Consider the following 240,738-nt stretch of genomic DNA (forward strand, 5'->3'; position numbering starts at 1 on the left):
ACGGCAGTAAAACGGCTCATACATAACAGAAAAGTCATTGTTTTTATTCATCCTTCTCCTGTTCACTGAAACCACTGAAGTCGTTGTCGTCAGTGTCGGAGTTGAAGAGCCTCAGAACGTCTTCGTCACACACCTTTTCAGTCTCTCTGTCGCTCTCAATGTCATTTTCATCTCGAGACAGTTACCGCTGAAGTTGTGCTGTTCTCCTCATGTAGCAGTCCAGGCTTTAGAAATCCGTTGGTGATCGTAGATTCTTTCACACTGCTCGACACTTTTAAGATCTACTGGCAGACCTCAGAAAAGGATGATCTTGGCATGCGGCCAGTTTTTGTGAAAGATTTCTCGCCGCTGGTCAGCCAAGCCTCCCACTCACCTCGGAGTGTCGCTTTAAAAGCACGATTCACACTGATGTCCAGTGGCTGCAAACACTTTGTTGTACCTCCAGGAATCACAGCTGCAATTGAGTTTGATCTAATGGCTGTTTTCACAGAATTTGTTATATGGGCCCTCATACTGTCCAAAACAAGCAATGCTTTTTTCCGGTGAAAAAAATCCTCCCGCACGTCTACTGTAACACTCCGTGAGCCATTCAGTCATTAAGTTTTCTATCATCCACCCTTTTTTATTAACTTTAACGACTATGCCTTTTGGGAATTTGTCTTTTGGCATAGTCGTCCGCTTGAAAATCACCAATGGTGGAAGCTTTTGTCCGGCAGCGGTGCAGCTCAAGACACCAGTTGTTTTCACTATAATGGATAACGCTTCTGTCTTGTTAACAGTTCGAGTTAGAGGCAGGTCGAACGTCAAAGGCACTTCATCCATATTTATGATGCCGTCTGGTCCGATGGAATCCTCGGCTATTTTTGTTGCAATAAATTTGTGGAAGTTTGCAACTTTTTCCTCGTAGTCGGAGGGAGTTGCTGACAGACAGTCGTCCGCCCCTGATGGACAAACCTTTTCGTCTCTTGAATCGAAAACACCATGACGGTCCACCTTGAAAACCTTCAACACACATTTCGCTGGTGATTTTTCTCTTTTTAGCTTTCAGTTGGATCTGCACGGTGGATACACCTCGGCCGTCTGCTCTCTATGTATTCACCCAGTCCTCAAGAACATTTGGGCCATCTGCTCTTATGACCTCTGAAAGCCTTTGTTGTCTTTTGGCATTGCATCAATTCTTCACGCTGCCGTCTCCAACGCCTCACCATCGATTCGTCAACGCCAACCTTACGTGCAGCTCGATTTCCCTCCTGGACGGACAGATGGATGGCTTTCAACTTAAAAGCTGCATCATACGCTTTTCTTGTACTTTCCATGATGAGGGTGTGAAAAATAAAAAATATTTTGCGTTCATGCCGTGTCGTGCTGCGTTTTGGTTCGAGCGGGCCAAAAACTAGCGTCGGAGGGTTCAGGGCACAAGTGGAGACAGGCTTGAGCAGTGACACGTGGAAAGTTGGATGAATTTTCAGAGACTGCAGGAGTGCAAGTTCAACGGACGTGGGATTGATTATTTTAGTGATGAGGAATGGACCGATAAAGCGCGGAGTGAGTTTGCGGGATTCCGTCTGGAGCGGGAGGTCACGGGAGGAAAGCTAAACTGTCTGACCCACCTTGGACTCAGGCGTAGGGGAACGATGACGGTCCGTGAGCCGTTTATTCTTCTCCGCCGATCGGACCAAGGCTGCCTTGACGTCCTTCCACACAGACTGGACCCTTTTCAGGTGATCCCTCACCGTGGGAACCGCCAACGCATGCTCCTGTTCCTTAAATAACAGAGGTTGGAAACCGTAGCAGGCCATGAATGGAGATATACCGGTGGCGGAGCTGGTGAGGGAGTTGTGGGTGTACTCAATCCATGGGAGGAATGAGCTCCAGGAGGTGGAGTTGCGTGCGGCAATGCAGCGAATGGCTGATTCCAGGGACTGATTCACCCACTCCGTCTAGCCGTTGGTCTGTGGATGGTATCCGGAAGACATGCTGGCTGCTGCGCCCACCGCTTTACGTAACTCCTTTCAAACAAGGGAGGAGAACTGAGGACCCCAGTCCGAGACGATGTCGATGGGGATACCATGGAGTTTGAAAACATGATGAACAAGGAGGTTAGCAGTTTCAAAAGCAGAGGGTAGCTTGGGAATGGGTATGTAATGGACAGACTTATAAAATTGGATCGACAACAGTGAAAATGATTGTGTTACCTTGAGAATGGGGCAGGCCGGTAATGAAGTCCAAAGCAATGGAGGAGAAACACTGAGGTCAGAAAGATGATGAGGAATTACATAGCTTCCTTGTAAACTGGGGAGCCGTTGTACCGCAGGAAAACTTCAATACTCTGGCGAGATTTCCAGGGTCAGGCAGGCTTAAATGCAGGTGGTAACAAGGGCTGATTGGTGACAGGTGCGCGGCCGAACAAGTGCTGGAAAGAGAGAGGAGATGGGAGAGAGAGGGAGCAAAGCGCCACCCACGCTCCAACAAGAGTACTCCAGGGCAGCTCATGACAGAATCCTCCAGCTGTTTTTTTTTTTTTTTTTTTTTTCAAGACGAGCCTTTGTGTTCTTTTTGGTCAGCAGTGGTTTTCATCTTGGAACTCTGTCATGAATGCCATTTTTGCCCAGTGTCTTCCTTATTGATGAGTCATGAAGACTGACCTGAAATGAGGAGAGGAAAGCCTATTGTTCTTTACTGTAGATGTTGTCCTGGGTTCCTTTGTGACCTCCTGGTTAGGTCGTCACTTTGCTCTTGGGATAATTTTTGTTTGGGGGGGCCACTCCTGGGAAGGTTCAACACTGTTCTCTGTCTTCCCGGTTTGTGGATTATGGTTGTCACTGTGGTTTGCTGAAGTCCTAAATCTTTCGAAACCCAAACCCTTTTCAGACTGAAATATGGAAACTACTTCTTTGGATCGTGGCGTTGTGTTGCAGCTTTTTTAGGTGGTTTGGCCAACTTCATTTTGTCAAACAGTTTCTATTTAAGTGATTTATTGATTGAACAGCTCTGGAGGAGGTAATCAGGCTTGGGTGTGGTCAGTGAAAATAAACTCTGGTCTAAAAAAAATGAGATTAACCACATTTAATTCATGATTTAATAAAGGGGCGATTACCTTTTTTCCCACACGGGGCCAGGTAGATTTGAATATTTTTTTCTCTTAAGAAATAAAATCACCATTTTAACCATTATTCAAAAAATTATTTATAAACAAACTAATAATACTGTAAAATCTTTGTAAATCATTTTAAACATTTAAAAATTACGCTTATTACGGTAGTTGTTAAGGATTTTATTTAATTTACTTGTATGCATATAACATTATTTTCACAAGGTGACCACACTATTTAGTAAGCAGTCCCCTTTCCCATTTCTGAATGACTTACAGCAGTTTATTACCGCTTGAGAAAATGTTAACAAACTGAAGTGTATATTTTATATTATCTTTTGAAGTGAAATGCTAAATGAAATGTGATCTCCCTGCAGCCCGTCCTCCACCTCCTCAATGCTTTACAATAAACGGTTTCCACATCTTTGACCAACTCAAGAGTGAATGCATGGAGGCCGTGCGGTGATTGTCCATTATTACGCCTCATGCTGATTTTCCAGGTGGATGACACAATTAGGACAGAATGTCACTCAAATCGTGTCAAAGCACTTTTTGTCCATTTGAAACTACGACAAATGCAAAATATCATGTAATATAAACATGTTGCAATGGGGCCATGGATGAAATAAATCAAGAAAAAGTATACATGAACATGGTGTATAGCAGCTCAGATGTCAAACACTTAGCCAGTGTTATCAGTCTGAACTCTGGGTAAACAAAGGCGCGACCTCCTTAGCCTTCAGAACCTCATGGGGGATATTTTAGGACTACTGCATGAGTGAAATGAAATAATACCATCCATTTTCTGAGACGCTTCTCCTCACTAGGGTCGCAGACGTGCTGGAGCCTATCCCAGCTGTCATCGGGCAGGAGGCGGGGTACACCCTGAACTGGTTGCCAGCCAATCGCAGGGCACATCCAAACAAACAACCATTCACACTCACAGTCACACCTATGGGCAATTTAGAGTCTCCAATCAATGCATGTTTTTGGGATGTGGGAGGAAACCGGAGTGCCCGGAGAAAACCCACGCAGGCACGGGGAGAACATGCAAACTCCACACAGGCGGGGCCGGGGATTGATCCTCAGAACTGTGAGGCTGACGCTCTAACCAGTCTCTCACCGTGCCGCTATGAAATAATGCATTTAAGCAAAAACATTTCAGGAGAGGAGAAACTCAAGTAGTAGTCGTGGTCGTAGGTGTGTATGTGGGTGTGTAGAACATGATGGGGTTAATATTTTACATCTGATTTATGTTGGCTCATTTTGCACAAGGGAGTGTATGGTGGCCCAAAATGGAGTGTCCAGCGCTCCACTCTAAAAGCTGTGACGAGTTTGTGAGCTGTTGATAAGGTGTTGTTTAACATTCTGTTAAACATAAATCAAAAGCTTTTTTGGAACATGTTGCAGCCATAAAATTCTATGTTAATGATTATTTGAAAAAAACAATAAAGTTTATCAGTTTGAACATTAAATATCTTGTCTTTGTACTGTGTTGGAGTTGTGAATTGGGGTTGTATGATTTCAGTGTCACTTGTAAAATTACAAAGAAAAATGAGAATATTTCTATGAAATATTAACACAATTATAACAATTCTCTGATAGAGGCAATGGAGTGAGTCATTGAGCTAAATATGCTGTGCACTGCAGTGAAACCCCATTTATCGTGGGGTATACAATTCAGAACCACACGCAATAGGTGAAAATCCGATACATAGAAAGACCATACAAATAAAGTCATTTAATTCTTTTAACCTTCCCACATGCTTTGAACTTATTTAAACTTTTTAAAAAACACTTCTTAAAGTATTCCTCAGTGCCTGTTGTCACTATGTCGCTCGTGCAGCCCTCTTAATGAGAGACAAAGCGAGCGGTTCATTTGTCTCACACTCTTGAACTTTACTTGTAAGAACAACACATAAAACAAAAGTGAATAAAAAAAATGCATATTTAAACATAAAAATGTTCAACCATGCTAACATATCAATGAAAACACCATAGAAGGGCTAACAAAAATGAGCATTGACTTTTCGGTAATTTTAAATCTTCAGACAGCTGATACTTTAACACACACACACACACAGCAGCAACATATTCAGTATAAAAACACCTTACAACAATACTCACAGGCATATATTCACTACTAATAGTACGACGACTTCTTCTTCTTCTCTTTCTTTTTCCCATGCAATACCTTCTATGAATTTATTTAATTTTAAATAATTTTGAGAAGAAGATTTCATGAGAATCATTTAAAGTATGAGTGCAAACATCCAATAAGTTCCTCTGATGAAATATATTTGGCTTGCTGCTACATTGATGAACATACTGTTTGACGAGCCCGGTGGTCGGAATTTTTGTGTGGTGGCACAAAATTTAGTAGGGTGGCCATGAAAAGCAATCGCCGATGTGGTGGGGGCCAGTGGGTTTGCTGATCTAAATCATGGATGATTGCCTATGCATCAAATTGTCACTTATGCCACCTTTCACTGACAATGACAATAAACCGATTCTGATTCTGACTTGCTGGATGGCATACATGCTGCTGCAGCTTTAATGACATTTGTATTGGAAAATATTAATTATTATCTTTATTTTGTGGTGGCGTTAATGTTGGCAGAAATGCAATCTTAGCTGCTCTTTGTCCTCCAGGAGCAGATTGTTGGCACAGTTGCTGCTTCTCATGCTCTCCCGAAACAGGCAGGGTCACTGTGACCTGGCACAGGGGTCAAAGGTCTGCAAGTGGACCCTCAAGACTTCCTCAAGATGATTGTTTGAGATCTTTTTTTGTTACCTTTTTAAGCATCCTCAAAAATTATATATATATATATATATATATATATATATATATATATACACACACACATACCTGTTCGTGTAAACAATCATATTTATATGGATAAAAAATTATTTCTCCCCCCCCCCCCCCTCCCACACAGACGTCAAATGATACTTTCTACATTACAAGACTACATTCATTGGAGCCATGAGGTCCACTGACATTTAATAAAATTATTCTGAGTAAATGAAAAATCCTTGACATTTATCTTGCCCCTGAGTTAAATTGAGTTTTAAATGCCCTGAAGGTTCTCAGTTTCGCAGTCACAGTCACCACAGACAGGTGGTGCATGACAAATAACAACCACAACTTCTCGTTGTGCTTTACATACATTACTTTTTTGGTATGTCAATCTCTAAAACAACCAAAGGGAATGTCAAATCAAACGTAAAGGTCCGACTCAATTTTCTAAGCTTGTAAAGACCCAAAAGCCAGTCACACATACAGAATCGTGCTGTAGGCATTTAAAGGCAGTTGAGCAGTTATTAGCATGATGGGATCATTTGCATGCATTATATTTACGTTTCACCGCATTAGTTTGCATGAATAGATTAGAATATGGTAATTGATACCAAGTATACAATGGATAGAAGAAAAATTAGCTTGTCTGCGGCACAAGAAAAGGCACAAAGTTCCGAGCCTTCCGCAGCCATGTCAAGACTGTTCCGTAAACCGAAAACAGAGTGTAACACGCGATAATTTTTCCTTTAAATTTTTTTTTCCCTCAATTGAATTTGTTAGCAAAGTCATTTGTAAACTGAGGTTCCATTGTATATAATAATAAGTAATGTAATGTTAATATCAAATCAAATATAATCACACAGTATGGTGCTCAAAACCCATGTTCCGTTTCAGGTGTATTTTGTATATTTAAATTTTTGTATTTCAGCAGAGGGACTTATTGTTTGTTTGCTCTCATACTTCCAATTATTCTCATGAAATCTTTATCTCAAAATGATGGAAAATGAAAAATTCGTAGAAGTTATTGCATCTCAGTGGGAGCTGCCACATGCAGTGTTGTTGAGAGGTATAATTAAATGATACTGTAGCATATGTGTTTTTTTCCCCCCGGGCCCTCCTCATTTTTTAGTTTGTGACAAGGAGCTTTTTGGAAACAAACTTTAGGGGGAAAAAAGTGTCTCTTTACATTGCTGTGGTCATCTTGGATCATCTAATTACAATTATGTGACTAAAAGTTTCAAAATACCTTTATATCAAAATAGACAATATCATTGGCTCGAGGAGTGTTACACAAATAAAATAAGCCCTGGTTTGCAAGAATCAGATAAGGATTTCTGAATGAGCTGCAGCTTTTTAATGCTACTATTAGGGAGTCCACTCAGAAGACAGTTACAATAGTCAAGCCTACTTGAGATAAAAGCATGGATGAGCTTCTCCTGGTCTGCTTGACACATCCAAGCCTTCACTCTGGATATGTGCTTCAGATGGTAGAAGGCAGTTTTCGTAATTGATTTGATATGACTGTTGAAAGTCAGGTCGGAATCTATCAGAAGACCAAGGATTCGGACTTTTGGACTAAAGAGAGTGACTCCAGGTATTTACTAACAGCAATCCTCTTTTCTTTATTGCCAAAAACGATTATCTCAGTTTTGTTGTGATTTAATTGAAGAAAATGTTGGCTCATCCAGCTATTTATCTGTTTTAGACAGAGACTCAACACCTCAATTGAACTGTAGTCATCTGGAGACAATGCTAGATATACCGGTGTGTCATCTGCATAGCTATGATAGTCAAAATTAAAGCTCTGAAGAATTTGCCCCAAGGGTAGCATATACAGGCTGCAACAGGAGGGGTCCAAGAACTGACCCTTGAGGGACCCAATAGGTCATTGCCATTTGATGAGATTGAACACTTCCAATGGTTACAAAATAACTCCTTTCCTCCAGGTAGGACCTGAACCATTTAAGGACTGTTCCATTTAGTCCTACACACCATTCCAACCTGTTCAGCAGTATATTATGATCTACCGTATCAAAAACTGCACTGAGGTCCAACAAGACCAGAATTGACACCTTTCCAGGGTCAGTAGTCAACCTTATATCATTTTGTACTTTGATAAGAGCAGATTCTGTACTGTGATGAGTTCGGAACCCTGATTGAAATTTGTCAAACAGTCCTTTTAAGTTCAAGAAATTGCTGAGTTGGTTAAAAATAACTATCAGCAATCTTGGCTATGAAAGGGAGATTTGAGATGGGTTTATAGCTTGCTAACATGGAAGCGTCCAGCGTTCTATTTTTTAGCAGAGACTTAATGGCAGCTACTTTAAGAGCTTGAGGAAACTCCCCTGACTGAAGTGAGCAATTGATTATTTGCTGCATTCTGTTGTTATTTATCACAGTATAACAGTAGTGCTGCAAATTTGAGGTACTGCTCTTTATTAAAGCTAGTGGGCATACAGTATGGTATTCTTTCTTGAGATGATTCTGGGTCAAAATGCAGGTATGGTATTAAATCCAGAAAAACGTCCACCTTTCTTTCCATTTTGCCGGATTTGCAGCACTTGGATTTAGTCCAGGTCCACCAATATCAGTTTTTTTTTCTTCATTGTTACGTGTGAGGTAATCCTTGTTCCTTCAGATTACGTTGTTGGGAAATCCCTTTACCACATATATTTTTAATTTTCAATTTGGTTTAGGTTTTCTGGCAAAAATGAAAATGTTCCTCGATTTTGGTGTAAAAAATCACACGTTCATAGGATTCGGACACAATAGAGACCTATATGGATGTGATTCTGTATTATTCTTGTTTTCTGTGAAGTTTGAAGTAAATCTGACAATGCGTTTGCTCTCAGTTTGACCCAGAAAATGAGATGGTTCGAGCAGACTGCTCTCAGTTTGACCCGGAAAATGAGATGGTTCAAGCGGACACTGCCATTGAAAAATCGGAAAAAGGCCTCTTTCAACATCACATTTTCGTCTCAACTAATCAGAATCATCTGAGCATTTTTCTACCAGGGAGTCAAGGTTTCAGTCAGACATTTCTTATTGATTTACACTAATTTCTAGACATTTGGGCTGATTTGCAATATAAAAAGTGACATAAAATCCTTAATCCATATCCGAATCTTACAAACTATGGCTCATTTTATTCATGTTTCTATCCCTTATTCAGTTATATTATCTATTTTGATATACAACTGGTTTGAAAATTTTAGTAACATACCTACAAAATGAACTCAACCCTCAGAAGTTTTATTGTTTATCCGTGCTTTTCCCAAATCAGCCACCATTTCTGCAGAACGGACTAGAATGCGAATGATCATATCTACAGTACCTTTCATCCTCCAAATGTTTTCATCTGCATCAATTTGAGATTAAAGTCGGGCTGCGCCTTTGTGCGGCACTAATTGCCACAGAGCTTGAGTAATTAAAGGACAATAAAGCCTTAGTAGTGATTAGTTTCTCTTGTTTGCTTGCTAGCCCATCAATTGTGCTTCAATAATACTGATCATTAGCATGCGCCGGGGCAGTGAAGGATGCTGGGAAAGGAGCCGTGCACACACAGCACTCCACATTCCATTCCCATGAAGCCATGGCACAGAGCCATGTGTTTAACCCTCGGTGTGCTCGGCGTGGGTGTGGGGGTGGAGGTGTGGCGTCAGAGGCAGGATGGTCTGTGTCTGTGGGTCGCAATCCAATGCCAACTCTGAAAAATAAAAGAGGTTGTCTTGTAACATAAGATGCGTGCTGATATAATGACAAGCTAAAGGGTGAGAACATGAGAGCCATAGCAATGGCCACACGCTGCTGACATGCTTTGTGTTTAAACAACAACAACGTGCACGCACGCATGCATACACACAAATGTACTCCTCAAGCTGTTGCATGCTCTTTTATTAACATTCAAGACGAGCTAATGAATCCCTATTTAAGATAACATTAATTACAGTACAGAGGATACGTCATAATAAGTGGCATTCTCATGTGAAAATATTACACACCAGTAATGTTTTAGTAATCGCTTACTCTCTGCTGTGCTTTGAAAAAAAAAAAAGTTTTGTCCAATGTACTAAACTACGCAGACAACAAATATATCTACATCTTTGTCATTTATTACAAAACATTAATAATATAATAAAAAAAATTAGGGCTGCACGATATTGGAAAAAAATTACATGACCATTTTTCTAAACCTGCGATTTATATTGCGATGTGAAATAATACATGATCAGAGTTGGGAAAGTTAATTTTCTACAGTACTGAGTTCAAAGTTAAGTTCACCATTCCAAAGATTAACTAATTCAGTTCATAATTAAAAATTGTTAACTCAGTTCACCGGTCCAAAAACAAACTATTTCATAATCCTTTGTTTTTCAAAACTATGTGTCCGACGGACTACTACCTACAAAATACTGGCATTTCATTTCCCCGTTGTTGCCACCCATTGATTCCACACTCTTAACCAAATGCAGCTTTCAACCTACAATCTCAAAAACATGAGGAAAAACAGGACTTGGTCCTTAATGTGCAAACAAAAGCACATAACACAGTATGACAGGAACGAAGGTGAAAGGACATTGATAACTTTGCATTAATCGGAGCTCTGGCAGACTATATTAACAAAATAATGTATCTATTGTTATATTACAAAACAAAATACATTCTATATCATCACAATGTGAACGTATAGTGTTTTAACTAAAGCATTCTGATAGAAATAATAATTTCCTTAGTAATCCATTTTTACAATTATGTACTTTATTACAAAAGAACACATTCACTCCCATTTACACAGCGTCCCTCAACGCACCTCACACAATCGCAACTGCCGTGTGCCTGCCTCTGAAGAGCGAAATAGGAAATGCAGCAGGTGTATCAATCTTTTTAATTTTTTGAGCATGTCTAAACAGGTCCCTGTTTGGACCTATTACAGAACATCAACATCGCACTGTCAAACAAAATATCATGCAGCCCTACTAAAAACTGTGTATTATACTATACTTGTTGCCACTTGCCAGACACAATTATTATTATACTATCAGTCAATAGCCTATGTCAAAGATCTATCTAAAGCCTAGTTAAAATATGATATACAGTACGTTGGTCATGCGCCTCATTGTTTTGCTAAACAGGAAGTCTGAGAGTCCAAATTACTTTTTTAGCCTCCAATTTCAGTTGATGTGGTCACTTTAATTTAGAAATGACTGTAAGTAAAGGTCCGCTGGATCGAGTAGGACAGTAAACTCCTTTTGCAAAGCCACTTATTATGAATGCCCCTCAAGGTCAAGGATGCAAAGATTAACTGTTTGTATTCAGGGGCATACATTATTGTAAAGTTTTGCTTTTTCTTTGCCTTTTTATTACACTTGTGTGCCCGCTGAAAATGTTAAAAATTGAGAGACACGTCCACATTTCAGAAAATGGATGGTAGGAGGCTAATTGAAGACTCTAAATTGTCTATAGGTGTGAATGTGTGTGCGAATAGATGCTTTTCTATATGTGCCCGGTGATTAGCTGGCGACCAGTTTAGGTGTGCCCCGCCTCTTCCCTGAAGTCAGCCAAGATAGGGCCCAGCACACCCGGGACCCTAGTGAGGATAAGCGGTTCAGAAAATGAATGGACTGATGGATGGCCGTCTGTGACGCAATTTGCTTTAATGGGGAACTAAACCCAAGATGTAGAAAACTTTCTGTTATATTTTAAATGTGCATATCTTCTGTATCAGATGCTGTTTACTTAAATCTACAACGTAAATATGCTTAAAAGATCACATATACTCATGGGGGCTGCCATTTTTAGTTTTTCACTTTCCTGAGATTTCGAAATCGCAAGAATGTGATTTATGTCCACCAATTCCTGTCTGCTTTATTTACTAAGAAAACCATACAGTTAGCAAATATTCAGCAGCAACAATCTACGTATTCAATTTCATTACATGTACAACCCCAATTCCAATGAAGTTGGGACGTTGTGTTAAGCATAAATAAAAACAGAATACAATGATTTGCAAATCATGTTTGACCTATATTTGATAGAATACACTACAAAGACAAGATATTTAATGTTCAAACTGAGAAAACTTTTTTTTTTTTTTTTGCAAATAATCATTAACTTGGAATTTTATGGCTGCAACACGTTCCAAAAAAGCTGGGACAGGGTCATGTTTACCACTGTGTTACATCACCTTTTCTTTTAACAACATTCAATAAACGTTTGGGAACTGAGGACACTAATTGTTGAAGCTTTGTAGGTGGAATTCTTTCCCATTCTTGCTTGATGTACAGCTTCAGCTGTTCAACAGTCCGGGGTCTCCGTTGTCGTATTTTACGCTTCATAATGAGCCACACATTTTCAATGGGAGACAGGTCTGGACTGCAGTCAGGCCAGTCTAGTACCCGCACTCTTTTACTACGAAGCCACACTGTTGTAACACGTGCAGAATGTGGTTCGGTGTCATCTTGCTGAAATAAGCAGTCTGTATTCACTGACATTGGTTTTCTGAAGTTTTCCTGAGTCCATGTGGTGATATTCTTTACACATTGATGTCGGTTTTTGATGCAGTGCAGCCTGAGGGATCGAAGTTCACGGGCATTCAATGTTGGTTTTTAGCCTTGCCACTTACATGCAGTGATTTCTCCAGATTCTCTGAACCTTTTGATGATATTATGGACTGTATATGATGAAATCCCCAAATTCCTTGCAATTGTACATTGAGGAACATTGTCCTTAAACGGTTCGACTATTTTCTCACGCACTTGTTCACAAAGAGGTGAACCTCGCCCCATCTTTGCTTGTGAATGACTGAGCAATTCAGGGAAGCTCCTTTGATACCCAATCATGGCACCCACCTGTTCCCAATTAGTCTGTTCACCTGTGGGATGTTCCAAACAGGTGTTTGATGAGCATGCCTCAACTTTCTCAGTCTTTTTTGCCACATGTCCCTGCTTTTTTGGAATGTGTTGCAGCCATACAATTCTAAGTTAATGATTATTTGCTAAAAACAAGTTTATCAGTTTGAACATTAAATATCTTATCTTTGTAGTGTATGCAATTAAATATAGGTTGAACATGATTCACAAATCATTGTATTCTGTTTTTTTTTTAATGTTTAACACAACGTCCCAACTTTATTTGAATTGGGGTTGTACAAAAGCTGCATCATAAACCATGATCTTAAATGTCATGGTGTATATGTACTGACCAAGTTGTGAGCGCTGGATTTCTTTTTGTGGATCTCTTACACATGAAGAAGTTGATCTACAAGGCTTTTACTCTTCGCTACGCTTCCTCTGATGGCAGTTGCACATTTTCCATCTCAGTCATGGTGTACACAGGATGGAATAAATCCATCGCTGTCGACAATCTCTCAGTCGATACAATTCAATCGTCTTCTGTATCAGCAGACAAGACGCTACTTGCGCTTCGAGATCACTTCTGGTCTGCAACTGAAAATTATTTCACCCAACATAGCGCTGCCCTTACGGTGATGAAGTATTTCGTTTAATTCATATTCCACGAAAGGAACATTAATCAGACTACTGGGTTTTTACTAGCACTGGTACATACAATGTATTCTTGATTTTAAAAAATTGGGGTTTACTGTAGTTCCCCTTTAGGCCTTTGTCAGTTATCAATTAAGACTCAGGGGGCTGTTCTTGTGAATGGTGTAAAGATGGGACAGCGGATGGTGCAACTGTGCGCCGGGGCGGGCTAGACAAGTGTTGGTAATTACGTGGACGAGCACAGTCCGGTGGATCTGCTGATTGGCAGGCTGCGCCACTGTGGGAGTGTTTACAGCCTGCTTGATTCGCTGCCAATCAAAGCGGCTCCTCTGATTCCATGTAAATGTGGCGCATCTGACAGTTTCAACAGAGACATCTCTAATAAGAAGTAATCACAATCATTGCCCACCCATTGATTTAACTTAGCTTGTTAAGTACACTGTAAATCTAAATGAGTAGAGTATACGGATTTTCCTACTCATTTAAATCAGCTTCTTAAATGTACTGCAAACCCTGGCTAAGTAGACAATGGTTATTTCACTCAAGGGTCTAATCACTTCAAGTATTTCACTGTAAGATGTGTCGTAAATAACTTGAAAATTTACGAGAATTTATAGCAGTGTGCTTTGTCTCACAAAGTTCAACATCAGATCTCATCGATTGATGCCACTCTGTCAAAACTGGCTTAAACTAGATTTTGGGCGGACCACTGTATGGGCGGGGACAGGACCAATGTACCTGCATCCTTTGAGCTCAAACACATAATTACAATAAGACAAACAATGATAAAGTACAGTACAATTTACTTAAATTCACTCACAGTTCTGAGGACCCGGGTTCAATCCCCAGCCCCGCCTGTGTGGAGTTTGCATGTTCTCCCTGTGCCAGCGTGGGTTTTCTCCGGGCACTCCGGTTTCCTCCCACATCCCAAAAACATGCATTAATTTGCGACTCTAAATTGCCCGTAGGCGTGACTGTGAGTGCGAATGGTTGTTTGTTTGTTTGTGCCCTGCGATTGGCTGGCAACCAGTTCAGGGTGTACCCCGCCTCCTGCCCGATGAAAGCTGGGATAGGCTCCAGCACGCCCGCGACCCTAGTGATGAGAAGCGGCTCAGAAAATGGATGGATGGATGGATGGATATTGATAAATTAGTAATACAAAATCAGTTGGTTTGAGTAAAAATTATGGATTGCACTTCAAAACAATTCTAATAAGAAAGCACATGAAAAAAGTTCAATTTAAACATAATTAACAAGTAATGTCAATGAATTTAAATTAAATATACTCGTCTCTTTGAGTTCAATATAAATCTAGGTTGAGAGTGTATATTAAATGAGCTGGTGATAACCGCTGGAGACTTAAATATGCTAAAAATATGTCTGCGTGTGCCGCAGTGAAATCCACCAAAATCGCCCTAGACCAGCGGTCGAGCCTGTGTCAGCATTTAGACATGGTCTGAGCAGGCATAAGTTTAGACTGACTTTCTGCCAGAAAATTGTCACTCTGTCAGGTGCATCTCCAAGGACACACCCTCGCTGCTCAGTGAATACTGGGTTACCAAATTGGCAAACACGCACGGTGAGCTTTGCACTGGCACAAAAATCTGAATCCACCGGCATTTGCGCCCCACCGCAAATGCCTCTACAAATGTAGAGCCCTCAGTGTTTTTTGTTGTTATGTTTTAATAGGAAAGTTTGCCTTTTTATTTTTTAATAAACAACCTTTCAAAGACAGAAGTCGAGACCGACGAGCTTGCATTCATTTGCCGTGGACTTGCTAGCACACTCATAGCTGGTCACTGGCACATATCCCAGCAGCCTTATACAGACCTGCTAACTTGGTTAGGGTTAAGTTTGGTATTCTATAGTTTTGTGGAAACTATTTTAGAATATCCACATCTGTAAAATAAGAACAAATGCCCATCCCTCATTTGCTAACAACTGGGCATAAAACTAGCAAATAGAAGCAGCGCGAAGGGACCTCAGGCAGTTGAGAGGATTCAGAAATGACGCGGAATTAGCAACATATCTGTTCAATGGGTATGTTGATCATCTCTTTTTGATTTTTTTAAATGATTGTACTTGTTCCAAAAATTAAAACTTCAAACTGATAACATTTAGTATCATTGTAACATTCCATTATGAATAAGTCATTCTACCAACATAGCAACCGTGGCTAATGTTGGCTTGTTTACAGTGCTAAAGTTAGCTTAGTATTACTAGCGCTGCTATTTTTGTTAAGGCTGGAAATCGTTCTCTGTGACTATCACAACTAAGCACTTTCATAATCGCATTTCATCATGAACGTTTGAGAATCGCTCTCGTGCATGTCAACGAGGGGCACAGCTTTGGTCAGGAGCTCGCAAAGGAGGGGGGTCGGTCGGGGGTTTAGTAAAGTGAAGCCACATTCAAATCTTGCTGGTGGTTTTAAAAACTCCCCTTTAAAAGTAACAGTGGTTAACTTATTTTTACACTTGTATGCCTGTTAAGATGGTGATAGTTTGACCCTGGCATGGTTTTGGGGGGAAATTGTTTTGAAATCTGAGCAAAGCCGCATCCCGCAACAAATTGAGTTTGACCTGAGATGTTCCAATATACTGTATTACCATTTAAAGTGATTACAAGTATGCATCCCAGCAAAAGGCTAAATGAAATTGAGCAGAGTCATGAGAGTAAGGCATTTGCGTGTAACGTGTATAGCACAATAATAACGTCGGGCAACAGAAAATGTGTTCTGTTCTGTACTTTGTCGTGACATGATTGAAAGACAATGGTCCTGTAGATAGACCATTTCAACATCAAGTGTGCATGCACGTCACAGGGCAAGGGTACGCTATCCATCACATTCAGAGAGCTGTCAGAGGCGGCTCTCCGAGCCCTGGCTTCTCTCGGCACACATTTGCAACTGTATGGCGATACAAGATTAAAGCACCTTGTACATAATTCCACTAGCTGCTGAGCACTCATTATTTGAACATTTACACCATCACATTGTGCACTGTTATGCGGTTTTATTTTCGTTACGTAAACGCTTCCTGTATTAAACTTACAGGCATACAAGTATACATGCAACTCAGGCAGCCCTGGAATTAGCAATAAAATGCTTAAACTTTGCTTTGAAAGCGTCAATCAGGCAAGGAATCACATTTGTGGAGATGGACAAAAACGACGAACGCAGTTTAACTGCATGATTTTTGCATAGAACTTAAAGGAAGTATATGGTTTGAATGGTCCGTATTTCACTAACAAGTTGATTTTATGTATTTTTTTGCTGAAGAAAATTAAACTGGCAGTTATTTCCAATAATACCAAAATATTTTGTAGCAATTGCTAAGAAACTAATTACCTTCGGAACACCTCTTTTTCATTGGCCAAATCGACCCCCACACCCCACCCCTCCCGGCCCCCATGTCTTGACACCAGTGGCAGAAGTGGAGACCAAATTCACTGTGGAAAAAGGAATGTACTATACTATAAAGTGGCAGTATTTAGTCATATTTTATACAGCATATTGTCACTGTCTGGTGGAAGCCCACCACCTCCAAAATTAAAACGTTTTACGCGTATTAAAAACAACAACAACAACAACAAAATCGAGACACTGCAAAGCCGAAAAGAAAACAAAAAGATTGTCACCCCCCCAAAAAAAAAAACATCCAGACTTTCAATTTAGGCAAAAACTGCAGAACTGCACTGCAGAATACATAGCTGTTCAGTGAGGAAATGCTCTTGCCTTATGCACTTGACGTATCAGGCTGTGACAGGCTAACATGGCCAAAATCTGGTTGAAAATCAAATATTTAATCAGAAAACAAGCCTAAAATTAATACTGAGTCTATTTTGGCGGGATTTCCTTTCTGCAGACGTCATTTGTAGTTCCTGAACTATGGAATAAGTGTTATGAAATACAGTAGAAATAAATATTTCTAACTCTCGCTCAATATAATCTGAGCTCGACACGCCCCTTATGACACTGCACAGGACAAGCAGACACATGAAAATGGATGGAAGTCAAGTGAAATTTATTGAGATTATAGTACTGTACTCTAATGAGAATTATAAATGTTTGATAAAGTCACAAAAGTCACTAACGTCTTGTTAGTATTTCCCATGTATTTCAATGAGTGGCTTAGATATCAGGGTAAAGAGTTATTTTGAAGATCCATTCAAATGCATTCAATGATGGATGGATTACAAAACCTTATGATTAAATGCGATGATAAAAAAAAGATCAAAAAGTAAAAATGTCATGGTGTTCCAGGGAATGGGATCTAATGTCATATATACAGTATACGTTTTGTTTGAACTGGATACGTACCATGTTTTCATATCAATTCTGCAATACCTTAAAAACATTGACGATGTCATAATATTAGACAATAACTGTGATAATAAATTACTTTTGCCTCTAGTGCGACCAGTGCGTGTCGTGGCCGCTTATGGCGCACACTTTGGTGGCCACAGAAGCGCGTTGCCCTGCTGAATTACAATCAAAACTATAAAATTGTCCTTGGGGGGTACGACTTATGCTCATTCTCCTCTCCCTGCTTAGGAGCCATGACAGGATGCACATCGTTGATTGACAGCTGAAAGCGGGATTTTCAGAGCATTCAACGACGTACCCACAGCGCTTGGAAGGTGAAAGAATGTCACAATTCTTGACCATTTTGAAGCCTGATTTCACATACTTTGTAATTTTTTTTAAATTAATTAATTACTTCATTCATTCATTGTTAGGCTTGTTAACAAACTTTTCTGTGATGTGTCAAAAATGTTTTGGGCATTTTTTGTACTGTTTTGTTCTACTCTAATGAAGGTTTTATGATGATGATGTTTTCATCCTGGATAAGAATGAGTGATTTCAAAAAACTTAACTGCTGTACTTTTTACAGATAATTAGTGCTTTACAATATAGTAAAAACAGAAGTTAAGGAGCCACAGGATAGAAAAAGAAAGTAATAGTGATATACAGTATACAATACTAAAATGACAAAACAACAAAAAGGAAAAGGACTAGGTGACAGTTTGACTGTAAATCGGAATGGTTTTCTGTCGTTATATGTGCCCTGATTGACTGGCGACCAGTCCGGGGTGTTACACTGCCTCTCACCCAAAGTAAGCTGTGATAGGCTCCAGGCCACCTGCAACCCTACTGAGGATAAGCGGTATAGAAAATGAAAGGGATGGATGGTCAAAAGACATACAATACCAGGCTGAGTACCCAAATGAGCCAACCAGTCAGCTTAAGGCTTGTCTTAAGAATAGAGTTTTTAAGTATTTCTTAAACGAACTGCTTCAGCCGGGAGAAACACGGTGGAAAGTGGACAGCATATCCGCCTCACAGTTCTGAGTTTAGGGGCTTGAATCTTGGCTCTGGCCTTCCTGTCCAGAGTTTGCATGTTCTGCCCATGCTCGTGTGGATTTTCTCCGGGTATTCTGCCTTCCTCCCACATTCTAAAAACATTCATGTGAGCTTCTTTAGGAGCGAAAGTGGGTGTGAATGCTTGTTCGTCGATATGAGCCCTGCGATTGCCTGGCAACCAGTCCGAGGTGTACCCCACTTCTTGCCTCAAGTCAGTTGGGATGCGCTCCAGCTGACCAAAGGGAAGAGCGCTTTCGAGAAAGACAATGGACAGATGTTCTGGTGGCCCCAGAATGGATTGCGTTGGTTCCACTGCGTAACGGGAGCAATGTGCTTGCAGAGTGTAGTAGATGAATTTGACTTTTAAGTCATGCAAATGATGGACTTCACTGATCCATACACAGACACAAAACGCCTTGGAAGTGCACATGACCTCAGTGAGAGTGCATCCCCCCTGCACTCAATAACCCGTATGGGAGTCTTTATGGAGTACTAGTATAGAAGCGGCACACACAATACACACACGCGCGCGCGCCCGCGCTATACACTACATTTGCTCCTAATCGGGAGTGCGCAGTTGCAGAAAGGAGCACACGGTTGCCAAGGCAGCCAACCAATCTCCGCTCCCCCTCCCCCTCCCCTTTTCTTTCTCTTTTCCTCTTTCCCGTGCATTATCGGCAGAGGTCGCATGGCATCGGGAAGTCCGACCACTTTTGTGTACTGGAAGCAGTGCGAGAATATGTGCACGTCCATAACAAAGCCAGTGTAAGAGCGCAAAGAGAAGGCTGACATTTGACGGTGGAGTAAGGAGGAAAAAGAGAGAGAGAGAGAGAAAAGAAAGTGTTAACTTTGGAGGTTTGTTTTCCTGTGGAATACCCGGATATAAAGTAGTTGTGGCGGCACGTGTGCATCCATGACATTTGTGTTTGGAGTGAGGGACTATTTCTCACGCTGAGGACCACTGCGCACCAGCCCGGCACTAAACAGGGGGAAAGTGCACCGAGAACAACTTGTATTGTCCCTTTTTGTCTCTCCTCTTGCTTTGGCGTGTGTGTCTTTTTTTCTTTTTCTTTTCTTTCTTTCTTTTTTTTTTTTTTTTTTTTTTTTTTTTTTTTTTGCCGAGACAACAGTGAGTTGGAGTCCAAGCTGGAAGTGATTTGATGCGTTCAGGCTCGCTCAACGTGAGATGGACGTGAGATTTTACCCTGCTCCCCCGGCCAATGTGGGTTCATGCTCTCTACCCGCTGATCCAAGTTGCTTGAGCTCGCTGGACTATTATCACTCAAACAAGGTAAAAGACACTGCAATAAGTCAACACGTTATATATACATTTTTTTGTGAGCGTGTAATATCTTGCCAACCTGCGACGTGTTTTTTTTTTTGCTTTCCGCGCGTTTTACTTGCTCTGTCTTCCTCCATAGTTGGTTTCAGCCCAAAACACTACAAAGACAGCTACAACTTAATTTTTTTTACATGGGATTATAAATTCAAGTTTAGTGTAACTTGTGCCTTTGCAATATTTTATCGTTACAATATGACATTTCCACAATGATGTTACGTTCAAATCTGCTATCTATTGTCTGTTGACCAGCAGAGACTGTAAAGAATCTATAGTGGGCTCCTTGATTCTTTATAGCTTGCACGCTTTACCACCAGAAGTTTGCCGATTGAATGGATGTGTGGCAGTAATAATGTACTCTTAATTGCTTTGTAACGCGATACCGCCCACTGTCTCTGGCACAAAGTGCGCACTTGGCGTTTCAAAGTACACATTTTAATGTAAAAGCCACTGAGAGCTGGACATGTCGGAACACGGTTGGAACAGCACTCCGTGTATGCATATCGTAAAAGTTAATCATAATGCAACAAAACAGGCCTTTCATTACTTTCGAGTCTCCCTGGCCACTTCATTAGGTACACTTGTGATGAAACCCATTCCAGGGCCATTATTAAAAGTGCTGCCTTAGAGAGATACTAAAGCTCATCATGATTGACAATGTTTTTCTGCTGCATCACAAGACAAAAACAATGCGAGAAACAGCTCTCTTTGTGATGCACACAATTACAAACTACTGCAGTGACGAAATAAAACTGGTCATTATAATCTTTACAAAGGCGGAATCACATTTGGTTCGGTTGTGCATGTGTACCTAATGAAGTGTCTTGTGAGTTTAGAGCTTATACCAGTAGTCGACATTCTATCCGAATATTTCATGTTTCAAATGTTGCCACTCACCCAGTCTGTCATGCATGTTGATCCCAATGAACGGTCTTTCATAAAGACGATGGTCCCCTTTTTACAGTGAAGAAAATGATATATGAAACCGTTAGGAACTGTATGACTTTGACTGTGTGGGCAACGGAAAGTGTAACTGAACGCAACATTGCAGTAATTACTTAAAAGAAGAGAGAGGTGTTGGTGACAATCAATTCATAGTAAATCGCATATTCACACCTGTGCGACAACAATTACTTTTCCACTCGGCCCGCACTTCTGCAGGCTTCTTCTTTTTGTGGGTGAATGAATTAGAAGGATCATCCCGAGAATATGCACAGTGCATGAATCCTGGAGACAAAGCCTCTGGATGGAGTGACACTACTCGGACTGAATTATCCAAATACCAGAGTAAGGTAACAAGTGCGCGTCATCACATGTAAACTATGTTAGCAATCAATGACTCGTTTGTCTTCTTAACACAATGGAGTTCAAGGCTGTCGCTTGGTAAAAGATCACCGTTATTCATTATGTTCAAAATACTATAGCTCAAAACATCATGCCTGACATCTTGAGTCTACACTTTCTTGTCCACTATGGAGCCAAATTTGCAATTTCTGTAGTTTCCGCTTTGCATATTTCCATGATTTTATGGTCTCTTTCTGATTGTTTCTGATACTCTTGACAGGCAATTGAAGTAATTTGAGCAAAAGGCTTAGCGTAAGACAAGTTTGTGAGCATGTTGAGATTTAGCATTGCTTATCTTACTGTTCAGTCTCTCTCATAGACACCTACACGCACATAGAGCACAAGCTTAATTGGTACAACCTGAGCGTCTGCTTTTATTTCACCTTTACCATGTGTTTATTTGCAAACTTGCTCGGTGGCTCGCACTGGATCTTGTGCTGATGTGACCGCAAGCACACTTTGAGTAATTAGCAAGTTTATGTGACAGCGAGCACGTGTGCTGCCACCATGCTTTCAGATGCGTCCCACTGCTCATTTTGGTGCCACAGCTGCTTTCATTCATAATCATTCGCTTGCATGCTGTTAGATTGCCGGTGCCACTTTTTATTTCCCCTGCCCACCTCATTCAGTGGAAGCGTATCCGTTGATCTGCCGAAAAGTACGACAAAGAGTACTTGGCACAAAATGTGCACATTTTCTTGCGTCAGTCATGTTTAAATTAGCCATTTGTTTTTGCACCAATATGGTTGATAAGTGGAATGTTACACAGTGGCGCGCAGACTTCCAAGGCAAGTTTGGATCAGCACCAAATTGTGCACTGTCACAATCCACCTCCACCTCCTGAATAGACTTAATTGTTGTCCCTAAGATTCTTGCAATAGATCATCACTAAAACTGTATACTGGTAACACACCTACATACAGTATATCTGGACTTGCACCAAAATGTAATGGCTTCCTATGCCCCACTCCTCTGAAAAATGTTGTGAAAATCATTTCAATTTCGTTTTTTATTAATCAAACCATAACCCCCAGTAACTGTATTTATGACGCCTTGCAATTGGGTGCGCAGAAAAAGATGCATAAAATGTACTGATGGGGATACTTCAAGTGCAGGGCGAGATGATTCAGAAAGATCCATAAATAACACTGAAGATTTCTACTTCACTACTTTTCAGTGGCCACTTCATTTTCACTATGCGTTCACATCTTTTATCTCTGGGAGCTCTCACAGCGCCGGGGAGAATTTATACAGAATAAAAGCTCCACAGCAGCTTTGCACTCAGATAATATGAAACTGTGTCATTTGTTAATGCTGTCTGCTGCCTCATGGGCTGCATGCTTACATGTATTACTCATGTGATGCACAAAAAGGCCGTTTTTAGAAGCACCAGCTGCATTTTCCCCCCTTATACAATTGTAACTTTGCAGGGGCTACTTGTTTGTCAGGCTCCCTTCGTTTGCTCTGAAAGAAGGGAACACCTTGTCTACTTCTTTATTTGAATACCTTAATCAAACAGTGGTGACTGCTACAGCGGCTTCAGTGAGGCACTGCCTACAGTACAAGTGCACGGAGTGCAGAGAGAGTGGGCCCTGTGTTTATACACTCAAGCCCCACCCAGCTCATATATCCTCCCAACAACTGATATCTGCCTCGATAGGACATGACTGAAGAGCTGAAGCTTTGTTGCCCGGTGGTCCTCGCTGATTCCGATAAGCTGTGAAATGATGCGCTCCATTTGAATGCCTTATCGCGCTGCTGTTTTTAAAAAAAACAAAAACATTTTTATTACTGTACTAACTTGCATGCGTGTTTGTGTGTGTCTGTATGAGTGTGTGTTGTGCAAAGGTTACTTTCACTTTACATATTCAGACAAGTTTCATCCAGGCTCATCATGCATCAAGTGAATAGACGCGGACATACTGTACTGTATGTACTGTGTACAAGTCACGTTTATGTCTGTAGAGAGGATATAAACGTATATAACTAGAATGTCAATCAGTACGGACCTTCACCAAGGACAAACTGGAGCTGTTTTTGTTTGTAGAGCTGTCCCTTAGTTACAGTGGCGGAAATTGGCATGTGCTCAGTGTGCGACTGCGGCACCCCCGTTGACCAATGGACTTACTATTTAACCAAATGTAATGTAAATTGGTCGATCACGTAGTAATCAGACCGTCTTGGAAGGGTGAAAATCTTTCACCCCCCTGTTGACAATTGGATTTCCAATATAAAGATCTATACCACAAGCTGTTTTTACACTGTCTTTAAATGGTGAAAACATTTAGTCAACACCCCCAAACCCCATTGATGATTGACCGGCGGAGGCGGGGAGCGGGGGCCATCTAGGGGCCTGGGGGCGCAAATTTGGGGCATTACACAGGGCACCATTGAAGACAGCACCGCCACTGGTTAGTTAACAGGCTACTTCCTGCTTCATGGGTGATGGTGAACAGACACACCAATATAATTTTCAATGGTGGGTGGTTTCATTGTTGCAATTATGATTCAAATTCCTGTTTCAGATCCCCAGCAAAACTCAATAGGTTCTTCATTAGCCCAGGCAACACTTATTCGACAAAGTGTTGTGGAAATCGATTTTGTACATTGTGTAAACTGCATCATTGGTTAAAATAGTTGGCAGTGGTCACCTAATTGGAATGTACTTTTTTCTATCTTGATTCAGATAAAATGTGAAAAAGCAACAACACGGCTCCAATTTGAAACTACAAAGGTGCTTAGTGGGACTTCCGCTGTGGCCTAATTACAGCCATCACCAAATTTGACACCTTCAAATATACAAATCTCCTGCATATAATGTTACGGTACCTCAATTTGGTCAGTCTAGATTCAAGCAGAATTAATTAGAAACTAGAATATTTCTCATTGAATTGTAGACCTCCACCAAGGCCAAGCAATCCTAATGGATCAGCAATAGAAAAGCATTTTCCAGATAATAATAATAATAATAATAATAATTGTCACTATACAATGGTAATAATAATAGGCAGAACGGTGGGGCGACTAGTTAGCACATCTGCCTCACAGTTCTGAGGATCCGGGTTCAAATCTGGCCTCGCTTGTGTGGAGTTTGCATGTTCTCCCCGTGCCTGCGTGGGTTTTCACCGGGTACTCAGGTTTCCTCCCAAATCCTGAAAACATGCATGGTAGGTTAATTGAAGATTCCAAATTGCCCCTAGGTGTGAATGTGAGTGCGAATGGTTGTTTGTTTATATGTGCCCTGCGATTGGCTGGCGACCAGTTCAGGGTCTACCCCGCCTCTCGCCCGAAGAGAGCTGGAATAGGCTCCAGCATGCCTGCGACCCCAGTGAGGATAAGCGGTACGGAAGATGAATGAATCAATGAATGTATAATAATAATCACAATAATAATAATACATGCATTACACTTATAAAGAGCTTTTCATGCAACTCAAGATAAGACTAAGAAAAAACTATTAAAATATTACAGAGTTATACAAAATAAATCATAATATACAAAATTGGGAAAAACCTTTGTTTGGATCTGGACCTGCAACATTTTATGGGTTCTTTCTTGGCCTGTGCCCTCCCCCTCCACAAAGATGTGTGGGAATTGGTTGAGCAGTTTTGATGTAATCCTGCTCGCAATCAAGCCTACAAACTGTAGTTAAGACATAACGTCCTTGGCAGGGGTAACAAATGAACTAGTTGCATCCGTCACTCAGGCAGGCTGTTGCGTATTCATGTTGTGTGTACACTGTTGTCGCCTTTAGCTAATGACAAGTTATGTGGCATCTGACAGTGAGGCAGAGAGTGAGAATCAAAGGATGAGTGAGAGTCAAATGGGTTGAAGTAATCAGTGGCCCAGTATGTGGACAGAGCCGGTGTGCGTGTGTGTGTGTGTGTGTGTGTGTGTGTGTGTGTGTGTGTGTGTCATGCTAACTCAGGGCCATTCGAGCGTTTTGCTGACTCCGGAATCACAATCACAATTGCATTCAAAGCCCTGTGCAAAGGAAGGCTGTGCATACCACTGTGGAAAAGCTGGTGACACACAGTGAGCAGGGGGCCAAGCACAAACAGACACTACATCATATTCCCCACACTTTTTATTGGTTTTTATTGAGGGCCCTGACCAATTGAAATATTTAGCGAAACCATTTCAATAAAACCAAAATTGGCTCTGACATGGTCACACAGTCTGAGCTTCTTTCCTCACTTAATGGTTTCACCTTGATGACTTTATTTTACTACTGCTAACGTTGTCATTTCACCAACTCGGTGATTCTCCACCATTATGCTGTGAAAGATCATCAGTGGTGCCACGGGAAATGATCCAATTTCACTTGTTCTTAAATTATTATTCATTAATTACAAATATATCTTTATTAATACTGCTTTGCCAGTGACGTACACTGAAAGGCAGAAAAATTAAATGCTCTTCCCTTAGATGGCGCAAGGTAGGGCTGCACAGCTAATTAAATTTTAACCGTGATCGCGATTTTGGCTGCCACGGTTAAATGAGCCTGATCATCGTGGATCGTTTTTACATTTAAAATGGAGGCACTGCTGCATATGAAAAGTGCTTCATTTGCAGCAGTGCCTGCAACCTAGTCAACCAGCCACCAGGGTGCGAACATAAGGTTAAGGCTTCATCAAGCATTGTCAAATGCATGCTCCATGTCAAACTTTAAAATAAAAGTTTAAAATGACATTGATTTCCAATGTAGGAGAAATTTTTATTTTGAAGTTTACCCTCTCAGCACGTTGGCGGAGAGGCGGTGTGTCACAGTAAGACACGATTAAAAATCATTGTAGCGACTCCCTTGACTTCAACTTTTTGGCTGGCCTGACCGCAGTAAATAAACGCCTGAAGTAAATAGAGAGGGAAATCACAACTGTTGTGTTCTTTTCAGTTTGTGACCGTGCACAATTGACCAATTGTCAAGCAGAACAAAAGAGATGTACCGTCCTTGACATTTCACGATATTGACGACGGGGATTTTCAAATGAAAAGTCTGTGCTTGCAGCCTAATATTATTGCCTTCTATGCATTAACTGCATTTGCTTCCGTTAAGTTGCAATTCGTGATTGCACTTTGTAAGAGCATATTTATTCAGTTAGCCCTAGCTAAAGTCGAAATTTTTTTGGGGGTACAATTTATTCTTATTTAAAGATTAATTTTGCACTGAAAACCGTTACATATTGTTTTTCGAAAACTAGTGCAATAAAAATAATGATTTTTCCCTAACGTGAGGAATAATCGTGATTAATAATCGTGATTAGAATATTGATAAAATTTACTATGAATAATACTAACCCAAACCAACTTGAGTGTTTTTGTTTTGTATGGGATACATACAGTATTTGTACTCATTTCTTCAGTGTAGCCTTGGGTGTGTCCTGCTCGGATGCAGCAGCCATTCATTCATTGCAGCTGTCTGTTTCCTGCCTAGAAGTCAAGTGGGATTCATAATAACGCAAGTAAAACCAAATTTCTCCATATGAACCCTTATTGAGAGCCTTAACACAATTTAATGGGTTCTTCTTTTGCCTATATGCCTTCCTTTCTACTAAGTTTGATAGCAATTAATCGTGCAGATTTTGTACAATTCTGCAAACGAAGAAACCGACTAACAAAGAAACGACTAACAAATGACAATCAAAGTAGTACACATTGCCTTTCTGATCTAAATAATGCAACCACCTCTAAGTATGATGCAGTCCAGATCTACACTACAAACTACCACCACAATAATAAACATTTTGCGAAATGAATACTTCCCTAAGGGTGTCAATCAAAACAGAGTCTTATTATCTTTGTAAAAGAAGAATTTGTGACGTAGTAGAATTCGCTGGTGTCGGGCAGAATCCGAGCATCTCCAAGCCATCACTTTTCAGGAAACCCCCAAAAAAGGCATGTTTTTTAAAACATTGGATCGTCAAAGAGAGAAACCCATTTCAACACTTAAGATGACGCAATCATTTGTAAAAATAACAGACGCATGTGAGGACGGACCAACATTCTTGATTTGTGAAAAAAATACTAAATTGACCGAATTTGGAAAAAGGAGGTTTCGGCCCGACGACAGCTAAGTATGTGTTGTAGTGGCGGTGTCATGGTTGCTGCATGGGGGGTACAAGTGTATCCCCCTTAGCCATAATGAAGCCCAGACACCTCTCTCCCTCTATGCTGTGTTTACAGTAGTCTGCCAGGGACTTCCCATGGGGCTGTGCCATGGCATCCTCATTCCTACAACTGAAGAAGAAAGAAGAAAATGGTGCCATCACCTGCTGCAGAATAGCCCCCTGGGTGTTTAGTTAAATGTTGATTATACTCGTTAATGCCTGCATAGAGTCTGAAATAACCATGTATGACAGCATGTTAAAGATCAAGATTTGTTATTAAAATCCATATATATATATATAACTATTATATATGATTGTTATTATTAGATGGCACGGTAGTAACAAATGTTGCCTCACCGTCAGTATAGTGATAATAATGATTGCATTTTTCTAAAAATTATATCTTCAATTATATATTTTAATCATTCAACGGCATGGTTAAAATACCGGTATTGAGGCCTGTGTTTTCCATGTTACCAAACATGGTTCATTTCCTGCCTTGTATTGTTTCTCATGATAACAGCATCGGCATACCTGATGAGTATATTGGATGAACCTATAATTTGAAGGGGGACTTTAGTTTCCATACTGCACATATGGAGTAAATGTACTGTATATGTTGGGCATGTATGCATATATGGAAGAGGCAGGGATCTGGACAAACATTCCCGGTTGTCTCCGCTTCCTGAGGTATGCCCTGTGCAAACACAGTGGGCCCTACTATAAGCTCCTTGCCAAGGTTGTAAGGCTCTTTCACTCCCTTGTTTTAATGGAATCTTCTTTGCCTTTCGGCTTGTCCCTTTAGGGGTCGCCACAGCGCGTCATCCTTTTCCATGTAAGCCTATCTCCTGCATCCTCCTCTCGAACACCAACTGCCCTCATGTCTTCCCTCACGACATCCATCAACTTTCTCTTTGGTCTTCCTCTAGCTCTCTTGCCTGGCAGCTCCATCCTCATCATCCTTCTACCAATATACTCACTATTTTTCCTCTGGACGTGTCCGACGTCTGCTCTCTCTAACTTTGTCTCCAAAACATCGAACCTTGGCTGTCCCTCTGATGAGCTCATTTCTAATTTTATCCAACCTGGTCACTCCGAGAGCAAACCTCAACATCTTCATTTCCACCACCTCCAGCTCTGCTTCCTGTTGTCTCTTTAGTGCCACTGTCTCTAATCCGTCCATGATGGCTGGCCTCACCACTGGTTTATAAACTTTGCCCTTCATCCTAGCAGAGACTCCTCTGTCACATAACACACCTGACACCTTCCTCCACCCGTTCCAACCTGCTTGGACCCGTTTCTTCACTTCCTGACCACACTCACCATTGCTCTGGACGGTTGACCCAAAGTATCTAAAGTCCTCCACCCTTGCTATCTCTTCTCCCTGTAGCCTCAGTCATCCCCCACCACCCCGCTCATTCATTCACATATATTCTGTTTTACTTCAGCTAATCTGCATTGCTCTGCTTTCCAGTGCATGCCTCCATCTTTCTAACTGTTCCTCCACCTGCTCCGTGCTTTGACTGCAGATCACAATGTCATCTGCAAACATCATGGTCCACGGGGATTCCAGTCGAACCTCATCTGTCAGCCTATCCATCACCACTGCAAACAGGAAGGGGCTCAGGGCTGATCCCTGATGCAGTCCCACCACACCTTAAATTCCTCTGTCACACCTACAGCACACCTCACCATTGTTCTGCTGCCCTCGTACATGTCTTGTATTATTCTAACATACTTCTCAGCCACTCCAGACTTCTGCATGCAGTACCACAGTTTCTCTCTGGGTACTAGGCTTTCTCTAGATCTACGAAGACACAATGTAGCTCCTTGTGACCTTCTCTGTACTTTTCCATCAACATACTCAAGGCAAATAATGCATCTGTGGTACTCTTTCTAGGGATGAAACCATACTGTTCCTCGCAAATAGTCACTTCTATCTTGAGTCTAGCCCCCACTACTCTTTCCCATAACTTCATTGTGTGGCTCATCATCTTTATTCCTCTATAGTACCCACAGCTCTGCACATCATCCTTGTCCTTAAAAATGGGCCCCTGCACACTTTTCCTCCATTCCTTGGGCATCTTCTCACGCGCTAGAATTCAATTGAACAAGCTGGTCAAAAACTCCACAGCCACCTCTCCTAGATGCTTCCATACCTCCACAGGAATGTCATCCGGACCAACTGCCTTTCAATTTTTCATCCTCTTTAATGCCTTTCTAACTTCCCCCTTACTAATCATTGCCACTTCCTGGTCGACCACACTTGCCTCTTCTACTCTCCCTTCTCTCAAATTTTCCTCATTCATCAACTCCTCGAAGTATTCTTTCCATCTATCTAGCACACTACTGGCACCAGTCAACATATTTCCATCTCTATCCTTAATCACCCTAACCTGCTGCACATCCTTCCCATCTCTATCCCTCTGTCTGGCCAACCTGTATAGATCCTTTTCTCCTTCTTTAGCCAACCTGGCATACATGTCATCATATGCCTCTGGCTTGGCCTTTGCAACCTCTACCTTTGCCCTATGTCGCATCTCAATGTATTTCTTTCGCCTCTCCTCAGTCATCTCAGTTTCTTACTTCTTCTTAGCTAACCTTTTTCCTTGTATGATTTCCTGTATTGTGGAGTTCCACCACCAAGTCTCCTTCTCTCCTTTCCTGCCAGAAGATACACCAAGCACTCGCCTGCCTGCCTCTTTGATCACCTTGGCTGCAGGGGTCCAGTCATCTGGAAGCTCCTCATGTCCACCGAGAGCCAGTCTCACCTCTTTCCGAAAAGCTGCACAACACTCGTCCTGTCTCAGCTTCCACCACATGGTTCTCTGCTCTGCCTTTATCTTCCTAATCTTCCTCCTCACCACCAGAGTCATCTTATAAACCACCATCCTATGCAGTCTTGCCACACTCTCCCCTACTACTACCTTACAGTTGGTAACCTCCTTCAGATTACATCGTCTGCGCAAGATGTAATCCACTTGCGTGCTTCTACCTCCGCTCTTGTAGGTCACCCTATGTTCCTGCCTCTTCTGGAAAAAACTGTTAACTCCAGCCGTTTGCATCCTTTTTGCAAAGTCTAAAACCATCTGTTCCTCCAAGTTCCTTTCCTGGATGCCATACTTACCCATCACTTCTTCATCACCCCTATTTCCTTCACCAACATGTCCATTACAATCTGCGCTAATCAGGACTCTCTCTCTGCCTGGGATGCTCAGAACTACTTCGTCTAGCTCCTTCCAGAATTTCTCTTTCACCTCTAGGTCACATCCTCCCTGTGGGGCATAGCCACTAATCACATTACACATAACACCCTCAATTTCAAGTTTCAGCCTCATCACTCGATCTGATACTCTTTTCACCTCTAAGACATTCTTAACCAACTCTTCTTTTAAAATAACCCTGACTCAATTTCAACTCCTTGTATTAATGGAATATCCCTTGCAAATATAATCGGTCCCAGTGTTTGCAGTACAGGTTGAAGGGATGGCACACACACACGGAAGTTGAATTGATGCTAATTTTGTGAGGTACAGTGGAATGTTTTGACTGTGGAGAGGGTGGCGAAGTCCATGTAATCTGGCAAGAATACTTCTTTTTTTGCATTAGACATATTTAGCAGGATGATATAATTGCCTGAGCAAGGCTGAAATTGTAGCAGCGGCCACGGGAGCCCACAGAACAACTGAGAGACTTCAACTGTGGCTCTTTTTGGAGAGATAATGATGAGCTCCATGATTGTTTACAAGGTTTGGAGAAGTGTTTGAGAAAGTCTGCTACATGGAAGTTGTAATACCTTGGCGTCAGCTCTTTGCACTGTTATTATATTTGGTGGAAAGCATGGGAGTTGGCTGAAGCACAATTATAGAAAGAGAAAGGAGCTTGACTGAGGTTATTTAAAAAGGAGTACAGAGGTCAGAGGGTGGAGAAAAACATGGGAAAGTCAGAAAAAAGGCTCTTTTTGGGTTATGTCAAACTACTCTTTCACATGACCGTCGGCAATGAAGATGAGATAAGTGATGACCTTGCAAAGAAAAGACAAATTGAAGAATAAAAAAGTAACATTCTGGAAATAATGATATAAGGTTAATGTAGTCATGCTTTCAGGGTCTGTTTTAGGTCTTTTCAAGCTTCAGCAGCTTGTGATCCCATTGCGACGGCTGTTAACAGACAGGAAAGGGTAACTTGAGCTGATCTTTTTATAGTTTTGTTAATAACACAGTAGACAGTAAAAAAAAAAAAACCTCTAGCCTAAAGCAGCACTTACTGGCACAACCCACGAGAGCCAAGAAAGCATATGTCTGTGTATATGTGTATCATGCCTGTGTGTGTTGCTGTAATTCCCTGTGCATGGGTGTTTCTTGTACAGTATGTGTGCAACTGTATCCCACACCACAATGGCATCAATGCAGCCTATAATATATGTAAAAGAAAGTAAAAGGGACTCTGTCCAGGTGCAGTTTTTAAAATGTACCAGCTTCGCAGATGTAATATAATCAGAGCTGTGCTGATGCTAAGGCTAAAGACAATGGCATACACAGTCATATAAATAGTCATCAGTATTTTACTTCTTTCAGTTTTTGTTTTAGTAAAGAGTAGTGTTTTAACTACTAAATTAATCTTATTAACCACATATTGTGTTTAGACTATATTTCTTATTCCTGTCAAATCTCCCTGTCCTTTTTGAGCTGTGTGGTACAGCAACCCAATGCTACCAAAGAAAACAGCATAGTGAAAATGACCTATTTTTGTTCAATTTGCTTTGGGACCCAGATTCTTGTGCCCCATGGAATCTGCCGAGCAACAAGTAGTCTCATTTGACCAGGAAAAGAAATCATCTGCGGCAGGGGTGAGTACACGTTTTGGCTCAGGGGCCACATTGACTTTTAAAATTTGACAGGTGGGCCAAGCCAGGACCACATATCAAAATGAAACAAATAAACGTTGTATTGTTAATACAATACTTAGATTTACTTTTAATGGGAACAGTGTTGTTTTGTAGATCACCTTTTTTTTGCCAGTGCATCAAAGTCTGGTGTTAGTTTTCTTGTGGCAATTCTCAGAACACATCTGAGGTGTTCATCACTCAGCTGGGATCTGTAGGACGCTTTGTTGGTGTTCATCACACTAAAAGTCTGTTCACACACATATGTGGAGCCAAACACCACCAGTATCCTCTGTACCATCTTCTGGATTTTTGGAAATTTGTCTACGCTTATTGAAGCATAAAACTCATCCAGTTTGAGAGTTGAACTTCTCTTTTAAGACAGTATCACATTGGAGATCAATCAGTTCCATCTGCAGCTCCTGTGGCACTGTTTCAAGATCTTGTGTGACTGAATCTGCAAGCTTGATTTTAACCACTGAGCCGTAGCCATCAGTTCGCGCGTTGATTGGCTGTTAGCATAATCAGCATGCTTGGTAGAAAAGTAACGGCTGATGTTATATTCCTCTAAAACCGCAATGGTTTCTTATTAAATTAGACATACAGCCTTTGACCGGACTTCAGTAAAAAAGTATTTAGTAGTCCATTCTATATTAAAAACTCTGCATTCACTGTCGACTTTTCTTTTCTTTGGCCCACTCATGGTTGAAGAAGGGTTCAGAGCAGTAGCAGAGTAAAAACAGAACAGCCGAAATCTGGTCAATGCATCACTGTACCTACTGCGCTACCTGGTGGAACCACTGGGCATTAGAGGACAAGGTCAAATGAATATAGTCATGATTTTGATATGATTTGGGCGATTCTGTACCAATCTTTGGCGGGCCGGATTGAAATGAGCAACGGGTTGGATGTGGCCCGCGGGCCATAGTTTGCCCACCCCTGATCTAGAGCCATATTGGTGCACGACAGACAGTAAGAGCTGTGAAATTGTTTTTTTGGTCATATGACATACAACTGTGTACATTTGAGTTGAGGTCAGAGAATTACTATTCATTTTGTTTTTTATTTTGTATCCATGCTGTAACACTTAAGAGTGTTTGCCCTGGTTCACTTTCCTTCATAAAAAAAACACCATAAGGTTTTACGGAAGTTTGTTTTCTGGAACTGTTACTTTTAATCAAGTCAGGCCAAAGAACACATGTTATAATCATTGTTTTCATCCAAATAATACCAGGGCCTTTTGCTGTTTAACCAGAGCTAGAGAAGAAGAAAGAGCCCACATACTTGTATGCAAACTCGCTGTCAGTGTCATAAGCAGCAACAAATATTTGTGTCACAGCAGTGAAAAGCAAGTGAAACTGAGAGATGGTCATGTTTTATTAAGCCTGATAATTCCACGTAATCTGTGGTTCGGGTTACACAGTGCTTTTGTGGGTAATTAGAGATCATGTCATTTGCCTGGCCTGCTGAAAAACTGCACTCCACCCTAATCCCCCCCCCTCCCTCTATCCGCCTTTCTCCCTGCACCTCCCTTCTTCTTTGCCCTCACTCATTCTGTCACTCACGCAAGCTCCTCCTCATGCTTCCTGGTGAGCTGGGTTCCTGTCAGCAAAGCACACGCACACACATAAACAAACATAATTCAGGTAGCTAATCATCAGAACGCATATATACCGTGTATACCCTACAATATGTTTCTGTGCTCACAATTCTGTCAGAGGAAGTTGACATTGGAGGCCATTGTGCTGTGTGGAACCTGTTAAATGAATGACTTAAGCCCCGCTGGCAAGTGCCCTAGGTTTACTATGACCTAAACACTGGCACTTGAGACAGAGCACACCAAACCTTGCACTTTATGTTGACCAGAGCTCAGCATGCTGATTTTGTTTTTAGGTCTCAATGTTGTCATCATCATCATCAGCATCATTGCAACATCCCATCAACAGGCGCACAAAATACACCTTTTAACAACAACAGTCTTTGATTGCTCATTGCACTCAAATATTCACTCAATGTAAAATAGAATCAGAGTATCCATTAGGGAATGGGTGTTAGACTAAATTTCCTTGATTAACAATGAGGAAAATATATCATTAATTCAATGTATTATTTAAAAAAAAAACATTTCACTATAAACATTCTGAACTAATTTCCAATTCCTGTCTTTTGAAGAAAACTAATGCTGTATGTCGGAGTTATCATAGTGTGGATGTACGTCCCCTTTCTAAAGCTGATGTCATGTTGTTGTTCTTTAGAAACAAGCAAACGAGTTGAGACTGAGCCCAAAGAAAACTCTGCACATTCTAATGATAGTGATGACATTGAAAGTGAGATATTCATTTAACAAATTTATTATTGCTGCGATTGGGTGGCGCCTCGAGCCCGTAGTCAGCTGAAATGGGCTCCAGCACACCCATTACCGTAGTGAGTATAAGCGTTACAGAAGATAGATGGTTGGATGTTTATTATTTTGGCTGAAGTTTGCAGTGGTGCAGAATTGCGCTGCACCCTACGGTAGGAGATAACCAGTTAATTAGCTACTTGATGAGAGCAAAATATGAGACATAGTCCTCAGTAGAATGTAGCGCACTACACCACGGCAAACTACAGACGCAATTAAAGATTAAACAAAACAATACATTGATTTTGCACAGAAACAACAGCATTTTCTTTTGGATTATGCCTCAGCAGCTTCAACATGGGGAAATTCACGTACTGCATAAGATTGTCCAATCAAAACTGGAGAAAACAAACTAAACACAAACCCAGTACGCTGCATTAAAAAGAGGGACGTTCAGGGAAAGGTTATCTACATACGTAATGTTTGATTGCTTCTGTGGATTTACATTTGGTTGGCACATCTGCTAACTGTGTTACACTATTACTAGCTTTATTCATGACATTCTTATCACATGGACTCACACTGTTCACACTGCACCACACTCAACTTTATTAACCTCCTCAATTCCTCTATAGCCACTAGATGAGATCTCGTAAATTATTATTCTATCAAACACCGAGGGGGTAGGGTGTATAATATATTTTATACTGCTGTCGTATAGAAAACCAGTTTGCGTATATAAGCGCTTTGAGAATTTGCATATAATTGTATTAAAATGCAAAGTATTCATATGTAGAATTGTGTGGTAATTATTGCACTTGCAAGAATCCGTTCAAGAGTAGTGATGGAAAAATAATACTAAAATTAAAATACCTAACCTAATCTACCTACTGTGGATATAGTATGTCTTGGCTGAGTCTCATTATACTTAATGTCGACGTGTCTACCTTGGAGGTCATGTATGGAACTTGATTGTGACAAGCAAATTCCTACTGATGGATTATTGGTTCTTGTTTTTGGGCGCATGGCTGTTATTGGAACTAAGCAAAAAAAAAAAAAAAAGCAAATGTATTTATATAGCGCATTTCATACACAACTCAATGTGCTTTCATGATTAAAAGCATTTAAAAACAAATAAAAAACATATTATTAATATTTAAAACAAATAGAAAAATAAAAGTACAATTAACACAGCGTACAGTGCAAGAAATATCATTTAAGCGGGTTAAGAGTTTTAAAGCAAGAAACAACAGTATACAAATTCAATGTGTGCATCACTCGCATTGTCGATTCTCTTGGTTTGACTGGTTCATGTTTTGTGCTAAAAAATCTATTACAATTTTACACTTTAACCTCATACTGTGCTTATGAGATACAACAGGTGGCACGTTGCGCCACCTGTTATCACATCTGTCTCACAGTTTTGAGGACCTGGGTTCAAATCCAGGCTCGCCTGTGTGGAGTTTGCATGTTCTCCCCGTGTCTGCGTGGGTTTTCTCCAGATACTCTGGTTTCCTCCCACATCCCAAAAACATGCATGGTAGGTTAATTGAAGACTAAATCGCCCATAGGTGTGATTATCAGTGCGAATGGTTGTTTGTTTATATGTGCCCTGCTATTGGCTGGAAACCAGTTCATGGTGTACCGTGCCTCTCGCCCAGAGTTAGCTGGGCTCCAGCATGCCCGTGACCCTAGTGGGGATACGTGGTATGGAAAATGGATGGATGGAAGGATGGACTTAAAAACCAATTCCAATGAAGTTGGGACATATGAAAATCTTAATAAAAATAGATTTCAATGATTTGCCAATCCTTTTAAACCTATATACAATTGAATGCAATACAAAGACAAGATAGTTAATGTTCAAACTGATAAAATAAATTTTTGCTTGCAAATATTCACTCATTTTGAATTTGATGCCTGCAACATATTCCAAAAAAGCTGGGACAGGGGCATGTTTACCACTGTGTAACATTATCTTTCCTTTTAACAACACTTTGTACCGTAATTTCTCGTGTATAATGATCAACCATTTGTAATGCACACCTCCAAAGTTGACCTCGAAATTCTGGAAAACCCTTCAACCTATGTATAATGCATTTTTACAGAGCATGATTTTGTTTCTACCCATATGATCAAAACATGAAGTATTACCTGTATTTTGTTAGTTTTTTCAAATAATTATTCTGAAGTTAAGCACTTATTTGAACACATAATACTTTCTTTTTATTTACTTGCTCTTATTTTGAAATTCACAGCCCTACTTTTGTTTAGTAAATGAGAAAACACAGTTCTGCTCATATGTTTGATTACCCCGGGATAATTTTTAAGATGGGTACAATTCTTTAAAGAAAATATGATGGACCAGGCGAAACACATTTTATTTTATTTTAATGGGATTCAAATGAAACTGTCAAGCATTTTAGAAAAGCATTATCATTCAACAAAACATAACCATAAAGAAATGTATGATGGTTGTCGTTCAGTCATCAGTCATATTTAAACAAACAAACAAACAAACAAAAAACATTTCACAAGTTCTGCCTGGTTATGTAAACTTATGAGCACAATTGTACATATATGCAGTCATATGTGACTGTCATATTGGAATGAAAGTGTAGGCTACACCTTTTTCATAACCTCTTGGTGGCATACTAGAATGAAAGTGTACAGCTTTTTCATAACTTAGATGGCGGCATACATTTATAAAATGTAAAAGTATTTTTCATTTTCCCCTATACCTGTGTATAATGCGCACTATTGACTTTTGACAATTTTTTTTTGGGGGGGGGGATGCGCATTATACACGAGAAATTATTTGGGAACTGAGACACAAATTGTTGCAGCTTTGTAGGTGGAATTGTTTCCCATTCTTGCTTGATGTACAGTTTCAGTTGCTCAACAGTCTGGGGTCTCCATTCTCGTATAATGTGCTTTATAATGTGCCAAACATTTTAAATGGGAGACAGGTCTGGACTGCTGGCAGGTCAGTCTGGTACTCGCATTCTTTACTACAAAGCCACGCTGTTGTAACATGTGCAGAATGTGTCTTGGCATTGTCTTGCTGAAATAAACAGGGACATCCCTGAAAAAGACGTTGCTTGGATGGCAGCGTATGTTTCTCCAAAACCTGTACGTACCTTTCAGCATTAATGGTGCCTTCAGAGATGTGCAAGTTACCCATGCCACTAACATACCCCCATACCATCAAAGATGCTGGCTTTTGAACTTTGCTCTGACAACAATCCGGATGGGCCTTTTCCTCTTTTGCCCGGAGGACACGACGTCCATGATTTCCAAAAACTATTTGAAATGTGAATTCATCAGACCACAGCACACATTTCCACTTTGCATCACTCCACCTCGGATGAGCTTGGGCCCAGAGAAGCTCTGGCTGTGGTTAATATATGGCTTTCGCTTTGCATGGTACAATTTTAACTTGCATTTGTCGAAGTAGCGACAAACTGTGTTAGCTGACAATGGTTTTCTGCATTGCCACCTGAGGGATCAAAGGTCATGGGCATTCAATGTTGGTTTTCGGCCTTGCGGCTTATGTGCAGAGATTTCTCTAAATCCTTTAATAATATCATGGACCATAGATGATGAAATCCCTAAATTCCTTGCAATTGTATGTTGAGAAACATTGTTCCGAAACTGTTGGAGTATCAGGTCACCCAGTTGTTCACAAAGTGGTGAATTTTGCCCCATCCTTGCTTGTGAACAGCTGAACCTTTTATCCACAATAATGACACTCACTTGTTTCCAATTAACCTGTTCACCTGTGGAATGTTCCAAACAGGTGTTTTTTGAGCAGTCTTTTATTGCCACGCTCTCATCTATTTTTGGAGTGTGTTGTAGTCATCAAATTCAAAATGAGAGAATATTTGCAAAAAATATATAAATAAATAAATTTAAAAAACAAAGTTCATCTCTTAGAACATTAATCTTGTCTTTGTAGTGCATTCAATCTTGTCTTTGTAGTGCATTCAATTTAATATAGGTTGAAAAGGATTTGCAAAACGTCTACCGTTTTTATTTACATTTAACACAACTTTTATTGGAATTTGGGTTTCTATTTTAAGGTAAGGAAGACTGAGATTAGCACATATTTCTGTTAATTAACTTTGTTCAACTGGAAAGTCTTAAATCCCAGTTTGGGCAAGGCAGTATTGTGCCGGAGCATTTTTTGCGATTAACTCCCATCGATCAAAGCCTCCATTCAAATCCACACATCTTGTGCATAAGGTGCAATGGCTGCATGAGGAAGCTAAGAGAAAAATACTAATCCCAAATTGCCCAATTAGAGCAGTAAATTTTGAACCCTACAGGACCCCTCCCTGTGAACACACACCTATACACACACACAAACACACACACACGCACACACACAACATATAACTTCGAGACATTTAATTTCCTTTCCTACTATGACAACATCACAATATAATAGGACATGGTGTCACGTGACACCAGCAACATGGGAAAAATGAAATCACTCTCTCTGTGTCTCTGTCTTGAAGGGCAAACCAGGGAGTCGTTACATAAACTAGAATTGTTTCGATTAACACATTCCCCCCCTCCCCACAAACACTCACACACACAAAAGTGCTTTGTATCCTTGAAAGCAACAGATAAGGACGTTATTTGTCTCGGATTTCTGATGACATACCTTGCTCTTCTTTTGTGCATGATTGCATACTGTAGAGTTTGATAAGAGTAGAGTTTTTTAAGATGTTGATTTCATTTAAAATTCATTAAAATGTTATTTCAACTCAACTGTCAGTGTTAATTCAATGTGGCTACAAATAGCATGTCAACCTGACATTTGGGATCGGGTTTACAGTCTTTAAAGTGTCTGTTAATGTACTCCGTGAGAGGTCTGTTCTGAATCTGGACTTTGACCTTTCGTGAGTTTAGCATCCTTGAGATCACAGGTGTCAAACTGGTGGCACAGGGCCCAGATCTGGCCCGCCACATCATTTTATATGGCCCGCCCGCAAAAGCAACTCGTGCTTCGTTTCTTGCAAAAATATCAAGTTTGCTAATTATCTTCATGACTACGATGTGGCCCCTGACAAAGATGAGTTTGGCACACTCTGCTTTAGAGTCTATTATGAGCACTCTTGTCGAACAGAGAGGGATTGGATGAATTTGTCTTTGCCAATTGGACCAGAAAGTAAAAGAGTTAACGACAAGCAGCCACTGTCTTTTACCAAAGTTAGTTGTGTGAAGAATAAAATCGTCCTTTCTGTCAAGAAGAGTGAACGTTATATTGTTTTGATAAAACTGCTTTAATTCCAGCATTCATGTTTATATCTCTCGGGGCTGCCTTTCTTTAAAAAATGTAAATTCAATTTAAAAGAAAAATCACAATATTGGTCAAATAGACTTTTACGAATCTTTAATGAATTATATTGTATTGTATAGTAGTGTGATTTATTTGTTTTTTTACTGGAGCAACATTTTTTGAGGGATTGTTTTATGTTCAGTATGGTAACAGCATTTCATAAAATGACTCTTTCACCTTTGACCCATGTTTAGGTCGCCCCATTTCTTGGTATATTCACTGTATGCCCTTCCATGGCACACTTTCTAGATGAGCCTGTAATTAAGTCATTTCGGAGCCTTGAGAAGCACTCTGTAGTGCACTGAGCTGAGACCAATCTGCCACTAATTGTCTCTAGTTTTAATTTCTAATGGAATTAGGGCCGGAGGGAATGCTGCTTAATGAGATGCACTTACTGTGAATGCGCATGCTCTTTTATCTGTTTACTGTAACTGATTTGGCCCCAGTGGAGAGAGAAACAAGAGTGAGTATAGCAAGATGTTCCATATTGATGTTTTAAATTTGTTTCAGTTTATTCCACAAAGCACTCAGAAGATTCCTGTACCTCTCGAAACTGTAAATTTACACACGATGATAAATGCGCCATCAAATAATTTATCAGTGCCTGTACAGTGGCAGTGGATTTGGAGGAATAGCCTCTCTTACAAATTGTGTGACAATGGGGATCCTATCCAAAGGCTTGGCCTTGGCGTCAAAGTTAGTGCTTGGTAAGCGTGGTTGGAGGCTGGAACTGGGAAGGTTGTTTACATAGCCTTGGGAGTGTTTGTGTCTTGATTTAGAGTCCAGACATTTCAACATCCAAATAAATCGCTTTAGACTCGTAAACAGAAAAGTAAACCTCTAACTAAGGAGATGCACCAGCTGTGTTTGAATTCTACTTGGCAATGTTAACTTTGAGCAGTTTTTAAATTTTTTATTCCACACTGAACGAGTTACAGGTCATTATGCTTGTTTACAAAGAATGGAAATATTGAGGTTGAATGCCTTTGTTCAATTCTGAATTAGACCCCCAAGACAGTTTTTTAGTCAAACGTTTGAAAAGATTAACAGAAATATCCAAATATGCAGTATGACTCTGAGTGGTGTCCCAAAATGTCCTGCATGGCCATGTGAGTCACTTATTATCAAAGGCTCACTTTTTTCCCCTTCCTTTTAAAGTGCTTAACTTATTTTTACACTTAAGAATTTTTAAAAATGAGTTGCATGAGCAAATCACCTTCGCATTACGTTGCCATTAAAGTGAAGTTTCCTGGAATGCAACTGTGGTGGAGCGCAAAAACTGGCGCATCTTGATTTGTATGCAAGCGCAAGGCTCGTTGCAGGTGTTTGCCAATTTGGCAGTCCACTATGCACCAAGCTGGACACACCGGTGCAACGACTGCATGTCCTTTGACATGCGCCCGCTGCATGTGACAATTTGGTGGCAGAAACGTTCATAAATACGTGACCAGCGGGAATAAAATCATTCAACCAGTCGTTTTGAAATCAAATGATTGAACACATTACTATTATTATTATTATTTGTTTATAAGAAGTATAGTGTTTAGTAGGGCAAAAATAAGTAAACTATAAGTTACTATTATTGTTGTTATTATTATTTTATAATGTTTTTTTAGGTAAGTATAGTAAAAAATAAGTCAATCTAAGTTATTATTATTATTATCATCAGTGGCACGGTGGACGACTTGTTAGCACGTCTGTCTCACAGTTCTGAGGACCCGGGTTCAAATCTGGCCTTGCCTCTGTGGAGTTTGCATGTTGTCCACGTGCCTGCGTGGGTTTTCTCCGGGCACTCCGGTTTCCTCCCACATCCCAAAAACATGCATGGTAGGTTAATTGACGACTCTAAATTACCCATAGGTGTGAAAGTGAGTGTGAATGGTTGTTTGTCTATATGTGCCCTGTGATTGGCTAGCGACCAGTTCAGGGTGTACCCGCCTCGCGCCCAGAGTCGGCTGAGATAGGCGCAAGCACACGCGCGACCCTAGTGAGGGTAAGAGGTACAGAAAATGGATGGCACAGCTCGAACAATCGGGGGTGGCGATAGATACATGAGGACTGTGGACATATTTAAATCGCCAGTGGTTATCACCAGCTCATTCTGTATTTAATAACCGTCCGCTTATATAGTTTGTTGCCACAACGGCCTAGAGCAGAGATATGCTCCACGCACACCAAGATCGCTGCGATTCCACGTGCTCCTCTTCTGCATAGAGATGTCTCAATGAGAGACTGTGAGTGTGCTACATTTAAAAGGAATGACAGGAGCAGTGAATGAAGTGGGCTGTGTTCACTCCCACAACGGCTCAGACCGCCCCTTTTTTTAAATAGGCCGGCTGTGTGCGTCTGCAAAATTACAAAATCCCGTAAATCTCCGCACAGATTTACGCTGGTCATGAAAATAGAGCCCTGTTTTATTGTTGTTTTTGTTTTGATATTAGCAGTGGTTAACTTATTTTTACACTTTCATATAGAATAGAATAGAACTTTATTGTCACTGCCACAGGAACAATAAAAAAAACAGTTAGGCATCACGCAATTTGCAACGTTGAGGTAACAAAATATAAGATCGCAATTAACAAAAGGACACACTGTATCTACAGAACCGACAGTTATTCACATTTGGGAGAATGTCCATATTATGATATGGTAGTAGTGCGATTATTTTAATTCCGGTATTGCACATATTTTTGATCAGGCAATCAGATTTTGTTTATAATATTGCAGGGAGTGTAGTCATAATTTCTTACTGTGAGGTGGGGGGCAGGGGGGGTGTTAGATGCATTTCTCAGGTTGGTGGTAGAAGCTGTTTTTGAGCCTCGTGATTCTAGAATGTGCTTTGGCATTTTCGAAAAAGAAGTGGGGAGAAAAGTGAGTGTCAGGGTTGCAAGGGGCCTTAATGATTCCAAAATATAGTTAGAAATGTTACCATCTTACTTAAAATGATCCCGACTTTTCAGGTTTCATTGTAGTAAAAATCTTGATGATTCAATATCTTTCATCCCCTTTGCCTCTGTTTTGTATTCGTTTATTTCATTTGAGTAGTATTACATAGTACTGTCCTCCTTTGGATCTGCTATGTTAATGACACACACACACACACACACACACACACACACACACACACACACGAACACGCAGACACAGAGTAAAAGGATTTACAAGCAGCAAAAGTATAAAACAAAAATCTGCCTGAAGACAAATGGCTGTATGAATCTTTCAAACACTTTAGTGACTTCACTGTAATTTTTCTACCTTATCACTTCTGAGTGCAGTTTGCTTTTGCGACTGGCTCAAGGCCCTTCCTCTTATTGTTTCAATATGTCAGAGCATTGTTTGAATGAGGTCACCCATTACCGATCTGGCCCCAGGCCAGGTTGACTTCAGCTGATTTAATTGAATCTCCAACATGAGTCAAACTCAAACAAGCAGAGACTGCCTTGCCATGACAGTCTCATTACTCCACATTAAGAACTCATTTCACAATGCATTGTGACTCTGGCCATGACAAATGGTGAAAGGAGATGAAATCAAATAAGTGAGTACATTTTGCAAGACTTCTCTTGGAATTTGCGAGATGAAAATCCTCAATTACTGCATGCTATATGTGCATTATCGAAGCACCAAAAAGTCTACTTTTTTTGTATATAAATGAATGCGAATGCCTTCTGGGTTTAAGTGTTCCCATGTTTGCCATCTACAGTAATGGAATCACAGCCAATGCTATTTTCCCTCTAAAATGGATTTTTTTGTCAAAGCGTTCTGAATTCAACCTGCCTTGTCACTCAAGCTCGAGACAGTGGTGAGAGAGCAGAGAATATGTGAATGGAACCTTTCAGCGCACATTTTCGCTGTGAGCACACCAAATAATGACGCCTTTATCACGTCTGCCACACGACAAACAAAGAGGCCTTTCTTGTCATATACGACAAGATGTAATATCAGGCGCTATAATGGCATACATTATGCATGCAACATTCATAGCATCTCTAACAACATTTCAGCATTGCATCAGCTCCAACCTCGACTAAATTTCTCAATTAAGCGTGCATTCTTTGAGAGCCACTGGCAGCTCGGCCAGAGCCCACGGGAAAAAACGTATGGCGGGCTCGGCGTGCCAACCCCCCACCCCGTCCCCCACCACAATAGGGAAGGAAATGTTGAGGCTGCGAGGGCTGCACAGTAGAGATATGGCAGTGTTTGCTTAGGGCTAGGTATCGGGCACAAAAACAAACATGCCTGCCCTTAATGAGCCTGTTTGCCTGCCAAAGGTAAAGACAGCTGTTGTCTCCAGCCACAAAGGAACAGGCCTCAGTGCCCATAGTAACACCATCCTGTGTACTCAAGACGGAAATGATTAAGTCCGCTTTATGGGAATAATAGTGAGTCATACATTATGTTAATTGTGTACAGTCAGTGGTGTTTTACACTGTATGAAATAAATAGTGGTGCACAAACCACTCTCTGTTACAGAGTGATCCTTTTTAAGTGAAAATGTATCTTCCAACACAGGTGGGACCAAGTCATTTCTTTGCAAGTCACAAGTAAGTCTCAAGTCTTTACCCTCAAGACCCGAGTCAAGTCCCAAGTCAAGTGGCAAGTCTTACACTTTGAGTTTCGAGTCCTTTTGAGTCATTTTAACAACAAAGTAATAATATATTTGAAAATATATAGTATTTATTCATTCATTTTCCATACTGCTTATCCTCACTAGGGTCGCGGGCGTGCTGGAGCCAATCCCAGCTGTCTCTGGGCGAGAGGCGAGACCCTGAATTGGTCACCAGCCAATCGCAGGGCACATATAAACAAACAACCATTCGCACTCACATTCACACCTGCGGGCAATTTAGAGTCTTCAGTCCACCCTACCATGCATGTTTTTGGGATGTGGGAGGAAACCGGAGTACCTGGAGAAAATCCACACAGGCACGGGGAGAACATGCAAACTCCACACTGGCATCAGGTGCAGGGGGAGATGGCCGTGGCTCAAGTCGGAGGCCAGAACAAAAAAGGAAAGAAATGAGGCAAATTTAATTTCAATCTTAAATTTGTACATCGACATGTACTTGAGTGGTGTAAATAAATGTTTTTCTGCATGAAGAAAATGTATTTATTTTTGCCTTACTGTACGCTTCAGCGTCTTCCAGATTGCTTTATTTATGTTAAAATAAAATACATTCTCTGACCCCCCAGACACCCCTACAATGTTTTTTTTTTTGTTAACCTTTTTCATGCCTTTGGTGTTCGCATGTCTGAATTAATTATATACTTTTATATTTAATATATATAATAGTCATATAGTTAATATATTTTAAAATCCATACTCATTTATCAAAACACATTTTACGAACAAGTGCATTGAACCTATAAGAAAACTAGGGCGCTGCTCAAAATCTATGCACCTTCAAAGCTAATCGTCGATGATGGGGTGGGCTTAGTTTTTGCCCCTTCAAAACCAATCGATAGTACGTTTTCCGTTATTCTATTATTATGCTATTCTATGACTTACTTTTTCTCACTTTATTTCTGAAGTTACATTAAACAAACTTGTCACAAATGAGAAATTGCATCCATTAGTGCTGCTATTAGTAATCTAGGATCCTACTGACAATTCTTTGGAATAATCAAGTAACAGGATACAATTTTTGTTTGTTTAAAGAGCAACTATGAATACACAAGAGAACATGAGACATTTCACTTTGTGAACAACCAATTGGTTTCCTCTTTTAGATGGTCAACAGTATTTTTCTTAGATTCACATTGTGCATATATCTATTTTCTTGTCTACAAACATTTTTAGTGAGGCCATTGCGGGCAAACACAAATAAAATAAATACCATCCATCCATCCATTTTCTTCCACTAATTTAAAAAAAGAGGAACACAAGTTTGTCATCTTGTTATACAGACACAATTTTACCCAACGGTGGTACTGCATCTCAGTCACTAGAGGGCACTGCATAAAAATATTCTGTCTAAAAGAGGCGATGAAGAAGAAAAGGACACGAAGAAGATTTTAGCTTCCTTTCGAATAGATGCTAGCTGTGTGCTGATCGGTAAATAAAGTGAATAAAAAAAGAAATAGAAGACTGATTCTTGAGAACAGTTCACAGACTAAACCAGACTCTAATGAACAGGAAGCCCAGACAGCGCACGGCCAGCCCGCCGTGTGACTATTTGTGTGAACGCTCATAAAGCAAGCTGCTAATGCTAACGAAAACAAGCATATGTGACATCAAGCTGCAATGCAATGTGGATTATTTTTATTTTTTGTGTGTGGAATAATTAACATCCTCATTGTTGCGTTAATTGTTGTTGTCGTTTCTGTGTATGTTCCACTTTATGGAATGTGTTCCTTATGTAACTGCCACATTGTTGATTTATGTTGCACTGTTATTTATTATTATTATTATTTTTTTTAATTAAACCATTACTTTAGGTAGTGTCTGAAAGAGTGACCCCGTGGTCAATCCTTCACTTACTTGAAGGTGGCCAGCAGGGTGTTAACTGTCAACAACAACAACAACACCACCACCACCACCAACAACACTAAAAATGTTTTTGTATGGTGGGACACTTCCCCCTGAGTGGTAACTGTTGAGAACATCAACTTTATGATTAGATCATACTGATGTTCCCTGAGTAAAATAAACATTTGCATGTTGAGCTATTGAGAGCAAGCTGCAGAGTGTTTGACTTTTCAAGTCAATGGACTTGAGTCCGAGTGAAGTCACGAGTCGTTGCTGTTCAAGTCCGACACTCGGGAAATTTTGTTGAGGCTCAAGTCATCAAATTCATGACTCAAATCTGACTCAAGTCCAAGTCATTTGGCTCAAGTCCACACCTCTGTCTTCCAATGGCAATGTTGGAATTCCACTGACGGCAAAAATTATTCATGGTTCATTGTAAAAGATCACAACTGAAATGAAAGTGTAATTATAGAAAAGAAAAGTTGGTATTCCTGTCAGTCGGGAGTGCTGAAAACCCCCCAAAACAACGGAACTTTGGTGATCACATGATCGCGTTGTCTGAAATCATGATTTTGATCTAAAAACAATAAATTGTTCAGTCTTAGGTTCCACTATACCTTTCATTTGGTCTGACTGTGCAATGAACGTCTTTGTACTGTTAAAAGTGCTGCTTGAGCGGGTGTGAAAAAGTAAATGTGTGCTCAAGAACTTGGCTTTCTCTGTTTGATAAAGCTGAACACTCATCACTGAACTGTCTGGAGAGGCCTTACCTACTTTACTTTTTGGCATCTGTCCTTCGAGAGTGCAATAATCGCTCTAAAAACCTCTTCTCATAAAAGTGTCTCCTCATAAGGACACTAATGCACATGGATTTAGGCAAAGTGGTGGCCACAGTGAGAAAATTTGTACATTTCTAGCTGCACTTGTCCGACTCAATCCACGCGCATTGCGAGCTGCACTCCACACTAATTTTAGCCAAAAGTAGCAGTACGGCTGAGATCCATTTTGTCGAGAGAGAAGCTTGTGAGAAAGCACACGCATTAAATGTCTGAACGTCAACAGCATCAGCGTGGCCTCTATTGAAACAACACCAGAATTTCTCCCCCTTTGCTCCCACCACGCTCCTGACTTTGTTTACAGTACAGTTACAACACATTTCAGTATTGTTGATCCAGTTTCTATTAGAGGCAGAGATGACATAAACACATTCACATTGTAGCAATGAGCCAAATGTTCAAGTGCAAACATAAAACAATTATGTTATTGGAATGACTGAAATGATAAAAGGAAGAGGTCATTAACTGTTTGTGACAAGAAAACCCACACAAGGCCTTAGCAGAGATTCGAAACCAGAACCTGCTGACAGTGAGGCAGACATGCCAACCACATGTACAGTATCTCTGAGCCCTCCTGAGGAGGTAATTACGACACCACTAAAACAATCCAAACGTTCAGTTTGGAACATGCAAAATTTTCAATATTATGTTTTATGTTGTTGTAGACAATAAAACCATGTAAAAATGATTTAGTATGAGATAACCGCTCATTACACACACTGCAGTTGACAGAACAGTGTGTGGGATGTCAAAATCAGGTATAGCCATTGAAAAATTGAGGAAATGAAGGAAACACAAATTTTAAGAGAATTACCATTGTACTGTCATTTCTCTTTTGTGGGTTAAATGACAATTGCACCAACATTTGACTGCTTGTTGCCAGAGTAAAAATAAGAAAGTGAAAAGCAATCCGATTTATTACAATTACAAATGTGCTTTGTCTTGTTTTTGGACACTTTGGAGGCTGCACTCCGTAATCAGATTTTTGTCAGCTGTTGTTTCATTTACTTGCATGTTAGATGAGCTTCTGCACTGCATTGCGCTTCTTTCTCTGTTCCTTGTTTCAAAATGGTAAACTTCGTACGTTGAAGGTGAAAACTGCACCAGTCAGAGATGATAATTGAATAGCCGGTGCTGGTTGTTGATTGAGAATAAAAAGCCAATTATCATAATAGGATATGGGACATAATGACAGAATTAAATGAGTGTGACAGACACACAATAGTCCTGCTCTGTCATCGCCTTAGCACAGCTCGCCTATTAGAATTAATCTGGTTTGATTAAAAATGCAAATGGCTCAGAGTCGGGAACAGAGTTTACATGTTTTTATAACATTGCACTGAATTAATTACATGAAAATTGAATTAGAAAGATGTCGGACTGAGGCTTTATGTATGTATGTATGTATGTATGTATTTATTTATTTGTCATCACCCTCCAGACATTGCCACGGAGAAATAGGTATTCTCTCATGGCCACAAGAAGAGGTAATGAGATTAGTGCTTCTCTCTTCTTTTCACAAGCTGATTGTTTGGTTCATCGAACCAAGACGAACTGTTATATTGTAACCACACACGATGTTTTATCAAGGTCTTAGTTCCACCTACTGTATTGTCTAGGCTGAGAGCTTTGCAAAATGAAAAATCCCTTGCGTAATATAATAATACATAACATAATAATAATGGCTGTGATTTTTACATTCCATAAATGATGCTAGTTTTATTTTATGCAACTGACACCATTATGAAACAGGATTTCTGGGTCACGTGGGTGTTAGGTAACCTCCTAACTGTATAAACATGCATTTAAAGTGACTGTAGAGCTTTACTGACTGATTTCTCTCAAGAAATTATGTTATACAGTCGTGCTCACCATTATTGGTACACCTTAATTTTCTGCATAACCTGTATAATATCTTCAGAAATAGATGGAAATGTACCAAACTTATATCATCAGGATTTTTTAATAATTTTATTGAATTATTATTATTTAATTAATTTAATTATTATTTTCTAAAAACAATGAGGTTTATCAGTTTGAACATTAAATACCTTGTCTTTGTAGTGTATTCAATTAAATATAGGTTGAACATGATTTGCAAATCATTGTATTCTGTTTTTATTTATCTTTAGCACAACATCCCAACTTCATTGGAATTGGGGTTGTAGCAAAGTCCTCCACCATGCTTGACTGTTGGCAGGGTGTTGTTCTTTTCCTTAAACACTTCATTGCACCGTTTGTAAACATACCTTTTTGTGTGTATTGCTAAAAGCTCTATTTTTGTTCCATAAAATATTGTTTATCATTTGCTCTTTTGTATCAAACATAAGTTCTCTATAGAAAAATTTTGTTTCACTTTCTTCAGGAGATATTCCACGTTTAGTGCTTAAACTTCCTGTGTACCAATAATGGTGAGCACGACTTTACACAGATTCAGTAAGTTCGTCTTTAGCTTATACCATATATTTATTGACTTCATGAACAAATGTACCATTAATGTAATTTGGAAAACAAATGGTTGGTGAATTTTTGTGGTCTGGTAAGATTGGCATTCGGTCTAACAACATCAATAACAAATAATAGTTATATTAGAAGGGTAAAGTCAGAACTCTTACTGGAGTAAAATATATGAGGGAGAGAGAGAGACTGCTGGTGGAGGCTGTTGTTTCTTGGTGCGTGTGGAAAATTTCAAAATCACTTGTTTACAATTCCAGCTTAGTTCTCCTAACATAAAAATTATCCTCGCATTGGGTCCCTTGAAAGGTGCTATATGCTTCAATTTCTCGTGTATAATACGCTCTCAAGTATAATACGCACCCTCAAAATCAAGAATTCACTTCTAGCAATGCATACTACGTACCACTGATTTGCTGATATCCATGCGCAAAACATGAAGTATTATCCGTATTTTATTAGGTTTTTCAAAGGAATATTTTGCCTGTCTCGCTGTCTCTCCCCTGTTCCCGCACACCGAGCAGCGCGATGCATTCAAAACAACTCTGAAATAACAGTGCTAAGTGCAACAGCTCAGCAAGTAACACAGCAAGCAAATACAACATGCTCCCACTTCCCTCAGAGCAACACATCAATAAATACACTTAAACTGTTCATTACAGTACTGTTAAAAGTAGTACAGTCTTACCGCGTAGGAGCTTCTCCTTGGATTTCATTCCTAATCTGACATTAGTTTTGTTTGTCGAACTGTCGAGCTGCTTTACGTTCTTCTGATCACGTACTTCTGCCTTGACAACAGTGATCACTTTCTTCTTAAAAAAACACTTGTCCTTCTTTTCCACACCATTTTTTTTAACTTGGGAGATGTGATCTGTGAAGTGGTTTTACAAGAAATAAATCTGCCAAAGACGCCAAAATCCGATACCATTAAACAGCAACATGGTGTCTCCATAGAGGATTGGTTGTGATTCTCGGGGTGCGTTTGGAAATGTACTCTGGCGCTGCTCTTCTACACTGCGGATCGGAAACTCAACACATTGTAACCCGCACTCTCAGAGTACTACATCTATGGTAAAACAGTAGTTTAGAGGTTAAAAATAGAATAAATTGACCTAGGTGTACTGACATGGTGCTGTGCCTGCTTACATACTTCGCGCTCAGACAAAGGGATTCCACCTACACACGCACGCACACGGACAAAACGGATTCCATACAAAGTCACATAACTTGCATTCTATCCAACAATGGATTGTTTGAGTGAGAGCCACCAGTTCCTGTCCTATGCTTTTCGTAGTCACATTGGACTCTGTGCAACGCTGACCTTGTTAGAAGTGCAGATCGGTAATTTTGCTGTCTTTCGATGTTTTCGTTCATCCCATTCTGCCTTTGGTGGGCAAACTATGGATCTTTGATAGCCCATCTATTAAACCCATGTTTTGTTGTTTCTGTGTTAGAGCAGTGTTATCTGTGCTTGGATGATGTTTTAACTTGGAAAGGGGAATCTTTTAAAAATACTTAAATTTATCTGTTTGAACAGATGTGTTGCGTATACATGCAGCATTGGCCACCCACCTTACTTTATTTCAGCTTTACGACCTGTCACATGGAGATGTCAGGCTCCAAATAAATTCTGGCCATGTTGCTCACAAGGCTTTTCATTTAGGATCATTTATTTTGCAAAGAAAAAAGGGGGGGGGGGGAAAAAACAACACATTTTGTTATGACAGGACAGGATCAGTTGTAACTCGGTGCCCGGACATCAGCTGGATGTGATGAAATGGAAAGTATGCTATCGATCTGTGTGTGTCTCTAAAGTAACATAAGCAATGAGTGGCAGCACAAAAGAGGCACTGTATGTCACACTGGAAGCGAGCTGGAGTTAAAGAGGACAATGAACTCCAAGCAGTCTCGTGGCATGTCTTTGTTTATCGTTTGAAATCTCAATGTATATTTGTCTTTTGGGGGAAGAATCTTATCCACTTCTAAACATCTGGAAAATATTCTGGCTGGTTAAGACTACAAAAGCCCAATGAGCTGTTTGCCCTGCAGTGAGAGCTTATATTAAGGTCCTATATTTCATATTTGAAAATTTGTAATTCTATTAACTATAATCATCTATTTTCAGAAATACTTCTGTAGCAGATCATGGTTAGGTCACATGTGTTGCCAAAGGAAGTAGCCTCGGTGTATTGCTCAGCAAATGCTCTGATTGGCTGCAAATGATACAGTATATTGAGACACTGTCTCTGATCTCCAGCATCAGCCAATATTCATTATATTGTATTGGCTTTACTTTGGCACTGCACAAAGTAGCTACAGTTAATATCCACAATTTTGCTAATAACGTAGCAACTGACTTAACGCTGTAGTTATTACTGTCAATCCATGCATCATTGTACAATGTATATTATTTATCTTGTGAAGAAGTACAGGGGGATAGAAACTCATAGTTAAAGACAAGGACAACTGTTTATATTTAACAACCAATGTAACCCCATTTAGCATGTTTACATGCTGATTCCATTCAAAAATCAGAGCATCTCATTATGATTTGAATATGGTGCTGATTCCATTGTCACAACATGCTTGCTGTTGTTTGTAAACTCTTAATATGTTGCAAATTCAGTATAAATATTTTTTTTTATTTAACTTGCGTGTACAATACATTTTAATGGCATAATTTACGTACAGTTTTTTTATTTTCCTATACTTAAGTGCCGTGTTAATGTTCAAACTGCATAATGTTACTGTGGCTTACGATACTATCAAATGCATGAACACTTAGGCCTACTACGCTACTGTATTTTAATGTTGTTGATGATGGTGGTATTGGATAGTTACAGTAAGATTTTTTTTTAGGTGGTACTTGGTATTGAAAGTTTGAGAACCACTGTCGTAGACTATATTGTATTCTTGTTTGTGAAGCTGGAGGATAACTCAATGTGGATCTAGAGCAGCTGCGTCAGTAAGGCCCGCTATACACATAAAACAATCGGCATGTTTTGTTTGCCGATTTTGCCCCTTCCCGACCAAGCACGTTAAATACCAGACATTCTTAAGTCTTATAAGATTATCCTATAAGATTGTGTTTAGGTCTGATGTGTGTTAAGAGTGGATTCGTCCGGATTTTAGGGTCCGAAACAGGTCGGGGCCGACAATCTTAAATAATGAACGTGTTCAATATTTAAGACCAAAACTCTTCATGTGTGTGGGGAATGCCGACTTCTCTCGAGTCATGACGCCGAGAATGGTGACGTTGAACAGAACGTCGCCAGTCAAAGATTGTCTTATGGGGTTTCCAAAAATATACGTACACCCTGCTCGGATATTTGGAACGGCAACTAGGGACGTCCTGATCCAACTGTTTCACATTCGGTCCGATACTGATATTGCAGCCTTGAATTTTGTCCGATACCAATATTTCTCCAATCCAATATCAGCAATGATCACACATACTTATTTTTTTTAGCATAGAATGTTATAAAAGTGGTGGAACAGTGGATGACCAGTAAGCACATCTGCCTCACAATTCTGAGGACCTGGGTTCAAATCCGGCCTCGCCTGTGTGGAGTTTGCATGTTCTCACTGTGCCTGTGTGGGTTTTCTCCAGGTGGTCCGTTTTCCTCCCACATCCCAAAAACATGCGTGGTAGGTTAATTGAGGACTCTAAATTGCCCGTAGGTGTGAATGTGAGTGCGAACGGTTGTTTGTTTATATGTGCCCTGTGATTGGCTGGTGACCAATTCAGGGTCTCGCCTCTCGCCCAGAGACAGCTGGGATTGGCTCCAGCAGGCCCGCGACCCTAGTGAGGATAAGCAGTATGGAAAATGAATGAATAAATACTGGAGCCGCTCTAGTACAACAGACAGTCAATTTACAGAACACTTTGGAGACAAAGACATTGACAAAAAACAATTGTGCAAAAAGATGCAGAGTCCTCTAGCACTTAGAGCAGTTCGAATGACTTATATTGCGATAGTCCGGTGCAATGACCATTGTGCAAAGGGCGCTGAGACTTCAAGGAGTGTATGCGGTTTAAAGTGACGAGTAGTGCGATCATCTGGGACAATGTTGGTTGTGCAAATGTTACAGAGACTCCTCAATCAGTGTGCAAATGGAGCAGATGCTACTCCGGCATGAGTGGCCAGTATATGCAAATAGTGCAGCATGGCGAGACAACTACAGTGAGTGCACGAGTAATACATAATTGGGCCCACAGAAATGACGAACTCAAGTCAAAAAATTGCCAGCTTGTTGTAATTATTACTTTGTTGTTAAAATGACTCGAAAGGACTCGAAACTCAAAGTGTAAGACTTGCCGCTTGACTTGGGACTTGACTCGGGTCTTGAGGGTAAAGACTTGAGACTTAATTGTGACTTGCAAAGCAATGACTTGGTCCCACCTGTGTTGGAAGATCAATTTTAACTTAAAAAGGATCGCTCTGTAACAGAGAGTGGTTTGTGCACCACTATTTATTTCATACAGTGTAAAACACCACTGACTGTACACAATTAACACACTGTATGACTCACTATTATTTCCATAAAGCGGACTTAATCATTTCCGTCTTGAGTACACAGGTTCGTTTATATGTGATCTGCGATTGGATGGCGACCAGTTCAGGGTGTACGCCGCATCTCGCCAAGAGTCAGCTGGGATAGGCTCCAGCACACCTGCGACCCTAGTGAGGATTATATCCACAGAAAATGAATGAATGAATGAATAAAATAAATACAAATTATTTTGGGAAATGCTGAAAAATAACTTCAATAAAATCAACAACAAAAATATAGATTTAAATTGAAAGATAACCACTGCTTAACTTAAACATAAGTATATTGTACATTTGAATAGATTAAATAAAAAAATAATTTGAAAAACATGACAAATAATCTCAATAAATAATAATAACAATTTAGTTACTTTTTTATTGTCAGTATATCATGGGAACATCATTTGCTTTCTCGGCTATACACTTTAGAACTTGATGCAACTGCGGTTTAGTTTTATTGACAATCGCTCTTCCTGCTGTGCACATCTTGGCCTCTGAAGGGCAGTGTTATACACACAATGAGATGCACACTAACGATCGGTAACGAAGAAATTAGAAGTCATGATTGAATATTGTTATTATAACTCGTTTTTCACAGAGTTTAAAGAATATGTACCAGAGTGTATTGTTATATTGCCCGTTTGTATGTGATTATACAGCGTTTGTGTACCAATATTGATTATTTTGAGAAATGTAAGTGCCGCAAGTTCAGTGCTAATTTTCGTTAGCACGTCAATGGTGCTTCTTCATTCATTGTGTGTTAGCTTGGAGCCAGCGATTTTTATGAACAAAAACGAAGAAAGAAACGAAGTTTGTGATGTATTTGAACATTCAATAGGTGTAATTATTTTATTTTGTTATGCGGGTTTAGTTTTACGGTGAACTTCAACTGGAGTGTCAATAAACAACTTTAAGCAAGCAACATTCGCTCTTACTCTTTTCTACTATGTTAGCACCATTAGCAACCTGTTGTAATCCGTGGGATCTGCATGAGCTGCTGGATAAAAGTGCTGGAGTGGAGCATGGAATGGACTCCCTGTCTAAGAGTGGTAAAATCGGAGATTTAAGAGCCAGATCCAATCTGATAGTTGTTTTTTGCTAACATCGGACCGATTTCTGATCTCAAAGATTGGATGGGGACACCCCTAACTGCAACTCATAGTGTCCCTCCAGGGGCAAAACACAATTACTACATTGTGCTCTTCCCAGTTGTGCACATTTGAGGCCATGAAAAGAAGCAGTGTTAAGTTGGGGCACAAAGGAATCCTGTGAAATGTACTTCAGGAGGAGGTGAAATGCAGTGCAAGGGGGAGACGAAAAGTTTGAGTATACAGTATGATGATGACAATTCTTGTATATATCCATCCATCTTCTAAAGCGCTTGTCTTCATTGGGGTCAGAGCTGAGCGGGAGCCAATCCCTGCTGATCTTGGGCGAGAGGCGGCGTACACCATGGAGTGGTCACGAGCCAATCCGTGAGGTCTTGTATATATCAAAATGCAAAATGGGTTTGATTAACACTGGCTAAACAGTTAAAAGTGTCTTTTTGTGTGTGTCTGTCTTGAAAAACGGAGAACATTTTAAAGAGGTTAAGAAAAGCTGTGACCACATCTGAGAGTGTCAGTTAGACCTATTCGGTAACTGCACTGTTTCAACTGTACCCCCACAATGACAGCAGGAAGTGAGGTGGTGACAAGGAAAACCATGATGTGCCACACAGAGGGGCAAAATCAGGCCACTCGGCACGAGAGGCAGCGAGTGAGGGGGAGTTGACGTGACCACAAAGGAACATTTTGCTGTAGGGACTTTTTATCTCAGTTTTTTTCTTAACTGTGTTATGAACATGACTGAACTGTTATGGGGTCAACATAATTAACCTGAACGAGCGCCACAGCATGTGCTGGGTAAGTACATTTTGTCTATGGCTGTTGTCGTGGAAACTGGACATGAAACGTGACGCCTTTTCCTGATGCTGAGCATGATGTCCTGCATCAAGTTTAATCACTTTGACATTTGTATGGTAAAATCGAGAAGCTGGATAATTGTGTGACATTTTTCTGATACATTTTGTGTTTTCAGTCCTTCGTTGCAATTCCTGAATATTTTCATTACTAATTGACAGAGATTATCGTTGAGATCTTAGAAGGTTCCTGAATGAATTTGAACGCTATCCAACACAGCTCAGTGAGTACATTTTCTTTTAAAGGCATCCACAATTAAAACAAATTATTATTTACAAATTACAGACCGTTACTTCACAACAATTATGCAGATTTTAACATATTAATATTTATTAGAAAATTATCTTCAAACATTCAGAAATTGTGTCACAGCAAGAAGTCTGAATTTTCCAAATGCGGACACTCGCGTTTTCATGTTTCTTATGGACATTTTAAATGTATTTTACACTTTATCAAAAGTAGATTACTGATTCGTGACTGACCGCATGGACAGGAGAAGTAAGCTTTATGGAGCAAACGGGGTATGTACTGTAGCTGCAAATATGCCTTAATGATATTGCTTCTGGCTCAGCAGATTATAATTAAGAGGAAAGGGATGCAAGATTGCATAATATCAGAAAGGGTTATGCAATTCCAATTGAGAAAATTGTGAACCAAGCAACACTTCATATCTCACAGCACATTTGGATATGAGAGACTTTGCAGTGAGTCTTGCAAGACCGTGGCCCTAACAGCGATGCACTTAGCACAGCACAGTGCATGGTCGACTGACCCTTTCATGTGTATGTGATGCCGCGATGCAATGGTGCAGTGCCGTGCCTCGGCGGCTGGCGGTGCATTAGGTGGAAATTGTTCAATTATAGGAACTCTGATTGGCCATTCTTGGAATTATAGTACAATATTGTGATGTTATTAAACGAGGTTCAAGCTGCTGTATGTTTCAAACAAAATATCAATTAGAAATGACCTTTTATTCTTTTGTGGTCGTTTTCCATAGCCTTCTATTGTAGAATGATACACTGTATGGAGAAAAGTCCCACGATTAACTTCTTGATGGTTGAAATTAACTAGAACTAGAACTAGACCCCTTATTTCCTCCGGAATCTTAATTCTCTATTTTACCGAGACCTTCTGGACAATTGTATGCTTCCCTTTTCAGTTCTAGTCTACAAAGTGAAGTTCATAAAGGCAGGTGTAGCTATGTTTGGTGTGGAATCACATGACTAACCCATGCACTCAAGCCTATCAAACACCTTTGGTTGGAAGTAGAACAGAGACTGTGAGCCAGCAGGCTCTGTCTCAAGTCCAACACCAATGCTCTAAACTCACAAATGCCCTTCTGGATGAATGGACTGGAATGGATTTTTACAGACTCTTGTAGAAAGTCTTTCCAGAGTGAAAGTTATAGCTGCAAAGGGGTGACTGACTATTTTCCATTTTCACAGCCTGTAAGTGCAGTGATCATGGAGCCAAACACTGTAGTCTGCATTGTACGTATCTGAACGATGTCATTCTTTTGGTCCAGTCAGTTATGCTTATCGAGAAGATCACGTCTGAGCGGTCAAGCTGGAAAACCCATCAGACCTTCAAGGAATCGATTACAGCATGCTCTCGGGCCTGCGCCTCGTCTTCATATCTAGTCATTCCTCGAGGACGCTCATTAAAGATTAATTTGCTGTAATTAGTGTATCATGTCAATTTAATGAAGCCCTAGAAGGCTGGTAGAGTCAGAGGGGCTATCCTTAATTCAGACTGATGCTATTAGATTAAGAGGTGGAGAGGGAGTCAATAAAGCGGGACAGATTATCAAAATATTAGCACCTTCTGCTAGCACTGCAGGCTGCTGTTTTGTTTGTTTTGTCCCTTCTATTCTAGCGAGCTTCACACCTGGCTCTGGAGGGCAAGTACGTTACTGTATCAGAGCCAGCTAATAGGTGCAATGGTGACGAAGCTGTGTGTGCAAGAGTGTCAAAAACAAGTGTGGGGATTTCTCCAAATATCAGAACCTTTTCCTGTGTGTGTGTGTGTGTGTGTGTGTGTGTGTGTGTGTGTGTGTGTGTGTGTGTGTGTGTGTGTGTGTGTGTGTTGCAAGCTCAGTGCCAGGCCTCTTTAATGAGTCTGTCAGGCGCTGTTAGCGACGGCGTGCTCCCCTGGCTCGGCGCACTCCTGCAGACACACTGTGATTAGCCGGGCCAACGGCACACCACCGGGCCAGATTAAACACTCACCATGCCGCCAGGGAACGAACACACGTATGCGCGCGCATACACACACACACACACATACATTGCTGTACAACGTGTGCGGTCTCTCGCTCAAACAAGCGCAAACACACACACAGACACACACACACACACACACTCTTCGTGTTCCGTGTGTGAGAACAAGGCAGGCGGTGACCCCTCACAGTCGCAGCCCAAACACAGACAAGAGCTGGGAGCATCTGGGAAAAGCTGGGTGGAGGTTGGAGGAGCTGTGGAGGGTGGGAAAAAATGGTGAGTGCCAGGAGAGAGGAATTTCACACACCATGTTCCTTTTGAAAGATCTGCTTAGACAATCAAGATGCCCCTTAATTGTTCAGTTATCACCTGTACGAACTGTAAAGTATGCTAATGCAGGCACATAACTAAAAAAAACAACAACAACAACAAACCTTTTAATATTTTTAGCCAACATGACATTTAGTAAAGATTGATCAAGACTTTCCTGCAGCTAGGTTAATTGGCACTTAGTGGCTCTAAAGAGTCAAGTGGAAAGAATAATTTGGCCTGTATTGCAGGTGAATGCAAAGCACGTAAATCGGTTGTCAAGTGTGAGTGTGCCAGATGTTCTGTCCCACTGCTCTGCCATGTACAAAAGAAACACATACAGTAAATGTGCGTGCAACAGTATAGAACAGGGACAGAGGATGTGAATAAACCAAGCAGAAATTGTTTCATGTAACTCTCTCATTTTTAGCAAACATTTATTGGAGTATTATTTAGATATAAAATATGTGGTCTATGAGTAAACATGAATACACAATGGAGGGTGGGAGGGGGTGATATTTATGTTTGGTGATGTCTTCGTCACATATGCAAAAACATGCTATTCAGACGTGGAAATTGTTTCAAATTATGAAAGAAATGCATGATATGTCTCCTTTAACTGTCAAACAAGAGTAAATGAAAACCAGCACTAATATAAAACATTAAAATGTAAAACTCATAACATTCTACCTTTTCACCTCAAGTGACAAGCATATGGCAGCTAAATAACCAGCGGCTAGCGTCAGGAGCTGACCTAGCCATTTACATGTTCACTCAGTGTTCCGTCTTGCCAGTCAGCAGATGGCCTCATATGCACGCCTGTCAACAAAACGTCAACTCAAAGTACTTTGATCATACAGAGTTGCTCAATACAGACTGATGGCTTAATTTTTGTGACCTGTGTAAATCCAATGCGGCGGGTGGCGTAAATCTGCGCGGAGGCAGGTTAGACCGGGTTTTGGTAATTTCGCAGACAAGCGCAAGCCATCGTTTTTAAAAAGGGGGAGGTCTGCAGCCGCCTTCAATCATGTCCAATCAAACTTGCTCCTATCATTCCCTTTAAATGCGGTGTAATGAGTCTCGCATCCAGACATCTCTGTGCGGAAGAGGACGGGGCGTTATCGCAACAAAGGTCACAGGCATTCAATGTTTTTTTTAAATTGTCAGTTAAATGCAGAGATTTCTCTTGATTCTCTGTATCTCTGTATCTCTGAACGTTACTTGCTTAACGTCATTTATTGACACTCCAGTTGAGGTTCACTGTAAAATTAAACACACAACAAAAGAATTCCAACAAATGGACTGTTCAAATACATTACTGACTTTGTTTCTTTCTTCGTTTTTGTTCACAACATGCTTCGTCCCGACCTGAATACTCATTGTTTACGTACGGCGTAAATATGGCGGCTCCCGACGGAGCTCGTATGCAATGGAGATCTTGTTTCTAGCTGCTTATAAGTTGTTTTTAATCAAGGTTTTTTTTTTTTTTTTTTTTTTTTTTTTTTTTTTTAAATAAACGTATGAAAACAATCCCAACTAAATGACGTGACGTTCACGACAACGTGCGCATGTCACAAGGGTCTTCCAATTAATTGTAGTGCACATCATGTAAACAGCCGAGAGGGATAGATCACGTCACGTAAACAGTTCACCAGAGATCTTTAATCGGAATTTTTTTTCCAATCAGAATGACAAAAAGTCTCCATGTAAACTTGGCTACTGTGTGGTTGGTCCGCTGAAGACGAGCCCTTCACCTGTCCATCAAATATACGTTGACGTTCACTGTAGTCAACTACTGACTGAATAATGTGTGCCACTGAGGTTATGTTTAATAAATAGTTAACGTTCCTGTGTTTGTCTTCATTGGGGACTAACACACACAACAACACGGGGAGGCACTGATGTTTTAAACGACTTCGCCACAATGGAAAAATGCTGTTTCGCTCCTTAACGCGTTAGCTCGCAGGCTAGCTCGTTAGCTCACGGCTAGGCTACGAACACAACAAACAGTTAACTTTCCCTTAAGTATCTCTTTTGTGTGAATCTACACGCTGCACATGGAGCAAGGCTGTGGAGTATTGGACAGAGCCAACACCGGCAAGAGTGTACCAGTCCGCCTGCGTTCTATGAACCCACTACCAGCTAATGACAACTCTGTCGGCTCACTGTCAAATCCATACGCCGGCTCACCACAACAATGACCATTTATTGAGTCCGGAAAAACTATCATTGTCCATTTTATTTAATGAACGATAAGTTGATGTCGTAAATATTGTGACAGCCCTAACTCTCAGTCATACAGTATATTCTTCAAACTCTGTTATATTAGTATTACCCTAACCCTAACCCTAACCCTTATATTAACAATATTGGATTGTGACTTCTTCTACTTTCTTTGTTACTGCAAGGTTTTATCTCATTGCGTGTACCACACTGCATCTCAGAGGTCAAGACGTGCACAGCAGGAACAGCAATCTCAAAAAAGGCACACACATACAGAGGCAGTGGAAGCTCCTTAAGCCTCACTACATTATTCCTATCCGCCGCGACATTGTCGATAAAACTATGCCCCAGATGCATTACCGCACTTTTGGAAAAAACAAATGCTGTTCCCAGCATATACTGACAGTAAAAAAAAATAACTGGATTGAACTTGAATTGTTATTTTGTACTTTCAAAATATAATTTGTATTTATTATTTATTCAGGTTCTTTGTCATGGCTTTCTAAATTGTTTCTTATTTAATCTAGTCAATTGTAAAATATGCTTAAGCAGTGGTTATGTTTCAATTGAAATATATATGTTTGTTGTTTGTTTTATTGAAGTTATTTTTCATGATTTTGTAATATTTTTTTATTTATTTTATTCACACTCCTATTTTTAAAGTTAGTTTATGTAACTTATTGGTTAATAGTAAATCGCTCGATAAAGCCCTTTCTAACATTCCATACTACAAAATAAGTAAAGTATATATGATTATTGCTAATATCTGGTCGGACTGATATCGGTATCGGCCAAAACTCAAGCCTGCAATATTGGTATCGGATCGAAAGTGGAAAAGTTGGATCAGGACATCCCTAGTTCTTAAACTGTTGGACATTTGCTCAGTCGTTTCTTTACAAAGTTTTGAACCTCGCCCCGTCCTTGGTTGTGAACAACTGAGAATTTCAGGGATGCTCCTTTTATACCCAATCATGACACTCACCTGTGGAATGTTCCAAACAGGTGTTTTTTTTTGTTTTTATTTTCAGCATTTCTCAACTTTTCCAGTCTTTTGTTGCCCCTGTCCCAGCTTGGTGGGAATGTATTGCAGGTATCAAATTCAAAATAAGAGAATATTTGCACACAAAAAACAACAACAATGTTCTTCAGTTTGACACAGGACCAAGACCTTAAAAATTTGGTTTTGAGTGTAGTACCTTTTTAGCACACCCCTCTGAGTACAATAGCTGCTTTTCTCTTTTCTCTCAATCGTTCTACCTTACCTCCTCCCCTCCCTCCCTGCTCTCACTCCCTTCCAGTATGGGGCTGTGACGTTGAGGGAATGTGATGTGATATATTGTAGTGAATAATGTATTCAGCCAGGATTGTACAGAGCGAATAGAGCAGATGGCAGCAGGTTGTTCTCAATGTGTGTGTTTGCGCGCACACTTGTGTATTTAATGATGACAGTGTGTGTGATGTGCATATGAGTTTGTCTGTGTATGTGTGTGCTGACCCAAATGGGGGAGGAGAAGGATGAGAAGAAGGGGGTGGGGTGGAGGCAGTTCTGTGCGTGGTGCATGCGTGCCTACGTGTGCCTGTGCGCGTGTGTGTGCGTCCTTTGTGAGATAAAAAATGCAAATGGTGGATTATTTTAATACACATTTTTTCTAGAGCCCCAAGCCTTAATAATCCCTATACCAGTTGAAATGAAAATAGTATATATATATTTATTTCCTTTCAAACGCTCCCTCATTCCCTCATTCTTGTTTTTCCGCTCTTTTTTTATTCTCTGGTTGTAATTTACAAGCTGTCTAGGAACAAGATCCTCAGCAATGTAATTCCTTTTTGTTATATTTACAGCCAAACACTGACAAATAGAAAATGTCCAAATCCTGTCAGACCAAACTTCAATGCTCTTTACTTCTTTGGATGGATTTTGTGTCTCATATATGCACACAAAAAAGAGAACAACAGACTAAAGTGAACTAAAGCGATGATGTAAAGGTATATAACATGGATGTAAATAAATAAATAAAGTATGTTCAGTTCACCAGTTCTTGAAGATGAGCAATTCTAAACACATTTGAAGTAATACAGCGACAATGACACGCTAACTTGACAAAGCCTGGATAAAACTGTTTACTTTTTGGCATTCATGTTACAATTTAGGGATGGGAGAATCTCTTAGCAAATGTTCTGAACCCCTGCTTTCATCTTATTTCCATATTAAGCAGATAAATGCTGTCGGCAAGGTCTGCGTAGATGTTGGCCTTGGCTGATGTCATGTCGTTCTTTTGTCAGGCCACGAACATGTGACTGCCCTCTTCTGTCACATATTTTATTTTATCTTTTTTGGATTGAGACTGCATGAGTAGTTAGTGCTTTGACAAGTAATCAGCAAGGCTAACGTGCACTGAATGAAGTGTAATTAGCGGACACAAAACAGAAGTTGTCGCCTCCGGATGAAGGTGATAGATTAGCAGAAACCACATGCGATAGCAGTGGGAATGCAGAGTCACACATGATGCGATATTCCTGCAACATTTTGCCAGTAATAACAACAATATCACCATACAGCAAGAAACAATACTGTATATCGTGATAGCTAATGAAGAAGGGAAAACATGGAGAAATCGTTTTTTCACCCGAAGCGCGCATGAGAAATAATGAAACCTCCAGTTCGATGGCAAGTTTATCTGTCCATAGCATTACAAATGTAAATCTATCAATGTTTGTTGTACATGTACATTTTCTTGTTTTTACATATTGTACATTTATCATTCGACACTTGGTTTATTGAAACAAAGTAACAACGATCAGTTCCACGATGTAATAAAAAACATCTCCGGGTACTCCGGTTTCCTCCCACCTCCCAAAAACATGCATGGTTGCTTAATTGAAGACTCTAAATTGCCCGTAGGTGTGAATGTGAGTGCGAATGGTTGTTTGTTTATACGTGCCCTGCAATAGGCTGGCGACCAATTCAGGGTGTACCCCTCTCGCACGAAGATAGCTGGGATGGGATCCAGCATGCCCGCGACCCTAGTAAGGATAAGCGGTGTGGAAAATGGATGGATGGAGATAACCTTTACCAGTCCAACAAAGGGGAATTTGCATCATTTCAGCAGCAATAGCAAGTCATTTGGCTGCCAGTACGTCCACCAGTACAAGGTTGATGCAATAAATACAATTAAAAAATAAATAAATAAAATAACAAATATTTAAGCCATAATTTTGTAATGATTACAATTATAGACTAATGATTATGTTGTGAAAAATGAACAGTATGCAGAATGATTTTATTACATACAGCAAAAACTGTCCCATGGTAATGTTCTTGACATAATTTAAAAAATATGGAAGTTCAGACAACTTGTTCTGGAAGTGAATTTCGATAAATTGTGAGCATTGCAGTCATAGCCATAAATGCAATTTTACTAATGATTAGACTAGTTTTATAATTAATAATTGGCAGGTTTGATTTATTTTTATAAATTTTAATTAATGTAAAGCGCTTTGGATTGCATTTTTTTTGTATGACAACCGCTTGTAAATTCAGTTTGATTGATAATCCCTTCCGATGTTTCGGCTTTCGGTTTTCGGCCTTGAGTCCCCCCACTTGCGGTTTTCGGTTTTGGTCAAGAATTTTCTTTTCGGTGCATCACTCGTTATTAATATATGTGTCATGTTGACAGCACATGGAGGAGGAAAATACTGAGATTTACGTATTAAAAAGTTGTTAACTGCAGACGTCGGACAAATATTGCCAAATGCCGTCCCTAATTTGGAAGTGTTTTCATTAGAAATATACTGGATGGTGGCATTCCACACTGACGATAAACGTTGTCTTCCGACATACAAGATGGAAAGAAACAAAACAAAAGAAGCATATTCTTTCTTCCTTGAATGAACCCTCAGTGTTGTTTTGCTTGTTTCCTTGATGTATCCTGCTTGAATGTGAGCAGATTGTTGTTTTTTGGGGTGGTAGAAAGCTTGTACAAGGTTGTCTCCTTGGCGTTAGGTACTGAGCATAATTGAGTAAATGTATTTAAGTATTTCAGCGAGCTCTATTCAGCCTCTCTGGGATGGTTGATATTGTACTTAGGATGAATATTGCCCAAGGCTATTCATTAGTGGTAAATAATTGAGAGGGCCGGATAGTGCTAAGGTGAAATGCCTGTTATTATTTCATGTCGTTTGTGTTCTTCTGGCTCTTCGGTTTAACGATATTAAAAATGCACAAGTCTTCCCACAAATGACTCACTCCAAAGGCTGTTTCACAGGCCACTAATAACTAACAATTCCTCTTTGTGGTTTTCAACCCGTAGTGACTTCATCAATTCTCTATCTGCTTTTGATCATGTTCTTTTTAACGATGTTATTTTACTCTTGTGCTTTTTCCATTTAGTAAGACTATTGGTGTAACTCTAGTTTGCAGATGCTTGAATCCTGTCTGCACACTCTCCTGTGTAGGAGCGCAATGCAGCTATCGACCTGGCAAACGACATGCCAATATGGTGCTAAAGTATATGAATTGTAAGAATTTACGTTAGCCATAGATTTTACATCAGTAGTTTTTGGATATCTCACTGGCAAACAAATACATCTGCCTTATGCCAGCACTGAGTGGTCCATTTAAAATGGTCACCGTTTAACGTTGTTGCTTTTCTGGTCATACAATTTAAATTCCAATGATCTTGGACAGCTAGTTTTCGATTGTATTCGGTAGTTCTAATTTTGGTTTGATAAAAGTACGGTTTTGTCTACATTTAGGTTTGTTTTAGGTTAGTAATGTCTGGTTGAAGGGTTTAGTAAACAATATTTTAGGGTGGTCAGTCTTACCAAGTTTTGTGCGTGTTTGTGGAATTGTAAACATTTGGCTTGTTTGGAGCTATTTCTAGGCTAAATTTTGTTTACTTGTGATGAACTTTTCGGCTAGGTTTGAGCTATTCTTGTGCTATCTTTTGGCTAACAGGCTGCTGATTTTAAAGGGATCGGTCCAATACTGACACAACAGTGCTAGTTATAGCTCAAATATGAAATGCAGTCAGATGTGATAAAAATGTGACTCATCATGACTTGTATTTGTTAAATAATTTCATTAAGTAGCATAATATGGATTTCACAAAAGGAATGTCTGACAACAAAGTTTACCCATGCTCTGTTTGTATTTAAAGTATCTTACAAAAATGGTGGGCAGTTGCACACTTGCTTCGCTGAGAATTTCATTTTAATCTGACTGCACAAAGTCATGGCTGAAGTTTCAGTTGTTCAAATACAGTCGTTGCTGTGAGCAGCATGCCGAGTTCACTCATTGTGCCCCAATACACCTTCAGTCAGTCTCCACAGTCTTGGCTCAGTGCCGCTACCTTGTTGGGGTTTGTGTGTCTGCTTGTCAGTGTGAGGAGGAACGCAGGGATACAAGCAAAGGGATGGGGGGGGTTAGTGTGTATTTTGGGCGCAGAGGATGTCAGCTCATTAACCTCCATTCACGAAACCACCCCCCCACCATCCCAAGGTGGAATCACTGTGTTGTCTCATGCCATTACTCCTCCCCCTGTACACGTGCGTTGGGCATGAGGGCTGTAAAGGATGTAGCGGTTTCAAGAGGGGTGTGTGTGTGGGGTGGGGGCGTGGGGGGGTGTTTGGCTAGACATGTTCCTTTGCAAATGCCCTGCTTGTACCTTGCAAACTAAAGCCCCACCATGTCGTTTCCTTCCCCGCTTTTGTCTTCTCCGTCTCCTCTCTCTCTCTCTCTCGCTCTCCCTCTCTCTCTCTCTCTCTCTCTCCCTCTGTTTCTCTCTCTCTCTCTCTCTCTCTGTGTCTCTGTCTTTCTATCTCAAACCACAGGCCCGGTACAGTGTGGGTGAGCGAGGGGTCAGGCTCCACTCTGCCCCCCCTCCAGGCATCAGTCCAGCTAGGAAAAGACTGCCCACTGCTGTGGTGAGATACATTAGCAAAGCCCCTCTCAGTGAAAACATCCCCTGTTTGTGCTGTGCAGTTGTTCGGTGACTTTAGACCTCACAGGAGTACTAACTTATAGAACCTAAAATGTTTATGGCAAGTCGTAATGAACATAGCGACAAAAAACTTTCTAACAATAGAACACACAAACAAATGTTTCACAGACTTGAGTGAACACAATTATTCTATAATAGGGTGGCACTATTTTCATTGTCCAAAAATAGGATGCCATTTTGTTGTTGTTGGGTTTTTTACTATTGGGGAGAACCTTCATAACTTTGGTAACCTTAGAGGGACTCGAAGCAGATATCCGTGTTTCGTTTTTAAATCAATTAAATAGTCTGTTTGAAGATTAGTGTTGAAAACATATGCCAAGACATAGCAATATAGTGCTGAGTTGTTGAGACATAGCTTAAACATCTTTTTCACTGTTTGAATTTTCCTGATTTTGTGGGCGTGGCTAAAACAGCCCAGTGACATCACGGGGCTGGGGCGTATACTTTCTATGCGAGTTCCCTCCCCCACTAAATAAGTGCAAAGTGACGTCATTTCGTTTGGCTGCTCAGTTGTGAGTTAGCTATGCTTAGCTTCCATAACAAGGCCAATTTACCACTCCAGCTTACGATGGCAAGCTGAGGATGGCTACACCCCGAAAATGTGTCTTTGCTGGATGCCTCAATTTACAGAATAGCTCGGTGATGTTTTTATCAGCTCACAAAAAACGAGGAAATAAAAAAGCGATGGATTGGCTTTTTAAAGACACACGCAGATGACTCTGCAGTGCGCATTTTACGACAGAAAATATTGTAAACTTTCACCAGAGACAACATGGCTTTGTGGTTAACTTGATACTTGAATGGGGCAGTGCCTACTGTCTAACTACCTGGGCTTCCTCCTACCGTCCCGCTGTCGTCAGGTGCCGTGTTCAGCTGTTTCACCAACAACGAGGGTAAGTAGACTTGTGTGCCTGATTTTTATGATTATAGTCCACAATAACCTTTCAAATTTGAAGTTGAGCCTCCTAACGTGATTTTACATTATATAAGCTGTCACCCCCTTGATTCCTTTTGGCGCCTCCATTCGACACGCCCACAGTGTCTGAGAGCTGAGAGGTGGCCTTTATTATTCAAGTTTTGAAACCTGATTTTATATACTTAGCGATTGTTTTTAATTGTTTTATTAATTCAAATTTGGCTTGTTATCATGACTCTTCTCTGTGGTGTGTCAAATTTACATTCCATTATTTGGGCCTGCTTAGTGCCGCTTTAATATGCTAATGGACTTTAAAAAATGAAACAATGCCAGAACAATAGATTTAAAATGTGAGTAATTAGGAATTGGCATCACGGTCGAGTAATTGATGAAGAATTAGGTCAATTTGGTCATACTTGGCAAATAAAGATGATTCTGATTCTGATTGTGTTTAATTGATTGATTGATTAATTGATTGATGCGTGTGTTTGATTGATTGATTGATTTATTTATTGCCTTAAGGCAATTGAGGCAAAATGGAGTGCACTACTTAGCAACTCGCAGAGGCCCTGATGATTCAGTTGCAACTGGTTTGCTGTCTAAAGAAATACGATGTGATTTCAGCTTTGTGTTGTCAGCTTGAACTACATCGCTGCTATGGCAACTCATCCAAGTAGCATAATTATTCTGCACCCATACAACACTGACATGGAAATCGAACAACCCTACACAACTCTCACACTTAAAAGTGATATTTTAAAAAAAATGTATCAATTAATTAGTTGCTAATATTTCCCACAGTATATATAGTTGAATGCCCATCCCTAATATCCATCCATCCATCCATTTTCTACCGCTTATCTGAGGTTGGGTTGCGGGGGCAGTAGCTTTAGCAGGGACGCCCAGACTTCCCTCTCCCCAGCCACTTCATCCAGCTCTTCCGGGGGGGATCCTGAGGCGCTCCCAGGCCAGCCGAAAGACGTAGTCTCTCCAGCGTTTCCTGGGTCGTCCACGGGGTCTCCTCCCGTTGGGACATGCCCGGAACACCTCATCAGGGAGGTGTCCGGGAGGCATCCGAATCAGATGCCCCAGCCCCCTCATCTGGCTCCTCTCGATGTGGAGGAGCAGCGACTCAACTCTGATGACCGAGCTTCTCACCCTATCTCTAAGGGAGAGCCCGGACACCCTGCGGAGGAAACTAATTTTGGCCACTTGTATCCGGGATCTTGTTCTTTCTGTCACGACCCACGGCTCGTGACCATAGGTGAGGGTAGGAACGTAGATCGACCGGTAAATTGAGAGCTTCGCCTTTTGGCTTGACTCCTTCTTCACCACAACAGACCGATACAAAGTCCGCATCACTGCAGACGCTGCACGGATCCACCTGTCGATCTCCTGTTCCATTCTTCCCTCACTCGGGAACAAGACCCCAAGATACTTGAACACATCCACTTGGGGCAGCATCTCATCCCCGACCTGGAGAGGGCACGCCACCCTTTTCAGACTGAGGACCATGATCTCAGATTTGTAGGTGCTGATTCTCATCACAGCCGCTTCACACTCGACTGCGAACTGCTCTAGTGAAAGTTGGAGATCACGGCTTGAAGAAGCAAACAGAACCACATCATCTTCAAAAAGCAGAGATGCAATACTGAGGCCACCAAACCGGACCCACTGTACGCTTAGGCTGCTCCTTGAAATTCTGTCCATAAAAGTTATGAACAGAATTGGTGACAAAGGGCAGCCTTGGCGGAGTCCAACCCTCACTGGAAACGAGTCCGACTTACTGCCGGATATGCGGACCAAACTCTGACTCTGGTCGTACAGGGACCGAACAGCTCATATCAGGGGGTGCGGTACCCCATACTCCCAAAGCACCCCCCCCCCCCCCAGGACTCCCCGAGAGACACGGTCAAATGCCTTCTTCAAGTCCACAAAACACATGTAGACTGGTTGGGCGAACTCCCATGCGCCCTCAAGTCCACTGTTCCACGGCCAGGACAAAAACCATACTGCTCCTCTTGAATCTGAGATTTGACTTCCCGACGGACCCTCCTCTCCAGCACCCCTGAATAGACCTTACCAGGGAGGCTGAGGAGTGTGATCCCCCTGTAGTTGGAACACACCCTCCGGTCCCCCTTCTTAAAAAGGGGAACCACCACCCCAGTCTGCCAATTCAGAGGCACTGTCCCCGATGTCCACGCGATGTTGCAGATGCGTGTCAACCAGGACAACTCCACAACATCCAGAGCCTTTAGGAACTCCGGGCGAATCTCATCCACCCCTGGGGCCTTGCCACCGAGGAGCTTTTTAACCATCTCGGTGACCTCAACCCCAGAGATAGGAGAGCCCGCCTCAGAGATCCCAGACTCTGCTTCCTCGTGGGAAGGCGTGTCGGTGGAATTGAGGAGGTCTTCGAAGTATTCTCCCCACCATCGGAGCCAACTCACCACCAGGTGGTGATCATTTGACAGCTCCGCCCCTCTCTTCACCCGAGTGTCCATCCCTAATAATGTTATTAAAATTGTTAGATATTATATTTTTAGTAGGGGGGATTGATTACAAATAATGTAATGAATTAGAAGCTTTGTAAGTAATTGATCTTGAATATTCACATTTTAATCGTATAACAATATTTGTCCGATAAAGCAACGTGGTTGAATCTACAGTAAACAGATTTTAGTGGACCCTTGAATCAAATAATTGACACAGACAGGAATATTGTTAACTCTGGAAAAATGCATTTAATTGCATTTCAATACAAAACAGTATAAAAAATAATCGAAATTATCCCTGGTCAAAATTAAACAGACCTAAGGTTAAAGTGCCATTTTAGGACAGATTTTCAGAACAGTATTTGCTTTAAATGGTTTCTCTGTGGCTGTTAAAAAGTTGAATCACATGTCGCAGGGTTGAAGTGCTTCTGTGGTATGAAAACTCCTTTTTGGACAAATGCACAAAACCACGGTTATCAAGGCTTCCATCGGGCATTTTTTAAATGAAATTTGCCTCCTTCTCGCAACGCTGCTTCATCCAATTCCTCCATTTTGGTAGCCGAGCTCTGACATGTGCGTCAGTGTAATTGGTGTACCAGGAAATCGTACACAGACAAAGATTCTGTGTTTTGTGGAAAACAAAATGCAATTAATATCTGTTAAAAAAAACATTTGTTTGTAATTAATTAATCATGTTTGAGTCCCATCCCAAATTTTTAGTATTGCTTTAAACATCTCTTGAGCAATATTTTATCACGCTTGATCAACTATCGTCATACTTTGTACTATCAAAGGTTGAAAATGTCTCATGAAGTAACCACGCACCTCCTGACTGGAAATTATGCTCCTGAGATCCATCCATCCATCCATTTTCTCCTATCAGTGTCCTATCAGTGATAAGATTTTCTGAGCCGCTTATCCTCACAAGGGTCGCGGGAGTGCTGGAGTCTATCCCAGCTATCATCGGGCAGGAGGCGGGGTACACCCTGAACTGGTTGCCAGCCAATCGCAGGGCACATACAAACAAACAACCATTCGCACTCACATTCACACCTCGGGGCAATTTAGAGACTTCAATTAACCTACCATGCATGTTTTTGGAATGTGGGAGGAAACCGGAGTGCCCGGAGAAAACCCACACATGCACGGGGAGAACATGCAAACACCACACGGGATTGAACCCCGGCCCTCACAACTGTGAGGCAGACGCTCCTGAGATAACAGATGGAAATTCCACACCCTTTGTGGGCAGAGTGAGACAAACACAAAGACAGACCCCAGAAGATGACCAGGTCATGCTGGGGAGACTCTTATTGAATGATCTTCAGTGCACTGTAACTCTCTTGTGCACGAGTTGTTAAATCTCCTGATTGAACTTATTTCTTGGGCCAATCATTGACTCCCTCCACGATCTTATTAACAAAAGAACCGAAAAACTATAAATGAATCCAACTTTTTTCTATAGTCCCTATCTTCAGTAGGTTTGCAGGTGAGCTGGAGCCTATCACAGCTGACTTTGGGCAAGAGGCAGGGTACACCCTGGATTGATCACCAGCCAATTGTAAGGAAAACATAGACAAACAACCATTCACACCGAAGGACAATTTAGAGATGGCAGTAAATATCTTGAGACTTCAAGTCACAGTTCTGAGGACCGGGGTTCAAATACCAGCCTCACCTGCGTGGGTTTTCTCCGGATACTCCGGTTTCCTCCCACATCACCAAAACATGCATGGTAGATTTCTTGAAGACTCTAAATTGCTTGTCGGTGTGAATGTGAGTGCGAATGGTTGTTTGTTTCTATGTGCAGGGTGTCCGCGCCTCTCGCCCGAAGATTGCTGAGATAGGCTCCAGAACGCCCGCGACCCTAGTGAGGAGAAGCGGTACAGAAAATGGATGGAGGGAGATAATCTTTATTATTCCCACAATGGGGAAATTTGCAATGTTTCTGAAGCAATAGTGGATACAGGAAATACAAAAATAGCATGCAAGACAATACATTTAAAATAAATAAATTAATTAAAAGAACAAATATTGAAGCCAAAATTTATTAACAATCATAGAGTAATGATTATGTTGTACAATTGAACATCATCCAGAATTATTTTTATCCTATTACATAATATACTACAATAGCTGTCCCGTGGTAATGTTCTTGACATAATTGAAAAAATGGAAATTCAGACAAATTGTCCTGGAAGTGCATTTCTATAGTTTGGCATCTCTGCAGTCATAGCCAAAAATGCAATTTTACTAATAATTGGCAGTTATTTATTTCGGTGTTTCGGCTTTCGGTTTTCCACATTAGGTTCCAAATTTTCAGTTTTTGGTCAAGAATTTTCATTTCATTCCTATAAAACACTGCAAACATTTCCCTGTTCCTCTTGCAGTATGTGTCTGTCAGGCATCTTCAATGAGTAATTTTTCTTATTTTGTTATATGAGCAGTGGTTAACTTCTCTATAGTTTGTTCAAATGGTGTTGCTGTACTCCTTCAGCTGCAAATCAGTGCACATGGTCAGTTGGTCACCCTGGTCTGTATTGTTTTTGTTGATAAGAAGGGACACTTACTAGAATTTACTGTATGTTACAAGTTCTGCTTTTTAATTCCAAAAGCACACGTATGAAAATAAGTTAAGGTGCCAAATATGCCTTTTCAGATGTAAATTGACATGTTTTTTTTTTCCCTTTTCAGCATGTTTACGCAACAGTTTTATTTGATAATTCCAAATGTGACAGAATTGTTTTCCAGAGTAGAAACAAACGATATCTTATGGCAGTCAGTCTGACTTAAGAACATTGCTATATTACTTCTGTTCAAATGCAGAAATAGTCTTTGGTATACCCTCTGTTATTGTTGATAGATAGAGTGAAGTTTCTTGTTTTGTGAAGTGCAAAACTGACAAGGGAGACACTTAATGGAAGTAGATGAGTGTTCCCTGTGCTTGTAATAATTTGTCATTGTTACTACCACACCTGTCAAACGTGAACCTTTTTTGACGGTCCCATCACTTTTTTACTTCTTTCCTATTCTGTGCAGCAATAGCAAGCAGTAGATTACAATGAGATAAGCAATTATATGATGGAGGAAACCAGACCCCCCCCCCCCCCCCCCTCCCCTCCCCGCTGCAGTTATCTGATGCTGTGGTTCACTGAGGCAAAGGGCTTGGGGTAATGTGACATTCACGCTGCCATTTATCTCCTCCTCATCGCTGTTTACCCCAGTTAAAAGTGCCTTGTGCTCTGCATCCTCACCTGAGAAACCTCAACAACACAATGTATTGTTCACCTCAGAATGTGTAACTGTCAGGCAGACAGGTGGGATAACTACTTACTTCCTTGTGCTGCCTATGTAGTTAAATATACTATTATTCTGCACCTGTAGGGCCAACTTCATTGCATGTGATGCTGCTGCGCTTGAAGCTATTTCGGTGTTTCGAAACTGTTGGTTAGCATGCGGTTGAAGCGCACATTATTTATGATGGTCAGATGGGCAGAGGTAGCATGATTGCAATGTGTTTTCAGTACATAGAGTTGAATGGAAAGCAAAGCATTTGTCCAACGCTTTATTGCACACAATGCACAAAGGAAAGGATCGCAAGTATGTACAGTCAGAGCCTAAAGTTTTCCAGTCAAAAGTAAACTAAAAACATGGCTGACAAATGCAATAAGATAATATACAGAATGCTTTGTGAATGGATAATCTGACTAACTATAAACCTAATCTTTTTAATTCAACATTAGACCGAATAAATTCATAGAGAGAGATACACTGTAGCAGTATATCCAGGATATACAGGTTGTGATAAATGGCGATTTCTTTTCTCAGCTGTACACATTAATACCGTATAGTATCTGTGTACACCACCATTGTTGAGAGATGTTCGACAGCATTTTGGTTTATACCGTTAACACCGATTTGGCAATCTGTTTTTGGGTGGGTTCCATTGCACTTCCCACTTGGAGTTTGGAAATTTCTAACTTACCGGGTCTCTGGAATGCAGAATAAGTACAGTAAACCCTCGTTTATCCCGGGGGTTAGGTTACAAAAACAAAAAACAACTGCAGTAAATGAAATCTGTGAAGTAGCCACCAATTATTTATCTTATTACTATAGAACTTTGTTTCATACAGTACAGAAAGTCATGGCAATGTAATCAGCAAAAAAGCATTTTTGCTTTCCAGAATTCATTGTTTTAAACTACAGTACTGTCATTGTACAAAATCAAGCTAAACGTTGTTCTTTACTTGCATTTGTTCCTTTCAATATTGTTACGAGTTTGCACATTAGCTAGTTGTCGTGCTAAAGTTGGTGTTTGTGAATTTATTTTTTTTAAACTGTGACTGCGGCTTGTGTTTTAGAGTTTTTTTCCTCTCATGTCCTTTGCACCCTCAAGCAATTTGGTAATTTACCAATTGTATGAGTTACAGAAGAGCAAGCGACCTTCTGTGAGTTATTGCTGCCACATTTAAATCATTTACCCTACAAATCTGACTTTATCGAGGATGAGCAGGTGAGTAACTGCACTATACTGACCTTTAAGAAAAAAAATGTGCAATGCACTGAATAAATGAACGGCGATACAGAGAGGGAATTATATACCAGAACCAGAAAAATGCATCCATTTAATTACATATTTATTACCGTGGGTCCAGCGCAAATGAAGTTGAAATGTCTTATGAAAGTTTTTTTTTTTTTTACTTTTTTTTTTTTTAATATCATTTAGAGGGGGGGAAACATAAAGTGATAACTTAATTTCATTTTTGGCCTAAGTTGAGACAGCAAATGCTGTTAAAACCAATTAATTTTTCTTCCAGCCGACAGGTGCATGCACAACACACTAACAAAAGTCGAAGTAACTTGAGGCAGAGCATGTCTGATCTGTGAGTGGACAGCAAAGTTTGTGCAAACAATGCACGCACCTCTGCTATCACAATGTGAGACATACGTTCGTGATCTATGGTTGCCATGACAACCACAGGAATGCTATTATACTTGTATACAAGCAAGTGTATCTTTGCATTGATTTTTTAAAATTTTGAAGCTGATGGCCAAATAAATATAGTTATCTTGCATCATTTTCAGCTGCTATTTTGGTAAGAAATCACAGGCTCAATGGGTAGCAAAACATTAATTAATTGTAATTATTCATGTGGCGCGGTAATAACTTGATTCTTTGGGTTGATTCTCAGTCCCTGCATTTCAAATAGAACTTATGTATTACATGTAGAACATCTTTTTGTCTTTGAAGCTCTGAATTGCACTAAAATGTTTTGAGGTCCTATCAGTGATAAGATTTCAATTCTGATAAGAGCTCAATAACTCACTGAACTTGAGTTCACAGTGAAAACAAAAAGCTTTCTCCTCTGTCTTGTCTTGCTTCTGTCACTGTCTCCGCGTTGAAAGTTTGATGTGTTTGTGGCTGCTGCACTGCAACAGAAAGCGGATGAATGAGAGGTGCAACCATCTTTATTTTTAAATTGGTGGTGTCGGAAGTGGTGTATTATGTTTTTTGTGGGTGTTAAATGTTTTTCCCCCAGCTTCTGATAGGAGTTATGCTGTTTTTGTGAGTGACATTTCACTTGAGGGTGCTTCAGGAACCATCCAACTAGAGTTACATTGTTTTTTTTATTTCCAAACATAGATCAACTTTGTCCTCCTCACTTAATAGTTTTCAAGATGCCAAAATGTCAGTAAATCATCTTTATCTTGTCCCATATCTGATCGAGATAGTAATGCTGTCTTTTATCTGTCCACATAAACATAATGTGCTTTTTGAATATGAAAATAAAGCTGATAACAGTGAAACAATTGACCACAACTCCAGCCCAGATGCTCACACGCAGACGAACTGGCCAAGCCGCCTCCAACTCCATTTCGTCACTCAAAAGCCTATACTCGGTATTACATTTTTATGATGGCAGTTTGTGTGTTGTGTGTGCGAGTCATGTCCAGTTGTAGTCGGTTGTGCGTGTGTTTAGGTGTGTGTGGTGTGCTGTCACACGGAGGAAGAGGCCCTGTTTCCCTTATCTAACAACAACAGAGCAGTGTCGCCATTGCTACAAGCTGCACTCTTTACAGGCTTTGCGTGTGTGTGTACATTCTTGTATAAAGTACCTGAAAGCAACACTTGAGTAAAAATACAACGTATAACAGAAAACAACAAGTAGAAGTGACTTTGACTTGAAGACTAAAGTTATTGTTGTCACTTTGTAGAATATTACTGGAGTAAGTCTTCAAGTATCTCAAATGTGCTGTATCAAAAGTCATTTGCTAATATTAAATGTACTTAAGTATTGGAAGTAAAAGTATGATGGTGCCTTGAGATATGATTTTGATTCCTTTCCTGACCATGCTCGTAACTTAAAACACTCGTATCTCATCTTTACCAATTGAAATTAATGAAAATGCCACCTATCCGGTCCAGCCTGCACCCCCCCCCCCCCACCACCCCGAAAAAATAGATTAAGATTAAGTAAGGTTTTTTTTTTTTGTAATATGGAAAAATAGCACTCTATAATATTGTACTGTACATAAACATAGCAATTAATTCAATTAAATAGAGTGTGATTAATAAACAAGCCGGCACGGTGGACGAGGGTTAGCAGGCCACAGGGGGCCAGTATAATACAGTCATTTTGACACAAGTGAAGAATAGTACTTCATATTCTACTACCACTCAGTAAGATGTTGTAATATTAGTCATTCATTCTTCGTATTGCAAAGAAAAACTATATGTGCCTGTTGAGTATTGTTACAGTATATAATCTGTCTATATGTGTTGCTCCACCATTTGTGTTCAAATATATGTCGCTTCTAAAACCACAACCATCGATGCTAAACCTAAATACACAATATGTAAATCACTTTGTTTTATGTTTAGTTTTCGAGTAAATATTAACTGGGAGTGGGATTAAATAGCGTAAAGCCTCTTTTTTGATGAATTGTTCAATATTTGCCAAACTGAAGTGAGTGAGTTCACTGCCATGTATCTGTTTTTTCATTTGCAAGTCAACGAAAAAAATCAGCTGAATGAATGACATGTCGTATCTCGAAGTCACTCATATCTCAAGGCGCCACTGTATTAAAGAACATAGGGAGTGGTTAGAATTTAGAGAATGTTTTTATTTATGTATTTCTAATTTTTATTTTATCCTAGTTAGCTTGGCCATCATGCAACGCTACCATCATCTGGGCTCAAGCTCGAAGGAATGACAGCGGGAGACACACACACACACACACACACACACACACACACACACACCCTTTACCAGTGTGTTCATATAAAGACTTCCTGACTACCTGCGTCTCATTTCATGACCTCTCCCATACCTGTATCTCTCCCACATCAGTACAGGCAGTACTTCCGCTTTGTGAGACACGGTTCAGGCATTACATCAACAAACAATTTCTTTGGATTATATTTTGTAGTAACGAGTTTTGAAGGAGGCGGCACGGTGGGGCGACTGGTTAGTTAGTTAGTTAGTTCTGAGGACCCGGGTTCAATCCCCGGCCCCGCCTGTGTGGAGTTTGCATGTTCTGCCCATGCCTGCGTGGGTTTTCTCCATTTTCTCATCCCAAAAACATTCATGGTTGGTTGATTGAAGACTCTAAATTGCCTGTTGGTGTCAATGTCAGTGTGGATGGTTATTTCTTTATATGTGCCCTGCAATTGGCTGGCGACCAGTTCAGGGTGTGCCCCGCCTCCTGCCCGATGATAGCTTGGATAGGCTCCAGCACTGTGAGGATAAGCAGCTCAGAGAGTGGATGGATGGAGTTTTGAAGATGATTAAGGGTAAATGTATCACAGTAAAATGTAAATTTTATTTCAGAAATGTAGAGGAGTAAAAGTGAAAGTTGACAGAAATATAAGTAATGAAGCAAAGTACAGATTCACTGTTACATTACAAGACCATTTGTGACCGTGTGTGTGTGTGTGTGTGTGCGTGTGCGTGTGTGTGTGTGTGCGTGCGTGTTCGTGTGTATGTGCGTGCATGTGTGTGCGCCATGTTCATTGTTTGCTTTGGGTGTGGTGGCAGAATTGGTACTGTAGTCTTTCTTGTCTTGTTTTTTACCCACTCCCATGCAACGTTGTCTTTTTTGCTTCCCCCCTCTTTTATTTTGGGTGTGTGTGTGTGTTGGAAAACATCAAAATTCAGGGGCACATTGTCTCAGATTGAGGTTTGTTCGGTCTCTTCTGCAGCTTAATTGAACACAGAAAGAGGGAGGAAGTGAGAGCTGTAGAAAGAGAAATCAAGAAAAGAGGGTGAAGATGAGGAAGGAGGGTGCTCAAACAGGCATGCATATTGCATGAGGAGCCCCCCCCCCCCGTCCCCGTTGCCACCGTGCACCCCCTCTATACACCACCACCACCACACCCCTTTCTTCACAGAATGGCTGTGTACTGTTCTGGGCTTATTAATTCCGCTCGGTGAGAGAATTATATTTAGAGGCTTGGTGTGCTGAAAAAAGCTTTTAAAGTCACAAGTATTACCCATTCTGCTTGAGATTCTCTTATATACATTGAAAAGTTCTAAAAGTTTGTTGAGTGTGTGTACGCTGTACTTTTTCTACATTTTTATAGTCCACTTTGATGTAGAACGAGGTGAAAGTACAACTGTACCAGTAATGGGCTCCACTTTTATCCGCACTGTAGTGAAGGACGAACATACAGTATATGATTAAAACGTATAGTGGTTACGTCAGTAAAAGTAGTCCTGCTTTAAGTAAACTGAATGTAATGGCAGTGTAATTCAGAGCTCTGATTAAATCCCACTTCTGACATATCCCGGTCACAAAGTGCAACTTAAATATGATACATAATTTCATTTCTGGTATCGCAAAATGTAAGCTCATTAAAAACTATGACATTACTTGTAGATGTGCAGTAATTATAGGGACACTATCATAAATGTAACATAACATAATGTGAAATTTCCCAAAAAAGATAAACATGATATAGGGCTGCACGATTATGGCCATAATAATCATCACTATTATTTCGATCAATTTTGTAATCACAATTATTTCATCACGATTATTCCTTATGTGAGGGAAAAATCTTTATTTTTATTGCACTACTTTTCAGTGCAAAATGAATTTTTAAATAAGAATATAGGACAGATAATAATAAAATAAATGTACCCCAAGAATTTCTACTTTACCAAGTGCTAACTGAATAAATATGCTATTAGAAAATGTAATGACGAAGTGCAACTTAATGGAAGCAAATACAGTTAATGCATAAAACGCAATAACATTAGTCTACAAGCACCGACTTTTCATTTGAAAAACCCCGTCAATATAGTGAATTGTCAAGGACGATGTTCTGCTTGATTGGTCAGTCGTGCGTGGTCACAAACTGCAGAGAACTCGACAGTTGTGATTTCCGTCTTCATTTACTTCTGCTGTTCTTTTTCATTGCGGTCAGGCCGGCCGAAAAGTTGAAGTCAAGGCAGCCGCTACAACGATTGTTAATATAGTGTTCATGGTGCCTATCCGCCGAGAGGACCAACTTCAAAGTAACAGCTTTATATATTACTACATTGGACATCAATGCAATTTTACGCTTTTATTTTGAAATTGGTCACGGAGCACGGTGAAGGCCCTTAATGAAGCCTTAACCATATGTTCGCCCCCTGGCGCCTTGCTGACTAGGTTGCGGGCATTGCTGCAAATGAAGCACTTTTCATATGCAACAGCGCCCGCATTTGAAATTTAAAAAAGCGCCGACGATCAGGCTCATTTTATCGTGGCAGCCAAAATTGCCATCACGATTAAAATTAGATTAATTGTGCAGCCCTAGCATGATAACTTTGTCTCACAAGTACTCTGTAAGATTTTCTATCAAAAGTTGCCTCAATTCAACCTTTTTAAAAGTAATGCACCAAAATTAAAAGAAAATAAATACCTTTTTGATTTTAGTAACAACAATTTAATTAAAATAATACTGGTAGCTTCCTTCAATTAATGAAAAAATGTCTCCTTTTTTGAAATACAACTTTTTGTGTTGATGTTGCTCGGAAAAATAACATGTCGGCGCTTAACTATTCATAAAAATAAATTCCATAATAATGCAAAGCACATTTGTAGCGCTGCTTATTTTATTAATCAATTAATCTGTGGATTATTTCATCAATTAATTGAGGGATCAGATAAAAAAAAAAATACAAAATTTCCATTCCTTTATTCAAACACAGGACATGATTTTCAAATAGCAACAAATGAACAAACATACACTGATGATGATTCACTTACTGGTTTGGTCTGTAACAGCCGTCAGAACATTGTCAAAAATGTTGAAATGACACACTCTCTCTCTCTCTCTCTCACTCTCTCTCTCTCTCTCTCTCTCTCTCTCTCTCTCTCTCTCTCTCTCTCTCGCTCTCTCTCTCTGTGTCTTTCTGTACCCAACCCCCCACGTAAACAGATGTTGCCTCCAAGGTTTTATGTGGAGCTTATGGATTGTCCATCAGTCAAACCCAAGCTTGTATGGCTGCCATTCGGCTGCCCTCCGTCTCACCTGTGACTCGATGAAACGTTCCCAGTGTTGTGTCGCGAGATTAGCGCAGTGTAAATATTACATGGTTTCCCTGGGTATGCTAGTTAGCATAAACGTCAACCTTGTGGCTTCATTAGCTTTGAGACACTCAGCTTTGTTGATGATTGCGAGGCATGACCTAGTTGTGGGCCTCGTGAGCTGCGCTACTTTGTTCCCCATCCACTTCCTCACTCTCTACCTCACCACCTACCTTTCCTCTCGCACAGAATCCCTATTATTCATTGTCTCTCTCAATTTAAGGCCTCACCTTCATCCTTTTAGGCCATCTACTTTGATCTTCCCTATTATCTTTTTATGTATGCATTCTTTAGTTCTTAATTCATCTCTCTTCTACATCCTATTATTACTCTCTCACATCCTCTTTATTCCTCTCTCCCAGAACCACGTGTCACGCAGGGAAACATCGCAAGCAGTGGTCCCCGCTGAACAATTACTATGCAAAGCAATCCAAATAGAGATATTTGCCGAAAACAACATGTGTGTAATTACTGCTTAATGAGGCCCTTGTCTCAGGCAGAATGCCCAATTAGACTGCCGGAGAGCGAGCGATGCCAAGGCCCTCTGAAGAAAGAGAGGGGAGAGAAGTAGAGGCAGGCTGCAACTGCAGCGAGAGGTTGGAGACGATGAGAACATGAGAGGAAGAAAGCGAGGGGGGATAGAGAGAAATGGAAGAGCAGTGAATGAGAAGATGATTTCTGCTGTAAATGTGGAGTAATGGCAGAGCTGATAGCATTGAATCGAGGATAAATTGGCATTTTAAATGGAAGAGTGAGGCAGTGCATAGGAAAGCTGGGGGGGTGGGGGGGGGTTAGGCGGCAGTGCTTTATGTTGCAATATATGAGCAGCCATGTTGAAGCACAAAATGGCTGACCTTTCTAGGTTGCATTTTGTCTTTTTGATGGGTGTGTGTTTTTTTTTTTTCCAAATTTAATATTTATTATCACTGATGGTGTAGTGGTACATTCGCAAGACTTCAGTGCAAGCAGCGTGGATTCAGTTCCCACTCGGAGACGGTGTGAATGTGAGAGTAAATAGTTGTTTGTCTCATGTACCTTGCCACTGACTGGCGACCAGTCCAGGGTGTAATCTGCCTTTCGCCTGAAGTCAGCTGGGATAGGCTCCAGCCACCCACGACCGACAGCATGAGCGGTATAGAAAATCGATGGGTAGATTACTTGTGGCAATGTCAAGTTGAATGTTTTTGGAACTTGAAGTTGCATGAGAGGCTTTACACTCGGAACATTCTGTTTTCCTTAGGAGCTTGCCCAATTTGTTGTTACATTTCTCTTATTTACCAACTACACTCTAGGGAATCCTTCAACAAAGACATCAAAGTAACTTGAGACACCAGATGGATTGTTTCTGCAAAAGAATAAAGTTGTTTCACAAATCCAACTGGGAAAGCTATTTAGAAGATGACTGGTTAAACATGTCATTTCCATCAGGGGCAAACAGATCAACAAGTGGCAGAGTGCGGTACATAGTGCCAGCTTGACAAACAGCCGGCATCTCCAAGTGAGTTAAGAGAAGAAAAACACATCCTTTTCATCAAGATAAGCCTTCAGTGATGTTCTTGATCTTTTTTAAAATAAAGATACGTTGCCCAGAACTACAGCATCCACACTGTTCTCTTAAGGCACCATGATTTACAACCTTGCATTTGAACTTTTTTCTTTAAACCAGCCTTTTATATTGTTATTATCAGGTCCCAGATTGTTCTCATGAAATGCTGCAAGCTATTTTTTTCATTGTCAAACAGGTTTTTGAGTCAAGTTTGTCTAATATATGAATCATTGTTCAGTTTATATTGTATTACTTGTATCGTATACTGGTTTTGGATAAAAGCGTAATGAATTTTGAAAAGGAATACGTCGCAAAGTAAGCCCCTGCGTTTACTTCCGGTGTAATTTGACGTACGTTGAAGGTTACAATCAAACTATCTTTGGGCACCACGTCTCTTTTTATATTCATACATTTTAGGAAAAGCGACGAAAAACCTCGATACTTTAGAAGGTTCGCAACATGCCTGTATCATCCTGGCCTTTGGTGGCCAAGGCTCCCACACCAGAAGGAGCTGCACAATAATTTAATCATGACAAATAAACTGCTTAGCTTATTCTTTGCATTCTATTTAATTATGTTATTACTGTATACTTTAATTAAATAGAATACTGTAGAGTGCTATTTTTCTTATTAAAAAATGCAATAATGGAATTCCCATAAATTTCATGGGGAAAGATGATTCGAGATATGAGAGTGTGGAGTCAAGAGAGTGTTCACGGGAAAATAATTAACTCTTAAATTGAGGCACCCCTGTATAATGTTTCTTACAGCCTAGTAAATTTCCATACTGGCTGCCACTATATGCATCGTTAACCAAGCAATGTCCCAAAACGTCCATGAATTTGTATTTTTCACCCACCACATGCTCATTTAGCTACCTTTCTCATATCAACAAGACGATTACATATAATATGGTCTATTAGTCTAGTTAACGTTGATAGTTGAGGTTATGATTTCATCGGCATGGGTTTGTGTTTGCAACTTCCTATCTACGCTTCATCAACCTGTATAGTTTATTGTCCCGATACGAAAGTATCACTTTTCTCTGGACCCAGAAGCAAGCGGAGGCTGAGAGGGTTGTGGTGAAAGGTTTATTGAAGAGGATATCAAGGTGGACCCCTGGGGCGCATTGGCAGGTCGTCGGGACAGGGAACGTGCGGCAGGCGTTGGCGTGAGCAGGTGGATGGCTTGGTGGCGTGGTGGAGGAGGTGAGCACGGCGGGGAACACAGAAGGAGCACTGAGGACAAGGAAGAACACGGAGGTCAGAGGTATAGCAAAGACTGGCGTAGCTTATGTGCAGGTTTGAGAGCCGTTGTACCACAGGAGAACGTTAATACTCTGGCAGTGGAGTCTTGGATCTGGCAGGCTTTGATTCAGGTGTTGATGAAGGCTGATTGATGACAGGTGTTGCTGTTTACTGGGAAGAGAGAGAGGGAGGGAGTGATAGGGGGCGAGAGGAGCGCAAAGCGCCAACCAAGCTCCAACAAAAGAACTGCAGGGCACAGCTCATGACAGTTTATGATGTTCAGGTATTTTTCTAAGATTTTTCCCATTGATTTTTTTATTTGGGCCAACACAAATTATACATATAACATTTGAATTCAATTTGAAATGTGCTATGCGTATAAAGACTAAGAAGTGATGATCTGCTGTCAGACCAAGTTTGATAAAGATCTGATCCAGATTGTGCATTTGGCAGCCATTTAACGTTGAATGCAAAATCACATGTAATATGAAGATGCTCATATTTCATCAGATTAGGTTGGCTGTATATTCATGTATTGTTCGTATGTAGGCTCGTTTTACATTGGATCTGGAAGAAATTGTGAAAATAAAAAATTACCTTTAAATCTGGTAAATCCTAGTTTATTGATTTTGCAGATGACAAATGTATAAACCTTGAATTAAGTTCTACGTGCTTGTTGGTCACTGTTTTAACCTCGTATGTCATATCTTATTTCTTGTCCTCTCTTACCCAGCATGTGTTTATTTTGTCTTCAAGGCTTCTTTTTTTGTGTGTGCACAAAGACGACCACCCGAATGAAAAAGGGCTCCCAGTAGCTTCACATCTGAGGACTCTGGTGTTGGAACGCTGTCGAGTTTGATCATGTTGTCTCTGCTGTCTGGCTTCTGTGCAGTGATATTACAAAGAGTGACCTCAGTCAGCAAAGAAAAAGAGGGCTTCATTTGACACATTGAGTTTCTTTGTGTGTGTGTGTGTGTGTCTGTGTATGTGTGTGCATGATTGTTATTATCCAGTCCAGTCAAGGTTTGTTCCATTTGCTGTGTGCATGCTATGAAAAAGTGTGATGCCTTTGGAAGCCAAGGGCGTTTCACAATACGTCTCCTCTTAACAGGGTTGCAGTTTCTCTGTCACCTTGACACTGCATCTGTTCACTTACTGAGCTGTTTGTGGGGAGGAATCTCATTTTCTCCTGAGCTAAAAACAGAGTGCGAGTTGCATTTTTTCCTCTTTGTCACAGCTGATCTTTGCAGGGAATTCCTGTGGGATTAATCCTTCCAGCATACTTGACATCACAGCTCGCGTGTTGCATGTAGCACTCAAGTGGTGGCGCAGGATTGTTTCGCTACACTCTCGGCAGGGCGGGGGTGGGGGATCAGGGGTCAATGTTTGAGTCCTAACCCCCCGTCAGACAGTGTTTTGGCACCTGCGGCAAGCGATCTTTTAATGTCTTGTTAGCTCGCTCCCAAAGACGCAGCGTGTCGCCGCTGTGCGCTGATTCACACGCCGCAGAGCCCACAGGGAACGGCCTATCTTTCACCACTGAGCTCATGTAGTCTCATTACAGGCCTCGCTAATGAACAGTAATTACAGACAGTTCCATGCCACACATAAGGTTTAACCAGAGTGACAAAGTCATTAGTCTCACTCTTCAGGCCACCCGTAAAGGGCTTTCCACTGCACAGCTCCTCCATGGTGTATTTATTTATTTATTTTTATTTATTTGAATACCATGTTAATTTCTTCTCTCTGTTTCTTCCCACAGTTTGATGGTGACAACATGTACATGAATGACAATAACCAAGAGTTTCGGTCACCAAACCAGGTAGGTGTGCCCATATCTGTTACCAATTTTATTTTGGTGACAACGTAAACATTAAAACAAACAATGTCTGTATTAATGTGAGTGTAATGTCCTGCCCTCCCTTCTGTGTTTTTCTTTGTAAATATTTGTAAATATAGCATGTATAAAGGTAATTACTGTCTCACCATACTTTTTATTGTTTGGAGAATAGTCCATACAGCCATAAAATCTGCTCAGGTTCACAGGTGAGCTGGACCTGATTCTAGCTGACTTTGGGCATTCACACTTAGATTCACAGCTATGGGCAAGTTCGATTCTTCAATTAAACTAACATGCATGTCTTGTGGGAGGAACTTTGGAGAAAACCCACACAAGCACGGGGAGAACATGCAAACTCCACACAGAAAGGTTCGAACTGATATTCGAACCTTGAACCTTTGGCTGAAAGGCAGATGTCCTAACCTCATGCGCCCACTAATGCTGCCAATGGAATAATCACTTTTTGTTTGTTTCTGGAAATAGGAGTATTGCTAAGATTTTCCCATATTTTTTTCCCAAATTACAGCCATGTCCTAATATATGAATTTATTTTCTTTATTAAAATAAACAAACTCTGATTTATTGCCATTTAGCTGTTGGTTGTGTTTGTGGTTGTGGTTGTGATTCAGATTCACTCGCTTTGGAAAAAATCTTTGGATACAAAGCTCAGTGCTGAAAGTTTTCTGTTCGTGATTGTTGTTTTTGTGTATGCTGTTGTGATTGCTAGGATATTCTTCTTTCATCTGGTTTAGTTTGGAAAGTCCAAATGTGTTGTCAGTTAGATAGTGATCAGAATTTGCAGAATTCGAGTCTCAGAAGTCATGATAGCAAAAGTAATCAATTTGTCTTAAACAGTGAAAATGTTGGAAAATGTAAGGTTTATTGCCCCCAAGTAAGACTTTTGTTCATACCTTATAATGCACAGCACTTGGACCATTCTTGAAAATATCACTTACTTGTCTGAATAAAAATGAATGAGTGGCTGAACACATCTATTATACTATTCCAGAATCATACCTGTCAACTAATAATGTTACATTTCAATAACTAATTGAAATCGCTTCTCGGCCTTTTGGCTAAGATCAAGTGTAGTATCTGTTCTTATCAGTTTAATAACTAATTAAAATCATGGAATAGAAATGGATCAATATAGCCATGTTTGGTTGTCTTGAACGTCACTCACTCATAGCAGGGATATTTGATTTTGTCCCGTTTTTCCTTATGTAATGAATAAACATTAAATGCCATTTGACAGATTATGTTATTTTAAACATGGCATATGGATTACACCATCAGCAGTGTATTCACTGTGTGAGTCAACAGGTCACTCAAAGCTCAGCAACCACATCGCACCACTCGCAGCGCTATTGATACCGCTTACCGACTGGATGCACAGTCATGGTCACAGTCGGGGAGGTACGTACAGGCGCGGCGTTGAGTGCTCCCAGCTGCTAGGCGGCAACACTGGGCGGGACATATGGCCAATTTTGGAACGTCGCAGTTTGTTGATCGAGCAGTCAGGAAAGAGAGTGAAAACATGGTGAGGTGAACCCTTCTCATCAATTAGAGGCTTGCTAATTACGGTCAATGAGGGGTCAAGACCAACGGATGCACACAGAAAAACACACACGTGTCAGTTTCTCAATTGTAATACAAAGTGATGGGAGGCTGTAGCGCAGTCGGTAAAGTGGGTCGTCCAGTGACCAAAGGGTTGGTAGGTTGAATCCTGGCTCTAACTTTCTTTTTTTAAGTGTCCCTGGGCAAGACACTCAACCCTAAATGTCTCCCAGTGGGCATGGCAGCGTTTAACATAACAGCAGCGACTCATTAGCATATGCATTACACCATAATGTTGTTTTCCCCTTCAACAAATAACCAATGATACAAAAAACAACCGCACTCTGACCAGGGGTTGTGCATACCTGCAAAAACATTCAAGACTGTTTAGTAGTTAATTGTGTTATTTTATATTTTTCTACATTTGTTGAAATGTTTCTGTTTATCTTTTGCATTTTTATATTTATAGTACCTCATATGTTAATAAAATGTTGAACGACTCAGTAGTTTCGTTAGTTTTCAGTACAGATACTTTAAGACTGGCAATTTAAAAAACAATACACAGTGGAACAGGACATCATGATGGACGACTGGTTAGCACATCCGCCACACAGTTCTGAGGACCGGGGTTCAAATCCCGGCCCCGCCTGTGTGGAGTTTGCATGTTCTCTCCGTGCTTGCGTTGGTTTTCTCCACCCACATGCCAAAAACATGCATGGTGGGTTAATTGAAGACACTAAATTGCCCGTAGGTGTGAATGCAAGTGCGAATGGTTGTGCCCTGCGATTGGCTGGCGACCAATTCAGGCTGTACCCTTCCTCTCGCCCGGAGTCAGCTGGGATGAGCGCTAGCACGCCCGCAACCCTAGTGAGCATAAGTGGTACAGAAAATGGATGGATGGATACAGTGGAACATTGATATAACAGACCATGATATAACGGCTATCAGATAAAACGGACCATCGTACAATGCAGGCAGAGAATGGGACTGACATATTTCTGGGTCAAAGATATACAAGATTGCTAGATCCAATTCCAAAAGACAGGCCTATGTGGCGACCATGTTGAATGTGGGGCATTGACGTGGCAGCCATGTGATGAGTTATATCTATTGTCTATTGTACATAGATCAGAGAGAGAGAGTGGTGTTAACTCCGAGAAGTACAAAACACAAGTCTTTGGAGTCTGGAACATGTTATTTTTAGTACAGTGGCAGTTTTTTTTTTTTTTTGTAAAGCCATTCACTTTTGGCAACAGATTTGGAAATAGGAAGCACACTAATTCCTCGCGTGTCGTGAAAGCGACTCGCCTATGATGAGTACTGTACATCAACAATGTCACCATGACCAAGCACACCGGTGTAGTATTTTTTTTTTTTTTTTTTCTTGCCATATCACCCAGCCCTAGTGACAGCCCTAGTTGCATCATCTTCCTTCTCTTTCTCAAAGGTCTTAAGGGGTGTCAAACTCATTTTTGTCCCGGGCCACATTGTAATTGCACTTTCCCTCAGAGGGCCGTTATGACTGTGAAACCATAACTGTTAAAACGCCTCATCATAATTTATTACATATATGCAACAAATGGATAACTAGTTTTGAAATCATAATTCAAGGATAATAGGTTGTTCAAGTATTGTTCTAGTTACTGTAAAAAAAAGGGTTTGGTAACAAAAAAATGCTTGCAATATCTCAAAATTATTATTTATTACTTATGATCATTTGAAATTTAGGTACAGATGTTTGCAAGAATCATCAGAGTTGACGCACATGATTTGCTTTCACGGGCCACATAAAATGATGTAGTGGGCTGGATCTGGCCCCCCGGCCTTGAGTTTGACACCAGTGTCTTAGAGCCATGAATGATCCAGTAAATAAAACAATGAGCTGACGAAGCAGTTTAATACGCATAAATGAATCTGCACGCAATTAACTTCCTGGTGGATCAGTTCCTTCCCCACCGTAGCATCACAGCGATCCATTTCTAACAAAACAACCTGACTTACTCAAATGTACTAAACCGAACTCTTTTCACTCGTTACTGTCTGAACAACATCCTGACTTTCATTCTTGAGGCGACATAAAGCCACACGGGTCCTGCAGAGCGAGGGAAGTTTTACATTTCTCAGACAGTTGAGCTTTCAAGATAGTTAATAGATTTGTTCTCAATCTATTTTCAGCACTTGAATTTGGTTAACGATAACAATAACAGACTACGAGGGGACAGACCAATACTATTAAATTGTGAAAAAATTGGCCATATTTGAACATACTCCCCAACAACCACAATTAGCTTTTGATATAAATTTTTTTACATCCACTTTTGATGTTGTTTTTGCCAAGATAAACAACACACTCATAAAACCGTACACACACAGACACACCCACACACACACTCGCACACACGTACACACACGCACGCACACACAGATTCTATAGTCATAAGGTTGTTTTACCTTTGATGTTAGGATTGAGTGACTGTAATGAGAGGTCGAGAGGGAGCTTTAAAGCTTATTGTCTACTTATAGCTCACATCACAGAGTGAGAGTCCATTATTGTTATTCACATTTGCTGGCCTGCCCTAATTATGTCACTTTGCACGCATACATGTGTACGCACTAATTGGGATAAATGTCCAGCTTTGTACTTTCTCCGCTGCGGCAGCCATGTGTCAATCACTGACTGCCGCTGCAGGTCTGCACTGTTGTGTCAACAAATAACTTCTTAGTGGATAAAGCAATTTGGGCTTTTCAAAACATCTCAGCTGCAGTTGATACTCTGTCAGTGATGTCAAAGAGAAGCTTACTCACCAGTCCCAAAACTCCCCACCACCAACACATAGTTCATACTCGGGCTTTAATTCCCAAAATCCTTTAATGCACCACAATCATTTGAAATGTGAAAGGGGTAAAATGTGCATGGCTTTGCTCAAGTGTTTATGGTTTCTGAGCACAAATACTAAGCAGTAATATGAAATACTAGAATGATTAATAACTTGGGCTTCGCTTGCACTAAGGTCTATAAAAGGACATTTTTAAGCCACCAATCAGTCTTGTGCCATGTTGTTGCTTATTATTCAGTAGTGAATTGTTGTAACAGCACTTAACAACCATTCAAGTTGCATTTGTTGCTTGATTTGTTGTAGATGTGTCTAAAATTCACATTTTGAAAAAATCTGTAGCTGTAAACAAACAAGCATCTGTTAATCATCAAAGACATGGTCAGATGTAATTGAAGTCAAGCCGGTTAACGCACTTTAGAACTCAGTCTGTGTGAGAACGACATATCTTGAAATAAATATGTTATTATCATTTTAGGAGCGTTTTCAATTTGCTAAACAAGTGCTATGATATACTGCTGCTCCTAGGTCAAGGAGATTTGTCATCACAGCAACACTGTTGTCACCTTTTGCTGTGCCAGCAGTATTATACTCCACAGTCTCCACTTGGCAACAGAGTCCTCCTCCCCCTGTTATAGCTCTGGGTCTATGGAGGACCTAATCGCAGAGAATGGAGGCAGCTGGCAGATTACAATGATGGTTTTATTGAACAGAGGTATTGGAGGTTGTGGTGACCAAAAGGTGAGCGATTCGGGGTGGGAGAATGGGATCCGTGTGCGGGTTGCAAGTCGGCAGGATGCAAGGATGGTAGGCAGGGAGCAACCATGAAACAATCTGAACACACAGATAACAAGGCAGGGTCAATATCGGGAAGATACTTGGAATGGATGCACAAACTCAGCTTCGACAGTTGACTGCACCATGGTCCCTGCTCCACACGTCTTTCCATTCCTGCACAAGGACACACACACACACACACACACACACACACACACACACACACATAGGGAAAAGAAAGGGCGGGACTCAAGCAGCAGACTCAGGTGATTTGACACCAGTCTTCTCTTGAATATAATGTTGGTAAATACAGGAAACCTTTATTCTCCTGCATTGTTGATTAGTGTTTGCGTTTTGTCTGATGCGTTAAATGTGGCACAGTTTTTGCCATACTATTGTGAAGGGAGTCATGGCGCAGAGCTCTGAACGCCAAAGTTAGCATTGATGCTAATGCTAACACACCTTTCAGGGTGTCCTTGTTGGTTAAACAATATTACAGGTGATCTCTGTTTGCCATGCCAATGACAGACATGCTATTGTCATTATTTTAGGGCAATGTCTTGTCAGATATAGTGATCTGTGTTTTTATTGAATTTGTTTTGATTAGAATTAGTTTTGTTTCATGTTTCATCAAGTTTTCCTGTGTCCCATGTTCATGTCTGCTCGTTTGGGTTTCGTCTCCACTTGTTCACGTCAGCCCTGTTCCTTGTGTCAACAAATCAATTCCCTCCAGCCACTTGTCCAGGTATGCCAAGCTGTCTCATCAATTTGTTTGTTTTTAGTTCCCGGGGTTTGTTCAGTCTGTGTCGGTCCATTGTTGTTGTTGTTGTTGTTGTGTGTGTGTGTGTTTTGTTTTTGTCACGTCATGTTTCCTATTGTGGTGAGTGTTTAGTTTCTTTGTGTTACTTTGATTCTTGATTTTTGGGCACTTAACTTTTTTAAAAACTTTTCATGAATCTTCTTTGCTTTCTTTTTTTGAATAAATTAGTTTTGGAGATTACACATGCTCCTTGTCTTGCTTCTTCCTTGCATTTTGGTCCACCTCCACTTTTGCCACCAAATCCACCACGCCATACACCATACATCAAAATCATTATAAAATCTGTTATTTTGGGGTAGAATTACAACGTATTTCTTCTGCACACCACTTTGGGATTTTTAATGGATTCGATTAAAAGGTTTTATCAAACAAGATGTTATACTGTGGACTTTAGCAGAACCAATTGCATGGCACACCAACGTCAATTATTCAAAGTAAAAGGTCTGAACAGATGAATTTGAAAGCAACTACATTAAAGAGAAGTCTGCATTGTTTGAACATCATGCAAAATTAGTAATCTGAACAATTTGCTGTGCATGCGAGTCATTTGTTAATGGATGCTTAATTTCATGCATTTTCTGTGTTTAATATTTCTGGCTTTTGACAAATCAGAGTCTCAAATACGGAATTATTTTCTGCATCAATTTTAAATGGGGATTACTGCAACATCAATTAAATCTTTTTATGCATAAGCATATGCATGTATTTTTTTTTTTTTTAAATTTATGTGAAAATGCTCAATAGAGTATGCTACCTTCAAAAGGATCTCATTTTATGGAAGAAGAGCCCCTTACTCTGACTTTTAACTATGGATTCCTGACCAAAGAGGAGCCTTACCATTCTGTGAAAAAGGTGCATGGAGCCAGAACAGAGAGTCCATTGTTTGCGTCTGTCTGCATATACAGTGAGGTAGCAGTTTGACATAGCCAGGAGATTGCATTACACATAACATCTCTGCACTTTTAAAAAGAGAGAGCCGCTAATGAGAAACAGCTTTAAAGGGGGCCGTTTACTGTCTGCTTGGAAGCAATCACTTCATTCAAACAAGATGTTTCCAAGGTTCTGACCACTGTACAGTTTCTATATGATATTGATGTTTTCCATGTGTCTCATTCATCTCATAATGTCAAACTGTGGAGTGTTTATACATATAGCTGTCCAAAACCATTATGGGAATAGCTGAATTAATTAAGCTTTTGGTTATCTAGGTTGGCTGACAAATTAGTTCCGATTGCATCTCAAATATAGTACTATATTCAAACAGACAGTTGGTCTCATTGATTGTTCCTTGTTCAGAAAAACAAGGCAATCATCGTTTTTACAAGGAATTAGAAATGGAAACATTGTGCATCTTATTTTGTTGCAGAACAGTGCACAGAAATAACGATGTAAACTGTCTGAGCTGCCAGAACGGTGGATGACTGGTTAGAGCGTCTGCCTCACAGTTCTGAGGAGCGGGGTTCAATCCCCGGTCCCGCCTGTGTGGTGTTTGCATGTCCTCCCCGTGCCTGCATGGGTTTTCTCCGGGCACTCCGGTTTCCTCCCACATCCCAAAAACATGCATGGTAGGTTAATTGACAGCTTTAAATTGCCCGTAGGTGTGAATGTGAGTGCGAATGGTTGTTTGTTTGTATGTGCCCTGCGATTGGCTGGCAACCAGTTCAGGGTGTACCCCGCCTCCTGCCCGCTGATAGCTGGGATAGGCTCCAGCACGCCCGTGACCCTAGTGAGGAGAAGTGGCTCAGAAAATGGATGGATCGATGAGCTGCCAGAATAACTTTAAGTGCTCTTTTTATGGCAAGTGAAAATTTTCTGTCACTTCTGAGCATGAGAGAACCTCCCCACCCCTTTGTGTCCCATTGAAAAGCATCTCATGTCATTCTGATTATCATGCATGTGTCAAATAATGCTGATTACAGTGTATATTTTTGCAGTAGGGTAATAGCTGCATGACAAGGCTCGCGCCAAACCAAAATGGCTACTCTCAACGATGACCACACATTTTCTAATTTGGTACAATGGACAATAAGTGTTCTTTGGTTTCATATCAGGCCTGATTTGTTGGAGTGTTTGTGCAGACATGTCCTTTATGTGCTGTATATTTTGGAAGGTTTTGGCTGGCTTCTACTCCCCCTGTAATTAGCCTGCAAGCATGTACATATATATGAGATAGTGAAGGGAAAATGAGAGACAACAAAGGGAGGATTTAGAGAAGCAGCTGTGTAGAGGAGTGTATTTTACGTTAAAAGGAGTTTGTGTGTCTCTCTCACTCTTGTTGGCCCTGCTGCCTTGTGTTCTTTAGAAGCAGAGCAAAGGGCCACTGGTCTTCAGAGGGGCAGTAAGTTTTTTCCCCGTGTTTTCTGCTCGCAGGTGTCTTGCTGTGCCATGTGTCTATATTGATTTGGCCGACTGCAAGAGAACAGTGGCCGATGGTCGGTATTACTGCAAAGCTCTGTACTGTAGTTGGTCTTGTGTTCCGTCTCATTCTGTGTTCCTTTTTCATTTTGCAGTAGTTTATTTCGGTCTGTTTTTAAACTCAGATACTCTCTCAAGTCCCTCATTGGATTTCTCCCTCTTTGTACTCTTTTAAACACCCACTGGAATTAACTTCATATAAGCAAATTCATGTCTCACCTCTTTAATCATGAAATGTCAATCCTGATCCTTTCTTCACATAACCCAGCTCGTTGCAGCTGCACTGGGAGAGACTCAGGGTCAACCTTGAACTTGGTAGTCTTACCAAAAGCTTTCTTCAATTTCAAGACAAAACGTCATTGTTTAAAACTTCATATTATAATTGTAATTATTTTTCTTCTTCTTCCTATTATTATTATTTAGTAGTAGTCGTAGTCGTAGTCGTCACTGATGGTGTAGTGGTACACTTGCCTGACTTTGGTGCAGATAGCGTGGGTTCAGTTCCGACTCAGTGACGGTGCGAATGGTAGTCCGTGTCTATATGTGCCCTGCGACAGACTGACTGGCAACCAGTTCCGGGTGTAGTCTGCCTTTTGCCCGGAGACAGCTGTGATAGGCTCCAGCTGTACATTTTTCAATTTATTTATGGTGAGTGGTATTGCCTATAAGATCTGACATGTTTGTTTGGGTTTGCTTTGCAGGTGCTGTGCGCGTGCACAGTGTGAAAGGTGGAAAAAAAACGGGAAAAAAATATTAAATCAAAATGTTTTTTATTGCTATTGAAATCACGATGAGTAAATATGATTATGCATTTAATTTAAAACTTAGTGGTTATTTAACTATGAAAACTAGACTTCAAATATAACTTAAAATAACAACCAGAAAAGAAATTAGTAACAAGTAAAATAATAATATATTAAAATATTAACAAAAACAAAAAAATATATAGTCATGTCTAAAAACTTTTCGGCCAGCCTGACTGTAGTAAAAAAATATGCCGGGAGTAAATAGAGAGATAAATCACAACTGCCGAGTTCTTTGCAGTTTGTGACCGTGCACGACTTGACCAATGGTGAAGCAGAACAACGGAGACGTACCATCCTTGACAATTCACTATATTGACCGCCTAATGTTATTGCCTTTTTTGCATTAACTATATTTTCTTCCATTAAGTTGCAATTCGTGACTGCATTTTGTAATGGCATATTTATTCAGTTAGCCCTTGGTAAGGTAGAAAATTTGGGGGTACATATTATTTTTTTATTATCCATCTTTTTTTAAAAAAAAAGATTAATTTCACACTGAAACCTGCTACATATTGTTAGTTGAAAAGTAGTGCAATTAAAATAAAGATTTTTTTCCCCCCCTAACATGAAGAATAATCGTGGCTAATAATCGTGATTACAGTATTGATCAAAATAATCGCGATTATTATTTTGGCAAAAATGTGCAGCCCTACAGTCAGTGACAGTCTACTGTTTCTGCTGTGTGCACCTTGGCCTCTTATGGCCAGTGTGGTGCGGTGCATGTATTGAGCTACTCGTTTACTGGAAGATAAAAAGAAAAGAGTAGAAAAAGAAAGTCGCATTATAACGTAAATAAACAAATTTTTCAGGGATAGAAAGAATACAGTATAGGCGTTTGTGTGTGAATATTCAATATTTGAAGGTAAATCCGTCCCGTGATCAAATGCTAATATTAGCTAGCTGGTCAACAGGGTTTTTCATTAACTGTTAGCATAAGCTGGCGATTTCTAAAATGATGTTTTGTATTTTGAGGGTAAAATGAGGGTAATTATTTTTGTTGTGCATTGAGTTTTACAGTAAACTCCTACTGGGGTGTCAATAAACAATTTAGAGCATGCTCAAATTTGGATGAATTGCCCAGCCTTGCACTGCACTGCACACATTCTCTGGAGGCGGCAAAGTACGAGCCACAGGTGACCGATTTTTGTAATCGGCAATTACGCTTGACACGATCAGGATTTAAAAAAAAAAAAAAAAAAAAAGGATACCCGATCACTCATCTGATCACAAGATGGAGCAATATGTCTATTTAAATGACTTGTTCATTTACTGTATACACTAGTGTACTGTATACTGAGTTTCTTCAAAAATATCTTGTCAGGTCATGTATTCTAATCAGTCAGGTCAAACCAACATGACAACATGACAGAAATAATGGGTGCTAACTTACTGTAATTAAATTGCTTTATCGTAATTAAATTACTTGGCGGCACGGTGGACGACTGGTAAGAGCGTCAGCCTCACAGTTCTGAGGACCCGGGTTCAATCCCCGGCCCCGACTGTGTGGAGTTTGCATGTTCTCCCCGTGCCTGCGTGGGTTTTCTCCGGGCACTCCGGTTTCCTCCCACATCCCAAAAACATGCATTAATTGGAGACTCTAAATTTCCCGTAGGTGTGCATGTGAGTGCGAATGGTTGTCTGTTTGTATGTGCCCTGCGATTGGCTGGCAACCAGTTCAGGGTGTACTCCGCCTCCTGCCCGATGACAGCTGGGTTAGGCTCCAGCACGCCCGCGACCCTAGTGAGGAGAAGCGGATCAGAAAATGGATGGATGGATGGATGGATAATTAAATTACTTCACTCACACCGAAGTGCCGTTAGTGCTAGCACTAGCTTGCTAGGCTACATAACATTTTGTTTCCTGCTTGCGAGCTGTATCGTATTAACAGTATGTGAACATACCTCAAGCAAGCCTTGAATTAAAGTCCTCTCCCAAGCACCGGTGACCATCAGCACACGTTTCCCCCCGTTTTGTTCTTATAATACACACGACGCGATTGATTGTTGTTGTTCTGGCCGTGGTAACGCATGTATCCGGTCACACTTGAATTGATAAGATTAAGCCCAATGATCGTAAAAAATCGTGCTATCGGAATTTTATTACGATTTTATTACAGTAGTCTGACATAGTGCAATCGTGAAAGACCAAATTTGTCTTGTAGTCTGATCAACACATTACGTGTTGTCTGCCCCACACCAACATGTTTTTTTTTTTAAATAACTATATTGGCTGTCAGATACTTACAGTACTACGTCAAAAGACATGCGACAAGACTAAAAATAACACAGCTTTTGGATTCAAATATACTATACACAATGGCGACGTGGAGTAAATGTTTTTTGCAGAGTCGATCAATGACGTCATTGATCAAATCGCTGACATTAAAGCCGATCAATCCATCAGCATAAAATGCTAATTATCGGCCAATACCGATCAGGCCAATCAGATCGGTGTAAAGTCTATCAGCAATGAAAGGCATTGACAGACAATCAGCGATCACGTAATTTCCGCGAAAATCGGCCAATCATGATAGGTGGCCGATCGATACTTTATTACTTATTTATTACTTACTATTTTTACTATTATCCATCCATCCACCCATTTTCTTCACCGCTTATCCTCACTAGGATCGCGGGCTGCTGGAGCCTATCCCAGCTATCTTCGGGCAGGAGGCGGGGTACGCCCTGAACCGGTCGCCAGGCAATCGCAGGGCACATAGAAACAAACAACCATTCACACCTACGGGCAATTTAGAGTCGTCAATCAACCTACCACGCATGTTTTTTGGATGTGGGATGAAACAGGAGTGCCCGGAGAAAATCCACACAGGCACGGGGAGAACACGCAAACTCCACACAGGCGCAGTCGGGATTTGAACCCCGGACCCCAGAACTGTGAGGCAGATGTGCTAACCCGTCGGTCACCATGCCGGTGATTATTTACTTTTTCATATTTATTACTATTACTATTACTAATAACTATTATTTATTACTTTATTACAATACTTTATTTTGTACTTCCAATGTCACATTCTCATACTTCTTTCTGTAAATTGTGTATTACAAACTTGCTGTATTGTTGGATCATCACACTTTTATACTTGCATACACTTGCCAATATCTGGTACTTCTGTAATGTTAGTTCATCAACCATTTAGTGCTTTCTGTAATATAAGATTACCAACTTTAAATACTGTACCTGCTGCAAGTGTGCATCGTAAGATCAACACACTTCTCCTTCCATACTTTGTTGTACTTTTGCACTAAGGTCATTGCACTTTCATATACGGTCAGTATATATTTCTGATGTTGTAAGTACAGTTATTTGTGTATTATTGGCTCATTATGCTTTCAAACTTAATACACAACCTTAATGCACCCTGTCTTGTTAGTTTGGACTTCTGCACTTAAGTTGTTGTCAGATCATCACACTTTTATAGTCAGTTTATACACTTGTACTCCCAGTATTGTGATCATGCATATTCACACCAATCTGCTCATTATGCAAATGAAGGGCGTGTCTCCGGGGGTCCACTTCTTGCATACTGGTCGATCAACACCACAATGCACAGAGCGTATTGACTTGCATGTTTGCAGTCCGTATGTTCCACTTTTGTTCTGAGATGCGGCTTTTATTTCTCGTTTGATTCTGAGATATGGCAGACAAGGTCCTCTGGAGGGAAAGTGTTTTAGATGCTTCCCATATTATTTGCACGCTACGGTGAGGTGGGTGGGAAGTCAGATCATTTCTTATTTTCAAGGTTCTCAAAACAATAGAAGAGACATGATTTTGTTTTTAACTCCACTGCGGTTAACTTGTCAGAACTAGTCAACCAATATCGACTTTTTCCATTCACACTATTTGACGTGATATTATTGTGACTTCCATTTTCTTGACATCCAGATGAGGTTTGGCCTGTACGTAGAGCTGAGGTCAGGCTTTAACCCCCACCATCAACACCTCTTCCTCCTCTCATCACTCTATGAATCACCTCAGTACACCCTGGCACCACACACCCCGATGTAGGCGTATTATCGTTACTCAATAGTGACTCACAGTGCACCATTATAGCCCCACTGCCACTCTCCTCATCCTTATCAGTGAATCTGCTTGTCTCTCACCAACATAAAGGGACATTTAAGACGAAGGACAAGAAATAAAAACGCCAACACATACAGTATTTCAATCCCTATTTGAGGTCATATAGGGCCGTTAGCAGGGTAAGGAGAGTCTCAAAATATATTCAAATTGTAAGAATCCGTGTTGTCAAGTCAGGCTAAACTGTTTTTAGCACTCAAAAAGGCAGAACTGTAAAATCGATATTTGAAAACAGTGCTGGAGGAACATCATAGTCATAACGGCACAACGTCCACGCCTATGCTTGGAGGGATTGTGAAGAGCTGTAGCCAGGGATCGGTAGTTCTTTATGTAGGTCAGCCCATACCCGCCAATAAGTCCAATTACCGTCAGCCTCAGAAATAGAACAAGCAGCGACCTTTGCTCTGCTTTCATGAGCATGAAATGGATGCAGGAGTTGATGCAAGGATGGCACATTGTTAAAAAAAAACAAAAAAAAAAACTGTCATATTAGGGAGTTGAGTGTTGAGTGTGAACATTCGAACAGCGACTTCAGTGACATTTCATGAAAGAACTAAAGAACATCAAAATGACCCCATGGTCCCGCTCTTTTCAGCTTGCTGCTTAAAATGCGTCCTTCTGCAGAACAGCAGCAACTTATCAGCACCAAGAGAGCACTCAATGATTCATACACTCTTTTAACAGAACTTGAATCCTTGCCTCTATTTCGGTCCCAGCATCTCGCTGTAAATGCAGCACGATGGAGCGGAGGGATTTAGCGAGACTAAGTAGTTTGATATTTCTATTGGTTTTCTGCGTGTATTTCCCCTCACTCAGTCTCTCTCTCTCTCTCTCTCCTAGTGATCTTTCTCATCACATGGAGACCAAGGTCATGGCTGATTGAAATATAATAGAAGTGTAGACATCTGGCCTAATACTGTGGGAAGTTAAATCTATTTTAATAGCCCCTGCCGCAGTGGATTCTCTCTGATGCACTCTTGCGCTTCGCTGACAGTAAATCACAATGTTCTCTTATTACCCTGACTGGAATGAGGGCATAGAGAAAGAACAATGAGGGATCCAGATCATTTGTTTTCACCCCTCCCTTGCTTTTTCCTCTCCCCTCCACCCGCCCCTTCTCCTGGCTTCACTCGGTTTGCGAGTCATAAAGCAAGGGGCTAAAGGAGTGACATCATGAAAATAAAAATAAAGGCGCTTATACTCAAGCTATTGTGCCATAGTGATTGCCAAGGCTTCTACTGTATTTGCCCTAGAGGGGGTTGCACCACTGAGATACAATGTGTTTTAATGTATTTTTTTCAGATGAGAAAAATGGAAAATGTGATGAAGACCTTTCTGTTTCAGTGTAAAGATTGGAGATGTTTTTTTTTTTCATGCTTACCTTGAATACACCGGTGAAAAAAGAGACATGAATGTGGGGAGCACAGCTCTTTTCTAGACCTTTTCAAAATATATCCTCCACCGTGTGTAAGTCCAACTCAGGTCCACCCACATCTGCAATTGAGAGTCGGGTCCTTCTTAAATGAGATCCATTTTGATGTGACATTTGAGAGAATTACCAGTGCACGCGTGAAGCAGGGAAGAGGTTAGCTCCCTGCCTCGCAATTGGCTGAAAGCTTTCCGTAGCCTACCTGTCCTTCAGTGACGGACACGAACTATGACCCTGCTGTACTCTCGTAACACCCTCCCCCGACTCGCACACTTCACTTATCCCAGTTCTCTCTCGCTGTCAGTCAACCAGGTGCTATTTCATTCTTTTATATCACACTGTCCGATCCTGTGATTGTCTTTTCCAAAGACAGGTCTGGCAGGCTTTTTGGACACTCCTCATCCATGTAGCTGATGATGAGCTTGATTTCTTGCCTTTGTGTTTCGTCACAAGGCTGTCTTTGAAGGTGAATTGTAAAATTCCCCATAAGATGTTTTTAAAGATTTACTGTTGCCATGTGTCTATCTGGCATGCACAAACTGGACATGAGGATCTTTTATGTATGCATAGCCAGCTGTTGTTTGTCGCAAAAACCATGCTGCACTGTCATTTTATTTACAGAGTAGCATATGGCTGAATGACTTTCCATAGGACATTGTATACTCATCCAAAGTTATTTTGTTTTATGAGACTTTTCTGTTCAGCTATTTTTATCACGTTTCCAGTGTGTCTTATTACATTAAACAGTCACTTAAGCTATTCTAAACATCTAATTTCCAGTCTTTGGACGAATTGCCTCCACCATCAACCATGCCGGCCGGGCTCTCTAATGTTTTCAGCAACATTTTTTTCCCTTTCTTTAATGAACATATCATTACCAAATGAGCTGTCTTCCATCAAATGCTACAAATGACTCCATCAGCACTAGACTTTACACCGATTTTATCGGGCTTATCGGTATCGGCCGATAATTAGCATTTTATGCTGATCGGCTTTAATGTCATAATTCGCCGAGCTGATCAATGACGTCATTGATCGGCTCCGAAAAAGCCATTTACTCCGCATCGCCACGTGCGCAGTATATTTGAATCCAAAAGCTAGTTTATTTTTAGCCTTGTCCCGTGTCTTTTGACGTAGTCCTGTAAATATCTGACGGCCAATAAAGTTATAAAAAAAAAAAACAACAATATGTCAGCGGTGTGGAACAGACAACACGTCGGAGACATACAACACGTAATGCCGTAAGACAAATTTGCTCTTTCACGATTGCACTCTCAGACTACTGAAACAAAATCTTGTATTCCGATACCACCGCATCCAGTCTTTTACGATCACTGGGCTTTATCTTCTCAACTCAAATGCGACCGGATACACTCATTATCGTGGCGACGACAACAAGAGTGGATCGCACTGACTGTAAAAATTGTTGGTGGTCACTGGTGCTCAGGACAGGAGAGGATGTTTGTTTAAGGCTTGCTTGAGGTATGTCTTTTAATACGATACGGCTCGCAAGCAGGCAATAGCATGTTATGTAGCCTAGCGAGCTAGTGGTAGCACGAACGGTTGTACGTAAACATGCCGCCGTTCTGTCGAATCATGCTCTCAGGTTTTGGTGTGGGTGAAGTCATTTAATTAAAAATTAAGTAATTTAATGACAGTAAGTTAGCACCCATTATTTCTGTCATGTAATGTTGGTTTGACCTGACTGATTAGAATAACCGATCTGACTAGAGCAGTGATTTCCAACTTCTATGGAGGCAAGGTAACATGTTTTACAATTGAAAAATCTCACGGCACACCAACAAACAAAAATGTCACAAAAAGTGGATACATTAATTACTGTATGTACTTCCTACCATCTAATAGAAGACCATTCCTTTGTTCTGTCTGTCACTATGCCTCATTGGCATAAATAGAGGAACAAAGATACATTAGTTATCCATCCATCCATTTTCTGAGCCACTTCTCCTCACTAGGGTCGTGGGCGTGCTGGAGCCTATCCCAGCTATCATCGGGCAGGAGGCGGGGTACACCCTGAACTGGTTGCCAGCCAATCGCAGGGCACATACAAACAAACAACCATTCGCACATTCACACCTACGGACAATTTAGAGTTTTCAATTAACGTGCATGTTTTTGGGATGTGGGAGGAAACCGGAGTGCCCGGAGAAAACCCACGGGGAGAACATGCAAACTCCACACAGGCGATTGAACCCCGCTCCTCAGAACCGTGAGGCTGACGCTCTAACCGGTCGCCCACCGTGCCGCCTATATTGGTTATTGTAAATATAATTTTTTTAGCAATTAAGTACACAAGTATATACAGTATATGAACAGGTCATTTAAATAAACACATTCCTCCATCTTGTGATTGCATCAGTGATCGGTTATCGTTTTTTTAAATTCGCTGATCGGTGATCGGGCCCAAAAATCCTAATCGTGTAAAGCCTAATCAACACACCCATTACCCACCTAGATGTGATTCATTTATCGTCACTTTAAGATAAGTTAATTATTTGAGATAACCTTATAATGTGAGCAGTTTTGTATATTTGTATATATTTTACATGACAAAGAAGATGTAATAATGTATATAATATGAACCTCACAGCCCGGTGCAAAAATATCACACGTAATAATATACATAATAAAACACCCTTTCAAAAATTAAGTCCATTATCAATGTCTCAGTTGATAACACATTTCACTACATTTTGAAAAGACCTTTATTTTACTAACATAAAAACGCAGTCACATAGCATCGGTAGTGTGGTGGTACATGCTGCTGCCTTTCACACAGACGGCACTGGTTTGATTGCTGGTCTTTGCAACAATACCAAGCCCAGATAAAAATGGGCAGGTTGCGTCAGAATGGGCATCCGGTGTAAAAACTGTGCCAAACTAATCATGGAAGTGACTCGCTGTGCCAACCTCTGACAGGGAAAAGCCGTGAGTCTCACTCTCTAAAAGCATGATCATAATCATTAAAATAAGATCCTTTTTTCTTAAGTTCCAAATGTTGTTTTGTGATGATTTATTGTTTGGATTTCATGCAATTAGGAAGATAGACTGATATACTAATGAGCATAAGCGATCCAGAAAATGAATAAATGGATGGATGTTGTGATGTACTTGTTTACGCTGAGGGGTATGCACTCCCATAACTAGATGGGAAATTTAAACGTGAAGTTACTCAATTCATTTTCAGTTTTCTTCTTTTCAAAAGAACTGTGTGGCACGAGAAAAATGTGACAAAGCACAAGCGCAAAGATAATGCTGATTCCTTTTGACCACAGTTACGACTGATTAGAACAACAGAGAACACAATTATGGAAAAGCAAAAAATTGTTGCTATTGCCATTGTTGGATCTTTGGAGAACTAAGTGAATACCCTTGTCTGAGAAAATAACAGATTTGCTCAAATTTCACCTCTGGAGTGTGAAGGTTAGAAGGAGAGGGCTGAATCAACATTTGGTGTTTCATTCTGACCCCTCTTTGATCCACCGTCCTCCATGTCCTGAAAGACAGTATATTTATGAATTATTTATCTTACATTTGAAAATATTAAACGTGAAATGTCCTTGTCCCATGTCTTATCTCCAAGGGCATCGTAGGAAACCATGAAGCCGAAAAAACATTCATGAAGCGCTGAAAGGCAGAGCATTTAAACCAGTGATATTGCAAATGTAAACACTTATGTTTTATTACAGAGAGAAGGTGTCCGAAATACAGCAAATAAACTCCTGTATTATTTCATCAATATGGAAATCAAATTGAAGCAAACCTTTCTTGGTTCAGTGTTAGGCTGTTTGAATGATTGCAAACTCACAATTTCATGTCACCTGCTTGCTGGCTTTTACATTTATATTAAATACAATGTTTTTTTTTTCTTTATTTAATGCACATCATGTTAAACCATTCTGCTTTGACCAAAGAGAACATTTATCTTCACTATCATCAGAAAAGGACACACGCACGCACACACACACACGCACACACTGCTGTGAGCAGTTCAAACCAAGACTGGAGTTAGAGTTTTACCTCAATAATTCAATCCTTATCTGCACTCTCCTCACAAGAACAATGACAGCTTTTATGTTTACATTTTTTTTCCTCCAGGTTATTCTTGTGTTAGGCAGGCGCTAACAATTGCTTAATTAGCTGATTATTATGTTTTGGAACTGCTGCATTCGCTATATCCAAAGAGGTTTCTAGTCAGCACTGTTAAGGGCAAACTTTTAAGAATTATGGTAAGAACTCTATTCATTTACTGGCTAGTTTTCAATTAGATGACCAGTGTTTGTTTATTTGCCATGTTAGAGGTCGAGATCAGGAGGATAAGCTTGGCTTCGGATGCAGTGGCAGAGATTTGACATGATGGCAAAGTGCAGTCATAAACAACTATGATCCCTACAGAATTCAAACATGTCTCACCGGCTTACTGTGTGCGAAGACGTGGAAATAAAACTGCGATCGTTTCATTTAATGGTTGTAATCGCTCACAGCTTAGCTTACTTTAGCAAAAACCGCATTGACTTTGCCTGACATAAGTCTCAAGGCTAGATAGTGGTTAGCATAGTGTGAGTCAGCTGCCATTCGGGTAATGAAAGAATCCCACATTTCTGACATGTGTGTACATTTACAAAATAATTCCAGGGCAAACAACAACAACTGATATCCAACGGAAGATACTGTATATATTTTATGAATCTGTTACTTAAGAGTGCTGAATTAAGATGTAAACATTGTAAATGGATATATGTATAATAAGTACAGTATGTAAAATGCATATTCTAATGTTGCTAAGAATTAAAGCTTACCTTCAACGAAGTGTTCAGAACAAACACGGATGTAAGGACTGGGTAGCTTGCCAGAGTGAGATCAGTTCTGCTGATTCGTGAACGCCACAGTCTCAGTCTTTTCCTTGACGAACATTTAGTCTTCTCGCTCTTGATTCAAAACTGGTGCCGGTAAACTTCCAAATGAGACTGTATCCATCCCACTTGTATTGCTGCAACAAAGCACTGCGCAGGAATTCACCATTTATTGATGTTGGCCATCAAATTTAGCTATTAAAACACTCAATAAGCACCGGAACAAAACAATGCGTCTACCTTCAACATTGCAGCCACTGCCGCTGGGCGTGTCCAGAGGTGCATGACGTCACGGGAAAACTTTCTATCGACATTTTGCTAGTCTCAACCCAGAAACGCAAATAGCCAATCACAGCGCACCAGAGAACAGCATTCTGACACTTATCCAGAGCAGTTGAAGGGAATTTTTATTTTTTTTTTCGTACCATTTCTAAAACCCAAAATGAACAGCTCTGGATGAAGCTGTCATCTAGTCCATTTTTTCTTCATTCTCTTTTGAATCGTTCAAAAATTAACATGCACACCGTATCTGTAAAATAATGGTATGCTCTTGTTAGCTCATTAACCAAACTGCTTAGCCAACTAAGATTACGAGGCTAGCTGGATGTACTCCATGCTCCTGGTTGCAGTCAGGCAATGTAGTGGTTGCCTTTATCTCTGGGATCTGTATGCATTAGCTTCATCCTTATTTGCACAACCTTCTGCCTGCTTCTGTCTAAAATTCACTTTTTCCAAGTTCTTCTCCAAGCAGTGCAGACAGTGGAAGCCCATAAAATGTTCTTTTAATTTACAATATTAATGAGGGATTCCTTAGTATTGAAATTTAGGAATCTTTGCAGTGCAAGGGACAGTGGGCAAGTGGTTTTCCCAAGCAGGCTATTTTTGTCTATTTATAGTTTTCCTCTTTTCACTGAGGCAAGTAAAACAAACAAACACACTAAACAAAAAAAAATCATATAAATCTGGTAAGCCTAGTTTTCATGTCCTCATGTTACTGAATGAAAACCTTGACAGATGCCAAACATGTTATACCCTTGGATAAGTGTTAAAAACTGTTAGATTTGTTTTTATTTGTATACTGTGTGCCTGGCAACCATAATTTGAAATGACAACAGCCATTGCAAAAACCTTTTACTGTGGGGGGGAAAACAACTGTTAGTGATCATTTTAAGCAATCATAAAGGAAAAGCACATTCAGCACTCATAATGAAATGTTTTAGTGTTATTACATTCTCTCCAATAATAGCATGCATTAGGCGAGCTCCAGCCTAACTTGAGGCACCAATTCTGTTAGGGCGATATCATAGCTGTCCTTCCATATTTTCTGTTTGCTTTAAATGTTTGTTTGTAAGATGAATTGCTACACTGGCGGGTGAGATGACAGGCTTCATGAGGAAGATATTGAATTGATTTCTGAAATGTTGCAGAACGAACTAGTTGATGTGTACCACGAGACATGAATAATAAAAATTCTATTAAAAAGCTCTTGAATGGCTGACACTGGAATATTATTTGTGATGATTAATTTTCTTCAGTCATTATAAAGCGGAGTTGGCATCAGATTGCCGCTGACAAAATTGCTTTTCATTCCCTAGTGAATACCCTCAGTATGCTTTTGAGAGCAGAAAACCATCTTTCTCTGTGCAGCATTATGTCAAGACAAGCTCTGCCAAAGACAGCCACAGACTCTGCTCATGCATCACCCACCATGCTTTTTTTATAGCTCATTTACACACATTGGATTTGTCTAATAATGAGGAATATGACATTAGTTTTATCATAGTTATGAGATTATGAAACAACCACAAAGTTACAGTCAATTGTGTATTATTTTCATTTGCTTACAGACTGACGTTCTATTGTTGTTTTGGAAATTTGTGAAACAAAATATTTTGTAGAGCAGCTGTTGATTGTGTGTGTGTGTGTGTGTGTGTGTGTGTGTAGTTCTAATTATGGAATTGATAATGAATCAAATTATTGCTGAATAGTGTCTTGCTGAGTAAAATTACAGGAATACGTGGCAAAAACTCATGAATTGGTACAGGCGAGCTAAATGGCAATAATTAAGCATTTGACGAGAGCATTGTATTTTTGCTCTGGTTGAAGTTGAAATCTATAGCAAGACTCTTTAAATGACGAGCTATGTTATAGTAACTTGAATGTCTGGCTGTGTTTTGAAGTGCAGGTGCAAAGTTTTAATGTTTTAATTTTATTTTTGTGGATTTCCTGTCTGTGCTCCAGTTCACGCCCACGTTCCTAAAGATATGCTAATGCGTGTCGGTGGGTTGGAGACTAGATTGCCCATAGGTATGAATGCAGGTTCTTTCTGTAACTTGCATTTCTCATGTTTTTAATATACACTGCCAACATCCACTCGCAACTCCTCACTGGATGACAAACATGCAAAAAACAAATACATTTTTAAAAAATGTCCCAAATCGCTGTTAATTGTCCTGTATGCATTTGCAGAGCTATTCCAGTCAGGGCAGAGGCAGCAATGGCGGCGGCGGCGGCAGTGGAGGAGCAGGGGATGAAGACTACGAGATTCCCCCAATTACGCCCCCCAACCATGCTGACCCCTCTCTGCTGCACCTCATGGAGCACGAGTCGGGGTACCCCTTTCACTCCTTGGCTCACAATGGCCTGCTCAACACCTACTCCTACCCTGAGCTGCCCGCCCTTATGATGTCCAACATGCTGGGTCAGGATACCCACCTCCTCTCGGGGCCTATGCACTCGGTAAGTACACCCTCGCTCACCTTTCCCCAGCCCCGTGCCCATTTTGTCATCTCACACTGTGGTACGATTTGTCTCCCCGTGCTGTTCTCCATTCTCTGTGATCATTTTTTCACAGTGGGAAAGCGTTCATCTATTAGCGTGATAATTAGCACGGTTAGAGGCCACGGAAGGCGAGACAGTGAAGTCAAAGCAGAGGCTCGAGCCTCGCGTATGAAAAATTTATAAACAGAGTGCACAGAGCTGCAGCCACGCACATCTTTGCAGCGAACAGCTACTTTAATATCTCCTCAGCTGCGCAACTCAAAGATTAGATTACCTCAAAGTGAACCAAGAAAGAGAGCAAGAAACTCAGCGTTTCACATTTTCATTTGTGAGGACCGGCAAAATGAAAGTGTGTGGGGGGGGGCAAGAGGAGGTTTAAGGGGAGCAGGAGGTTTTTGAACAGAAAGCTCGACAAGAAGAGGGAATGTCCCTTCTCAGCGACTTTTCTTTTCTAAAAGGGACCCTCAACCCCCTCTGTGAATGCAAAGGGACTTTTTCTTGTGTCAAGCATGCTTCAGACCCAACATGTAAACACCCCTGCTGAACAGTCAGATGCTTTAATCATAGAATCGAACCAGATGAATTATAGATGCCCCGTGTGTTTAATTATTCAACATCATATACTTTCATCTGACATAAATATTACTTTTTTACACTCTACCCCCCTATCATGAATATTTATGCTTTAATGTGAGCATCTGTGGCATTTATCTTCCGTTAATCAGGTCTTATGTGGTTTTCTATCACAATCGGCATAAGGCTCTGTTTTCACTGTGGGTGGTGGCTCAAGGCCTCTGTTCGTCGGGATTAGGTCACATTTCGCAGGCTACTTTGCTGAATATTCTCAATCCGTTAAAAGATGCTTTTCATTGTATCACAGTCAATATAGTGGCTGCTGGCTTGAGAAACCTACAGAGTGGAGGTGTAGATCAGCACTCACCGTAGATATATATAATCCAAAGTATGTAACAAAGCATATAATATATACATAAAATATGTAACAAAGCAACTGTTTTTTTTTTTTTTAGTACAATAATATTGATTAAAGAATCAGAGAGAGAGCGTCAGTTTTTAAACAGCTTTTGTTTCACCTTTGCAATTATTTACCGTCAAATAGCCCTTCGGCGTAATGTTCCATTTTCTTACTTCGCACCCCCTTTTCTCATAAATGGACCATCATTGCAGTAAATCAGTGCACAAACACAGACTTCCATACGCTCTGAAAGGGCCAAAGATTTATGTAACACGTTCATGTTTCCCGCTTTTACATTTTAGTACTACTCTTGCAGAGCCCGGGTAATAATAGCCACTAATAATATTTCTTGTTGCTTAGCAACCGACACAAGTAATAGCTTACTCTGGAAAAATAGATGACCGATAAGAAAGAAAGAGGAGGGGATAGGAGGTGGGCAGGGTGGTGGTGGTGGGGGGGGGGGGGTTCAATTCATTTATTATCTCCTGGGACAAGAGGAGCTTATTTCCCAGGCTGCGGAATAGGAAAGTAGGCTGTATATTGAGAAATATTTAAAGAAATTGAAGATGACGTTGTTTTCATTTCATTTCCATTAGGGACGTTTCATTTGATGTTTACCCCACAAAGTCAATTGACCTTAATTTCATACGGATAAGGATATAATAAGTAAGATTGAATTTTTGTCTGCTGAATGCTTTAAGAAAATGAGGTGGATCGAAATAGGCTCTCGGTCTCAGTGTGACTGCACACGTATGAAGGAACAACACTTGCGGCTGCATTGACAACCAAAATACTAATCGTTTGCAGGCTTGTTCACCATCAGTAAAAAATAAAATAAAGTAAATAAATAAATAAAAAAAGCTAATAAAAAGTTGTACCTTAAGGATACACTTCTCTGCAATAAAAGCTATCCTTCAGTGCACAAATAAACCTCCTACAAGTACAAGCTCAGCTGGAGCAGCAGATTCGCTTCTTCTCAAGGGATGTTGTTGCTGGTTTTTGTACAACATGTAGCCTTAGGCTAAAGCTCTGTAAACTTCTCCCTGCTTTGGGATTCTCTTTCTCAGCGCACATCGATCCTACAGCAAGCAGAGTTAAATCATTTCAGGATTGAGAGGAGTGGATTGACCAGCATCATGCTGCTTAGGCACAAAATGTTTGCTTTAAATGGCACCACACAAGAGTCCAATTCGTCCTGACTGCCACCCTCCTCTTATCCTATCCTGATTGGGACTCCACATGCAGCAACCATATTAAATGCGAAATCACAAGCTGTGTTGTAAATTGACGCTGAGGCACGAGCCATTGGAATGTGATGTACATTGAAACGTAAATGGTCTCCTTTTTAATGTACAAACGTACATTGCTGTGCAAAAGTCAGTCGGCCAGCACTACATTTTTTGCTTGTGTGACCTTTTTAATTTTGATGTAACACAACAGGAGATGTTTGGCCAGCTATAAGTGTTAGCTTTGACATTAATTTGGGTTCCATTGCATTTAGGTTTAAGATAGGCAAGTTATTGCTAGGGCTCATGTGTAGGGGGATGTCAAACGTAATACTTTGCATTTCAGGCTGTGAAAGCTTTTTTTTGCCAGTTGTGCTCTCAATGTGTGTGTGTCTTAAATTGTCATTTCCGCCAAATTGAATGTACACAAGGAATCAAAATAGGGGGTCCGTGACCTGATGCTATATAAAAGAAATTATGAACACTTGCAAAATATAATAAAATTCAATACAAGGGCTGCATCAGACATTCTGCCTTTACAAAGGTACGAATGTGTCATTTGTAAGCGATATATTATTTTAGCAATATGTTTATTATTGTGGTTGTCGTTTGCAGTGGTGTAGAACTGAATCATACTGAGAGCTGATCCTATATAACATTTTATTTTTTTTGTAGCGTAAAAAAAAATGTGGAAACCAAAATAGTAGACATACTGGAGCTCTCTTTTTATCTTTGTCGTGGTGAATTTTTGACACAGCTCTTGTATTGGATATCATTATACTGTGCATGCGGTCATGAAGTTGTGGCTGGTCGGTGCATATGCAGTACTGTGCCAAAGTCTCAAGCCAGCCTTTGTTGAAGAAAGTTACAGTAATGTGAATGCTAGACACTGAGTGCTATTTAGATCATAGGTCCTTCCCACCACATTGACCTGCTCTGTCAGTGACTTTGAATCAAGGCAGAAGGAGAGAAGTCTTGGATGAGCGCGAAACTGCGAAATGTAACATGCTGGCATGCGAATGCTCAGCACTGCCGGAGAATCCCTGTCTCATCCTTCGCTGTCAGGAAGTCTGCCAGCCCGGGTAGAGGTGGCACTCAGGGGTCTCATGTTCAACAAGCCCCCTGATCGCTTAGGTCGGCTTGAAGCTGCTGTTGGGGTGTGTGTGGAAGGAATGCCAGACAGCGCTAACTCTTTGATAAGATAAAGCAGGAAGGACACTTGCCAGCAGACAGTAATGAGGGGTCGTGGAGGGGCCCAAAATAGTGCCTTAAGGGGCACAGCGGTGTTTAAATATTGAAACACAGCACCGGCCCCTGTCTCATTACTGCTATAATGAGGCCAGTTAAGGAAGGCAAAGCCACCACTGCCAAAAAAACAGCTTCCAGTTAAACAAGTTTATGCCACACACTTGACTCATAGGACTCCCACTCATTTTGACTTCAGATTCATACATCTTTGCAGATTTAACCGGTCATTAAGGGTTCTTATTGTTGATGTCATGTGTGCTGTTCATTTGAGATCATATAGTACGGATGAAGAAAGGACCTCCAGCATGCGTTGTTTAATGAAATAAAGGTGGCATTGGTGGCAGCACAAGCAAGAAGTTCTGGGTTCAAACCTTGACTGTGCTTGTGTAGGTATTCTCCGGGCGGGCTTCCTCCCACATTCCGGAAAAGTCTATGTTAGGTTATTTGAATACTCTAAATTGTCCATAGGCAGTGTTGGGTATATTACTTCGGAGATGTAGTTGGTTACACTTACAAGTTACCGTGTTGAAAATGTAATACATTGAAAATGTAATGCTTTTCGATTCAAGATTGTATCGGATGTTCTATAAGTATCTCAGTTAAATAGATATTGTGATGTATCCTAAATGTGGAATATAGCAATTATTGCACAATTGCTAGTGTGATAGTATCACTGGCAAAATATAGAAATATATATAGTAATTTTGTGCCACAAGTTACTGTGTAATTCCCTTCCCACTTTCTTCAGAAATACTATAGGCCCTTTCTGTTGCACTGCAGTGTAATTAAACCATAGCAACGATGTGTGTGTGTGTGTGTGTGTGTGTGTGTGCGTGTGTGCGCGTGTATGTGTGTGCACGTGTGTGTGTGTGTGTGTGTGTTTGCGCACGCATGTCAGACATTGTCAGAGTCACTGATCGCTACAAGGTTATGTGAGCTTGATTCCATTCGACTTCATTTACTGTAATCTGACAAGAAATTTATTTTGCATCGCTTGGCATTTAGGACAAGGGCAACAATGGGGGGAATACCAATTTTAAAACAGTGACGTAAAATCGATGCAGACTGCTATATTTATTTGCAGCTCAGAGATTGTTAGATTGGGGCCCAATATAGCAATTAAAAAGGTCAGAGTTGGTGGATCACCACTGGGCAAAAATAATTGTTGTGAATCTTCTTAAGAGGAGTGACACTCGGAAAGACATCTATAGATGATCATGCAAAAAGTAGACAGTAGAATTTACAACGCATTACCAATAGTACATTGGGATTAAATCCTCTAGGCTAACTCAACTGTAGGCACACTAAATTAGTTTGGATATGTTCCGTGAAATAATGGTAAAAAAGCTGCTTTAAAATAAACTATCAAAAGTAATGTGAATAAAAAAAAGTAGCAGCAAATTGCAGTTTGCACTTGACTTCACATGTTCATTGCTTGCTTGGATTACTTGTGTTTATTGAAACAGCTGTCTTTATTTCCAAATGTTTGAGACATATCTCATATGACCCACATGCTCTGCTGCCTTTCACTGGGGCAGATGTAACATTTTGGTGACAATCGCAGATAAATCACTTTTTGGAGCAGTAGAAATGTTTTCTGTTTTCTTTTCATTTCATTAAAAAAGAAGAGACAGATGCCCTTCAGTGTGTTACACTCTCGCACAGGGGCAAACAATGTGTCTTGCAGTTGTCAAGAGAAATGACAGTAAGATAATTGGCACGGCGCTCCCTTTTCATTTAAACTGAAACAGATAGACTTGCAAAGAGAATAGTGCTTTAGAAAAATAAAGCTTTGTTTTACGGCACTTTATTATTCTAGCTTTGGATTAATGAAGTGGAGTATTAACGGACTGAGCATTAAAAACAAATGCACGTTCATTGGCGTGCATGAATATTCATGGGACCAACGCAAACAACCTTAGGCGACTGTTAGGACTGATGAATATTTTAAACAGCTTGGTCACAGCGATTTAAACACTGCATTACAGCTCACTCTCCGGGAGCATCATGTACAAGGGTAAACAATTTCAGGAAAAAAACTGATTTGAGTGGTTATCAAAATGCATCTGGAGAGCAGTCAGTCAATATAGTATTGCATGAAAATAAGAGAGTATGTGCATTTGTCATAGTATTGTGGAGACTCACTGTAATTAGAAGAAAACTGATTTGATTTGGCCCATTAAAATGGAAAGAATGCATGTCACACCAAATGCGCATTGGACCCACTGTGTATTTAAATGACAAGGAAACTAAGGAGCTACAATACAATAAATATGATACATACTGTAGGCTATTTTGCCATGTAAATAAAAAAATAAACAGAAAATTACAGAAAATCGCAAATAGGTAAGTTTTTCCATGAATAACGGAGGATAGGTTTCAAATAACATGTGCAAAGGCTGAACTGCAAATATGGGCGGCACGGTGGGCGACTGGTTAGCACTTCTGCCTCACAGTTCTGAGGACCAGGGTTCGAATCCCGGCCCCGCTTGTGTGGAGTTTGCATCTTGTCCGCGTGCCTGCGTGGGTTTTCTCCGGGTACTGCGGTTTCCCCCCACATCCCAAAAACATGCATGGTAGGTTGATTGAGGACTCTAAATTTCCCGTAGGTGTGAATGTGAGTGCGAATGGTTGCTTGTTTATATGTGCCCTGCGATTGGCTGGCGACCGGTTCAGGGTGTAACCCGCCTCTCGCCCGAAGATTGCTGGGATAGGCTCCAGCACGCCCGCGACCCTTGTGAGGATAATGCGGTACAGAAGATGGATGGATGGATGGATGAACTGCAAATATTCCGGGGACCGGGGTCCACTATAATAGGGACCGAGCCCCGCCACAGATATTGCAAATTCATAAGTAATTGGTGCCCCCCTAAAAAGGCTTATAATTGCTTCTACAGTATATACCACAAGATAGCGGTAAAGTACCACTTTTCCATTAGAGAGTGCTTTGGGTCACGTAATAGAAGCTCTCCCCTCACTTCAACATAGTTTACTGGCACAAAGACGCCACAAGGTGGTGCCAAGATGCTCTTTATATTTGACAAGGCTTTGGCCCTAGCACAAAACTGCAAGCTTTACAGCAAAATACGAATACAGTGTTTGTGCTTCAATATTCCTGAAATTCACAAATTCAACTTTTCACACTTATTTTGGGTGGAACCTATGCCCATCTATTTGCAAAAAAAAAAAAAAAAATGAAAATGGTGGTCTTTTTGTTCTTTGTTTTTGTGTTCTTTCTAAAACACCCTAAAATGCCACAACATTTCGCCAAAGCCCTGTCTAAATAGGGAGGCAGTATAGTAACTGTTGTTACAGAAGTATGTGAATCTATTGAAGCGCCACGGAGAGACAAGCTTTGTATGTCTGGGAGGAGCTAACTTTCACTTGGGTTGTTAGTGGAAGTTACAGAGAGTCTGTTGAACATCTCTTGTTGCAGCCATTAATGCAGTCGAAGGAAACATTTGCTTTGTGATCGTTCTTGCAAAATGCATTTGTCCGTTTACTTTAGCAGATACATTTGTATGCGATCGCAATTTTTGTTGACTTTTAATACACTATTATTTCATGCAACAATGTATGACTAGCAAATGCCAAGCATTTTTTAAAATTTTATGATATATTTTTTTTATTTTATAAATTCACAATATGCTTAAGTACCTGCATGACACTGTGGACTTCAAAATGAGTTATAACTCAAGCTGTTGCTTAAAAAATGATGATAATCAAACACCTGGGGCAATTATTTAATCATTTTAAAAAGCATTTCGTTTACTGCACTACATTTGAGAGTGCACATCACGCTTTTTGTGCTGGAATTGGGAGAAGGCCTCATCGCCTTGACTGCACCCTTTGAGGGATCCGAGCGGTGACTCGTCCTCCTTGTCAACAATGCTACGCTAATTAGGCCCGCCACAAAGTCAGCCTGTGGGGATAATGTCCCATTATTAGAGTCATTTGTTTCAATTAACCGCTCTGTGATTCTACAATAGCAAGGCGCAGCCCAGCGCAGAGGAGCCATTACTCTTGCCCAAGGAACCTCTGAGGATGGGAGAAAGCGACCGGTCCCTGCTTCCCGCTCGCGGTGCTGCTGCCAGGTTCCACAAACGTAATCAACGTGTAGTTGTTTCTGGATGCAAGGAGAATGAAATTGCACGTTGTTTTTATAGAAACAATTAGTTATCTGGATTTCTAGCTCTCTGACTTAGGATCTCCCTGTGCACTTTACCTAGAACCAGTGACCACTGAGTACAGAGGACTTGGTCTTTGTACACTTTAAATGTAGGACACATTCTGGTTGACTGAAATACTATTCTGTTACTTCAGTGTATAGTTGTGCGCCGCTGCCTTTTAGGTTGGAACCAGGTCTCACCGTTGTGCTGAAGGTTATAGTTATCTAAAATCATCAATATATATAGGGGAAAGCCGAACAATTTGATAAGCAAAACACCAAAGAATTCGCCTTGTACCTGCATAGCAACCAAAAAGGGCCTCTAATAAGGCCTGGCAGCCGACAGAAAGAAACAACAATTGTGCTCTGCATTTAAAAAGACACATAAAAGCGACCAAACATCTGCTTCCGAGTGGTGGAATAATGACAGGGAAACAACATGTGTTTTTACAGCTCCACAATACCAACATACACAACAGGGTTTTGGAGCTTAGTTGTAAAAGCAGATCTAGATTTTATAGATCACAGCTCGTCAGTCACAGCATAATGGTAGGGCCCACGAGCTAATTTCAGCTTTACCGGCCCCCTGATTTTATTCTACTCCCACCAGGAAGCCACTGTCTGGGGGTATATATTATAGTCAAGGGGAAAGGGGAAATGCACACAGGAAAACAGGAGAAGGACATTTCCAGTGACAATATGTAATTATCTGACTTGATTTTCTGAAAGATTCTGTACTCTTCAAAATCATTTTGATGTTGCATTGGCTCAGCATTAGTGGACCAGCCCAGCCCGGAATCCTCTCATGTTGTGTTGGTTCACTACAGTTGCTGCTGTGAGCAGAAAAGAAGTGCTTCTACTTAAATGAGAAGACGCTACTGACATGATTTAACAGTAAGGACGTCGGTGTCTGCATTCTGAATGTGCTTGTGAATGTTTTGACGGTCCAGCAAAGACGAAAAAAAGCATGCTCGGATCCGTTTCTCAGAATCCCTTAACAATATGAATATTTTTACATTTTACATTTTTGCCATCACTGTTACTCACAGCTGGATGCTGGAAGAGGCACTTTAATCGCTGGCTCCATAAAGCGTGAGCATAAGAGAGATGATGTCTGTACATCATTCCGCAATGTGGTTGAGGAATAATATGAAAATGTGTTTGTGCTGTTCTGATGCTACTTTCACACACCTCTTTTTCTTTACTAATCATTTGCATATTGTTTCATCAGCTCTTTAAGCGCATAATGATTTAAAAGTTTACCTCATTCAATACGTAAACCACTTTTCGGTCCTTTCAGTACTAGATAATGGAAACTTTGATCGCTACCAAGAGGTTGCTACCCTGTGATGCCTCTGTTGCCAGGCTCTCTCATTGGCTTTCTCCCCCCCGCTGCGCCGATGTTTACAAAGAGACATCACCAGCTCACATTAAAGGGTTCAAGTTGTCCCCTCAAGCTGTTGCTATGGAAATAACCCTGCTATGGTCGCTCATTCATGTTTGATTAATTGTTTTTTTGTTTGTTTTTTGCTCCCACAAAGACATCATCATGGAGACATTTTAGCTAGAAAACAAACAACAGGATAAAGCTATTCCATTTGATCTTTCCGATATTCTCGCTCTCACAGCACGAACGCAACATCCACAAAATGGACAATGTGAGTGCTAGGACAAAGTCTTTATTTTTATACCAGTGCTAATAAAGTCTTAACTGTGAGAAAGATCCTGTCACATTTCTACCTAGATGGAGAATCATCTTTTTACCTTTTCCTCCTCTAAATTGCACACTGGGGTGCTGAGCTAGAGCAACCCACTGGGGCCAATTAGAATGCCAGCAGATCCAGGAAGTGCACAGCAGATGCTTTTTGCCGCTATTTATTAAAATCCAATCTGCACGGACCCCTCCAACAGCTCGTTAAAATGCCGTTAATCTAATTAGCTCACACTTGCCACTGTTTTGACCACATTACCAAATACAAGGGTCACGACTTTGCAATTTAGGTTGATTAAGTCAGTCCGGTGCTCAGAGGAGATCCTCAATGCTGTCAGTGCTTTTCCACCCTCTATTAAATCATGCACATCGACTTCTGCTTTGATTCTGGTTTGAAGTTGGAATTAAAATATCTGAAAATGTAATATTAGCTGCGAGCTCACTGGTGCGGCCTGCCGGTCTGAAGGCACATCCAACAGCCTAATAGCCCTGTATATTTGAATAGACCTGCTTGAGGATTGAATACACTATCTAGTCTCGATCTTGTCCAAATAATTCCTACTATCGTCTTCTAATGTAGGGGTGTTGGGGGTTAAACAACAACCAAGCACTTGCGGTTGATGATGATTTTTTTGTTGGTTTGTTTTTATTTTTTATTGGGGGGGTGGTGGGGGGGGCTGGCTTGTATTTTTATTTGATGATTGCTGCTATCGAAATGATTGCCTGCTTCTTTCTGCTCAGGGATCTGTGAGGTGGCTTTGACATGCAGTGTTGCTCATTGCTTACAGATGGCTGCTCTGACATGGCGCTGTAATAGCTTCCAGATGAAAAGTGCATGGTATATTTTCAAGATTTGTCTAAAACCACCAAACGTCACCTATCCGGGGTGATTTATAGATTTTATACAATCTGAAGATGTGTGGGGAGACATTTAAGTAGATGATCACATGTTGTGTAGTGTTTAAAAAGTAGTACTTTATAGTTTCCATTCATGGTCAGAAGGTTTAAGCATCAAACAGCTTTGTTTACATTCTCTTTTTGTCCACCACATTATACAAGACCAATTTTGATAGTGTTGCATATTGCTTGCAGATGTCCGTGAAAGCAAAATGAATATCTACATAACCACTAAATGCATGCAATCAACGCAAACTATAAGACACATGGTTTCTTACCCTATTCATGAAATGTGTTCATTTTGTTTTCTTTCAACCTGAATCTGAAAATTACAGTAGATGTAAAATATTTGTCAGTGGCTGAATATTTACACAAGCATGTTAACAACTGCATTGGTGCATGCTTACTTTATGTTTCTTAATATGGGGTACATCATGTGATGGGAGTGGTCAAAAAAATTACATATAGCATTTTGAAATTGCTCTATTCTCACTGGTGCTGCTGCTTTAACCATGGCCATGTATCTATTTATAAACCCACGAAGGCTTGGAGTGCATATAGCAGTTGCACAGAGCACTGCACTGCTCTATATGCTTGTCGTGTTGCGGAGAAGCTCTCTAATGTACTACATTTGCATTTGCTGAATGTTCCAGCAACCATATCTTAAGAATTGGTGTCTATTCTTAATTAGAAATGTTTTGGGGTAGTACTCCCCAAAAGATTTGTTAGACAACCTTGAATTTCCTTCAGAATCAATATTTTCCAGTGAATTCCCAGCCGCTATACTGCGGCACATTAAAGAGATGACAGAGCAGGTGTGCCACGGGAAATAATCTAATTTGACTTAATTGGCCCATCCATCCATCCATTTTCTTTACCGCTTATTCTCAGAATGGTCGCGGGCTGCTGGAGCCTAACCCAACGATCTTCGGGCGGGAGGCGTATAGTACACCCTGTACCGGTCGCCAGCCAATTGCAGGGCACATAGAAACAAACAATCATTCGCACTCGCATTCACACCTGCGGGCAATTTAAAGTCTTCAATTAACCTACCATGCATGTTTTTGGGATGTGGGAGGAAACCGGAGTGCCCTGAGAAAACCAACGCAGGCACGGGGAGAACATGCAAACTCCTCACAGGTGGGGCTGGGATTTGAACCCCGGGTCCCAGAACTGTGTGGCAGATGTCCTAACCAGTCGGCCCAAAAGTGATTATTTATTTACAAATAATGTATCTTTGTTCTTCAATCTGTGTCTCGTGATAGGGAACTCAATTAAATGCTCTTCCCCTAGATGGCAGAAGGTACATAATTGTGGATCACCTGTTGCCATTCATGCAATGGAACAATAGCTTTGTGTTCAACTAAACACGCCCAGATTTCGCACTGAGTGACTAAATTGAGACGGGATCGTCATTATTTCCGTATTTATACTGTGACGTTTCTGTTTGCTGGTGTCTTGTGAGATTTTTTCAATGTAACATATTTCTCGATAAAAGTCTGCAATATTATCCCACAAATGTACTCCATTGATGTGTTGGCACAAAAATGTACTTTTTCTGGCAAAGTCATTAAAATTTACAAAGATTTGTACATATCAATGAATGTCATAAAAGTATTAGATTAAAAAAATAAATTCACAAAAAATTGCAACACAAGTGAGTTTAATCACCATCAAAATAAAATATATATACTGTATATTCTTGTGTTCGATGAGAAACGGATAAAAAGCTTATGGGTACTTTTCAAATGTGATGTACTCATTTCTGTTGAGCAATGTAAATAAATATTCTAAAGAGAATGTGTCCTGGGGCATCATGAAGATATATGGGTAAGCACATCTGCCCCATAGCCAAAAGGTTCTGGGTTGGAATCCTGGCTCAGGCTTTCCTGTGTGGCGTTTGCATGTTCTCCGCACATTTCCAAAGCATGCATGTTAGGTTCATTGAATGTGAGTGTGAAGGCTTGTTTGTCTATGTGTGCCCTGCGATTGGCTGGCAACCAGTCCAAGGTGTATATCGCATCATGCCCAAAGTCATCTGGGACAGCCTCAAGCCCACTCGTGACCCTAATTAGGACTTTTTAGAAGAGTGACGGATGGATAAATGTGTCCTGTTTTTACGAAGAGAGTATTTTGTATTATTAGAATGATCTCCAGTACCGATCGTAGCAAATAGATGGTACTCCCTCTCTCTGCAGGCCCACATTGGTATTCGTGTGACTGCTTGACTCGCACAATTAGCACCTAACACAATCCAAACAAGTTTTGCTACTGCAGCCACATCTTGTTTTTTTGCAAATGAGACACATTCCTGCCTTTTGGGATCCTTGCTCGCTGCGCCACAGCGAAACATACGTGGCCCTCATAAACATTTTAACTGATGTTTTCGCTCTTAACCCCTTGCCTGCGGTCCTGGTCGGCAGCTGTTGACATCTGGAAATCAAATGACTCTGAGGGAATCTTTGCAAACAAAGCCAATTAAATGTGATCTTATCCTGTCATTGTGTCCCGTGAGTTGTCACTGTTGAGAGTGAGAATGCACTCCCGATAGACAACGCAGTGAGTTATACGTGCAGTCAATTAAACTGTATGACATGAATCATCATTTCTTGTCATCACTGACAGTTGTTATGAGTCTCGACTCTTGGCAGCTAAGCACTGCGAGTCATTTACATGCCACGAACAAATCTTTTTTCCTTCCGCTGTGGGAATTTTTGTGGCCGCTGTGTTATGCTCAAATTTCAGACCGTCAAATAAAAAGCGACAGTAACTGCGCCTTGCACTGTGCCGTATAGCAAACATGGAATTCTCTCAGGCAGCTATAATTTTGTTTGGAATGTCTGTTCTTTATTTCAAGAATGTGTCATGTTTGTTTTCATAAAAGTAAAATAAAATGTAAGCCGTTCATTGACGAAGAAATCGAAGTCTGATCTCATACAAATCTTTTCAAAGGCTTTTTGTTCCTAGTTGTTTCCACTGTATGTAGTTCTTAACTGCACATTATCAAGTGTTTTTCAGCTTATTCATGCCAGTGCATATTCAGATTTGTTTTCATGAAAGGCATTTTTCATGTGTCGCCTTGGTGGTGCTTCCACTCAAACTGGAGGCCATTGTCGTGTTCATCGTCATTGTTTTTGGAGCACAATGTAAACTCTGTGTCTGATTTGCTGCAATGGCCATCATGTAAATAGAGGTTTGTTTTTATCAAGTCAATGCAGCGCACAGCTATCTCCACTCTGCTGCTCGGTGTATCCAATGAAGATGATGATGCATACTGAGCATTAAGTCTGTGACTGAGCAAACGCATTCACACCCTACCACTCTGTTACCTGCTTTTATTGTCTCATTTTCGCATCTTTGAAACTGTCAGCCTACATGTTTGAGCTCTCCTTTTTCTATTTCATCTTCTCCTTCTCCTTCTCGCTGCTGTTTTCATTGTGACGCAGTTATCAGGCTGTCAATTCTAATCTTGTCTTGCCAATGCAGTGCTCTCCATTCGGAATTACAGCGACCCCCACCCTCCTCAGGAGCATCCGCCTCCCCCCTCTTTCCGTCTCTAGCTTCCCCTCAAACAACAGAAACTGATGGGATGAGCAAGCTGAGGCTGACACCGTAGTTCAGTCTTTTGATGGTAAACTAGAAAGCGGAGTGCAATATATATTTAGACTCCACTGGTCCTTAAAGAGCATGGTGGTGGTCTCTTACCCAGCAACAACCTACAAGAAGTGAAAATACTTTCATTTATAACCACAGCGTCAATCTGACCGGTCAACCTACAATTTGTCTACTAGTTTGCTGCAAGAATATGTCTGACAATGTCTGTCAGGCCTATTATAGATCTCTGTTGATGATAAATGTAAATGATATAGCCTGCTCTGATGCTGAATGGCATTTACTTCGATTGAACGTATGTGAACAGTCATTCGAGGTGCAGTTCAAACAGAAATGGCAAAAGCAATACGGATCCCCCATCAACACTGACATCATCCTCATCCTCATCCTCATCAGAGTTGCAGTTGTAATATTAATTAAATGATGTGGCTTCCGAACCCCTCAATGATCTTGACGATATACAGCACATCCGAGGGACTAATCTATGACTCAACACCCAACATGGCATCACTTCAATAGTGACTCCTACTGGTCGTCATAGGGAAAGTTCCATTTTATCGAGGTTTGGCACCCGTTTACATTTGCTCTTTTCCGGTTTTACATAGTTGACATTTTCTGGATTACTTGATAGCCGTAACAATGGAATAACAGCATCTTCCAAATACAGTTCAGGGGGTACAACATTACATACACAGTCTAATCAGTGTGCATTCAACGGATGAAAATTTTCCTTGATAGAAGTCAAGTGTGCAGCATGCACGGCCCAGAATTCTTGCAGTCAGGCCATAATGTTTAATAAGGAACGTGAGGGTCTCTCAACAACCACCTAACATATCCTTAACGCTTTGTAGAACAAACACAGAAAAAGGTAAATCCTTGTGATTACATACATAACAATCTTGATCAGTCTCTCTTATTGATTTTTCTTTCTTTATTTTTAACTAGAACTCAAGTTTAAGCTACCAAATATGGCTCATTGCCTCTTACAAGGCTACCGTGTATTTACTGCTTGCTTTAGCCTGTGGATAATGTGAGGAACGTGTTTGTGATTCGAGTAAAAATAGGATTCAATTACCAACTGTATACTGATTTTGTATTTCAGCACAGCGAGTCCAGTTAGTTTCTTGAGACATACAGTATTCCAAGGGCTTTATTTGTTCTTTCATTTCCAATGTCATTTCATCACCCTTTGTACAATAAAAGAGAAGAACCAAGAGAGGAAATGAAAGTGTGTCCATTGTTCCATCGTCTTAGTTAATTGCAGGTTGTTGCATGCTGTTGTCATCATGCTCTCCAGAGTACAAATACATGTGAAATATTGTAGCCGTATTTAGCTTTCCCCACCCCCATTTTGTGAGTTCAATTTTGCCTACCTTCATTTGAGTCTCTTTTCACTTCAAAGGCTTGGATGGAACAGATGTCATATCTAATGCCTGTCTTCTGCCTCATTGCCTGGAAGTGAGGGCAGATTATGTTTTAATGAAACGAGTCATACTTGCACACAAGAAATGAATATTACCTGTAAGCTGTGAAATAGACAAGCGATGTCTTCACGTCACCTTGAATGGGAACATCTATTCATTTCATTCCAGTACTTTTTTGTTGTTGTTGTTGGTCTTCTTATGCCACCAATTGTGCTCCTAGACCTTGAAGTTTGATTAGTTAATTTCATGCTGTGTAGATCTGTGTACAGCTTGTTGTTTGGCTTTGAGTTCTCAGGTGAAACAATGAGACTTTCAAAGGCATTCATTTTTTGTTGCTACTTTGACAGTTAAAGGACAAACATAGCTAGCTGCTGCTGCTGCTGCTTAAACCTGCTTCATCGAATTTAGGCAGAAAATTGTTGCATCCAAACCCTGTGATAGCAATTACAAAACAAACATCACAGTAAGCAAAATTGGAATTGGTACAAGAGACAGTAATTATAATTACAATTTAACAATAATAATAAGTAATTATAACAAAGCAAAAGGTTCCTTTTGAAAAAGCAAATACAACTGACATCAACAAAAGTCAGTAGGATTTGGTGCAATATGTGCCAAAAGCTGAGGGACCCGAAATGCAAAAATAATAATAATAATGTATTGGAAATGTAGCATAATTCAAGTATGTTTAAATGTCTTCAAGTTGCTGTTTGCTACCTGCCAGTTTCCTGTTTTGCTCTTCTTGCAAGGTCTTAAATGAGATCCTGATGACATCCGGAAAACACACAGAAGACCTAAACTGACTCATAATGGGCAGTGCGCTATTACATTTGCTATTATGTTAATGGGTAAAAGATGCCTTTTTTTTTAGAACCATCCAGACATCAGGTTAACTGATCTTCCACCGATACAAATGACAGCATCAAGCCATCACGACTTCCTAATCATCCTGCCTTGAAATGTTTTGGCGCTCGCTCGCCGCCCACACCCTTGCCCTTTTCCTCTCTGTCTCCTGTGTTTGATGCGTTCTCTCTGCATCCAAGAAGGCAATTTTCATACAGAATCACAACCAGGATCAGGTGACCTGGATTTGACTCCCCGTCTAAACCCCCTCACGGAAAATGAAAGTGCATTCATGTGTATTGGATGTTACACATCATGCGGCTGTGAGCAGTTTATGCCTCCTGAAAGTGGCGTGAGATTGCACTGTGTTATTGTAGACAAACCACGTGATTACAGCCTTTAAATATAGAGATTTCACTTTTTTATGCCCACTGTCTTTTATCACAAAGTGAAGGTAAATCTGGGATTGTTTGAAAGTTAGAAAGAATATTATTAGGAGCATGCCACGAAGAAGATTGTAAATTATTTCTGTCTTTGGCCAGATTTGCTCTCAAACACCCCAGAGGCTAAACAGTCTCACCGATATCCTGTTAGTTCTTAAATCGATCTGCTCCCATTTCTTAGAACAAACTGTGGCCGCACTTCAGAGAATGTGTCAGTTTTCACCTTCGCGCTGCTGTCTTTTGAGGGTTCAGCTGCAGTTCGCCCTTAAACACAACAGTCATCCTTATATCCCCACCTTGTCAATGCATTGTGTTTACACATTATGTACTTAAACGCTCCTTTTCTTCGTACCTGATGTACTGTAAGCAGTTACTTTGATCTCTGGATTAAATAGCTGTTTTCTGACCTGCTGTCCCATTGCAGATAAGCAACGACAAGCGGTCCTCGGCAGAAATGATGAAGCCCAAACCCAAACCGCAAAAGAAGAAGAAGAAGAAGGACCCCAACGAGCCACAGAAACCCGTCTCGGCCTACGCGCTCTTCTTCCGAGACACCCAGGCGGCCATTAAGGGTCAGAACCCCAACGCCACCTTTGGCGATGTCTCTAAGATTGTGGCCTCCATGTGGGACAGCCTAGGAGAGGAACAGAAGCAGGTACAAACTACCATCTACAGTATCTGTGGAAGTGCATGTTGACAACACTTTCTTCTGCAGTAGGACAGAACTTTTATTCATTTACAATGAATTATGAAGTAGTAAATGTTTTTTTCAATCCTTTTTATGTTGGATCAGAGTAAGTTTTTGCCTCACAATTTAAATCTGATCATTTCAAATTTATCTTCCACAATCCAACATAACGTCATAACAAAAGGAAGTCTTCTCTTCACATTCAAACGCTAAATAGCTGAATATAACAAAAGCAATATTGGAACCTCCAAAGTCAAATGCCTCAGAACTTCACAAACTCACAATTTGGACTTCCAGATAAAGTTTCTGAAAAAATACGTTTTCAAAAGTCAAACAAAGCTTATGATCACACATCATTACCATGTCACACCTCTCGAGAGATTGCAGTTTAGTGATCATTTTAAATGGGTTAGATTTTTCTTTTTGTGTTTTTGTGATGCCACTGCAGAAGAGTACCAGTGATGGAAAAGATGAAAAGTGGAACGATAACCATAGAACCAGAAATGGAATTTACAGCAACATAGGAAAGCGTGGAGTTGCTCAGTACAATCTGGGCAGCAAAACTAATTAAATATCAATTTTAAAAATAATAATATTTTTCCAAGCAGATGACCATGTAGATTTACCTTTTATATACTACATTCATTAACTGCAGCAACACCTGTAACAGGCCACTGAGTGACAGTGTCACTCTGCAAACACATTTCTGTTCCCTCTCCATTCTGTGTCGTTCATGCATGTTGAAAGGGTGAGTAATATTACTTTGTTTTATTTTGTTATACTGTCGTTCACTTATTTTTTTGAAACATGTATGACAGTTAATGATGTTCAAATCTTACTTAAAGCATTGCCTGTCGAGTTCATAAAGGTAATTTGTATTTACAAACTTCACCAGCATTGGGAACCTCACTCCACTTTCTACCAGTCTGTGTTATACTGTATATTTATTTGGCATTATTTACACCAAACGTTCTGCTGCAATTTCTTTGGCACCCATTCCGTCAAGTTGAGGCTAAATTATTGTGCCCTCTGCAGGATGTTGTGGTGACACATAACATCAGGAACATGTACTGTATAGGAGGAAAATTCTCAAACATTGCTAAATATTTATAGCATTCCAATCCCTCAAACAGCTGGGATTTTAGGGTCAACATTAAAACATCTTTTTTTGTACATTAATCAATAAGAAAATGAATATTATTTTTCTATGATATCCCACAATAATACTTTTTTTACAGTGGATGGTGCGTGTGAGTCTTGCAGCAGGCATTATCCACTGTATAACTACCAGAACATTGCTGTGAGATACCACTCACCTTAATGAGCAAGTTTTTCCTCTTTCTAAACATAATCCACCGTTTATCCCTTGCTCCCCTGACTCTCGTTAAAATTATTTTCTCCCTAAATTTAATACTACCTACTGAAAGAGGAAGGAGAGGGGAAACAACAGCACTAACACAGTCAAAGTTATTGAAGCTCGACATTTTAAAGGCCACTTTTGGATATGTTGGGGAATGTATAATGCACCTGGATAGTTGGGATGGTCTGCAATGTGTATGTGAGGCCCGCCGCACACCGAGCAGCACGGCCGAACCCAAATGAACTATTTCACAGTCTGTTCGGTTCCGCCACTGGTTTTCACGAGTGGCTGACTGTTAGCCACTACTTTTTCCGCTTCGAAATTTGAATTGCAGGTGCACTGTGTCGCAACATTGCAGATGTAACAGCCAATCAAAAACGCCACATTGTATCACATTAGTTTTCACGACAAAAATACAAATAACATTTCCGGGTATAAAAGGAGATCCAGCTGGCCGCCGCTAAGCCGTACCAATGCAGTATATACTGTATATAATGAAACTGAGCTATATTTAAATTTCATATGTGCCTGTGACTAAAAACGGAAGCTTGGAGAGTCTCTGTAATTAAAATGCATGCAAGCTTTCACAACAAAAAATACGTTTCCTGATACAAAGTGACATCCAGTCAACCAGCCCCTGCTTGGCGCCAAAACCAAACTGTACCAATGGAATGTATACAATACTGTATTTTGTAATTTTATATGTACCAATGGCTGAAAAAGTGAAGCATGGAGAGTCTCTGTCACAAAAATACTCAAGTGCATTCAATGATTAGGCCGATCCTTGCCAACAGCCTCTCAAATATCCACACTCTCTCCTTATATTTCTCACCAAATGTGCACATCTGAGCTGCCAACTGTGTTTTTTGTGTGATTGTCCAGTTCAGTCGCATTCAGCCGCATCGCTTGGTGTGTGGCGGGCCTCCTGCATTGTGTATGCTCACAACTGACTGCCAAAGCAATCAAGCAGATATTAAATGCAAGAATAAATCATCAGTGGCATCAGATATAAAACGAAAAGTGCAAAAGAGTTTCTGGAAAAAACAACCTTTCTTGTGCCATCTAAGGCTCACCGTACACGGACGTAATGTGGCCGAACACGACTGAACTGGACAATCGTTAAAAAATATAATCGGCAAATGTAATTTTTACGGTGTAGCCACCGTATGTTGTGTTCCACTTTCTTTATGCTTTTGATCCTAGCAAGAATATGAAATTAGTCCATCTTGTCCTTTGTATAGCTGAAGGGCATCTTGACAATCCCCATTTTCATGACAAGCAGCCTTATGCTTTTGCGTTATTCATCATCATCGCTGCTCTGCCACAGTGCGTAGGAAGTCATCATGTTTTACCTTGAGGCCATTCAAAGCCAAAGCACAACTGTTGGCTTCTTTTGCTTCAAGTCATGATTAAGCTTTCCGTTTAAGAAAGGATGTTTTCCAGATACATTGTACTCAATAGCACTATTGTACCGCTATACTTTTATTCAAGTGACTTCATGGTGATTTTATTCATCTATTTTAAGCATGTACAGTTGAACCATTGAACCACCGAAATACATTTTAAAAAGAAAGAAATGAAAAGAAAAACGATCAAGGAAATTGCACCTGCCGTTTACATATAATTTTACTTTATGATCATTCATTCCTACCCCTTAATCTCATCAGAATCAGAATCATCTTTATTTGCCAAGTATGTCCAAAACACACAAGGAATTTGTCTCCGGTAGTTGGAGCCGCTCTAGTACAACAGACAGTCAATTTACAGAACACTTTGGGGACATAAAGACATTGACAAAAAACAATTGTGCAAAAAGATGCAGAGTCCTCTAGCACTTAGAGCAGTTCGAATGACTAATATTGCAATAGTCCGTTGCAATGACCATTGTGCAAAGGGCGCTGAGACTTCAAGGAGTGTATGCGGTTTAAAGTGACGAGTAGTGCGATCATCTGGGACAATGTTGGTTGTGCAAATGTTACAGATACTCCTCAATCAGTGTGCAAATGGAGCAGATGCTACTCTGGCATGAGTGGCCAGTATATGCAAATAGTGCAGCATGGCGAGACAACTACAGTGAGTGCACGAGTGATACATAGTTGGCCCCACAGAAATGTGACAACGAACTCAAGTTAAGAAAATTCCAGCTTGTTGTAATATAAGTATAGAATTATAGGTTAGGTGTTTAAGAAGTTGATCGCAAGAGGGAAGAAGCTGTTGGAATGTCTACTAGTTCTAGTTTGCGTTGATCGGTAGCGCCTACCTGAGGGAAGGAGCCGGAAGAGCTGGTGACCGGGGTGCAGACGGTCCGAGAGGATTTTGCACGCCCTTGTCTTAGTTCTGGCAGCGTGCAAGTCCTCAATGGTGGGTAGGGGGGTACCGACAATCCTTTCAGCAGTTTTGATTGTCCGTTGCAGTCGGAGTTTGTCCTTTTTTGTAGCAGCACCAAACCAGACTGTGATGGAAGAACACAGGACTGATTCGATGACCGCTGTGTAGAACTGTCTCAGCAGCTCCGGTGGCAGGCCGTGCTTTCTCAGAAGCCGCAGGAAGTACATCCTCCGCTGGGCCTTTTTGAGGACGGAGTTGATGTTGTTCGCCCACTTCAGGTCCTGAGAGATTGTAATTCCCAGGAACTTGAAGGTCTCGACGGTTGACACAAGGCAGCTGGACAACGTGAGGGGCAGCTGTGGCGAAGGATGCCTCCTGAAGTCCACGATCATCTCTACCGTCTTGAGCGTGTTCAGCTCCAGGTTGTGTCGCCCGCACCACAGCTCCAGCCGCTCCGCTTCCTGTCGATATGCAGACTCGTCACCGTCCTTGATGAGGCCGATGACAGTGGTGTCATCTGCAAACTTCAGGAGCTTGACAGTCGGGTTCGCTGAGGTGCAGTCGTTCAGTATTACGTTCAGTAGTACTCATCAGTATTATCAAAAAAACATCCATATACTATAATAGTGGGGAAACCACCACCAACTAGATCATGTTACTTATATTTTCATCATTAAATACATGGGAAACGGTTTAAATTCAGAAATAAATTTAGTATGTATCAATAATCTAATACATCACAAACTATCCATCCATCCATCCATCCATTTTCAACACCGCTTATCCTGGTTAGGGTCACGGGGCACTGGAGCCTATCCCTGAAGGGCTGACTTCGGGCAAAAGGCAGACTCCACCCTGTACTGGTCGCCAGTCAGTCGCAGGGCACATATAGACACGGACAACCATTCGCACCCACATTCACGCCGTCACTGAGTGGGAACTGAACCCACGCTGCCTGCACCAAAGTCAGGCGAATGTACCACTACACCATCAGTGACTACATCAGAAGCTACTCATCTATAAAACAATACAAACTCTGATATCATACATGAGTGCAGAACAAGTATTCATATGTATATGTCATTTACATATGTGACACATTACATACATGATTATAAATTTCTACTTAATAAAAACATATTGACATGTTGAGAATGTTCTTATTTTTAACTAGTTTGTATGCTGGTGCTTTTGTTTTGAAATACAACACCTTAGGTATGAAAAAGAATTCTGATTCTCGATTATTTATTAGGGATATAACTATATACTGTTATACATATATAACTATATATATATATATCACAGTTCGGTTTTATCACGGTATTAATCTCACGGTAGGATAATTATTGCAATATCGTGGGAAAGGTCACGGTATTGCAGTAAGACTGACGGTTTTGAAGGAAGCTTCACGGTACAGGTGGGGCAAAGATGCTTATTGGCCATGTCCTTCTCAATAGGTTTTAGGTGTTTGTGTGTGTTTTCCCCCAGGTTTTTGTGAAAAATACATCTTCTAACCATATATGACCTTACACTTCTATGCCCGTCCGTCCAATGTTTACAATACTATCCTCTAGCTCCAAAACGCTATTATTGCTGCAGCAATGCTATGCTCACAATAACAAAACTGATTATTAATTGTCTGTTCACTAATTTAACAGTATTTACTGTCATATTTTTTTTATTTATAGCATTAGAAATTAGATACTTCATCTACTAACAGTGATTTCTTTGCTTGAGTCCTGAAATTCAAGGCGAGTCATAAACGCAGGAACACTTTTAAAGGCATTGGAATACTTAATTTCTCTTCCTCTGCTTAGTGATATTGTAGGATGATTTATTTCTCAGAGCACCCTGTGTAATATGTTTTTTTTTTTTAATGTGGACATTTCATTTGAAGAGAGGGAAGTATGTCAGATGATTTATATTTGCATTGATATCTGTATTTGTATGGAGTGGACCCATTTTATGATTTCATCTTTGGAACTGATGGAATTCATTGGGGCGGATATGTTGTAACAGGGAGTCGGAATCGTTATTCTCTCTCCGTGTGATGTTCTTTCACCCACGACTTTTGACTTTAGATAAACAATTACAAGTACACCACCGGAGACGATATATTTAAATAATTCGGCGGCTCATTTCTTCGAGGGGGAGCCGTGGCGGCGCCCGCGGAGGCCCCGCTCGTGGAGGTTCCCGGTGGCCGCCGGCCGGGATGCGGGTTCACGAAGCCGAGGTCTACTAGCACCTGTGTCTCCCAGCGCAGCCTTTCAGTCACGTGGTTCAGTCAGCCAATCAGTTTATTTATTGTGACGTGGTCACATGGGTTACGCGTCCAATCCGGTGCGTTTATATTCTTAATGAGGAAGTAATGTGCTATAGCATGGCTACAGCAGCTTGGCTAAGCGGCTTGGCCGCGTATCGCTGGCCCAAAACTAAATTCTAAGCACAAACAGCTCATTGTTTTATACCCAGAGACGACCACTGCGATATCAAGGCACTTTTAATCTCACAATATAGTGAATATTGTTACATCCCTATCATTTATTATTTATATAAGCTGCTACAGTACATCTTACCCAGGTACGATAAAACCTATATCGACAAGAGTTGTTGCTGTAATAACAAAGAGGGCTGTCTAATCCCTCTTTATGACTGGGCTACAGCAGCAAGCCAGTCTAGCAAGTGCCGAATGTCAGTGTGCTGCTGATATTTGGGAGCTGAAGGAAGCCAAAGAAAGAAGTTCCGGTTCATTTCTCAGGGTGGATTGGGATGGAAATGATGTTTTATACAATAGAGGGAGACACATTGAGATGAGGCCGGATTAGTGCTGCAGTGAGGAAATAAAAGTTTTCTGTACCATTGGCTTTGATGGAAGGGGAAACATTGTGTGTGCATGCGCGTGTACGTGTGCATGAGCATGTCAAACTCTCGTCTCACCCGAATCCGCATGTTTTGATTTTCACCTTTCTTCTCAGGGTTACAAGAGGAAAACTGAGGCGGCTAAGAAGGAGTACCTGAAAGCCTTGGCGGCGTACAGAGCCAGTCTGGTTTCCAAGGTAACGCTTATGACACACAGGCACCAGCATAGACTGATAATGGATTGGCTGGAAAAGCCCCGCTAATGGGCTGGGAGGGGCCTCTGTTGGTGGAGAGGGTGGTGGGTGGGCATTAGATCCAAACAGAACCAGCCATATTTGGAACAATACCTGCTTTCCTTAGGGTGCAAATGTAGGGGGGAGGGGGTTACTTATAGATGCAATAGTGAAGTACTGGGGGAGGGGTCAAAATCATAGTGCAAGCTTATGACCATAACAGCTATGATGGATTAAGGATATAAAACACATTACTCTCGCTTGTATGTGCCTACAACAGATTGTCAATAGGCACATGTCAGGAATTAGGTCTATTTTTAGCTTCTTGTTAATTCAAAGGAGTAACATGTGCGTGCCCCGAGAATGATTTACAGAAACGTGGCAGCGGTGGAATAACGAAGAGCAAGGATGAGGGCTGAGGATTGCATTGTTTAGTGCCGCCTTGTATTAACAACACAACATAGTGCCAGGAAGATTCCTTTTGTCATTCCATTTGTTCTGCAAGCAAACAGCCTCATTTCTCTGCCTGGGTTCCTGTGTGTGTGTGTGTGTGTGTGCGTGTGTGTGTGTGTGCGTGTGTGTGTGTGTGCGTGTGTGCGTGCGTGTGTTTTCTTCTCCCATTTCTGTCAAGGTGTCTATTGATCATTATCGCAGCCTAAGATCTATTCATACAAATGGGCTCCATTATCGTCTAATCAACACTAATGGTTGGAGATGAGCAGTGTGACAGTTCATCATAAAAGGGCAAAAGTGGGGCGCCCTGTGGGTGCTGAACTTGTTCATAGCACCCACAATAAGAAAGGTCAAGTCACCAAGTTTTGATGTGTGGTGGAGTTTGTGTGAGTTTTTACTCCGCCTCCACTGCAGCTTTTGTTAACCATCAAATTTCATCATCCCATTCATTCATCAGCCATAATACAATGATGGGATGGAAAATACATAGCGCAAGCTGCCAAGCCAAAGATGGATTAAAATTTAAATTGAGAACCATTTTGAAGCTGCAGCACTGTGGACTACTGCTTAGCACGTCTGCCTCACAGTTCCGACTTTTGGGATTCAAATTTAGGCTTTCCTGTGTGGAGTTTGCATGTTCTCAACACCCAATACGGATTTTTGGAGGACCATTATGATTTTTAGTTAACAAATATGATAATTAATTAGTTCTGGCAAAACCAGCATGACAGTTACACTCCCCCCCGGCCCCTTTATTAGTCACACATACCCAATATCTAATACAAGGGCTGTACGAGTTTTGATTGACACTGTCAGAGAGCTATTCTTTGATTTATCTAATTATTATTGCGGTTGTAGTTTTGTCAGCGGTGTATAATTGCACTGCATTACACTAAGAGGTGTTTCTATTATTTAGGTTACCTTTTTTTAACTAGACCACAGGGAAGATTTATAGGAACACTTCTGAATATGATACAGTGCAGTGCAGCAAACAACGTCCCTCCAAACTACAAATGTAATGTATACAAATGTTTGAATTATTGCTTAATGGAGGCTCATTACAATACAGTGGATACAAAAAGCCTACCCACCCCTATTGAAATCAATTGTCCAGTTCTTGGTAATGTGCCATATTTTCTCCACGTGATGATGGCTGTTTTCACTGTGTTCTATGCTAATGCCTTGGAAATTCCTTTGTACTCTGCTCCTGACTGAAACCTTTGAACAGTGAGAGCCATCTGATGCTGTGAAAGCTTTTTGCGGACCATGACTTGTGCTGTAGAATGTAACTACAAAAATGTAGGATGTAACTACAAAAAGCGGACTAGAACAGCTGAGCTTTGCTTGGGGTTGATCAGACGCACTTTAAATGCTGGCAGGTGTGTACTGACTCCCATTTAACAAGAGTCTGAATGTGATTGGTTGATTCTCTGCAGTTATAGAAGGGTGTGCACACTATTCCAACTACAATATGACAGTTGTTTATTTCCACTTTAACTCTCTAAAAGATTTCAGTTTTTTTTCCATAGAGTGGTACAGGTTATAATTGACATGAATGTTGGAAAAAAGTTTTGCAATGGTTTATCTTTGTCTCATTTTTTATATCACAAAAGCCTGGCATTTGAACAAGGGGTGTGTTTATTTTTATATCCACTTTGTGTCAAATATTTCAACATCCACCCATTTTCTGTAGTTCTTGTCCTCGTAAAAGTAGCAGATGAGCCTATGGAGTCCTATCCCAGACTTAGGGGGAGAGGCGGGGTACACCCTGGATTGGTCGCCAGTCAATCGCAGCTATTGCAGTGCATACTTTTTAAAAGCATTTAAGATGTGGGCATGACCGTGATTATATGATTTAAATTGTGGTGTCTTATCTCCAGACATATAATGATCCAGAGCCAAAAAGTGCCCAGCAGACAAGCCAGCCCTCCCACCTGCTGCCCCCGAAGCAGCCCCTGTATAGTCCTCAGCCCTCGTCTCCCTACCTGGGCCCATCGGGCTCCTTCCCCCTGTCGGACCTCCAGAGCTACGCGGGCCCACCGCGCCACAGCCTGGCCTCCACTCTCAGCCAATCGCAGATGCTGCCACCCAGCATGAGTGCCTCACCCCCTGCTCCCTTCCAGATCAGCCCACCCCTGCACCCTCATGCCCAGCTCTCCCTGCACCAGAGCTCCCTGCTCAACCAGCCAATCCGCATGCAGCAGTCACAGCCAATCATCTCACACCAAATGGGGCTCCAGGCACCTTTGCATTCCCCACCTCTCAGCCAACAGGTGGGTTTGGACTTTCATCATAATGTTAATTTACTGTCTGATCCTATTTGCTGTGCTTCTTTACCAATTCAGTGTGAAACAGTGGTACCTTGAAGTCACCCCAAAAGATGTACAATTTGGAGTTTGTTACCATCAAGTCAGCAGAAAAGATTGGTGGCATCCAAGTACTTTTGTCCACTGTGTTTCCGTCTCAAGATACTCAGAGTCATGTAAATGACTGAGCAGAAGTGCTGCTTCCATTAAGCAGTTTAGCGCTGTTACTTTTTGACTTGAACAACTGACAGAAATGAACATTTCTATGATATATTAATGTATCAATATGCACTTTTATTACCCTTCTCCATTTGTCATTAAAGTTAAGAGAGTGTTTAAAGAGTTTTTTTTTTTGTTCAATTATTATACTGGTTAACCTCTACTTATACTTGTCTGGCAATTAATAATGTTAAAAAATATACTTAAAACATTGCTTGTACAGTTAATCGATCCATCTGCCCGTCCATTTTCTGGACAGCTTATCTTCATTAGTGTTACGGGTGAGCTGTAGCCTTTCCCAGCTGACAATTTAGTGTCTTCATTTGACTTAAGAAGCATGTTTTTGGTATGTGTTGCAAACTGCTAATTACTGCAAAAATGTAATGCACTGCTGCAAAATTCGGATCTAGAGATAGACCAAATCAAAGTTTGACCCGTATCACAGAATTCATTGAGGTTGAACTTCAAGGTACCACTGTGTATTTATTCCCCAAATACCTTTACTTTTCTTATCGATTTAATCATAAACATTTCCTGTCCAGGTGGCATCGGTGTAAGATCTTCACATTTATTTGTACTGATTGTATTTGTAACCCTCAGGGGTTTTCCCATATTCAGGCTGAGTACCAGAACAGTGTGGGGGGCTCACAGTCTCCAGGGGCCCCGAACCCAGTGCATGGCCAGAACCCAGACTGGGATAGCGAATACTGCAACAGGGATTGTGGACCCAACGCTTGCAGGTAAGCTCAACACAGCAGATGTCAGCAAATGAGAATTGTCAGCCGTTTTATTACTTTTCCAAATGAGTTGCTGTAAACCACTTCACTGTCACACAGCCTGACTTAAAACTCAATTAATAATACGCTCAGATTTTTCTGTTTAAAGCAACGCACCTCCTTGAAAGTGACAAGCAGCAGCAGTATAACGCCATTACCAGCTCTGACATCCAATTAACTCTCCCTGTGTTTCGTTTAGCACACGTTGCCTTATCGAATCGAGGCATTCAAGCAGCTACAAGAGGGCTCTTGTTTTGTCTCACACCTGAATCTCGGCATCTCTATGCCGAGATATGGAGGAGCAGGAAGTCGCCAGCTCCTCCACTTGGAGCCCATTCTGTCACTGTATGTCAAATGGGATCATGCCTGAGTCAAATCGCGTTTGACACTGTTTGAGCCAGCTTTGAGTATTTGCTTAAATGTTCTCCTGCTCTGAATAGCTTGTTGACGCTTTTGGAGGGCTCTTGGTGTCCGGAAAGATAAATTGAAGGACATTTTTTGCATTTGACACTTCATGATATGAGTCTCCTCCAAAGATGAGATGAATTATCAAGCTCACCTACCTGCTGATTCCATAGGTTATTGTGTGATAATTGGAAACATGGTGTCGCTGTCCAATGACAACCATGTTTGTCCACTTTACAAGGGCACAGCATGTATCTATGCCTGTGAATATTTTCACTCATCTAGGTCATTGTATTCTCAGGGTACTGAATCGATCGCAAGTGGACTGTTCATGTTGTCTTAGAAGATGTTTCGCTTCTCATCTGAGCAGGCTTCATCAGTTCATGCTCAAAGACCAGACAGGACATGAGGGTATGGTGTAGGACCCAGGTCTTTATCCTCTAAGCTAGAGGGACGCACCAGCCAAGAATGGTTTCACTCTTTTGGGACGCAAAACGACAGTCGGCAGGTTACTAGGAGAGGGTGGCCTCTGGCAGCCAATGACAGTCCTTTGAAGGATTTCATTCGTGCTTGTTATTTGTTAGAGGCTAAATTATAGAATCTCTTAGGAAGGGATGAGTGGACAGCGTTGTGTGTGGGAGACGAGCTGTATCAAATATGGTACTGGCGAAGATTTTGTGTTGGTTTATTTTCATAAAACGTTTTCGAAGTGTATGTGCCATGTGCGCCAACCGTCAATAGCGTGTACCTCTAGCCAATCGTCAACTGTGGGGGGGGCGACTGCCCATATCGCCCATATCAGATGCTCCTAATATTTTCCCACTAGTGTCAGTATAATAATAACACTTTAACACTAATGTCGTACGCATATGGTAGGCTACTTGTACAACAGTGATATTCCCATGAAATGAACATAACATGTCTATTCTTCAGCAGTGGCATGGGAGCTCGAGACAAGCCTCTCTACCTCACTTGAAGTTGAAAGACCTCCACATGTGGGACTCCAGGGAGATTTCCGATGTAACATCATCAATATATCTGCTTCGACACCGTTTTGCTTTGTTCTTCTTCTTCGTCTTCTGCCGGATTTTGAAAATCCCAAAGACTGCTCCAGCATCTTCACCTATTCGCCAAGCACTTAGATCGGCCACATGCCTGAGGCACTTTTCTTTTCTCCTCTCTCTTTATTCCGCTCTCTTATCAGTGAACTTTTTTTTTTTTTTTTTTTTTGCGGGGGCAGTGAGCTATGAGCTCATGCCAGCATACTGGAAAGAAAGAAAAAATAATCTTGTTTGGTTTTGAATTTCTTTTCCTTTGCCTCCTCATCGGTGGAGGTGACATGCTCTAAGCATATTCAAAGAGTAAGGCTCTCCAGTCTAGTTGCCTCAGCGGGGGTGCGTGTACTTCAGGACATTTCAAGATAGTCGCAAACACAAGATGTTTTCAAAACCCATCTTTGCCCCTAATGAAGGACTTTCTAATTTCCTTTATTTCTCACTGAGAGATTGTAAATACCACCAAAAAAGCAGATCCTTCTTATGTGTGTATTTAGCAGCAGCCCCTTGCTGTCTTGAGTTTCTTTTCAATGGATTATGTGGTGAGGGAATACACACTAAAAATGTGTTACAAGCAAGAGCTGAGGAGGAGGAGACCCCAAAAAACAACAAACAAAAGCAACATCTCCATGGCGATAGTAGGGAGCGTCGACTCGCGTCACGTGACCTCAGGACGTTGCCGAAGTGCAGAGGTGGAACATTTCAAACCCTTTTGATCCTCCCCACCTTCCTTTTGTCCCAACCACTTGTACAGGTGAATTAAACAAAACAAAAAAACAAAAAAAAAGAAGCTAAATGTGAAATGTTAACTAAAGAAAAAAAAAGTGGGGTTTTGAAGTTTTGACTAGTTTTATTAGATGTTTTAGAATTGTGTTGAACTCATCTTTATCATCTTTTGTGAAGAATTTTTAAAAAAAAAAATGATTTTTTGGTTTTCACTGTAGCAGGATTTGAGAGGAACGGACATCGGGGTATATAATTCAGTTTTATGTATAAAGCCTGCCAAATGTACTTCTTTACTTTGTCCCGCCAGCTCTCTAGAGACCCATTTTGTTTTATCGGTTTCACAAAATATCTTTCTATTTCGTTTGGATGGAAAATTTGACCTTGGTTTAAAAATAATAAAGACACCATGTTTTTTTCCATCAGGGTGCATTATTATTATTATTATTATTATTATTATTATAACATGGGTTATTCAAATATGTTTCCAAAATCATTGGTACAATACCACTGGACCAATCAATATTCGATTCATTTTGTCTCACAAATATTCCTTTGTTTTCTTTTTTTGTCTGTAATAAAATGTCTAAAGTATTTGGGGCTATTCTGTTTGTGTCTCTGCATCCCAACACATACATTTAAAAGATTGGTGTACACATACATTTAAAAGATTGGTGTACAAAAATCTAATACTGTACTATATTTAAACTGTTGTCTATTCCCCCTTGATGTCCAAGATTTTTGTCACATGGATTGTTAGGTACAATAAGCTGGTGTTCAGTGTACCTTTTTTCTGCATTTTTGTCCCCCCCCCCATCAGACATAATCAATATCACATATCAAGCAACATTTCTCTGCCCACTGGTCATTTTTGTTTTTGATTAAAGTGTGATGATGAAACTCCGAGTTAATGCAGCAATGCACAGCCTTTCGCACAGCCACCTGAAGAGAAAAACATAAAACACTCACGCACACACACTGCCTTTTAGTTTTGAATTTCACAGTCTGATTAAAAATTGAATGGGAAAGGAATCTCTCTCTTTCTCTCGCTCTCTCTCTCACACTCATGATGAACACCCAGTGCCCCCTACAGTTGATTTGTAAAATGGGAGGAAATGACAAGCTCATGGTTGAAGAAAGAAGAACAAAATAAAAAAATATGACAGTTTATGTAAGGTGTAACACATCATTTCTATTTCGCATAATTTTCTTTCACTGCTCTCGCAAGTCATTTGCAACCTGGTTTTCGTGAGATATTAAACGTACATCTCAAATAAACTTAAAAGTGGTTTTCATGATTACATTTATTTACAGATGAAGTGGAATGTGTTTTAATGGACCAAAAAAAATGAAAGGCGTGTTGATTATAGTGCGCGCACATTGTGAAATGATGCGTTGACTTTCCAAGAGCAGCACAAATGCCGTGCACCTCTACCGCCACTTACCGGTCAAATAGTGCACAACACAGGAAGAAAAACATCTTGTTATTCAAATAAATAAAGAGTTCCGTTAAAATCCTACATCACCACCTGCCGGTAAAGTAGTGCACGACATTTGAACGATGGCCGGATTTATTTTAAAAAAATGGGTACCTAACGAGACTTTGTGAGAGAACCGAGGCACACCCTGGCTTATTCGATGTGGGAGGGGAAGCGGGGCGAATAGAGAAAATCCAGGGGCGTCACTGTATACTGAAACAATATTGATAAACTCCTTTATTCACAAATTTACTTGGTGTGAAATATTTCTATTGTATGACTGTGAACAGGTACACAAGTTAATTAAACCTAGTGGTTCATTGTTCAACTGTTGTGCCTGTCACTATATGTTGCTGGCATAGATACATGAAAAAAATACACATTATTTGTTGTAAGCAAATTTGATTCCCCCCCCCCCACCAATTAAGTGAAATTGGATACCTTATTTTTTTTCAGGTTTGATACCAGCTTCCTACAATTGTGTATGTGTGGATAATGGACTTAATGCATTGTGTTTGTTCTTGTGCTCGCTTTCCAATTTTAATGTGGTGATTACTGATGTTTTCCTTGCTCCATGTTCACCAATATTAACATGAAGCTCAGTGCAATGTCAGGGCAAGAATTCCTTTTTTTGTGTGTGCTCCATTTCCTTTGATTTTATACAATGACCACTACTTGCCAGTAACATTAAGCTGCTATCAGCAACCGGTAGTACATTTATACAAACCTTCAATATTATATTTGGACTGCTGTAGTTAAAAATCGCCGTAGTTGACATAGAAAGTCACAAGTACTAGTCCAATATTGCCTGTCCTATGTCCTATCTGTAATATTATTCCCCACAGTGGCACTGCTTCTATCAGCCACCATCAGACCCTTTCATTTCCCCCTTAGGCGGATATGAGTTTTCCTGACAGCTGCAGACACAGACACAAACATACAAGTAATAAGATGAGACAAGAAAGGAGCAAGCATTTTACACCAATCGTTGCCCCAACCAACGTCATTAATGATGCACACACATCACATGGGAGTTGCTTCTACAAACTTTTTAGTGGCACAGTCAATGGTTCTTTTTATATACTGTATATATTTGGATCCAATTTGTTCACTGAAGACATTCATCAATCAATCCATCCGTCTATTGTGTTTATTGTTGTGCTTAATATCCATGGTTAAAATGGAAGGCTTACAGGGCTTGCTTGTATTCACATCAATGTCCCACTTGCTTCGACGACAAACAACCATTCGCATTCACATTCATACCTACGGGTAATTTAGCATCTTCAATTAACCTACCCTGCATGTTTTTGGGATGTGGGAGGAAAACGGAGTACCCGGAGAAAACCCACGCAGGCATGGGGAGAACATGCAAACTCCACACAGGCGGGGCCGGGATTTGAACCCCGGTCCTCAGAACTGTGAGGCAGACGTGCTAACCAGTGGACGACCGTGCCACCTTTAATAGGTACAATCCAAAATACAAACACGACGGTGGCGCTTGCTTCCGTCTGTACAGTATAAACAGTATAGTCTGCCATCGATCTTTGTAAAGCCTTCTACACAGAAGCTCTTATCTAGCGTCGTCACTCGGGACAGACACAATAATCCATTAATTGATTATTGATTATTGTTGAAATATTATTTTGTCTTAATCTTGATTCAATGAAGGCAAAAATCGGAGTCCACTGCAGCAGAGTCATGGGTGAGTTTATCATTATGGTCGCGCGTGTGCTGCAGCCTATCCCAGCTGATTTTGGGTGAGAGCCGGGGTACACCCTGGACTGGTCACCAGTCGGTTGCAAGGCAGACAAACAACCTTTCAAACGCAAGACCTATGGACAATTATGTCTTCAGTGAACCTAATACGCATGTTTTTGGAATCTCAGTGGAAGATGGAAACTCCACACAGGAAGCCTGGAGCTGAGATTCGAACCCAGAACCACAGAATTTAGAAGCAGACATGCTAACCACAGCACAGACATACATACATAATTCCATCCAGGTTCAATAGCGCTTGTCCACATGGTCGCAGGTAAGCTGCGACTGAGGTGAGCGGCGGGGTCCATCCTTGACTTCAATCACAGATAATCACATATACGCAAACATTCACACTTCACCAATGGAACTTTCATGTTTTTGGAATGTGGGAGGAGGCCGCAGTGTCCACGCAAACACGGCCGTGCCAACTTGGAACATTCCAAAAAAAAAATGTAAACGTAAACTATTGATTAATCGTTAGTTTCCTTCAAATGCCCATCCCTAGTGGTCACACAGAAAAGCTTTGCCCTTTTCACGTGAAACTTACAGTAAAGAAACACAACAGCATAAAATCAGTGCGCACATATACATACACAGACACACACACACACATTTGTGATTCATGTACAAATGGATACAAATATGGAAAAGGATCATTAACACATACATTATATTAGTAAGGTGTAACTATCGGCTAACCGCTTTCCTTCCAATTTTGATCAGTTGTGTTAGTCTAGTCACACCAAGATTACATATGTGTAATGTGTTTTTTTGTTGTTGTCGTTTATCTCAATGAAACATTCTGAACATGGTCTCACAAAAATGTAGTAGGAAGCCAAACTAAATTTCAGCACTTTATCGCTCTATAAATATGGCTGACTGCAATATGTGGCTTTGATTTAAAGGACAAGAGGGAGAAAGGACATTTTTTTTTCCACCTTCATTTTGTGTCAAATCCTACTAAAACATGTGTGAGACCAGCAACACTGAAACATAACTGTGTACATTTTAGGCCACTATAGTGTGCGTTGTATGCAGCTTCTCATAGTCTACAATGAATACAATTAGGATGCACAGAAGCGTGTGTTTTAGCTGATACACACTTTGAACAAAAGTGCATACATTCACGTAAACCCTCCTTGACCAAGATTACAAAGTTCCTCCACAAATGAAAAATAGAACAAAACACCAAATACCATGAAAAACTGCAAATGTTCAAGTAAACAAAATGTTGAGCCATGAGTTGTTGAGCTGGTTGCGGATCATCCGCCGTTATTCCGATTCGTCGGTTTCGTCGTGCTTTTCCTCAGGGACGGCCAGGAATATCTTCTGGCAGAACATGGTGAAGATTTCTGAGGAGAGACAGCTCATCATCATTGTCACCATCATCAGTAAATACATATGACAAAGAGAGTTGAGTAAACAAGGTGTACTCCATGTCACACAACTTTTAAATAGTGGATACCAGACATGTCACGCTCCTGGTGGTCAATTTGAAGTCAGCATGACATTGGCGCGCACGATGGCATCAGCCAAACATGTGCACGTAATTCCATGAGCAGCGTCTTCTTATTTGTATGAACTATACAGTACTCAGTGTTGGGAGTGTGGAGATAAGACAGTCAGCCAATCAGGTAGCAGTTTCAAAGGAGCCACATGACGACTTACGCATCCGCTCGTGCAAACTGTTACTGCCAATTTTGTAAGCTGTTTGTTGTCGATTGAATGAGGACGCATTGCCGAAGAAGTCGTGGTTGTGTCAGCGCAAATCTGACTGCAAAAAGTGAAAGTGAAAATGACTATCGAACGACAGTGACGAAAAGAACGCCGGCGAACCTCTTATTTGATCGGAGGCAATGACGTCTACATGAATATTTTTTCAGATTCTCATGGTGTGAGTTTTCATTAGCATTATCTATGTTACGTTCGTGTTTATTCGATGTTTTGACAACGGTGAAAATGTTCTTCGTCGTTGTTACAGCGCAAATCTTTCTGCAAAAACGTGTTTTCGGCGTCAAAACAATCACACATTTATAGGATTTGGACACAATAGATAACTACGGTATATGGATGTGATTAGTACCCTTTTTTTCTGTGAAGTTTGAAGTAAATTTGATGATACGCTTGCTGTCAGTCTGACCCAGAAAATGAATTTAAACGCCAAATTTGTTCGTTGTTTGAAGCTTGCGCATTTAGCTTGGTGGCAACCGTCGTACCGTTGAACCGTACCAATTCAAAATCACAGGATGATCGCAATTTCAGCAAGTGCTGGCGATTATAAATTACTTTGGATATTGACTATTTTTGGTGGTGCACACAAAGTATTTTGGTGAAAATATCAATGACTGTCTCAAGCAGCCGCCGCTGCCGACGTCCTTAATAGCTTGTGCTGTAGCTGTTTGCTGATCTTCCTGGGGTCCACATATAATAAACAGTACAAATAATAGATTAGTACAGCACATAGTACATCAATACCGTAGCTACACGTGATTCATTGATACAGTAGTTACCCAAAATACATGCTACAGTCGAACAAGTAAACAACATCAACACAAAAGACGCCAAGTCATAATTTGAGAACAAAAACACTGTTAAAACAAAAAAAGTATTTTATTCCTCAGGCAACACCTCTCAGATGAAAAGAGTATCAAGTGGATATAACAAAACCAAATAGCAGGCATGTCAAACTCGCAGCCCTGGGAGCATATCATTTTATGTGGCCGGTCGGTGAAAGCAAATTATTTGCGTCAACTTCCATGATTCTTGTTAAAATCTGTACCAAAATTTCACATGGTAATATGTAATAAATAATAACGTTAAGATATTACAGACTTTGTTTGGTTTTGTTACCAAACCCCTTTTTAGAGTAACTTGAAAAATAGTAAAACAAACTCTTTGTCATGGGTGTGTGTTCCAGTTTTTGTCTTCCCCCTGTTTCATACACACCTGCTCCTGAGAGCATCTTCACCACCTGTGTCTCGTTCACCCTAATTACCCCTTGCATTTAACCTCGTGTCTCATTCTTTCTCGTCGCCAGTTTGTTGTACCTTGTCGTCGCCTTCCAGCATTCCTTGTTCCCACGTCAAAGACTCACAGTAAGACTAGACCCTGTTCCAATTATCGACCTCGCCTTTTTGCCTCACGTTTTTGGATACTGTTGCCTTTTTTGGTTTGCCTGCCTGTGTACCAACCTCTGCCCGTATATTAAACCTCTCTTTTTGAAACTGCCCATTTGTTTTGGAGTCGTGCATTTTTGGGTCCTATCTTCTTTTGCGTTCATGACACTATTATTCTTGACTTCTGATGTGAAAACTAGTTATCCATCTTTCTGTTTTGTATATACAGCGGCTAAAATAAGTATTTAACACGTCACCATTTTTCTCACTAAAATATTTCCAAAGGTGCTATTGACATGCAAATTTCACCAGATGTTGTGTACAACCCAAGTAATCCATACATACAAAGAAAGTAGAACAAATAAGATCAGAAATTAAGTTATGTGTAATAATGTGAAATGACACAGGGAAAAAGAATTGAACACGCCAACTGGTATTTATTTAATACTTTGTACAAAAGCCTTTGTTTGCAATGACAGTTTCAAGACACGTCCTGTATGGAGAAATTAGTCACATGCATTGCTGTGGTGTGATTTTGGCCCATTCCTCCACACAAGGAGTCTTCAAATCTTGAAAGTTCCGTGAGCTTCTTTTATGGATTATGAGTTTCAGTTCTTTCCATAGATTTTCGATTGGATTCAAGTCAGTGATTGGCTGGGCCAATTCTAGCAGCTTTATTTTTTTTTTCTTTGAAACCAATTGACCAATTGATCCAAAACCAATTGTTTTGGATCATTATTCTGATGAAATGTCCACCTTCATTTCATTTTCATCATGCTCGTAGATGGCAGCAGATTTTTGTCAAGAATGCCTCGTACATTTGCCCATTCATCCTTCCTTCAATAATGTGATGTTTACCAGTACCATTTGCTGAAAAGCAGCCCCACACCATCATGTTCCCACCTCTGAACTTCGCTGTTGGTATGGTGTTTTTAGGGTAATGTGCAGTGCCATTTCTCCACCAAACATGGTGTGCATTATTATATCCATCCATCCATTTTCTGAGCCGCTTCCCCTCACTAGGGTCGCGGGCTTGCCGTAGCCTATCCCAGCTGTCATTGGGCAGAAGCCGCCTGCACGACCCCATTGCTGTATAAAAAAGCATGTCAAAGTACGTTTAAAGTTTGCTGAACATCATTTGGACAAGCCAGTTAAATACTTGGAGAATATAGTCTGGTGTGATGAGAGCAAAATTGAACTATTTGGATATAATAATGGGCGGCACGGTGGACGACTGGTTAGAGCGTCAGCCTCACAGTTCTGAGGACCCGGGTTCAATCCCCGGCCCCGCCTGTGTGGAGTTTGCATGTTCTCCCAGTGCCTGCGTGGGTTTTCTTCGGGCACTCCGGTTTCCTCCCACATCCCAAAAACATGAATTAATTGGAGACTCTAAATTGCCCGGAGGTGTGAATGTGAGTGCGAATGGTTGTCTGTTTGTATGTGCCCTGCGATTGGCTGGCAACCAGTTCAGGGCTGTACCCCGCCTCCTGCCCGATGACAGCTGGGATAGGCTCCAGCGCGCCTGCGACCCTAGTGAGGATAAGCGGCTCAGAAAACGGATGGATGGATGGGGTCGTGCATGGTGAGCGTTCATACAGGCCATGGCGGTGGAGTGCATTACTAACTGTTTTCCTTGTGACAACAGTACCTGATAATTCCAGCTCTTTTTGACGCTCTCAACAGGTGGTAATTGGCTCTTGGACAACTCTTCTGATTATTCTTGGCACTCTGTCAGAAATCTTGTGAGGGGCAACTGCTCGAGGCAACTTTACGGTGGTATGATTGACTTTCCACTTATGTATTATGACCCTAACTGTGCTCACTGGAACAGTCAGAAGCTTAGATATGCACCTGTAATCAATGCTATTGTTATGTTTTGCAGGAATTAGTTTCTGATGGTCATGAGCCAGGTCTTTGCTCTTACCCATCATGAGATGTCTTGACTCACACCTTGGCAATGAGACCTTTTTGTAGGCCATGAATTAGGACTGAAACAGCTGATATTCATTTGCACTGACAAAGGGCTGGATTTCTGTTTGATTATTGATAGGTTTTAGGTGTTGTCTTGGCTTTCCATGCCTTTTTGCACCTCCCTTTCTTCATGTGTTCGATCCCTGTGTCATTTGACATTATTACACACAACTTAATTTCTGATCTTATTTGTTCTACTTTCTTTGCATGTATGTATTAGTTGTATGGTGAAAATTTCATGTCAATAACACCTTTGGAAATGTATTTAGTGAGAAAAATGGTGATGTGTCAAATATCTATTTCAGGCGCTGTATAATACTATCATCTGGCGATGAAACATTTGCAGAATATGGTTTCATGGTCATAACGGCCCTCTGAGAGAAACTGTACCAACAATTTTGGCCCATGACGAAAATGAGTGTGACACCCCAGGCAATGTCTCATAGAATCGGTCTGAGAGGTCCTACGAAGAAACAGGTTCTCTCTGAGACTTTGGAAAGAAGAGCTTCAAGACCCAATTGACACATTTACGCAACAGACACTCATAAGTCTGTAGTAGTCGTAAGACAAACCAAACCAAAGCTCCAGAAAGAAGAAACAGAGCTGAAATTCTACATCTTGATTAGCTCACTTGGCAAGTAGAACAAGGTAATTTTCTTCGTGTTTTTAAAAAGACAGTACTATCATGCATTGCATTTTTATTCCTGATCATTAAACTGATACTGTCTTCATTAGTACTTAGTTTTCCCAGGGTTAGCAGAGTGCGCTCTGTGTCTGATGATACCAATCTGCAAATACAGTGGAGCACCCGTCTAAAAACTTCTCGCTTGCTCGTTGAGCTGAGAAACAGCTACATCTCTCGTTGTTGACTTTTGCTCCGTAAGGATGGATGGTGTTGCCAGATGAAAAGAAACAGATTCCAGACTACACAAACCCACTAATGGTAACACGCCCCTCATGTGCGCTCCAGCTGATCTTCTTCCCACTATCTCATAACAAAATGTCAGCGATGCCTCCCAGCTTACACCTGGACAAATCCACTTGTTTTCATTTGATTTCAAAACAATATTAACTCACCGAGCATCTTCTTGAGCACACGCGGCTTCTTCCACTTGTAGCCCAGCAGGTACGCCGGGATCCCCGTGAGAATGATGCTGCAGCCTATCAGGCACTCGATGGGAGCCGCCCAGAAGGACACGATGATCATGAAGACGCAGCCCAGGACAAAAGTCACAGGGATAAATAGCCAGATCTGTGGCAAGGGAACACAATGCATTAAGCAGATTGTTACGCTAACAAACAATTTTATATATACAGTAGTCTGTTTGATTGATAAACTATCCACTCATCAATTTTTGACAGCGCATATCCTAATTGAAGTCTTGGTTGAGCTGGAGCCTCTTCATTTTGACTATGTTTAACAATAATACTTACGGGTAACTACAATTTTATATGTACCTGTGGCTGAAAAACTAAAGCATGGAGACTCTCATTCACCAAAATGCACAAGGGCAGTCAACAAACGGAGTCAACAGCCTCGCAAATATCCACACTCTCCTTTATTTCTCACCAGTTATTATACTATAGCTACAGGAGCCAGGGAAATGCACTTCTGCCTTGACAAGTGCGTTATGTTTATTTTGGTTCAATAAAAATATAATACAGTACGGTATATGTGGTGCCTCAAAACATTGTTTGCCGATAAGAACACCAGGGGTTGTAGTTTTTCCCGCAACAGAGAGTTCACATATGCGCGAGGGTCAATCACCCGATGTGAGTCTCTGACTGTATTTGTTTTTCGTGAGTATCCAGTTGAGTCTCATTCCGTCTTCATGTGCGGCGGACCTAAGGCAGCGCAGTTGAGTAGTAGTGAGCACGGCTAACAAGAATGCTATTCGAGATTTATATTGGATCACGTAGTCTCAAATGTCTTCAACTATCAGATCAAAGTCCAGGTCCGGACCAAGTCAAGGTTTCATGCAGACGCAAGGGCAATTGCTGATAAATAAAGTATCTGCATCGTCACGTGGTCATTTCTTTCTCACATAGGACGCTGTTCCACTGCACGCAGCTGCAACACAATGAAATTTAGGCACGATATTTGTGTCTGTTTACTGGATATTCGAGTTGTTGGTGCTCTTCGCTCTTTTAATGGGTTAGATGTGTGTTTAAAAATCACTTTGTATTTCCAGGTTTTTTGGGAATACATTTATTCGTGTTCATGCATTGTTCTCTTTTAGTAGGATCAAAATAGTTTCATTTATGGCACGGGCAGATATTAATTTATTAATTGAAAAACAAAACCGTATTTGCAAAACCAAACATTTGTGAAAAGGTACAGGAAAATGTGCCATTTTGATATTGTTCAACTGGTCGGCTACGCAAATTGAAACATTTTGAGGCCTGGACCTTTGCCATGTAAAATCACTTGCAACCGGACCCCTCTGGATTTTAATTGAAGATCTCTGATGAAGACCTTCTGTGGCGTGGTTGAAGTCCATGAAAATTTTAAAAGTACAGTAAGAGAGAATACTGTAATTTTCCTCCTGAACCAATTTTTTTAAAAGGGCATGTTACCTCTTTTTATGTTTGAATGGACAACCTACTGCATTGTCATAATGTCAACTCACTTTTATTAGGACTTTGTTTTTAAATGGTTTTATTCACAGATACACAATGCTTTGAATTGAATTACATTTGGCTTAGTCATGAACAGTTCCCTCATAAAGGACAAATATGCAACTGCAGGCTCATTTCATGAACACTTGTAAATAAATATCTGAGAGGCAATTTGTCTCGAAGCAAAGATGAAAGACGAAACACAACAAAGGGCAAAACAAGCCAGGTCCAAACCAGTAGGCTGTCATAAAAAATAAAAAAAATAATATAGACCTCTCAAGAGGGTTTAGACCACTGTACCTTTATTGGCCTTCTGAGGTTGGGCTTTTTAAATCGCAGCCAGAGCATCCCGGCGATGGCCATGCCAACACAGAGCCAAGTGAAGAAGCTGAACAGATTGATGACAGAGAAGATGTCCTGAGAGATGGTGTAAAGCATGGACAGCACACACTGGGAGTAAAGACAAAAGATAGATCAAATCAGATGTTGGTCTTGTAAAAGTAGACATAAGGAACCGATTCATTTTGTTTCTATTGCTTGTTTGTTTTGCTCTTGGGCTCTGCCTACCAATTAAGAAGTGAACTTTGAATTTAACATACATTTAGTGATGAAACAACATGTTGTCCTTGCTTGTCCACTAATATTATACACCAACAAACTAGGTGACAGTCACTCGCCACAACAACTAAATTCATTGTTCCTTTCACCTTTTTAGGTTCCTGTGCTATTAATTAATTTAGTTGTATTAAAAAGTGTGTCAAACTCAAGGCCCTGGGGCCAAATCCGGCACGCCACATCATTTTATGTAGCTCGCGAAAGCAAATCATTTGCATCAACTTACATGATTTTCATTAAAATCTCTATCAAAATTTGAAATAGTCATATGTAATAAATAATAACATTGCAATATTGCAAGCATTTTTTTTGTTACCAAACCCCTTATTACAGTAACTTGATAGGGGTGGGAGGCTTTAACTGTAACCCTGTTTAACAGTTAAAGGGCACTGGAAACCAAAACCTTTCCTCACAATATCTTTTAGTCACAGTCATAACAGCCCTCTGAGGAAAATCCTTACCAACAATGTGGCCCACGACAAAAAACAGTTTGACACCCATGTAACTAATACTATTCAAACAACTGATCGCCATAGCAATATCATTAATACAATTAATACAGTACACAATGTGGCCTTATCCCTGCTGCAAACCTATCCCTCGCTCTCTGCCTACTGTCCCTCTTCCTCTATCATTCTTCTGTCAAAATGATTTGATTTGAAGCATACAACCACACGCTTTACACATGATATTACTCAAATTCAGCAATATATTGTATTTATGTAACCCACGGACTTTTAGGAGATTTAATTGCATTTTCCTGTTAAAAAAAAAAAACTGCACAGAATAGGACAAAGGCTGACAAGTTTGTGTTAGATGTTTGATGTAGTGATGGAGTAAATTTTATTTCCTGTATATGTAGTAATGAAATATTCATACATATCGTTAGCCAAATAGCATAATTGCCTGTCTTTTGTAACATTTTTGCAAAATAATAAAAAAAAAAAAAAAAGAGTCCAGTTGCCTCGATTCAATCTTTGCAGATTACCTTGACCTGGATGACTGAGAATCTACACAGACAATTAAAAAACACAATATTTAGCAAACATTTTGGTGATTTTTAAATAATATTGTAATCGTAAGTTACAAATGACTTGAGCAATTATGCTATTATGCTAATGATATATAAAATACAAAAACTTCAATGTGTTTTTAACTTCTTTTTTGTTTTTTGTTTTACTTCCACGAAACTTAACTCTTAACTTGAAAGGAAATGCATTCCGCAATTTGGGGGGAATGGACAGTAAGGCTCTGTCACCTTTAGGCTTTAGTTTCGTGTGAGGAACAGTACGTAAAAGACCACAGTGACGTAATAGGACAATCAAATGACACCAAATCCACCAATAGGGAGGAGGCTGACCATTGAGGGCTCTGTAAATGACTGTTTTTTTTGTAATCTTTTTTAGTTTTGTGCTGTGTATTTTGCACTTAATCTTAAAATGACAGAGCCACTGCAAAGATGATAGAACACGGGTGATGTCGCTCAACCTACAGTATGACGAGATGTGTATGTTTCCAGTGCAGGTGTTTGGCCTTTACCCTTCAACCTTTCCGTGGGCCAAATTCCACATAAGTGGGATTGTTATGACTTGAAAAGCACATAAGCAGTGCTGTTATCCTAGCTGTTCTTACTGTGAAGATGAGGGATGGCACTGGTGTGAAAAGGTCTGTGTGGACCAGCCCCAAAGCAGCAGGAAGTTGACCCTCGCGAGCTCCAGCGTAGAACAAACTGGAACAAGTGGTACAGGTTACATTTATTTATTGTCTCTCATGAGCCACTTCGTCTATATCATTTGTGCTAGCAAAAACAGTCAGTTGATAGAAGTACTTGATTGCACATCTCATTAAGTTTTAGGCACTTTTACAGCCAGAGCGGGAAGGCTTGAAATATAACCCCCCCTAAATAATAATAATAACAATAAAAATAATAATGCTTTTATCTCAAGTAGACTTGACTATTGTAATGGTCTTCTGACTGGACTCCCCGCAAAGAACATTAAACAACTGCAGCTCATTCAGAATGCTGCAGCTCGGATTCGTACCAGAACAAAGATGTCAGAGCATTCAATTCTAAAGTCTTTACACTGGCTTCCAGTCAGCTTTAGAATAGATTTTAAAGTTCTGCTACTGGTCTATAAATCACTAAACTGTTTATGTCCTGAATACATGAAAGAAATGCTCCTGGAATATAAACCCAGTGGGGCTATGAGATCGACAGACTCAGGTCAAATACTGGAGCACAGTCCAAAACAAACATGGTGAAGCAGCATTTAGTTATTATACTGCACACAAATGGAATTTGTTGCCAACAGAAGTGACGTCAGCCCCAAGTGTGCATGTTTTTAGGGTCAAGTTAAAAACTCTTTTTTTTTTCCATGCTTTTTAGAGCATTTCCACTTTTAAAATATATTTCTTGCACTGTACGCTGTTTTAATTGTATTTTTTTCTCTTTGTTTTAAATGTTTTATAAGCTGTTATTTTTAGTTGTTTTAAAATGCTTTTAATCATGTAAAGCACATTGAGTTACCTTGTGTATGAAATGCGCTATATAAATTTGCTCTGCTTTGCTTTGCTTAATGTTACCGTGCTGATGTAAACAGGGATCCATTTACAGCTCCAAAACAAGATAGCCCCACAAACACTGGAATCAGCCAAGACATCACACCCAGATGGTACTCGCCAAAACTCTGCATACAGGCACAGTACACAGGTTACATTTTAATGATAACAACTTGGCAACAAGCCAACATGAGCTATATTTTTCAACAGTAACAAAGCCAATAGTTATTTTATGGACAATAACTCACCACGGCGACAGCCTCCGACTCAACCATGTCTTGAGGAGAAATGGTTGTGAAGTAGGCCAAGTTGGTCAGGATGTACACAACCGTCACAATGGGCATGGAGATGATGATTGACAGGGGCAGATTTCTAGGTTGAAGAGGAGATTTTATCAGCACAAATGACAATAGAAGACATTACATTGAAGAAGTGTTGTTGTGTTGAACACTGAAAAGAAAGCAAAGTCGTAAAATTACTAGGAAAAAAAAGGTGAAATATCAAATTGAATAAAATTGTAATATAACAAGAAAAAAATCATAATCTTATGAGAATGATAAATTGTGATTATTTACTTATTTATTTACTGTAAATTAAAATTCTTTCTTTTTCAGCAAAAAAATCTAAATTAACCTCACGACAATAACATCTGATTTATTTCGAATAAACATCCCAATATTACGAGATAATGATATTATGAGTAGCAACGTGAGAAGATGTCCCAAAAATCACAGCCTGTCGAAATGCCGAGTCTGGATGGAATGGCCACTTCAACTTGAGACGCAGCAAGAATTTAGAAAATTGGATGATGGGTTGCGGAGAAATTTAGGTTTTTTTGGTGTCGAAAAAAATGCCCTTTTTGGGGAACATTTTTGTGTGACATCGACTACAGAAAAACAGTTTTAAAAAAAAAACTAATTAAAATAAGAGTCAAACATCCATCTGAGCCGCTTCTCCTCACAAGGGTCCCAGGCGTGCTGGAGCCTATCCCAGCTATCATCGAGCAGGAGGCGGGGTACACCCTGAACTGGTTGCCAGCCAATCGCAGGGCACATACAAACAAACAACCATTCACACTCACATTCATCCTATGGGCAATTTAGAGTCGTCAATTAACCTACCATGCATGTTTTTGGGATGTGGGAGGAAACCGGAGTGCCCGTAGAAAAACCCACGCAGGCATGGGGAGAACATGCAAACTCCACACAGGCGGGGCCGGGTATTGAACCCTGGTCCTCAGAACTGTGAGGCTGACGCTCTAACCAGTCGGTCACCGTGCCGCCTCGAGTAAAACAGTTCAACCTAATTATTTCTCAACATATCGCCTCGTTTCAGTTCAAAATATCCAACAATCCCCCGTGTGGGCCAAAATCCCGAGACGTCAACGTGTCAAAATTACCGTGACGTTTCTAGCGGCGTCATTTGCCCGCAAATGGAACATTATTGGTAAGAAGAGCAGTGTGGGCAGTAGAATAGCTCATTGATGTCAGCAATCAATTATTTTTTTCCTGAATTTATTTCTTATGGAGAATTTTAGAGGCGTTTGAAGTGCTCATTCAATGTTTTTTCGAAGATGGCGGCCACTTGTCATGGTGCTATTATGAGAAAAAATATTTTTTTTCAGGAAAATGGTAATAATTTCATGTGGATACGGTTGTAATATTAATAGAAAATGTCTGGGGGGGGTTTTCATGAAAAACCACAATGTTCTGAGAATAAAGTCAGCATTTCTTTCACAAAACTGACGAAACTAATGTAATATTACTAAGAAAAAAGGTTGTAATCATATGTGAATAAAGTTGAAATATGACAAGAAAAGTTTTTCAAAAGTTCTATTTTTTCAACAGAAATACATATAATAATAAAATATAATCTTTTTTTTAAGTCCCAATATTATGACATTTAAGTATTAAATTACATTTTATAAAATTAAACTATATTAATATGAATAATATATTTTATAATGTAAGATATTTTTACTCATCATTTATAAAAGAAAAAATCTGGGGGGGTTTTCTGGAAAAAAAATCTGAATTTTATAGGAATCCACTTCTCTAATTATGAGACAAAGAAGTCCCATTTTACTCAAGGAAAAAATATCTGAGGAAAACTTTTTTTTTTAATCAGGAAAAAAAGTTCTTTTTTTCTCTGGGAAGTCTAATTCTTATGAAAATACATTTGTAATATTATGATGAAAAAGTCAAAATGTCATTTATGTTAATATCATACAGTAGTAACCTTATGTGAAAAATACCAGATTTTTTTTACATTTGTATTGTATTATATATTGTTTGTTTGTTCATGTAACTATTCACACTCAGCATCATGCAAATGAGGAATGACAAGCATGCTCTTTCAGCGCTGAGAAAAGTCATGCTATAGGCAAATACTAACAGGAGAACCCTCCTCAAAACAAGCTCCACCACATTTAAGTCACCTCTCGGGATTGATCATCTCCTCGGTTACGTAATTCAGGTAATTCCTGAAAACAAAAAAAAGCAAAAACGTTCCTTTAAATTTAAAGCATAGTTTATCAATCCTGTGGTTGTACTTTGTAATGTTGTATAATGTTGTTCAGTATCAGTTAAAGATGGACATCATTCTCTTTGTAAAGGCAGATTTCAAACATAAAAATCACAAAGATGAACTATTTGTATTTCTGATGCGTAGTTTGGTCATAGATGACTCACCAGCCTCCAAAAGCAAACAAACCACTGTACAGGGCCAAGACAATATTGTCAACACCCACTTTGCTGCCTTCAAAGGCCTTCTCTGGTGTCAGGTATTGCACGTCACCTGCACACACACACACACACACACACACACACACACACACACACACAGAACAGGAACGTTTTAAATTGATGTATTGCGTATCTCCATTAGCAGATGTTGCAGACTGGTCGACTAGCAACAAGTCAACTTTACTACTCCACAATGATGTTGACTTTAGAGCATGACATTGACTAGAATCAGGGGTTGGCAAATTACGGGCCGCGGGCCACATCCGACCTGTTGACCATTTCAATCCGGCCCGCCAACGGTTGGTACAGAATCATCAAAATCATATCAAAATCATGACTGCATTCATTTGACCTTGTCCTGTAATGGAGAGTGGTTCCACCAGGTTGTCCTGTAATGCCCAGTGGTTCCACCAGGTAGCGTAGTAGGTGCAGTGATACATTGACTTGACTTTGGCTATTTTTACTCTGCTACTGCTCTGAATCCTTCTTCAACCATGAGTGGGCCAAATAAAAGAATAGTTGACAGTGAGTGCCGAGTGTTTCATATAGAATGGACGACTAAATACTTTTTCACTGAAGTCCAGTCTAAGGCTGTATGTCTAATTTTATAAGACACCATTGCAATTTTAGAGGAATATAACATCAGCCTTTTTTCTACCAAGCATGCTGATTATGCTAACAGCCAATCAACACAGGAACTGATGGCTATGGCTCAGCGGTTAAAATCAAGCTTGCAGGCTCAGCAAGCTCATCTATATCTGACAAACTGCCAGCCAAGATTCAGTCACACAAGACCCTGAAACAGCGCCACAGGAGCTGCAGATGTGGTGGTGTTTGGCTCCACATATGTGTGCGAACAGACTTTTAGTGTGATGAACACCAACAAAACATCCTACAGATCCCAGCTGAGTGATGAACACATCAGATGTGTTCTGAGAATTGCCACAACAAAAATAACAGCAGACTTTGATGCACTGTCAAAAACGTGATCAACAAAACAACAATGTTCCCATTAAAAGTAAATCTAAGTATTAACACTACAATGCCTTTTTTTGTTGTTGTTGTTGTTTATTTTTTATATGTAAGCATCTGGTCCTGGCTTGGCCTGCCTGTCAAATTTTAAAAGTCAGTGCGGCCTGTGAGCCGAAAAGTTTGCCCACCCCTAGACTCGATAGATAAATCGTGTCTTCATCCTATGAGGGAAATTTGGAAATTATTTTTGCCTTGAGGATGAGGCAGAGCCACTTAGAACAATAGCTGGGGTGCTTTTATTTTGAAGGCCTGACTTTACGGGCTACAGGATGTTTACACAAGTGATACCCAAGTGTTGCCGAGCGGACCGGGAGGGTCGTTGTTGCCTGCTGTTGAGAATAAAAGCTTACATAGTGGAATATGCCTTCCTGTCTGTTTGGACTCCTTGAAACAACAACAACAGACAATATGAAAGTAGAAGGAGAGCAGGGAGTTGTTCCACCGCACACAATGAGGTCCATAATAATTTGCAAACACCATAAATTCCCACCATGCATGACCCCCTGTGATGGACTCAGAGCATGGACAGGTTTCACCATTTGGCTAAGTTGTGCAAACGTTACCTGGCTGACCCAACAGCAAGCTCACTGAGCAAGAGCATATTTTCTTTGGCTGGAAATACCAACATGCTACGGCAAAAGAGGCCAGTGCACATCGATGCCCTTGTGTTCTAACTTGTATGTTCTGCATAAATTTGGTTCATGAGCTGTCCATCGTCAATGAATACAAACTATTGCAAATCATTCCCTTCTCCTGTGATTTAAAAAAAAAAAAAATCAGAATAGTGTACTGAAAAAATAGCAACGACTTCATCAGCGACTTTCATCCTATTTGCGTCGACTTAAAAAAAATCTGAAGATGTGCAACCCCTAATGTCCATTCATATTTACAGGATTCTCATTTCCACTTCTCATTCGCCTAAAGCATAACCAGTGAAAAAGTAATAGAGTGTGCAGGCGCGCGTGTGTGTTTTGTTCTATTTCTTGCCTAAACCTGTCTTCTTCGGATTGGTAATGAGGACAACCACGGCACACGTGCATGACTCTCACACTCTGTCCTTTCTCTTGTGCTCTCTGAAAGGCCTCAATGTGTGCATGCGACAGCAGCCGGCAAGCTTCGCTGAGTAGTCTCCATGGCAACACTGTGCAGAGCACAATACTTGTGGGTGTGGCCTTGCAAATGAGAGTGAGCGAAAAGTAGATGTAGTGTGGCCCGAGCAATGGCCATGCTGTTTGCCTGCCTCGTGCCGTATATTATTGTGCTATGAATGGGGCTTCATTGGAATGTCAGTCAATAGCACCATAAAAATAATAATAATAATAATAATAATAATAAAGGACATATTACAGAAGCGTATTGCATTCACTTGGATAAAAAAAACTCCTGTTTTTCGGACTATTTTTTTCTGTTTTGCTGACAAATTGTTTTTACACCTGTTTTTCTGACTATTTTTTCTGTTTTTCAGACAAAAATTTTTCCATCTGTTTTTCTGACTAATTTTTTTCTGAGTTATCGGGACACATCGAACTCTTTGCGGACTCACGGACTCTGCCCATACACGGTTCAATTAAGGTGCCTGCGTAATGTCGACAAACTAATAACAATACCATCTATGTGACTCAAAGACAGGAGTATGACTCAAAGACAGGAGTATATCCCAGACAGGAGTATATCCCAGTGTCTTAAACCCATATCAAAATAAAACTTGATCAAACTGAATAAGCCGGTCCTGTTGCTTACTACGGATTCCGCAAAGAGTCACTTGCAGTTCGTAGGTTCTCGCGTGAGTTCGATGTGTCCCGAAAACTGAAAATAATAGTCAGAAAACAGGTGGGAAAAAAATTTGTCAGAAAAAAATAGTCAGAAAAACAGGTGGGAAAAAAATTTGTCAGAAAAACAGAAAACAATAGTCAGAAAAACAGGTGGGGAAAGAAATTGTCAGAAAAAGAAAAAAATAGTCAGAAAAACAGGTGGGGAAAAAAATTGTCAGAAAAACAGAAAAAAATTGTCAGAAAAACAAAGCCCTAAAAAAATTACACAGAAAAACAGGATTTTTTTTTTTTTTTTCATCCAAGTGAATGCAATACGCTTCCATACATATTCACTGTACAGCATTAGGATTAATAAATAATGCTTGGCTTAAAAGTGTCTCTTGAAGACAATTGAAGAAGCCACAGTCAAGTCACCAATTTGTTTGTCAATATTAATGATGTCTCGTTTTTAACATTGTTCATTTTTGACGTTACATACAGTATCATTGTTATTCCAACCAGAGCTGATCAATTTGCTGTAATGCAGCACATTTAAATGAGGCATGATCTGACATAAGCAATTCATTGCTGAGGCATTTAATCGTGTATTTGGCGCTGCTCATCCAAGCAGCGCTCATCGGCGCGTACACAAACATGCACATGAGTGCATGCTCACTCGTGCCCGCCAACACACGAGCTCGGCGTCCACGCTCGGCATCTGTGCAAACAAGCTGAGGCTCGTCTGCTCAGCTTTACTCGTAAGTGATAGTCAACAGTTTTTGCATCATTAGCGACAAAAGAACGAGCCCTCGCTGTTGATGTTATAAAGTGTCAGACTCAACAGTAACAAAACATTTTTACAATAGAAGCAATAAAAATGAGAGGAGTCAATTGGCTGTCCAAGTCCTCTGGCTTCCTCCTACATTACAAAGACATGCATGTTAGGTACATTGAAGAGTCTTACTTGTCCAAAGGTGCAAATTTGAGTGAATATGAATGAATGCGTACCAGTATGTATGTTTGAATATGTATCAGAATGTACACCAGAAACTTCTACCACTTGCCAGGGAGTAAATTAGGGATAAGTACAGTACTTCCTTTCGTACTCTGCATGACCAGAAGAAGTGACTTTCAGCTTTTCCCTGTCTAGGGTCGCCACAGCAGGTCACCCGCACGATTTGTTTGCAAAGTTTTTATGCTGGATGCCCTTCCTTTCTATCGCGCTTAACCTCATTAGGGTCGCTGGTGAGCTGAAGTCTATCCCAGCTGACACTGGGAGAGAGGCGGAGAACACCCAGGACATATAGACAAACAAGACTTCATGCTCTCATTCACACTAAAGGAGAACTCACACGATATAGACGATATACCGTTATATTGCACACCTCTACTTCAAATATTAAAACATTTTCTCCACTGTACATGCAAATAAGGCCAATTGTTGTTCTGGGACTCACCTGTGAAGATCTGTATGAAGCCAAAGAGAATGATTATGATCAGCGCGAGCAGTTTGGACACCGTGAACAAGTCTTGGACCTTGGTGGCGGCTCTCACACTGATACAGTTGACAAAGGTCAGGGCAGCTGCAAGGAGGAGAGACGCAATGAGAAACTGAAGGCTCACTCACCTGTGCTACAGATGTCTTCTCTGAAATGCAAATACCTAGTAGTTACTTAGATTTTTAGGCATCTGTAATGTATTTGAGTATTTATTTTTCTGATAACGACACGAAAGTCACATGTCCACACAAAAAGTCTCCTATTGGGCTTCGCGGGCCAATCAAAGTGAGTCGTGACAGCCGCGTGTGATTCGTGTTTACATTATCGGCTACGAAAAACAACAGCTTTAAAGTGCAATGTAGTTTTGTCACTGCCCAAACTTTGACATTTCAGCCCACTTCTAACTTCATAAAACACCTTGCAGTAAGTTGCAGATGTTTTTGCTATTGTTTGGGCTGTGCATATGGAAACATTAGCCCTATTTTATGGTAACAAGTAACTATAAAACACGCATCTTGTTCTCTCTCTCTCTCTCTCTCTCTCTCTCTCTCTCTGTCACTCTCTTTCTCTCTCTCTCTCTCTCTCTCCCCCTTTCTCTCACACACACACTATCAATAAGTCTGGTCAGCAAACAGCTTCTTCATTCAGTCACTTTAGAGGATAAGGCAAATAATGTCTCTGTAAGGCCCTATGCACTTGGGTTTTTTTTCCACTTAAAAATTGAAATGGTGGCAGGTGTGTGTGGACTTCCATTGAACATGCGTTTGAAAGTGATCTGTTCCTTCTGACCACAGCCACATGAGAGGCTTATAAGAGGGAGTGGATCCTTGTGCAACCAGATTTATTTGTATTTATTTTATTTAAACTTTATTTAACCAGCTAGAATGCCATTTAAAACAGAATATTTCTTTTGCAATGGTGACCTGGCCAAGAAGGTAGCAAGTTAAACGTAATGTCCAAGTCAATCACATTCGAGTTTATTTCAGTTGTTTATGTTTACCTCCCGTCTCAAAAAGATAAAAAAATAAATCAGTTGAGTTGTACATATTCTAGGTCACATTAATGGTCGAAAAACTTTTATAATGATTTATCTTGGTCAAAATTATTTTACAACTTAAAAACCTGGCATTTGAACAGAAATGTATATACTTATTATATCCTCAGCAGCCTTGTTCCTGTTTTTGTTATCTGCCTGGTGAGCCTCCACTATTGTGTCAGCAATATCTGAATTAGCACTTTCATATTTTATTTAGTTATTTGTATTTTATTTGAAGTTCATGCAGTTGATTTAAGAAAATAGATCAAAAGTTACTCACTAGTTACTCAGTACTTGAGTAGCTTTTTCACTGAGTACTTTCTTACTCTTACTCAAGTAATTACTTGGAGGGCTATTTTTTACTTTTACTTGAGTCATATTATTCTCAAGTAACAGTACTTTTACTTGAGTACAATATTTGGCGACTCTACCCACCCCTGAATAAAAGTCAATTGCGTTTGAGAGCGTAAATGATTGAGATCTTGGGTCTTATAAGGCAGAAAAAAGTGGGACAGCAGCGAAGTGGAGGAAGTTGGACCAGGGAACATTTACGATGGGCACAGATTTTGAGAAACAAGATATTCCCCACCCATGTGCTTATTTATGCCAGAATTGTTTGATGTTGTCAATAACCATTAGGCAAACACAGGCAATTGTTTGGGGCCCCAAAATTTTCAAAGGCCCCCAAACATTATGAAAACTAATCTATACATCTTTCCTTACTTTAAAGTAGTTGTTATTGTTGTAGTCTGATTAATTTATTATCTTAATAACACATCAAAATGCTTCATGAATCACGATCATTTCAGTGCTCCCCTTCCCGTTTTATTCAATGGACTGCTCCATTTTACTGGGCATGTGCAGATTTGGTTCCCAAAGATGACAGCAAAAATAAACTTGTTGGCATGGTTGTCAGAGTGATGTGGTCTTTTCCACTTTTTCTTTTGGAGGAGATGAGAGGAAAGCAAAAAGTTCTTATCAAAACTAAAAAAGGTTTCAACCTTTTTCACAGTGACATGAGTATGAAAGTGGTTGAAATGGAAAAGTGTATCAAATGTTAATGAATATTCTTACCAATTAAAAGCAGTGAGATGATTCACTTGTTCCTCTCAGGAAGAATTTTGAGGGTTTTATCAATCTCATATTCACACTTGTTGATGATTAATTTTTAAATTAATTAATTTAAATTTTAATATTTAAATTTTTTGGTTATAAATATTATTCACTGAACAGAGGAAAGTGGGTGTAAATAGTAATTTAAACTGTCAGAAAACTGTAACAGATGTGGAGGGCCCCTTGACTGGGTTTGCCTTGTGCCTCCAAATACCCCTCGATGTCATTGGCTACTGCGTTGTGTCTAATCTGAAAAACACGAGTAAAGTGTATTTTTTTCAGTCATTATCAGCTTTTTTTTTTTTACTCATTTCACAACATTAGCAAAACTATGGGAACACATTTTGATAGCATGAAAGTCAAACCAATGTAGTGACTTCTTAAAATTCAACATCTGGCGTAATTTGTTTTTTGTTCTTAGCACAAGCACTAAATTAATGAAAAATGAACTATTCTGTGTGCAGTTCAATAAGTATTCCTGGTTTTACCAGTCTTTTTTGTTGTTTTTTTTCCACAAGTATCCATACTTCTGCTTAAGTACCCAGTGTGAGCGCTCTTGATGCCCCCCTGTGCTTCTAGAGCACAGGTGTCAAACTGGTGGTCCGGGAGCCACATTCAGCCCGCCACCATTTTATGTGGTCCGCAAAACCAAATCATGTGCATCCACTTCATGTTATTGCAAGTATTTTGTTTGTTACCGATCCTCTTTCAAAAATAATTTATTAGTAGTTGAACAAACAGTTTTTACTGGCTTCTGATTTCAAAAGTAGTTATCCATCAATTTGTGTATATGTAATAATATGAGGCGATCATACATTTATATGGGTTCACAGCCATAACGGCCCTCCAAGAAAAATCATAACTACGATGTGGCCCGCGACAAAAAAAAAAGATTTTGACACGCCTGTTCTAGAGGATACTCACTGAGACACAGACAGGCGATGAGCTTGGCGGCACTGTCGGGCACAGCACAGTTGGGGTAGATGGGTTTGAGGAGGTACGTGGCAAACACCAGCGACACCACGTACTGCGACGACGGCCGGATGATGAGCATCTCCACCCAGAGCTTGAGGAAGGCGGCCAGCTCGCCATACACCTCCAGTATGTACGTGTAGTCGCCACCGGACCTAGTGATGGTGGTGCCCAGCTCGGCGTAGCAGAGCGCCCCCATGGTGGAGATCACCCCGCAGACAGACCAGATGATCAAGGAGAGTCCGGCCGAGCCCGTTTCTTTGACCACGCCCGTCGGCGTAACGAAGATGCCCGAGCCGATGATGGTGCCTATGATTATGCCCACGCCGTTGAAGAGTGTGATGCTGCGCTTGAGTTCGATCTTCTGCCCTTTATCAGGTGGCGAGTCGGACGGGCTCAAGGGAGCAGACGGAGGAACTTTCTCAGCAATCTGGTCATCTTGGTCTGGGTCTGCTTCTGCACATGTAAGACAAGATTGGAAGACGGTACCAAAGAGTTCACAGGTTCAACTGCAAGGGCAGGGGACAGATTGGACTGTTTCCTTTCTTTCTAGTTCGAGTTGTATATTTAATACAGAGCAGTGATAGAGTTGAAAATATACTACTGTAGTTCTATATACAAATTGTGTTTTGGTATGGGCCTTTTTGGTGAGAATATTACTAGCCACGCTACGTGCCTTGTAACAGGATTTACGCCCTGCAAAATTTTCACAATCTCACTGTGGCGTGTCCCTAATGTTGTGTGCTTGGTGTAATATGTTTCATGTCCAATGTCATGCATTCATACATTTACTGTACAGAAATAAAATGAGGACCTTTACACTTTGCAATCAGTTTGTTGTACTTTAAATCATCTTTTAACGTGAACGTGTGAACAAACTGGAGTGGGCTCGATCTTACTGAATGCACCACGCAAAGGATTCTAAACTTGCCATCTTTTCTGTACATATTTACAGATTGAGGAAACATGCTGGTCTTTACAGTAAATAATCTTGTCCTTTCTTCTCTGTGTGTGTTAAAAAAGAGCTTGGAGGAGGAAGAGAGTTCAGTTAAAGCAAATGAAGCGCACATTTTTATACACAGGATTCACCTGTGATTCCAAACATGCCTCCCTGACGCGTCACTTTTGATTTGCAACATTGCATCAGCCCACATAGAGTATTCGCCCTCCGCCAAGTGTAGCAGTGTGTATTGTATTGTGGTGTAATGTAGTGTACCTACCCCCCATCTTGTCCTTGGTAACGCTTTCCCGGCTGCTCCGTAATTTCAGCTCCGGCTCCGCCATTATTTGCTCTTAATGTGGGTCCACTCGTTCTATTGCAGCCCCTTCTTTCCCTCTTACCTTTGCGTTCTCTTCCTCCTCCTCCTGTCTGGCTTTCCTCTCTCTCTTTCTGTCACACACACACACGCACACACTCAGACATGTACGCTCTCCTCACTGCGCTCTCTCTCTCCCTCCTCCCTTAAGTGTGCTCGTTCCCTCATGTACGCGCGCGCGCACGTACTCACTGCACCTCACCCAAGCTATCTGGACTCCATCTGACCCTGATCCTGTCTGCGTCTCCGCCCTCGCCCCCAGCGCTCCACCTTGTGATGCCGAGGTAGCCTGCGCCCACCCCTGCTAAATGATGGACGAGCGCAGACGAAGGGCGAGGGATGTTGGGGGTGGAGGTGGTTTGGGTGGGTGGAACTGGGTTATCAGCAGACACAGTTTATAGGGGGTCAACATGTGACGCGTTAATCCATTTGTGCACTGTTGGCTAATCCAGGCACAGTCTGATCCGTGTGCGCGTGTGTGCGTGTGCGTGTGTGTGTGTGTGTGTGTGTGTGTGTGTGGGTGGATGTGGGTGTACGTGCGCGTGTGTGCGTGGGGGTAGGGAAGATTCTACTGGACCTGAGCTTCTTCTTGTGGTGACAAAACGGGGAGGCATATTTTTTTCACTCAGGTCACGAAGTCATATGTGCGATAACTCGGGAAAAATGGACACCCTTTTTTTGTCATTTATATTACTACTATGTCGGCTAATTGAGAGACTGAGAGCCTTTGTAAATAAATACAAACTTAAGTATGCATTCTATGAGGACCATGGCTGTCTATCTCATACAGGCCTACGTACTTTTTTGTCAGCCAGTTCCATAGTTATCGATTTATTAAGTTGAGAATATTTGACTACTATACATTGTATATATAGCTTTTAACGCATGGGACAGAAGACTAATGAATCATACTGTAATACATGTGTTCATTTCCTAGCATGCATCGTAACATTAAAGCTCCACAGTGTTTGAGCATTTCGGTTTAAGTAACAAGACACATGGACGTCACAAGAGACACTAATACAATTTTACGCGAAAGAGAATGATCATTAAAATATATTCTATAGAATAACACTACCGACTGTGGTACTTCCGTGGGAGGAAGGTCATTGTAGAGGTCACGTGCAGTGCTCGTCACTCCACCAACCACATCGGGGAAGGAGAGCCAATCGCCGCCGTCGCAGCGCGTCACCTGATGCAGGTGAGCCAACCAACAGAACACTGGTCACTGTGCGGTCGTAGCAGGAGAAGTTAGAGGGGATCTGCAGGTGCACATTTGAACACAACAGTATCATAGTATTGTTTTGTCAGCTTTTGTAAACAATATATTAATAAAATGATACCAAATTCATCAAGTCCGTATCGGAGGAGCTTGACTGTTGAGGGCTCTAGTAGCTTGTTAAAATTTTGTACTGAATACTAAAATGAACAGGCAGCCAGTGCAAGTACAATAGAATGGGAGTGGTGATGTGGCTGAACCTGTTGGCTCAAGACAAAAGCCTGTAACTGGAAAGGGTCTATTTGTAGGGTGTTACAGACACAATAAATATTTTGGGGGAATATACAATTATGTTTGAGGCATGTCTATTTGCTAAATATGTCAACCTCAGTTTGTTTGCTGCTGTAGTACAGAATATAAGACAACTAAGCTTTGACAGGACGTATTGTACTATTGGTGGGCAAACCCAGCAAAGTGGAACACACAGGTCAAATTGATTTCTTTAATCTGAAATTCTTAGATAAGGCCCACTGAGCATTATCTAGGCGTCCTGTAATATTTGTTGACTTCATTTCTAAATACTATATCGATTTAATTGGTATGAAACATGGGTGGGACAGTCACCACTCACTAGGCTTTCGATTGGTACTGATTATTATTTATTTAGTGTATGTTTATTATTACTGATGCGACACTGTCACTGATGGCGTTGTGGTACGCGACCTGACTTCAGTGAAGGCAGTGTGGCCCACGTAGGCACGTGGAGAACATGCAAACTCAACACAGGCGGGGCCGGGAATTGAACCCCAGTCCTCAGAACTGTGAGGGAGACCCTCTAGCCAGTCGCCCACCGTGCCACCCAATTTGATTTATATCGTGGCAAATAACAACAGAAGTGTCAGCACTTTCCACTGAGCAGGTCAAAGACCACAGTGCTCACATATGAAAGACTAACTGAACTATTGGTTTCTTTGTCGGTCAAGTGATAATTTGACGTATACATTATCTTGTATTATTATTAACTTTTTAAAAAAATCTATGTGTATAATAAATTACAATTAAATTGATTATAAATAATCAATAATAATTATTATTAATCAATAATAATCTTAAAATGAGAATTAATTCTGATTTTTCATTTAAAAATAAACATACACTTTTTGTTTGTATTTTTAGCGTCTCCAAGAATGTTTTAAAAAAATCTTCGAGCATCCTTGATATATATTGCAGTGAAAGGATAAAATAAAGTAAAAATGAGCATTCGGAGATTAAGCCCCGTTCTGTTAATGCATAGCAGCACACTTGCATTACTGTTGTTGGTGACAAGGACGGCTCGACGGTGGCAAGCTCAGTTCTGTGCGAACATCTCAGCTTCAAGTAGCCAATCAAGCCGACAACCGCTTTACGCGGCGCACTTTCTGCTGCGTGTCCGGGGACTTTCCCCTGAGCAAGGCGAGAGAAACTGTGTTCCCTGTGTGTAGCTCAGAGCGCAAGCCTTCTGAATGCCCGTATGAAAGTACGTGGTACGTACTTTATAAACCGAAAAGAGAGGAACGATGGTTTTAATCACGGTCTCAATTAAAACAACTTGGTTTGTTGGAGCTAAACATAAACGGGGGGGGGGGGGGGACAGACAACCTAGGCTTAAATGCGACTTTCATTGACAAAATATAACATCGACAATTTTTGAAGAGACGTATTAAAACGTAGGGCTCAGAGCAGAAAGGCATTGTGGGAAATGCAGAAGCCACCACCTTTTCTGTTTCCGTGACGGGTCATTGGAAAGCCCACTCGTGCTCTCGGCAGGACACGCCTTGTTCCTATACGATTGGCTTCAGGATACTCGCCGCTGCAATATGATTCAATGTGAACAGTCATCTCGCTGTTAGCGTGGCCTGTCCTTCCTGCGATGCATGAACCAATTGTGTTACAGCAGGGCGTGTCCTGACGTGAACACGAGTGGGATTCCCAATTGTGACGGATGCTTGCCAGATAGCATTCATTAAATACCGCACTGCACAGTACACTGTACATAGATGCCTCTTTGACAGTGTTGTTCTCTGGACGTATTTACATAGACCCCGTATTTGACCGCCTTTGATTTTTTTTTTAGCGCATGGCGTAGATTAGCTAGTTCCAGCCCATTTAAAAATACTTGACGACACGCCCACATTTCCCAGCATGCATTGTAACATTCACGGCTTCAGTGTTTTTCAGCATGTCATTTTGAATAACCAGATATACGTAATTACCAAGACACACATAGGCCTATATGAAAATAGGATTATCCAAAGAGAATGATCACTAAACTATACCGTATTTAAACAAACGGTACCGTTGCCCAAAACAGTTATATATTTCCGTTTCATATAATCATTTGGGGCGACAGTGTTACTTCGGTGGGAGGAAGCTCATTGTAGAGGTCACGTGCAGAGTGCTCGTCACTCCACCAATCACCTCGGGGAAGGTCTGAGACAAGAGCCAATCGCCGCCCTCGCAGGGCGTCACCTGATGCGGGTGAGCGAGCCAACAGAAAGCACTGGTCACTGTGCAGTCGTTGCAGGAGAAGCTAGAGGGCGCTCTTTCCCAGCGTTCCCTGGTGGATGTGACGCACACCTGACTTGGAACGACTCGCGGCTGGCGGATGAGTTCGATGTATGAGGTGGAGCAAGTCTCCAGAACCCAATTCAGACTACTCTCCTCCCACTTTTACATCTTTATACTGTAATTCTTCTCTTTTATAATCTTTAAAAACTATAATTTAAATTGTATTAATTTGGTTACCAATGCATAAACATAACATAAACTCTACATAACTACCTTGTAAAGTAAAATAAATGCCTTTGTTAGTCTTGTTGAGGTTTTTGTTAAAGGTTTCAACCTAAATATTCACGACCTCTGTAACTCATTTTGCCCATTGATGTCTTTTAAAAGGCGAGCATGTCAAATTTGACATGAGAACCATTATATATTCATGACTATGGTGCATATCATCTATCCATCCACATATTTAACATTATGCATGTGCTTGACTTGTGAATTGGATTTTTTTTTTCATGCTTTATTTCTATACTGCTGCATCATCCTGGAAAAATGTAAAATAGAATGGGGGGGGGGGGGGGGGGGGGGAGTAAGGAAACCTTGTTAAAAATGTAATCACCTTGACCTCATTTCAATGAGTAATTTTCTTTTGAAAATATTTATTTTCATGCAGGATGTATGCAGCGTATTTTTTTTTATACTGCTGTATCTTCCTGGAAATTTTTTATATAAATACTCTTTCTACACAACACAAACAACATTAAGTCAATGTCACCTATTCAGAAGTCACCACCGCTACTGTTTATATTTAATATTATTTAATGTGCTTTACTACATTCAGTTCTTTTTTTTTAACAACCTGACACAAAACAACCCAGTGTATTAGCAGAATTACCTATTTCAGAAAATAATGAAGTGAGCAGTGGAACCTTTTTTTGCATGTCATTATTTTTATTGCATGCCAGGAAATATATATAACACATAACACATTGCACGTTCACATTATTGCTAAAGGGCGGGTGGGGGTCGGGTGGGAGACATGAGTGAACAAACGGTCCATGCGTTACTTGCCTTTCTATGACAGAACATCATGCATGGACCGTGAGGATGCTTGCTTGTCACATTTAATGAGTAACCATCACACTGTACATGGACTTACTGTATCTTCAAGTATACTACTTACATCTGATGACTCTACACGATAGACTTTTGTTCTCTAGCGTCATCACACAGAAAACTTCCTGTTTCAAAAATATAAACAACTTTTGTGTGTGTCTGTGTGTCTCCTGTCTGCATGGTTACACACTGCAAATGTAAAATACTGATATTTGACGTTCGCGGAATTTGGTTATGCTGTTGATATTGTATTTTAAGTGAAACTCTTGTTGAAAATACATTTACAATCGACAATAAATGTTCATTTTTGAACAGTTATAGGTAGATCCAGGTTTACTAAAGTGCAAGAGTGACACATCATTTTAGGTGGACCATATATATATATTTATTATTGAGTCTAGACAAGAGAAGGTTTTCATCCAGAGGCAGAAAGATGAGAGCTAGTTAAGGAGATGAAAGCGCACAACATCACAAGCAGGACAAAAAGAAAATTAAGCTAACATGTTATTTACTCTTTGTTGTTGTTGTCTGCATTGGAAAAAAAAGTGACAAATGGTCTGCTTTTCCTGCATTTTCATTTTATCTATTTAAAATGTAAGATGAGAACAATAGGTATAAGAAAACATGCAGTTTTTTTCCTCTGTCAATTTCAGTAAGAAAAGTGCCACATCAACCTTAGCACAGATACTGACCACTCCATAAAATATTGCATTACATTCTATTCAACTCTTATGCTTTATTTTTTGTTCCTTGACGCACATCTCGTCTGGCAGTCGTGCCTTAAGGAAAATCAGAATTTACAGAAGAGAGCAACAACAGACAACCACAATACTGTCCTTTTTTCATTCAAGCTGATCTGAAGAAGCATTTCACTGTCAATTGTTGTTCATAATCCACCAGGAAGCTGGAGAAGACAAATATTTGCAATATTTACAGGAGACAGGACATTTTTCCACAATATATAGAATAGTTCCCAGCTGTCTACTAACACAGCTTTGACATGCTTTTGTCAAAATATATTATCAATATACAGTGTCCAATAGAATGATCCAATAGACCTTAATTATTCCAAAGGTTATTATTTATTTACTATAATTAATGAATATTTGTTCTTCTATCTATGCCAGCGACATACAGTCACAGGCAAAGCAATTACAGTACATAATTAACCGTTGTATCCACCTTTTTAAAAACATTTTTGTTTGGAGGTGTGCTGTAAAATTTTTCCAACGTAAGATATGTGCCTTGGCTGTTTAAGTGTTTGTCATTGTTTTGGATTACCTGGGAGGAGCATGGTGGAGACCATCTCTTGCTCCTCCAGCGAGTCTATAATGCAGCGCTGGAATGTCTTACTGATGGACGACTGCAGGAAACTGTGAGGGAAGACACGGAAGAGACATGTTGCTCTTCACTTAGGCCTTCGAAAATGTGTGTTTTTGCTCCTCACCTCATCCAGGAGAGACGATCCTGCCAAAATTCGTACATGATGAAGCATGATCTGTCAGGCAGGTTCTGGATTGAAATGCTTAAGAAACAAGAAGGAGGAGAAAGACCAGTGAGGAAAGACTGCAGTGATTACAGTGAGATAGGGAAGTAGACAAAGGGACTGACTGCAGGTTATTTTGCTGTCCGATGCTGGCCTCTGTGTAGATCTTCAGAGCATGCTGGAACCGTTCCACATCACACTCCTTCACTGACATTTGTCTTTGGACCAGGAGAATGTTCTAAACGGGGAGCAAGCAAAGGAATCAGATTAGCAGTATTATATGGTACCGCCTTTATGGTACTTATATATTTGCAGTGATTTCCAACCTGAGAGATCGTCGGGGTGCCCCGGGAAATTATCCAATTTCACTCAATTTGTCAGAAAATTATTATTTATTAATTATGAATATATCTTTATTTATCTATCTATGCCAGCATCATCTCGTGACAGGCAGAACAACTAGATGCTCTTCCATCAGATAGCAGAAGGAACAATGAACCTGTGCATCCACCTGTTAAAATCATTTAAATAGACACATTGCTCCTTCTTGTGATCGGATCGGGGATCGGTTATCATTTTTTTAAACTCGCTGATAGGTAGCCTGATCGTGTAAAGCCTACAACAGAATGAGTGATTGCTTCCTGCAAGTATATCAGCTCTGTGCCCAATTAAACAGACCCAGTATTCACACCGAGGAAGTCAATTTATGAGTACATTGAGACAAGATCATCATTATTTCAGTATTTATTCTTTTTGCGGCAGTTTTAATTGGTGATGTGCTCTGAGAGCTTTTGTATGTAAAACGGATGCCTTAGCTCAATAAAGGCTGGGAAACACTGATCTATATATCATATATCATACGACAATTTATATCATATATCTATAGCACTAGTCCTCATTAGGGTCACGGTTGAGCTGAGGTGAGGCGGGGTACACCCTGGACTGCTCGCCAGTCAATCGCATGCCAAACAACCATTTACGCTCATTCACACCACTGGGCAAGTTAGAGTCTTCCTGTATGGAGTTCGTACGACTGTAAATTTTCCATAGGTGTGAATGGGAGTTTGTTCGTATCTGCGCTGTGATTGGCTGGCTGGTAGCCTGTTCAGGGTGCTGCATCTTGTCCAAAGTCAGTTGGGAATCGGCTCAAGCTCACCCGCAACCCTAGTGAGGATGAGCAGTGTAGAAAATGGATGTATATACTGTATGTATAAATACATGAATGCATTTACAGTATATACACATATACATTTATATACAGTATGCACATGATATGGAATGGGTAAAATAGAGCGTAGACCTCAGTGGGTATCAAACCATTCTAAAACGGATATTTGTAAACTTTATTTAGGATATACTGCACCCAATCATATACCTGCATTGAATCTTCTATAAAAATATAATCATCATCATCAGGTAAGCCATTCCTGCATATTGTAATCTCGCTCAATAACAGACCTTAAAGGGGAAGTTTGTGAAACTGTCATTATGACCTGCGAGTAGTCCATGATGAATATGATCTATGACAAAAAACAGCCGTCTCTGGCCCCGTCTTATGCCTATACAAGCAACCATCGCACATGAGGAAAAACAACCAATCACAGACAGAAGACATGACTTACGAGTTGTCAGTCATTTGTTGCGCAATCACAGGCACACTCATCGCGGGCACAGACCCACGACCTTGCAAAAAATACAACTTCAAACCGATAACATGCTGAGTAGTGTTACCGTACCAATCCATTACAAACGAGACACGTGTGCCGGCTCAGGCCATTATAGAATATGTTGGGTCGCCACGGCAACAACAGGTAGCCTCATTACCATGTCACACAGCAACAGTGTTGCAATTGGAAGGTAGGATTAAAACATATTGATTACTTTAGGCCCCGTATGTAAAAACACTAAGAATAAGGCTGACTGACTCACCGATTTATACGTCCCTGCCAATGTGTCTTCTTTGAGAGGTTCAAGTTGTGGACTCTGAAGGTGGGAGCAGAGATATGTGAGTCATGCGCAAGCATCAGCACAATTATGACATCGCAAAGAGCCAGACACAAAATCTTGGGCCTCATAGATTCAAATTAAAAGAACGCTGATGATAATACATTCTTCTCCGCATGGCAAAGATAAGGAAATGTCATTACGGGAGTGGTAGCATGCAAGCTAATTTCTATACATTGCACATACAGTATGTATCTGTAGGCCTCATCTATGAATTCAAACGTTTAAATTACAAAAAAAAAGGTGTCTGCTCATTGAGATGCTTGATGTAACATGCATTATAAATGTAAACATGTTTTCATTGGATGTTCGGCACATTTAACAGGACCATCACCCTTTAATTAGAGATGCACTTGGCAAATGAGTTTTACATTTTTACATTTTTTTTCCCTACCTGTATGCTTTATAGGTAATACAGAAAGTTTCGATTCTAAATTATGTATAAATACATGTATCACGGGACTTATAATGCTGTTTTTTTGTGCAATTTGTTTAGTGTATGTCTGACTTCTTGTTCCTGTTGACCTTTGCTGTCCTTTCTCTGCGAGGTGGGGCAGAGGAGTTCTAATATTGTTGATTTTTTTTTGGCTTGGCTTGATTGTGCTCCACATATTCTGCCTGGCAACAAGGTATTAATCTATATTAATGGGCCTGCTAGTTACGATAGCTAAATTTGATGTTTTTGTGAATTTTAGGTGACACGGTGGCTGGGTAGTTAGCACAGCCGCGTCACGGTTCTGAGGTTGGGGTGCGTGTCCTGTGTGGGGTTCATATGTTCCTCTGGCTTTTCTTTTAGTACTCTGGCTTCCTTCCACATTCTTAAACCACGTATGGTAGGTTAAATAAAGACTCTAAATTGTCAATGTATGGCTGTTTTTTTTTTGCGTGTTTTTTTTTGTCTACACTGTATATACTGGGTGGCACGGTGGCCGACTGGTTAGAGTGTTGGCCTCACAGTTCTGAAGACCCAGGTTCAATCCCCGGCCCTGCCTGTGTGGATTTTGCATGTTCTCCCGTGCCTGCGTGGGTTTTCTCCTCCCGTGCCTGCGTGGGTTTTCTCCGGGCACTCCGGTTTCCTCCCACATCCCAAAAACATGCATTAATTGGAGACTCTAAATTGCCCGTAGACATGACTATGAGTGCGAATGGTTGTTTGTTTGTATGTGTCCTGCGATTGGCTGGCAACCAGTTCCCGCCTCCTGCCCGATTATAGCTGGGATAGGCTCCAGCACGCCCGCGACCCTAGTGAGGAGAAGCGGCTCAGAAAATGGATCGATGTATATACTGGTGACCAATCCAGGATTTAAACCGCCCCTCACCCAAAGTTAGGGGATAGGCTCGAGCTCACTCGCAACCCAATGAGGATAAGCAGTATATAAAATGGATGGATAGATTTGACATTCTAAAATGAATGATCCGTGTGGTTTAATATATTGCCTTGCAAGGGAAAGTGACTGTTGCCTCCCCGGTACCTTCTTCATTCACATCGGTCTTGCATTGCCACACATCGCATACGCGGCACAGTTAAACCATCCACATCACATACATACCTCACACTCCAGCTTGTCTATGAGCTGCTCCAGTTGGTCGACCTGGGAGCCCCAGTGGTAATCGGACTCCACGCTGACCCCTGAAACACAAAATCAACACAATTCGACACAAGTAAGTATTCCTGTGAATCACCAGTTTCCCCATATTTCAACATCTTAATTGGTGGACCCACCTGTGGTCAGCATGCCAGAGTACGGGTCCGTAGGGGAGAGACACATGTTTTTCTGGATGCGTCGGCCGGGACGCTTGGTCACCCTCTGCATAGGCAGGTCTTCTGGCTTCTTCACTGACCGCCTGCCTATGCAGCCTTGGTCATGGACAGCATCCATAGCGCAATCTAGTGACGACTGCAGGGATTGCAGCTGGGTGGAGGTCTCCCTGAGCAGGAAGCGTGTCACAAACTGACCCAGCACAGAGGAGCCCTGATACTCCTGCATGGCAGGTAGAGTAAAAATGAAGAAAAAGCACAGATAATGCAAATGAACATTTCATTTGGCATCATGACTCTTAATGTCGCAGCATGGTGGGCTAATGAATGCTTTAGCGCAGCTGCCTCACAGTCGATTCAGTCTGGGTTTGAATCACAACGCCCTCCCTTGTGGAGTTTGCATGTGTGGTGCTTGCCAGGTTTTTTGTTGTTGCTGTTTGTCTTTATGTGCCATGCGCTTGACTGGCGACCCATCCAGGGTGTACTCTGCCTCTGGCCAAAATCAGCTGTGATATGCTCCAGCTCACCCGACCCAAATGAAGACAAGCGCTAAAGAAAATGCATGATTGGAATATATATTGCAGCGTTCCTACAACACTCAAGCAACCAAATTAATTCATAACAACAACCTGCTAAGTACCCTTGTGCTGCAAACTAAACTAATTAAACTCAACGAAGAATAGCAGGGACAAAACATTTACACCTTCAAGCAGTGGCAATCACCAGAATCTGTGTTCTTTAAGACAAAAGAGGCACAGCGCCACAGGTAACGTTTCCTTTTTTGTTTTTACAATATACTCAATTTATCGCATCTTTTTTGAGGTTTCCTACTCTGTAAAAGCATGTTACAATAGAGTTCTTGTGAGACTGCAAGCCATGCAATGCTCAATACTGGAGGCCATTACACTCTATACTGGGAACATCTTACTTGCCGGAGTAAAAGAAGCCTTAAGCCATAATAACGATAGGAAGCAAATGTAGTAGTAAAGCCCAGATCATGCAGTGCCAGGACAAGTGAGAAAATCAAAGTGAGGCAGGCAGTGTGGTGGATGATGGCCGTGCGAAGGAGTATTAAGGCCAAACTGAAAATAACATTTCAAAATATAATAATGATAAAGTCATACAATGGAGAGGGCAAAAAATCATTTTATGAGGATGAAGTTATATTACAAAAAAAATGATATTATAAGGAAATAATATTGGGCTTGAAACTTTAAGAGAATTATATCCTAATATTATTTTCTTTAGGTAAGAAGCGATCACGCTCACCTTGGACTGGCTGCCAGCCAATTGCAGGGCATACATATCGTAGACAAAAAATCATATTAACAGCTATGGACAATTTAGAGTTTTCAGTGAATATAACATTGTATATATATATTTTGGGAATGTTGGAGAAGCCGGAGTACATCATGATAACCCACAAAGGCCCAGGGAGAACATGCAAACTCTAGAAAGCAAGGCGGCACACAAGGTTTGAACTCCAAAGTTCACAGCTGTGAGGTTGACCTGCTAATCACTAGTCTGGCATGCTGACAAAAGACTTTTTCTTAAAAACAAACAAAAAACAACCCTCAGCTATTCCGACTTTATTCTCGTAATCCATCTTCCGTGATAAATATAGCTGTGTGTTTGTGAAGAATGTGACATCAGATGGGTCTGAGAGCTATGTGCTTTGTCAGCCTTTGTTACTGTCATTGATGTGCAACTACCACTGGCCTTATTGTTTCTTTCTTACTAGCAGTGAGAACACAGCACCCTGCACATTACATTCTAGTGAAAATCTCATCATTTGCCGTTCATCGCTGGAGTTGTGTTCCAGACCCAGTGGCAATAGGTGAAACATTACGATGTGGAAAACCCATATAATTTTTTTGGGGTTATAGTTTAAACTGTACAATACCCCTTTCACAAACTGTAATCACATTAAAACATATTTAAACAAATATGGTAAAAACATACATGTATTTCAACACAAAAAATCGACAGTATCGCATGAATGCGATAGGTGACTCGCGATATAGCTGCATCTCTGTATATATTAATCTCCCTATTACCTAATTAACTGGATTGGCTTCCATTGGCGAAACACACGGTGTAATAAACATAACTTGGCTTGGCGCTAGGTGAGGGAGACAAGGAAGCAGTGGCACTATTGATTTTTTTTCAGTGGGAGTTCTTTGAGATCACACTCCATTGCCAAGGCAGAAAACAAGATGATTAAGTTTTAAAGGCTGCAAGTGTAGACCCTTTAATCCCCTCCCCTCATTAAATAAACATCCATGACCGGAGTCAAAAGTGTTATAAATGGCATGCGCCGCATTCCGATCTGTTTTTGTTTGCTATTTGCGGCAGGGCTCGGTCCGTACTGGGATGTGATGGATGGCATTTTTATAATGCTAGACCCTGTGCAGAAAATATAACATACAGTGAGATTATCATGGGGGATAGTTTACGTGAAAATCCAGGGAGACCATAAAAACATTTTCTTATAGTTTTCCCCCTCCCACATACTGTAAACAAATGTTAACTTATTAAGCATTCTTTTTAAACACATAGTCAACATATTTAAACAAACAACAAAACTGCAAGCATAAAATGTATTGAAAACACTATACATAAGTAATGGCGTGGTGTGTGACGTCGACGAGTGTCTAGGCGAGAGGTGTGGTCGACAGCAGCTCGCACGTGAGTGTGCTCACTGTTTTGACTGTCACTGCCCTCATGAGTAAGAAATAACAAATGACAGCAATAACAGAGAAAATGCACAGGGAGGAAATTGGTTGCCCAATTTGCGGTGTTATCGCACAGGGCGACATTCAAAGGAGGATCCACCATTGATTGTGCGGAATTGGGTAACACCGTGGTTAGAATGTCTGCCTGCCTGAGTTTGGTTGTTCTACTCGTGCAAGTGTGGGTTTCCTCCTCCCACATTCCAAAAACATGCATGTTAGGATCATTGAAGACTCTAAATTGACCAAGACAAGGCTGGGATAGGCTCCAGCACGCCCGCGCCTTGAGTGAGGATAAGCGGTACAGAAAATGGATGGATGGATGCAAGGATGTCTTGTTGAAGAATTAAGATATAAAGGGAATAAAGGAGCAACCTATGGTTACGTAATTTATTATGCCCAAATGCTTTTGTCCATACAATATGCACAATTCTATTATGTGCACAGGTTAAAGTCACCCACCTCCTTAGTTTTATCCATTGCCTTTAAAATGGCCACATTTAGCTTCTCAAGCGCAGACAGCACGTTGACATACTCCCCCACATGTGGACTGAAGTACTCTGAAAAAAAATGACACTCATGTGTAATTATAATGTGCTAAGTTATGGGGGGGAAAAAAAACACAAACATGGAGAGTCAAATGAGATTTTGAGATTTAAAAAGACCTAAAAAAAACTCTACCTGAGAGTTTGTCAATGTCCATGTTGCTACGAGGAAACAGGTGGTGAGGAGAAAAAAAAAAGAAAAAAAATCAATAGAGCACACTGGTGTAATGAATCAGTTTTATCACAATGGACATTTTATTAGACACGTGCACACATGAAAGTTTTGAAAATTAGGCTTACAAAAGCTTAGTTTTCTTATTTCTATGGTTGCAGTTTGTAGTGCTGTAATATTAAACAAATACCTTTCAGTGTCATTCAAAAATGAGCATTATTATCTCTGTAAAAGTGGTGTTTTGAATTAGAGCCTGAGATGGGAGTGGATGTTGACTCCTGCTCCCTCCCACTCCCAAAGAGATTTATTCCAATCCAGAGCCATAATTTGAAAGAATCCCACTCCATTCCCGTCCATTCCCGGTGGTTTTGTTTTCATAGTTCCCGCTCCCGCTCGCTCCCAATGACCTTTGCTCCTGCCCCTACCCCGCCCCGTGAATGATAGTGAAATTCACTCCCAGGGAGTCCCGCGGGACCCAGAGGGAATTCCGAAAAATGTCAGGCTCTAATTTGAATTGGATCCCAATGAATTGTATCCCTGGGACAGTTGGTTTAAGAATTATGTAACCCTAAATGTTTGAACTGTGAAGGTGAAGCACTAATTAAGCAACACTTCGCAGTATACCATTTATTTTCAACCTACCTTAACTGCAGCGCTACTTAAGGCCATTGTTCACCACTCCGTTTAGTAAGCTGCCGCAAACTTTCCATTTGGCTTTAAATGCCAGAAGGGAGGCTTGTGTAACATGGACATAATCTTAACTTAATGAATGTGAAAGTGCCAGGCGGGCTGTAGGATAGGCTACAGCTGGCAAAAGCAAGAAGCGCTCACTCTGCGTTCTGCCTGTCGATGGAGCGATAAAGCTCCTGCATCTGCTCGTCTGTAAGGACCCCGTCACTGAAGTATGACTGGAACTCCTCCAAGGACAGCTTCCCATCATCTGAAAGCGCACAAGACCGTGAAAATATCACAAAAAGCTACTATGTTAACCGTGCAGCACATTCATGAGAACCCAGTTCAATTACGCACCTTCAATAGACTCGGGTGAATGAACACAAAGGGAATATGATGGAGGCAGCTATGAAGCATCTCCGCGGGGAGAGAGCTTATATGAGTCTCACTAGCTGGTTAACTACACAGCATAACAAGATCTCGCTGCCGTGCCCGCCTCAGGGATGCTTAATTGCCAGGCAGCAGAATTCGGTCCGAGCGCTCAGCAAATTATCTGTAAGTTGATCAAAAGCAGTTTTGACTTGCTGCCAACAACTAATATGGACATGATATTTGTTTAATTTGACCGGTCTGATGTTTATATTCCCATGCCGGCATCAACAACAAAAAATCTCCCTCTACAACTACGTGTATTTCAGGAAAGACACAATTTTGAAATTGAGTTGAGGAGATAAAGGGACACGCTGTGGTATCTTAAAAAGAGATGTTTTCCTGTCTACAAGCCAAAGTTTTCAGAAAGGTTGTTTTCTAGTAACCACAGTTGCAGTTTGCAAGGGACAAAATGGCCAGAATGTGCTGAAAATTGTGCACAAAATAAAATTTGTGTGAACACAACATGAGATGATGCTATTATTACGAGTAGTAAGTAAATGTATAAGTAAACATATAGACTGGTTGGGCGAACTCCCATGCACCCTTTTGGCTTGGCCATCAGGGATTGGCACGGGGAGTCACTCAAATGATTGGTTTGGCATAATTTTACACTGGATGCCGTTCCAGACACAATCCTCCCATATTTTAGACAGGCTCGGGACCTGCAGTGGCTGGGAATTTGGGCAATGGTTGGGAATTGAACCCACTCTGTCTGCACTAAAGGCAGCAGCATGTACAATACCACTACACTACCAGTGCCTACAAGCAAGTAATTAAATTATTCACAGTCTACAACAAGAAAAAAAAATTTAAAAAAAGATTGGAAATCATTTTTACCTTCTTTTAAAAATTGTCCACAGAAGAGGGAGCTCTTAGCGCAAGCGTTCCACCATTTGGGAACAAAAGGACTGTAATGCTTTTTTTTTTTTTTTTTAATGCTTTAGTTGTTATTCTTGTGTGATGGACAGTAAAAAAAAATTTGGTCAGCAGACACAAGCTAGTATAGCATGATGTCAAAGCTGTTTTTTAATGTGAATGTAATTTCTGCCTGCACGGTGGACGACTGGTTAGCACATCTGCCTCACAGTTCTGGGGACCGGGGTTCAAATCCCGGCCCCGCCTGTGTGGAGTTTGCATGTTCTCCCTGTGCCTGAATGGGTTTTCTCCCACAGCCCCAAAACATGCATGGTAGGCTGATTGAGGACTCTAAATTGCCCTTAGGTGTGAATGTGAGTGCGAGTGCTTGTTTGTTTCTACGTGCCCTGCGATTGGCTGGCGACCAGTTCGGGGTGTACCCCGCCTCCCGCCCGAAGATAGCTGGGATAGGCTCCAGCACCCCGCGACCCAAGTGAGGAGAAGCGGGAAGGGAAATGGATGGATGGATGTAATTCCTAACCTATTGTGATTTTAAACTCACAACCTTAATGAGGACAAGCCAGAGGTGGGACCAAGTCATTGCTTTGCAAGTCACAAATAAGGCTCAAGTCTTTGCCGTCAAGTCCCAAGTCGAGACATACAATTACAGAGTCAAGTCGCAAGTCCTACACGTTTTTCAAGTCCTTTCGAGTCATTTTACCAACAAAAAAATAAAATAAATAAATAAATAAATATATATATATAATTAATATGTATATACTGCATTTATATATTTAATATATTTTAATATATCCATCCATCCATTTTCTTTACCGCTTATCCTCACATATATATTTATTTATTTATTTATCGAAACAAATCACAAATCTGATAAACAATTGCATTGAACCTATATACAAAAACTAGAGGACTGATCCAAATTTTTGCAACTTCAAAGCCAATCGTCAAGTCTTAGTTTATTGTCCCTTCAAAACCAATTGATCGTAGGTGTTCAGTTATTCTCTGAAAATGCTATGCTATGACTTACTTTTGCTCGCTTCATTTCTGATGTGACATGAAACAGACCTGTCACAAATAAGAATTTGCATCCAGTAGTGCTGTAATTAGCAATCAAGTATTCTACTGACCATTCTATCTGAATAATCAAGTATAAGGAAAAAACATATTTTTGCTTGGTTAAAGAACAATTATGAATACACAAGAGAAAATGAGACATTTCACATAATAATGAACTGACCAATTGGTTTCCTCTTTTAGCTAATCAACAGTATTTTTCTTAAATCCACATTGCGCATAGCAGGAAACTGCATACTATATGTAAAAATATTACGACAAAAAGAGGTGAAGAAAGGACACAATGTCAAATAGATGTTAGCTGTGTGCTGATCATGTGGTAAATAAAAGTAAATGAAGTGAATAAAAAAAAGAAATACAGCACAAGACTGATTCTTGAGAACAGTACGCTGACTAAACCAGACTGTAATGAACAGGAAGCCCAGACAGCGCACGGCCAGCCCGCCGTGTAGCTATTTGCGTGATCACTCACAAAGCTAGCTGCTCATGCTAACGAAAACAAGCATACAAGATGTCAAGCCACGCGATTCCCACAATGCAATGTGAATTGTTTTTTCTTCCAATAATTACCATCCTTATTGTTACGTTAAATGTCATTGTCGTTTCTGTGTAATTAGCTGTTACCTTTATTGTTGATTCATGTGGTACTGTTTTTTTTTTTTAATGAAACCATTACGTAGTGTGTAAAAGAATGACGTCTCTGTCAATTCTTGTACAAGAGTGTGCCCATTATGACAACTGTTAAAAGACAATAGAACTAACTACACATTAGCAATAATCGCGTGGGATACTTTGACATAATAAATAATCATTAAGACCTTCAGAATTATGTTGACACTAATCATATTTTTCTGTACTAAAACAGTAACTTGCAAATATAGCTATCGAAAGAAAAAGCTACAAAGTGTTGGTTCCTCAGTGCTTTGGTCAAAGTAGCAAGTCTTTTCAAGTCAATGGGTTAAAGTCCAAGTGAAGTCAAGAGTCCTTGCTGCTCAAGTCCAGGTCGATTTGCAAGCCTTTTAACATATCGTCAAGTCGAGTCGAAAGCCATCAAATTCATGAATTGAATCTGACTCGAGTCACATGATTTGGACTCGAGTCAGACACCTCTGGGTCAAGTGCTATAGAACATATTGTAGATGGATGGAATTTAATTGGTTTTTTTTGTTTTTTTTTTAAATTAAAGCAGCTCTTTTAATTTAATGAAATCTTCATTTCAATATGTTTCATTATTGTTTTAATTATTACAATGGCTCACATAAGGAGTGGCATAAATTGAAAGAGGCAAACACAAGCCCTAGCTGGTCCACAATTACAACAGACTATGAAAGTAAGCAATAACGACAGAGATGCTATTACCACAAGCAGTGTATTGTAGCATCAAAATGATCAACTCTGTTTTACAAGCTGCCTTTCACACCCACTCTTATTATTTTTGTCCCTAAGAAATGCACGATTGTTCCTTAAAACTCTTCTTGGTACAGGAAATATTCATTTTGGCGTATTACATTTCAATACCAAAGGTTGACGATCAAGATTTGATTTGACTTTACTGGACTGCAGACTTTGACTTGGCTTGAGACTTTGGTAAAAGATTTCCCACCTCCTTTTCAGTAATAAAGACAACATTCTTTGAGTGTCTACGTCTCTAACTTTAACCTTGAGCATCTTTTCTGTATTTCATGCCAAAAGACGTCGGAGTAATTTGGATGTGACTCATTCTGCAGCCTTCCTCCATCCTCGGATTCACACGAAATTCAACTTTAGAATTGACAACGTGAGCGCTTGTCAAAGAAAATAAATGTTGAAATGAAATGAAGACAATGCAATCCTGACTGTAATCTGTCCAGTTTATACCTCGGAGGCACAGCGACACAGGAACAATCGGCTCATGAATGCGACGTTATTTTATCAAACACTTGGAAAGGTCTTGTCTTCATTCCTATGCTATTGTGAGATCCAGTATCAGAATATTGACGTTTAATACTGTAGCTATATAAAGAATCCCCGTTCAGGAAGATTATACGTACATCAGTACCTCACAATAGAGGCAGGAGGATGCATTGAGCTCTCCTCATTGTCTCACAATACATTCATCCCGAAGATAGCTGCAGTCCTGAAAACAAGGGCTTCCAGTTTGTGTTTTATATGAAAAATGCATGTCCCCAGTCCCAATATAGCAGTAACGAAGCAATGCAGTGTGCTGCTATGCTTATCAAGACACGTCCTCATTATGTAGAAAATGTGGACTGCTCCCGATGAATGATGGGCAGCCCACTAGGTGCTGACTTGCAGGGAGGACACATCTCCCTCTCGACTGTCTGCGCAAAAGCTCTGACTGTCTGCGCAAAAGCTCTGAAGTGAAGATAGCTCGCACAGACAAGCAACTGCACTTTTTGAACCAATTCCCTTTGTTCCACACACCAGGGAATCATGGAAGGCGAGATGAGGAAACAGACTTGAGGATTCACAAAAAGATTGTAATGTACTATAGCTACACAAGTGAAGCAAAAATCACTTTCTGAAAGACAACCTCTGTTGTACTTTTGCACTTAGCATTAGTGGTGAAAAAGAGTTTTCAAGTACCTGTAATAAACTGAGTATTAACTTTTCTCATCACTTTTTACTTTTATTCCCTACATTTCAAAACAGACAACTTTCTTGATTTCGACTCGTCACTTTGTCAAAATAGGATTGTTACTTTTTTAATCTCTTCCTGGATGAAAGAGATAAGAATAGCAGGAGCAATGGGAACCAGGGAACATGAAAAATGACAGCAAAAGAGTCAGAGAAGAAAATATTTCCCATCCATGGCCTCAGTTAAGAGATTCTGAGGTGAATGGGTCAATGTGTTGTGTCTTGTACCATCCTAAAAACCACCAGTTTCTACCATTCAAAAATTGTCCATCTAATCTGAAAACAAAAAACCACTTAGCAGCAAGATGCATTTTTTTTTCAATTGTTTTCATGAGTAAGCTGATTTTTTGTGACTCTTTTCACAAGGTTCTTCTCAGTACGAGCACCATGCAGTTTCTTTAATTCATTGAGCCAAGTTTTGAACAACAATATTGTGTATAATTGACAGTAGAAATATACTTTTTACTTTTGTACTTAAGTACATTTCACAGTCTGTACTTTTTACTATTACTGAAGTCCAGATGTCGAATCAAAACTTCTACTTTTACCAGTGTCTTTTTTGTTTTGTTTTTTTATTTGTATCTGTACTTCTACTTAAGTATAGAGCGTGAGTACTTTTCCACCTCTGCTTATCAGAATCGATTTTGGAGTTGTGTGCCCCACCAGATGCAACAGACGACAATCTGTGACAATAATATTGCACTATTCCCACAGTTAAGGAACACGGTGCCGAGTCAATTCGGTGCACCGTTGGTCATTCGGTATCTCTGTCCAGGCTGCTCGGTTTTATATAGCTGTCAACATTCAACAATAATAAAAGAATGGTACGTGTCAGTGCGGATTTATTAATGTTTTATTATTAAATGTGGTTTCTTTCTTTTTACACTTGTATCTATTGAATGTTACTTGAATAGGTAGGATTCATTTGGGAAATGCATGTGTATAAATAATCGTCACAATCTTATAATGGCTTTTTTTCAATAATTTTGTTCGTGTGGGCCTCACTAAACTGCTGTTTTTGCCATGTCCTCTGGACCTTTCTGTAAGGAGCAGTTTATCCTTCTGCTCCAAATTTCAAACAGAAATAGTAAAAATTATTACTATTATTGAGATTGGGGGCCCAAACGGTTGCTTTACATAAACTCTGACTCAACAAGCAGTCATAAAAAAGTAACACAACACCATGAAACAGAATCCTAGTGATTCTGATCGCTGCCACTGAGTTTGGGTGTGTTTTTAGCTTCGATGCAGCATTCTCAATTTGGGTTTGTGACGGGGATAATGTACTATGTGCGCAGATAGACAAAAAAAGCTCATCCCTCTCAAAGCAAACCCCTTTTCCTGTCTGAATACCACCTCTTAATAATCATTTTGAATTATTATTAATTCAAATTGATGTGCGGTTCTGTGTGTAGATTCAAAAATTTACATACATGTACTGTGTGTGTACTTTCAAAAATGTGTGCGGCTCATCACAATTATGCACCATAAACAGGGGGCCTCTTATGTAACACCTCCTCCTGAGAAAACTAAATGCACAAAACACTCACCCATTTAGCATTCTGAATGTGATTATTTGGAGATGCAAGTGTAAATAGAAGATTAAGAAATCAAACGTTTCCCTTTTTGCCAGTGCTCTTTTTTTCCAAATCCTCTGCTCAATGCTGCTGTTTCCCCCAGATGAGAATTTTCTATCGTCGAGTTCAAAGGATACTTAATAGTAACAAATGTTTCGGGCTTCATAAAATACCAATCATATACTTCTACAGACTACAAATCTACAGGTAAATTTATAATATGGGAGATAAGATGTCTTTCTGCAAATAAAGGTGTGTTGGTTACATTAAGTGTGTATCAAGTGTGGTCACATCTGTCTAGTTGTACCAATGACGTCTGCATGGCTAAGTTTTACCAAGTCAACTTGCAACATGTAATCAAGAGCGCAAAAAAATATATATCTGTGCTTTTTTGAGGTACTCACCATTTTTGTCCGCCCGGCGAAATATCTGTAACAAGAGGAGAAGATGTTTTGTTTTTACGATACAGATGAGGAAGACGGTATATATATATATATACTGTATATACATGTTGTAAATATATATATAAAACATTTATTTGTGATATTTTTGTTTGGTGTGCCGTGAGATGTTTTTAAATAAAATATATGTCTTGGTTCAATAAAAGTTGAGAAACACTGGTTTAAGAAATGTAGGCCCTTTCCGAGAATGATGGCTTGATATCCGAAGGCTGTGCCATTATTGGGAGTCCTCCTTGAACCTTGAAAGTACCAATGTAAGCTGTTAAATGAAGATGCCTTCAAGACAGCCAACGGTATGTTGCTTTGTCAAATTTTGAAGGCAAAGTGATAGTAGTAAGCAACTGCAGCAGATCCTGACAGTCAGACGTTCATTTCTCCTTTGCGCTTGGGTCGACGGAGGCATCGTCTTCCTCCAGAGCTTATGAAAATCTTCTAAAAAGCTTACACTGTGTCGAAAAACTTCGGCAGCCCCCCCGGAGACCCTGAACGCATCACTACTGCGTCCTATTGAAGACAATAAAACCGCTGAAACAGGAAGGGAGAGAGCACGGCAGCATCTGAAAGGCGTGATTCCATTGGCCTCTGGAGAAAAGAGTGTGCAAAAGTCTCCAAAAACCAACAACGAGGGCTTCAAGTAGCATGATTGCAAACACAAAGAGCTGCCAGATTCTACTAATGAGTGTGTATCTTAAGAACAGCACAAAGTCAGTGTAATGAGAGTGTGCAATTGGAAACTAGAAAGATGGCAGAATAATATATTAGGTGCGGATGAATAAAGGTCTCGTGTGTTAATTTTTACTTCACTCTGAGAAGCACAAACTCGAATGAAACTCCGCCAAGGCCCACCAATCCTAATTTTCTACACTTTTATAGATGCACAATTCCTGCATAGGCGGCACGGTGGGCGACTGGTTAGAGCGTCAGCCTCACAGTTCTGAGGGCCCGGGTTCAATACCCGGCCTCACCTGTGTGGAGTTTGCATGTTCTCCCCGTGCCTGCGTGGGTTTTCTCCGGGCACTCCGGTCATTAATTGGAGACTCTAAATTGCCCGTAGGTGTGACTGAGTACAAATGGTTGTTTGTTTGTATGTGCCCTGCGATTGGCTGGCAAACAGTTCAGGGTGTACCCCGCCTCCTGCCCAATGATAGCTGGGATAGGTTCCAGCACGCCCGCGACCCTAGTGAGGAGAAGCGGCTCAGAAAATGGATGGATGGATAGAATATTCCTGAATTTCATCATTAAAAAAAAAAAAAAGAATTATTCACTGAAATAACTTTGTACTCGCCCATCCCTAACACAAGCATGCATGTTAGATTAAGACTCTAAATTGTCCCGAGGCGTAAATGCGAGCATGTACAATTGTTTGACTTGCAATTGACTGGCGACCAGTCAAGGTTGTATGGATGTATGTATGCGTTCGATGGGCTGTTCAGTTAGTAAAGCAGGCACACAACCAAGAAAATATAACCAACCATTAGCTACTTTCAAGGTTTTAGTCGAGTTAGTTATATTTATGAATAGGACTCCCTGTGCCTGGGGGAGATTTTATTGTTGTTGTTGGCTGAAAATGATGCCGTTCACTTAATACATACAGCCTGTCATGTTTTTTCTTTCTTTCTCGGGCAGCACCTCCATAAATCAGCAGCAAGGCAGCCATAAAAGATCCAGAGATGATTTGAAATGGAGTACTGTCAATATCCAGTCGTTCACATGCACATTGTTCATGTCGTAACAAAATAAGAGCATGCAAGGAAAGATGGATTACAGACACTGGAAGATTTTTTTCTTTTTAAGATGACGTATGTGGGCGAGAGAAGGCAGGGATACCTGAAACCGTGTTTTAAATTGGCACCTCATGCATATGAGTGTACCGGGACCAATAGTGTGACCTTACTTTACCTTTACATATGCAAAACATTGTGAACAACCAGCCAAGACTCACCTTTTTTACATAACAAGCCTGCTGTACATCAGCTCCAGTCTGATTGGATTTGCAACATTCATGAGGAGCAGCATAGCATCGACAACCCCCCTCCCCCCCCCCCCCTTTACATTTTGCCTGATAATAGTGACCTTGACGATGGCAAGATGACATGAATGGTGACGTAAATACTTAAATAAGCCAAAAGGTGCACTTACATCGTGGAAAAGGGATGCGGTGCGGTTGTGGTTGTGATTGTGATCACACTGCAGTTGCTGCTGCTGTTTGCTGAGGTGTTGCCGCTTGGCTGACTGCAGACACATAGTGATCATCTCTGTACACGCCAGCATCCTCAGTCACACTAACCCGCTCTGGTGCACCTTGCTCGGGATGGATGGATGGATGGATGCGTGGATGGGTCAGTGGGTGCTGGGTCGGGTGGATGGAGATCCGCTGTCACGTTGAGATGGACGGAGCGAGACTGAGCGTCGGCGGCGCCTGCGCAGTGCACGCTCAATAAACTCCGCCTTCAGGAACCTGGTTGGAGGCGCCCTCGACCGTTCACAGCGTGGTCACGAATATTCAATGACGGCGATCGCAGTTCAGTATTTCAGTTGAGAGCAATCAATATCTATCAATCGATCTGTCTGTGTGTCTGTCCAGCACTCCCGCGACCCTAGTGAGGATAAGCGGTTCAGAAAATGGATGGATGGATGGATGGATGGACGGTGATGAGGCAAAGTGTAATTTATAAACATTTAAGCGTGTGGTTGTTCAGTGTGCTACTGTTTCCTTGCATTGCTGCTCGATACGCTATTTGCAGTCTGCGAGTGAGTGATGTCTTGCTACTATGGGATGTCATCATCAGGAGAAGCCAGCCCCCACGCCGTGACAAGTGGGATGGGTGGGGGCAGAGGTGATTGGCGAATGCGCCAATAAATGTGTGGACACTTTCAACCATCTGCCTACTTGCTCTTTTGAAGTTCGTCCTCAGTGCAGGTCAACAGGTGAGTTTTAACTAATGATAACGTGTAGTTTTGTGGTTGTCATCTTTAACCCTCCCTGTTCTCCCATATTTAAAAAATGCATATATATATATATATATATATATATATATATATATATAACAAGTGGTTAAAGGAGGGCAGAAATGTCACATTTTGTGATGGTCAAAGATTCATGACCATTTTTTGGTGTACCGAGGAAAGGGTTAAAATAGCATGAGTGATTCATTTACTCTGATTTTAATTTGGTACTAGATGTGTTTAAAAATGCTAGTAACGTGAACATTATCAATAGTGCGGTTACAGTATATACTTGTTTCTTCTTTAATTGTCTGTACAGTGCAATGTTTTTTAAAGGAACTTGGTAAAAATTATTCAAAAGTAATTGTTAACTATTCTATTAAAGTATCACAGGCGAGAGCAATGATGGGCTAATTTATTGCTATTGATCCACAGTCTGCTGAAATTGACACAGTACAAATGAATTTTGACCCGCTTTTGCTGTAAAGGCCCTTCTTTGACAGGCCAATATCAAGATAGGCATCTCACCACAAGAGAAAGCCTCAGATCCTAAGAATTACCTTATCTTTTGACCACAGGCCAGTCCAAGAAAACACACTGCAATTGCATCCATACCTTAACGAATACATGAGCTGCATGAAAGCTTCTACTGAAGATATTGTTGATCGTGGATTAATTTCCTGTCGGTTACCTAATATTTTGGTTACCTAAATTAGTTACATGAGTGGGCAAAATATTAGTGAGCGCTCTCCATATGATGCAGTGCAATTCCACACCCACAACAATACACGAATCGTTAAAATACCTGAAAAGTATGATTCGTATTATACACAATTACAGATGAAAATCTTATGGTGGATTATTTGATCGGAGCCTCGGCTGATGACGTCTGTCTCTCAGCACCGAAGCGGCTGCAGTCAGAAGATAAACCGCACCCTGAAGGAGGCACCTTCAGTTCTCAAAACGTCATATGCAAAATTTTGGCATCAAAAAGTTTGACTGCAAAGTTCCGCCTCTTCCTTACCTATTTAACCGCAATTATCTATGAAATAATAAATAAATAAAAATACAGGCTGATTGAAAAGTAACTCTCTATTTTAAAATACTTATTATTTATTCATATGTTGTTAATATTTTTCAGAATTTTTTTGTGTGTATATTTCATGATTAAAGGAACAAGTCTATTCTACCAAACCAACGACTTTGGAAGAACTTGAAGGATCGAATACGAGAAGTTATGTTTTCCATCCCACAAGAGTTCCTTGTGAAATCAGTTAATGCGGTTCCCAGGCGGCTTGAGAGACTGGTGGTTAATGCTGGCGCCCATATCGAATTTTAAATAAAACTCCATGCAACACACTTTCTTCTAATTATAGTTCAGAAATAAATTACAAGTACTTAAAAATAGGGAGTTACTTTTCAATCACCCGGTATATAAAAAGACCCAAATATATACATATATATATATTGCTGATACTGGGTTGATTTTTAACACTGAATAAGAAAAAAAATCTTCCTTCACTCAGAGCAGGAAGAACTGGCTCAACATGGCTGCCTTCATTCACCACTGCCCTTTCTTCAAGTCTGCCACTAAACCAGCTTTGAGGAGATCAAGTCCATTGCTCTCTTTGGCCAATCAATGTCCCATCATTGCACGTCAAATCAGCATCTGCGGGTCGGCCTCTGTAAAGGCAAATTTGATCGCCTCCCCCGCCAGTCCTGACTGTCGCCAGCTTCCCACGCTGGAGCAACGGAGGATGTTTGCTCAAACGGCTCCTCAGGTGGTGGAGCCGGCGGCGTCGAAGGCTTGCCCTTTCGTCACCTCTCGCATTGGGATGGTCCAAGCCAGTCCTGAAGTGCAGGAGGATGTCAGAGAGGGTAGGAAGCAGCAAAAAACATCAACAAACGTTTGAAAAGGAGTTTGAAATGATTATAATGACGTGGCAAACTTGCATGCTGCTTTGACAGGTATGATGATTTCTCTGTTGAAGGATTTAAGGGAGTCTATTTTCCCCAAATCACCTCAAGACAACACCATCACTCACCTCCTCAAAGACAACATGGGTTTGTATGGTGACAATAGAGGTGTAGTATGAGTTAGGTTATGGTTTAAACATCATTTATACGGTACCAATTAAAAGCATCTCTAAGATCCAAGCTAAGGTGCGCATCGTGGAATTTATCATTACTTTTCACTGTTATTGTCCACTTGCATTGGTGTCAGGTGGGCGAATGACATGGGTGTCTATACTGATACTAGAACCAGATGTACTTCAACATTAACTCCACCAGCTAAGATTTGGGTAACAAAAGTTATTGATTTTGACCACTCAAGGTTCAAGGTTTTTCTTTATTCATCTCCCTTAGGAGAAATTTGTCTTGGAGCAAGGGACAGCTGCATACATGAATACAAGCAATCATACATCGACATCACATGCAGTATGCTAGTTTGTCAGGTATTTGCAATACGTTATCATTTAAACATGCTTTATACACAATATACTCAATTGTGAGGTCCAAATTAGGCTGCAGATCACGGAATTAACTGACGTATCACTGGTTCTGTTCACTTGCATTGAGGCCAGGTGGGCACAGTGACCCACCAGATCTAGGATATGGCACCGTGGTGAAAAAAGCTTGGTGTACATCATAGCTGGCATGCACCTTGTAATGCACATTGCCACCTTGTAGGACTGGAGTTGAAAATGTTTGTCATTGTTTGGCCTTGGCAGATGTCTGTGCCATTCTAATATACTACAATTGATCATGTCTATGTAGTTGGGCCCAGCTATGATTACGACTACTTCTTCTCCGAGAAGATCGCCGAGAAAAAGAAGGACCATACTTACAGAGTCTTTAAGACTGTAAACCGGAGCGCCGGCTCGTTTCCTTTCGCTGAGGATTACTCTGTGTCCGACCGCGAGGGGTCCCAAGTGTCTGTGTGGTGCAGCAACGACTACATGGGGATGAGTCGGCACCCTCGGGTCCTCAGTGCCATCAGGTAACATGAAGGCAATTGCACTGTGGATGTACCTGTGCATTTGGAGCTCAGTCTATGTCTCCTGTTATTTATGTAGTTCTCTCACTATATCGTGTTAACCGCAGCCCGCTATATGGAAGCTTTTACTGTGGGACATATCCACTTGTCTATCTTGGAAGTCTGCCATTCTGTATAATGTGTCATCTTATTTTGCTCATCAGTGAGGCCCTGTGCAGAAACGGTGCAGGAGCAGGAGGCACCAGGAATATCTCAGGTACCAGTAACTTTCACGTGTCTCTGGAGAAGGAGCTGGCCCAGCTCCATCAGAAGGATGCCGCTCTGGTCTTCTCTTCCTGCTTTGTGGCAAATGACTCCACCCTCTTCACTTTAGCCAGAATGCTGCCAGGTATAACCCTGACCTCCACTTTGACATATCAAAACAACAATGCTGCTGATTTTGGATTATATCTTGCACAAAGTGACCATGGTATGGGTATGCCACCAAAAATTTAAATCAGTTCCTTCTTCCTTTCCAGCAGTTGATAAGTTCAATCCATCCATCTATTTTCTATAGCAGTTTTCCTCATGAAAGCCAACTCTGCTGGAAAGACTTTCTACAAGAGTTTACAGGGTCTATGTGGGAAATTTTGCTTACCGTATAATCTCCCCTGTAGTCTGACCCAAAAGTGTTTGATGGGAAGTTCTTAGACATCTAACTACCATACCTTGCATTGTGGTCTTGGAAAATAAAAGGCCTTCCCCAAACAATTTCTTAGAAAGTGTAGAATTGTCCAAAATGTATTTGCATGATGAAAAATTGTGATCAAACGGATCGGTGGTGGATCATTTGGCTACACGTCTGCCTCACAGTCAATAGGTTGTGGGTATGAATCTCTGCTCAGGCTTTTATGTGTGGCGTTTCCATGTTTTTTTCTCCCACATGCCCAAAACATTCATCCATCCATTTTCCACCACCGCATGATGGAGCCTATCCCGGCTATCTTCGGGCAAGAGGCGGGGTACACCCTGAACTGGTCGCCAGCCAATCGCAGGGCACATTTAAACAAACAACCATTCGCACTCACATTCACACGTACGGGCAATTTAGAGTCTACAATCAACCGACCACGCATGTTTTTGGGACGTGGGAGGAAACCCACGCAAGCACGGGGAGAACATGCCAACTCCACACACGTGGGGCCGGGATTTGAAGCCCGGTCCTCAGAACTGTGAGGCAGATGTGCTAACCAGTCGGCCACCGTGGCGCCCAAAACATTCATGTTTGGTTTAATTGAAGACCATCAATTGTGGGAAAAAAGGTGGGAATGGTTGTTTGTCTTTCTGTGCCCTGTGACTGACTGCGAGCAGTCCAGGCTGTACTCGGGCCTCTCACCCAAAGTCACCTGGCATCGGCTCCAGCTCACCTGTGACCCAGAATGGGACAAGCAGTTGAAAATTAATGTGTAGACAAATTAACTGATGAGGAGGTGTATTACAAGTGAGCGATTAATGGTGTGTGTTTGCTGTTCCACTCACAGGCTGTGAGATTTACTCTGATGCTGGGAACCACGCCTCAATGATTCAGGGCATCAGGAACAGCGGATCCGAGCGCTTCATCTTTCGCCACAACGACAGTCGACACCTGGAGGAGCTTCTGCAGCGCTCAGACCCAAAGACGCCCAAAATAGTGGCATTTGAGACGGTGCATTCAATGGATGGTGAGGATCACAGCATGTTCTATTCCATTTGAAATTGTAGACAGATCCCACTCCCACCCTTGAATGTACTTACAATTAGATTTTACAGATAGCTTCCTCAAGATTATGAGCAATATTTGAAAAAAATCTACTTGTGCAAGGATGTATCAAATAGTCATATTTGCAGTGGTAAAATTGCCAAACTAATAATGGGTCCTCGCCTTCCTCTCCCATCTCCTGGCGCCCTCGCCCATCATTGCTCGCGACAGGCGCTTAACCTTGCTCATTTCCCACATCCTGTCATATACTGCCCGTTTCTGTCTTCTCTCATTTTGTCCTCTTGGTTAGTTGTTGCATGTCCTCAACGTGTGCCCCCCCCCCCCCCCCCCATCCACAAATAAGAACACGATTTGACTTTTGTAACATTACTTGTGGTCAAATATCTAGACTGTCTAACTATTATTCTGCTGTGGTTCCCCTATTCCACTTGTCCGTTCTGTCCCTCTGTCTGTCCCCTAACACCCTTTATTGTAAACATCAGAAATTACAAAATTAAAATTAAAAAATAAGCAGAGGGAGTATTTCAAACTCCCCTGTTGCACAGCAAAACTGTTCCGGCACAAAAGGCATACAAATCCACCAGTCTAAATGGCCATGCAGCTGAACAGGACAGGTTAAAAAAAAAAAAAAAAAGAAAGAAAATGGGATTGGTAGATTTGGGAGTGTTAATTTTTTATGCACTTTGAAAGTCTTTTGTCATCCATCATTGTTTTTCGTGGGAGGAAATTGTTATTCTGCTGCAGCTTTATTTCTCTCTATTATCTTTTTAGCATCTCTGTAAAAAGTAAATAAATTGTCTTAAATTGACATATTTTAAATTTTCCTAGTCATAGGAAACCCTACTCTTTTCATTTTATAACGATAACCTATGCATTTAAACAAGCGCTTTATCGTCTCAACTTGGGCATTTGAGTCATATATTTTTCTGATCTGTTTGTTTTCAGGCGGCATATGTCCCTTAGAGGAGCTATGCGATGTGTCTCACCGTTACGGAGCGCTGACATTTGTTGATGAGGTTCATGCCGTCGGCCTGTATGGAGCCCATGGAGCTGGAGTGGGGGAGCGGGACAATGTAATGCACAAGATTGATATAGTGTCTGGGACTTTAGGTGAGCGTCTTATGTGGAGAACCCTCCCTTTTTATTCACTATTTGGATTTATTTTCACCGGCCACACTCTCCTCTTGGCTAAAGTCACACTCACACCCACTCGGTCTAACTGTCACTGTCATAGTGCCAACATTGCTATGATAACTCACACATGAGGGCCTGGAGAGGAGGCGCTCTCATCACAGGAATCAGAGGGTTATCAGCAGGGTGTCAGCTCTACTCCCGCTGCGGCTCTTGTGATAAAATAACATCAGAGGTTGTGTCGACTTTTATGGCAAATTCAAACTTTTAGCTAAAAATGTGCAGGCAAACCGACATTTACACTTTAAACCAATACGGGATTACAAAGATTGATTTCAAAGTGTTTTGAGTCATAACAGTAGTTCAAATAACATATACCTGTAGTATGACTTCATAACAGAGTTGGAAGGTTTTCGTAAGCAAGAAACTTGAAGATACACACCTAAAATCATCCTGACATTGTATCTTCTTGTTCAAAAATAAACATTCTAAGCTGCTATTTTAAAACAGGGCATTAGGGCAGACATCAGTGTCACATTTGAATTTTAAACAGACAGATGAGCCAGGTCATTCGCAGATGATAGCGTGCATGCTAGAGTATGTTTTTAAAAAGGCAGCGGGAGCAAAACTGAGTTCGGTTGTACTTTATTGAAGTATTTAACACGTTATTTTTTTATAATTCCTCATCCACAAATCCATCAATGTCCTCATCTTCTGTATCCGAAATGAACAGCTGGGCAAGTTCTCCATCAAACATGCCGGGTTCCCTCTCGTCATTGTCGGAGTCAGTCTCATTTCCGGGGGGCTGTTCAGCAATGATGCCGGCCTTTTCCTGCTTCCTCCACTTGCGAACCATGGATTCGTTGATCTTGAATTCTCTCGCGGCTGCTCGAGTCCCATGTTCCTCTGCGTAACTGATAGCTTGCAGTTTAAACTGTGCTTCGTAAGCGTGTCTCTTCGTAGGTGCCATTTTCGGGGGTCCTTAGCCAAACCGATGTTGTTTGCACATACCGGCGCTATATACCTACTGGGGGCGTGCCTTTAGCGTCCTTCCCCCTTTAACGTCCGCATGCTGTCCTCAGTCACGTCAGCCTTTCCTCTATATAAGCAGCGTGTCGGCAGGAAATGCTCCCAGTCAGTCAAGCGGAGCGCTCATCAAAGTCACACAACAACATTTACAGATTTTGGAGCTCGGTGCACACATAAGGCGCGCCGCATTATAAGGCGCCCCGTCCATTTTGGAGAAAATTTAAGACTTTTAAGTGCGCCTTATGGTCGTGAAAATACGGTACACGTATTTATTAAAATACATGTTAAATGTGTATTTAAATTGGTTTATTTTACTAATGTGTGTTATTTTATTATTTTCAATAACTCAATAAATGAAAAAAATTAATAAGCACCTTTAAATTATTCATTTTTCATTCATTTAAAAAACAAAAACAAATCCCACAGTAAACAAAGGACCAGTGTAACCTGCTTACCTTATAAGAACTGCACAAAACAAGCCTCTCTGAAATAGAAAATAGTTTCATTGAGATGGAAATACTGTATTTTTAGAAAAAGGTGTCACCTGACCCCATAAACAATCTGCTGTTCCAGGCAAAGCCTACGGCTGTGTGGGAGGCTACATCGCCAGCAGCGCCGCCCTGGTGGACACGGTGCGATCATTTGCAGCCGGCTTCATCTTCACCACCGCCCTGCCCCCCATGGTCCTGGCCGGAGCCCTGGAGTCTGTGCGGGTCCTTCAGGGCCCCGAGGGTCAGTCCCTACGCAGAGCCCACCAGAGGAACGTCAAACACATGAGACAGCTGCTTATGGACAAGGGCCTACCTGTGGTCCACTGTCCAAGCCACATCATCCCCATACGGGTATGGAGGTTTCCCAACAAATTTAAAAATCATCGAGTGGGTTTTTTCTGGGTACTCCGGTTTCCTCCCACATCACAAAAACAGGCATGGTAGGTTAATTGAAAACTCGAAATTGCCCGTAGGTGTGAATGTGAGTAAGCAGAAAAACAGATAGGCCTACCCTGGTAGTCGAAGTACTGATTCAACTCTTAGTAAAAAGGCACAGACTCTGAAATGTTCCGAAGTAACAAAGTGAAAGTAAAACCATGGATGGAGAATATTTTTGCTTCACCAAATCGGTTGTCGTCATTGTTAGGCCTCCCTATTTCACATCTGTACATGCCACTGCTGTCAAGATGAAATAACCTTCGTCTGTTTACATCTTTTTGTTTATATCGTGCCATCATCCGTAGCAGGTGAAAAAAAATTAATGAGCCCATTTAAAAAAAAAAAAAAAGTGTAGAAAGTAGATATTTGTTTTCAAATGTAAGGAGTAAAATTAAAAAGTCATCAGAAAAATAAATACATTGTATAAAATAAAAGGAAAAAGCAGATAGCTGAAAAAATCTACAATACAGTAACAGTGAACTGTAGTTGTATTGTGTTACCTCCCACAACTGTATATTATTGTATGCATGAAACAGGTTACAGTGGAATTTTTGTTTTTTGGGGGAAAAAGGTAGGAAGAATGTTTTAAAGTGTAATTCACTAACTTCCCTTCATTGAATAAGAAATCAAGATGTTTGGTGGGCCACATCTTAATCGCCACCTACGGCCATGAATTTGTACAGCGGACAATGATTCACTGTCACATAATCACATCATGTGCCGGCATACCTAATGAAGTGTCCAGCAAGATTTGGTCATCACAGTTGTTTTTTGTTGTTATTCCCATCTGCAGGTGGGCAATGCAGAGCTTAACACCAAGGTGTGCGACATCCTGCTGGAGAGACACAACATCTACGTGCAGGCCATCAACTACCCCACAGTGCCTCGTGGAGAGGAGCTGCTGCGCCTGGCTCCGTCTCCTCATCATCAGCCTGCAATGATGGAGTACTTTATTGGTGAGTGGCTCTTGTTTTGTCCTTTGCAAGGACCAAACTGCCGTTGCCATCATTGTTGCTGTCATCTTGGGACAATTAGTGTTGTTGGTATGGTGGTTGTTGTGCCCCTTGTTCTCCGGTCCCTCCCCGAATTGCTCAACCACTCTATCCTGTTTTGTCACTCTATTGAACCTGGTTCCCTCTACTCTGACTGTCCATCTCAACCCCACCGTCTGAGGAAGAGGGTCGCCCCACAGAACCTGGGTTCTGTTCGAGGTTTCTTCCTTAGAAAGAGTTATTCCTTGATTCCGTTGCCAAGTGCTTCTACATGGAGGCTTCAGTTGATTTTCTTTCATGTATGAGGAGTGCGGTTCTTGACCTGCTCAATGTGTAAAGTGCCTTGAGATAATTTTCTGCACCATATAAATAATTTCATCTACTCTCCCAGGCTAACACATATCAACGCAAATGTCACATTCACAGAGAAACTGGTGGACGTTTGGCAAGAGGTAGGGCTCAAGCTAACCAACCCCACGGCAGCTTCCTGCAAATTCTGCGACCGCCCACTGCACTTTGACCTCATGAGTGAATGGGAGAAGTCCTACTTTGGAAACATGGAGCCCCAATACATTACTGTGTCTGCATAGAGGACATGGAATCTTACCAGCAACTTAAGCAGTACTTCAAATTTACTTTAAACACATTTTGCTTTCTATATACCAGAAGAATATAAGTGTTAATCTCTAACATATCACCATTTAGGATTGTATAGTTTATTCGTGTTTCATGAATGACTGCTTGCAGTTTGTAGATGTGGATATGATGGGAATTATGCCTCTCCTAGTTTAAAAGAATAAATCCTGCACATTGGGCACTTTCTTATCTAGATGTGTTGGTTTGAATTAAACAAAGTTGTGTGAATTCCATCATGTTGTATGATAGAACCATTGCATTTGGCTTCCACTTCTAGAAACAAATCAGTCAGCAAACTGACATCAAGGATTCTAGCTAATGCATGCCGTTGGTTCATTCATAAATTAATACCTGTAATCTCTCTAATAAGCTCTAATTGTCTTTTTTGAGCTGTTATTTTCTTTTCTAAGGCACTTGTTGTATGTACACTTGAATGTTGTACATAAAATAATGGATTAAATTTTACACCAAACATGACAAATGTGAAAAAAAAATCACATTCTAATGCCAAATATATAATTAACTTTAAAACTGACAAAATATTGTATTTTGTGTCAAAATAGAAACATTTTAGTCGCATTTTTGGAAAATACTCCAGCTTCACCATAACATAGTGCTGAATTTTAATGGGAATAATTGTTTTTGTTTGCTTATCCAGTATTCATTTTAAATTTCTCATTAAATAAAGTGAGAATGCATGTACAAACTTTAGACTGGTCTTGAATTCTTCCCAGTTGTTAGGACGTAAGGCTTTATAACAATTATCATTTCAATGGCATTGTGAATTTGTATGCGCATGTGCCCAGAAATGCCTTCTTGATTTGTTTGGCAGCAACAGTTTAAAAGCACTATTGCCTTGGTACATACCCCCCGCAAATAACAAAGATTCACACCATATCAAAATTTTACACATTTGTTGTCATTCGTTTGGATAATTGATTTTTCGCATTAGTTCACACTAATCACATTAATAGGCCACATATGTTGTGCCGGCACGTGACCGAATACATCACGGACTTTTTTGACTGTGAGGTAAACATAGTTGAACATTGCAAGGAACAGTTGCATTGCCATAACTGTATGACTCGTATGACCACTTCTTCCAAGCGTGTGATAGGAGGGGAAGTGTACTAAACATGAGTATGCATCACAGCACAAGTTTTTGCCAGCCAACGCACTGAACTGTAGGTGTCAAGCGGGCCCAAGGATGGGGCCGGGTATTGAACCCGGGTCCTCAGAACTGTGAGGCTGACGCTCTAACCAGTCGACCACCGTGCCGCCCCCTAAATACCGTGGGGGCTATTTTTTTTATTTTCTTTTCAAACTAAATATGAATTACCTGTTCAAAAGAAAGGAAAATATAAAAATGTTGTTGAATTAAATAGAATATTTATTCATCATTGCTAGTTGACGTGCACTACTTACATTCTGCCAACAGAAGCTAGTTCACAAAAGCAGTCAGTCTTGCCAACTTAGTGATTTGGTTGCTATATTTAGCGACTTTTCTGACCATTGGAGCAAATGTTTTTTTAAAGCGACTAGTCAGTTAAAATCCCGCTAAGAATGTAATCATTTTCACATTTTGTTCCATATGACAAGAGGGCGGCACGGTGGACGACTGGTTAGAGCGTCAGCCTCACAGTTCTGAGGACCCGGGTTCAATCCCCAGCCCCGCCTGTGTGGAGTTTGCATGTTCACCCCGTGCCTGCGTGGGTTTTCTCCGGGCACTCCGGTTTCCTCCCACATCCCAAAAACATGCATTAATTGGAGACTCTAAATTGCCCATAGGCATGACTGTGAGTGCGAATGGTTGTTTGTTTCTATGTGCCCTGCGATTGGCTGGCAACCAGTTCAGGGTGTACCCCGCCTCCTGCCGGATGACAGCTGAGATAGGCTCCAGCACGCCCGCGACCCTCGTGAGGAGAAGCGGCTCAGAAAATGGAATTGATGGATGACAAGAGCCTGGAGGAAGGCAATCACTGAGTCATTCACGCTGAACATGATGTCCATCTATACGTTCCAAAAAAAGTGATTTAGCCATATTGGAAACGTTTGACCCAAACTGCCAATATTTTGCCGCGGTCACCTTGACTCACATGTACAACAAATGCTGCATGCATGCGAGGATTTCAGATACATGTATATGTGATATGTCACTATCATATCAGAGCTTTTAATTCTCACAAAGCCAAGGTAGGGAAAAGTAATAGGTTTAGTATGTTTGTTTATTGGCACACTGTTCCCCAAACTATTTGTAGGTATGGACTTGGGAAAAAAATATATAAAACAAACAAAAAATAATTACTGCACATTATTTAGTGTACCCCAAAGTTCAGCTGGAAGTCCCCAGTTTGAAAACCACTGTCCTAAAAGATAGTGGACTGGGTCACCAATTGCTTTGTGGACTCACTAGTTGACATTACAGGGGCTGGCCATTTCTCGTTTGACCTTTGCCCTTAGTCGGCGCAGTTCTGCATTGTCGCCGTCCACAACAAGGCCACACTCAATCAAGGCCCAAGCTTTGCTGAGCTGCTGTTCGCCATACTGCTGCAGTGCGCCCCTCAAAAAGCACTTGGCCAGACGGAGCCTCCCGGGACCTTCGTCTACACATCGGATAGTCCCCTCCCTGTGGAGCTCAAGGGCCCTGCTGTAGTCCTCAAGAGCATTTCCTTCTCTGGAACACAGCACCAGGCTGCGTCCGCGAAAACACAGGTCTTCTGCCCATACTTGGGGACTGTCAGACCGGCTGGCATCAGAAGAGCCGTGTTTCTGAATGACTCGATCGAGGTCGGCTATGCTCCGCTCGTGTAAGCCAAGTTGAGCGAGGCAAGCTGCCCGCTGGCGAAGATACTGGAGTCTGTGTTTGTCTGCTGCTCGTACTGCCACAGTCAGGAGAGAGAGGGCCTGATCCCAGCATCCATCTGAAGACCTGCTGCTGGCATCCTGTGCTGCTGCCTGCATAGGAATAAGATGCATCAGCCATGCACAAAATCATGACCACTTGCAAATAAAATAAAGTTCAGTTTTGATTGACAGTCGGAACAGTAGGTATTACAGTATTCCCCTGCAATATCATGGTTCACATATTGCGGCCACGGTACATCGCTGATTCCTATGTGGAATGTACTGTATCTACTTGTCCATCCATCCATTTTCAACACCGCTTATCCTGGTTTGGGTCACGAGGCTCTGGAGGCTAACCCAGCTGACTTCAGGCAAAACCTACACCCTGAACTGGTCGCCAGCCAGTCGCAGGGCACACATAGACACGGACAACCATTTGCACACCGTCACTGACTGGGAACTGAACCCACGGTGCCCGCACCAACGTCAGGCGAGTGCACCGCTACAACATCAGTGACTGTATCTACTTGTCTATCATGAAAATCCTTGCCATATCCTGGGCATTTCTTCTATGATGTTGAAATCTGAGGTTTGTAGTGATTTTTTTCTTATGGGCTTATATGCATGGAGAGCCACAGTCACTGATCCACGTTTCATTCGTTCATTGACAGCAAAGAGAACAGACGTCACTGCGGCTATCCTGCGTGCAGTTTGCCTTTATACTCGAGCGCAGATGTGCTCACCAGTCGTCCACCATGCCGCCACGTTTGGGAACTGAGGACACAAATTGTTGAAGCTTTGTAGGTGGAATGCTTTCCCATTTTTGCTTGATGTGCAAATTCAGTTGCTCAACAGTCTGGGGTCTCCGTTGCCATGTTTTGCACATGATAATGTGCCACACATTTTCAATGAGAGACAAGTCTGGACTGCTGGAAGGCCAGTCTAGTACTCGCACTCTTTTACGATGAAGCCACGCTGTTGTAACACGTGCAGAAAGAGGCTTGGAATTGTCTTGCTGAAATAAGCAGGGACGTTCCTTAAAAAAATGTTGCTTGGATGGCAGGATATGTTGCTCCAAAACCTGTATGTCCCTTTCAGCATTTATGGCACGTTCACAGATGTGCAGGTTACCCATGCCATCGGCAATGGCACCTCACCATACCATCACAGATGCTGGCTTTCGAACTTTGCACTGACAACAATCCTTTTCCTCTTTGGCCTGGATGACACGACATCCATGATTTCCCAAAACATTTTGAAATGTGGACTCGTCAGACCACAGTCAACTTTTCCCACTTTGCGTCACTCCAGCTCAGATGAGCTAGGGCCCAGAGAAGCCGGCGGTGTTTCTGGGTGTTGTTTATATTTAACTTTGCATTTGCATTTTAGATGTAGCAACGAACTGTGTTAACTGACTCTGGTTTTATGAAGTGTTCCTAAGCCCACGTGGCGATATCCTTTACACAATGATTCTGGTTTTTAATGCAGTGCTGCCTGAGGGATTGAAGGTCACGGGCATTCAGTGTTGGTTTTCAGCCTTGCCGGTTACATGCAGAGATTTGTCCAGATTCTCTAAATGCTTTGATGATATTATGAACCTTAGGAATACAATAGAATATTTGCAAACAAGTAATAATATTTATCAGTTCGAACATTAACTATCTTGTCTTTGTAGTGTATTCAACTGAATATAGGTTGAAAAGTAGTTGCAAATCATTATACGGTATTCGATTATTATTTACGTTTTCGACAGCGTCCCAACTTCATTTGAATTGGGGTTTGCAACACAAGACACTAAAATACGTACAGTATTTTTTTATATACCTTTACGCTTGCAATTGTTTTCTGTGCGTGCTCAAAGTGCGTGGAAATTTTAATATTTTTAATACTCTCTCTATACCATGGATTTTCACTCATTGTGGTTAAGTCGAGAACACGTCCCCAGCAATAAACAGCGTTTTACAATACATTAATTATTTTGATTGTGGAGTTGCTCTGCATCATGAATAATATTTTTGGAGTGTCCATGTCATAATTGAGGTAACCCAATTGTTAGGAACAGCTCTCATTATGATGCTGTATAATTGCCCACCACTGCTAAATACATAATATCGGAAAGTTGAACCAAAGCAACTCTTGGACTCTTCTTGGTTGTGGACCATTAATGTGAAAAGGCTTCATCAGTTTCAAATCTTGTGCAGAGTTCCCCTATTCTTTTTTGTGGTTGGCTCCCTGGCTAGTGGCCTTTCCGCCCTCTCTAAATAGAGGAGGAGGTTTGCACCATCACTTATCAACTTACAATATTAACTTGACATCTATCCCCCAAATATTGTCTCACTCTACAGGTAAAATGTCCCCTCGCGACCCATTTTGTCACCAGGCAGGTGAATGTTCGGTGGTTATGCATAACGGTCGAATGACTGGAGTCTGTGTTTGTCTGCTGCTCGTACTACCAGCCACACCTGGCAACAACAACAACGATTTAGAACTGAAATTTGATTAAAGATGAAACGTCTTCAACAACCTGGAACAGTAGCCTTGCTTAAACTTTTAATATAATAATAATTTTATTACTGTTATTATTATATTAATATTAACATTATTATTATTAATAATTAATACCATTCTTTTTTATTGTTATTATAATGTTGCATCGAGTTGGTGTATTTGAATAATGGAAAGATAATGTTTTTACATTCACCATATATAATTAGAGCACAGACCTCCGCCAAGGTCAAACAGAATATTAATTGCCATATTTTTGCCTCTTAGCAGGTTTCCTCTTGTTCAGGGAGAATGAAGAAACAATGGTGCAATTCTAATATTGAGGTAGGGTGGTTCGCAACTTTATCCATATCCTCACTGAAATGTAATGAGTAATGGCATCACCCCTCTACAAGATTTTGCGGAAATCATTTTATTTGATCATCAAATGTCAAACATTAAGTTTGTTGGTCACTGTAGACTAATTGCTTGGTGGTGATGTGGATGCAGTGGGAATATTTGTGTCTGATGATGTGTCCGCTGCATGTGCCACATGCTTAGATCCATTACACTAATTGATGTGTAATTCAACAGCTTGGTGATGAAGTGCGGCCATTACGATAAAAACTACAATCCATACTACCCATCAGTTACCTTGGAGTTGGGAGTGCACGTTCACAAATGGGTGGTGACTCGAATTGGGTATCGAATAGGCGTGGAAACGCGATCATCGAATGAGAATTTTCTGACTCGAATCAGAACGAATCTTAAATATCATACTAATTTTATTCTGACAAGAGCTGTAACTGCCACCATGCCCTATTTACAAATAAAGATGATTCTGATTCTGATTTACAGGTGAAATTATCCAAAAGTTCATCAACTGTTTCAGCATTCACAGTCTGTGGCACAGCAATGGTCTCCATAAACTTATTGGCGGTGCTCTCATTTATGTACCTTTTCTTAATAGTGGTTGTCATTCGCTGCTCAGATTGTTTGGATGACCCTGATGAATCCATCTGCGCCTCGTGTTGCCTTATCTCCTGTTCCTCTGATTGTTTGGGAACAACTGCATCACCAAGGTCAGTGTTTTTCTTTTTGGGCCGCTGAATGACGTACACAGTAAAAAATGTTGGCTGCCAATAACTTAACCCCTTGTCTATTGAGACAGCAACCATCTGCCTTGTAAAGATGTCTGCGGTCCCAAAAAATGCCAAAATTGTCAATGAAACTCACGGGTAGTGCCGTACATACTTTTTTTGAGCCACATATTTAATTGACTTACCCAAGTGAATCGTTCATCTCCGAATCATACTAGTGGGAGAGGTCCACTAATAAAAACCTCAGAGCCAAACATTGCACTTTTGTCAGGAGATCTATGAAATCTTGCTTCAGTACCTCTGATTGCTGCTTCAGAACATCCAGGGCCCCTGTGTGCATAATGACAGATTTCACAGTTGGGTGCTGATTTGTGATCTCCAGGATTTTTTTTAGAGATATCAGACACCGTGTCATTGGTAAAACACAGTACTTTGGTGTTCTTCTCACTGCAAAAATGTTTCACATCCTTGACAGCTCGATCACCAACTATTAATGTTTGGGGTGCCATTTTTTTCTTATATGATTTAGTTTCATACCTTTCAGGGGTGGTGGGGGATGAGCATTCTTGGCCAGGGTCTTGTAAAAGTGGCTCAAATCTATTTGCAAGTCTGATGTCAATGTTTTGCATTGACTCGCGTTCTTTTTCCTTGCCCTTCGCTGTTGCGACTGTCCACGGCCGCTCACTCAGCGTTGAAGCAGCCCACAACGCAGGCCAGCCAGATTCCTCCATAATCTGCTGGTGTTGTGTCCTCCCTTTTAGATGTTGTTCCATATTTTTGGGCTTTGCTCCCAGTAAATTCCAGGGATAACTGCTGGCTGGTCCATTATTGTTTCCACAGTCCACATCCTTCCTCTATATTGAGATAAGTGGCTGTCTGTTAGCACACTTCTGCTCACCCTTTTGAGACATCTGTAGAGTGGTTTCGTTCCCTGAGTGTCCATTTACATCCACATACACTTCAAGACGAAGGATTTTCGTTTCCAGGATTGACATCCTCTGCAGCAGTCCGTGATAGCCCTCATTGGAAAAGGGAGGCATCTTGATTGCTGGTCTTGTTGCTAATAGCAGGCTTGTGCTAATTAGAAGGCCACGCTCACGTAATGGTGAGAGAGTATCAGAAAATATTGGAATATTGCAGCAACTGAATGTATCTACAAAAAAGTACAGAACCACAGGTTTACAAATATCCAAGAGTCGCTACTTCAAATATTTTTTTTTTTTAAAGAAAAACAAGCTTATCAACAAGAAAAAATTTAACCAAAAGCGAAGAAAGCAGAGCGAGCAAAAAAGTGTCTGCACTGTACAAGAGCGAGAGTAGGGTGTACAGTACAATAATGTAGTTCCTGCAGTTGATCATGGATCACGGCTGCATATAGCCATGCATATAGCTTGCTCTTGAGGACTACAGCAGGGCCCTTGAGCTCCACAGGGATGGGATTATCCGATGTGTGGACAAAGGACTGGGGAGGCTATGTCCGGCCGATGATCTCAGCGGAAGGAGACGTCTGATAGCTGCACAAGGAGCTGCATGGATGTTTACAGCAGACGGCAAAAGTGGCAGAATGAATTGGAGAAAGTTGTGCAACATCCAACACAGCTGCAGATGATGAGAGCTAGGTGGCTAGAAAGGAGGAAGAAGGTCCCAGCCAGCGTGGATTTATGTATTTTACGGCACCGAGACAGGGGCAAAACCAACCTGGGTTCTACTTTTGGCCATGGTACGACGAGGGATCCTGGTTAAAGTAAAAACAAAAACTTTTCCAGAGCGAGAAGCAGTAACCAAAACGGGCAACCAAAGTGCAGCTGCATACATTCTTTTGGGTTAAATAGAAATCCTGGCTCCGCCTGTGCGGAGTTTGCATGTTGTCCCCTTGCCTGGGTGGGTTTTCTCAGGGCACTCTGGTTTCCTCCCACATCCCAAAAACATGTGTGGTAGGTTGATTGAAGACTCTAAATTGCCCGTAGGTGTGAATGTGAGAGTGAATGGTTGTTTGTTTATATGTGCCCTGCGATTGGCTGGCGACCAGTTCAGGGTGTACCCCGCCTCCCGCCCAAAGATAGCTGGGATAGGCTCCAGCAGCCCGCGACCCTAGTGGGGATAAGCGGTAAAGAAAATGGCGTGATGGATGGACAGATAGTTTTCAAAGCATCAAATTGGATTTTTCATTTGTTGGTCAATGGCATGTCTTTATTTCGGAATAGTACAAGGAGTAACGATTCAATTCTGATTCCCAAGTAATTTATTACTGTCAGCACGAATAGCGAATGGGGATTTAGAGTGCAAGTCTGAGTCCAACTTGGAGTTCAACCATTCCCCTTATGCGATTTACTTTAGTGTATATTGTACCTTGAGGGACAGACTTCCCAACAAGGAATATCAGTTTAACATTTTGACCCAGAGAATTGTCTTTTTAATCTTTTTCAATCAATTTCCAAGGCTTGGAAAAATTGACAGTGCTATCAAAAATCATAAAAGGAATTTGCTGATTATGGCTCACTAGAAATTGCACACCTTTGCTACCTGTTTCCTCTGATTGAGTGGGATTAGAGCCAACAAAAGGTCCAGACACGACGGCTCTTTCTCAGCGAGCTTGCAGAGTTTGCGAGCTGCACTGCAATAGTTGTGCTGCCAAGCCTCTATCACACCTGCCCTGGCCTGAGCTGCAGAATCTCTTGGCTCCTGGCTCAACACCTGGCTCAAGTGGGCACCTGCTGCCTGCACTTCACCTAAACAGATGGACCATAACAGGAGGAATACAAATATCAGTGAAAACTTGGGCAGAACATTTCAAGGAAAGCCACGCTGTGTATTCAGTACGCAAAGATTGTCTGAGTCACACCTTTGGCTAAAAGTATGTCAACACAGAGAAGCTGCCATCTGGCGGCTGCGCAGTCAGTCCTTATCAGAGCAGCACAAATTATGGAAGCCTCCCTGAGCTGCTCCTCATGGCAGGGGACAGCATTGGTGACCAGGACGTCTGACAGGCTGCTCCTGCAGAACTGATGCAGCCAATCACAGACCAGTTTGCGTGCCCTGTCCTTGAGTGACACAAGGACTTTGGTGACCTCATCAATGTTTATCTGTAGTGCCTCCAGGATGTCATGCGTGCATTCCTGCAGGTGAAGGAAAGGCTGAAGCTTATTTTGCTGGGATGGAATCAACATTTTAGGGGGCAAAATTAATCTCTAAAATACAGGGGCATCTAAATAAATAAGACCATTGGGAAAAGTGAATTCATTTCAATACTGCAATTAAAAAAGTGATAGTCATATATGTATATGTATATATGTCTCGAGAAACTGGAGTCAATCCAGAAGTATACCGAATTTCCTTATTTGGGTTACGCGTGAGCTGAATTCTATCCCAGCTGATTTTGGGAGAGAGCTGGGGTACACCTGGACTGAGCATCAACTAATCACAGGGCACATATACACAAACAGCAATTCGCATTCCTACCTATGGACATTTAGTCTTCATGGAATGTGGGAGAAACCCGGAGACAAACTCCACACACAAAGGAGCCCAAATTCGAAAACCAAACCTCAGAACTATGAGGTCATACTAACCACTAGTATATATAATTACATTTTTAAAAAATGATCAAAATTACTTTTAAATCTAGAAATTTGGTAGGCGGCAGCACAGTTGCCTTCCTGTGTGGAGTTTGCATGTTCTCCCAGTGCTTGCGTGGGCTTTCTCCAGCTACTCTGTCTTCCTCCCCCATTCCAATTCAGCTGTTCAGTGCAGGATGTACCCCACCTCTCACCGAAAGTCAGCTGGGATAGGCACCAGCGCACCCCTAAAGAGCATAAGCGGTATAGAAAATGGATCCAAAGAAATTAGGTAAAAATTGGACACCTGAGAAGTTCATATGCTGTGTGTTTAATGAATCTGTACAACAGTCAAGTTTAAATTTGTTTATTGAACTATGAAATAAACAACCTTTTCAATTATATTTTAATTTATTGAGATTTACCTGTACATTTGGGGATAAAAAATAATTGGGACACCTGGAAATTAAACCAATAATGAAAAATGCATGCAAGCATCCAAGAATGGTTTTATGGGCCCATCACAGGTTATTGTGGAAAAGAAAAGACGTGTGCCCCCTTGTCTATATCTGTATGTCTGAGTTGTACCTTTTGCTGGTTGAGCAGGAGGTATGTGAAGCCTCTTCCACAGAGGGCTTGAACATGTTTGGGGTGTTCCTTGAGAATGGCACTGAAATCAAAGATAGCTGTCTTTCTTTGGCCGAGCAGAGCATAACACCTCCCTCTCGCCAACAAGAAGTCTGTTGCATCGCCACCTGGGAACATTAGAATTACTTGGTTTGTTCTCACACCACCAACATATACCAGAACTTTTTTTTTTTTTTTTTTTTAAACCAGCGATGATGATGGCGATGGAGAGGTACGCCACAGCCTCCCTGATGGCGCTATCCTTCGTCGTGCCATCCAGGATGCGTTTGGCAGCGGCGTGGCAGCGTGCCTGCAACAGTGTTCGGTCCTTCTGCTTTGCCACCGCCAACAGGGGGCGCAAGCAACTGGTGTCGCCACATTGAATGAGCTTTTTTAGCAGCTGTAAGTGAGGAAGAAAGGGAACTACAATCTGATTCTTTCACTGGAAATTATGAGAAAATGTAAGCATTGTAAACATGACTGCATATGCGAATACAGATTAATCAATAAACTTGCTTTGGCAGGAACTAAATCCTAATGAAGAACATCAATTCACCCAAAATCTTTATTCCACAGAAGCAAGCAATGCCACACATAAAAAAATCATGAGTAGTTGATGCCGCCCTTAAATTTTTGTATAATTGTCAATATTAATCACTTAAACCGTAAGTATACAACAAAAACTGCTCCCAAAACAGTTTCATATTATTTAAAACTCATCTTGCAACATAACGCTTAAAAGTAAATGGCTTACAGATTATTTGATATCAAAACAATGCACCGGAATTATGTTTTTACATGCACATGTGGCAACAACGCTCTGTAAATTCCACTAACAAGCCAAGATAAACTTAGCTCCTCCCCAACATACAAAGCTTGTTTCTCAGGATCGCTGGAGTCATTTACCATTCAGACAGGGCTTTGGGGCTATCTTGTGGCATTTTATGAAAGACCACAAAAACCCTGAATAGGTGAGTTTTTCAGTGAATAGCTGGGGATAGGTTCCACAGGAACAAAACAAAAATATGTGAATTTGTCAATAGTGAACCGCGAGAATGCAGGTATTCGTGTATTTGAGCCCACCAAGTTTTGTGGTCGATGGCCTGTTTATTAATCCTGTTACAAAATAGTTGTTTTATTGATTTTCTGCTTTATTCCTGTGACAAAGGCTGACAATTAATAGTAAGCAATTAATAGGGGTCATATTACGTGTCGTTTGTAACAATTACCAGACCCCAACTTACAGTGGGTATGGAAAGTTTTCAGACCCCCTTAACTTTTTCTCTCTTTTTTTATATTGCAGCCATTTGCTAAAACCATTTAAGTAATTTTTTTCCACATGAATGGGACACACAGCACCCCATATTGACAGAAAAAAAACGGAATTGTTGAATTTTTTGCAGATTTATTAAAACAGAAAAACTGAAATATCACACAGCCATAAGTATTCAGACCCTTTGCTCGGTATTTCGTAGAAGCACCCTTTTGAGTTAATACAGCCATGAGTCTTTTTGGGAATGATGTTTTTCACACCTGGATTTGGGGATCATCTGCCATTCCTCCTTGCAGATCCTCTCCAGTTCTGTCAGGTTGGATGGTGAACATTGGTGGGCAGCCATTTTCAGGTCTCTCCAGAGATGCTCAATTGGGTTTAAGTCAGGGCTCTGGCTGGGCCGTTCAAAAACAGTCACGGAGTTGTTCTGAAGGCACTCCTTCGGTATTTTAGCTGTGTGCTTAGGGTCATTGTCTTTTTTGAAGGTGAACCTTCGGCCCAGTCTGAGGTTCTGAGCACTCTGGAGAAGGTTTTCATCCAGGATATCCCTGTACTTGGCCGCATTCATCTTTTCTTCGGTTGCAACCAGGCTCCCTGTCCCTAAAGCTGAAAAACACCCCCACAGCATGATGCTACCACCACCATGCTTCACTGTTGGGACTGTATTGGACAGGTGATGAGCAGTGCCTGGTTTTCTCCACACATGCCACTTAGAAAAAGGCCAACAATTTCTATTTTGGTCTCATCAGACCAGAGAATCTTATTTCTCACCATCTTGGAGTCCATCAGGTGTTATTTTTAGCAAACTCCATGCAGGCTTTCATGTGTCTTGCACTGAGGAGAGGCTTTTTTTGGGCCACTCTGCCATAAAGCCCCGACTGAAGGAGGGCTGCAGTGACGGTTGACTTTCTAGAACTTTATCCCATCTCCCGACTGCATCTCTGGAGCTCAGCCATAGCATCTTTGGGTTCTTCTTTACCTCTCTCACCAAGGCTCTTCTTCCCCAATTGCTCAGTTTGGCCGGACAGCCAGCTATAGGAAGGGTCCTGATCGTCCCAAACGTCTTCCATTTCAGGATTACGGACGCCACTGTGCTCTTACAGACCTTAAGTGCAGCAGAATTTTTTTTGCAACCTTGGCCAGATCTGTGCCTTGCCACAATTCTGTCTTTGAGCTCTTCAGGCAGTTCCTTTGACCTCATAATTATCATTTGCTCTGACATGCACTGTGAGCTGTAAGGTCTTATACAGACAGGGGTGTGGCTTTCCTAATCAAATCCAACCACTATAATCAAAGACAGCTGGACCCCAATGAAGGTGTACAACCATTTTAAGGATGATCAGAGGAAATGGACAGCACCCAAATAAGTATATGAGTGTCACACCAAAGGGTCTGAATACTTATGGTTGTGTGATATTTAAGTTTTTCTTTTTTAATAAATCAGCAAAATATGTCAACAATTATGTTTTCTCCTGTCAATATAGGGTGTTGTGTGTACATTAATGAGTAAAAAAATGAACTTAAATTATTTTAACAAATGGCTGTAATATAACAAAGAGTGAAAAATTTAAGGGGGTCTGAAAACTTTCTGTCCCCAATGTATAATAATAATAGCATTGAAAGCTTTGTTAATGCATTGTTGAACTGCTGCTCCATGTGTCACTAATGAGAAGTACATGGATCGGTAGATGAAATTCAATATTGACCAACAAATTATAAAAGGAAATAAAAAGGGAAAAGACAAGAGGTTCCTCTATACCTGATTGGTGTCATAAAGAAATCCCCTGTGCAGCTGCAGCAGGGTGAGTCGGGCCAGGATGGCTGCCCGAGGACTTGTAGGCCCGATGGAAAGCAACAGCAAGCGATACGCCTCCTCCACTCGTCCCAGCTGGTACAAGGCATCTGCTGCTAAAATCTGAGGCCCATCATCGCCTGCTTGGAGCTCCATGAGCAGCACAGCAAGGGAGTGAACACCAGCAGGAGACCTGATGTTATATTGGGGATAAAATGCAATATGTAAAGTTGTTTGAGCATTTATTCAATATCCTTGATATGCAGATTAAGGTTCTTGTATGCTCTTTGTTCTCATTAGTAATGCAATTCAGCGCATTACTTCCTTTCCACGACTGCCTTCCACGACTTCATGACATTTCTGCACATGGTTCCAGTAAGACACAGTTCTTGTACAAGAGCACTGGATTGCCTTATTAGTGAGGACAAAGTGTGCTAGCAAGACAAATATGAAAAATAAATGCTCAAATAGCTTTCCATAGTGCACAGTAAAAAAATATGACAGGATAACATTTACAGTGGTGCGACATAATAAAGTACAAACTTGTTATTGTACTTAAGCAGATTTTTCAGGTATCTATACTTTACTTGAGTATTAATTCTGATTTCTTAAATTTTACTCCCTGCATTTAAAAGCCGATTTCTGTACTTTCGACTCCTTTATCAAAACAGCGCTAGTTACTTTTTCAGCCTCCTTGGGTGAGGATATGATGTAAGAAAGACATGAACAGAAAGAGGTCAAGTCCGCCACGGTTGAAATCTTGATTGATTGACTGATGGATTGTGAGGATTTACTGTATAAGGCGGAAAAGGGTAAGCAGTAACACGGAGGAACTTGAATCAGGGAACATGAACAACATTGACGCAACTAATTTGGAGAAGCAAAATATTCCTCATCCATGGACTTACTGAAAAGAAATGTTGTCGGCTCCAATAATTATTTGTGGTGAATATTGTTGTGTCTTGACAGCCTAAAGACTTCTGAGCCTAAAGCTTCTGGGCAATAAAAAAATCTGTCTAATGGGGAAAAAAACAGATAAGCTGCAGGTAAAGTATATTTTTCAGTTATTATTAACTAATGTGACATTTTGTGAATTCACAATGTTTGCAAAGCTATGGGCATGTTGTTTTGATAGCATAAATGCTCGAGCATAGCCAACACTAGCTAGCTTGCTAGCGTAATTTGTTATTTTTTCTTCTCAGAATGAGCGCTATGCAAAATGAGGGAAACTATTTTGGGTGCAGAGAATTTTTTTTTCCATGTTAAGCTATCAAAACTGGTTGTGTATATAATTGACGGTAAAATTTATTTTTAACTATTTTGCATTTCAGTCAGTCTTTTTTAAATTTTACTATAGTAAATGAGCAGCACGGTGGACGACTGGTTAGAGCGTCTGCCTCACACTTCTGAGGACCCGGGTTCAATCCCCGTCCCCGCCTGTGTGAAGTTTGCATGTTCTCCCCGTGCCTGCGTGGGTTTTCTCCGGGCACTCCGGTTTCCTCCCACATCCCAAAAACATGCATTAATTGGAGACTCTAAATTGCCCGTAGGCGTGACTGTGAGTGCGAATGGTTGTTTGTTTCTATGTGCCCTGCGATTGGCTGGCATCCAGTTCAGGGTGTACCCCGCCTCCTGCCCGATGAAAGCTGGGATAGGCTCCAGCACGCCCGCGACCCTAGTGAGGAGAAGCGGCTCAGAAAATGGATGGATGGATAAAGTAAATGAGTACTTCTACTTATATACAGAGTGTATGCCATTAATAGACATTTATCCTTAAACTGATAGAGAATAGAGCTTTTGTATGTACAGTACATAAGACCAGTAATACCCAGCTCTGTGCTCGTCTGGCTTCGATGTGGCATGCAGCTGACCCTCCTGCTGGGTTTGCTGGGAGTTTTCACATGAGGCCGAATGGCGGCCTCCGGCCGCCTCCAGCATGACCCGGCCCTGCTCCAGTAAAACAGTCAAAAGCAGACCCCGGAGGTTCCACGGCACCAGACAGCGAACGGTCAACACCGTTTCCTGTGGGCGCAACCTGCTGGCTGTCACATAGTCGAGTGCTGTGAGGTAGTTGAACCCCCACGTCATGCGCAGAACCCCCCTGCCACAGAGTGCCCGCACACAGCTGGGTGGGTGGGGGGCATTGTGTTCGATCACAGCCTGGAAGTCCTCTAGAGCCCCCTTGTGGTCATTTGTGAGAAGTCGCGCATATCCACAGAGAACTTGCACGGTGGTTTGATAGCTATGGTGAGCTTTGGCAGCTGCCAGCTGGCTACAGATAGAGAGGGCCTCCTTATGCGCCCCCCTGAGAAGAAGACATTCGGCCAGTCGCACCCGGAGTTCTCGTCCTCCACCGTCAGGCTCCAAATGGCAAAGGGTCCGTAAATGCGTGATTGCAGGGTCCAGAAGTTGCACTCCCTCTGGGGACCTCAGATCCGTTCGGATGAGGACCACCTCCCGGAAAGCAGACAGACCCTTTTCAGCCTGCTGACGAAGATGGTTGAGAGCAGCTTCGCCCATACCGAGATCAGTGAAGAGCCTTTGGAAGTTAATTCGGGCACAAGCAGGGTGCGCGTCGAAGGCTTGGCCCAGATCCCCGCATGCCTCGGCAACCCGGCCACCCGCCGAGAGGAAGGCGGCTGCTCGGCCGGTAAAGATCCTTGCTCGCCTCTCAGGTGTGTCGTCGACCATCTGCAAGATAGCAGAATACACATCTGCACTGTCGCTGAAGCAGCCAGTGAAAAACAAATGTGCCGCCTGGAGCTCCAGCACTTGTCTATCACCTGGTGAGAGCTCTAACAGGAACTCCACCAGTAGAGGAGCAGTTTCAACATTCAGCTGTTCATTCTCCTTTTTGGTCACTTCAGACTTGCTGTCCATCAAGGAGGGATGCCAGTGATGCATTTGCTCTGTGAAGGCTTTTACTATTTGTGGTATTTGAGAAGCTTGTCTGCTCTTGACCAGTTTGACAGTTTCACATTTGTTGCTCTTGTATGAGTTGAGGTAAAGCTTCAGACCCTTTGCTCGGTTGGGCTCGGACAATAAGCAGGCCAAGGCACGAGTTATCTCCAGCGCCACACAACATATGCCATCTGCTTTGGCCTTTTGTTTACCCTCAAGGAGAGCAGTACAGCGAGCAAAAATCTCCTGGCTATCATGCCCGCCACTCAGAAGGAGGGACTCCATTTTGAAAACGGTGGCCGAGATATTATTAGGGCAGAGAGTGGACAGAAAGACAGCTACCAAACCTTTACTGAGTCCTTCGGCAGGTTGTATCTCCTGGTGATTGTCAAGCCAACTTTCTAGAATCGAGATGACCCCCTGGAGGTTGGACATCTCCATTTTGCGCATGTGGGTCATGGTTATTGCAGCGTGAGTACTGAAGGCAGACATGTAGAGGGAGGTAGCCCGCACCAGCTCCCCGGCCTCCAGCCACTTGTCTGCATCCTCACACAGATTTGAAACCTTGATGCTAGGTCTCACCAGGGCAGTCATGATCACTGATTATCTCCTTTCACTTGGACACCAGCACATAAGTCACCTGGCAACACAAAACATGAGTTTTAAATGTCATCGGTATTATTTGTGGGAAACATGTTTGTTTAGAAGGGTAAATGTCACTCATAATACCACACGAAATTTTTTTATTTTTATTTTTTTAAACTGCCTTGATATTTATGAAATAGCTATGAGCACTGAGTGAGCAAATTCGCAATATTAAAATATATATTTTTTTTTTTATAGGGATCCATCAATACCTATACCAGTAACGGTAAATACAGTAAATACCTTCTGTGTAAGAGCCAAGTCAGCTGTGTGAATGTGAAGATACTTGAAAGAAATGTATGACAGGACCTTTAGGCTATTGCAAATTTATGCTCTGCAAAAAGGATGATGAACTCCGCTCGGGCGGGAATTTCCAGCGAGCCTGCTTCGCATGCATTATGATGAGTTGTATTTCTTTGATGGTATGTAATAGTTGTTAATTAGGTGTTCATGTTCTGTTTGTGTTTTGTGTTTTACTGTGTATCGTGCTCATAACAACTTTCGTTAACCGTTATGAGCCCAAACTGTGACTTGTGTCGCCTTTAAAGTGACATTTTGCAGAGGGAAAGACACTTTTGTTGTGCAGCTGAAGCTATGTTGCAGGTACTGTAACTGCGTGCATCTATGTGTCAGTTTCATTGTATTTTGTTTGTTTCTACATTGTTATTTTTCACCAGTTTGGTCGCGTAATTAATGCTGACTTGCAGTTCAGTGTAGCGGCATTCATAAAATTAAACTTGGCCTGCATCAAAAAATGTAAATGTGAAAAGAATGTACACTATTTTTAAAATTAAAAATAAAACTGTATAAGTTTAATGTTACAAGATATTATGCAAATGTTCCAATTTACATCTCACACTAGTATTAACTTTTTTTGTTTGTCAACGACAGAGATTTAGAAAGTTTTTGTTTTTTTCTTGAAATACTGTATGTTTAATTGCTTATATACTGTGTTGATCAACAGCATATTTAATTTGTCTAGCATGTTTCATAAAGAAGGAGAACCGGCCCCCTCTCAAGCTTTCCATTTTGCCCCTGTGGCAAAATTTGGACATCTAGACTAATGGATCAAGCTATGTGTAATTTACGTATCCTTGAGATTATGGGAATTTTTATACCACCTACCTGTATTTCTTCCTGCATGCAGCTCTAGCTTTCGTGTCCAATAGCAGACCCACCAACATTTGCAGAAACCCAGAATTCCATGTATTTTTTGAAACAACAACAACTACAACTATAATCACGGTTAGACGCGGCCAGTGTGAGTTCATGTGTTGCACCAGGCCGCCCAGGGAAAACACGACGTGGACCCCCACTTGCGGTAATTCAATAGCGCCGCGCTCGCCGTTGCCAGGACAACCCAACATGGACGTTGAGCAACAAAAGCTGTAAATGTTAGCACATAGACAAACAAACACATTAAAAAATACAGTCAAACGCCTCCTGTATTTGTTTTCTTCCCTTCTGCACTTCAAGACTTACCAGCGCGTGAGCTGTGGTCCTCGTGAGCGCAGTCCGGTCGCCATGGTAACCAGGGGTGACAATTTTGCCCGATAAATCACGATTTTACAGCACCTTTATGGGGCTATTGGATGAAATTATTCACATTAACGTGTAAAATTCCAATTAACACATGAAAAGGTCATTTGCATACAAACAGGGTGACTTATCAGTACACTCCAGTTTGTTTGTTTGTTTGTTTTTTAAATACAGAGGGATTATTTTACTTTTGTCTATCTGGTAGTGTATATAAGCAATGAGTAGCCAGAATATAGCCTATTTTAAGGTTGACAATCTGAAAGTTATTAATTTGACAAACCATATTGTTGTAACATCTTAATTAATTTGACAATGGGCTCTGGAAAAATAATTCTATAATTTAAGATTTAATTTAATGTAAAAAAAATGTATACAAAAAAATGTCATTGCACTGGACTATTGTTCTATTAGTCGTTTCAAACTGCTCTAATTGTTAGACGACTCTGCATCTTTTTGCACAATTGTCAAAAAAAAAAAAAAAGTGTACCACCATTACCACATTCCTGGCAACCCTTTAAACCTTTATGTCTCAAAAGTATTCTTTATCACTTGACTGTCTGTTGTCGTACTAGAGCGGCTCCAATTTATTGGGGATTGAGACGTCTAGGCTTCGCGCATTTAAGTTCTTGCCTGTATGTCGTTATTGAGTGAATTAAGCAGTGATCAGATGAGCCCAGTGCTGCACGAGGTTTGGCACGGTATGCGTTCTTTAACGTAGTATAGCAGTGGTCTAAAATGTTATTTTCCCTGATAGGACAGTCGATGTGGTGCTTGTATTTAGAAAGTTCATGGTTGAGTTTAGCTTTGTTAAAGTCCCCGAGAATAATGAGGGGTGAGTCCGGGTGTTTTTTTTTCAATTTCGTTTACTTGTTTGGCGAGCATTAGCAGTGGAGTGTTCGTGTTAGCTTGAGGCGGAATGTAGACACCAGCGAGAATGAATGATGCGAACTCACAAGGCGAGTCAAAAACAGCGACTTTAAATGCAGGCTGCAGTGTGTGCTGAGCTCCGTGACGTCCGTACACCATTTTTCGTTGATATAGAAGCATATCCCGCCGCCTTTTATTTTCCCCGACTATTCCATGTTGCAGTCTGCCCGGTGAAGATGGTAGCCGAGAAGCATGACGGCGCCATCGGGTACAGCCTCACAAAGCCAAGTCTCCGTATAGCACATGGCGGTCATGTCTTTACTGTCTTTATCAGAAGATGAAGTTCGTCCATTTTGTTGGGTAGGGAGCGTAGATTCGGGAGGTGGATCGACGTAAACGCCAATCTGTATCCTCTCTTGCGGAGCTTCACCTGGATGCCGGCTCGCTTCCCTCTGTGGCGTCGCCTCCGTCTCCATGCGCCAAAGACTGCGGTCGCTGTTCCGGTGAGTAACTCAGGGAAAAAACTGAGCGGATTTGCGAAAGTTGGTGAAAGAAATTGAAACAATTTGGTAAATATTTGGGTGGGATAGTGAGTTGGAGCTGACGTGCCAATCCCTGATGAATAAAATGAATAAAATTATCATCTGCGCTGGAGTCAACGAGGGCAATAACGGGTGTGTTGTGAACGGGACCAAGAATACATGCGGGAACGGTCACACGGGAGGGAGAGCTTGGGAAGTGGTAGTTTGTCTTACCACGGCGCTCTCGGTTGTGGTGAGCCGGCCTGGTCTTTTGGGTCTCAATGTCATGGTCTGTGTTTTGGTTTGGGTTGTGTATAGTTTTGTTCCATGTTTTCCTGTGTTCCATGTTTGTCGTGTGCTCATTTAGTTATTGTGTCCACCTGTTCTCTTCAACCTTCTACCTTGTGTAAACCAATCAGCTCCCTCCAGCCACTCGTGTCTTGTCCAGGACTTCCTCGTTGTCTTGTCAATCTGTTTGTATTTAGTTCCTTGGTTTCTTTCAGTTCTTGTCGGTTCATTGTCATTGTGGTATGTCATTGTCAGGCGTCATTGTACCTGTCTGTTCCACGTCTTACGCACCAGTCATGTTTTGTTTCCATGTTTGGCTTATTCAAGTGTTTCTTTGTTATTTTGGTTATCTATTGGGGGACTTTGTTTAATTTGCTTTATCCATGTTCCTTGTTTGCCCCTTTTTTGGAGATTAAATAATTTTTTTGAGACTCCCGCACTCCTGCCTAGCCTCCCTGCTTCCCTGCACTTGGGTCTTCCATGTTTTTGCCTTGCCTTCCTCACCTTTGAAATAACCTTTTCCAACCCCTGTAAGTCCAAGCCCAAGTTCTTTCCCTCTGGCCTTTACTTGGGCACCCGTTTGGCCATCTATCCGGGACCACCACGTGGTGGCCAACGGAGGCGCCCATGTAAGGGTCAAATTTTATCCTCCTGTTTTTTCCCCCCTGTTCCCAAGTCTCTTAATTTTTCACCAGTTCCAACACCTTGTTCCACGCCTCCAAGTAAGTCACATCCATCCAAACCTCCCCCCAAGCCAACTCGTTCTGTACCACCCGTTTTTCCTAGTTCACCTTCCCGAGTCCCTGTGCATTCTGCCCCTCTCGTACCCTCTACTCCCAAACCTCAATGGCGGCAGGCTGAGGAAGCGACTGCAGACCCCGTTCCTGGTCCTCGGTAGCTGCGACAGGCTCCCGTTCCTGCTCCTCGGCAGCTGCGCCAGGCTCCCGTTCCTGTTCCTCGGCAGTTGCGCCAGGCTCCCGTGCTGGCTCCTCAGCAGCTGCACCAGGCTCCCGTTCCGTCTCCGGCGGCGCTTGTCTAGCGGCCACCTCCTGTCCCTGCTCCGGTGGGGCTCGTCCAGCGGCCGCCTCCCGTTCCCTGCTCCGGCAGCGCTTGTCCAGCGGCCGCCACCCGACCCTGGTGCTTGGCGTCCTAGACGACCACCTGAACCGCTCAGCCAAGCACCTCACCTCGGGTGGCCTGAACGGCCACCAGACTGACCTGAGGGTTGGACTCTGACTGACAAGAAGAGTTGTGTCATAATGCGTTTGCCCATTTTACTGCTTTTTCGCGTAGGAGCTTAGTTACGAATGCCATTTTGGATTGTTCGGTGGGGTAATTTAACAGTTGTAGATTGAATACCAGGGAGTAATTGAGGAGGAATTGACATAGGTCCCCGGAGTAGGGCTTGGGCGGAGGAACATGAGGCTCTTTGCACGGGAGGTGGAATGGATCGGAGGCTGGGGGGTCGGAATGAGTATTTACGAGAGCGTGGTCGGGCTGCAGTTTAGAAGAAAGTAGGGAAACTTGTTGCGTGAAAGTGGTCAAAGATTCCATAATCTCCTGGAGAGTTTTATCCTGTCTTCCTATATGGACGCCTTGGAGGGTGAGTGCTTGTCTTAATGCCTCCGGGGTTGCTGGGTCCATGGTGGCCACAGTATTTTGTCACAATGTGATTTTAAATGGACCCAGAAGCAGGTGGAGGCGGAAAACGTTTTCTTGGAGACAGAGCGTGCGGCAGATGGTGACGTGAGCAAGTGGATGACTTGACGGCGTGGTGGAAGAGGTCAGCAAGGTGGGGAACACGGAAGGAGCACCGAGGACAAGGATGAACATGGAGATCAGAAATATTGCGGGGACTGGCGTAGCTTAGGTATAAGTCGAGAACCGGTGTACCACAGGTGAACGTCTATACTCTGGCAGAGGAGTCTTGGATCTGGCAGGCTTAAATGCAGGTGATGATGACGGCTGATTGATAACAGGTGCGCAGCCGAGGTGGTGCTGATTACTTGATGAGAGAGAGAGAGAGATCGAGAGAGAGAGAGGGACGCAAAGTGGCACCCAAGCTCCAACAAGGGAACTGCAGGGCACAGCTCATGACACTTGGCAAATAAAGATGATTCTGATTCTGATGTATAGATTAGAATCTCATTAGTTGAAATTATATTTTAATACTATGTTAGAGAGACAGAGAAATTGAGAAATTGAAAATGTGTTATTTATTAAATATAGTCATAAATACATGAGTCAAAAGCATAGACAATAATACAGTGTTTTGTATTTACAATAACTTAATAATAACTTTAGACATAAACAACTGCATAAATACAATGGCATAGAGTATTCAGTTATAATTAAGGTTGCAATTTTCAATCCTGGCAAAGCATTAAATCTCTGAGCTGTTTAAAAACATATGCACACATTAATAGCTTCTTTTTTAAACAAAAAAAGCTTTTTAAAAAATAAAAAATAAAGACGTACACACAACCACAAAAATATTCTGATACATTTGTCTCAACTTGGCACAACAGGAAAACCACAACAAAACTGCAATTCATATTAAAACCACAAATTATTCTCAATTTATTGGAAAGCCCAAGCCCTTTCCCGTCAGTAGCTGTACAGGCGCACAACCATCTCAAAATGAGACACGCAGACACCACAAAAGGAAACCATCAGGTTAAACGGCACAAGTGGTGTGAAATAAACAAACTGCCTACTGTGCTTTGACAGAACTTGTTTGCGACAACCAAAAAACTGTAAATTCTGTGGGGATTTCAGTTTCTTGTTTAACGAGTGTACAAAAACTCATTTCTAAAGAGATGGAAGACATGTCAGGTCAGTTAATTTCACATCATACCTGTATGTTGTCAGACATGGCAAAGTTTCTCACACTTCACTTTATACTTAAGTAGAAATACAGATACTTGCATTCATAAAATAAAATAAATAAATAACTGGTAAAAGTAGAAGAATTGACTGAACTTCTACATTTAAAGTAAAAAGTACAAACTCTGACATGTACTCAAGTACAACCATTTTCTGTACTGCTTATCCTCACGAGGGTCACGGGCGTGCTGGAGCCTATCCCGGCTATGTTCGGGTGAGAGACGATGTACACCCTGAATTGGTCGCCAGCCAATCACAGGGCACATAGAAACAAACAACCATTCGCACTCACATTCACAATTTAGAATCTTCAATTAACCTACCATGCATGTTTTTGGGATGTGGGAGGAAACTGGAGTACCCGGAGAAAACCCATGCAGGCACGGAGAGATCATGCAAACGCCACACAGGCGAGGCCAGATCTGTTGAGACAGATGTACTAACCAGTCGCCCACCGTGACGCCCAAAAGTAAAATTAAAAAATTTTTTTTTACTGTCAATTATTTACAATACCTGTTGATAACTTGGTACAATGAGAAGAAAAACTAATATGCATACAAAATAGCCTTACTGGCTTACATAGTGCTCAAACTGAGAAGAAGACGAAGAAAAATTAAATAAATCACATCACGTTAGCACTCTAGCTAACACTGGCCCGACTTTTATGCTATAAAAGCTGTCTTCTGTATGCTATGCTGTCTATAGCTTTGGTAACATTGTGAACTGAGAAGCAAGAAAATTGGGCTTTGTGATAATTGAAAAAATACACGTCTGGTACTGGTGTTTTTTTAGGCTGGTACAAGACAAAAACATTCACCATGAATCATTTGCCAAAAACATAAAAAAATCTCTTTAAAAAAATAAGGTTATAGATGGGGAATATCTTGCTTTTTATTTAAATCTGTTGCTATCGTTATTAAGACTCCCTGCTTGATGCTCCTCAACTCACTTCCAAAGAGTTCCATGGCACCAAAGCAATACTGTTACTGAACACAAAAACAGCATATAAGTGAGTTTTTAATGAAATAAAGGAGGAATGGTCCCCCAGAAATTTTACGAATAGGCAAAAGCATAACTGCAAATATGCAGGGGTTCATTGTACCCAAAAAGTAAACACTTAAGTGCCGTGGCCAAGCATTTTTAGTTTGTGACTTCCCACCGCTGAGATCGACATGCCCACTGTCACTTACAAACTTCAAGTAAAGACTGAAAGAGATTGGATGCTGAAAGAAAAGGACAACGGATCTTGATCCCTCATGTATTAAATAAAATAAACTTGTGATATTGCCATTTGAGTTCCCCGATTGTTCATATGCAAGTCTTGAGCAAATACAATCTTTCCTGTCGTATTACTTGACATTTACTTGACCTGAAGTCTCAGCAGGCTGTGAATTCATCCTTTGGCTGATCCCTCCACTGAAGTCTCTCCAGGGTCTCCTGCAGCATCTGAGCACAGCCGGACAAATTCATGTAATGCAAGGCGGAGAAGATGCGTTCCAGGCTGGCAGAGGAGCGTTGGCTCCACAGCCGCAGAATCTGGTACTGCTTCTCCAGCAGGCCCAAGCCGGCTTCAAACTCCACGCGTTCCAGTTGCTGGTCTGCCACCGAGAGCATCCTCAAGAACTCCTTCCACCGGCGCAGGGGGACCTCATTAATGATAGCGTAGAGGACAATGGGCGGCCAGTGCCTGCTTGGCTCCTCTAGTCTGCCATCTGGGGAGAAAACAAGCAACGGTGAACGGACAAAATGTTCACGTGATGCACCTGTATGCAGTGGACCGTCCCAAATCGAATGGCCCAAAACAATGTTGGAGTTAAAAAAACAATTCAAACAATTATCACGGTCAATGTCAACTTTTTCTTTGGCTTTGTTATGTGTGTTTTTGTGATTATGACACAAAAGCAGTAACGACAGTTTGAAGCACGTGTCTGCTAAGTAAAATAAAGGGCTGGCCGATTAATCAATTTGAATTCAAGTTTCTTGCACAGGATGATATTCCTAAATCCATCCATCCAATTTCTCTACCGCTTATCCACACTAGGGTCGCGGGCTGCTGGAGCCTATCCCAGCTATCTTCGGGCGGGAGGCGGGGTACACCCTGAATCGGTCGGCAGCCAATCACAGGGCACATAGAGACAAACAACAATCCACACTCACATTCACACCTACGGGCAATTTAGAGTCATCAATCAACCTATCATGCATGTTTTTGGGATGTGGGAGGAAACCGGAGTGCCCGGTGAAAACCCACCCAGGCACGGGGAGAACATGCAAACACCACACAGGCGGGGCCGGTAATTGAACCCCGCTCCCCAGAACTGAGGCAGCTGTGCTAACCAGTCGTCTACCGTGCCGGCATATTCCTAAATATTTATAATATTATATATTTTTTAACGGCTTCCATACTTCATAGAATTAAATAGAACAGTAAGAATATAATTTCTGATCGACTGATTGTCATCATTGCAACAAACTATACCTGATAAAATTACATAAACTGCTGCAAATTCAACATCAAAACTACAGTATATATGGTACAACATGGTGCAAAATGTCAACAGTAATACTGAGATGAGGAAAAATTTTGCTTACACGATCACGCTACAGTTTGCACTAGAGGTTTTGAACGTATGGGACAGTCCGCCTCAAATGACAGAACATTTACGAGGTGGGACCTCCACTACTCTCCGCCCATCAACATACGGTACTGTTGTACACATATATACACCAATTTTCTACTTGGACATGATGACAAAGACAGCAGTAGAGGGCTCTAAGCAGCTGGTGTCTCTCTCTCTCTCTCTCTCTCTCTCTCTAAGTTTTGCTGATGTCCGTCCTCTTTGAAAAACAAAAGAGAAACAACTATTGCATTGTCCATCCATCCATCCATTTTCTGAGCCGCTTCTCCTCACTGGGGTCGTGGGCCTGCTGGAGCCTATCCCAGCTATCATCGGGCAGGAGGCGGGGTACACCCTGAACTGGTTGCCAGCCAATCGCAGGGCACATACAAACGAACAAGCATTCACACCTACGGGCAATTTAGAGTTGTCAATTAACCTACCGTGCATGTTTTTGGGATTGGGAGGAAACTAGAGTGCCCGGAGAAAACCCACGCAGGCACCAGGAGAACATGCAAACTCCACACAGGTGGGGCTGGGGATTGAACCCCGGTCCTCAGAACTGTGAGGCAGAACTGTGAGGCAGTTGTATTTATAATATGATATAAAACCCCAATTCCAATGAAGTTGGGACGTTGTGTTAAACAATTGTACGTTGAGGAACATTGTCTTTAAACTGTTTGACTATTTTTTAACGCACTTGTTCACAAAGAGGTAAACCTCGTCCCATCTTTGCTTGTGAATGACTGAGCAATTCAGGGAAGCTCCTTTTATACCCAATCATGGTACCCACCTGTTCCCAATTAGTCTGTTCACCTGTGGGATGTTCCAAACAGGTGTTTGATTAGCATTCTCAGCTTTCTCAGTCTTTTATGCCACCTGTTCCAGCTTTTTTGGAACGTGTTGCAGCCATAAAATTCAAAGTTAATGATTATTTGCTAAAAACAATAAAGTTGATCAGTTTGAACATTAAATATCTTGTCTTTGTAGTGTATTCAATTAAATATAGGTTGAAAATGATTTGCAAATCACTGTATTCTGTTTTTATTTATGTTTAACACAATATCCCAACTTCATTGGAATTGTGGTTGTACATGAAAACAACATGGGTGGCACGGTGGGTGACTGGTTCTCCCTGTGCCTGCGTGGGTTTTCTCCGGTTACTCCGGTTTCCTCCCACATCCCAAAAACATGCATGGTAGGTTAATCTAAGACTCAAAATTGCCCATAGGTGTGAATGTGAGTGTGAATGGTTGTTTGTTTATATGTGCCCCATGATTGGCTGGCGACCAGTTCAGGATGTACCCCGCCTCTTGCCCAGAGCCAGCTGGGATGGGCTCCAGGTCGTCCGCGACCCTAGTGAGGATAAGCGGAATGGAAAATGGATGGATGGGTGGGTGAAAACAACAGTGCATCTAATTTGCTGGATCATGCTTTCAAATCTTGGTTCTTCTGTCACAATACCACTTACTGTACAAAACCCTCATGACAGTAGACATGTTTTGTTATTACTAGAGCACCAGACATAAGAAGTTGAACTATGACCCCTTTAAATCTAGTCATAAATAGCAGTTCTAACGTATCATGATATAACGACCATCCCTTACCTTTGTGTTGGCCGTCTGTTAGCGGCGCGTCCATGTGGTCGAGATGAGCTGGTGTTGCTGAACTCTGACATGGTGTCATCATGGGGGTTTCCTCACGGACGTTAACTGTCTTGAAGAAGAGCGGGGAAAAAATTAATCACCATAACAATCTTTTTTCATAATCTCATATCATGTCTTGCATTCATATCCTTGAGGTTACCGATAAAAGTATAGTAATGTATACAGTATTGATATTGTCAAGTTTAAAACTAAATAAAAATGAATATTATGGAGAAAGCAGAGTAGGAGGATCTTTAATACTGTGCAGGGAAAAGTCATTTTCACCAATAATCTAAGACATTTCAGTTCATCCGAGGGACTGTTTATTTGCATCAATGCTGCTGTTTTGTCAGCAACAGAGTTCAGAGGGGCTCGCCAACCAACTCCTTTTGATGTCTGTGTGTGAACAAAATTGTCGATGATCAAAGGTACTTAATAGCAGTTACTACCCCCTACTATCCTTTTTTTCCTCAGGGGGAAAAAGGAGGCGCCAGTTTGAGGAGAGGTGTTTATTTGTTCAAGTGGATGATGCAGCAAGTGACGAAATGAGACATTTTCTGGAAATATTGTACTAAACTTGTCGCAGAGAAACCGATGATGCTGCAAGGATGTCATGACACAACAGGACAGTCGTAGGCACATGCTAAGCGACTGCTCTGATGTCATCTCTATCTTGTTCACAATCACTAGGCGGTATTAGCATGGTGATATGCTGTACTGTAAAAGCAGTGTTAAAAAAGATATATAATGTATTTGTTTTCCACAATGTAAAACAGTTCCATGGTTTCTTCGTAACATGTCCGTGGCATGCTTTTGTCAAAATACCCCAAGGACAAAGAATTACAGATCTATTCTCACAGCATATTTCTGGCCATGTTAAAATTGGCTTGGTTTCGGAGCAGATTTGTCACGCAGTGAGCCAGCCCTCATCCACCACATACTAATGGGCCAATGGTGAGCTTGGCTTACAATATAATGACAACCAGCGGGTAGGATCGCATTTGGCCATCTCGTCTTCCTCGTGACTGTGTCGGCTAGCTTGCTTCTATAGTGAAAACAGATCCCAGTGTAGAATACAAGTAAGCGGCCAAAACAAAGCATTTTTGAGACGCATGGACACATCACCAAACACAAATAACCCCAACACCCACATCCACAACTAGCCTAACATTTGTATTACCTTATTATCAGAAGTTAGTTAAAAATGCCTTTTTTTGACAGGCCACCCACGTACCTGCTTTAATCTTAGCAAGAAGCTCTACAGAACACAAGATGCATGAAAGTGAGAACATACCCGCATGGTTGGGCTGCTGCTTGGATGACTGTGAGCTTCTGCAGAGAATAAAATAGATATTATCTGTAAGCCTCCTGACAAAAATCTAGAGTGCAAGCAGCAAAACAAGTCAATTCCATTTCTCTATTATTTATTTATGTTTGCCTTGCTCATTATTTGTTTACACTGGACACTACATTTGAAACCACATGGAAGCTTCAGATCATCTATTCAAGTAAAAATATCTTCAATCCATATCTTAATTATCATATACTGTGCATCCTGCCATAGTTTCCTTTGGGGCCCAGTAACTGCTATCTAATGCTTAGGTGTTTATGAGAGCCCTGACCTCAACCTTATCCAACACTTAGGAAGAATAAGAACATTTATGCTGAGCAAGTAAGCCCTCTACCAGGTCACACTCCAACATCTTGTAGAAAATCTTCCCAGAAGATTGGAAGCCATTATATTGTAGCGGACAAGTGGGGGATCAATTAATTTTCACTTCTTGGAGATGCAGTGACCATGTGGCCTGTTGCTTTTATTTACGAGTGTGTCAGAAAATTTAAAGGACTGGTGACATGAAAGATTTATTTCAAATCCAAACTACAAGTTTTCCATTTTGACATAATCCCCCTCGAGTTTAACGCACTTTCCTAGGCTTCCTTGCTACGCCATCATGTCATGGACTCGAGTAAGATTCTTCCAAGATCCATTGCAGTGCCTTCGTCTCGTTTCCCTTTGATGAACCCCCCCCCCCCCTACGCTTGAGCTTGGGAAAAAAGCGTCGAGCCAGGTCGGGTAAGTAGGGTGGTTGCTCCAGCACGGCAATGTTTTTCTCGGCCAGGAACTGTTGGATGCACATTGAATATACGGTTTGAATATACGGTGGAGTAAATAATTATTTGATCCCTCACGGATTTTGTAAATTTACCCACTGACAAAGACATGGTCTATAATTTGAATGGCAGCTGTATTGGTAGGTGTATTTTAACAGTGAGAGACAGAATATCAAAACAAATAATAATAATAATCTGGAAAATCCCATAAAACAAAAGGTTCAAATTATTTTTCAATTCATTGAGGGGAAATACTGTAAGAATTTGACCCCTGATCCAAACATTACTTGGTACTTGGCGGAGAACCAGTGTTGTTGGCCAATAGAGGTCAGATGTTTCTTGTAGTTGATCACCAGGTTTGCACACATCTAGGGAGGAATTATGGATCACTCCTCTTTGCAGATCCTCTCCAAACCCCTAAGGTTTCGAGGGTGTGCCTGAGCAATTCGAAGCTTCAGATCCCTCCACAGATTTTTAATGGGATTTAGGTCTGGAGATTGGCAAGGCCACTGTATGACCTTAATCTGCTTCTTCTTTCACCACTCTTTTATTTCCTTGGCTGTGTGCTTTGGGTCATCGTCGTGCTGGAAGCCCCATCCACAACCCAATTTAAGTTTTCCAGCTGAGAGAAAGGAGTTCACGGTACAAGACTCCATCTATCAAGACTCCATCCATCATGCGGTGAAATTGACCTGTCCACTTTGCAGAGACATCTCCAAAGCACAATGCTTCCACCTCCATGCTTGACAGTGGGAATGGTGTTCTTATCTTGTTCTTGTCTGAATTCCTTTTCCTCCACACACAGCAAGTCAAACTGATTTCAAACAGCTCAATTTTTCTCTTATCTGACCACATATCCTTCTCTCAATCATTCTCTGAATCATTTAGTTGTTCATTGACATTCTACAGACAGGTGCCTTCTTGAGCAAGGGGACTTTACGGGCGATGCAGGATTTTAATCCATTACGGCGTAGTGTGTTACCAATGTTTTTCTTGATGGCTGTGGTCCGAGCTGCCTTGAGATCATTAACAAGCTCCTTTCGTGTAGTTCTGGGCTGATGCCTAACCTTTCTCATGATCATTGATACCCCACAAGGTGAAATCTTACGAGGAGCCCCAGAAAGAGGGAGACTGACAGTCACTCTATTTTTATTTCATTTTCTAATTATTGCACCAACAGTTTTCTCCTTCTCACCCAGCCTCTTGCCCTGTCAATAGCTTATTGTAGCCCATTCCAGCCTTTTGTAGGTCTACAATCTTGTCCCTGATCTTCTAAGAAAGTTCTTTGTTCTTCCCCTGATGGAGAGGTTGGTGTCTGATTGATTGATTCTGTGGACAGATGTCCAATACTGGCCACTCACGTGCTTGAGAAATATCTGCACCATTTGCAAAATTGACACTGTTACAGAATATCGCACTACTAGTCACTTTATAATTTTTACATTTCTTGAAGTCTCTGCGCCATTTGCACAATGGTCACTGTACCAGACCATTGTTCTCATTGTTCTATTAGTAATTTCAAAGTGCTCTAAATTGCTACGGGACTTGGCATCATTGCACAATTGTCACAACATTTTTTTATTGGCATTACCACATTACTAATACTGTTTTTGACATACTTGGCAAATAAAGATGATTCTGATTTATATTTATATACAGGTAACAAGTTGAGATAGGTGTCTTTCATACAGCTAACGAGTTTCGATTAGGAGTAGTTTCTTAAAGTGAGAGTACTAGTCTGTGGGAGCCAGAATTCTTTATTGTTGGTAGGGGATCAAATGCTTATTTCACTCAATGAAATGCAAATTCATTTTTGTCTTTTTTTTAAATGTGATTTTCTGGATTTTCTTTTAGAGATTTTGTATGTCACTGTTAACATAAACCTACCATAAAAATTATAGACCGTTCATGTCTTTCTCAGGGAGTGAACTTACAAAATCAATGAAGGATTAAATAATTATTTCCCTCACTGTATTTTGCGACACCAGCCCTGGACCTTTTCTGACACATATAGTGCAGGGTGTCCAAACGTTTTTCTCCAGGGGCAACATACAGAAAAAAATTAAGGCTGGAAGGGCCACTTTACATTTGTCATCTATAATTTATTAAACACGTTAAAACCAATCCATCAGTGTAAGTAAAGGTATGTGAATCAATTTAAATGTTTTTTTAATTATGTACTATTATTATTATTACAGTGTATTTATTTTGAAAATCTTTTACATTACAGCCCTCTGTTAAAGGTGATGAAGTAAATACTTCAGGATTTGGAGGGCCCTTTATCTCACTAAAAGTTCCACCCCTGCACTGAGCCACAGCAGAATCGCATCTCCACATTCTGAACCCAAACAGGAGCAATCTGTAGTACGCTGACAATCTTAGGACTTTTTACCTCATTAGGATCGTTACTGTGAAGTTTCACAAATCGGACCTTGAAGAAAATAAACGCATGGTACGTCACAAAGGCCCCCTGTGTTGTCGCTTGGATTTTCTTGTATTTCTGTATCTCCTTTTTGTAGTTCTACCAAAAGTGCATGGGTCATGTATGCAAAAAAAATCCAGTACAACAACACTGGATTTGAGTACAAATCTACTTACTTACAGTACCATTGGAAACTTGAGTAGGGTTCTCATAGTTCTTGTTGATTTTCCAGCTGGGAGAAGACCGCAAGTAGACGGCAAAGCAGATGCAGAACACCAGAAGCCAAAATAGCATCACAGCCAGGAAGATGAACATCCATTGGCCATCACCTGCTACTGTAAACAAAACCACCCACTTTATAGTGTCACTGAACAATGTTAATGTTATTAGTGGAACATAAGGTAGCACATTTAATTATAAGGTGCATGTTGCAGTTAGTCCTATAATGCAAGTGTGTTTGTGCAACATACCGTGAAGTGGATTTTGATTAAGTGATGTTCTGTCCTGTTTTGAATTGGGGAGTCTTGTTGTTGTTAATGTGGCTATAAAGACAGCTGCAGTTGTAGCTGTACATTTTCTCTTGCATTCTGCATCTTTTAAACACTGTTCCCTGAAAAACAGCATAAACACAAGCACAATGTGCAGGATGCAGTCGTCCACGCGGCAGGCTAATTTACTGTGTCAGTATCTCCACATAATCAAGGGTTGTTCAATATACAGTGGTACCCTGACTTACAAGCTCGCAACTAAGTTATCAAATCCATTTCTCCATTAAAATCAACTGAAATTAATCTGTTCCAGCCCCCCCAAAACAGCACAATTTTTTGTTACGGTTTTCAACAAAGACAAATAGCACTGTGTTGTAAAATACAAACATAAAAACAAAACATTATGAACCCAGTTTATCTATTTATATTCACTTTTATTAAAGACCCAGATAAGTCATTTTCATATATTTTTTCTAAATACATTAAATATGTTTGAAGGTAAGGGCTGAAAACGTGCAACGACTGAGAACAATTTAGTACTGAATTGTGAAGATATAGCTGAAAACACTTTTTCACCATCTCGATAGCTAGATTTTTTGGGTGTGGCGAAAAACTAGCACCGTGAACAAAGCGGGCTCGGACACATACTTTCTGGTATGAGGCCCTCCCCCACTATATAAACCAGGGCGCCATTATTTGGTACAGTGGCCAGAATTGTCACTTCCCCCTCATTCATAATAACTTAACCTTGACCCTTGACTACAGCATGCAGTTAGTCATCAAAATATGCCTGCCACTCAAAAAAAATTCTTCTTCCCTGAAGTGTAATGTGTTTTGTGTTATTTTAGCTGCAGTTTATCTGCCGTGGTGTGCCCCCATGCGCGGCGTATAGCAAGGCAGCGACAAACTGGCCACGATACACCGCCCCAGTGGCCCATTGCCAGCCTGCCAGCCGCAACGCAACAGCGTGGTGGCCCTAAGCCTCATAGTTGCCGAACGCGACGACATGGAGTGAGGAGAAAGAGAGAAAAAAAAAACATCCAGGGGGACCGTGCTGACATAATTTTGTATCTTGTGAGATGCGACAACCATGACGAGCTTCTTTGGTTGCATGCGATTGCCACTTCCTCTGTTAATTCCACCTTCTACAGTATGAATACTTGGTTTCTTTTACGCCCTTCATGTGGCACGCTCTCAAAATCGCTCTAACTGCTATGTTTGTTCCTTCATGCCGCCGCAAACCCGCATGTTGTGCTTTCCCCACGTCCCAGTTCGTCATTACTCTTTCCTCGCACCTGAACTTGTTTTTTCTGTCCACGGTACCTTAACCAAACCGTCCTTGAGGTTCTTGTTTCTAGCTGGTTCACTGGACTCTGTTGGCAGGCTTGGCTATACCGTATTGCTCTTCTTTTCTGTGTCGCAATTCTTGTGCATGGTTGGCACAGTGTTTGTCTAGTATACGCGTATGGCCCCAATTGACCCTGCAACACTCTCCTCTCCTACTTGTGACCAGCGCTTTCCTAACCTGTTTCCTCATGCTGACTGTTTGGATGATATGATTGACACAGGCTCATATTATTCGGTTTAGTTTTTTTTTTGTGTGCGTGTGATTGTATTACAACCTGTTTATGAAGGATTTTCTTAATCCTACCTTATGCTGTGAAACTTTGTTTAATACATATTATCCCTTTCATATCAATGTTTACTCATTTTTCATTTTGTTTGAGTGATTGATTATTATCAAAAGGGGGGATTTGTTATCGCAAAATGACAAAATATAGTCTTTGTTCTTGCGTGACTTTTTAGCTAAATTGTTTCTTGGTCCTTTCTGTCATACTGTCTCGGTGGCTGTACCAACCTCCCTTTTCTCTCAAGGACAAGAAGAGATAATTTTGTGAATAGGTCTTTCATTTTTCCTCTTTCCCCTCCCATTTTTTTCAGTTTAATTAGGCATTTCTTTCACATACGTGTCTCAGAGACAGGTAGACACGCAGGCACCTGTAAACGTCTCTTGACTCTCTCTCTCTTTGCAAAGATATTAAAGCTACAAAAGACAAGATTGTTTCCTGATTTAATTTCCCAAAAAGGTGTCAAAAAAATTTTGCGCGGGCCACATTGTAGTTATGGTTTGCCTCGGAGGACTGTTATGACTGTGAACCCGTATATATTTATGACTGTCTCATATTATTACATATACACAACAAATTGATTGAAAAATAGTCTTGAAACCAGAAGCCAGTAAAAAAAATGTTTGTTCAACTATTTAATGTATTTTAAAAGGGAGCTTGGTAACAAAAACAAAAAATGCTTGCAATATGTCAATATTATTAAAAGTGAAGACATTTTGCAATTTTGGGTATTTTAGCAAAAAACATTAAGCCGACGCACATGATTTGCTTTTGCGGCCACATAAAATGATGTGGTGAGCTGGACCTAGCCCCCGGGCCTTGAGTTTGACACCCTGGATATAGTGTATCAACCCGCAAAATCAGAACCCTATTATCTTTGTAAAGGCAACATTTCTGATACTGCCCTCAACTTGGATCTTTATGATAATGCCAATGATAATGCATCTCCAATGTCTAACAACAATGTATTTGACAACAATGTCTTACTTGAAGCATGCCTCACAATTCTGTTGCTCATGAATGCGCTTTCCAGTATCTAAAACAAAAACAAAAAAAGAGGAAAATAAGACTTTTGGAGGAAATAATCCCAGTACAACCCCCGTCTTAACTTTGTTACCTTTACAAGCTTCACACGAGCATGCAAGGCAATTGAGGCTTTCTTGGGACCCTGCGTTGTAGTATCCCTCCTTGCACGCACACACCACATCACTGTGAAAGGAGCATGACTGTATTTCCACTTCATAAGCTGGGGAACAATGAAGTAGGAATGTTCTCAGTTAATTCTTCTTGTCTCGCACTTTAGATTTTTTATTTCCATTTCACTATCTAGAATAGAAGATATCATCTGGGTATAAGCAAGAAAAACGAATGCTACTTACGACCACACACGTCACACCTCAGGCATTCCTCCAGGCTATTGGATTTCGCTGTGAATGTGTGACTGCCACATTTTTTACATCTGTTCTTTGGAAAGGGGTTGTCACAGTTTCCTTCTTTATGATATCCTGAAGGGAACAGAGATACAGTACTTACAATAAACCCAAAATAACAAACACTACATAACAGGGTACTTTTCTAAATTGATGAACTTGCCAGGTGGACACTCTTTATAACACGAATGAATGGAATGTTCCGCCAGCTCTGTGTTACTGTGTCCTTGAATGGAAAGCAAGGTCATTATTAGGAAAACCTGAAAAACACATTGGGAAGACAGACAAACTGAAACAACAAGAAATTGAATAAAAGGATAGATTTTTCCTGGACATTTTAACACAGCTGACCTGTAATTTTGTTTCCAAATATCATTATGGACAAAAATGTAAGCCACTGACGTAATAGTTACAATACTGACCAGATGCAAAAACTGCATCTTAAAATGCAGGTCCTGTGACAGTTTACTGTATATGTTATTTGAGTGTAACCTCGTCAGTGTAAGAGCCATATTAAAGGCTATTTTAAAATGAAAGCAAAACACAAAATAATTGAAGCTCATCATTATAAACTAAAACAGCCATTTATAGTGATATTGACCCTAAAACAGCACTGGTGGCACTGTTAGACATTTCATAGGGTTTTACAGTAACTTATTGCCAACACTACTGTAAAAGAAAATTACAAAAGCAGGAGGTGAGTATTCTGAATTGGATTCTGGAGTCATGCACCACTTGATACAGCTTACTTATACACCGGCTATGAATCATTATTTGCTCAATACTAGTTGATGAGCTTACCTGAAACAGGTGACACGCTGTGAAAGCAGCAATTGGTTTCTGCCTTTTGAGCCCTCCTTTGAGGTTCCTCCAATGGAAACATACTGCTACTACCAAACCCACATGTATATAATAGAAGCATATACAACAATGCTGTTCTGTAACGGTGTCTCATTGTTCGTGTTCAATAGATTTTTATGATCATTCTCCTTCTTGTATTAGCATAATTTCTTGGATGTGTCTCGTTATAAATATATGCGTCTTGTTATTTACGCTGTAATGCTTAAAAACAATTACTTATACTTGTATTAATTATTGATAATATTATGAATATTACAATGGATGCTGTGAACATATATTACAGTACACTTAGACATTGGAAATTAATTCTATAGTTATTTACCACATAACATGCAGTAAAATATTGTAACCTGATTATACTTTCATACATAGTTTCCATTGCATCATGGTATTTTGGTTGACGTCACATATTATAAACAGAGAGTTATTATATATTGTTTTCAATAAATGTTTTTATTTGTTGTGGTGCTGATGAGTCACACAAGGAAAATGGGAGCTCTTTTGGCTTGAAGTAGGCCAAATTGAGTAATCACCAAGAAGCTCACACTTGTATCTAATGCAGTTGAGTCACCAGTGCAACATAAATGTAATGGGAGAGTTAAATAAACATTCAACGAACAATCTGTAACATAAACACAGATTAGTCATGTTACGTTAATCCTGATTGGTCATGAACATTAAGGATTAACGTCTTTATTATGGCAACAGTTCAACATTTCATGGTGCAATGTATGCTGGGAGCCACACGGCAACTGCTCCAAAATACAGTAACTCTCTGTGTGACGTCAACCAAAATCCCATGATGCAGTGGAAACTGTAGTTAGTAATTACTGTATAATCAATAAATAAATAAATAAATAAATAAATAAATACATTTTTGCAGCTTGACGGCACCGTTGATGTCCACCAACGGGTTCGGGAATTGCCGCCACGACAGCCACGACCACCTTACGGCCACAGCTCCGGTCGGCCGCCTCAGCAATGGAGGCGCAGAACATGGTCCACTCGGACTCGATGTCCCCCGCCTCCCCCGGAACATGATCAAAATTCTGTCGGAGGTGAGAGTTGAAACTCCTTCTGACAGGGGATTCTGCCAGACGTTCCCAGCAGACCCTCACAATACGTTTGTGCCTGCCACGTCGGAGCGGCAACTTCCCCCACCGTCGGAGCCAACGCACCACCACGTGGTGATCAGTTGACAGCTCCGCCCCTCTCTTCACCCGAGTGTCCAAGACATTCGGCCGCAACAAACTGCGACCTACGGTGTCCTGGTGGCTAGTGCACGTGTGGACACCCTTATGCTTGAACATGGTGTTCGTTATGGACAACCCGCGATGAGCACAGAAGTCCAATAACAGAACACCGTTCGGGTTCTAATCGGGGGGGAGGGGGGGGCGTTCATCCCAATCACGCCCTTCCAGGTCTTACTATCGTTGCCCACATGATTCATTGAAGTCCCCCAGCAGAACAATGGAGTCCCCAGCGGGAGCGCTCTCCAGCACCCCCTCCATAGACTCCAAAAAGGGTGGGTACTCTGAACTGCTGTTTGGTGCATAGGTACAAACAACAGTCAGGACCCGTCCCCCCTCCCGAAGGTGGAGGGAGACTACCCTCTCGTCCACTGGGGTGAACCCCAACGTACAGGCGCCGCGCCGGGGGGCAATAAGTATACCCACACTTGCTCGGCGCCTCTCACCGTGGGAGACTCCACAGTGGAAGAGAGTCTAACCCCTCGTCGTTTCTCGTCATCGTAAGGGGTCTTTGAGCCATGATTTGTCTGGTCCCTCACCAAGGACCTGTTTGTCATGGGTGACCCTGCCAGGGGCATAAAGCCCCAGATAACTTAGCTCCTAGGATCATTGGAACACACAAACGATAAGGTGACGGCTCAAGGAGGGGAAAATCAAGTTTTAAGGAGGCAAAATTTATATGTATACAGATATCTGTAATTCACTAGCGGATATTGGCTGCCGAATAGTAGATATCTGTAATAACGAACTCCATACACGACGTCAAAAGTGACGTCCTTTTTCCTAGGCAAAATGAGGTTTCAGAAATATATCTTTACAGATATTTCTGTCTGTTGACTACTCACAATTCTGTTACAGATATCGTGAAAGAAAATGTTAGCTATTCAAAATGTAATTACGCTAGTCACAATGACATTGTTATCTACAATGTTAATACAGGAGCTTTTAAATGTTAAAAAGGTTGGCCATAGTAACCCTAACCCTAATGATTCAATTAAAATATATTTCACATCAAAGTTTATTTTTAAAAACATTTTTAACTATATAAAAGTTTAAAACCAAAAAGTAATTAAGATAAAGAAAAAGGACAGTTCCTCTCTGTGTGGCTTAAACCAAAATCCCAGTGGATGAGATTTTGATGCAGTGGAAACTACAGCTAATTACAGTATAATCACTTTAAAATATTTTACTGTATGGTATGTGGTAACTAACTGTAGAATTTAGAGGAATGTCTAACAGTGTGAAAATAATGTGAGAGCACTTGCCAAGGTGAAAGGCAATAGCAACATTCACGTTCATTTATGGTAAAATGTCATCGACTTGAATTATATTTTTGTTTTCTGTGTGAAATTCATGATTTGTTGGTTTTGTTTTTTGAACACAGTGATTTTGTGCGCTAGTGGTGCATGGTTTCTTTTGTGCACAAATAGAATATACTGAATAGCTGTTTTGAATTAAAAAATTTTTTTTTAAAAAAGTTATATTTTTCCAATTATGACGGGTTCAGTGAATGCGTGTGTGAAACTTGAGGGACTCAGTACCTCCAACAAGGTTAAGTATGACTGTTTAGTACCACTAGTACCACTTCCTTCCTTACAGGTTACAGAGTAATCCTGCGAGCTCAAATTTAAAACAACACAATTCACAAACCGTAGTAAAACAATTTAAGAGTAGACTACAGTGTGTGTATGCCATCAGGAGGCTTACCTGTGGGGGCCCAAAATTTGGTGCTACGCCCCTGACAAAGAAACTATTGTAGTCAATAAATAATTTTCAAACAAGTAAAAATTGGATCATTTCCCACAGCTCACCTGATGGTCTCTCTAGGCACACTAATGTGCTGTGCCACAAAGAAGCACTGTCTTGTAACGTAACCATCATAGTGTCACCAGATGCGAATTAAATCTTCGCAGTAGTAGCATTCGTATAAGAAACTACGAAAGGAAAATTGGGATAAACTTCAATAAACTCTTTGGAACTACAATAATGCATCGTAGAATCAGATACAACATCCAAAAAGTCCGACTTTTAACACTCACCAAGTCCATGTTGGAAGATCAGACCATGAGGTGGAAAAAAATTATCCACTTCCCATGAGTTGTCTCTGGTCATATGAAAGAAGGTTAACCACACAGCATGGCATCATCATCATCATCATCATCATCATTATTGTTATCATCAGCTGAGGAAGAGCTGTCAGGTAGAGTCCTTCCAAAACTCTCCCATCATTTCTTGTAAAGCCCTGTCAAATAAGGAGTGAGAGGAAGCATTGCAAGCTTGAGTGCATCTGTGTCTCTTACATGGTTTATACGGTCCTCACAGAAGTGCTGCGAGAAACAGGAAATGCAGTGACATCACATTACACTCCCGCATAGACGGTTATCACACATCACAAGTTCCACTTCATGATTGTTCCCATAAATCTGCTCAATCTCTGTGACACCAGTCGTGCAGATAAGTCATCAAAATAAATAATACACAGTGGTGCCTTGAGATATGAGTTGAATTTGTCCCGTGACCACGCTCGTAACTAAAAACACTTGTATATCAAAACATCTTTCCCAATTGAAATGAACAGTCATGCCATTAATACTGTACGTTCCAGCCTCCACCCAAAAAAGTGTGTAATTTGTATGTTTTTTAACAATAAGATAACTTTATCATATTGTACTTTTCAAAAATGTACACTAATGACGTAATTAAATAGAAAGCAAGGAATTATAAAATATTTGCCACATTTTTTTTTTGTTTCAATTAAATGGAAATTGTGCTGCTCCTTCTGGTGTGTGTGCCTTGGCCACCTGGGGATAGTATAATACAGACACAGCTATACAGTACATGAAGGAGATGTTGACTTTTGCTCAGTAAGCTGCGTTAATACTATGCTAGTCGTTCTTCGCAAATGATAAAGAATATATACCTGTGAGTGTTGTTATATTATCTGTCTACATGTGTTGCTCTATCATTTGTGTTCAAATATCCACCAATAACACTGCCACATAGATGCTATTTGTTAGCCCATCTTTTGCGTTTCCCATAATGTGTTAGCATTAAGCTAGCAGACTTTGAGGCAGAGTTATGTGGTTGTTTGAAATATGCATGGCTTTATGTTTAGTTTGACATTGAGCTTCAACCGGGAGTGGCAATAAACAGCTTGAAGCTTTTTAAAAAAGAATTGTTCCCTATCTGCCAAACTGCTGCTTTGTTGCAAGTCAAAGGAAAAAATCTGCCTAACCACGGCTCGTATCTTGAAACACTCGTAAGTAAGGTCTCAAGACACCACTGTACTGTAGTTCGCATGCGAACGTGAATGAACGGCAGTTGTTTGTTTCCCACTCAACTTGGGCTAGTATGACACAACATCAACATGGAAATAGGCTTTCAACTTTGACATTTTTTGTTCCTAAAAAATAGGGAACATGAGCTGGGTTTAGACCATAGTGAGACAGGTTAGATATACCCTACTGAAAGTGTGTACGTGTGTACTCGGACTTGAAAACTGGAGACCGATAGTGCAAACCAATACCGACGACCGCAAACTATGCACTGCAAAATGGATGATGAACTCTGCTTGAGCGGCAACGGAGGTGGCTACCATCTGGCAAGCACCGAGTTTTGCGAGCCCCGTCATCCACTCCGCTCCGCTAGGCGATCAGGATTTTTGGGGCCGATCACCGATTAGCGAGTTTAAATGAACCAGTCGCCAATCCGATCACAAAATGGAGCAATATACTGTATCTATTTAAATAACTTTTTTATTGACTGTATACTGTGTGCTTGTGTACTGTTTTGTTTACTGAGTATCAACAAAAATATTATCAAATATTTTTGCCGACGTTTAACAATCTTTGGCCCCAATATGCCCAAATGTCCGTGGTGAAACTTATGGAAGGACTGCCTTCTTTCAAGGGGGTATCTATGTGCGAATGCGGTGTAACTCATGTTGTCTGCCCTACAGTATTGTCCTGGGGAAAGGTAGCATGGATTAAATATGCGAGCAAATGACAGCAAGAAAGGTCCATAAGTTTCCACATAATAACTCTAACCTCACTGTCAAGGCTATACCGACAGGTACTCTTTTCTTTCGAGACCGTTTCTTTCTTTCTTTGTTTTCAACTCGGCATGCTTCTCTTTGTGTTCCTTATACAGGTGCCTGATTAAATTTGCAGTGTTGGAGCACTTTGTAGAAGTTCCCCCATGAGGTACTGCAGTGTTGCACAGATTACAAATTGTTTGATTTTTATCTGTCTCTAACATCACAAAGAAGTCCCACACCACTGGCATGTACAGTGTTTTCACCGACCCAAAAACTTTATTGGCCGTCACAAATGTACTACGTCACAAGACATGCGAGAGGGCTAAGAATAAACTAGCTTTCGGACTCATACACGATGGCAACGTGGAACGTCCCCAGAGTAAATGAAATTGCGTCTGCTGTAATGTCTTAATTCACGGATCCGATCAGTGACATCATTGATCAGATCGGTTAATTATGACATTAGAGCAATCACAAAATTTACATAAAATGCAAAATACTGGCTGATCCGATAAATTCAATCAGATCGGTGGAAAGTCGATGTACTCGTTTTGTACTTCTAGTGTTCAGACCAAGACACCACATAACTGCAATACCTTGTGTTACAGGCTACATTTAGAATTAGAATCTTTATTGTCATTGCCAGTGAAATGTGTGGCAAGAACATGCAGTTGGATGTTAAAAGATCAGTAATAACAAGTTGTTCATCTAACAGGTATGATATTTGAATAAAATGTTACATTTGTGCCATGTTCAAGAAGTTTGTTTTGTGTTTTTGAATAATATATAATCAAAGTAAAACACATTTTCATCACAATTTAAAGTTATGAAGATATATCAATATCAGTACTAAGTATGGATGGATACTCAAATGTAAGTACTTGTACTTGGTTTGTAAAAATTGGTATTGGTGTATCCCTAGGTGCAACCTTTATTGAACAAAGGCACATATTTTACATATGAAAAATTGCACCGAAAAATACATACAAATATTGGATAAAGAGGTTGATTGTTTCTTTCTCCCATTTAGTGGAAGAGCATTTAATTGTTCTTTCTGGCTGTCACTATATCTCTCTGGCATAGATAGATGAACAAAGATAAAATTTGCAGGAAATAATGACGTTCGGAGCAGTTGAGTGAAGTGACTGCATCTTGCCCAAAGTCAGCTGAGATAGACTCCAGCTCACCTGTGACTCTAATGAGGACAAATGCTATAGAAAATACAAACCCAAATTCCAATGAAGTTGGGACATTATGTAAAATGTAAATGGAGCAGATTACAATGATTTTGCAAATCCTTTTCAACCTATACTCAGTTGAATACACTACAAGGACAAGATATTTAATGTTAAAACTGATGAACTTTGTTTTTGGGGGGAGTGTGTGCGGTGAATTTTCAGTCATTTTGAATTTGATGCTTACAACAAGTTCTTAAAAAGTTGGGAACAAAGGACTGGTAAAGTTGAGGAACGCTAAAAAAAAAAAAACCTGTTTGAAAATTGAACAGGTTAATTGGAAACAGGTGAGTGTCATGA

General features: G+C 40.9%; 5 protein-coding genes and 1 pseudogene across 16 annotated transcripts; 3 read left to right on the forward strand and 3 right to left on the reverse strand.

Moving 5' to 3' along the window:
* The first annotated feature begins 19,884 nt into the window (after positions 1-19,884).
* On the forward strand, positions 19,885-138,731 carry LOC133407880 (thymocyte selection-associated high mobility group box protein TOX-like). Of its 6 annotated transcripts, none has more exons than XM_061686237.1 (9): positions 19,885-20,046; positions 66,975-67,067; positions 85,689-85,748; positions 107,846-108,115; positions 125,127-125,357; positions 132,054-132,134; positions 134,504-134,896; positions 135,749-135,888; positions 137,263-138,731. In XM_061686237.1, the coding sequence occupies exons 1-9, from the start codon at positions 19,942-19,944 to the stop codon at positions 137,303-137,305; spliced, it is 1,416 nt and encodes a 471-aa protein (XP_061542221.1). In that variant the 5' UTR covers positions 19,885-19,941; the 3' UTR covers positions 137,306-138,731. The 6 variants fall into 6 exon arrangements, with proteins under 6 accessions (XP_061542221.1, XP_061542305.1, XP_061542394.1 ...); XM_061686321.1 differs by having other exon boundaries at positions 137,266-138,731; XM_061686410.1 differs by having other exon boundaries at positions 135,767-135,888.
* On the forward strand, positions 86,823-86,998 carry LOC133414227 (U2 spliceosomal RNA; annotated as a pseudogene).
* Positions 138,732-139,385: 654 nt separating the features above from the next.
* Positions 139,386-164,043, reverse strand: LOC133405105 (large neutral amino acids transporter small subunit 1-like). Its single transcript, XM_061681764.1, has 11 exons — positions 163,594-164,043; positions 162,326-162,829; positions 159,211-159,336; positions 154,917-155,022; positions 154,664-154,708; positions 152,475-152,598; positions 152,251-152,354; positions 151,300-151,396; positions 149,353-149,502; positions 147,511-147,685; positions 139,386-142,698 (listed from the first exon to the last, which is right to left on the reverse strand). Exons 1-11 carry the CDS (start codon positions 163,655-163,657, stop codon positions 142,619-142,621), a joined length of 1,575 nt encoding a protein of 524 aa, XP_061537748.1. The 5' UTR covers positions 163,658-164,043; the 3' UTR covers positions 139,386-142,618.
* Positions 164,044-168,415: 4,372 nt separating this feature from the next.
* On the reverse strand, positions 168,416-187,385 carry LOC133408177 (N-terminal EF-hand calcium-binding protein 1-like). Its single transcript, XM_061686759.1, has 12 exons — positions 187,132-187,385; positions 184,936-184,960; positions 178,095-178,203; positions 177,228-177,253; positions 177,009-177,106; positions 173,779-174,037; positions 173,606-173,685; positions 171,981-172,034; positions 170,177-170,289; positions 170,013-170,090; positions 169,847-169,938; positions 168,416-169,469 (listed from the first exon to the last, which is right to left on the reverse strand). The coding sequence occupies exons 1-12, from the start codon at positions 187,261-187,263 to the stop codon at positions 169,441-169,443; spliced, it is 1,095 nt and encodes a 364-aa protein (XP_061542743.1). The 5' UTR covers positions 187,264-187,385; the 3' UTR covers positions 168,416-169,440.
* Positions 187,386-187,781: 396 nt separating this feature from the next.
* Positions 187,782-198,102, forward strand: alas2 (aminolevulinate, delta-, synthase 2). Of its 4 annotated transcripts, none has more exons than XM_061681776.1 (10): positions 187,782-187,920; positions 189,465-189,816; positions 189,907-190,002; positions 190,717-190,939; positions 191,140-191,324; positions 192,457-192,636; positions 193,620-193,784; positions 195,408-195,676; positions 196,557-196,719; positions 197,182-198,102. In XM_061681776.1, exons 2-10 carry the CDS (start codon positions 189,486-189,488, stop codon positions 197,343-197,345), a joined length of 1,776 nt encoding a protein of 591 aa, XP_061537760.1. In that variant the 5' UTR covers positions 187,782-187,920; positions 189,465-189,485; the 3' UTR covers positions 197,346-198,102. The 4 variants fall into 4 exon arrangements, with proteins under 4 accessions (XP_061537760.1, XP_061537769.1, XP_061537788.1 ...); XM_061681785.1 differs by having other exon boundaries at positions 191,140-191,192; XM_061681804.1 differs by lacking the exons at positions 189,465-189,816; positions 189,907-190,002 and having other exon boundaries at positions 187,902-187,920.
* Positions 198,103-220,084: 21,982 nt separating this feature from the next.
* Positions 220,085-237,451, reverse strand: si:ch211-112c15.8 (tumor necrosis factor receptor superfamily member 1A). Of its 4 annotated transcripts, none has more exons than XM_061686968.1 (10): positions 237,207-237,451; positions 233,220-233,282; positions 233,006-233,131; positions 232,744-232,872; positions 232,614-232,662; positions 229,981-230,120; positions 229,687-229,842; positions 226,271-226,308; positions 224,938-225,046; positions 220,085-222,424 (listed from the first exon to the last, which is right to left on the reverse strand). In XM_061686968.1, exons 1-10 carry the CDS (start codon positions 237,277-237,279, stop codon positions 222,090-222,092), a joined length of 1,218 nt encoding a protein of 405 aa, XP_061542952.1. In that variant the 5' UTR covers positions 237,280-237,451; the 3' UTR covers positions 220,085-222,089. The 4 variants fall into 4 exon arrangements, with proteins under 4 accessions (XP_061542952.1, XP_061543046.1, XP_061542865.1 ...); XM_061687062.1 differs by having other exon boundaries at positions 229,696-229,845; XM_061686881.1 differs by having other exon boundaries at positions 229,687-229,845.
* Between the last annotated feature and the right edge of the window lie 3,287 nt (positions 237,452-240,738).

Source organism: Phycodurus eques, chromosome 1, assembly GCF_024500275.1.
Source record: "Phycodurus eques isolate BA_2022a chromosome 1, UOR_Pequ_1.1, whole genome shotgun sequence".
NCBI classification, from domain to species: domain Eukaryota; kingdom Metazoa; phylum Chordata; class Actinopteri; order Syngnathiformes; family Syngnathidae; genus Phycodurus; species Phycodurus eques.

Bases quoted from the DNA above. Each gene is read 5' to 3' on its own strand.
- LOC133407880 (XM_061686237.1), top strand. From the start codon at position 19,942: ATGGACGTGAGATTTTACCCTGCTCCCCCGGCCAATGTGGGTTCATGC. The intron at 85,749-107,845 runs GTAGGTGTGCCC...ATGCATTTGCAG, and splicing joins AGTTTCGGTCACCAAACCAG to AGCTATTCCAGTCAGGGCAG. The intron at 135,889-137,262 runs GTAAGCTCAACA...TCTATTCTTCAG, and splicing joins TGTGGACCCAACGCTTGCAG to CAGTGGCATGGGAGCTCGAG.
- LOC133405105 (XM_061681764.1), bottom strand. From the start codon at position 163,657: ATGGCGGAGCCGGAGCTGAAATTACGGAGCAGCCGGGAAAGCGTTACC. The intron at 154,709-154,916 runs GTGAGTCATCTA...TTTTGTTTTCAG, and splicing joins TTGTTTGCTTTTGGAGGCTG to GAATTACCTGAATTACGTAA. The intron at 142,699-147,510 runs GTGAGTTAATAT...GTCTCTCCTCAG, and splicing joins TGTGCTCAAGAAGATGCTCG to AAATCTTCACCATGTTCTGC.
- si:ch211-112c15.8 (XM_061686881.1), bottom strand. From the start codon at position 237,279: ATGACCAGAGACAACTCATGGGAAGTGGATAATTTTTTTCCACCTCAT. The intron at 230,121-232,613 runs GTAAGACATTGT...GCTGTTTTTCAG, and splicing joins AATTGTGAGGCATGCTTCAA to GGAACAGTGTTTAAAAGATG. The intron at 226,309-229,686 runs GTAAGTAGATTT...TATTCTCTGCAG, and splicing joins AGTTTCCAATGGTACTGTAA to AAGCTCACAGTCATCCAAGC.
- LOC133408177 (XM_061686759.1), bottom strand. From the start codon at position 187,263: ATGCTGGCGTGTACAGAGATGATCACTATGTGTCTGCAGTCAGCCAAG. The intron at 184,961-187,131 runs GTAAGTGCACCT...CTCTTGTTACAG, and splicing joins CCGCATCCCTTTTCCACGAT to ATATTTCGCCGGGCGGACAA. The intron at 169,939-170,012 runs GTGAGGAGCAAA...CTTCCCTCACAG, and splicing joins GATCGTCTCTCCTGGATGAG to TTTCCTGCAGTCGTCCATCA.
- alas2 (XM_061681776.1), top strand. From the start codon at position 189,486: ATGGCTGCCTTCATTCACCACTGCCCTTTCTTCAAGTCTGCCACTAAA. The intron at 190,003-190,716 runs GTTTGTATGGTG...ATGTCTATGTAG, and splicing joins CCTCCTCAAAGACAACATGG to TTGGGCCCAGCTATGATTAC. The intron at 192,637-193,619 runs GTGAGGATCACA...GTTTGTTTTCAG, and splicing joins GACGGTGCATTCAATGGATG to GCGGCATATGTCCCTTAGAG.